This window comes from Polypterus senegalus, chromosome 4, assembly GCF_016835505.1.
Source record: "Polypterus senegalus isolate Bchr_013 chromosome 4, ASM1683550v1, whole genome shotgun sequence".
NCBI lineage: Eukaryota > Metazoa > Chordata > Cladistia > Polypteriformes > Polypteridae > Polypterus > Polypterus senegalus.
The window spans coordinates 182,542,855-182,831,212 of NC_053157.1; the positions used below are offsets into that span (position 1 = coordinate 182,542,855).

General features: G+C 37.2%; 3 protein-coding genes across 6 annotated transcripts; 2 read left to right on the forward strand and 1 right to left on the reverse strand.

The window, feature by feature from the left end:
- Positions 1-321: 321 nt before the first annotated feature.
- On the forward strand, positions 322-39,768 carry si:dkey-21a6.5 (tumor necrosis factor receptor superfamily member 9). The gene is made up of 9 exons (XM_039751740.1): positions 322-524; positions 18,748-18,903; positions 19,220-19,358; positions 21,955-22,043; positions 22,394-22,457; positions 25,393-25,481; positions 33,113-33,225; positions 34,571-34,727; positions 38,153-39,768. The coding sequence occupies exons 1-9, from the start codon at positions 473-475 to the stop codon at positions 38,308-38,310; spliced, it is 1,017 nt and encodes a 338-aa protein (XP_039607674.1). The 5' UTR covers positions 322-472; the 3' UTR covers positions 38,311-39,768.
- Positions 39,769-47,282: 7,514 nt separating this feature from the next.
- On the reverse strand, positions 47,283-186,951 carry nsd2 (nuclear receptor binding SET domain protein 2). Of its 3 annotated transcripts, XR_005633412.1 has the most exons (24): positions 186,691-186,951; positions 169,321-169,957; positions 140,242-140,404; positions 134,833-135,002; positions 128,626-129,066; positions 122,058-122,166; positions 108,774-108,833; positions 106,672-106,790; positions 103,548-103,620; positions 103,345-103,451; positions 102,433-102,567; positions 94,181-94,307; positions 80,144-80,344; positions 75,521-75,700; positions 68,451-68,607; positions 66,444-66,649; positions 60,091-60,194; positions 59,000-59,269; positions 57,731-57,847; positions 57,061-57,202; positions 56,787-56,893; positions 53,865-54,066; positions 52,969-53,481; positions 47,283-52,638 (listed from the first exon to the last, which is right to left on the reverse strand). XR_005633412.1 is itself a non-coding variant. In XM_039751741.1 (23 exons), the coding sequence occupies exons 2-23, from the start codon at positions 169,927-169,929 to the stop codon at positions 53,225-53,227; spliced, it is 4,056 nt and encodes a 1,351-aa protein (XP_039607675.1). In that variant the 5' UTR covers positions 169,930-169,957; positions 186,691-186,951; the 3' UTR covers positions 47,283-53,224. The 3 variants fall into 3 exon arrangements, 2 of the variants coding, with proteins under 2 accessions (XP_039607675.1, XP_039607676.1); XM_039751741.1 differs by having other exon boundaries at positions 47,283-53,481; XM_039751742.1 differs by lacking the exon at positions 186,691-186,951 and adding an exon at positions 186,600-186,680 and having other exon boundaries at positions 47,283-53,481.
- An 8,038-nt stretch (positions 186,952-194,989) lies between these two features.
- letm1 (leucine zipper-EF-hand containing transmembrane protein 1) lies at positions 194,990-285,946 on the forward strand. Of its 2 annotated transcripts, none has more exons than XM_039751743.1 (14): positions 194,990-195,226; positions 200,484-200,541; positions 210,057-210,513; positions 219,063-219,206; positions 220,889-221,026; positions 221,675-221,878; positions 223,129-223,248; positions 223,426-223,557; positions 233,626-233,805; positions 242,109-242,264; positions 272,983-273,117; positions 273,899-274,092; positions 276,108-276,264; positions 284,831-285,946. In XM_039751743.1, the coding sequence occupies exons 1-14, from the start codon at positions 195,133-195,135 to the stop codon at positions 284,966-284,968; spliced, it is 2,307 nt and encodes a 768-aa protein (XP_039607677.1). In that variant the 5' UTR covers positions 194,990-195,132; the 3' UTR covers positions 284,969-285,946. The 2 variants fall into 2 exon arrangements, with proteins under 2 accessions (XP_039607677.1, XP_039607679.1); XM_039751745.1 differs by having other exon boundaries at positions 194,991-195,226; positions 276,126-276,264.
- Positions 285,947-288,358: the final 2,412 nt, after the last annotated feature.

A 288,358-nucleotide genomic window follows, 5' to 3' on the forward strand; every position in this document is an offset into this window, starting at 1 on the left:
CTTCAGTTAACAGTAAACACAGCACAAGTCTGACTGCGAACAACACACAACACATAAATACATTTAAGGTTTTTTTTTTTTAACTATCCATGCAACCCTTCTCTGAGTCCACTAATCCAAATGGAGGGCGCAAGGAGGATCAATCCCAGGACGTACAGTACATATCGCTGACTCTTTCAAATTTTAAGTTATATCGCACCTCAAAAATGATCAAGCAAACTCGAGTTTGCATAGGCTTAAACACATATGGCTTGCGATCGCCCACACTTGCCCGTGCCTTCGTCTTTTTTTTTTTATTCCTACCCTGTCAGGTGATGGAAACCACTATACCACGCGCTCTCGGTTTGCGCAGGCGCATTCCTCCGGAGTCCCTGCACTGTTAGAGCGCCGCTTCTTTTAGCTCGTCAAACTGGTTGCACTACGTATAGTAGTCGTCTTTTCGTTTCAAAACCTCTTTTGAAATACTTCAACAATGTCACGGTATCACGAGACTTGTTCAGTAGTTTTTGTCCTTTGCTTACTTGGTAAGTACATTTTGGTTTTGTTTTATCTTTCCTCTCTAGCTTTACAGCGGCTATTTGCTAAAAGCAGTCTTTCTAAAATCATTTTCAGTGACGCTTTTAAAGAACAGCCGTTCAGTGTTTGTTAAAGGGTTGTCTTGCAATAAGTGCCGCTAATCTGCTTGCGCGCACCCTGTCCTGTGACCGGCATGAGTTTTGGATTTAGAAAATGAAATCTGTATTGCTCAGCTGTATGGGAGTGTAGTGGCTGCGCTGCCGCTATGCGAGCCCGGCGTACTGGGTTTAGTTTCTGCGTTCGGTCTACATCTGTATCGACTTTACAGGTTCTCTCCGTGGGCAGGTGGTATTTCTCCTGTTCATCTCAAAAGAAAAGTGTTTGTGCTAAACTGACCCATTGAGACTGTGTGCGAGACTTGGTGAGGTCGGAGGCTTCTTCCTTCATTGCGCCCAGTTGCTGCCGGATTGGGCTCCGGCTAGGCGGGTTTGGTCATTTTTATGTTTCCGTCGTGTGCCTAGCGTTTGACGTTCATTATGTACCAATGTTTAGTGGGCAGAGTCATGCAAATATATCTCTAAATTTTAATGGTATAAATTGAGTTCACCAGGATGATTCTTTACGTTTTGCTGTACCCATTGTACCAATTTTGTCACGAAAAGGGAACTTTATTACGTTCGATTTTAGTCAGCAGTATACAAATTACAATTCAGTGTTTCATTGTTCCTACATCTGTTGTATTATATCACTTCGCCTTTTTCCTGGTGCAATTCTTGTTTATGGTTTTGTTGACGGGGACATTTTAGATTGTCGGTGCCAGTTAAGGCAAAGTACATGAATTCCTAGAGTTTATGCAGTACCTTAGAAGTTAATTTTATATCGATACAGAGCCTAATACTAACGGATCAAGGGTTATCTTGAACAGTTTGACTTTCACTGTTGAGCCTTCTGAAAACCTGACGGTACCAACACGGCATGAAATTTACACGTGTGGCAAAACCAATAAAAGTGAACGCTTTGAAATAGAAAGATCTAGTGACATCACTTCGTATGCAGTGGAACTGAAGCGACTTTTCAATGTGCCACCTCTGTGCTAACTAACATGCTCACGGTAAACAAAACGACGACTGAGTGGCATTTTTTTTTTTTTTTCCTTCTCTTAACAGATCTTTATTCATTTCAACAAATATATATTTATGAAACAGTGTTCAGAATAATCTGGCACAGAAAAACGTAACATGTATTTTTTCCTAAAGTTGCCCTATCATCAGAATGTGCCTGAAGAATATACCTTAATGGGCATAAATTCAAAAACAAAATGAAAAGACTTAGCACATGGAACTTGGAATAGCACAGATTGTTTTTTGGCATAGTAGGTAACTCTGTGGTACAAAGTAGAATAAAGTACTGAGGGAAATTAAACCATTAGAATCGTCAAATCGTTACTTTAACCAAGGAACTGGTTATTGACTTTGCTGTACCAAAGAGCCATTGTGTCTGGTCACTATTCAAGGAGTGCCCCCCACAACCCCCCATATCAATGACAGGCTTGACTAGTCTCATAACACAGAAGAACTATATAAGAAATGGCAGAGCAGACTCTTTCCTTAAGAGGCTGCACTGCTTTAATGTGGGTAATGGTATCCTTTACATATTTTACTGTTCAATGATGGCTAGTGTGACTTTTTTTCCCCCCAACGCTGTGGTTGGCTGGGCTGGTAACATCACTTCAAGAGAGGCCAACTGAACAAACAAGCTGTTTGAAAAGGCACATTTAGGGATGGGATGCACTGTAAATCTCCTGGAAGTAGTAGGAAAGGAGAGAATGAATGCAAAACTGATGGCCATTATGAACAATGTAGCATATCTTCTCTATTACACACTCACACTGAGTACTTTTAGGCAACAGATTTGGCAGAAGTGTGTCCAGAAACACTGCTGGGCTCCTTTATACCAACATCAGTACACCTCTTTGTTGCCTCACTGTGATAGCCAAGTCCAAAGTGTGTTTGTGAAAATATATATATATATATATATATATATATATATATATATATATATATATATATACAGTACAGGCCAAAAATTTGGACACATGTCCTCATTCAATGTGTTTTCTTTATTTTCATGAGCATTTACAGCACTCCATCACTCTCCTTCTTGGTCAAATAGTCCTTACACAGCCTGGAGGTGTGTTTGGGGTCATTGTCCTGTTGGAAAATAAATGATCGTCCAACTAACCTGACTTCTGACAACACAACTGCTGGTCCCAACCCCATTGATAAAGCAAGAAATTCCACTAAATAACCCTGATAAGGCACACCTGTGAAGTGAAAACCATTTCAGGTGACTACCTGTTGAAGCTCATCGAGAGAATGCCAAGAGTGTGCAAAGCAGTAATCAGAGCAAAGGGTGGCTGTTTTGAAGAAACTAGAATATAAAACATGTTTTCAGTTATTTCACCTTTTTTGTTAAGTACATAACTCCACATGTGTTCATTCATAGTTTTGATGCCTTCAGTGAGAATCTACCAATGTAAATGGTCTTGAAAATAAAGAAAACACATTGAATGAGGTAGGTGTGTCCAAACATTTGGCCTGTACTGTATGTATACACACACACAAGAAGGGTGAGTCAAAATTATGTTAACACTAATGGTACTGCTATGTACATACTTATATACAGTTTTTGTGGACAATTTATGTGCCACGTGTGGTACATGTGTTGAAAATGATGGAGAACAGGTTGAGACATTCCTGTAAATCTTCCTGCACATATAAAGTATGCTTTGTGAATAAATTGTTTCCGCTATTCAAATGTTAACATAATTGACCCACCCTGTGTGTGATTATATGTGCGAGTGTGTTTTTTTATATATATATATATATATATATATATAACACACACACACACAAAAAGTGGTTTGTAGCTTGTCATAATATACACTAATATGTATTTGAGATTATAAAAAAAAAAATTCTCTCCCCATGGACAAATAAAGTACTATCTCTGGGTGAGCTGGATTTCGTGTACTATTGAAGTTCAGCAGTCTGTTGTAATTTTAAATAAAAATTTTCATAGTTTGTCCCTAATAGCGGTACCAATTCTTTATAACAATGACTTCTACTGTTTTAAAACTTGCTTTTCTGTATGTTTTTTTTTTTTTTAACAAACTTCCCATTTAATGCATAATTTTTTAATCGTGCATCTTCATATAATCATACATGTTGCATGTAACAACTCACATTAAACTTAGTGCAGGTATGACACAATACAGTTTCACTTTAAGGAATGCCTTATATTTGTGCAGATCCATCCATGCTAAACCTTTAGAAATGCAGCCTTTGATTGGTGTAGACCATGCGATTGCAATGTTTGTGGCATAAAAGTTGTAAAAGAAAACTGTTTTAAGTGCAATATTTGTTTTCTTTTTGTTACAACTATGTTGGAATTCTTATTTATACTGATTTTTTTCATGCCCATATCAACTGCACTTTTTCTGTTTTTTGCTGACCATAGGGTTTTGAGCTAAATGTGCAGAATATTATTTCACATATATATTCTCCAAATCAACATAGACTACTGTGTTACAGAGGGTGGCTCAGTCTCTTCCAGCATGTGTTGGTGGAAGGCATGAATATGATGTGAATGGATGTTAGTCTTTCACATGACATACTGTCTCACAGCCAATATAGACTTTATAATAAACACTGAATGAGCATTATTCACGGAGAGCAAGAAAATTTAAGAATGCTTAATGTGCTGTTTAGAAGAAAACTTGAATAAACCTTTCTTTCTGAGGGAGTCCTCTGAAGAGTATTTATTTTTACAGTGGTGAATAAACCTTTTTCAGCATTGTTTTTGTGTGTCTGAACATTTCTAAGTGGGAAAGCTTATGGAAAAGTGAATGGTATGCTATTACAACTTCCCTAGAAAGACAAGGTGCTTTTCTTGTTTTGCAGCTAAATGGGCTTGATGCCCTGTTCTGCAATGGGGAATATACAGCATGTTGAAAGCTCCTGGGACATTCCCATATCACGTACTTTTTGTGACAGGTAGTTTCTACAATTCTCTTACCATGAAGGACTCGCTTAAAACTCAAAAAATGCTTCAGTTTAGTTTAAACTATGCCTTCTCATTCTAGTAAGGCCTGGAAATATAACCTGCATAAAACCTTTCCCTAAAACTCCTAAGCAGGCACCCACAAGAATGTTTTGATAAAGGATTAAAAAACAAATCAAAAATGAAATGCCTCGAAAAAGTTTTTTCAAGAGGCAAGCCGAAAGCTAACAATACTAACTTCACAATCCTGTAATCAAAATCCAGACGCAAGAAAAGAAATTTAAAGTAAGAAATAAAAAAAATAAAAATTCCAAAACTGAGAGCTATGCAACTAGGACCACTCAAGTCTTTAGTAGTATGTATGTATGTATGTATGTATGTGTGTGTGTGTATGTATATGTGTGTGTATATATATATACTGTATATATGTGCAAGTAAAGGCTAGGAGAGGTTGCCAAAATTGCAATTACACCTCATGAAGCAACCAGAAAACTTCATTATTTACACTTTTAACAGTTTATGGAATCAAGGGATAGGCTCAGAAATAATAAAAAAAAAATGATAAAACAAATACCTAATTATAGATGTTTTGAGAGTATGATGTAACTGAAGTTTCAGTCAGCATTACAAGTTTAAATGACTATTATGTGAATGTGAGAGTTGAAATAAATAGCTAGAGGCTTCACACAATTCCTCTGATTGTAATGGTTATGCTTATAGTTTTTGGTCCAACCAAGCATCCATTTTATGAGAAACATATCCAGTTACGGTAAAGATTGTCGGATTTGGGTGCCTGTCCTGGCTGCATTAGGCGTGAGGCAGGCACTGCTATACATAGTGTCACCCAACATGTGTCTGTCTACAACTGTGATGAAATGAGCTGCTCATTATGTTCACTACAAAATTACATTTATTTTGAGTTTCAAAGCATCCACATTGCTCTGACAGTTGTGTGGCTCAGCTTATAAAGCTTCAAAGGCACATTCCTAGCCATATGTCGTGCAATGCATTAACGGAAGGTTATAATCTTGGCGTTAGTGGTGATACTTAAACTAATTACTTATTTGCTGAATTAGAATCTGCAAGCATTGTGTTTAGGTTAATTTCTGAAACACAATGAATCGCATAAGGTTCAGTACTGTAACAATTACAATGTGGAAGATATTTTAAAAACATAAACAACACATACTTCGATAGTATGGTAGTGAATGGGGATGCAGCTTCTAGTTATGAGTGTTTGCTGGCCAAGGCTGGATTAGTACACAGGCATAAATAATGACAAACCTTGATTAGTTATGTGAGGCAAGTTGAAAAGAGAACAAAGGCTGTTGTACAAATATTTTGAAATAATAAACAGTTTAATTTTACAAAGGTGGCCTTCAATCTTAAAAATGAGGTACATGCTTGGAAAATAAAAGTAACAGGAGTTTGTGACATTGAGTTAATTTGACTTGCCCTTTAAAAATTACTCTTTTGTAAATGTTGTTAAACGGCTAATGCTCCATACAGTAATGCAATTTCACAGCAGCAAATACAAATCTGATTTAAATATTGTGCTGTTTTTACCAAAAAAAGCTTTAAAGAGTTTGTGCAAATGTATTTTAACTTTTTAGTATTGGTTTTAAGCTGTGTTTATTTTTCAGTTAATAGACAAAACTTGTAGATGAATACCATGAGGATTAAATAATTGTTCATAACCTCTACTGTGAAATCCCAAAAAGTCAATTACCCCGTCCATTTTGTTGTTACTTTAGGGGTATAATTTTCCACTTTTTTACAACACATAAAATTCAAGCTCTGAACTATATATAGCTTGTAAATTAAAAGAATGCACATTATTAGGCTTTCTAATTTTTATATTAAACCACACTATTGATCATTTATTTAAAAAATATATACATCTAATGCTTTACAAGATTAACATTAAGACACATCTGCAAAAATTATCTGTAATGCCATGTTACTCCCTTGTACCCCCAACTTCCTAGCTTTTGGGGGGGGGATGTGCAAAGAAATATTACTTTAACTTTTACCTAATAACAATTCTGTACTTAACAGTTTACTACAGGGGGAAAAATCAGTTAATGGGGATGGGTATACAAAGAGAAAATTTGAGAACCCAGATCGGTACTGTACTCGTTATTGTGTATTTTCATTGACTGTAATAGTTAATTATTGCATTTTTGTTCAGTTTTATTGCTTTGCTTGATGTAGTGGTACCTTTTTTTGGTTTATGGCGATGTCCACCAGTCACAGTCTTTTGACCTCATCATGTTACTTTTGGGTTTTCAGTGGTGGTGTGCTTGAATTCAGTGCCTTTTAATATGACTGCTTAAAGTGAAGGTTATTTATAGTCCATACAACAAACATTCCTTTATTTGTGAGATTCTAGTGTCATTTATCTCTAACCAGTGAGCTCAGTGCTGAAGAAGATGCTGTATATGTTTTCTTACTTTAACCTGTATTTTTTACAGAATGTTTTGTGTGACAGAAATATGAATGTCTTGTGATGACAAAAAATCAAGTACTGTTGATTGTACTCCCCACAATCCACCACAGATTGGCTTTAGTAGTCTTCTGCTAGTGCAACAACTTCCCCTAGACAGATTCTGTCTTTGTATCACATGCTTATGACTCAGCCAGATCTAAGCATGGAAAACACCATGAAATCCTGGAACAAAAAGAATTTCTCTTAAGAATACTTCCCTTTCTAGTGAGTAAGCAGTACCTATGAAAGTTTTTTTTTTTTCCCTACTAATTGTTAGTAGTCCCTTCATTGTCTATTCTCTTACATTAAAATTGGGGAATTGTTTGACTGCTGAAATTATTCCCTTAATTTAATTTGCCACTTTAAACTCCAGCAGACTCCCGTGACCATGTGCTAGGATGTAGCGGGTTGGAAATGATTGACTGACTTTAATCTCCTAATTCAGCTTCACTTCATAATTTTCATATTCATTCCATGTCAAACATTTCTACATTTGTTTCCATTTTGTGTCCATTTATGCCATATCTCGTAGTAACCTACAACTATTTTACATTTTTGTATTTCAGTTTTATCTGTAAAGTTTATGCTCAGTAATATTGCAAGTACTTGCACACTATATCTAGCTTCCTCAATGTTTACATCCGGTGGAATATTTAATATTCTTTTTTAGTTAGTGCTTTGCGTTCCTCATTACTATTAATGATATGCATACTTACTACTACATAATTCTTATAGTGCGTGCTGTAAATCCTTCCACATACTGGTCTTTAATTATCAAGTAGACAGTTTTTTCTGACTGGGTGTCGGGTCTGTTAAAGCAAAAACTGCCCTGATTATAAACGGGTTGCAGATTGCCTTGGTAAATGTTTTCCCACCTTACATGCCATGTCTACATGACTTCCATGCTACCATAAATGTAAAATAATGTAATTTTTTTTTAATTGTCAAAATACGGTCTGATTTGTTTGTATTAAATATGATCCTGTTTGAAATGAAAATCACACAGTAATACATATTGTGACAGACAGCTGGGTCCCATGCCCGGCCGGGACGCCTCTGCTGCATACGTCCCGGGGGAGCCACCAAAGACAGTGCAATACCTTCCCGGGGCGCCTGGGGGCAGTCTCCCTGGCCGTGGGTCCTTCCTCAGTCTCCCCGTTCTAGAACAGATTCCTGAATCAGGGAGTGACCCTGAAAGCATCCCTGAGGGGAAGAAGTATAAACCCACCCCATGTCCAAAGAGGTTTGCACAGGAGGAGAGTTGGGGGGAAAAGCTTAAGCTGGCAGGGAGGTAGTACAGCCAGATAGAAGAATTGGAGGTGATTGGGAGAAAACCTTGTTGTGTTTGTTGTTTCATTTTGGGACTGTGGATCCTTGGATAAGACACCCCACCCGATAAGTAGGGTCCAGTCCCATGTAATTAGGTTTAATGGCCAGAGAAAGGTTTTCCTTATTTGTATTCAATATTTTGCTTTTTCTCACTGTTTACCCTTCCTTTTGTAACGATGCTCTGTACAAGAAATCCTCTTATTTTGATACAGGACTTTATTGACTTTTTTTTTTCTAGATAAGTGTGGCCTACAGAGGTATGCCATCACACAAATTGATTTCTTCATTTTTCCCAAATACTTGACAACGGTATTTTACTTATAAAAGCACAGCTTTTTTTTTTAGGTAAGTTGGGGCTGGACATGTTGCAATTTTGTACATTTATTGATGTAAGTTTCAGAAAACCCCAACAAATATCATAACCCTGTTTCTCTATTCCTCCATTTATAAATTAAAGAAGGGATGGCCTCTACTCTAATTCTCCAAACAAGTAATCTTTTTTTTCCCTCAAAAAATATTTGGGCAAATAGTGCTTTGGTTAGTGTCAAAATCAGTAATTACATGGCGTATATGCAGAAATACTTCATTACATAACTAATGTGTGTATTAAAAGTGTCTGATATGGACTTGAAACTATATCACGATATTTCAGGAAAGTTTTGCAATAAAGGATGGAATTGATGACAATATGGAAAAGAGTCTAAAAATGTTATTGTAAATTCTAACCAGCGCTAAACTACTATAATACAAAGTTTAACTATATTAATTTTTACTTATTGAAAGCAAGGGTCAAATATCCATCATTAACAAAGTAAATTTGAAGTCTTCTATGTACATGTTAACATGGAAAAACAACCAAGTACCCTTTAAGATTTTGTGTAAAAGTAAATAATAAACTGAAACTTGCACAAAATTGTTCTTCCTTTCCTCAGGTTAAATGTAAACGGTAAAATCAGATAGAAAGGTATTTTGTCAAAAAAGCTACTAGGTTTAACTTTAGTTCTAAAAATTTGGTGCAAATTAATTCCTAATTAATCTTTGATACTAGAAACAAAACATGTTTTTTACTTTTTTTAAACAAATCAGGCAGAATATATCCAGTCGATATATAGTACATCCGTGGCTTTAAATTCTTTGATAAGAAAGTGAGCTTATTATTCAAGTTCCGGTTCCTGGCTCTGCTTTTTTTTTTTTTCCTCTTTATTTGTATGTTGTTTTTTTTTTATAATTCTATTGAAATTTAACTAGTATTTTCTCATTTATTGATTTTTGCCTTGTCGTCTTGTGTTAATTCTGTTAAGTCCCTTTTTCCCGATATGTTGATCCAGATTGGATACCTGCTTTTGGTCTATATGAAGCCTGGGATGCCTTTTCTTAAAGTTGAGGGATAAGCTCTTACTCATGTTGTTGTTTAGAGTGCATTCTTGAATTTTGGATTGCATAAGGGGTGTTTTGGATTTTTTTGGCCTTAGACTTTCTACTCATGCTCTGTTTTTGGATTACAGAATTAGGAGTTGGTTATTTTTTTCCAAGTTGCCTCTTTTTGAGATAATATTCTGTATTTTGCTGTTTTTGCTTGAATCTTACTGATAATAAACTTTATAGTTATTAATAAACTGTTTTTGGAGCCAGGGTTCTTTGATTCTCTTCTTCCATTTAGACATTAATAGGCCTACTCTGCTGTTTTTTAGCCCACACACCTGTTTCTCCTTCTCATGATCTAAGAAATGTTCTTAAATTTTTAGTAATGCTTTCACCCCTGTGGTCTTTGAGGGAAAATATCGTGTTTGTAGACATGAATCACATAGTTTCCAATAATTTTTAATGTTCTGCACAGAAAGACTTAAATATAGCTCCATAGTTTTGCGGTAGTTGAGGCATTGTGCTTTACCTAAGACTATGTAGCTGCTAATTTAGCATGGCATTTTTTATACATCTTTTGCAAGGGCTGGGTAGTTAGAGGCCTTTAAAAATGTATCTCTTATTTCCATATTCAACATTTCGTGTCACTTTGTTTTTGTAACTGTGTATCCATTTGCATCTTCTGTATTCCTGAATTGGTGTTTACCTTTGAGAGAGCACATTATCTGTGAGAGTGTGAAAAATGTAAGTAGTGTCTTTATGCAGCTGGAACATATTGCTTCAGCTAAACTAAAGACAAGTCTTGCTGGGTTCCATGTTAATTCTTTAGCTTGCTATGTAAAATTATAGAAATCCTTAACACTTAAATTAAAAAATTTCTGGTAATGAGCAGGCTCAATTTTCCTCTATGCATTGATGTCCTTTCTTGTCTCTGGATGGATAACTGGATAAATAAATATTCTTTATACCCATAGTATTGGTATGTGGTTGGATTAAGAAAGTAAGAAAGTGTTAACTATTATGATAGTTCTGTTTATTCACGCATCCTTAGTGCGCCTCTTAGGGGTTTTCTCAAAATTGGTTAGCGTTAGACCCACGCATCAGTCAGTCTGTTTTTTTATTTTTATTTTTATATATATATATAAATATAAAAGTGCCAACAAAGTTAATGCCAAGTGTTACTCGGTCAGCAGTATAGGCATGTGTTGTGTAAGCGTCGGGCCCGAGTGTTGCCTGGGTAACAATGTAGACATGTCTTCTCCTAAGGAGCCTCATAATGATGTCTAGTAGTGATGGTGAGGTCAGTCTGTGCCGAGGCAGCGAAACTGAAACCGTTCGTGAAACCAAAGGTGATTCTGGTGAATCTGAAATTGACACTCGTGTGCTGTTTGTATTATTGTTATTTGTATCTTTATTATACTATCTACAATGACTTTGTACTTTTAGTGCTTTGCACATTTTACAGTAGATGAGATTTAATAAAGTTGTTTTTCAAGCAATAAAATGCAATGCTTTTTACATGTTTTTTTGAGAAGAAATGTAACTCTCAACTTGTAGTAAACCAGCTTTAACCAGTAAAATATTCAATTAAGCTAAAAAACCAACAATTGTCTCAAATAAGGCAAAACACTGTTAACTTTCACTTTCTGTCTACAGTTTTCACTTTTATGATGTTCTGCTTTGATTCTTGGGTAGATTGCAGTATCTTGAATTATAACCTCCCAAAGGGTGAATTTGAATATTGTTTTGAAAGGGAAATGTTAGAATGCTAACAGTATAGGGACAGATTCTGTGAATTTTACAAACTTTATCATACCTAAAACTCTACTACTTCTCATAATCATTGCCGCTTTGTAATAGCTAGTTGTAGTAGCACACTCTGTAATAGGTGAACTTTTAAGATAATTTTTTTTTTTTTTTGGATGAGGGTGATGGTGGAAAAACACCTAATATGATATTCTCTAGTTACCTGATATAGTTTGTGTGTGTGTGTGGTATGTTTATTTATTTGTTATAAATAATACAGTATTGATATTAAAATATACTCCACATTATACATTCAGAGAAGATGCAGTATCTCACATCAAATAAACTATTGTGGTAAATCAGCCCGACACAGTCCAAAAGCACACGCCTTTATTTCTTGTTTTTTTTTTTCATTTTCACAGCACAAAATGCCTACAATTCTCCCCAAAGTAATGCTCGGTCGTTTTCACTCCTTTTCCTTCTCCTTCTCTCTCTCTCTCTCTCTCCTTTTGCCACCTCCACTCCTCTCTTCACAAGCTCTGTCCACCACCTCTTGACTCCGGCTCTCTAAATCGAATGAGGCATCCTCTTTTATAGTGCTTCAGGTATGCTCCCATTTGCTTCCGGCAGCACTCCCGGGTGTGGCAGAATTGCTGCATGGGCACCTGGAAGTGCTCCAGGTGTCCCTGGATCTTCTAGCAGCACTTCCAAGTGTGGTGGAAGTGCTGCCATCTAAGGCTCCGTAATTTTCCAGGTGCCTCCTGGCGGTGACCCTGAAGCAAACAGGGTTGCCTCTCCCGGTCCATCCTTCTACAAGGCATCCCGGCTGGGTAAAAGCCCCAGCCGCCCGCCACACTGTTATAATGCAGGAGTTGGGCGCTACTCCAAAAGAGGATGAGACGCGATTGGTAGGAAAGTTGTTGGAAAGGTCAATTGCATGTTCTTCATCACCAATGCAGTGCTCTGCCAGAATACCAAATACAGGAAATCATAGATACATCCCCAATGTAAACACTGGTGTTTTCTAGGCCATGTAACAGTGATGACATGAAAGATAGCCATATCACATGAGCTGTGTTTAAAAATACTTCCAGCTTAACAGGCCATTGCCTGATTCATTCAATTGTGAATTTTCAAATTGTTTACAAGTAGCCAAAGTGCTTAAAGGTGAGCCATATAAGACCCCATAAAGAAGAATGAATTTCAGGAATGCTTCCATGTTTGAACTGAAACACCTAATCGGACCCAGTGGAAGATCATTAAGAACAAGTTGTAGCAGAATAAAGCAGAGGGGGTGCATAGTGTTGCTGGCGAAGATGAAGATCATTTGTACATTGAGCCTAAACTGCATCTCAGCACTTTGGTCTCAAGAAACTTCATGAAAGATGAAGCCACCATCTTGCAAAACTGCAAAAAGCAGTAAGAACTACTACTTTATTGGAAATCAATTGTTGACACCATTCAAGCATTTCTTCAGAATTCATAAAATACACATCTAGATTCATTAGCCCTAGAAAAGATCACTGAGGCATTCAATCAAATGAAAGATCTCAGGGTCTACCACTCTGATGGTATCCCAGCAAATGAATGAAAAGCTGATGAAGAGGAATTGTGATGTGGCATCAACCTGCTGTTCACCTAGTTCACCACCTAGCAAATCCTTGTAAATGTGTTATAGTCTGCTATCACTTACTTGTGGAATCCTTCATTCCTCCTAGCGTAACCTCAGAAGTTTTTGAGGCACTATCAGTGTATTTATAAAAATGCAAACATGCCTTTTGTAACCTATACAGTTACACTATGGCAATCAACTAGATATCACAACATCTAGAGATCTCTATTGGTAATGAATTGACATACTTTGAACTAATAATCTCAAGATTTAATTCTATAGTAATGTACTTAGCAATATTTTCTCTGTATCGGCGCTTGAGGTGAAACTGGCTAGAGAATGAAGTTGCAGAAAACATCTGTAGAGTATATTATTAAGCTTCAAGGAATTTATCCCTTTGTGATAGGAAAAACATCTTTCAATTCAAAGTTCAGAAAAATTGGTGGAGTTCAGCTATTATACAAATAAATGTCATAATTCAACAAAAAATCTTCATTGTTCACCTATGTTCAAGAAAATCCAGAGTAAGTTAGAAGTTTCAGCGTTAAGATTATTTACATATTATTAACATAACTGAGTGTGGGATACTATTGTATGTGCAGTGTCATTCCCGGATTAGGCTAGGCATATTTCTATGTTTCCATGATTCTGATCAATTGTGAATGTATAAAGCAATAGTAAGCCAGTATTTAATTTAACTTCAATATCATACAGTCTTCTCATTTACAAATATAATGGAGGCAAATGGTTCAGGAAAGTCTGTTCTTCCTTAGAAAAGACAGAAATATCATAAAGATCTCTACTAGAACAGAAAATATCGACAATGTGATTCTAGAGGAAATAAACCAGTAGTTGTTCCAAGGACCCATGGGCATTCTAAATAACATAATTTTGAAACACATTCATTATAATGTTGCATCCTCCTAGAATATTAGATGCTGTGAGTCTCATCAATAGTTGTAGCATCCACATCCTTTCCTACATTGAAGTTGGCTGCAGGGTACTTTGATCAGATTGCTGTTATGCAGGATCCTCCTTGAAAAAGAAAACAGAAAAACAGTAGATAGTGACTTGTGCAGATCCTTTAAGTATTTTATATTGTAGGTCTCTTTATACTCTGTTACAACCAGTGTGGAAAAAAGAATTATGAAAAGTCCAAATTAAAAAAAGTGGATTTATAGCAGTTTTTTTTTTTTTTATTGTTTAATGGCATTAGTGTGCTGTTTCTCCATCAGTAAAACATTTTAGATTTTTTTTTCTGGTTGCATAAGAGCAAAGAAACACTTCACCAGTTCATTTATGCATGGTTCTTCCTCTTAGTGTAACAAGTAAACCTGTGTTAGAGGAGTTAAGAGTCCGGTTATAAATGTAGGCATAAAGTTTTGAATTTGGTATCAAAACCAGCTTTCAGACCCAAGTACCAGTAACAAATCGGTAGTGAAGCAAATAACTAAAAACTATGCCCACATTTTAATATTCTTGACCACACAAACCCACCTTTGATTAATACATGTCTATTAAGAACTCGGAGAGTTTGAATTCTACTACCTCAAGGGCCCTTCTCATTTTAAAAAAGGAGTTTAAACACCAGATTTGTGCTGCTTGCATTTTCTTGCTCACTGTGCCATTTTCACTATTTGCTGTTAGGATTTGTGATCTGCTAAAGTGCAATTATAATTCCAGAATTTTAATGCAACTAGTCAGTATACTAGCCCGTTATCATTTGTTTCTAGTTATTGATAGTCTGAATTGCATAACTGCGGTCTTGATGGATTTTTCTGTTCTCTCAGCTTCCATTAGAAGACCAGTTGCTTTAAACCAGTGGTGATAAAGGATAATGAAACTGTGGTATAAATTTAACATCTTATTAAAGAAAGAAACATCCTCTAACAGGACAAATTAGTAATCAAGCAGGAGAAAAGCTGTTCATTGTATCTTTTAATTACTCCTCGGCAAAATCCCTTGGAAGGAGCATTCTTCAAAAGCAGTCTGTTACAGCATGGTCAGAATGATGAGAGAAACAAAGAATAAAAGTTAATTTTATAAACTATTGAGTTTACATACACTGTCATTCAATGCATACATTTACTCTGGTTGGTTTACACCAAAATGACTTATTTTTTTCTCCAGCCTTTGGAGTTTTTTTTTTTGTTTTTTCTGTCCACCCTGGCCACCGGACCTTACTCTTATTCTATGTTAATTAATGTTGACTTATGTTTATCTTTTATTGTGTCTTCTATTTTTCTATTCATTTTGTAAAGCACTTTGAGCTACATTTTTTTGTATGAATATGTGCTATATAAATAAATGTTGATTGATTGATTGATTATAAAATAAGTCTTTTCCGGTGGTTCTTATACCTTTTGAGTTGAGCCACCACCCTTGAAATTTCTGTGCATATAACAAATGTCCATTCTGATTGTTTTATAGGACATCTGCTGACTTCTTAGTCATCTTTCAGTATCATCATTCACTTGTTCTTTATTTGGTTTCCTGATATGCTTGCAAAGGTTTCTGACATTTATTAACCCTTTATGCTATTTCTTTAAGATGAATGCTATGTTACTCTAACATTATTCTTCCACACAATCCACAGTAATGCAGTGCAATTAGAACATAAAAGCTCAATTTTGCTACAGTCACTCTGAATAATGAATAATGTCAATTTTGATGATCACTTTTCCACTGAGTTAGCAGCTGCTTTCAGTCACTGGTATTGAGGGACAGATTGCAGTTTCTGCACTAGTCAGTAAGAATTTTAATCTCCTCCTTTACCCTACTACCATGTAATGAGACTAGTCAGTATGTTCTCAAGTGTGTAAATGCAGAATTTAATAATGGAGAAGGCGAGGCTGATGGGTAGTGGCTAGTCTTTATTTTCCTTAAAATTCTTGACTTTTAAACATAAATAGTTTAAAGATACTATGGGAGATCCTCAGGAATGTGGACCTCTTCCAACCTTAAACTAATCTCTGTTTTCACAGTTGCTGTCAATAGAAGCATGACCTCTCTAGAAATCTTCTGAAGGCAACAATTGGAGCCTTTATTTTGCTGACTTTGAAGGACAGGTTGTTGTAATTGCACAATTTAGTAAGAAGTTTAACCTCCTCCCAGTAGGCAGTCTTTTCATTGTTGTTTATGAGTCTTAACTGCCAGCAAACTCCGTGACAGGGAATTGGTGTCATGCTTGTCAACACAACTGTGAATAATCTGGAACAACCATGATCTGAGCACATTGCTTTGGGGTACTTGAGTGTCGGGAGTGGGAGTGGTAGATATAGATTATCCAAGGCTTCAAGTGTATTATTCATGAAACCTTGTATTTACTTACAGAGGATAGTATTTTCACCAAGGGCATTGAACTTTGAGTAACTTCTGGGGGTATGATGAATGAGAAAAAAAAATAATACTGGAAAGAGAAACAGAAGGAGAAGGCTCTAAATTGTGATAGACATGGCAGAGAGAAAGGGATCCAAGAAACGGGAGGTGGAATGATGTGATCTTATTTTAAAAATAACCTGAGAGCAAAATCTTAGTATGTTGAGGCAAATGGAGAGTATAGCAATTTGTACAGCATGTGTACTCTTAAATATATCCATCCATTATCCAACCCGCTATATCCTAACTGCAGGGTCACAGGGGTCTGCTGGAGCCAATCCCAGCCAACATAGGGTACAAGGCAAGAAACAAACTCCGGGCATGGCACTAGCCCACCACAGGGCACACCCCACCCACACACCAAGCACACACTATTTAAATACAGTATACAGTACCATAAAATATATTTCACTTAAGGCATTGTGTTAAGTGCTGCTGCTTCAAGGCCAGAGACATGGTTTTGAATTTCTACCTGGGAATTGCCTGAGTAGAGTTTGCCTGGTCTGGCTTTACTAATTTTTCTTCCAGAGGTTCCGCTAGATATAGTCGGACTCACCTCGACGCACAGCTTGGACTCTGGAACCAATCTCCTTGAGAGGGGCTGGACTCTCTACCACTCTGGAGTTGCCCCCGGTGAGAGGCGCCGAGCAGGTGTGGGCATACTTATTGCCCCCCAACTCGGAGCCTGTGCATTGGGGTTTACCCCGGTGGACGAGAGGGTGGCCTCCCTCCGCCGGGTGGGGGGAAGGGTCCTGACTGTTTGTGCGTATGCGCCGAACAGCAGTTTGGAGTATCCACCCTTTTTGGAGTCTCTGGAGGGGGTGCTAGAGTGCATACCTTCTGGGGATGCCCTCGTTTTGCAGGGAGACTTCAATGCTCACATGGGCAATGACAGTGAGACCTGGAAGGGCGTGATTGGGAGGAATGGCCCCCCCGATCTGAACCCGAGCGGTGTTTTGTTATTGGATTTCTGTGCTCGTCATGGATTGTCCATAACAAACACCATGTTCAAGCATAAGGGTGTTCATATGTGCACTTGGCACCAGGACACCATAGGCCTCAGGTCGATGATCGACTTTGTGGTCGTGTCGTCGGACTTGCGGCCATATGTCTTGGACACTCGGGTGAAGAGAGGGGCGGAGCTGTCAAATGATCACCACCTGGTGGTGAGTTGGCTTCGATGGTGGGGGAAGATGCCGGTCAGACCTGGTAGGCCCAAACGTGTTGTGAGGGTCTGCTGGTAACGGCTGGCAGAGTCCCCTGTCAGAAGTAGCTTCAACTCCCACCTCTGGCAGAACTTCAACATTTCTATATCTGTTCTCATTAACCTCTACAAGTGCACAGTGGAGTTCATCGTCAGTGGCTGCATCACATCCTAGTGTAGCAAAAGACCTGTAATCTTGGTCACTAATAAGATATTGTAATTAAAAAGGCAAGAAGGTCTTTCTGCTTTTCCGGTCTCCATGATTCTTCCTTATTGCACATTGTACTTGCCGTTCATTAAGTAATACTGTATGTCAAAGCAGTGAGCTGTGATCAGTTTTAACCTGAATTTTTGTACGTCACACAGCATACGTTGCTAGATATTTTTCAGTTTTTCGCATTATGACACAAGTTTGCATTTTCTGCTAGAGAACCTTTGTTTCAACAATAGTGTATCTACAAGCTCCAAATGTATATTTGGGCCGGTTTGACCAACAAGCTTCTCCAATTCAAGAACAATGCATCATTCTACTCTAGTTTCATACTTGGCAGGCAACAGTGGAAAAACACTTTTTAGGTATAATTCTGAAAAGTTATAATGTTTGAAACACAAATTCCTGATTGAGCTTCAGGAAAAAAAATTGAAAGTACTAATTGCATTCTTAGCTAAATGATTATATTTAAGGTGGTTTATGTTTCATTTTCTAAAATTTATGTGCAGCATATAATCCATTGTTACATAAATTGAGCCTTTTCCATTTCGATTTTAGGATTACAAGGGAGCAATAAAATATCTTGGCAGCACTGGGTGGAGGGCAGGGATAAACTGGATGAGATAAGAGTGTCAGTCCATAGCAGGATGTTTTATTATGTACATTTTCAAAAAAAAACCCAACTTATTTCATATGTGTACTTGAATGTTTTCCTTTTGAAAAACTATTTTATTTGTCCCATCCCTCCCCATTTGTAATGGCAAAAAGATCATTTTCACAATAGTATTTTACTTACAGTTGACTGTGGAATGTTTATTTTATTTTTTAAATGCTTACAGGTTTTGCTGTCAGTCAGACTACAGATGGTCCATCAATTTCAAACAGCACAGAGAGCAGCAACAGTTCTACAGTAACCAGCACTGCATCTCCTGAATGCTTAATGGTAAACACATCGACCTGTTTGGCTTGCTCACCGGGAACCCATTATAGTAATGGTAAGGAAAGACAAAACAGTGCTAGAATTTACTGCTTTAAACCGCATTTTAATTTGAAGCTTAATTGTGTTAGGATTATCTATGTTTACTGTTAAACTCCACAAAATAGTTATTTAAATGTCTGATTATATATATTACCTGTAAAACTTTTATACCAGGATGTTAAAACTATATAATTGGCTTGAATTTATGTATTTGTCTGATATAACAACTGCTCATTTTATATTATTTAGTGTTCTTTAAATATCTAATAACGTGGTGTTTAAGTGATCTTTCTCTTTTTCTCTCTCCCCCATTTCTGTATAAACTTAAATAGAAACATTGAATTGCTCTTGCTGTCCAGATGCTGGTATGTGTTCATCTCTTGCATACTGTGTATTGTGCCCCATGGGATACTTTCAGCTTTTGGCTGGACAGTTGCAGTGTCTTCCCTGTATGCAAGGCTTCTATAGCAAGTAAGTACATTGCATTTTCAACTTTTTCATTACAGGCTTTTAATACTTAACTGTACAACAGTCCTTCACTATTTCTAGTCACTTTATCTGAAGGTTATTCTGTTATTTGTATTCAAAGTTCACCATCAAAATTGAAGTCCCCAATTTGGAATCTGCATTAAAAAAATGTAAAAGTGTGCATGTGTGCCAGTGAGAATTTTTAAATTGCCCTCCCTTCCAGAAAAGATGATCATGCCACAGTCTGATCATAAGGCTGTGTTTTGTGTCGTTGCTGTGTAAAAGTGTTGTGCTTTTGATTTTTAACTATTTTATCCCCTTTATTAAATGAAAAATGTTTACTTAATTTCAGAGAGTGATTAAAATTGGTGTTTATACTTTTTCCTTATTGCAATAAACATTACATGCAACAGTTTGGAAGTGAAGTCATCAAAAATGTGAAAACTCTTTAAGTTAATACATCAGTGTAGCACATAGGATACCGGCACTTATGTGTATTAATTTCAAACACTGCTTTTCATATACAGAGGCACTCTCATCATAGGGCTAACTACGTGCTGAATGGTAAATACATTTTTAGGAGTCTGATCCCAGACAATATTTTTTAAAAGTATGAATATGCTTTTCTGTTTGCAGCAGATAAATTGAGGAGTGTAAGTAATATTGAACCTAGATCATCTGATACATTTTAGATGTTGAAGTACCAAAATGAATATACTTGTTCGTATTTTGGAAATATTATTCAAAAGTGTTCTGTGCAAACTGTTAAACCACTGCGTGTAAACATTTATATAGCCATAGCCAAATGCAAATATTGTTTGAGTTTCTTTGCAGGCTTTGCCAATACTGTATTCGTAAAGCGTTCAACTCAGCTGAGCAAGCTGCCCTGTGGGACATCCTGAGACTTTCTTTCCTGAAGTTGCTGGATATAATGACCAGCCTGCACACTGGACCTATGAGTGTCTTGCAGAGTGGAGGCAGAACTTCTTTGTTTTTCCTAGTTGTTTCTGGGGTTGCCTATTCTGTTAAAAGCCTGCATGGACTGGATGTTAGACAAGGTTTTGTGGGGTCAAGCGGCTGTGGAGTATCTTGTTGAAGAAAGATTCACTGATCTTGACTTTGCTGAAGATGCTGTGATCTTCACGGAGTCAATGGAGGCTCTGCTTGGGGCTCTTGAGAGACTGAGTGGGGAGTCTGAATATCTGGGCTTGTGAGTATCCTTGATAAAAATATGATCCAGGCCTATAATGACCTCTTGGGCACTGTCATCACCAGTGTGTCTGTCTGTGGAGAGAATGTCGAACTTCAAGAGGTTTACTTACCTTGGAAGCAACTTTCTTGCTTCTGGTGACTTTTCTTATGAAGTCAGTAGACAGATTGGGAGAGCATGAGAGGGGTGGGTCATTAGTTTGCTGGAAAGGGGTGTGTGGTGCTTCTGATATTTTTGCAAAAGGGTGAAGGTCCATGTCTTTAGAGACTTGGTGCATCCTGGTGTACTATATGATTGTGAGACATAGATGCTATCCAGTGACCTGAGAGAAAGACAGGACTCCTTTGGTACTATGTCTCTCCGGAGAATCCTTGAGTACCACTTTTTTGACTTTGTGTTGAACAAGTTGAATGAGTTGTTTCTCACGGAGTCCTGAATGAGGCACATTACCTGCATCATGAGGGAGCTTCAGTTACAGCACCGTTGCCATGTGCTGAGATTCCCCAAGGGTGATCCAGCTCACAGGATCCTCACTGTTGAGGACTCGAGCGGCTGGAACAGGCCTAGAGGACACCCACTTAACACTTGGCTGCAGCAGAAAGATGGTCATTTCCACGGGGTTGGGGACTGGGCCGCAAGTCTGCCTGCCGAGTTGCCTATCAGGATCCTGAGCTGTTTTGTCCTGTGGTGGGTGCGGCAATGTGTGCTGTACTAGTGCATGCTCCTCAACCTGACCTAACCTGGTGTGCTGGGCTGGTAACATTACTTAAAGAGAAGCCAATGAATCAACAAGCTAATTTAAAAGGGCAAGCTCAGTTATAGGACACACTCTTGATACCCTGGAGGAAGCAGCAAAGCAGAGAGTTAAAACAAAACTGAATACCATTATGAACAATACCGCACATCCTGTCTGACACACTAACACTGTGGACTTTCATCCAACAAATTATTCAACAGAAATGTACAGTATCATGAAAAACTGCTGGGGCTCGTTTATGCCAACAACAATACATCTGCATAATGCCTTCTTGTAACTGACAAGCCAGACGTTTCTTTCAATTTTCTTTTCAATTTTTTCATTCTAATGTGTGTACCTTCTTGTTTAAAACAGATTAATATTTACAAAGCATAAACTGTATGCATGTACAGCACTAACGTTTTAGAGTTCATTGTAACTTTTTTGCCCAGAAAATGAAAGAGTATGACTTACATATTGTCATATCATCTTAATTTTGGGTTAATGCCATCAGTGTTAATTTACAACTTGTAACTGTGCCCTTTCTTTTCTAAACTACAGTGTTATCTTCAGTGTTTTATTTGTAATGATGATAAATAATAACTTTTATTGCATTATGATTCATTGGATTAACTTTTTTTTTTCCCCCTTAGTTCGACTGGAGCCCTTTTTTGTCATTCTTGTCAACCTGGCTCATTTTCAAACAGGACAGCTTCACAGATTTGTTCTGAATGTGGTCCAGGTAAAAAATAAATAAAAAAAATAATAAAACACGTGTTTATTTTGCTTTATTTGCATGAAGTTGTACATAGAGAGTTTTATCATTACAAGATTTACTTGCTAATAAAAAATCCCAGGTAATCTGATGATCAAGTTATCACCTGTAATTTAATGAACATATCTCAGTGTTTGTATTGTGGGAGCTCCTGCAGTCATGAGGAAAATGTGAGCATGAAATGCATTACTAATTAAGAACTCAACACAGTATAAAAAGAACAGTGCCAAGCAATAACACACAAACTAAACTGGCCATTTTTCAGACCAGGCTGTTGGCATGAGTGATATGTTTCCTCTCCTGATGCTCTATTTTAGGTTACTACACATCTATAGAAAATTCCACAACATGTGAACCTTGCCAACTGGGGACATATTGCAAGTGAGTACACTGTATTTTTTCTGTAATATAGAAAAAAAAACTTTTAGCTTTTCTTCAGTCTTTTATATAGTCTTAATGTAATTTATTCTTGCCCAAGGTAGGATTTTAAGTTGTTAATTGTAAATCATTTTTTTTACCCTAATGAAGCAGATCTTCCAGTTGATATAAGTGACTCCACGGTTTATAATTCCGTTATTTTAATTATTGCTTAACTAATGATTACTTATTAGTCAACACTTACTGTAGTGGTTACAAGAAAAACATTAATTCCCCACACTGAAAAAAGTTTGAAACATAATAACTTTGTAGTGAATTTGTCACTTTGTTAAAGAACAACAGTCTTTGTTGCACAGCAATATTTAAAGGTTTAAATATATTGTTTCCAATTTTCTTAATGTATCAAAGTGCATTCATTTCTGACCTCAAATTAACAGGATTCACAGCTTCATACAAACTTGCAGTCTGTAACTCTAATTTTTACTACCACTAATATAAGAAAATTTAACTGTCATGCCCATTTTAGGTGGAAAATTTGGAAGCCACTTTATATTTGTATGTAAAGATTACCAGCTTATATGCTCTTTTTTGGTGTAAAACAGTGAAACCAGTCCTATAGTACAACTGCTCAGAAAATAATGATTTTGTTATGCTATCACTCATTTCTTTTGAGCTTGATATTACTGAATACCCATGCAGCTTTTTTCAAAGTGATTTGGGGGTGACTCGCAGGCAGTCAGTTGTCTTTCCTGTAACTAGAAGCAACTGGGTGCTACCATTTTTCTAATTCATGTATTGTTATGTTGCAACATAACAGATGGAATTATTGACAAATTTTTGACATAAATCAGAAAGCAACTTTATCAAAAGGAAAAAAAAAACATTTTTAGAGAAAAAGTAGAGACATTTTATACCAGTTATAACCCAATATACCTAAGTCGTATAAGGAGAAAAATGGTATTGAACTCCATAATAACAATTTCACTGTTTTATATCAAATAACTACTGCTGTTGTAAAGGTAGCAACGAGGTGGTGGGAAATACAAAATGTCATATATTTTTAAGACATTAGCAAATTTTATACAAGAACAGGCCATCTCACCCCAACAAAGCATGCTAGTCCTATCCACATAATTCTCCCAAAATAACATTAAGTTGAATTTTGACGGTCCTGGAAGTCCTACTGTCTACCAAACTACTTGGTAACGTATTCCTTGTGCCAATGGATTCTGTATTTAAAATAATATAACTCTTTTTCAAAGTAAGCAAGATACTTCCAGATTATTTTTTTTCTTAATGCAACAGCATCTATCATCAATAAAGGTTTATTTTTAATTATTTGTATACTGTATTATCTTGATTCCTAGACTCAATGTTTCTTAGATGCACTTCATATTTATCGATTAATATTAAGGAATTAAAGATACGAATTCTAGCAACACAGTATGCAGTTTCAGTGAATATTCCAACCTTAAACGGAAGTACATACAGTATTGGACAGGTTAGCAGAGGTCTCTCCATATCCTTTTTGTAAATAGCTTTGTCAGTTTAATAAGTAAGATTCTTCTCAAGTCAGTATTTTTTTTTTCTGCTGCAGATTTTATAATGTTGGTTTTAGAATGCTCAACTGTATCTTTCACCAGTGTTGCCACTATTTGCACATGGAACACCCCTATGAAATTAGAAGAAACCCTGCACAACTACTCCAAGTGTATAGGTTACATGATTAGTGTATTATAAGACCACACATTAGACAGATCAGACCAACAATGAAAAAGTAATTGGCAGACCTCTCAAAAGGAAGTAACCCGCTAACCTGCAACAAACGTCAAAACCATTCATTCATAGTGTTCTTAAAGAATGGACTATCCTAGTTCTTCTCTGTTTGGAGACTGTGTTTGTGACTTTAAGCAATAATTTGCAGGGTGCACCTCAAAGCTTGAGTAAGCTGTCTAAGCTTTCATGTTTTGGAGGTGTGTTTATGACTGTAATAAACTTGGAAACCTTTTTTGTTAAACAGTTAGAGTTTAAAGAAGAGCATTTTAAGCTTGTTGGTCATTTGTGCCACACAGTGGACTGGCGCTGTGTCCAGTGTTGGCTCTTGTCTCATGTCCAATGTAATCAGGATAAACGCTGATTGTCATTTAATCTATACTAGAGAAATGGTTTATAGAATGAATGAATGGACAGAAGATAAGTGTTAGAGTAGGAGAAAAATCTGTACTGTGAAATTTTTGTACTAATGCTTCCGAATTACTTTTTAGTTTGTTTTCCCACAAAATAAGACTAAAAAATTTGCTGTTGCATGAATACATCTGTAGCTCATGACCTGTTCATATCCAATGAATAAAAGTATAACAAAAATTAACACTCCATCATCCTCATCCTCCTTATCATCGGATATCCCATGTCATATGAAGGGGTTTCTCATTTGTGTGCTTTCTTGTAAGCATGTTATGATTTGCATCATAATACTGTCTCATATCTCTTGATCCTCAAGTTTGATTTTTGGTACAGTTGGAATCTCTTTAGTGCCCACACATTCTCCCAATATTCTATTCATGTGGGTTTTCCTAGGGCTATTTTGGTTCCTCTCACATTCCAAAGACCCGAATATTAGGTTAATTGTCAGCTCAGCCATATCTATTGATTTACTCTGAAAATGTCTGATATGAGTAAGTTTGATCTACAGTAAACTGCCATCCTATTCAAGCTGAAGAAATAGATAACCTTCTTGTATACAAATAAGATATTTTTGATTTTAATTGTTTGGTTCCACGATTATTTCCACTTCATTATTATCACTGGAAAGGTTTGATATTTTCTTACTTATGAAATCACTTGCTGTGTATAATGTTTTGCCTTGTTCATTTTGTCTTTACTCTGATGTGCATACCAGATAAGAGTAACTCGGACAGTATTCTTTTTCATTTTTAAGTACTTCAAGATGCACAGAATGTTTAAAATGCCCTACTGGAAGTGAAGCTCTCCAGATAGCTTCAAGGGACTGCACGCTTTGTCGACCAGGTTTGACACTTTAAATCCGGTTTTATTCATGCTTTCAGATGTTGCTGAATTGAACAAATCAACCACAGCTCTAGTAAATTTTGGTGTTTAGAAATAATTCACTTAATTTTTCTTTCTTTAACGTTACAAAAAGACATGTTTGTTTTTAACGAAGACTTGATGAGTGAACGAATTACAAGGGCAGGGATACTTTCATAGAAGGAAGAGCATCCTACAAGGTTTTTTGTTATGCAGCTCAGATATGTGAAAGACTGATAGCCCTAAAAGACCTGTAGCTGCATTATTCTCCTAAATTACCTTTTCTAGGGGTCAGAGGCTCTCTGGTGACATCATGGCGGAGTTTAGGCAATGAGAAGAGTGGTTAATATGCGTGAATAGCAGCAGAGTAGAGTTAGAAGAAAGAAGAGGCTAGCTTTTAGAAGAATACCATTTGGGTGCTCAATATATGTTGGTTTAGAGACATTTCTGATCACCCTTAAACAGGGGTAGTTTAGACAGAATAAGTTAAAATAAATAAGAATAAAATAAGTAAATGGAATAAGAGGATCAGCATGGTTATAACAAAACTGAACGATTGATCTGTTCTTTTGGGAGGTTACGTATGAATGAGGCCTCACTGCCTGATGATTTAAAGGCTTCAAATGCTTTTGAACGTAGTTAGAGCTGTGTGGGTTTATAATTGGCATTGATGGGATGTTTTAGATGTTCCTAAGGATGACACTGCAACAGTAAGGAAGAGAGACCAGGGAAAGGTGATGAGATCATGATGTAGCAAAATCAGGAGTTTTGTAGGAGGACATGCATAGAAAAATATATAATAGCTGTAGAAAGTATTCACCCACTTGGAAGGTTTTCACATTTTATGTTAATGCATTATTAAATTGCAATTGGAGTTATTTTTTTTTTTACTTTTCATTAATCAAAAGTTCAATATTCAAATATTCAAAATTCACTTTGACATTAAAGTGAAGAGCTGAAGTTAAAGCAAAAGTAACAGTAAAAGATACAAGTGGTGACTGGTTAGTTCTGAGTGAAGTAATCCTCTAAAACATTTTAAAGGTATACGCCACCCAGAAGCAAATTTTTGTTATATTTTAATCTTGTGCTACTTGTTTTCATGGGAAACATAGATGGCAAATTTTATGATAAAATGTGTGTCAATGATGGACAAATCCTGAACAGCAATTAAGAATATTAGTGTTACTTGCGTTTTGCTTAATCCACATGACGTTTACCAAGTCATATGTTCATAACGTCCAAAACACATGCTAAAAATGTATATAACAGTATTTTTTGCTAAAATATTGTTTAATAAATACTGCTGTAAAATCAGTGTAGGGCATACATGTGAAAAGTGTTGAAAAAAGATCAAGATTTTCAAGTGAAGTAAGAACTCTTAGAAATGAGGAGCAAAGTTCAATAAAATGACAGGACATTGCCCAAAAAAAGATTCAGTGCAGTCGTCCCATGACAGGTAAAGAACAACACATGTAATGGAATATGTCATTGTAATCATATTTATATAACAAAATCTATAATCCGTACGGCCGGTTATCTGTATTATTTGCTCGGATTACATGCTGTGTTCAGTGGAAGTAGTGCGGTAGAAACAAACACATGTACAGTATGTAGTAATGGTTAAACAAGGATGATCTGGGTGGATTAATTAAGGAAAACCATTTCTAATCTATCTGCAAACATTTTGGACAGCAGTTTTGTGCTCATATTGATTAATGAAAGCAGTTTTGCCAATTTTGCTCTAATGTGGTTGCTAGTGTTTAAAAGTTGTTATATCAGAGTAAGGCTCAGTCAAAATAGACCTCAGAATAGCAAAAGAAATTCAGACGGTTTTTCATCAATTCATCTGGTATTTCTTTTATTTTTGTTTTCTCAAGAAAGGTATCTGGGGTTGTAGCAGAAGCTTTAACGCAATCTAGAAACAAAAATGTACAGTGGTGTGAAAAACTATTTGCCCCTTCCTGATTTCTTATTCTTTTGCATGTTTGTCACACAAAATGTTTCTGATCATCAAACACATTTAACCATTAGTCAAATATAACACAAGTAAACACAAAATGCAGTTTTTAAATGATGGTTTTTATTATTTAGGGAGAAAAATCCAAACCTACATGGCCCTGTGTGAAAAAGTAATTGCCCCCTGAACCTAATAACTAGTTGGGCCACCTTTAGCAGCCATAACTGCAATCAAGTGTTTGCGATAACTTGCAATGAGTCTTTTACAGGGCTCTGGAGGAATTTTGGCCCACTCATCTTTGCAGAATTGTTGTAATTCAGCTTTATTTGAGGGTTTTCTAGCATGAACCGCCTTTTTAAGGTCATGCCATCGCATCTCAATTGGATTCAGGTCAGGACTTTGACTAGGCCACTCCAAAGTCTTCATTTTGTTTTTCTTCAGCCATTCAGAGGTGGATTTGCTGGTGTGTTTTGGGTCATTGTTCTGTTGCAGCACCCAAGATCGCTTCAGCTTGAGTTGACGAACAGATGGCCGGACATTCTCCTTCAGGATTTTTTGGTAGACAGTAGAATTCATGGTTCCATCTATCACAGCAAGCCTTCCAGGTCCTGAAGCAGCAAAACAACCCCAGACCATCACACTACCACCACCATATTTTACTGTTGGTATGATGTTCTTTTCTGAAATGCTGTGTTCCTTTTACGCCAGATGTAACGGGACATTTGCCTTCCAAAAAGTTCAACTTTTGTCTCATCAGTCCACAAGGTATTTTCCCAAAAGTCTTGGCAATCATTGAAATGTTTCTTAGCAAAATTGAGGCGAGCCCTAATGTTCTTTTGCTTAACAGTGGTTTGCATCTTGGAAATCTGCCATGCAGGCCGTTTTGCCCAGTCTCTTTCTTATGGTGGAGTCGTGAACACTGACCTTAATTGAGGCAAGTGAGGCCTGCAGTTCTTTAGACGTTGTCCTGGGGTCTTTGTGACCTCTCGGATGAGTCGTCTCTGCGCTCTTGGGGTAATTTTGGTCGGCCGGCCACTCCTGGGAAGGTTCACCACTGTTCCATGTTTTTGCCATTTGTGGATAATGGCTCTCACTGTGGTTGCTGGAGTCCCAAAGCTTTAGAAATGGCTTTATAACCTTTACCAGACTGATAGATCTCAATTACTTCTGTTCTCATTTGTTCCTGAATTTCTTTGGATCTTGGCATGATGTCTAGCTTTTGAGGTGCTTTTGGTCTACTTCTCTGTGTCAGGCAGCTCCTATTTAAGTGATTTCTTGATTGAAACAGGTGTGGCAGTAATCAGGCCTGGGGTGGCTACGAAAATTGAACTCAGGTGTGATACACCACAGTTAGGTTATTTGTTAACAAGGGGGCAATTACTTTTTCACACAGGGCCATGTAGGTTTGGAATTTTTTTCTCCCTAAATAATAAAAACCATCATTTAAAAACTGCATTTTGTGTTTACTTGTGTTATATTTGACTAATGGTTAAATGTGTTTGATGATCAGAAACATTTTGTGTGACAAACATGCAAAAGAATAAGAAATCAGGAAGGGGGCAAATAGTTTTTCACACCACTGTATTTTTTTGTGTTATTTCTGGTTTTAAATTACTTGGTTATTTGAAGACTACAGTGTTGCCCCATTTGATGAAGTTTGCCATTCTTGTCCGATTCAGATAATAGTACAGTATATTTATTTAAAAGGGTTGAAATATTTGCAAAAGAAATTCTGAAATTGTAGGTTCATTATTTACTTATGGTTAGATGTTTGTTTCTTTGCACACGTGGTGTGACTTCATCTCCAATCACATCTGAGAATTGATCAAATAGCTGTATGCACGTAAGTAACTTGGAGAACGATTAGTGGTCAAAGTACAACTAAAACAGAGCACACAATTTGATAGCGTTAAAAGACAAGAAAGATCTTTCCTAAGATTCATAAATAGAAGCCCTTCTGTGGTGACTTCCATTGAGACAGATTTAAACAGCCCCCCTAACCCCCACCCCGCTTTGCCAGATCTGCAAGCAGCCCAGACTGATCAACAAACCTCATCTACAGTTGAGTTGGTTGTAGCAATGAAAGATGGGTCACTTTATGGTGACTTTTTCCAAATACCTATATTAATAATTGGTAGGGCAAAATGATTTTAAGCTGTGCTACATGACAATGTTCTCTTTTTTGTGTGTGTGTCCTGATAAACCATTATTGTCTTTTTTTTTTTTTTTGGCTATATTAGTAGTACTGTAGTCCACATTTTAATGACAAATTGGCATCAAGACCTTGGAGTATCATTACAAAAACTGTATTCAAGCTTTGTAAACATTGAATATTTCAGAATGACAGTTTTAAACTTCACAGCTTTCTCTTTGTATGTGCCAGCTGGATGGAGTCATTTTATATACAAAAAAGTCTTTAGTCTTGAACAGAAAAGCCTACTGAATAGTTAAGTTTTGTTGCTTTTTTTACATCAGGCATGGAGCAGCCTTCTGTCTTAGCGCCAGCCGCACGAGTCTTAAAGTTTAGAGATGGAGGCAGGGTCGACAGCAGGGGTGGAAGATGAGTCGACAAAAACTGGAACATGGCAAATGACTTTTGGGTAGTGCAGTAAAGACATGTTAAAGTGATTTGTGCTGCAAATACAGACTCAGGGCAGCTGGAGGGATACTTGGAATATTCTTATTTGAATGTTTAAACAAATCACAAAGGCTTGTTCTCACAGTTTGGGAAGAATAAAAAACCTTACAGAGGTGCTTTCATTGATTATTTCCTTACATAATGACCAACACTCACCATAGATTCCTCATTCATGGAAAATTTAAAGTATCTACTCATTATTCTAAATGTCCTTTTCCTAGTTAATTACACATAATCAGTCACAGTATCTGAGTGTTCCATGTGTGGATGTGTGTGTAAAGGGGCACAGTGGCGTGTTCTGTCATTATTATCAGTGCTACAGTATATTGCAAATGATATGACAGTGGACTAGTAGCAAAACCTTCCTAGTGTTGTGCCGTGAATCACATGTTTAACTTTTTATAATTACATTGACAACTGACAAGTTGTTTGCCTGCCTGTGGTAAAGTCATCCCTGATGGAGGATCACTATTTCAGTTGTGGAATGGCCAAATGGGGAGGCAGCTTGATGGATGAGTTCTCCAGGGCTCTAAAAATATCCAAATCTTATTATGTGATATCATCTACTGTTAAATTCTGCTCCGTAATTCTAAAATCTTTATTATTATGCTGTATTAAGGAATTGTTCTGTTCTGTGTATTGTATTGTATTGACCCCCTTCTTTTGACACCCACTGCACGCCCAACCTACCTGGAAAGGGGTCTCTCTTTGAACTGCCTTTCGCAAGGTTTCTTCCATTTTCCCTACAAGGTTTTTTGGGAGTTTTTCCTTGTCTTCTTAGAGAGTCAAGGCTGGGGGGCTGTCAAGAGGCAGGGCCTGTTAAAGCCCATTGCGGCACTTCCTGTGTGATTTTGGGCTATACAAAAATAAACTGTATTGTATTGTATTGCATTCCGTTTCCTATTTACAGTTTCTCCTTGATTTGAGCCTCTCCTGTTTATGTGGGCTTGGGTGCTGCTGCATTTCATTATGCATACCTGCACACTTTCACTCTGATTGGTAACATTACAGAAACTGGCCTAATCTCCAGCATGCCTCTCTGGATCGTGGGAAGAAACTGGGATCCTTGGAAAAAATGCCCATGAATGCGGGGACAAGATGTCTTAGACGTACACTGTGTTAAGCTGCAGTTCCTTGGAGAGGAGTGCATGGTCTTTTATATAATGAAACTTTCACAAAGTGCTCATTAACATTAAAAATAAAAGGTTTATTCTTGGTCAGTAGGATGAAATGTTCAGCTCAGGTCTCTTCCCTAAATACTATTGATTTTTTTCTCTTGGAATTGACATGCGAGTGGAAGAGGCGGAACGGCAGAGGGAGAGTAGATTCTAACTGATGTGCCAATACGCTGAGGTAGAGCCAAATGCAGGTTTTGTTGTAAAGCAGTAGTATTGATATGAGCTTATAATCTGCAATTGAGTGGCTCTAAATCAAAAGGTTTTGGGTGGCCAATATCTCAAGTGCAGTTCAATTCTTTATTTTGGTATAATGCTCTTCAAAGACTGCAGGCATAGAGTGCTAAGACAAGTTCACAGGTAACTGCAAATTACCCGTTCCATAATGAATGTAGCATTGTTGGAGAAAATAAACTTCTCAGTTGGGGATCCAGAGTCCAAGACAAAATGTCTGACACAGTCACATTCCATGAGAACTCTGCTAACTGGTCATGGGCATTGCACAGTACCTTTTGTGCTGGGCCATCCAATCTGCCAATAGAACACTTTCCATTTACCGATTCCAAAGCTCCCATTGGGATGCTCTTTGCCTAAGAGCTTCATCAGGATCTGTTACTTAAAGATTGGTGTAGACTGGAAGTTGCTTGGCATTGGTTTAGTAGTCCAATGTAATGATGAACTTGATTATAAACTCTGAACACGTATGAGTTCTAGGTGATCATCAGTGGAGGTTCCCATTGATGCAAAAGATAAGGAGCTGTTGCCAGTTTTTATATTTTCTTAAGTCATTCCTTTCACTACCTTTGGAAGTGATAATGTATTTTATTACTTCTGATTGTTCATATAGAGGAAACCAAACATTTCCATTTAATCATATTGGTGATCTTACTTTCCTAAGTAGTGCTTTTCAAACCAACAATGATCAATGGATGTAAAAGTAATGTTTGCATATGCCAGAATTTCTATTATTTAATGATCTTGTCTGTCAGTATCCATTTTTCTCTTGTTCTCATTCTTGTGTTATAATTTCTGGACTCTGTCTTGCATGCCTTAGAGCATGTCTGCCTGCTGCTCTACTGCTGTATATTCAGGACTACCTTTTGTTTGGCCGTGTGCTCCAGTGTCTTGTCCTGTAATTATTTGTTGTCCTCAGTCACAGAAGTGTCTTTGGTGATATGTTTGATGGTTATCAGATGATCTTCTTCATCTTCTTCATTCTGCCATTCTGGTGGTTAGCACTTTGTTTTGCAATCAGTTTGCCGTAAACACGCAAGCGCAGTTCACTTTGCTGTCCTTTTATACATGTGAAATAGTTTTGATGTTCTCTGATCAATAAATTCAATGGATTCGAATACGGTGACTTTCTGAGGATATTTTTTAAGAGTTTTGTGTTACGGGGAGGGGTTATGTTTCACAACCAAAGGCTAGATATAAAGCACAGCAAAGTCTCTGCCAGTTGTTTCTACATTCTGAACATGTATTTGACAAGCTTCTCCATTGCCAGCCTGCATTCGTTTCTCACAATACAGGCAAAGGTATTATCTAAATCTCAGACTATCATTGTTTTAATCTGCAATATTTTTTTGATAAAGGCAAAAACAAAACATAATTAAGTGTTAATTGGAGATAACTTTATTAATCTTGGAGTAATGTTTGAACTTTTGAACTCCTAGTAAAAAGATGTAGTATTGTTGCTTTCTTTATACTGTAGATTTAGATTTTTACTTGTTGTTGTTGTTGTTATTTAAGACATACATTCCTATTGTGTTTTATAAAACCTTTCCTAAATATTAGTAGTAGTATTATTATGTACATTGAACGTGACAGAAATCTGTCTCCACAGGTATGTACAAGACTGTCCATGACACCATGTGCCATATTTGTGAAAGTGGCTCTTATCAAACCAAGTGGGGACAGGAGAATTGTGACATTTGTCCTTCCAACTACTATTGTCCGGTAAGCTGAATGAATTGTCATAAAAGGCTTTAGAATTGTCCCACGCTGTATAGCAAAGCCATGTATGTTTTATTCAGGGCCAGAATATATTAAAGATTTTCTAGCACCTGAAATTTTTTACATTTTTTGGAAGAGGAAAAAATGCTTGAGACGTCCTAAATAATTAAATGCATATTCCAGGGTACTGACAGATGTAATGTGTTATATAGTGGAGGAGTCAGTTTGGTATATTGGTTCTGTGTTGTAAGGGTTAACACTAGAATCCTTGAAGCCTACGAAAATATTTGTAATCCCGGGCCACCTTAAATTTCTTTGCATCTCGTCATCCGTGTCTGGCACTGGCACTGGCAGCCTGCTCACTCATCCCCCACCAAGGCAGCTGAAGTCAAGTCAGACGCAGAATTCTCAGAGCGGAGGTCTGAAGGTATCTGGAGTTGTACAGGGTAAGGGATATATCATTATTTGGAATACATACATTTCATTTGTGTTCTGTGTCAACAACAATCTAGAAAAATGTAGGATGAGAGAAAATAGGAGGCAAGAAATGTTGAACACATAATAAAAACTAAACGTTTTACGTGCTATAGTAATAGTTGACAAAATGTTGAAATGAGATGTATAATGTGTGAAGACTGAAGTCCAAATATCAAATAAACCCTTTCACAAAAGGTATAACAATACAAGAAATGGCTCAGCAGCATTACCACTGTCCCAACTGGTTGAAAACGAAACGTGCAAACACACGTATGTTAACGACTGATAGTTGGGTTTCAGCAACATGTCAATTGAGCAATTTCTTTTTCTTGGGTTATATTCTTGAATAAAAGTATACTTACTACACCTTTGGTGAAAGTTTTTCTTGGATATTTGGGCTTCACACATCCTACACTTCACGTCAGAATTATGTCGTCATTGCTGTATCATATGAAACCATTTTTTGTTTTAGCTTTGTGTCCAGCATTTCTTGCCTCGCATTTCTTCTGTCATTCCATATTTACACAGATTGTTGTAGACACGGCACACACATGGAATATGTGTATTTCATTACCTACATAATTCCTTGTAAACGCATCACCAAATAAACACCTTACCACAGACTTCAGCTATGAGGATTTCAGCCTTTATCTGACTGAATGAGGTGTCGGGGTGTAGCTGGTTGTGTACTGCTGATCCACACATTTGCAAAATAAAAGCGAGCGATTAGCACAGTGAGAAGGAGCTACGAGTTTCTTGGTGTATGTCAGGAAAATTTAAGGTCAGGGGCAATGGGAAAAAAATTGTAAACTTCAGGGATTCTAGTGTTTAATCTCCTTTCCATGGTTGTGTTTTTAATCCCCACCTCCAGAGCCCAGATGTAAGTCCTATCCTGTGTCCTGTTGATGCATTTTGTCCCGAGGGAAGTGTAGCTCCTGGTTACTGTATGGAGACTTTCTTCAGAAAGGTTGGAGATACGTGTCAGTTAACTCCTCTCACCATTGCATTGCTAGTCATTGCAATTGCATGTAAGTATTTTACCTGTTTGGAAAGTTCATTACTATAAGTTTTGTGACCCATAGATGTCTCTCTGAATGGTCTAATGATTTTTTTCCATTACCTTTTATGGTTTATCCACTCTGCTGTATTCTACATACTTCACTCCATTCTCCTTATGTTGATATATTTATTTTCTACACCCATTGTATTTCAAACCACAGTTTACACTCATACACGCCTTAGCTGGGCCCTTTCAGCAGTTAGCTTAACATGCTTTTGGGATGTAAGAAAAAACCAAAGTAGTCTGATAAATGGCCACAGAAATATGGGGAGATCATGTAAACTCAATGCAGATAGTAGCAGTGCTGGGATTCAAACCCGGTATCCCAGAACATTCAAAGCATCCCAATAAAAATGAAGGAAAAAAATAAGACACCATGCTCATAGTGGTGAACTCATTAGAAAAAGGACGTGGCTGACAAAATCGGCATTTCGCTATTGGCACTGTTAACATTCTTGAATGTTATTGAAATTGATGAAAAGGTGCATGGGGTGAGCTTATCAAAGCGTATTTGAGGTGCTGCATATGAAGACATTGACAAGGCAGTGGTCAGTCAGTTTTTAATACTGAGGTAATTTCGCAGTGTCATTTTTTTTTTTGTTCCCAGCACTTTGTTCTAACACAATTCAACCTGTAATAAGTTTCTACTTAGCTAATATTAAGGTATGTTTCAGCATACAAACCCATTTGTTGGGAGACCAGAGATAATAGCAGCAGTTAGATGAGGTACTCTTGTTACTCTGTCCAGTCTTCTCCTCATGTTGCAGGAGTATGTGTCATTGTTCCTGTCTCCTTGGCTCAATGACAATTTTGCTGACCCCATTTTGCACTGCCCACCTCTAACTTTGATCCACATACTCCCGTGCACATTGAAGTCACCTACTGCTTACTGTATATCATGTGGAAGTGCGACACACGCTGTACTTGTTTTCCTGTCTCTGTGACCTGCTGATCTAAGTGAGGATCGGTCCGGACCCCAAGCCAAGCAAAGGGAAGGGGAACTGCAGAGGACAGAGTCATAAATGCCTTGTCCCTTATTGTGAGTGATGTCCCTTTAAGCAGTAATCCCCAAGTGCTGTCTAAGTCAACTGGTGTTGTGGCCATCATCAAAGCCCCTTTGAGACATTGCAGTATGCTACCTGGGATCCCTGAGCCATCAGTCATAATGCCTTGTGGCAGTTGTAGGTTGGGAGCATGTGCGGATTACAGAGCGTTGGCACACCCACTACACGACAAACCAGATTGGGACATTAGCTTCTGGAAAAATTAGCAGCAAACACAACCAAACCAAAAAGCAGAGGTTCTGCTGCCTGTCATGATAGTTCCTACACATGTCTGGTGTTTGGTGCATGCTGGGTTGCGTTTGTCACCATGCGTCTAGTTGCGCACAGTAAAACAATGTCTGTATGCTCCCTATACAATCCTGCACCCTTCGACTGATCTTGATCAAATTTTGCATAGTTGCTGTCTAGAACCAAATGGGCAAGAAAGAGTACTTTAGAACCCCCAAAATTTTCACACTGATGGTCTCATTGTGTGTTGTATTTTTTTCACCTCTCCGTGTGCTACTGTTTGCACACCAGTGCCACCTACTGGCTTAGAGCAAGTGAAACACCCAAACAAAACGATTGAAGCGGACAAAATGACTAGAGCTTAACATTACTTACCCTGGCAACTCTGAATTTACCTCAATTCTGGAATCGAATTGGACCCAAAAAGAACAAATTCTCATCTCCCAGGAGTGGCGACATTGATAGACAGGCAGTGTAGGTGATGGTTGGACAGCTAGCAATAACAGCGGGGTCACCATGTACACCTTTGCTTTCTTTGCTTAACCCATTCTACAAATATACTTCCGTAATGTTGGTTACTTTCGCTAGTAACTTAGACATGTCATTTTTGGACAGAAAAAACATCAATATTATGAGATTCATCCATTTTAAAAGAAATGCAGCACTCTACCTCAGTGCTTGTCTTCTTTCACAATAGCCGTTCACAGAACGCGGGAGTGGTTTCCTCTTGAAGGCCAATAAAAACCTAGTAAAACGTTTGTGCCACACGGTTGTTTTTCTGTTCATTTTACATGTGTATTTATTTATGTGAGACCTCCCACAAGTGAACAGAAAAATGCATCCTTATCTCGAGAAAAATAGTCCCAGTAAAACGATTATTTGCAGATTCCTTTTGCTGTCACAAACGTGTTGAAAACTTGGCATGTTTTCTTTTATTAAAACTCAGAGGACCTATTCAGTAAGTGTTTATGCTTTTATTTTCCATTGGAGCCTTCTCCCCTTGTGGTTCATTGTAAAAACACCAGAACTCTATAATATGTAATGTATTTTTTTTTTAATTTATAGCACTAGGGTGTTGTACCGTGTTAGCCATTATGAATGTAGTGAGAAGTCAAGTAAAATGACACATTTTATTAAAAAGAGATTAAAACTGTTCAGTGGATTCTCCATGATTGACAGGAGCCTGCTCTGCGCCCATCGCTCTGCCACGGATGGTAAACTGCCCAGCTTCATTCCTACAATAGAGCCTGCCTTCCTCACAAGTTTGTCCAGGTGTGAGGCGTCCTTCTTCTTTATGCTGCCTCCCCAGCACACCACCGCGTAGAAGAGGCACTCGCCACAACCATCTGGTAGAACATCTGCAGCATCTTATTGCAGATGTTGAAGGACACCAGCCTTCTAAGGAAGTATAGTTGGCTCTGATCTTTCTTACACAGAGCATCAGTATTGGCAGTCCATTCCAATTTATTATCCAGCTGCACTCCCAGGTATTTATAGGTCTGCACGCCTGGACAAACTGGTGAGGATGGCAGGCTCTATTGTAGGCACGGAGCTGGACAGTTTGACATCTGTGGCGGAGCGACGGGCACTCAGCAGGCTCCTGTCAATAATGGAGAATCCACTGAACAGTATCATCTCCAGACAGAGGAGCAGCTTCAGCGACAGACCGCTGTCACCATCCTGCTCCACTGACAGACTGACGAGATCGTTCCTCCTCCACACTATGCGACTCTTCAGTTCCACTCGTGGGGAGTAAACGTTAACATTACTCAGTTATTGTCTGTTATACCTGCATTGCACTCTCCACCCTGCATTTTTCTATTTAATTTAATATTGTTCTTTATCAGTATACTGCTACTGGAGTATGTGAATTTCCCCTTGGGATTATTAAAGTATCTATCTATCATATATATGAATGTGTATGTATTTTTATGTATATATGTGTGTTTATTATGAGGCACAATTGAGGAAAAAATCAGTTCAGATACACTGGTTTGAATACAGACAAACGGATACATACATTGGTACGCACACACGTCTATAATCTGTGCAAATGTGCTAAGAACACTGAATATCTGTGCCTTTCTGTCCCCATCCACAGTGATGATTGTCATCGTCCTTCTAGTGATCCTTAGGAAGAGGAAGGATCAGGACAGAGAGCTGACATTGTCAAGGACTCCTCTTTTGGCCAAAGAGAGAACCCCAAAGAAGAGTTATGGGGTTGCCTGGGACGCTGAACCAGTTTATGCTGGTTGGTAGCAAAAAAAACAATATTGAAGACCCAATGAAGTGCATAAGACTGCATATACTCCACTTCTGGAAAGAACTGACATTTATTCAGCTGCTTCAGTTTCTGAGAAACTTCAAAGGCAGACCAGGCCTTCAGTGAGCTGTGTCGAGCTGCCTGATGACGTAGGCTTGGATTTTGCACCGCCTGTGCTTTGAACAGCTCTTATTCTGGCTTCAGTATGTGTGTGTCTTTTAATGAGAACATCGTCCCATCTTCAGGTGTTCTCTGGAAGCGCAGGTCCTCTCTCTCTTGTAAGGCATGTTGATAATTCACTCTGTTCTGTTATTGCAGTGATGACGGGCTGCAGAGGTGGGTGTGATTTCAGCAATAAATCGGAAGAAGCCGATATGCGTCACTTTTTCGTTTTAAGCTGCTCGATGGCATATCTGTTGCGGTTGCAACACTGTCTGCAGGAGATGTGTAGTTGGGGCCGCACTTTCTTTATGTTCTCCTGCCAGTTGGACGTCATTCCAGCATTGCTCTCGTGTATAACATCCATGATGGCAAGTATTGTTAAACTGGCCCCTGGTGCGAGAACCGTTTAGATTAAAATCCGTTGAACCTGATTGGACTGCGACATAGCCACTGGGGCAGACTGGCCTTGGCATTGCTGTCATTTTATAAAAACTTCAATAGTTTGTGTAATCGTTGTTTTACGCAAATGTTTACTTCTCTGAAGAGAGAAATATTGGAATAATGCAACATTTAAATATGTAGTTTACTATTTATATATATATATATATGGTGGTTAATTTTCAAGTTGTTGTTCTGAATGAACACTCGTGTTCAGCACTTCTTTTTTCTTTTTTCCTGAAGAGGATTTTAAGACAGCCATTTTAGAGATTCTCTTTGGAACGCGTGACAATAAACTTTGAAAGTGGACACTTGCGTACCTTTAAGCCCCTCTTCACTCGATGATCTCCCAGGCACACAGTTTTAATGTTCTGTCATGACACATTTCTAGTTGCTTAAGTTTGTTTTTGAAGTGCCAGCATCCATCTTAGTTACTGAGTGTCTATTAAGACGATAAGATTAAAAACAAAATGAAACACGCCTGAGGCCTGGCCAAGAGGACGGCTCTTCTCCGTAGGCAGTCGGCCTGTTCTTGTACCTGATGGGCACATCGGCCATGATGGAAGACGATGGTGTGATGTAATGATTCAAGAGTATAATGCTTTTATTATTTTTATACATCATTTGTTATAAAAAAAACTGTCAAGGAAATTGTTTTGCTAGGATTGCTGCCTTCCAGAGTTAACCATACGCGTCACTTCCTGCACACTAAAGACTAATCTTGCACTCCGTTTTACGATGTGTGACTCGAGCTGTTCGTTTTCACTGTTGCACATTCTGTTTTTTTCTGTATGGAGATTTGCCATATTTTTGAGAAGTTATAAATTGGTAAATAAATTATTTTGTGAACAGTATTTGCATTTGGGTAATTTATTCAGCTCTCAGCATGAGATCACTCAAGCCTAGCGACTGTCTCTGAGCCGGACCCACTTCTTATTAGTTGCACAGAAATGGGGGCTTGTGTAACGTGTACCACGTGGCAGGAGTCCCTTATGGCTGTCACATTTCTGCCGTATTCACAGATTACAGCTCGGTGGCTTTTCAAGGATACGCACCTGTCAGAATGGAAGACAATGTCCGCCATGGCCTCGCAGATCTTCAGCGTCTTTCAGGACCGCTGGCCCCAGACTGTGCCGACATGTTGTGCCTTCCTCCTTGTAGTCGTCTGGATTTGTTTGTACTGAATTTTCTTCTTTGTGCAGTCAGTTATTATGACCATAAGTTTTTCAAACATATTTTAAACGTTGGATTGAGAATTCAGAAATAACCTTAATCAAAAAACATCAGCTTCTCCCAGCCCACTCGTGCAGCAGCAGCAGCCTCGTCCAACAATAGGCAGACAAAGCAAACTGGGAAAAGGGGGTGAGCCGAACACTGGCAGCCGACCACCGCTACGCAGCATTCCTCTGTCTGTCGGATTTACAGCCCCTGGCCAACAAGCTGGAGGGGATTCAAGCCGACAGGCTGCGGGGAAGATGTGGGGGGTTTTATTGTTTGTTTCTTGGAAATGAGTTTAAGTGACGCTGTAATCTGGGGGGCTTTACTGTCCTCCATGGTGATCGGCTGCTCTGGCAAGTGGTGGAATGCAGGGGGTCTTGCGTGTGTGTGTGTGTTTTTACCTCCACTAATTGTCACGTCGTTCATCTGAGCCACAGCGGCTCGTCCAGTTTATCTTCACAGAGTTCGCTGCTCATCTGCCTCTGCAAGCCAACATGAACTCCATGCTGAAGGTTTGGTACAACATTGGCACAGAGTATTTACAGTACGCCCTGACTGTTTGGGGTTTTTTTTGTGGACTAAAACTAAATTTCAAGATTTGTCTTAAATATCACCAGCATGGCACCTGTTACACCTGTGCTGCGACTACACTCGCTACCCGTCTTTGTGCCAGCATGGTGGATGATCAGCTCACCTGTTCCTTCTGCCACCTTCCAGACTAAAACTAAGATGAGAGGCAACACTGAGGAGGAAAAAAAAGGGGGTACAGTGCTGGACTAAAGAAATGGGAAACACTGCAGGACCACTCTGAGTGTGCAAACTGGGATGGGTTTATGAAGACTTGTGGGCGACTAAGGGCTTATAAAAACAAGCTGTCGATTTCCTAATAAGAACTTCACTAGAGGCAAAGAGCAATGCCTTTTGAAAGGGAGATACAGAAACCTAAGAAATCTTGATGCGAACAGGCCATTCAGCCCAACAAAGCTCGCCAGTCCTATCCACTTGTTTCCTCCAAGAAAACATCAAGTCGAGTTTTGAAAGTCTCTAACATCTTACTGTCTACCACATTACTTAGTAACTTATTCCAAGTGTCTATCGTTCTTTGTGTAAAGAAAAACTTCCTAATGTTTGTGTGAAATTTATCCTTAACAAGTTTCCAACTGTGTCCCCGTGTTCTTGATGAACTCATTTTAAACTACAAGCCTCAATCCACTGTACTAATTCCCTTCATAATTTTAAACACTTCAATCATGTCACCTCTTAATCTTCTTTTGCTTAAACTGTAAAGGCTCAGCTCTTTTAATCTTTCCTCATAATTCAACCCCTGTAGACCTGGAATCAGCCTAGTCGATCTTGTCTGGACCTTTTCTAGTGCTGCTATGTCCTTTTTGTAGCCTGGAGACCAAAACTACACACAGTACTCAAGATGAGGCCTCACCAGTGCATTATAAAGCTTGAGCATAACCTCCTTGGACTTGTACTCCACACATCGTGTTATATAACCTAACATTCTGTTAGCCTTCTTAATGGCTTCTGAACACTGTCTGGAAGTTGATAGCTTAGAGTCCACTATGACTCCTAAATCCTTCTCATAAGGTGTACTCTCGATTTTCCGACTGCCCATTGTGTATTCAAACCTAATATTTTTACTTCCTATGTGTAATACTTTACATTTACTGACATGAGTGCAGATCCAAAGTGAGAGGAGCAGACATACTGGGAGTAAAACCTAATGTAGCATCCTCTTCATATTTTTTTTTTTTTTTACTTCCAGCCCAATCCAGTGCTGTCTGTGCCAACAAGCAGCCTGCCATGAAGGGCCTTTCTCTGGCTCTCTGTATTACCAAAGCACATCCTGCTCAGATGTGTTTTAAAAACCTGTAGCAACCAATTAGCCGATGTCTTCAGTGACATCTTCAGTATTTCACTGTCTTTGGTCCTCGGCTGCTTCAAAATGATTTTTCCTGTGCCCAAGAAAAACAATATTTGGCAGTTTGAACGACCACAGACTGGTGGCACTCCCATTAAACAGACGTTTCCAGGTATCCCAGACTCTCCAGTTTTCATGTCATCACAAATGGCCCACAGGGAATGCCATATCCCTTGCAATTCATACCGTTCTTGCACATCAGAATAATTTTGGTGGAGTCCAGCTTAGCATTGTATACTGTTATGCCACCAACCTCCTCAATTTAGGACCACCCTATGCAATCTGACTTTGGACTTTCTACAAAAACAGACTGTGGTAGCTATGGATTACCAGCATCATACACTGCCCCTCAACACAAGCTCTCCACAGGGTAGGGTGTAGAAACCCCTCTGTACTTTTTATTTTAGGCGATGACAAAACCATCCAAGGCCTTATCATGAACAGTAAAGAGGCGAGGGTGACCTGCTGACTCAGTGGTGTCCAGATGATAACCTCACCCACAAGGCATAGCCTTCAGAACGGAGGCAGCAGACCCCACTTCTGTCGACATTGGTGCTGTTGAGGCGGATGAGCCTTTCTGTGCTCTGTTTTAAACACTGCGGAGGGTCCTGAAGGTGACACAGGATAGTACTGGTAGAGAGTGTCATCCTCTTCAGCCTGTTAAACACTCACTGCCTTACAAGACCTCGGCCTTCCTCAGTCCTCTGCTCTGGTGGTCAGTTCAGGGCCACTTCTGTCCACGGGTCGTAGGGGTGCTGAACAGTCAATTACTGGAGAGAGCAAATGTGGCCTCGGCCCCCGCCTTCGTATTTAGTGTGTTTAGTAGTGTGGCAGCTGTTCTGAGGACATGTTTAAGTACGACTTGAGGATCTGGAGAGCAAGGAGTGAAAAGAGCAGCAGACATTCATGTCCAAAGTGCCCACCGTATGTGCCAAGCATCGTTGACATGATTTTTTTTTTTTTGCCTTGCAGTAAGTGAGGTGTCTTCAGCATGGAGGTATCAGGTTCTTCCTGTGATGTATTCCTGGTACCAGTACAGGCGATTCAGTTGATGAAGTGCGAAGTGCAAACTCAAACTCCAGGAAGACTGGGGCTCAGAGAACAATGTGGAAGGAGCCCATTAATGGAAAAACAGGCCAATTAATAAAGATTGCCGTTAGGGCTGGCCAGTTGAAAGTGGCAGCTCGAGTATCGCTCATCACTTCTGAAAGCTTTCTTTGGACTCTTTTGTACGACAAAAGCCCCCCATTTGACACAGTGGTTGACTCGTCCAGTTCTGTCCGATTATGGCAGCTATTGTGCTATTTAGGATTGCCCCCTTATTTCTAACCCTCTAGGCCTGAAAACCCCTCAGTTTATGCCATGTTTGGACCATACTGTGCAACACCCTGATGATAAACAGTAAATCAGGAGGCATCTTCAGAAAAATGACCAGCCGTCCCCAGTAAGCCAAGAGATTCCTCCATTCAATAGAAATGAACAAGAGGACGCTTCAATCGAAGAACCCGTCTGGGTACTTCAAATGTTGGACGCAACCTTTCTGGTCGATTCTGTACTTCTACCTCATCAAGTACAGCATCACATTTTGGGCAGCTTACGCTAACTCAGCCTCTGTGTAGTTCATATGGCAGTCTGGAAGTTAAGCTCTTCTATGTTCACCATGTGCAGCAGTGCCCACCAACTACGCCCAAGAAACGCCTGGTGCCAACTGATGCCACAGCAGGCCCACCCAGTCAGACTACCCTCAGTACCACTGCTCCTGCACACAAGCGTCGTTTTGCTTTTATAGACATCTTAGGCACGTACAGCTGCAGGGGGTCCAGGAACCACAGACGTGCAGATAAGGCGGGCTTGGCTTGTGTAAAGAAGTATTGGTGCAGATTAATGACTACTTCTTACAATCTGTAAAGTCAGCGTTTCCATTTTTAGTCTTGAGTGCCTGCTAATAGGGGCTTTTTTTAAAAAAAAAAAAATGTATTTATTATATATAAAGGTGCCCGAGCAGCATTTGCTTTGGCACAGGACGCCCACACAAAGATTTATTTCAGTTTCATTATTTGTATTGCACTGTTTTTTAACCAAATAACTGCATTTAAAGCAAAGGTCTCTCCTGCTAAGAAGCCCCTGAGCTTGAAAGCCAACAACCCCGCACCCCTTTTGCACTTCAAAACAAAAAAAAACACAAAACAAGTGGATGAACAAGAAGACGATGACGAGCGATGGAGGCCACCAGGAGACCTGTGAGAACTCTGAAGCAGTTACAGTGGCTGCGACTGGGCAGAAGACGACTGCTGTGCAGGTACTTCACCAGTTCACGCAGAGTGGAAACACTTTTGCAGTTGCCACATTTCCAGTTCCAATAATGTAATTAGATGGTCCAACTCCCAAAAGAGCTGCACACTTACTCTCCACACACAGTGCATCCAGAAAGTATTCACACCACATCACTTTTTCCATTTTGTTATGTTACAGCCTTATTCCAAAATGGATTCAATTCATTTTTTTCCTCAGAATTCTACACACAACACCCCATAATGTCAATGAAAAAGTTTACTTGAGTTTTTGCAAATTTATTAAAAATAAAAAAACTGAGAAATCGCATGTACATAAGCATTCACAGCCTTTGCCATGAAGCTCAAAATTGAGCTCAGGTGCATCCTGTTTCCCCTGATCATCCTTGAGATGTTTCTGCAGCTTAATTGGAGTCCACCTGTGGTAAATTCAGTTGATTGGACATGATTTGGAAAGGCACACGCCTGTCTATATAAGCTCCCAGAGTTGACAGTTCATGTCAGAGCACAAACCAAGCATGAAGTCAAAGGAAATGTCTGTAGACCTCCGAGACAGGATTGTCTCGAGGCACAAATCTGGGGAAGGTTACAGAAAAATTTCTGCAGCTTTGAAGGTCCCAATGAGCACAGTGGCCTTCATCATCCATAAGTGGAAGAAGTTCAAAACCACCAGGACTCTTCCAAGAGCTGGTCGGCCATCTAAACTGAGTGATATGGGGAGAAAGGCCTTAGTCAGGGAGGAGACCAAGAACCTGATGGTCACTCTGTCAGAGCTCCAGAGGTCCTCTGTGGAGAGAGGAGAAACTTTCAGAAGGACAACCATCTCTGCAGCAATCCACCAATCGGGCCTGTATGTTAGAGTGGCCAGACAGAAGCCACTCCTTAGTAAAAGGCATATGCCAGCCCACCTGGAGTTTGCCAAAAGGCACCTGAAGGACTCTCAGACCATGAGAAACAAAATTCTCTGGTCTGATGAGACAAAGATTGAACTCTTTGGTGTGAATGCCAGGTGTCACGTTTGGAGGAAACCAGGCACCGCTCATCACCAGGCCAATACTATCCCTACAGTGAAGCATGGTGGTGGCAGCATCATGCTGTGGGGATGTTTTTCAGCGGCAGGAACTGGGAGACTAGTCAGGATAAAGGGAAAGATGACTGCAGCAATGTACAGAGACATCCTGGATGAAAACCTGCTCCAGAGCGCTCTTGACCTCAGACTGGGGCGACGGTTCATCTTTCAGGAGGACAACGACCCTAAGCACACAGCCAAGATATCAAAGGAGTGACTTCAGGACAACTCTGTGAATGTCCTTGAGTGGCCCAGCCAGAGCCCAGACTTGAATCCGATTGAACATCTCTGGAGAGATCTTAAAATGGCTGTGCACCGACACTTCCCATCCAACCTCATGGAGCTTGAGGGGTGCTGCAAAGAGGAATGGGTGAAACTGGCCAAGGATAGGTGTGCCAAGCTTGTGGCATCATATTCAAAAAGACTTGAGGCTGTAATTGCTGCCAAAGGTGCATCGACAAAGTATTGAGGAAAGGCTGTGAATACTTATGTACATGTGATTTCTCAATTTTTTTATTTTTAATACATTTGCAAAAACCTCAAGTAAACTTTTTTCACATTGACATTATGGGGTGTTGTGTGTAGAATTCTGAGGAAAAAAATGAATTTAATCCATTTTGGAATAAGGCTGTAACATAACAAAATGTGGAAAAAGTGATGCGCTGTGAATAACTTCATTGTCAATAATGTACTTTTCTTTACCAGTGACATTTCCTTTACAAAGTTGACATCCATCAGTGTTTTGTTGTGCTGGTGCCTTCTCAAAACATCTGACATCTTCACAATGCTGCAGCTTTAAGTCATAATCTCTACCATTTGTTGGCTAGCGTTGGCACCTTGTTGGACAATTCCCACTTTTAATTACGAGTGAGCAGCACTGTTGTCACCTGTATAAACCCAAACTCTGGCCAAATAACCCAGACAAGCCCCCCATAAAATGAAGTGACAGTAAAATAATACACCTTACAACTGGTGCATACACAAAAGAAATCTTGTCAAGTCTGATTAATAAAAACAACTAAGACGAAGAAGTGGAGGAAAACAAAACCACAACTGAAAGCTCTCGTGAAACAATAGGGCTGTACAGATTGTACCGTTTTACAATGACTTCAATGCTTGCTGTTCATGGTATCGATTCTACATTACTGATGCACTTACAGTTTGAGGCGTAGCCCCGACTCCATCCAGGCACAGGTGGTAATGAGATGGCAACTTCAGCAGCAAGCTTGGCAGCGGCATCAGGAAAACTCCTGGGATTGTGACAAATGGGGACAGAAAAGCACAAGAACCACAGGGGAGTCGATACAGAAAACGTCTACATTACAGAGACATTAATATATAACAATTAAACTTGTAAAGTGATGCATTTGAAGTAAGAATACAACTGTTACCTCTTAGTTTGCAGCCAGTTAACAGAACGCATTAAGACAGGGCTCTAATTCATTATTTTTTTATTTACTGTTATTCTGTGCTATTCATTCTGAAGCAACACTCTGCACTACTAGAGCTCTGTCACTCCCTCGACTTTTAAATGCCATTGTGATGCATTACTTATTTATTTATTAAGTGCGATTTTAAAATTAGGTTTCATCACATTTACTATATAAATGTAAGGCACTCTAACTTTTGAGTGCTCAGTTGCATGTAAAGGGCGCCTTCTCCGTGTGCTGTGTACGCCAGGGCTCATCTGCGGCCACAGCCTCAAAGAAGAGCACAAAGGAAGTTCCAAAGACATTGTAGTTTATTTACACAAAAATACAACGTGCAGTGTTCGTATTTAAGCAAAGCCTGTGTGTGTGTTAGTGGTCTGTTTGCACGTTACGTTTCTGAACAATTATTTACAAAAGACCACATTAATGCTCCTTTCACTTGGCTGTTTATTTGTTACAAAACAACATTGCAATACTTATTCAATTAACATTTTATGACATTTGTAACATGTTATTGTGCACTAACTTGGTAACAATATTTGTTTTCATCAATGTAAAAAAAAACTTGACTGGATTTAAACTTTACTTTTCATTGTTTACAGAACTGCACTCATATTACAAAAGATTGTACTGCTTGAACCTTTTGCATTTAATGACTTACATTTATTATTTGTTTTCATCAATTTTAAGACTTGTATTTAAGTAAACCGCAGTTCCGTACGCATTCGTTCTTATTTAGTTCCATAACAATATACTATATTGGGTTCTGAACTTCAATGCACGTCTTCCTTTCATATTGAAATTTTAGTATCGTGACCAGCCTAGCTTAGGGCGCTTTATAACGTACACTGCGATGGTCTGCTTTGTAGAGGGTCCTATATTAAGGTGGACTGGTCAACATATGGCAGTTGGAAGGACAGGAATAGAGATTGTTCTCCCTGAAACATGACTTTCTGAAGGCTGAAGCTGCTACTGGTTATCGAAGTTCAAGATGTACAGGACAACTCCAATTTGATTTAGCAATAACTTGGTTCAAGCAGTGTGCCAAATTGTTCAAGTCTTTGCTTAGCTCTTACAAGTGCTATGGCACTGATCAAGATAGAGACAAATACAACAAAGCTTCCTTTACGAAGCAGTGCTTCGTTTTTTTTTTGTTTTTTTTTTTAACAGAAACCTCATGGGATAGCAATCTGAATGATGATCAAAGAAATCTGCCGCATTTGCACAGTTAATCATAAATTTTGTACATTCATTTAAGATCAAAGTAAATTATGACACACAATCAAAGCAGGTACGGTCATCCAAATACACTTTTTGCTAGGGTATAGTTTTCCTTCATTTTGCATCAAGGAGGACACACACAAATTATAAGACAGAAGCTGAAAAGCAGCAGTGGGGACCAAGAAAGAATGCGTAGCATGAGATGGCGTCTCTGCAGCAGAATACATCAACACATACTGCGAGATTATGTAAAGCAGAAACAACAAACACGACATTAGCGAGTGAGAAAACTACAAACCTCATCTAACTGAGCACAAGAGATGCACACTTTTAACCCAGCCAGTATTTTATCAAAACTACATCAAGTGTCTTGTACACTTCTACTCAGTTATTCGCATATTCGCCCCCATACCGCTAGGCTTTTCAGAATGGCAAAGCACAGTTTCCCATCATAGGGTACGTAATTACTGAAAACCAGTAAAAGCGTCACTGTGAGCAAACTTCACGTTGCCCTGTATATAATTATGGACTTCATTCATAAAAAGGCCCCTTTAAAGGGCACTTGATATTCTGCCTGTAGGGTGACAAGTATTACATTTGGTCTCCTGCTCATCAGTCATTAGCTTTCTAAGGTCCACTCATTTCCCACATTAAGAAATAATAATCAGGTAAACTTCATGGAAGACTTGACAACAGCAACATCACATTGTACACGTAAACTGCCCTTTTTGGTACAAGCCAAAACAATTAGTGGACAAAAGGATGTGCTAAGGATCAAACATGAAGATCAAAGGGTGACCTAATACTTGACTTACAGTATATGCCCTTATGTGAGGAGGAAGAAGTATAAAGAAAGTTTGATAAGTCCTTCATTAAACCTGACAAGGTTCTATCTGGCAGTCTTGTTACTGCCATAGATTAGAGGTCATTTAGTCCCCATCAGGCAACCAAGGGGTTAAATAAAAGGTAGGAAACTGGCAGTGCTCAACTGACTGAGGACAGGGTAGACCTGGTAGCATACGGGCAAACTATTGTAGTAAATAGACTTGTAAATGGCACCATGTTGTCCCTAGATGGGGTGAGCTGTGTTCTTCAGAAGTATTGTTGTGAAGTAGTTAGCTGGCTTCCACATCAAACCTGAATACTGCTTTCCACTTCAAGGCCAGCAAAGAGAAGCCACACAAATACACCAACTCCTCACACATCAAGGTGGATTCCAGCAAGTCACAAATTTGCAGCATCTCAAAATGTGGGATGAAAATCTAAGCCTCTGATGTCTATTCAATTGATATCAGTCAGAAAACAGCTGTAATTTTAGGTTTAATATGCTGACCTTGTCAAGTATTGTGTTATTATTATTATACGGTGCAAGTATCTAGGCTACCTTGAAGTGTAATCAGCAAGCTGTTCAGTGGCTAAGGATGAACCTGATATTTTCTGAGCGAGTCGTTTAAACTGCCTGTATTTTAAAATACATTGTATATGCAAATCATTGTATTGCTAAAGCTTCTCTGCATGCTATCGAGTACAGAAAGGGTAGCAGAAAGGTGGTGTTGCCGTTGTGAACAATACTCCTACATTTAACACACTGCTTTCATTCTGCAGGTCTTGAGCACTACATGGTCAGCTATGGAATGATGGAACCCAGAGTTTATTTTAGACAAGAGGCTACTAAATATACCTGAAAATGATTAGGCAATGTACCCAGAGCAGTATGCCGACATAAGCAAAGTCGGCAAATATTCCATCAGTCTAGGTCAGTGATTCTCAACCTGTGGGCAGCAGCCGACCTGGTATGAAACGCTGCCTGCCCCCAAACCTCACCTAACATCCACATTCTGTCGACTGCAGCAGCATTGCAGGTGGATCGTGGCTACCTCAGGAGGACCATACCACCTGACTTTTCTGTTCAGATGCTCACTCTAAAATCTCAGCCCATCATGTAGAAAAACTGGGACATGACAACACAAAGGGTGTGAAACATTCGTCTAGGCTCTTAGAAAAGAATGTCAAAACATTTATACCATCATGAAAATCTCAAACAGGAGCTAGACTGGCGAGATGTTTCTCAATTCCACAGGAATTTCATCATTATAAATTTCATTGCAAAGACATTATAATGTCCTGAAGAATAAATATAGGTTACAAATGTGCAAACTGCCCATTTTGTTTTAGAATAAGAATACAGTGTATTATTTAGGGAAGGCTTAATTGTATTCTTTGGAATCAATCACGTTAAGAGTATTTCACACAGTTCACAAAACACACAAATGGGAGCAGATTACTGGCTGTAGCTAAACGTCTTTACCTTCCAAAGCTTAACAGACCGTAGAGCTCAGTGGCTCAATCCCCACCTCTCAGGCACTGTGTCTCTCCAAGCTGCTCACTTAACCTGCCTGCCCATAGATTATATTTTGTGAATTATTGTACTCTGCATTTATAACTTTTAATACTGCTTTAGATACAAGCTGCCCCACAACCCCACCCTGGATAAGTCAGTTAGGAAGATGGACAGATAGTTTAAACTGTTGATAACAAGTATATCTTAGTCAAGCTGGCATCAGAATTAATGTTACAAAAGTCAAAATTCAAGAAATAATAAACTACTCTTCAAAATGGTGGTATCTACATATTCAAAAAGTCAGGAACGATATTTGCACTGGGGCAGGGAAGTCCTTGTCCAATACCAAACTGACCCCATAACTACTAAGAGAATTTATCAGAACTGAACACACATCCTCTGCATGATGCCACCACCATGGACCTCCTCTATGTTAGGCCAGATCAGTAGCTCATCTGCAGAATTTGCGCTGCTGTTTACTGCAAGGGTTCTGCGCAGTTCCTGTGTAAATAAACATGAGCACACCCTGACTTTAAGCCATTCTTTACACTCCCACAAATGATTGTTAGTCTTTGTGTAACCTCCTGAATTCCCACCTAGCAAAGAATGAGTTATACCATCTTCTTTAGCCATAAAAAAAAAAAAAGTTTCATAATGAGGTTTTAAAAGTGGAAATTATAATATTTAATTTTAACAAACATTACAAGAAAATATAATCTAAGAAATAATTCCATTTAAGTACCTAAAACAAACAACGGCTATCTTTCAATAAAATGAAAAATACTTTTCTATTTTAACTTGTCAGGTTCTTGGAGGACCCAAACAGAACGGTTAAAAATTGCACAACACACTTTAAGTCAGAAACGTCTGGTATCATTGGCCACAAGCACATTTTCACTTACTTTGGGATTGCCCCAATACAAAACAATGACTGACATCAAGAGAGCTCTATGTAAAAGAGGAGAATCATCTTGTTGGCTGAGCCTTATTCCCCATAACCTTGCATGCCTTTGCACTGCCAGCAAATGCAGACTTTGTTGAGTAATACATAGATGTAAGCAGCAGAATTATAAACTGAGGCCAAAGATGTAGTACAACTACAAAACATTTTATAATTACAAAAAAGGGAATACCTGACAAGCTAAGGTAATACAGAAACTATAGGAAAATACCTGATATTTTCTGGACTAAATATTTGTCTGGACTGTGCAGCTGCTGATTTTTAACAGCGTATCATTGTTAACAACAAAACATTTTAGTTTAATACCTGATTTATATACCTGACACAATTAGGTAATCTAGAATATGTTACAAAGATGCTTGTGTAAGCAGAGGGTGTTAACATCAGTTAAAATCCTAATTACACTTTAAATATATAACAACTATTAAAAAATGTACGTGCACGCATGCACACACACACACACACACACACACACACATATACCCACCCACCCCTGTCAATCATCCTTGGATGGAACGAGATTATATTGTATACACACAATGTAAACCCGTTTCATCTCTAAACAAGGATATTAAATGGGAAATTCAAGTTAGAGTACTTTAAATGGCTACTGAACAGAAGACAGGAGAATTGAGGATATTGATATAAAATTCAAACGAAGGTAGCTAAATCCCAATCATTCACTGGTGCAATCAAAAAATACTAGATTGTAGGTCTATTTAAGGACCTAGAAAATAAAATCATTCTTCGAAAGTTTTTTTTTTTTTAAAAATCAGTCTACGTTTCATTTGTTCTTTAACAGCCAAAGGGATCGCAGAACCACACCCATTTAAACGTGATCGCAGATGTAGATCTGAACCTTTGCTTTAAAGGAAATGAATCACTGAAGAAGTTTCCCACCAGAAAAAAAAAAATTAAAAATACTACCTGTATGGCTGCACAGCAAAACATTTAGTCTGGCTGCACTTGCATCTCAGTTTCACCTGCTCTACATTTGAACCAGTGTTGTTTTACAAAACAAGTGCTATCGTTTTCAAGTTGAGAATAACAAGCAAAAAAAAGTAGTAGCAGCAGGTTGGTCACCACTGACATAGTTTACTGCACACACACTATGAAATTCAAAGCAAACATACCATAACACCATAAGCTTTCTTTCTGCCTGTAATACATCAAAGGCAAGTTTTTCCAAATAACTAATCAGCTCACATAACCTAGTTTTAAGTGTATATATTAGATCTTCTGCCACAGGAGCACCAGAAATACCTGAAACAAATTAATAAACATGATTGATACCATTTCTTACAAAGACTGTTTCAGCTACATTGATTTAAAGACTGGACTGAAACTGTCCTATTAAATGCAAAATACACTAATACAGGAAGAGAAATTACAGGCTACTGATAGTGTCTTAAGATTACAATGTCATTATCTGGAGAGAAGCTTTCGAATCTCTACAAGTTCCAGTATTACTTAATTTTGGTTGCTTAATATATCTCTTTTCTATATTAAAATTTCCAAAGAACTAAAAAATATTCAAGTGTAACTGTAATGCTTTGTAGACTGAAGGTTTTGACGGTTTAAGTTTGTGCTTACCACAGTTCTGTATCAGTGCAGATGCATGAAAATGTAACCAAAAAAAAAAAAATCAAAAATGCTGGTTAATATATTTTAAATGATTTTTGTGGCTCAAAGGAAGGAAAAAAAATATAATTTGCTTTCCCTGAAGAAATAATATGCTGTACAGTGAAAACTGTTTGCTTCAAAACTGTCATTAAATATGTACAGAATAGTGTTAGCAGCTTGGAACTGCAAATAGTCTCTTGTCCTTTGCCACCTTTTTCTTATAAGCCTATGCTTTCTTGGAGATCTTGGCAACTTTGGACTTTCTCACAGTTGTCTTCTCCAGTGTGGGTGCTTTCTCCACTGTCTCTTGAGCCTGATTTGAGTCTAGGTCCTCATGCTCCGAGCAGCACAGTTTTCCATTCAGAGAAATAAATGCAACTCCCTCTTCATGCTCTTTGCAAAAAGAATTTGGGCAAATCTGGCAAAATGTCACAGAGTTCTTTCCACAGACATCACAGTGGTGCCAAGGACAGTCCCAGCGTCCTGCCATTAAAAATAGTAATTTTTAGCATTTTTAACATTTTACTTTTATATTTTCAGAAGTTTTATGCAATAATACACTCTTAGAATTAAAAAAATGTCAGATTTTTTTTTTCTGTAAATGCTTTGCAGAACAGATGGCTACTAAAGCTAATGCATAAACAAAAAAGCTGCCACCTTTAGTCACTCTAGCCGTTTCAAGAATACCTTTGTGTAAATAGCTATGAACTGTTTAGACTGACACGTGCTTTTCAGTCAGTTCTTAGGGTTGATACTGCAGATAGATACAGCATACAATGAATGCTATATGTAAATAGCAAAGATACCAAACCTGCTGTATCATGAAATTTCCCCAACCTTTTTAAACTACCATGATAAACACTCACCAAAGGGACGTTTAGTGAGATCAAGGCATGAAAGATGATAAGCCTTGGTGCAGGACTTCTTATCACAAAGAACCAGCTCTCCACCATCACCACAGCGAAAGCACTCATCCTCAGACTTCTTTCCTTCATTTCGAGACTTGCGCCTTTTCATTTTCTTCTTAGCTTTCTTTCCTTTGAATTCTGAAGTATTGCTGGAAGCATTCTTAGATTTGAAAAAACAAAAACACACAAAAGAAGGTATATAAAGTGGTTAACGGAAAAACTATAGAGAAAACTGCTAATGTTCATATTATAATAAAGACCAATACCAGTTCTGCTTCTGAAAAAACTAAACATTTACAGATACGTACCATATAACCAAGGAACAAATTTAAAAATGGACTTATACCAACATTGCTCCTATTGATAAATCAATCTTACATTCTTACTTTTTTTTTTTTTTTTTGATGCACTGTTAAGGCCATGTCATATTCAACAACTGTTCCAGCGATTTTCAGAGAGTTGAAGACAGTTGGCAATATGTGAATCCTGTGAAGCTGGTCACGTATTACGACATGCCCAGTGACTCATTTCAACTATCCATGACTTGCTCCGGCAAAACCAAACAAGTTAGAGTTTGTCTTTAGTCACAGGAATGGCCATCTGTGTGCATAACAGCTGACAACCAATGAAAGCTCACCCAGAAGTCCCATGCATGTAATGCAGTGAGGAAGAAAAAGGGTGTTTTGGACCTTGCAGACAGAAGAGATGCTGAACTATCTGGTGTCTTGCGTTTTAGTACAAAATACAACAACAACAAATACAACGTATACAACAAATAACAAAATAAAATTCTCTGATCACTGACAAGGTGCATGTATTTTTAGGGCACAAGTAGGTGAAAGTGTGTTCTATAAACATGTTAAGTCCTTGCAGTCGATACCTCCTTCCATGTTCTAATCAAATAAAAATGATGAACTTCACTTTATGGGCTTTACTATATTGATTTTTAAAAAACATCCAATCAAGAATCAATATACTGCACAGTGCTACAAGTCACCACAACATATTTTTCACTAAGCAAAATCATCCCATCAAGTAATACTGTTGTATGTGGATTTGAAGTTTTAATGGATTATATACTGTCAGATAGGGAGGCAAAGATTGCTTTCACAGTATGATCGGAGTGTGGGACAATCCCAAAACGTGCTCATATGAGGTGCCTGACAGCACTACTCTCAATTAGGGCTGTGACTCGGGTAGGTTCCTTTCATAACTCTGCCTCAATTCATCTCAGAGAAAAATTTTGACAAAATATAGTAGAATGCAGAGATTCCACATATGTTTTCAATACTGGCAAATTGTACAGTTTCCACCACTGATATTAAAGGAAGATGAAGAAAGCCCAGTAATTATGTTACAACTTGTGAAATGCGGCCTGTTAGAAGATTAGATATTCAAAAGATGCAAATGTATTAACAATATAAAAATCTCTAAATGCTTCAATGCTAAGAACCTTCTTTGTGTTGAATAGAAAAAAAATATATAATCGATAGGTGCAACTGTGAATAGTATCTCATTCCTCGATGTATATTCTACATTGATACCATAATTTAAGTAAGAATTATGCCACCACTAGATTCCTGCTAAATGGAAAGCAATTAGAATGACAGGTGCTAACGGAGCAATGAGTATGAAGAACAGCTTGAACAGGATTTCCTTTTCTAAGCTAATTAAGCCAGTACAGTTTAATTTCTCAATCTCAGTAACTATATATCTGTGACCCTGTAGTAGAACTGGAAGATAGTGCCATTCCACTTCTGCCTTGAATCTCTATAGTGTGTGTTTTTTTTTTTAAACTTCTGTGGCCCCTTTGTCTTTAAAGAAGGATTTTATAATATATAAAGATACTTTGGAAAATAAAGCTAAAATGTAAAAATCCAGAGATTTTAGACAACAACAATCCTCCTAGGGAATGTAATCCACAAATATAATTATTAACATTTAGCTTAGCACTCTCCGTCAGGTTCGAAAAATTTACTTTAAAAGGGTCTTTTTAAAATTTTGACTCCTATATACTGTATCAGAATGGTTATGAGACACAAAAACTGATCAGATTCAATAGGTAGTGGTAAAAATTTGAAATGGAGCAACATTCAATAAAATTCAAAAGTGTCTTTTCAGAGAGGCCGCACTAGAGAGGTCCCGCAGCTGGGGCAAAGATAATTTAACTACACCAACACTTTCAAAGTCTAATTACTGTGAGATATGAGAGTTGCAGGCTAAGATAACTGACATACATTTCTTAAAGTTTGTAAGAAAACAAGTTTTCTTTGAAATTAACCCTATCTAGGAAGTGAACGCAGTGTTTCCTGGCCCATACTAAACAATATATACAACACTTGCTGCCTTAAAAAAAGGCAAACAATATAATTAAACGCCTCAGCCATTCTTTCAATCCACTTTTCTTATTCTTCTCTTCTGACAAGTAGTATAGGACCATTCCCACCTGCTCCAGTAGATTGAGACATTTTTTCCGTACGTCATAAGGTTACTGAATAGTGAAACATAAGAATTCTAATATTTTTTATGTTTGTGTATGTATTTGTCAGAATAAAGATTCAATGTATTTACTGTGCTTTTTAAATTTCAAAATAGATCAGAAACGCTAGTGATTTAATAAGAAAAATGAAGTTTACTCTTAATTATTCCACCTTTCAAACTGTGTGCATAAAGAGAGGTGAGAACCGCCAGGTATGGGGAGTACATCATCATTATATACTGTATGGTTTATATAAATATTCTTTTCAGGTATTTAATGGCACCAGTTAATTACAGTTCAGTTACAGATAAGTCACACGAACTAGGAAGTTTTCACATTTCCAACAACAAATTATGCTAATCAGTACAGGAGAAACTGGCAAGTGAAGACTTGGGTGTTACCTTAGGTCTGTCTCCAAGGAAACCACTGCAGTTTGGAGCTCCACACCTACAAATAGTTTTCTCATTGCCCAAACAGTCAAGGTTATAATTAAAGGTCAATTCAGTACCTATTAATTACAAGGAAAAAAATAATCCATCATTGACATATTTCAAGCATGGTTTCGTTTTAGTTTGGAAGTCATTAACTTTACATACAGGAAATTCCGAGTAATTAACATTTCTTTGTAAAAATCTTGTGACACAGCTTAAAGAACCATGCATGAAAACAACCCACCTGCAGGTATGTCACAGACTGCAAATAATCCTACTCGGGTGTCCCCATTCACTGTCCACTTCTGCGTTTCACAGTTCGGCTGACAGCTGTGATTCATGAAGCGAGAATAATTGCCTTTCATACCAGCATCAATAATACGATCCTGAAAATCAGAGATACTCTGTGAAACTGGACCGGAAACAGGTTTGATTATATATGATAATCAAAAACAAAGATTATAACTTAAATAGTTTTCAAAAAAGTCTGCGTAGTAAGGACTATTCCTTTGTTAGAAAATACAGCAGCTGGAAATTACTGTGATGATTATATTCTAAATTTGTCATTTCAAACAGGGTAAAAACACATTTTAACAAGCTGGGGAAATAGCTATAAATAGAAGACTATGTAGTAGTTCTATTCCCCTCCGAGAGAAGTTTTAAATCACATACTCTAACTTTATCTGAGAGTAATTATGAACAAAGGCAATGCGTTTGCTCTAAACAATTTCTCAGAGGTATAAACAGAATATGAGTTGGTGGGATGGCAGAACACAAGTATAATGGTGTCTGCTGGGTTGTCTAGTGTATTTTTAATGTAAACATATACAATTAACTTCTAATCAAAACATGAATATTAAATAAGCTTACAAAATCCTTCAGAATGAAACCTTGAAGATAAGCAACTGATTTACCTTGTCAATGGTAAGCATGTAGAAATGGGTGATATCGTTTTCTTGGGCATATTTTATCCTTGCTCTACATTCTTCTTCATCTATTAGCTCCCCAATATATTCATTAACAAACTCTCCTGGGGGAAGATATGAGGAAAAAAAACACATACACACACATTAAACCTAACCATTTTCAATAATATCAAAAAAAGTCGGGGTATTACAACAGAAAGTAAGTTAGCTAATCACAAGCATTTTATGCACAATTACGAGGCTTTTGAACGAATAACTCTGCTTGCCTCCTATAGATTTCTATCTGTCTTTATAATAGACTACTCTATATACTGTACGAGGAAATATCAAACAGTAAAGGCAATTTGAAAATGATGTATCCGCAATGGATAGAAGTTTACGAAATACAACAATTACAATGGCTTAGGGGTAGTTTAAATCCATACAGCGCTCTGCCGTTGCTCTAGCTGAAGCCAAAATCGAATGAACACTGAGGCTCCGTGGCTATTTTGCACCACTGTTGAATCAACACACTGCATTTAGATTTCTTTGATCAGATAAAGTGAAACCTGCTGAATTTTACGGAAGCAACTTGTCTCAGCATGAGTGACAACTGTATGACTTTAAGAAAAGTTTGTCAACGGCTAGAAAGATTTAACAGGGGAAAACCAAATGTAACCAAAAAAGCTCAATCTGGTTGACCATCAATATCATGTACACAAGCCGTGGCGAATGCCTTCCTCAGAGAAAGTTGATGGATTACGAAGCCCGTTATTGCACATTTGGATATCAGCTATGGATCTGCACATGCCATAGTGTATGACAAAGTGAGGTACCGTAAAGTTTACGTTTGAATTACCCATAAGCCATCGCCTGTATTGTGTCTGTTTCTGCATAATTTTCAAATTGTCTTTACTTTCTGATTTACCCTCATACTATAGTACTTCTAAAGGACATGTCAATTGATAATCTGAAATAGTGCTGAGAACGGAACCTTCTAATCAGACCATCAGCGAAGGAGTCAACAATGGGAAAAATACTTTCTTCCTCAATTTGTGTATGCTATGTCCTAACTAAAACACAATTTCTGAATATTTAAATTTGAATTTATTTTTCCATAGCTGTGGCATACATTAAATTGTCTGGAAAGCAGAGATGTTAGATGAAACTCTTTAAGGAGAGTAGAGGGGGAAAAAAATAAAACAAAGAAAAAAACACAACTCTCAAAATGTTTACAATTCTGTAATGCCCACAGTTCCACAGTATAACTGAACTTACCTTTTTGATGTCTCTCTTACATATAAGCCCCCACCCCTTTCCTGCTGTTTTGATTATCTTGGTTTCTGGATAATGACGTTTAGTAAAGCACTGGTTCTGGCAACGTTCACCTGCAGGGCACACAGCGGGATGGCACTCGTACATCAGCATTCTGTTTAAGCACTCCGATTCAAAACTGCAAGGATTTTCATCTGTAGTTTTACAGTTGCACTTTGGGATTTCAGAAATGTCTGCTGTGTATATCTGCACTTTGCCACAGGGTTTGTTAACCTACATTTGAAATAACCAAACATGAGAGTATTAAAATTTAAAATGCAGTTAAAATATTTATTAAGCTAGAGAACAAGTTTTTATCAGGGGGTAAGAAGGATCAAGACTGAACAAGGTTTGAGAGGAAACATTACTAGCTGAACTAACAAAATAAAATAAAATCAATGTTTTGATAAGAACAGGTCAGTTCACAAACAACTATTCCTAGTATATGGTCCTAATAATTTACACTTAATTATAATAATAGGTAAAGTTTACAGTTACATTTGCAAAAAATACATCCAAACAGAACAAATGTTATCTATAGCCATCCTGAATAACCAATTTTACAAAAATGACAGACATTGACCACATTGTATTTTAGCAATTCTATTAACTCAGTCTTCTTGCTTAAGAAAAAAATGGGCATTCCCCCCACCACCCTCCTAACAGTTCAAATCGGACAATCCTCATGCTGGTCTAGAAGCTCTTCTTTTAATTTACTCTTGAAATATGCTTTCTTCTAACACACAGAAAATAAACTTGGCCTCACCAATGTCTGTACTTCATTCAAAAGACAAACAAAAATTACTGAAAAACTTCCCATGATTTTTAGGTTTATAATGTAACAATGGAGAGTCTGGTACAATTATTTAAAAAGGTTTTCTCTCAAAATAAAGCCCATAAAAACATTTTAGCTGAGGAATACTTAATATAAACAATTCTGGTTACTTCAGTGAAAATAAAGTTTTAGAAAATATTTAGAAATGTAAATTATTTTGGGATGTAGAAAATTAATCATCCAAAATATGTATACATACACAAAATTAAAACCTAAATACCTTAATGTGTTTGTAAGGAGGTGGCTTTCGTTCATTTTCCTGTGCCTCTCTAGTCTCGCGCTCAATTTTGAGCTGTCTGAAACGCATCTCAGCTTCCTGAAGTGCTGGAAAAAAAGAGACACACAAAATTTTAAATTAAGTTTGAAGTGTCAAAAACAGCCTAACTGCAGTGCAGCTGATACGGAAATAAAATCCACACACTATTCGCAAATCACTGGACCTTTTGTGCCAATGCCACAACTGTATTAATAGTGACAAAAAAGGAAAAGATTTAAATAAATGTAATCGATCAATTTTCCACACCTACTATCCGGAGCAGGGTTGCAGGAAAGCTGAATCCTACCTCAATATGCATTGGCTGCAAGGCAGGAAACAATCCTGTTATGATTAATGCATCATCTTGGACTTATGAGTTTCACATCCCTGGCTTCACACAAATAATTTAGCTGCAGGCTACCACTGCAAAGTTTTCTACCACCATGGTTACAAAGCTGTACACATAATGGAGATCAATAACAATTTCACATGCCAGGCTTAATGCTTTTTGTAATTCACCTAGTGGAAATTGATATTCAATTAGATATACACTTTGTTAGTAGGTGGAGTGGTGGCTCCGAGGCTAGGGATCTGCAATGGCAATCGAAAGGTTGCTGGTTTGAATCCCGTAAATGCCAAAAGGGACTCTGCTCTGTTGGGCCCTTGAGCAAGGCCCTTAACTTGCAATTGCGGAGTGCTTTGAGTAGTGAGAAAAGCGCTATATAAATGCAAAGAATTTGCATATATTAAATTCTAACAAACATTTAAACCTTTGGAAGATACGGATGTGACCAAAACTTTACCATAGTATGTACAATAGTTTCGTGCAGGCTGTTTACAAAGTAAGACTGAACAATTTTAAGTTGTAGGTAGGATATTTTACAAGTAACTTCAGATTTACAGCATTCCTTAAAAAAAAAATATATTAAACTGACAGATGAGCTTTACTTCAGCTTTTTAACACACTGCTAGAAGATATGCTCACATTACACATGAACTAAACATATGTTTAATTAAGTGAAACTTGGATTTGCAAACCTACTCACCAACAACAAATAAATATCTTTTGAATGTGCAGCTGCATTTAACTTTGGTACTTAGTTTTTTTTTTTGTTATTGAAGCTATAATAGTAAAGTGTTTTGTGTCAAAATCAAAGAAGTTGTGCAATATGCTTCAGCAATTTCAGATTTTCTTTCTAGGTTGGGTAAATTACAACTAAATACTTTTTCAAAATGATAACCTGAAATTGGCAGTTAGCATTTTCAGTGAATCAGAAAAGTGTTAGTTTGCTATAATATGTAAAATAGAAAAGAATGGCTTTTGGTGCACCTTAAATTAGGAATGAGTTCAGGTACAGTATATTATTATTTACTCACCTGAAAGGATCATATTTAAATTCATACATCATCTCTATTCAGATAAATTATTTTTATTGAAATTACAGATTGTGATTTTTATTGTTCATTCTGATTATTATTTAGTATTAATATTATTTAAAATTAACTGCTAAGGTCTAATCTTGTATGTTTTATTTTCAGATCATACTGTCCAAGTGCACCATGGGGAGCAGCTATAAGTTGCAGTAGCTCAATGAATGGTTATATCCAGCGCTGCAGTTTTTAATTTTTGGCTGCATTTGTTCTAGTTTTGCTATATTGTAATAATTGTCATTAATCAGCTGTAGAAAATTTTAATCGTTTTAACTTTTTGGATATTTTATTGCACTGAGATTTTGACAACAGTAGGGATAGGATTGAATACATGAGGGATCAGCTGTTAACCATGCAACGGCAGACTTTTGTTTGCCCAGCAGAAGGATATAACGAAGGAGCTTCAAAGCAGACAGTGTGGCAGTAGACCTAGTGTTAAAAAAAAGAAACAGAGATATAAACTGTTTCTGAAGGTAAATTAAGATTACTAAAGAATAAGTGGAAGAATTAACTGTACTGGTGACACCACAGACAGAATATCGTGTGTGTAGGTTTTGTATTTTATGGAAACGTGGCTGCACGAGTATGTTCCAGATTCACATATTGCCTTAAAAGAATTTACCATGCTGCGAAGAGACCAAATACACCAAAATCGCAGTAAGTGTAAAGACACGGGGGCTGGCCGTGCTTGTAAACAACAACTGGTATAATCCTGGACATTTTATAGTTAAAGAGATAATATGCAATCCAGACACTAAATGTGAGAAGTATGAGAAGAGTGAATGCAGGATACTAGCGAAGGACTTTGCTGAATGGTGAAAATTGACCATCCTGTAGCTCAACATCAGTAAACCCAAGGACATAACCAGACTTCAGGAAGGTCAAAAACACTCTGCCTCTGGTTCTCACTTAGTGGGTTTACATGCACACACAAAACCAGGATAAGGTAAGTAACCGCCTTCCTTAATTTACATTTACTTGGAAATGACCTACTGAAGTTCTACTAGGCAAAACTCTCTGAAGTCATTAAACTGCGCAAAAAAAAACACATCATTGGCTACCATGAATCTGAAAACATGGAGCCTGTGATAATTTGTGCTTTCATTATACAGTAAATATGTTTAGACACTCCTGTACTCTAAATATAAATTTCATTCATTTAACATCCTGTATCTGAGCCACTAATAATTCATAGAATGGACACTGGCTGGTGGGTCACCAAATCACACTGTTTCAACATATATACAGCAAATAGCTGGATGAAAAATAAAATAACACTTTTTTTTAGCAACTGACCTCTATCAAGGAGTGGCACACTAATACATTTGCTTCTTGCTTTTCACCCAGTGCTGCTGTGATAATAAAGGATGTATTTTTACTTAAATAAAACAAGTAGAGCATTAGGTTACTTGACACTTTAAAAATTTTGGACATCTTAACGCACATTACTTTTGTGATTATGAACTTCGGTCACTCAGGAAGCTGCTTACTTTCCTGGACAATGATTCTCACCCGTGTTTAAAGTTTTGGCTAAACAGAGGGGCACATTTAACAAAAGACTAAGACAACTGCATTGTTCCAAGGAGTGCAACGTAAGGACATTTCCACCATCAGTCTTGAGGCTCTATAAGTCACCTCTCGGCTGAGGAGGAATCGTTCGGTGTTTGTCCAATGATACTGAGCTGGTCTGGCAGACATTTTAACAGACAATGACACTATGCCATATACTGTGCCAAATGCTGTGGCGCAGTGGTAGTGCTGCCGGCTTGCAGTAAAGGAGATGATGGTTTTGCATTCTGGGTCCTCCCTGTTTGGAGAGCGCTTTGAGTATTGAGAAACGTGTTATATAAATGTAAAGAATTATTATTACAAGCCTGTACATTAAAATCTTAACTTATAAAGTATGTGTAATTCTAATCACTTGGTAAATATCTACACTTTATTTATACAAAATCCTTGTTATGTGCAGGTTTGTATCTTGTTAGCATATTTATGATTATTATAATTCTTGTTATATGTATATTTCCGCCTTTATTGTTTGCTGCTCTAACCCTGCAATTTTCTTCAGGATTAATAAAGTTTCTATCTATCAATTCTATGCAAAATAGTAATACTTATTGTAACCATTAAGAAAGTGACTTAAACATTAAAAGTATACCACAAAAATAATGATCTATTTCTAAGGAGGATCAACACTACTATAACCCGTGAACCCCCTTTCCCAGATGTGTCCTCACAGATGTTTTTCTTTTGTGGAAAACACATGGGTCTACCCTGTACTTCGATACCTACATAGACAGACAGACAGCACTTTGTCCCAAAGAGAACTTATTTTTTTGCAGAAAGTAATTAAATAAACATGGTAAACTTTTAATACCATCAAATGCACATCAGAAGTACTAAAAAGAAACAAAAAACATCTGAAGGGCTAAAGATAAAAAGATCAGTCACCCTGAAGTGTTAAGGCACATTGCTATTAGCAGTGGCATTTGACTCACTTTGGTTGATTAATTCACTTACAGAAAGTACTTAATTATAGTCTAGAAGAAAGGATGTGTAATATTGTTCATCATGGCTGGTTAAGCGATTCTGCATTTTACATTAGAAATTTATATGAATATGGCAAAATACCCACGCTTCGCAGCGGTGAAGTACTGCCTTAAAATTTTTATTAAGAAGAAAATTAAACCTTTTTAAACTGACGGAAAATATACCAATAATTATTTGTTAAGGATCTCTTTGTATACCACATTGCGAGTTCAGCCCTCCAGTTGTAATATGACCAAGCTGTGTGCTGAGCTTACTCTTGAGCATGCAACGTACAGTTGGCCATGTGAACAGTAATCTTGTTTCAAATCTCACAGCTTGGATTGCCGCTGTCATAATCGGTTTGAGTTTCATGGTTTGTTTCAATTATGACAGTATTTGCAGGACTTGTGTTGAAGAGACATTCGGCATCTGTCAAGAGTTCTAAGTATACAACCGGTTTCATCGATAAGTTCACACCCAGCTTTTGAGAGTTTAAACATTCATAAACATCAAAGTGTCCACTACTGAAATCATGACCTGTGAATCTAAGATGTTTAAGAGGCATTGGCAGTTGTCGAAAGGTGTAAAATATTTGGCCATTTCGGTACACTTGAAATTGACAACCGAACAATTCAGCGGCAGCCATCAACTCACATGCAGATCCATAGATGAAGGGCTTAAGCATTTCACTCTTATAGTGCTCCTGTGTAGTATAATTATCTCCTGTACCGTCATCAGTCCACACCTTGAACCTGTCCCAGTCATTCAATACATAAGACACAATGTTCCTCCGAATATCAAGAGTGAGCCTGATATGGCCATGCAATATGTAACAAAGAAAGTGGAAAAGGTAGGTGCCATCTCCGGGCATGGAAACCACTCGGTAAGTGACAGTTCTTTAAATCGATAGTGATCACCTCGATAGACGTGTTAATCGGGGTACGGTGGGAATGATAAAGGAAATGTGTACCTGAACAATGTAAAGTAAGTCTAAAATACCTACACAATAACTATAATCGTAATAAATGAACAATAAAACAGCTGTCGATTTAATAAAAAGGCTGTAGTTATCAGCAGGGAGACGTGAATCCCGTGGCGAAGCAAGGAAGGGAATGTAGAGACTGGAGCAACGGACAGCCTTATATAGGCAGGCAGTCAACAACGTGGGAGGCGTGGGGATAGGGGACCCACGCCACCTCACATGGTGACCGAGCTGCAGGCTATGGACGTATATATGTACGTAAGTAAGATTCAGTTAGCGTTGGGAACCCACGTACCAAATTTCTTGAAGATGGGCCTATAAGTAAAAAAGACCGTTGAAAAGTTCAATATGGTGGCCAACAGTGGCATCATACCACCGAAATAAGTATGTACATTGGTTTCGGTTAGCACAGGGAAGCCGCCTACCAGATTTCATGAAGATGGGACCATAAATAAGAAAGGTCAACATGGTGTACGTTGTCGACCGTTATTACCATTACGCGTAGAATTTCGAAATAAAACCTGCTTAACTTTTGTAAGTAAGCTGTAAGGATTGAGCCTGCCAAATTTCAGCCTTCTAACTACACGGGAAGTTGGAGAATTAGTGACGTTGGAAAGTTCAATATAGCGGCTGACAGTAGCGTCATACCACCGAAATAAGTACGTACATTGGTTTTGGTTAGTACAGGGAAGCCACCTACCAAATTTCGTGAAGATGGGGTCAGCCTTCTACCTACACAGGAAGTTGGAGAATTAGTGACGTTGGAAAGTTCAATATGGCGGCCGACAGTGGCGTCATACCATCGAAATAAGTACGTACATCGGTTTCGGTTAGCGCAGGGAAGCCGCCTACCAAATTTCGTGAAGATGGGGCCATAAATAAGAAAGTTCAACACGGCGGACGTTGCCGACCGTTATGACCATTACGTGTAGAATTTCAAAATGAAACCTGCTTAACTTTTGTAAGTAACCTGTAAGGACTGAGCCTGCCAAATTTCAGCCTTCTACCTACACGGGAAGTTGGAGAATTAGTGATGAGTGAGTCAGTGAGGGCTTTGCCTTTTATTAGTATACAGTAGATTAATGTACAGTGTAAATGTGTGTGTATAAGCAGTGCATCAGCTAATACTAAATTAACTACAAACAAAAATCTCACAAGGCACACTGACCTTCTCAGTGAGTAAAGGCGCATCTCAAATTATCAGACACTATTACTAGTATTAAAACAAAACTGCATTCAGATACTATTTTTATCTATTAAAGAGTAAATGGAAGTTTTACAAAACTTAAGCAATGTATAGACAGAAAAAAATTCAGAAAACCTGCAAAACATAACAATACATTTGAAAACTTAATAGATCAAAAAGTTTGTGTACCTGTTTTGAAAACTTTCCCGATGCCTTTCATTCGATGGTATTTGCTCCCTTGATCTCCTTCCATATATGGGAAAACACGGGCTTGGTGTGTCCAAAAGTAATCCTTGGATCCAAAAAAGAACACCGGAAACTCTCCAGTTTCATGGCGTAGATGCTGGATGTTCAAAGGAATACTTTTTGGATGTCTAATTTCTGCTGGCCACCATCTGTTAACAAAATAAAGATAGTAACAGAGCAAGTATGTTACATAGGGTATGTAAAATATATAAACAAAAGGAGTAAATGTTTTGTAATATAGTAGGGCTAAGTAATATTACCAAAAGAGGAATATAGTTTTAATTTAAATTTACCTACAAAGGCCTAATTCAACGATATGTTTACAGACCTGGTATACAACTATGACATTTACACTCAATGTCAACTAAAGGCCATAACAGAATTTTAACAATTTAAACAAACCATGATTGTAACCTAAACTCAACTTTACTGAATACTTATGTCTGAACAATAGTTTACAGACATCAAATGTGCAATTTAAGGTTAGCTGTTTTGGCAGTGAATTATCATATGGCACATGTAACTGGAGTCACTGTAAAACAGCCAACAATTAAATATGCCTGCATATTGTCTTATTCCATACTGATGCACAACATGGGGCTTAATTTGTGACATGTTTGAGCAATGGTGTGCAATCACTGCCATTTTTCTACCAGACCAGGCAATCAAACAGCATTTAACACAGAGTGTGTTTACATGTGTTTTAATAACTAGTCTATTCACAAAAGCAAGGTTTCAAAAATGCCACCTGTACCCTTATTTCAGTTAGAGAAACTGGGTTAACATGAATATTCCTAACCACGTATAACCAATTATGTGGCCATGTAAATCCTTAACTGGGTTGTGGTTAAGGATTTAGTAGTCTGTGCTTTACACATGCATTCAACATAAAACAGTGGAAGCATCCATAAAGACAAAATTTCCTGTGGCAAATTCAAGGAATTGCATCACTTTTTCTCCTGGTTGAAGTAATCAGTCTCAATATTTTAGAAATCGATAAATTAATGTTGAGCTGAATGTGCAGTGCTAGGTACTGAAACAACCTCGAAAGACACAGGGTTCATGTTTGTTTTTCAGATACACTAGGATTTTAAGGAAATCAGGTTTCTGCCTTAACCACGTTACTCACTTTATCCTGATTTTGTTAAGTGCATGTAAACACACTTAGTAGTATCACAACAATTTCTCAGAGTTTTTTTCCTTTTATTTCTACTGACAAACTAATTAAAAAGAAAAAAAATGTAAAATAAAATTAGGATATCATCCTGGGTATGACGTTAAACTGCATAAATCCTTGTCAGTGTGAAAAGTAATGCTCGTGCACGCACCTAACGCCCCACCTCGACTCCTCCCAGAATTTCACACATTTTAACATGCAAATCAATATAAATAGCTCTTTCCATTCACTGTTTGGTTAAAAGACAATGGAAAAAGCATGTGAAAGCTAGTGTTTAACTAGCATTATATATACCCATATTGCAAACACATAAATACTAACACAAATATACACACTTCAAGGTATGCCAAGGCTAGCATATAGGGAAAAAAAAATTGCAAACTATAGTTTCAGAATCCTATCATTGTCATAATGAACCATTTACCTTTGAGAAAGAAAAGGTTGGAAAATATGTATAACTTTCCTTTTTTAGATTAAAATTATGAAACCAACATTTCTTTATACAACATCTGAACTGACAAGACAGTTACCTTAGAATGCATGTTATCAAAAGATAACATGATTAATATGAAACTGAACCTTCTCAATAAACTATACATTTTTAAATATATTTACATTTCACAGCTGCTTAACAATGATTGCCCTATATAAAATAAAAGCAGGATGAATAAACACACTTACAAGCTAAAAGTGTCAATCACATCTAAGGGCAGTGAGGTGCTTTTCCAAATTTGCATTTAGGGGTAAAATAAAAACAAAATCCATTTATTTACCTGTAATTTCCCAGTTTGACCCATATAATATCCCTATAGTGAGGCTTCTTTCCAGCCTTGCAGTCATTACAGTACCAGCTTCCAGCAGGCATCTCTATATTTAGACAATCTGGGTGAAATGCAGCAGGGCATGATTCACAACACAACAGACTACCTCCTAAAATAGAGATTCACAATGAAACAATGAAAATTTTAAAAAATGTAAGCAATTAGTGAATATAACTAAACATGTGAAAACACTTTGTTAGGAGACAGTACACGGGGGGTTGGGGAGAGTGTTCAGAAAACTAAAATCTTTCTTTAACAAGTCAAAAATAAAAAAAATAACACAAAGAATGACCAATTAAGATTGTAAGAAAATACATACAAACTATTCTTATGTAATCTTCTGCCTATGCAGATTATAAAAGCTAAATCCATTTGACATTAAGTCATTCAGCCCCATTACAGCTTAAGCTGTATTGCTTTGCAACTGAACATTTGCAAAATATAATTTAGATTTGAAGGTCTCCAAGAACATCTACACAATCAACTGCTAACTTCTTCCATGTATCTATGGTTCTGTGTGCAAAGAAAATGAAACTAGTTATTTCAGATATGGGGTTTCTACTTGTTCAATGTTGTGTATGTTGTGGAACTGATGTCTATGAGTCTAACTGGACACTGTTCTGTAGAAATAGATTTCCAAGGATATGGAAGGGCTTACAGGAAATTTACTTTATCTGTTTCATCATTTACTGTAAAAAAACAAACAAAAAAAACAAAACAAAACACACACACCAATTAGAAGTGATACTTTTTGAATCATCATAGAAAATACCACAGTAGTGAGGGGACCCATCAAAAACCTTTCACACACAATCACAGAGCTTTTATACTACCAGCAAATCTTACATGTCAGCAGTGAGAGCTTTAGGACATGCCCGATTTAACTGCATTCATCAAGAAAGAAGCATGGCTTAAAAAAAAATGTGTAAATGTCCGAACATTCATGAAAAGACTAATTGTTTTTCTTTTTCCTTGGGATTGTGGGCATATACATACTGTATTATATGAACACCAGTTCCAGCAATTCACTATCTAAAGAGTTTTTCCAGGTTATATTATATAATTATTTATAAGATCCATAGGATATCTGAAGACATTTCACATGAACTACTTGAAAAAAGCTCCAATCATATCCAGGCAACATTATCAATTCTTAACTGAAATATCTTCATCTTTCAAACCTTTAACCAATACTCTTATTATAAACACATGCTATATAATCTGAAGAAACAATATATGTGAAATTCTTAGTAATAAAACTATGTATTTTTAAAGATTTATGGTATTTTAGGATATTTACATAAACTTTTACATACATTCTTCTACTTCACATTTTTAAGACTTTGATTTTTAAAATAATGATTCTACATGCTTCTAATAATGGGAGAATTCTTCATAGAAAAGATTGTCAAGAATGGAGAGTCATCTGTATGGAGGAATTAAACATGGTTACTGAAGTAATCCAGAATCCCAGCAATAATGAAATCTTAAACAAGCAAGAAAGATACAATGAAGCTGTGGATTTAAAAAGCAATAACCAAAGATATGTCAGAAATCCATATTCTGTCACCCTCCATTAACCATTTGCCATAAGTGACCTTAAGAAAAGAGGGGAGGAGAGGAAACAAAATCAGAACTGGGAAGATTTTTTGCAACTGAAATTCCAAAGGCTGACTTGAATGCAATTATTTTTTGCATCCACATTTGGCTTCAAGAGGTGTACTGTTAAGTTGCCTAATAAGCTTATGGCTCTTTTATAAAGGACCAAATGTGGAAATTATCAACATGAAGAGTTAGCAAATCCGGCATAAATAAGGACAAGCATCACCTTAACTGATAATGCTTTCAACAGAATACTTGTAAAGATGGTGAAGTCATAGCATAAGTTATGGTGGTGCTCCCATAATGCAGAGAATTACGTCAGTTTCTTTGAGAAGGCAGGTCTCTACATTTTTTTTTTAATTTATTGATTTTATTATTATAATCATTACATACGCATAGATCAATTTTTACAAAAAAAAATAGGAAAACAAATCAACCCACGTCCCTGAAATGGAGCATGGCCAATGGGCTAAAACTAAAAATAATAAAAAAATAGTAAAAAATGAATAAATTGATGAGTTTATTATTAGGCGGATTTAGATAAATGGAAAAGAAAAAGAAATGGGGAGAGGATCTACTATCTCAGTGCTTTAAGAGCTTATTCTAAAATACTATTGATTAAATCCTTCCAGGTTTTGAAAAAGTTCTGCACAGATCCTCTAACTGAGAATTAGATTTTTTCCAATTTCAAATAATATAAAACATTAGTTACCCACTGACTTAAAAGAGGAGAGTTAAGATTCTTCCAGTTTAGTAAAATAAGTGTGTGCGCCAATAGTGTAGTGAAGGCAATCACAGTTTGTCCTTCTCCACTTTAAGCCCATCTGGAAGAACGCCAAACACAGCTGTTAGTGGATTAGGAGGGATTGACACACCAAGGCGGTCTGAAAGGCACTTAAAAAATTTTTTGTCCAGAATGATGTTAATTTGTTACAGGCCCAAAACATGTGACCCAGTCAGGTTGTAGCTTGATTACAGCGTTCACAGGTAGGATCTTGCCCTGGAAACATTTTGGATAAATTCAAGCGAGACAGATGTGCTGGATATATAATTTTGAGTTGAATAATTGTATGCTGTGTGCATATGAAGATCGAATGAATTTTCTGCATTGCTACCTTCCATTCCTTTTCTGATATGTTGAGTAAGAGATCCTTTTCCCATTGTCCTCATGGATCTTTAAAAGGTAGGGACTGTAAAATATTTTTGTATACTGCAGAAATTCTGTCTGAGTCCTCAAAACTGAGCAATATTTTTTCCAGCATAGAGGAAGGTGGGAGATGAGGAAAAGCGGGAAGGTTCTGTTTAACAAAGTTTTTAATTTGAAGATAGTGAAAGAAATGTGTTGCTGGAAAATTAAATTTGGAATGTAATTGTTCATAGGATGCAAAGAGGTTGTCTATATAAAGATCTCTAAGCAATTTAATCCCAAATGTTTTCCAGATATTAAGCACTGCATATGTTTATGTGGGTTGAAAAAGGTGGTTCTCATGCAGAGGTGCCACAGATAAAAGATTCTCCATCTTAAAATGCTTTCTACATTGGTTCCATATTCTGAGTGAGTGAAGCACAATTGGGTTATTAGTATATTGGCGATAACTTGCATTTATAGGTGCACGATGCAGGGAATATAAAGAAGATTTCTGTGTGTGTCCAGGTTTTTATAGCTTTTATGTTTGCTGCCCAGTAATAAAACTGAAAGTTAGGTAGAGCCATGCCACGTTTTGTCTTCGGTCTTTATAGAGTCACCTCTTTGGATATGTGGATGTTTTAGGTTCCAAATAAATGAGGTTACGGTTGAATCTAATTGCTTAAAGAGTGATTTATTGATGTATATTGGAATGTTTTGAAATAAAAAAAAGAAGCTTAGGAAGGACAGTCATCTTAACAATGTTAATTCTTCTAGCTAGAGTGAGATGGAGGGTTGACCACCAATGTGAGTCTTGCTTAATTTTTTCCATACAGATGGCGACATTTTGTTAAGAGCTTTATGTTTACTTGTGATAATTACCCCTAGGTATTTAAACTGATCTGCAATAATAAAAGGGAAGTTGTCCAATCTAATATTGTATGCTTGAGAATTCACTGGAAAGAGCACACTTTTAGTCAAATTAATTCTGAGACCAGAGATCTTTTGAAAGACGACTGCAGGCACAGTATTTTGTGGGTCTGATACATACAAAACCATATCATCTGCATATAGAGAAATTTTCTGTTCCAGTCCGTCTCTGATAATCCCCTTTATCTGATAAGCATTTTGACAGTGGACTGTCAGTGGTTCAATGGCGATTGCAAATAGCAAATAGCAGCGGTGACAAGGGGCATCCTGGTCTGGCGCCGTAGATCTCTACTTTCAAATTTCGGTCATCTTGTTCTGAGCTGTATATGCATTCTAGTCAATTCATTTTGGTGCAAATACACACATCGACAAACATGTAAAATGTTTGGTTCATTAGCAACGGAGCAGAAAAGAGTAATACATTATATTGGTTAATTGGCAGGGAAGGTAATCCACATTCTGACATTTTGGTACAATCAGTCACCCAGGAAATGAATGATGAAATAACAGTACAATATTAAAAAATATTTCTATAGAGTGCCATTTTTAAAATATTTTATGTACAGTATGTTTCCTCACTGCAATCAAGCTATTTTCATGAAAGTTTAGGTTAAATACTGCAGAGCATAAATATGTAAACAGATGAATAACATAGCAAATTTTTATTTATGTGTCTATTCATTTTTATTTATATGCTTAAAATAAAAACAAGCTTTGGTGGATCTTTCAGACATTTTGTGCAGCTTGAGAATCCCAAATCCAGAAACTCCAAAGTCTTAAACTTTTTGAGCATCTACATTATACCACCTATGTTCCCTGTAATTTTCTTTTTTACCGTCGATTGGATGTGAACATCATATGTGCAGATTCCAAACTGATTTATTTATTCTGAGGACTTTCTGTTATCAGGGAGAAAGAGTCCTTGTAAAACGAGACAGATACTTGCATGGGAGAAGGGTAGGGTGGAAAGTTCCACACAGAGGCCTCATCTATAAAACTTTGCTAGAATCTAAGCAAATAAATATGCGTGTGCGCCCCAAAAAAAATTTTATAAATCAGAATCACCTTGTAAATGTGCATATTTAAAAACACCTCAGAACTCATATTGATATTGCAGATAACTTGTGCATAAATGAGAAGTCAATGCTTATAGTGACCAAAAGGAGCTTCATTCTCACTAGGTGCCCTTTTTGCAATCGGTGCAGGAAATCTGGACAGTGCAGCAAATTGCCTTCTTATGTTGGCAAAAACATGTTATGTTTTATATATGTACACACTGGCATTATACAAAAACTAAACATAGCACCATGTTGGATGATTAATGGCTTCTAGCACAGAAGGCATGATGGAGTGAAGGTTGGTTGAGATATTCCTGACCTGTTGGCCAGGCCCCTGAGAAGTGACAACAGGAAGCCGATATAAGGTGACCAAAAAACATAAAAGTTACTATTGTAGACTACATAAAGCATTATTTATGAATTATATGATATTGTTAATTAACATTTTTAATTTTTTTCCATGCTATCTAATTTTGGAACCCAACCCAGAGAAGCATAAATTTAATATTGTGTTTTTTTTTTTTTTTTGTATCAGTATACTATTGCTGGATTATGTGAATTTCCCCTTGGGATTAATAAATCATCTATCTATCCATCTGCAGCCAAAATCTTGTAAATGAAACATAACCTCGTTGTTCACTATATAAAGTTAATTCATAGCTTTGCTTTTATTGTTTACACTTAGTTTTTTGTTTAAAATTTGATTCATGTTTTATTTGATAGATGTCTTGTAACATGTTTCCATTCATAAAAGTTGGTTGTTTATTGCCACAGGGTCTTTAAAATCTAGTGTTTTTTTCTTATATTAATAAATGTTCGATTCTTATAAATGATTGGGGTTCAAAATACTATTCAAACTTAAATCTGAGCATTAGGTAATGAACATTCTGATTATTCATAATTAGCAAACTGAAAATGATACAGAAAAAAAGTATCAGAATAATGCTGGCCATATTCCCAGGTACAAATTAGTTAAAGAGAACATGGCAAAACTTCCACTAATAAAGGTGGAATGAGAAAGCCCGAGGACACTAAAGACAAAAACTACATGTCACAGGCAAGACAAGAACACTCCCCATTATGATTAAAATTCTTCAGCTGAAACCACATTAAAGCAAAACAGCAATTTAGTGGACAGTGGATACACATAAAAGCTTCAGAACTGTTCAACTATTTTGTTTGTTTTAAAATAAATTATAACTCTTAAGCAATAGTTTAGGATACTCTTACACTAAGTAAACCATTTCAGAAAAACAAAAAAGCTTCTAAAGAACCCAAATATATAACACAGAATTAGTGTCCTGTTTTATCCAATCTGTGTCTTGTTCTTCCTTTTTGGTCTATAATGCAAGTCATTCTTATTTTTTTGTAATTTGTACTATTCACCTTCCCAAAACACAGGGGTTAATGAAAATCTAACAACTTTTTGAATTCACTTCTTTTTCAAAACCAATAATTGATCAGGCTTAACAAAGACTTTCACTGTTTTTTTTCCTTTCAGTTTGGGTTAGCAAACTTGTTATCCTACAGCACAAAAACTGATGTATAGTAACATTAAGGGTTTAAAGGAAAGATGTTAAGCTTCACTTCTAAATTTTAAAAATCACTTTCTTCCTCCGACATCTTGGCACAGATCAAAAGGGACTTTTCTGGTGGTATCTACGGAAGCATATTACGGACTCAGTGAAGAAGAAGAAAAAAAAAAAGTGTAGGTCGAGAATAAAGTTGACATGTCAACTTTATTCTTGACATTTCCACATTCTCGCCATTTCCACTTTAATCTCGATATAAATGTCAAGAATAAAGTCGGCATGTTCACTTCATTCTCGACATACACTTTTTCTTCTGTGTGGCCTTAATAATACGCTTCTGTAGGTATTAGCTTGTTGATACTGCACAATGCTTGAATAAAAGTGTCTTCAAATGTCTGGCATAATTATAGAAGCTACAGCAAATGACTTTCAGTACAATTTATTTTTGGGGGCACAATTACCAACCAACATGTTTCAGGAACAATCAGCTGTCTTGTCATTCCTTTATTTGAACAATTGAAAAGGAGTTTTCCAGCATGAGAATATACAGTCACACATAAAAAAATAGAAATTTGCACACAGGATTGACTTGGAAAAATTACCATACTTTAAGATTACATGAAGCATTAATAATTTATTAAAAAAAAAAAAAAGTAAAATTAGAAAACAGAGAAATTTGTTCCATAGCACACTATACTGTGCATACAAAAGGAAAATTGCATTCATAAAAACAAAGACCTGAATTTATATTTAACCACTCAATCCATTTCTTACCTTTTGAACACACAAAGCACCAGCTGACGTTGACATGTGCATGGTGACTATAGCCTTTCTTGGATTTGAAATGGTTGGTGCATATAATAGAGTTATATGACAAAACCTCACATCCAGCTGCAATACAGGCATCTCCAGTGTGATACGCAACAGGACAACGTACACATCTCATCAATTTACCTTAAGGAAAGTATTAGAACATTTAGAAATGGTTGATAAATAGCGATTTCTTTCCATAAAACTTACATGAGCTATTTTTAATTTTGACTAGGAAGGGTGTTTTCTCCAACATTAAATATTATACTAGTCTTCAGAAAGATTTGCTGTTGTCTTTTATGAAGCATACATTACATTACTGGGAGAGTTCATATTTAACATTCATTAAACATATTGTTATATTACATTTCTTTAACAATTCCAAGATCAAAGAGTTAAAACAAACACTAAAAGCATTCTGAATGTGCCATGCCTAATCAAAAGTGTTTCATTAAACCTGAACAGAAATAAGGGAAAAATTGACTCATTCTGTATTTTGTAGGGCATAGAACAACTAATCGACAAAAATTGATCAAATTTTGTTATTAAATCAGTTGCCATAAACTTTCATTGTTGAATAGTTGGATAGGTGAGATCACATGCTTCACGTTACTTCATCACGTTTGGGAGCAGTGAATTTCAAAAAGGCGAAGACAGAAACATATGAAAGTCCAAAACTGCAACCTAAAACGTCTGAAGTATGGGAACACGGTGTTAAAACATTACAAAAAAAAAAAATGGATGGCTGTAAAATATGCAATGAAGAATTGGCATGGCACAAGAGTACAACTGTTATGCATTACCACCTGGAAAGGAAACACATGGCAAGGTGACTTCCCACTGTTTATTAGGACGCTTTAAAACTTCTCTTAGTGGATCCGATACCATTCTAGAGTTTCTCCTCTGCTCCACACCTGTTTTTTTCCCCAAACTGTGTAAATCTGCCGTTTTTGGGCTTGCACTAATTACATACATTTGTTAACAATGGAATAGTAATAATGGATAATTTGGATGGTTGAAGCTTTTGTGCTACTGGCATTGACTTGGTTTTATTATACTTTGCGAGTGTCAAAGCGACCTTAAAAGACTTTTAAATACAGGCAATCCCCAGCATACCAACAAGATCCATTTCCAAGTCTGTTGTTAAAGTCGAATTTATGGGTAAGTCGCAACAGATACATATAGATCGTATTTAGCAGTCAGTCAAATATTTGTCTTTGTATCAAAATATATTTTACGTTTCTATGCATACACACTCGGTGTTAACAGCAATGTGATCTAACTTAAAATGGCTCATTTCTCGAGCCAGTGAACTGCCGAAGCCATGCAATGTTTTCAAGTGTGGGTACGGTACAGTGCACACGATGTAACTTTCATCACAGTCCTTTCTTGCGGACCATTGCATCAGCAACTTAACCCGCATCCAGAATTGTATAACCGTGCTGCCCTGTGCATGTCAACTGTGCACAAGCTAGACATGAAAACATCTAATCATTGAAGGAGCGGTTGTCTGTAGTGTTGCTCCTTGCGCCTACCTTATAAGCACAAGATAGCCAAATGTGCACAAATCCACAGCGAAAAACCATCCAGATGCAGGGCAAAGATGAAAGTTTATAAAATGGAATACGGCTAGCCAAGATATAGTCTGCTCCATGTGGCTAATTCTTAATGCATTCGGCTTACATTGCCTTCGTTATACCAGTGCTTCTCAGCACTTATGGTGCTGCAACCAAGTTTTGCCTTTTTTCAATTCATTGATGTCCTCCTAACAAGCACAATCGGGTGCCCTCTTTGGCGAAACAAACTCACTTAGAAACTGGGAAGAATTTATCAAAAAAGGTTTAGGAACAACAATAGAACACATACACTGTAGAACATTGACAACTACAAGAAGAGAGAAGATAAAACATGGTTTAGAAAGTAACAAATGTTACAACTCTGCTAAAAAAAAAAAAAGCTAATATAATTTTTAAAATAAAAGAAAAATTACAACACATCTACTGCATGGCAAGAGGTAAAAATACTTTATTTTCAAGACTTGTATGGTATTCTAATTTCAGCAGAAAACATCTTAACATGTCAGAATACATTTTAAGGAAAACTGGCCCATAGTCAGCACTGCAAGCAGTTGACCGGCTTACTGTGTCCTAAATATGCTGGTAACCGACAAGACCACGCTCCATATGGAGGATGATGGATTTAAAGAAATGATTTGCATGCTAAATCCAGGTTTCACTCTGCCTTCAAGGGCACATTTTAATAAAATGACAAAGCAGAAATATCAGGAAACATTTCAATAAGTGAAGACTTGCATTAAAGCTACCAACAGCAAACTTCCAATCTAGTTATGTCCTTTTCTTTTTTCTCAGACTTAGATTTTGTGTTTTTATGTTCTAGATTATGATTTTGCAAATGTGTTAAGATAGGTAAATGACTTAGGCTAGAGTGTGTTTTGACTTACACCAAAATTCGGGTTACATTACTGTTGTAAGAAGGGAACTGTGTCGTAACCCGAGGACCCCCTGTATGGTTAACTGGTTAGAAGAGGTTGTATGCAGATTTGAAATTCCTTCCAGGAAAATTGTTGTCATTGTGCAGGATAATGGTGCCAATATTGCGGCTGCAGCAAACATCTTAGAAGAGATGCACAGATAGTCCTCTATACACTGCACTGGCCACACCTTGCACTTGGTAATTAATTCTGGAGTAAAACATCCAGGCCTTCCAAAAGCTATTGGAGCACTTTGCTGCCTGGTGGAGCATTTTAAAAAAGTGAACAAGCTGAAAGAAAAACTACAGATGGAAACACCCGAGCACAAACTTATACAGGATGTACGCACAAAATGCAACACTGTCTGACCCTACTGTCTCACAGAAAGTCAAGAAGTATAGTACCTTGACTTAAAAGCTGAGCAATGGAGCCTGCTTGAAGAGCTTTCCACTTCTCTTAAAACTTTTGAATGTGCCACTGAGGAGAAATATGCTACAATTTCTTCAATACCCCCACTTGTAACAGGGCACATGAAATCCATAAAGGATGGTATATTTCAGTGAAATGCAGTGCACGCTTTCCGAGTCACTCCTACAGATGATGGGGGAAGGAGGTCACATTTTTAGACTCTGGAACAGACACAGTAATCCTCGCTACTGCACTGGATCCAAGGTTTAGAAAACTGAAGTTTGACACCTGAGCAAGTGTTTCATATGCAAGCTAAAGTACAAACACAGGCACATGAAGTGAAAAGGGAAGTGGATCACCAACAGCATCAGTAAGATGAAATGTGTGCCATTAGTACCTCCACCAGTAATACAGCTGCTAGATCTACAATGGTTGTCACTTTACTTGACTCCAGAAGCAGCAGTTAAGATAATAGAGATGTGGAAGTTGAAGAAATCTATGGACAGGCTTTAAGTAATGAGATCCTGACATACTCTTGACAAAAACAAAACTACTCAAGTAAAAAATCCATTACGTTGATGGAAGAATAATGAATCTAGATACCATCTTCTATCCGGTCTTGCAAAGACCTACCTATGTATCCCTGCTACCTCAATACTACCTGAGAGTCTCTTTTCAGTTGCAGGCAACATAACTACCAAAAAAAACCAGCCAGCCTTAGCCAAGGACATGTGGACGTGCTTACATTTTTGCACTGCAGTTGAAAACTCCTGTAGAACTATTTTACATCCCTGGTAACACTGGGGAAGCAATGTAAGAATTTGTTTTTAAAGCTACTGCTGGAACAATTTAAGTAACATAACTAAATTGGTTGTGTTTTACTGCAAAAAAGACTAAGTTCATTGTACTTTTTTCACACTGCATATCTTTTTTACTCATTTGTTATATATTGTAGTTAGAAGAGTTATAATTAACTATTGCTCATGTCATGGGAGAAATGCAAAAAAAAAATTTTTTATTTTTAAATTCTGATTAAACGAAAACAGCTTAAATCAGTTATCAAAATCATTAGTTGCAGCCCTAAATAAATCACATGTCAAATACCTTAATTTTCTCAAACTGTCAAGTTTGAGTTCAAAATGCAATTCTGATGACTCAAAGCATTGGGAAATTAAACTACATATCGTTATTAAATAATATGGATATATTGGATTTGCAGCTTCCAAATGACAAATCTATCACATGTTTGACAATCATTTTTAAACTACTCAGTACAACGATGTTACTTATTGTTAAAACGTAAAAATGCCTTTATTTTTAAAAGGGTTTCTTCAAATAACTGATAATGTATAAACATTTGTGATTGATTTAACTAATTAAATGTACTATAATCACGGTAGTTATTTCACCTTCTTTTACAAGGCTGAAAGAAAATTGTAAAAACAAGATTTAAGAAAAAAGCTTGCTTTTAAAAACTTTCATAAACCTTTCCCAAAACATATATCATGCAAATTTTATAAAAAAGTTTAAATTGTACTTTTGATGTAATTGAGGCACACAAAGCTCTAAGTAATTCAGAGAAATTCCATTTTAAACTAAAATATTTTTTCTTTGTAGTATTTATTTATGAAATAAATATCTTACAACTTAATGGCAAACATTAATACAAAAAAAAAAATAACTTTTACCTTTTGTGGCCTTCAGTCTTAAAGGTCTGCTGACGTAGCAGCTGAGGCAGGAGTGCAAGGGGCAGCGGAAGCCCTTGTTCTCAAAAACTGATAGAGAATATTTCCTCACACAATCTTCATGGTAGAATTTACCACACTGAAATACCATGCAGCGCTTCACCTGACCTTCTGTCTTTTTGCAAGCAAAGCAAAAATGAATTCCTGTAACAAAATTCACAAAATAAAGGTCAGTGCTTTATCTTCAGGACATGTGTTACAATGACATTCATAAAGTGCATACTGCCACCCCAAGAAACCTGCATTTATTATTTACAGTACAAAAGTAAAATGTTATGCATAACTAAGTGAAGTAGCTAAAAAAGGCTCAATAAACCAATTAATAGTTGCAATAAGTCACAGGTTTTAAGCATCTGGGAAAACTCATAATTTACTATATTTCAGTGAACTGAAAATGAGGAAGACTGAATTTTATGGAAATGTACAAAATAAACAACTTGTACTGCATTTACAAACTAACACACCCAAAATCCACTACAACCAAAGAACCTTTCCTTTTGCAACCTTAAACATCATCCGGAGTGCAAAGATATTAGAATCCTGTTATTAACTGAATTAAAATACACTATGCTCTATGGTAAGGATACACAACCCCTGACATTGGTCGCTAATATACACCCAATCAACTCTAAATGACAGTCAAATATTTTAAAAGTTTTTAACTTTACTATGTTAGTCAAGCAAATCTGTGCAATTTTCTTTTTAATTTTGCATGTAAATTTATGAAGAAAGAGTAAGTTCTCCTGGTATGTCTTGTTTTGGTCTCAAATTTAAGAGAAATGATTTTGCAATCATTTCGTTAGGTCATCCGATACCCCTTTCATTTCAGGCTGCTTAATACCCTTAATTATTGATATTAACTACCCTCCCTGTTTAATTAGGTACCATTGTCCTGCACTGATTCCTTACTCAGATGCTGTAGTTTGTGATGTGTATTTAAATTGACAAAATATACAAAAGTTGTGTTTTTTTTTTTTTATTTAATTCTGTAGATGGTTCTCTTTTCAAGAGCTGCAAATGGTAGAATCAGTCAATTGTGTGTTATTTCCACAATTCTGAAATGCTTGCCCACTTGCATCATGTGTTCCGCATGAGTATGTGAAAGTGAATATTAAACAGAGCTGAACTGAATTTTGTTAATATGAAGCATCAGGGAAAATGTTATAAAATAGCCAACTACAAAGAAAATATGTTTCAAAATGAGAATGGTAAGCCATTTGAACTTAGATGTAAACAGAATTAAAATAAAAACAAAAAGAACCCTAAAAACACTATAAAGCACTGCTAATTGTCTTCTGTGTTTTTGTAGGTTTCCTCTAGCTTTTTAATCTCCACCATATGTAATTTAAGAACTAAGAACTTTTTTGTACATGGACAATATATTAGGATATAAAAAAGTAAGAACTTGATCATAATGCATTCATTATCAGTATTATGATACAAAGGCCTTTTGTTATAAGAGCTATAAATAGTCAAGACAGGAAATGCAGTACAACCTCTGTACAAAATGAATGCCCTTCATACTAATCAAGGTAATTGTGAGAATGGCAATGTACTGTACTTTACTCTGTTAAAGACAGTATATATGTATATTTTTAATTCTGGAGAAGGAGAGGAAAAAAAAACAACTTTATATTACATTTACACTAGAATCACAAAGTATACATATTATGGACATAACTCCTTTCAGAATGCAGACACAAGTCGGGATGGGATACCATTAAGACCCTTATCTCCATCCTTCATTACAACTGAAAGTTGTCCAGTTATGCTGTGTTCATGTGCTATGGAAACTTTCCGAGTCACCCCTTCTTATGTCTCACTTTCCCAGCTGCATTCATATTCACTTCTAGTCAGTGTTAAATTTTTTACTTTGTCCACACCAAAAGTAAACCATTGTGTATCCATCTCTGCAAACATAGCTAGACCACAGCAATGTCATTTCCAGCTGGCCCGGCCATTTCCTATTATATTACTGAAAACAGCAAGTGGTTACATCAAAATTTGGCTAATTAATTCAGCACTGTTTTCTAAAGTGTTCTTCTGAGAGTTACCAACTTGTCTTGTAAGCATGTGAATGCAACATTAGCCTCTCTGAAATGGACAAATGTATTATGAAGAGTTGTTTTGTAGTCTGCAAGTAAATAATACCATATATCATGCTTTATCATGCAATAGAGTACATATTGTTAAGGGTCATATAATGTAAGCTGATATAGTAAGTTACAAGAAAAGCATCTAATTTTAGGTAAGACTAGCAGTTTATTAAATCTGTCAGAGATGGTAGGAAACATTTTAACTATCATAAAACCCTCCTATCTTGTGATAGACCCATGAAAATATCTGGATTATGATTTAAGTAACTGAACAGCTACATAAATAGCCTGATCAAAAAGGTGAGGCAAAATGTGTGTAGTCTCTGCAGATTATCTTAACATTATTCAGAAGTGAGATTGGTCTATATGATGCACTTTGTAATAAGTCCTTATTTTTCTTAGGAAAGATGGTAATTAATACTTAGCAAAAAGTTTGAGGTAGAATTTTATTGTATCTGGAGTCAGTAAATGTTGCTAATAAAATGGGAGCTATCTTAACTGAATTTTTTTGGTAAAATTCGACACAGTAGCCATCAGGGCCTGCAGCTTTCCCACTCTGAAGCGAGTTTATATCATCTAGCAATTCTGAGATTGCCAGGGGTTTATCCAATACCTCTGCACTATCTATTTGTGATACCTGTAATGCATCCAAAAGTGCACTAGGTTGCGTCTTGTCTTTTTTAAACCGAGTAGAATATAAGGATTTATAGTAGTCTTTAAGTGTGTGCATTCAATTTTTATGGTCAACGATTTTGTCTCTGTCTGTGTTGGTAATTACTGGTGAGAAGAAGGAATATGCTCTAGAAATTTCCAAGGGTCTGATAAGTTGTGATCAAAACTGTGTAATTGTTTTTGCAGTGTTAGATGTCATCACCCCTTTGGCAGGAGACCTATCCATGTCTGAATCTATACTAATAAAAGGCAAAGCCCTCACTCACTCACTCACTCACTGACTCATCACTAATTCTCCAACTTCCCGTGTGGGTGGATGGCTGAAATTTGGCAGGTTCATTACTTACAGCTTCCTTACAAAAGTTGGGCAGGTTTTATATCGAAATTCTACGTGTAATGGTCATAACTGGAAGCAGTTTTCTCCATTTACTGTAATGGAGATGAGCTTCAACGCCGTGGGGGCGGAGTTTCGTGTGACATCATCACCCCTCCCACGTAATCACGCAGTACATAGAAAACCAGGAAGACCTAAAAAAAAAAGCGCTGAAGAAAACATGCATTATATAATTGAGAAGGCAGCGAAAAATAAGAAGCGAGCGAGTGACATATACAACCATATTCATGAGTTCTGCTACTTGAAACAAAGCACGATGTAAACCTACACTTTAAATTAAGTTCATAGACAGGCTGCGCTGGCGTTTGTAATTTAGTGCCTGCCCATATAAGGCCGTCCGTCAGCGGCAATCCAATAGCAAACTCCACTAAATATTCACGGGTTAAGGACTGTGCTTATGCAGAGGAAGATGAGATGGTCAGGGTGGTGTTTGGTACAAACTCAGCGAAACTGCGAGAGAAAGTTTTAAGTGCCAGGACTAAGGTAACATTAAATACAGCCATGGACATAGCACGAGATGGCACCAGCACAGCTGGGAAACTTCGATGCATGTACACCGAGCGGCTCACGTGAACTGGCGCAGTGCACAGATAAAAGCAACAGTTCCAAAGAGCTGAACAAAACCGAATTACACAATTGAAAAGGCAGCAAAAATATGAAGCGTTTGATACATACAAGCATATTCATAAATCCAAAACAAAGCACACGTTGGAAAAAGTCAATGTCCGCTAAAGGAAGACAGTGTAAAAAACCCGTGCATGCAGTGTGTCAGGTCTCAGATAAAGAAGAAGACGAGCTGTTTATTGATGCAGTAAGAAACGAATCGATGAATGAAACCTGTCATCTTTACAGCGATTGACAAACACGGAATGTAACTTGAACACAACACATCCTACAAATACGAACCTGATTGAAAGAAATAATGATAATCAAATCCTTGATGACAGCAACACTCAGTAACACTCACAAAACAAATACTGTATATTGACAGTCATGTTACGTTATTTTTAAAATGTTCCCTTTTCTTTTCTAGCTTTTTAACACACTACTTCTCGCTGCATACGCGGGTATATATATATATATGTATATCCCGATCTACATACTCGAATAATGGATACTTTATTCGCCATCAATGATTGTTTTGGTAAAGCCATACTCAGTGTATTCATTAGATGAGCGGTAAAAAGTAAGAGCGAGGGAGGATGACTTATTGAGGCATGCAGGCTGTAGTCTTGCGTCAACTCTATCTGAATTGCGATCACATTTGAAAAAATATATCTTTTCAAGTTCTATTTAGTCCATATGTGTCAAACTCAAGGGCGGGCCACATCCGCCCGGTGTAATTATATCCGGCCCGAGATCATTTTATATACTGTATTATTGTTATTAAAGCCGGGTATATGAAGCGCTGGTAACACAATAAACTACAGATCCCATAATGCAGCGCTTCAGCTGCCTTGCCAACACTTACCGAGTTAATCAAGTTATTGCGAAGCTAGCTCACACGATGCTGAAGAGAAAAGTTGATTCTGAAAATAGAGCCTTTAAAACCGATGGGAGGCTGAGTATATGTTTACTGAACCCGTGTGTCTCATTTGTGGAGCTAATGTGGCTGTAATTACAGAATTTAATCTAAGGCGGCACTATGAGACAAAACATCAGGTTAACCTGAATGCAATGCAGAAGATACAGAAAGCAGCATAATTAAATAAGAATCTGACACTTCAGCGGACGTTTTAACCCGTGCACAATCACAAAGTGATTTCAAGTGAAGCTGCTTTTATGGGAGACACAAATGCACCAGTGCACCTTGCCCCACTTTCCCTGTTGCCAAGTAATGTTAAACCAAGTCGTCACTACGGTGTTCCCAAATCGCACTTTGCTGATAAACTGGCGCACTGAGTTTGCACGGCGCTTTGGTGACTTTGAAGAACAAAAAGTCCGTCTACATGCGGCTCGAACCTTGTGCATGTTTGGTAGCACATATCTGTGTGAGAAGCTCTTCTCAGTGACTAACAAAACAGCACACAGGAGTCGCCTCACTGATGAGCACCTGCAATCCATCCTGAGAATCTCCACAACACAGAACCTCACACCAAACATAAACGAACCTGTGGCCAAAAAAAGATGCCAGGCGTCCAGCTCTAAAATGACATATGAGCAAAGACAACTGAATGATTTGATTTGTTATTGCTGAAAGGAACACATTTTATTTATATTTCTAGGTTTTGTTATGCAGCATGTTCATATTTGAATTTGTATCATTTTGACAGGATATATTTTTATGGAGAGCAAAATCTTTTGGGATATTTAAAATCTAAGTTTATTTTTATATAAAATTACATAAGAGTAAAGAAATGTGAATGTTTGTTCTTTTAACGTTTACTTTATTTCTAACTTGTATAATTTAGACAGGATAAATTTTTATGGAGAGCAAAATATTATAAGTTGTTTAAGGTTTGAGTTGATTTATTCACGAATAATATTCCTGTCTGTTTTTACCATTCCTACCAAAGATATTTCTGTCGACTAAATAAAAATTCCTTCTATTTAAAATTTAAATAGAACTTGAACAAATACGATAGTTCATAATATCCACGCAGACTTGCACGTAAGAGCGGGAGTTATCCGTTTTAACAAGCAGGTATTGCACTGATCTGAAATAGCTGTGTGTGTATATATGTAGATATGTATGTATATGTATATATATGTTTATATATGTGTGTGTGTATGTATATATATATATATATATATATATATATATGTGTTTATGTGTGTGTGTAAATATATATATATATATATATGACAACAACACTCATCACTCACAACAGTGACAAAACAATTACATTGACAATCATGTTACGTTATTTTCAAAATGTTTCCTTTTCTTTTTCATTGCTTCTTTAACACACTACTCTGCTAGTTTAAAATACAATTAAAGTCTCCAGCCATTATAATTTTATGAGTGTTCATCCAAAACATATTTGCATCCATTCCTAATGTGAAGTCCAATTAACTACATTGGGTGCATAGATATTTATCACTTTACATTTAAATAAATTACCCATGATGATCATATATTACCCTTCAGAATCAGATACTACATCTGATATTACAAATGAAATTGTTTTATGTATAAGAATTCTCACACATCTAGTTTTCTTTGTATGGCTGGAGTTGCATATTTGGCCACTCCAATCTCTGTGCAACCAAAAATGATTCTTGCCTAATAAGTAGGTCTCCTGTAAAAATACTATTTTAGTGTTTAGACCTTTTAGGTAAGAGAACACTTTCTCTCTAATTCTTGATTGAGACCTTTAACATTCCAACTCACAAAGTTAACTGGTCATAAAAGACGTTGCTTCTGAACCTTTGTTGACATTTTGTAGTCTTAAATTATATTAATTATTACATAATACAGTATAGCTTTGACCTTAAGTTCCAATTTTTCCAGGAGTTATTGCCATGAAGCCTATTGTTACGTCAGCACTTACAATTGTAAGAATTAAAAGGATATATTAGAAATTGCTTGCTCTCATGTGTGATTTTAGTGATTTCTTTAAACCGTTGTACTGCTACACTACAATATTCTATCTAATGGCACAATTAGATAAAAATTGTTAAAAATTTTGTAGTATTAGTATACATGCCAGAGAGATTACAAAGAAGGGAAGACACAATGACCTTCCTCTCAAAAATCACTTATTAAAACTTGGTATGGAAGACCCATTAGTAAATCTATTGAAAACTGATATTTAAGTGACTTTGTTTTTTGTTATACCCACCCACTGCAAATGTTATTCGTGCCAAGTTTGACAGTTATTTTGAATTTCTTTGGTTTGTGAAAAATGGCAAAGCAAAGCTGGGTGACTAGATATCTCTCTATTATTAAAAAAAAAATTCTGGGAGAGAAAGACGGGAGATGAGACGTGATCTTCACATGAAGATGACGGAAGACACTTAAAAGACCCACAAGACGAAAGATTGGTCACGGAGTATCTTGCGGAGACCTGAAATATGAGACTTTGTGCCAAGAGATTGACCCATGACCGTCTCGCGGGGATGTAGAACATTCTTGTAAGACACGCCCTACTTACAACCAATACCAAATAAGACCACGGGCAACAAAACACTCAGTCGTGTGAGTGTAAGGCCTTGAGCACACACAGATCCAGGGATCTCAGCGCATATAAAATGTATAAGGACAATCTAGACTAATAAAAGGCAAAGCCCTCACTGACTCACTCACTCATCACTAATTCTCCAACTTCCCGTGTAGGTAGAAGGCTGAAATTGGGCAGACTCATTCCTTACACCTTACTCACAAAAGTTAAGCAGGTTTCATTTCGAAAGTCTACGCGTAACGGTCATAACGGTTGACAACGTCCGCCATGTTAAACTTTCTTATTTATGGCCCCATCTTCATGAAATTTGGAAGGCGACTTCCCTGCGCTAACCGAAACCAATGTACGTACTTATTTCGGTGGTATGATGCCACTGTCGACCAAAATATTGAACTTTCCAATGGTCTTTTTTACTTATGGGCCCATCTTCAAGAAATTTGGTACGCGGGTTCCCAACGCTAACTGAATCCTACTTACGTACATATATACGTCCATAGCCTGCAGCTCAGTCGCCGTGTAAGGCGGCGTTGGGTCCCCCATCCCAATACCTCCCATGTTGTTGGCTCCCTGCATATATAAGGCCGTCCGTTGCTCCAGTCTCTTCATTCCCTTCCGTGCTTCGCCACGGGATTTACATCTCCCTGCTAATAACTGCAGCCTTTTTATTAAATCCACGGCTTCTCTGCTGTTTTAGTGTTCATTTATTACAATTATAGTTATTGTGTAGGTATTTTAGACTTACTTTACATTGTTCAGGTACACATTTCCTTTATTGTTCCAACCTTACCCCTATTAACATGTCTATCGAGGTGATCACCATCGATCAAAGATCTGTCACTTGCTGAGTTGTTTCCATGCCCGGAGATGCTGCCTGCCTTTTCCATTCTCTGTGTTACATATTTTGCTCTTGATATCCGGAGGAACATTGGGTCTTATGTATTGAAAGACTGGGACAGGTTCGAGGTGTGGACTGATGACGGTACAGGAGATAATTAGACTACACAGGAGCACTAGAAGAGTGAAATGCTTAAGCCCTTCACCTATGGTTCTGCATGTGTGTTGATGGCTGCCGCTGAATTGTTCGGTTTTTGCTTTCAAGTGTACCGAAATGGCCAAATATTTTACACCTTTGAACAACCACCAACATCTCTTAAAGATCTTAGATTCACAGGTGACTACTGATTTGAGTAGTGGACACTTTGATGTTTATGAATGTTTAAACTCTCAAAAGCTGGATGCGAAGTTAGATGAAAACGGTTATATGCTTGACCGATGCGGAATGTCACTTCAACACAACAAGTCCTGCAAATGCTGTCGTAATTGAAATAAACCATGAAACTCAAACTGATTATGACTGCAGCAATCCAAGCTGTGAGATTTGAGGCAAGATTGCTTTTCACATGGCCAACTGCACGTTGCATGCTCAAGAGTAAGCTCAACGCACAGCTTGGTCATATTACAACCGGAGGGCCGAACTGACAATGTGGTATACAAAGAGATCCTTAACAAATAATTATTGGTATATTTTTCCAGAGTTTAAAAATATTTACTTTTCTTCTTAAAAATTTTAAGGCAGTACTTCGCCGCTGCGAAGTGCGGGTATTTTGCTAGTATGTTATAAACGAAATGTCGACGACTAAGTGAAGAAGAAAGCAGCTTGGAGAAAAGAGACTCAAAAGCATTTGAGAGTAAAAGAAAAAGAATAATCTAGGTGCAAATTCAGAAAATAAGCAAAGTAATCATTAGCCCAGAAAAAGTGGAATTGAAAAAAAAATTACATTCAATCTGGCTCAGAATTAAGACAGTAGAACTTCATAAAGACGTTCACAAACGCTGGCGCTATACACATGCTGAGCAGGTTAGAGAGTATGAAAGCAGTGGAATTCAAAAGGCTCAAAAAAAAAAAAAAAAAAAAAAAAGGCACGATACACATGTGGAGAAAGTTAAAGAATATGAAAGTAAGAAAATTAGAAAGTATATATATAAAAAAAAAAGATCGTAAACAGAAATTTTTACTCGAAAAAGGGAAAATAATCACCACGGACCAGGTGTCATTGAAGAAAAAAAAAAAAAAAAAGCAGGACAAAAGCGAGGTCAGAAATAAAAGAGTACAAAAAAAAAGTAAAACATCATAAAGAGGTTAAAAAACAAGGGGGCCAAACACATGCAGAGTAGGTTAGAGATAATGAACATTGTGGAATTCAAAAGAATCCCAAAAAAAAAAAAAAAAAGCCATGATACACTTGCAGAGCAAGATGCAGAATATGAAAGCAGAAAAAAAAAAGTGTCAAAACAAAAAAAAAAATAAACATCGCATTAGCACAAACAAAGAGAAATTATTACTCGGAGAAATAACGAAAAGGCGAATAGAGATCGAATATATGGACATAGGTGATATGTCAGAAGTATGTAAATATTGCAAGGCTTTGAAGTTTAAGTCAGAGAATTTCAAAAACGAGGTTTACCTCACATGCATTTATTGGTTACTTTACAAAAAAAATTAACTGCTATAGATCGTTTTGTCTGTGCTGAAATTCCAAACTGAGAAACCTATCCTGAATTATGGTACAAAGTCATTAAACACAAGTCTCACTGACCTCATTTAAAAGATTCAGCATATTTGGACTTGAAAGATAACAAATATTGTTGTTTTTATAGAAATTCTGAAATAAAAGTGAAACTAATGAAATAGCAACAATTCAAAGAAAAAAAAATCTTAAAGTGTGTCTATCCGGAAAACCAAACGCGTGGGGTTGGCAAGTGAAGCGCCCTAGTTTCTGTTCTAGTGGCTGTTCTCAACTCAAGCAGATGAATTAAGGACCTCCAGAGACTATGGTTTAGGATGTATTAGATCCACTACAAAGCTAGCCAAGTTAGTAACAATTAGAATATTCAAAAATACCATTCTGTTTTTCTTTGCAATGTGTAACTGGTTTAAAGACTGCATAGTAAGAAAGGTAGCTTTGTGTACAAACTAGAAAAAAACCCTGCCATGCCAATCCTCATTAAATAACCTGAACTGGGGGGTTTGTTGGATTATGATATGGAGATCATGATTAATGCTGAGCCATCCTAAATTACACCCAGAGAGCTCTGATTAAAAAAAAAAAGTTATGTTTACCACAAGCTATCATTCTTTCATCTTTTTATTTATTCATTTACTTTGAAACAAAAGGTGGCTAAATGCCTTTCTTTGGTGATACAATTTTTCATTCCCCTATTCTTATATTAGTTTATTATTACATTATTACTATTATTTATTAGTAATTGATTGATTGGATTTGATTTCTGCAATGTATTTGATGCTGCTGGGTTAGAATCCGTTGAATAATGAATGGGTGGATGGATATAAAACAGTACTTACAAAAAAAAAAAATTAAATACATTTCTAGTGGGTAGTCATTTATGCATTCCCATAATTGTGTTTTGTATTAATTTTTATATCAACTTTAAAATGATTATTAATAGTTTTATATGATACTGAAAAAAATATCCAGTTAAGATGCATTTTTTTTTTTAAACTCAGTTATTGGCACCATACAGTACATTCAGTTCAAAGAACGAGTACATGGTTTGTGTCTGAATAAATTAAACAGAAAAATCAATATTAAAGTGGTATTTAAGTGTTTACTGTAATGCATAAAAAGCTGAAATACTCCATAGTAGTAAGTGGTGCTCACCGGGTAATGAAACAAAATTATTGCTAATGATGACCAAGTCCTTTGAAGGAACATTGGTTTTTCATTAATCGCTATGTATTACATGGCTATGTAACCTAACAAGCTTGTCTGCTATGACCTGCCTAGATCGAATATATTTGTTAACAAGCACACATGGCAAAAAACAGGTTGTTCAAGGGATGGACCTGTCCAAGAGTACTTAATATGGCAATGACAGGAACAAATTAATGTTCTTAACTGATGGCAGAGTAGTTGAGTTCATGGAACTCAAAGAGAAAGAACCCAACAAATTTAAAAACGCAAAAGAATTAAAAAAAATAAAAAAATATAGTGGTTAAATGGCTGTGTTATGCTAAAAAGCACAACCTAACAAAGGTGATAAAATAAGACTTCTTTGGTCAATAAACCATTTTTGCCTTTGCAGAAAGTTGCTGTCTGGTCACCTTAGTTGATCAAAAAAAAAAAGAGAAAGATGTGCTGACATGTCCTGAATATCCAGGAGGTTATGTGAATTACCAGACTTCAAAGAATAGCTGTTTACTTTGACAGCACTAGGTATTTATACTTTGTCAAGCACTGAACAGCTCCTCATGAACAGATGGACAGTGCTACAATGCAAGTGAGACACAATTTATATTATACATTTAGAAAGCAACTCTCTTTATAGATGGCAAGAGAACAAACAGTATCAAATGAGTCTTCTATGAGCATCCCTGCAATTCTTTAAAATCTTTGCTTTATAGGTCCAGTGTGTATTTTCCAATTTCAATATCCATTTTTGTTTTTAAAACTAAATTGACATCATTCTCTTATAACTCACCAAAAATAAAAACTAAAATAAAAAGGTCAAAAGTCCATAGAACAAAAGCTGAAACTAAACTAAAAATGAAGTGACAGATTTTTGTTTAAAAAACAAAACAAAAAAAAAAACATGCACCTAAGGCATGTTTTATGCAATATGTAGCCATATCCTCCTTTGTCAAACACAAGATAGCATTCATACTGTACAGGATATGAAAGGCAACAAATGACATTATGTCAACAAACTGAAATCTGTTAGAATGATTAGTCATATTAGGAGTGGTTCTACTATGAAATATAAAAATTAGCTTTAAGAAATTAACATAGCAATAAATGTTTATTGTGCAGCTTAGTATTCAATGCCTAACAATAAATGATAAATACGATACAGAGAAAACCACAAATCTACAAACTGGAACTACCTAAGTGCCCAAGTGAGTGTTAAGAATGATTTGTACACTTAAATTATGACCACAATACAGTATCCACTTCAACAACCCAAGTAACAACACTGCATTCTTTTAAAATTAAGTTGCTAAGTATTAGAGCAGATATCGCTGCACAAACTCAGAAATGGGGCTTGAAGATCACCTAGCAAGTGCACAGTCAAAAAACCATCCTGAGCATAAATTAGGCCACTAGAAAGGTGTTTGTAGAGTAGTTTACACAAGTGATGGAAGAATGGCGTGGACAAGTGCTTGGGGTTGCCATCATGATTGTGTATATCCAAGATTACAAAAAAACTTTAAAGACCAGTCTTGGGGCAATTACATGATACAAACAGAAGTCACTGAGCCGGTTTTTATATATGTTGTCTTGGAATGCAGTGTTTTTTGTCTAAGCTTAAGTACAGAAGCTCCATCAGGTAAATCAATAAATCGGCTGTTCCTCCATAAGCAGTACTATAAATCCAGTATTCTTTTCAATGAAAAACCTCCACCAAAACAAAATTCCTTTATGTTGCTTTGTATTGTGTGAGTTGCACTGTTGACATCTTTGGCAAGAGGAGGCTAGATGTCAAAGACTGCCATCTATTACAGAATTGGGCTCCTCCGACTTAGCATTTTTCAGCACCAAGGCTTATATTTTTAGAGTTTGGACTTTGTAGTTCCATCCTAAAGTAAAGTAGCATTGTGAGGTACAGCACATTATGGGTCTGTGGTAAAAACAGAAGTGTGCACTCGGGCTCATTGGGTATAGGTACATGTAGTGGTAAAGGTGAACAGCTCCAAAGTGGGCTGATGAAGAGACTGGATAAATCACATTTGCATGTGAAGGACAGATCCTTTGGGCCAATTTTTAATTGACTCTCTAGGGCATAATTATGGTACCTGCATTCAAGATAAATTTAGCAGGAGCCGGAGTAGGTTAGAGTGGAGGACAAAAAGGAAACCAAAAAGGTCAAGAAAGAAAGAATCAGGAATGAAAGCCAGCATGGTGGTGAGGAGACAAGCAAGCAACAGCCCTGTACAAGAATGAGGGGAAAAGTGCCCAAATGATGGATCATCCCCCATTAAATATTATTGGGGTGGGGGTCGGGGGATTGTGGTGGTGGGGCATTTACATGGACTCCTAGGGATCCTGTAGATGTTGATCAGGGTATATGGAGGCCCAGTATCGAGTATTCCAAAAGACACCAAAGGTCAAGACGGATGTTGTAGCCAGGGACTGCTGCCAATGTCTCAACCCAACTACAAGAACCAAAGGGATGAACCTCAAGATTAACCATGTCATATGTACTCTGTACAATGAAAAGCTTATTCTCCGAGTCCTCAAGCAATAAACAAGAATACACAACAATAAACAAAAATCTCAGGTGCAAAAAAAAAAAAAAAAAAAAAAAAAAACACCCTTGAGTGCACATACAAATAAGCATGGCAAACTAAGGAGAAAGACACTGGACTTGGAGCGCATTTTTTATAAAATAGAAGCCAATGAAACTTTGTTTCTATTGATTGATTACACCTAATACAATTCACAGTTTTGGACAACCTGCACTGCGCACTGATTTTGAGTTAGAAAAAAAAGCACTATGTACTTTACACCTGCCTCTTACTGGGTTGTGTCCTCATTGCCCAGACAATCATGCTTTGATGTTATTAATCTAACTTACTATGTAAGCCATTTACCTGTTTTGGGTCCATAACAGATTACATATTATATATATATATTTCTATCTACATCTATCTAGTGCTTCATGTCAAGAAACTTACCTGAAGTACAATCTTTGCAAAGAAATTTTCCTTCTGGTTTTTCAATCAGTCCCAAGCAATTCAAATGAAAAGAACTGCAACATGGTCCTTCACAAAGCAGCAACAATTCACCTGGACCTTCACAAACCTATGAAGAAAAATCATTTAAGAACATGCCTTCATTTCAGGTATAGTCAATTTATTGGTAACTGAAGACGTAAAAAAAAAAAAAAGATCAAAATAACTGCCATTTTAATTATCTGTTCATCTTGTTTGAGCATTGTTCGTCTTACAGAGATATTTACAATACGGGATTTTGTGATAAGATGCGTTAGGGGCCTGTGGTAATGCAGAGTTTTAAATAAATAAACTTGGTGTGCTCTGCAGGCATTAATTAACATTTCCGTTCATAGGGGAGAAGCAACGGTGCCCAGTTGCAGTATAAAGGGAGCCAGAGCAGAACAGAGAGAAATATATAGAAAGATGACAGAGATTAGAAGGAAAGCGAGTGAATAAAAAATAAAAAATGTCTGCCATAAGTGGGTTGGAATGAGTGCAATGTGGAAAGAAGGCAGGTGGTACATAAGGTGGACCATTAAGAGAACAAAGTAAGTACTAAAACAGTCGGGTGACTCCTACGGAGTGATCTGAGAGCAGAAGCGACCAATCGCTCCATGAGGGCTCCTGAGTAAGGCTGAGGAGTGGTGGCAGAGGGACAAGGGAGCAAGTCTCAGGGACCGACAGACATACCATTTTTACATTACATTTATTTATGGAAGATCACTACACATTCTGCACTTTGTTTGAAATATAGGCACTTTCACATTTGACACATCAGGCAAGAGATGGTGCCTCATTTTCCCACTTCACCCATTTCACGACTACTGACGGTTCAAAGGTTCCAAGTTCAAAGTCATGACGGCAGCTGCAGCCAACCAACACTTAAACAAGTTTATTATATGAATAAAACATCTACCACCAATGTCTTACATATTTAATAACTGACTTTGCTGAACGGAGGATAAAAGATGCACTATCAATGCCTTTGTTTTGTACTGTGCTTACCAGTATAACAGAGGTTGTCCTTAAAATCTGGAAAATACCAAAATCTCTTTAGTGCAGGACTAGAAGGATTTTAGAGTTTCCCTCAGTACTCTAAAGGATGACTTTCCTAAATGCTTAATATACATATAATTGTTTACTTAGTGGCAGAACAGTTGAAGGCAAAAAAAAGTGAAAAGTATATTCCATAAAAATGTCATAAGAAAAGGTATTTAGCATTGTGAAAACTGCGGTGTCTTAAAGGTTCTCATGAATGTGGAGAAAAATAACATGCCAGTTTTCCTTGTCGTAAGAAGCATTTACAAATCTCATAAACCAATATTTTTATTCACAACAGAACATAGAAAACATATCAAATGTTTAAAATGAGAAAATTTACCACTAAGAATAAATTCATTGTGAATTTGACAGTAGTAACCTCTCTCGAAATAAGTTGGGGCAAGGTTATGTTTACCACTGTGTAGCATTCCCACTTCTTTTAACAGTCTGTAAACATCTAGGAACTGAGGAGATCAGTTGCTCGACTTTTGGGAGAGGAATGTTGTCCCATTATTGTCCGATATAGGATTCTAGCTGCTCAACAGTCCTTTGTCTTGTTTGTCGTATTTTTCATTTCATGCTTTCAATTGGTCTGGACTGCAGGCAGGTCAATTCAGCACCCATACTCTTGTACTACGAAGCCATGTTGTTCTAATAGATGCAATATGTGGTTTAGCATTGTCTTGCTGAAATATGCAAGGCCTTCTCTGAACAAGATATTGTCTGGATGGGAGCACATGATGCTCTAAAACCCATATATACACCTTTCAGTATTGATGGTGCAAGCTGCCAATTTCATAGGCAATAATGCACTTCCATGCCATCAGAGATGCAGGCTTTTGAAATGAGCTCCGATAAACAAGCCAGATGGTCCCTCTCCCCATTACTCTGGATGACACAACTTCCAGGTTTTCCAAAAAGTATGTTAAACTTTGATTTGTCTGACCACAGAACAGTTTACCATTTTGCCTCAGTCATTTTAAACAAGCTTTGGCCCAGAAAAGACTGATGTTTCTGGATCATGTTCACATATGGCTACTTACATGACAGAGCTTTAACCTGCATTTTTGGATGGCACTGCAAATTGTGTTTACAGACAAGGATTTCTGGAAGTGTTCCTGCAGTGATTTCGATGACAGAATCAAGCCTGTTTTTAATGCAGTGCAGACTGAGGGCCTGAAGATCGCGTGTATCCAATATTTATGTTCAGTCTTGTCCTGTGTGCACAGAGATTTCTTTAGATTCTCAAATCTTTTGATATTATGTAATGCAGATGACGAGATATTCATTCTTCGCAATTTTACAATGAGGAACATTATATTAAAATGGTTCCACAATTTGTAGATGTAGTTTTTTGCTGATTGGTGAACCTCTGCCTTTGTTTTCTTCTCAGAGACTCTGCTTCTTCAAGATGTTTTTATACCCAATCATGTTGCCAATTAACCTAATTAGTTGTAAAATGTTCCTCCAGCTATTTCTTTTTAGTACTTACTTTTCCAGCCTTTTGTTGCCCCGTCCCAACTTTTGAGTCATGTTGCTGCCATTAAATTAAAAATGAGTTAATATTTTTAATGAAGTAAAATGTCTCATTTTCTGCATTTGATGGGTTTTCTATGTTTTATTGTGAATAAAATAGGAGTTTATGAGATTTGCAAATCTTTGGATTGTTTTTATTTACACAGCATCCAGACATTTTTAGAATTGGGATTGTAAGTAAATCTACTCTGTATTAAGAGCTTAATATTAATGAATTATTTTTCAATGCAAGCAAGCAGCTCTTAGGATAAAACGTTCTATAAGGAAAATATCCATGTTCTTTTCTTTGTGTAACCAACAATCCATTTGCTACCACATTCAACATTTAGATAATGATCTCTACTGCCTTCTGTACCATTTTTTTTTACCTATACTAAGTTCTAACGTAATGATATAATGCTTGCCAAGTTTTTTTATTTACTAATGTTTTGGTATTTTTAGAGTTCTATAAATATATAGGTATAAGCTATACTGTATTATTATCTATGGTGAATGGTGCAAATCTGTAGGCTTCATTAAATCCAATGCATAATAATGGACATCCATAATGGCTCACTGCAATGGTTATATTGCCAGTTGTTTAAGATACTTTAAAAGAATTTCCGCAACATTTAACTGGTGCCAAATGACCTGGGATGCTCATGCCTTTTCAACTGTGGGATCTCTCCATTGTCTGGTTCTACTGGTTGATGCTGAATCTGGTTTTCCATAGAAGAATCTTCCTTGTCTGTTGCTGAATCTGGTTCATCTGCAGAACATCACCTCCAAGATCAAAACTGTGAATTCAGGCGGATTTTAGATTTACATTTTAATGTAACTGCTGTGGCCCCCTTTCTAACAGTTTAGGGTTTCAAAGAGGCTTCATGCCTGTGTGGCTGTGAAAATGAGACATGTAAATATGTTCATTACATTGATTTGGTTGTTTTGGAAGGTAGAGCGGTGGAGAAAAAAAATCTGAGTGATCAGATGTGTTAGAAGAAGCATGTGAGAGTCTGAAGGTGTTGGGGTAAGTGCTACAAGTTGTGGGGGTTGTGTGTGCATCTGTGTCAAATTCAGTGTTCATACTGTGTTGATGCTTTCATCTTGCTTATGTCGATTTTACATTAAAAAAACATTAAAAAAGCAAAAATATTTGTTAGGAGGTAAATGACAAATGTTTAATATTTGTAGATTAAAATGAATAAGAAAAATGGGTTAGCACTGATGCATGGAGCAGGTTCTCTAATTTCCTCCCATAGTACGAAGACATGCAAGTTAAGTGAATTTGTTTTGCTAAAATCGGCCTTGGTGTGTGTGCTCACCCTGTGATGGGCTGGTGTCCTATCACCCTGGGCATGCAGATGTGTTATAGGTGCAACGGTAGTGTACATACATGTTATATACCACACAAGAGAACATGTTTAACCAACAGAAATGTAGACTGAGCTTTCCCTACAGCATCAGCACTCAGGCAGATAAGACAGCATATATCACAACTACAGTGTACATGAATTAGCTTTAACAGAATGTTATAGGTAAAGAAACCATGGCTTTAAGCATAAATTGATATGTATTGAACTAGATCTATTTTTTTTTAATTGTAATAAAAGTCAAATGTTTAACTGATTAAAAAGAGCAGAACCTCCAATCTGAATGTATTGCTAGCCTGTGCAATAGTATGACTAACTTACCTAATGGTTTTCTAAAAGTGTACATTTTCAATGTGAAGCAGAATATGTACTGTAACTTACATAACAGTAAATCCAGTAAGTTATTATTTAAATCACATGAGTATTTGCTAAGCTAGAATAGAATGTTAATTTTGCATAGTTACATTGCTAATGAAAGTTTTACTTTTATTCCCTATAAACTGACATGCTAATGAAACATTCCAGATGCTGTTAAAATAGTAATGCATAAGGTTAATGTGTTAATATAATCATTAATGAAATCAGTAGCTCAAAGAAGCAAATATATTTAGGCCTCAAATTTATTCATCACAAGCAGGATGCTTTTGTGTTTATAATTATTATAGTACTAGGGTGTTGTACCATGTTAACCATTATGAATGTAGTGGGAAGTGAAAATTACACCGTTTATTGGCTAACTAAAATGAATTACAGTGATCCTTCGCTGTATCGCACTTCGACTTTCATGGCTTCACTCCATCGCAGATTTTATATGTACAGTAAGCATATCTAAATATATGTCACAGATTTTTCACTGGTTCGCGGATTTCTGCAGACAATTGATCTTTTAATTTATGGTACATGCTTCCTCAGTTGGTTTGCCCAGTTGATTTCATACAAGGGACGCTACTGGTGGATGGCCGAGAAGCTACCCAATCACAGCATGCATTATGTATTAAATAAAACTCCTCAGTGATATACGATAAGCTTCCCACATGGTGCTTTGCATACTTAAAAGCCCAAACGGCACCTACTGATATTTGATTGTTTGCTTTTCTCTCTTTCTCTCCGACATTCTCTGCTCCTGACAGAAGGGGTGTGAGCAGAGGGGCTGTTTGCACACTGGCCTAGAGGATACGGGTGCTCCTATTAAAATGCTGAAAGACTACCTTCATATTACTCCCATCCTTGCGGCTGCTTTGCCGGGCAGTGCTTCGCATACTTAAAAGCACCTATTGATTTTTGATTGTTTGCTTTTCTCTCTCTGATTTTCTCTGCTTCTGAAGCACACTCCTTTGAAGAAGAAGATATGTTTGCATTGTTTTAATTGTGAGAGGGAACTGTCATCTCTGTCTTGTCATGGAGCAGGGTTCCTCAATCACAGTCCTGGAGGTTTGCAATGGCTATGAGACTTCATTCCAGCCAGTGTTCTAATAAGAACTTAGTCCTTGCTGATAATGAAAGTTGGTGTTTAACTCTATGCCTTGTTAGTGCCTTTATTAATCAAAGACTAATTTTAGTTACTTTGTAGATTCTACAAAGCTTTCAAAGTTCCTGAAGTGAACATTTTTTAATTATAAACACGCAAAATTACACCTTTTATAGTCTAATTAAAAAAAGATTACAGTATGCAAGCTTTCAAGGCAACTCCTTCTTATTACCTGAAGGGGCATGGGTTGCCTTGAATGTTTGTATATTGTACAGTAATCCCTCCTTGATCGTGGTGTTTGCGTTCCAGAAACCCCCGCGAGAGGTGAAAATCCGCGAAGTAAAAACTATACGTTTACATTGTTTTTTTGTATTGTCACGCTTGGGTCACAGATTTGCACAGAAACACAGGAGGTTATAGGGACAGGGACTTTAAAACACTGCAAACAAACATTTGTCTCTTTTTCAAAAGTTTAAACTGTGCTCCATGACAGAGGTCCTCAATTACAGTCCTGGAGGTCTGGTATGGTGGCAGGTTTTCACTTTAATCAATTTCTTAATTAGAACCTTTTTATTTACTAATAAAGCAATATGTTTTTTGGGCTTAATTTTAGTTTTCTTGCCTGTTATTATTCAGAACCCTTAATTGCCTATTTTAGATTTTAGCAGCTGCATTTAAGTTTTAATTGTTGCCCGTTTTCTTAATCAGACATTAGTTAATAATGAGATGCAGATAACCAATAAACCAGTAGCTCTCCAGCTAACGTGCTTACCATGAAGTATCTGTGATAAAAATGTTTAGAAATGAATGAGAGGGGAATTGGAAGGACCATTAAGTTTACATCTATTCTAGTCCACAAAACACATGGATAACGTTCTCACAGAAGGAAACTCTACAATGCAATTAAAATTGCTCTTGGATGAATGCAAGCATTAGCAAGCTAAATAGTTCAATACCAAGTTTCATCAGCATGGACTGCTTTCTAATTAGGAAACTAGTTGGACTAAAAACTTGCATCCACTGGGGCCCTCCAGGACTGTGATTGAGGACCCCTGTCATGGAGCACAGTTTAAACTTTTGAAAAAGAGACAAATGTTTGTTTGCAGTGTTTTAAAGTCCCTGTCCCTATAACCTCCTGTGTTTCTGTGCAAATCTGTGACCCAAGCGTGACAATATAAAAACAACAATGTAAACGTATGGTTTTTACTTCGCGGATTTTCACCTCTCGCGGGGGGTTCTGGAACGCAACCCCCACGATCAAGGAGGGATTACTGTACAATATACAAACATTTAAGGCAACCCATGCCCCTTCTTCAGGTAAGAAGGAGTTGCCTTGAAAGCTTGCATACTGTAATTTTTCTTTATTAGCCTAAAAAAGGTGTAATTTTGCGTGTTTATAATTAAAAAATGTTCACTTCAGGAACTTTGAAAGCTTGTTCATGTCAGATGTTGTGCAAAGAAGGTGTAATTCAGGCAGTGCATGACCAGTCTGTCCGGCAATCACCATGTTAAATCTAAGGTTTTTGAGTTCTCCCCCCAATGCAATACTGGACCAATTACTTCACGGATACTTTTTTCTAGCGATTCAGACAAAATTGGCTCTGCCATTAAATGAAATTTTTTCAGAGCTCCTGGATGAAAGAGTTCTTTGATTTACTTAAAAATATCAAAAAATACTTTACTCACTGCCCAGTAAACTGAATTATATTGCCCTTGTCATCCCAGGTTGAGTTGAACAAACATCATAACAAATATTGGGATTTTAATTAAAGAAAGAGAAAAACAATATGCAATTGGTTAAGGGCAGGAGAAAACTAATCAGTGCAGTTCTTCTCATTAGTTTAAGGTATTTTTGGCACACTATAGGAATAGGTTTTCCTAAAGTTGTCTAACAGAAGACTAATTAATTTTTACTAAGATTGAAATTGATTTCCATGGCCGGGCAGCTGCACAAACACTTAACACGACTATGTGCAATGCCAAGCGTCAGCTGAAATTATGTAAAGCATGCCACAATTAAGACTCTAGAGACATGGAAATAGACTATCTGGACATATCAGTGTTTGGCAGATGGCAGGAGAATGTTGCCTCTTGTAGACTGCATAATGGCTACTTTAAATTTTGGTGGAGAAAGGATAATTGTCTGGGATAGTTTTCCAGAGTCTGAGTTAGGCTCCTTGGTTCGAGTGAAGGGTACTGTTAATGCTACAGCACACAAAAGCATTTTAGACAACTGTGCTATTTCAACTTTGTGGCAACAATTTGGGGAAGGACCCAAGGTTCCAGTTCTTGTTGCCATAAAGTTGAAATCGCACAGTTGTCTAAAATGCCTTTGTGTGATTGTGCTTTTGTTCACAAAGCCAGATCTGTAAAAACAAGATTGATGAGATTGGTGTGGAGGAACTCGAGTGGCCTACACCAGAGCTGTGACTTATACCCTACTGAATATTCTTTGGATAAACTGCAACACTGATTTGCAAACCAGGTCTTCTCAACGAACATCAGTACCTGACCTCACAAATGCTCTTTTGGGTGAAAGGGTACAAATTCTCAGACACACTAAAAGTTTGTGGAAAACCTTCCCAGAACAGCGGAGGCTGTAACAGTTGCAAAGCGATGATCAATCCCAAATTAACGTCCATGGTTTTGGAAAGGGATATCCAGAAATTTCATATATGCATGGTCGTAAGGTGTCCACATACTTTTGGAGAGACAGTGTAAAATTATAAAATTTGAATCAATGTTTTATTTACCACAGCTCTCATGTAAATCAAGCCAATGGAAAAAATCAATTTTAAAAATTAAACAAACCTCTTTACCTGACAAATACTTTCTTTCTTTGAATTCCCTCCTCGCTCTGATTTCTTTGAGGACACTGAAGTTTCAGTCTGTGTCTCATCTGCACTTTCATATGGTGATTCTGGGCGGTCCTCTGAATGCCCTTCAAATGAATTCTAAAGAGTTAAAAGAACAGAAGTAAAACAGTAACACGGCTAGAAGTAAAAAATTAATTTAACCACTTAGGACAATTTTTATATTTGATAAAGGTTTCAAAACAGAAATACCAACTGATGGAGGAGTAGATACTGTATATAGTTGCACAAAGTAGGAAAAGGCTGACAAAAGAAATTAATCCAGCCATTAACTTAACTTGCTTAAATTGATTTGGAACCAATTTTAAATGGAGACCTTTTTGGAAATTCGACACAAGGTATAAACCAAACCTATACTGCAGAACGTACCAATACTTACACATCTCTTACTTATACTGGACCAATTTTAGACTTGCCCAGTAACCTTAAAAACATGTTTAGTATGTGAAAGGAAAACCAAAATCATCTTTAGTTTTGGCATAAATACACAAATAAAGAGCATGCAAGCTTAATGCAGACCAAAAAAAATAACAGGCCAAAATTCCAAAACTCAGTATCTTCACGTAATGGCTTCTATAAATTTAAATTCTGCAGTCATCTTCAGTAGAAGGTATAATATGGTAGGGCAAGGATAGTATAATATGACTATTTATAAAAACATAAATATCATCTTTAAATGTTGATTAAACCAAATATTCAAAGTATACAGACATACTGTAACTAAGTCAACAGAAAATTGTTTTACAGTATAATAAATATTTCTATGTTCTTAACACCCTAATAATTTCTAAGAGGTATCAAAAGTGAAATTAAAGCTAATGCAATAAACAGATTGCTGACATAGACATTGCTGCTTACCTCATGTTCAGGGCAAGAGTTCTGCAAGGAGGAATTCTTGCTGCCAAAGGATAAAGTTGTTTCATTGTTCAAACGTCTTTTATACTTTTTCAATGGTTTGAAGTTGTCTATTATATTTATATTATTGGAGGAAAAAAAGAGAAACAGTTACTTTTGACAAAACATTAGATGCAAGACAAATAACTGATATTGTATTAGCTTACCTGTATATTTAGTTTCCATCATTAAGCCTAATCTTTCTGGAGATCGCTTCCTTTTCAACTGTTTAGGTTTTTTCTGAAGAAATTTGAAAAGGAAAAAAAAAACTCAAGGCACTGCAATGTTATTTTCTAATTAGATACACCTTAGCAGAAAGTCGAAAAAAAATTGAACAATTAGATTGAATAGGTGACAACACATCTATTTGAAAAACATTTAAAATAGACAACAATCATCATAAACACTTTCTTTCCAAACAAGAAAAACAATAAAATTGAGATTTTCACCATTCTATAATTTAACAGTTTCTGCTGATCTTTAGCATATTATAGATATTTCATTTGTTTAATCGAAGTTCTCAGACCCTAGCTGCTAAATAATGCTTAATGTAACTATCTGACTTGCATTCAAATACCATGTTCCATGTAGTCATGATCATAAAGAATAATTTGTTTTTTCTCTCTCTCACCATTTGGGTCTCGGTTCAGGTAGTTCATTGTGTGGTAGATGTATGCTCCCAAACTATCAGTGCTTTAAAGCAATGAGAAGTCTCAGCTACCCACTGTGATTGAAACAGTAATGTTATAACTAAGTAAAACTGCAGCACTGAGTTATGCTCTATTAATACTATTTGAAGGGAACTTCATTGTCCAGAAACAAATCTCAGAACACTGATTAAGAAAAATGCTTAATAAGTTGGTTGGTTCCAGTGGCAGGCAGTGTGGTGTAGTTGTTAAGGCTGTGGACTTCAAAGGTTGTGGGTTCAAACTCCACTACTGACACTGTGTGACCATGACCAAGACACTTAACCTGCCTGGTCTCCAATTGAACAATCAAAAGAAATGTAACCAATTGTATGAAATGTTGTAAATCGCCTTGGATAAAGGCGTCAGCCAAATAAGTAAATGTGAATAAGTGTTTTAATAATTCTGACCAGAATCTATATATATAATTCACTAAGGCAAGACACCCATGGAAAACACGCCGGAAGGGGCGTGGATTCACTAAGCGCCGACAAGTAAGAAACCTATGGCGCACGCAGGAAGGAGTCACGCCCACCAACTCCAAGAAGTAAGCAGTCTTTAAAAACCGAGTTTTCGGTTACGACGCATGATCGTGTGCACCATAGCAAACTGTTTTACACACTACATACAGCAATTCGCATCCGCGACAAACATGCGTCTTCTTAGATGCTCCTGCAGGAACACGGAAAGTCTACATGAGTCACAGGTGCATCTGGACTGTGCAAAGACTACAACAACAACAACAACATTTATTTATATAGCACATTTTCATACAAACAGTAGCTCAAAGTGCTTTACATATTAAAGAATAGAAAAATGAAAGACACAATTATAAAACAAAATAAATCAACATTAACATTGAATAAGAGTAAGGTTCAATGGCCAGGGGGGACAGAAAAAACAAAAAAACTCCAGATGGCTGGAGAAAAAATAAAATCTGTAGGGATTCCAGACCATGAGACCACCCAGTCCCCTCAAAACAAAAACAATGACTCAAGTGACGAGTTGGAGGTGGGTACATGAGCGATGGCGGTCTACCAGTTTTCAGTCATGGACGATTGTGTGTTGGTTGGTCCCGTGCATTGTTACAATGTTGCTTTTCTTGCTGATTTATTACATTACTGATTTTTCAAATGTTAATTTTCTCCCTGTGCTTAAAAATCATTAAAAAAAACCGGCCTGATTACGCCGGGTATGGTACGCCGCGGGTTGGCTAGTTAATTTTAATAATCTTAAACCATGATTGCTTGCTTACATAAAATATATACACAGAAGTACTCAGTAGTAAGTTTATAAAAAAAAAAGTAAACTTTTTTTCAAAACTGCAATAACAATATTTTGTAATTATGTATTTACTGTTGGAATGCATTTTTACATACATTACCATATTCAACACATACATAATTCTTACTGAAAATAAGTCTTTCATTATACAAAAGGCTGCAAAGTATGGCCTATAAAAAATTCATGATATTTTAGGCTATTTCACAATATACAATATATTTATCTCAATATTTTGAAATCTTCCCTAAAGCACTTTATAAATCCTTGATTTAACCCTTTGTTACATACATTCATATCAATATGATGAGTCTAGTTGCTCCTGTAGGCTACAACAGTTGTCTGCATTAAATAATTCTTGTTTATAATACTTAGTGGCTTTTAATTAAAACAATTTTAAACCTGTGTACAAAATGGTGAAATTACAACCAAGTTAAATTTAACAAAGCAGTATTTATTCAAACCTGGTCTCGTTACTGGAGTGAAGCACTCAAACTGCCACTGGCACAGTGACAGGAGGAGAATTTGACTGGGGCAGTACACCTGTCATACTGTAATGCAGATGTTCTAAGATGAGCTCAGGGAGGAAAAATCTTCTGTGGAGCAGTAGGGCAAAAACATTCTTTGCCTGCTTGTACTTCTCTGCACACACTAAGCATCTATTGTTTTGAGCTGATACCATGCTAAATTACAACTGAAATAATTTCTATATTCTTCTCAGAAGCTACAAGAAAAAACAAACCAGCCTGTAGATAAAAAATAAATTAAAAAATGGTGTAACTTGTGTATTCTTGCCAGCCGGATTATGACAAGAGAAGCATGTAGTGGCCTTTCAAGAATATACCTCTAAGAAATGGTCTGCAAGATTCAGAGAGTACTGTAGCAGTGTAAAAGATAATGCGCAGGCTGTTTAGGACAGCATGGTTATAACGATAAATAGATTGGCTGTTATACCAACCTTTTGGGTATATACTGCTATGCAGTTGACCTAAAAAAACTGCCTGCCAGGTTCAAAGGGTTAAAGTAAGTTATACGATAATTTGTACTTGATATGCGCAATGTAGTCATTTAAATATTCATTTCATATTTGATGTTTCCCACAGCCATAGAAACAAACAAAATTTCCGGGAGGTATTAGAAAACTGGGCTGATTTTAATCCAATTTAAATTTGATGCCACAGCCGTGTCAATGAAGATGTACAGTACATTAATCAGAACTATTACTTTTCGAAATGCACAATAAAAGAATTATATAAAATTGCAAAAAAAAAAAAAAAAAAACCCACACACCCCAATTTAACAGTTAAGATAAATTATTATTCACCTTTGGGCTCAGACTACTGTCTCTTCTGGCCCTCTTCCTTGGCTCCATGGTTTTCAAATGTTCATCAAGTTCTAATGGCCTTTTAATCTGCTTTTTTCTTTGTGATACTTCAGATTTTCCTATAAAAAAAAAAAAAATCATTACATTAGATATACTGAATATACAGTAAACTGAAAAAAAATTAGGCAAGTGTTTTAAAAACCCAGTAATACGGCAACATTGTAATCACAAAACTCAAATTGCCAAAATATTAGGATCTGCAAAGAGTCAACATTTGGGGAAAAAAAATGAGTAAGCTGACTATTCAGGTAAAGGAGCAGTTTAAATAAGCCCCTTCTGAGTACCCTTGCATAAACTTCAGCTATTCAGAGCAGATCACACAGTACTGGTACATATGTCGTTATACATAGAAATCCTGATGACATACAGAATTTGACACAAAAGCATAAGATAGTTGCACAAAAAAAAAAAAACAGAACAAAGCCTTTTAGGAATGAACTAGTTTACCAGTTGTGCAGGGGATACAGACCTTGCCATCTTTAGTGGGATCCCTTTTCAGACTTGAAAATAGTATCCCCTATCAGTATAAAAGGCCGTACACCTGGAGAAAAATGGCATAACCGTGAAAACACTTTTGCCACATAGTCCTACTGTATATAGCCTGTGAAGAACCTTGTTCTTGTAGGCTAACAGTGCACTACTGATTTAAGAATAACACAACTATTGATCTAAAATTTCACTATATAAATGGTTTTGAAACCAAGAAATTAATCAATGCATCCAATGGCTTTAGGCCATTATCAGGTATATTAAGTTTACTTTCACTACTGAGAAAATGTAACATGCTCAGACTGGTTTATCAACATTTTCGTGCTTCTCTAACTGTTCCATCATATTATAGCATTAAAAATAATCAGAAAAATTTACAGTAATGAACTAATTTAGAATGTGGATAACACCTTAAAAAGAAATTATGACAGATAGAAAACAAGCTATTACAGCATCTCTTGTACATCAGACAGTTCAGCACCTTTTTGGATTATTAAACATTAAAAGAATATAGTACGAAATCCACACAAGAGAACTAATTTATAAAACTTGTAGGCATACAAAGGTAAGAAATGTGCATACGCAACTTCCCACACAAACATCAGGATCTATAAACAAAAAAAATGACAGTGGAAAATGGATATATTTATGGCAACTCTTGACACATGCATATGCAACATTTCGGATAAACAGGGAAATAACAGCAACCTTGATCTAGAAGGGAAGTTCAGCTAAATGACAACTCGCAAACATAATTCATATCATTGAGTGGTTATTACAATCTGCATTAATGAAACAAACATATTACACCTCAAAAACGGTGAATATGATGTACAGACTAATTTAATTCTCCGTTAAGAGGGATTATGCTGCGCATTTACACTGGATAATTTTTTTTTTTATTTCTTGCCCATTTGTATCAGCTACCTGTTGGAACTTCTCTGTGAACTGGCCAACAGGTCAGCAATGCCTCAGCCAATCTTCACTCACTCATGCCTGCTGTGCTGGAAGCCATTAACTGGCCCAGCAAGGCACTAAATCCAGTTTTCATATGGTGTAGGTGCACATATATTTTTCAGATTTTTATTTAAAAAAAAAAAAAAAAATTAAAACCTTCTTTTGTCTTTCTATGGTACTGTGTGTTACTTGAAGGAAATTTTAATTTAAATGATTTTAGTATAAGTCTGCAATATAAAAAATGTGTAAAAAGTGAAGAGATCAGTATGTTTTTGAAGGCACTATATATACACTCAAATACACATAATATGCACAAAACAAATGTCATTAGTATACACACAATTCAGTAACAATTTTCCTTCTACAAATCACAATGCAATTAAATTCTTCAAAAACGATGCATTAGAAATATCTGATATCTTTTGCAACAAGAACAATGCAGAAATCTGAATAGCGAATTGACAACTATAATCAACATCTGAAAGAAAACACCACAAAATATTCTCATTCTTTGAATGTCAGTTTTCAGTTTTACAAAACACAAACTGGGCATATTCAGATAAACTGTACTAGACTGGCTATAGTATAATACATACCTCTTGGTTTTGTAGCCTTTTCATTTTTGTTCTGAGAAATACGCATCCACTGTCCTCTAGCTTTAAGGAAAAGGAAAAATTACATTTGAAATTCACTTATACTGAACTAATTCTAACATTTGCACACATTTATACAGACAAGGAAACATTCTTCTAGTACTGCATTCATGAAAAAGGTTTTTCTCAATAACCATCGTAATAGCAAAAACAAACAAATCAAACAAATTAAAAATTAATTTTGCCCAAAACAACAACAAGATGGCACCTTTGATCAAAGGAAACTGAAAAAAGGCACTGGCTGAGAGAAAGGCTGAAAATAATAATCCATTCTATAAGTAACTTTAGTGTTCAGAAGAAAAATTATGGGATCAAGTGTATTAATATAGACTGGAAGAGGACAAAACAAGCATAACACAAGAAAGAAATTAAAACTTGGAACCAATGTTATAGTTAATGAAAACTACAGTCAAAATCGAAACCCTTATTAAAAAAAAACATTTTCGTAAACTGTAATAAAATTAACAAAACCAAAATGAAAAACTAAATGAAATTATTAAAAAAATAATGGAAAGACTAACTGAAATAAAATAATTTACTAAAAATAATTTTAGTTTTCATTTTTGAATGAATATTCTTGCTGTTAGTTGTTAACCCTTATAACTCTTAACTCTAAAACTGAAAAAGTCATCCCTCACGAGCCGCCCACACATATCCATCCATTGAACAGCAGCTGGTGAAGGAGGGCGGGTGTTCACACACCGTTTGCGGTGACAGAGCAAGCTGAATACGCGCATAAAGCGTGTGACTAGAAAGCAATTTACGTGCCGCCTTTCTTTGCACTTGTATATCAAGATGTCATTTTAAAAGCCTGAAACTAGAATGTGCTGGTCAATAAACATTTTACTACCGTATAGATAGAAAAACCATGAGTGAGTAACGTTTCAGTTTATTTCTCAGGTGCCTGCTTTTTGCTGACGGTAATTCATTTGCCACTTCGCATACGAAGTAGAAGAGAAAGTATAGTAACCATGAACAAAAAAAATCTGACAAGAGATTTTGACGAATCTTGACGTTTTAGACCTCCCAGTGTCCGAAAATACAGTTTATTGGAAGTGTGTGTGTATATATCTACAATAACTCAAAAACATAACTAGATAGATGGATGAAATTTGGCATGTGGTCATTACACCAAAATTTTAGATCTGTATTAACTTTTGGGCCAAATCCATCAACCGGAAGTGGTACTTTACCTGAACACACACTTTTTTTTTTATTCATGCAGCTGCTAAATCCAATTTATTCTACTTTACTTTTATATTAATTGTTCAATATGTTATTAATTTGATGGTTCTTTAATGTACATAATATAATCATGGTCCTGCGATTTATTCCTCAAATATCCATCCCCATATCTGAGTACACGAGAAAGTTTAGGGGAGACGGCTTCCAATTTTTGAAAATAAAACGGCACGAAACTGACAAGGTCATCATACGAGATCAGCATATTGTTGCTGACCAATCACTTTTGCTTTAAAAATGTTGTTTAACAATGAAGCGATACAGACCTTGTAAAATTCCTGAGTTGGCAATGTCTCTACTGAACTACAGGTAGTTGGGGGAAGAGAGTCTGCTAAGTGATGGAAAGCTAAACATACTAATGTGTTTTTGTATATATGCTATATTTATTAATTTATCTTTTTCAGCTAATAATCATCATTCTTAATACCAGATATTGGGAAAATAACCCAATAGCAGCATGACGTTTTAAAATATCTGTCCCCTTTTTTCAGTTTCTCTCTCTCAAAATAGACAGTTGAAATCATCATATTCTTTTTGTTCTTAACATCAAGCCATATCATACATATTGCATACCAGGGATTTTCCTGCCTTGCATCCAAACCTGCTTGGGTAGGCTCCAGGTTTCCTGTGATCCTGCTCTGAACAAACAGGTTTAGATAAATGTATATATTGTAATTAATCTCAGATGTTGTCTCTTTCATTTTGTGCCTGTCCATACTCTTATCTGCTCTTGCTCTGCTCATTATGGGTGTACTGTTCTTATGCATAGGCTATTCAAGTCTCACTGCCCCAACCTTGACACTACATGCTTGTTTTTCTTTGTTTCCCTCAATACAGCTAGGTGGGGTCTGCACACTGATTCAAGCCTAAGAGCCCGGTTCTTTTTAAGCCCCTGTGATTTTCATGGTCATACCTGTCAGAATACAGTAGAATCTGTTTTCTGATTTTTGATATCTTTCCAGGCCTACAGGTGGCAAAATTCTGTCTATAAATTATTTGAGCCTGAGATGGAATCAGAGATCAATATGGCTGTTAGAAAATAAAGCCTAGTATTTGAGATTTTTTAATGCAATATTGAAGGTATTCATTATAAGCACATTGTCGCTGGAGCAGGATATGTTGTGTACTGTAGACATGTTTGAATAAAAAACCCTCACACCTTAAAATTCACCTACATTTCATTACAAATTGGTAATTTCTGGGCACTAAAAGGAAAAAAAGTGCCAACAGTCAGCACAGATTTGTTCAGCACAAATGACAGAAATTTAAAAAAATTATAAAATTGTTCATATTCAGTGCCTGGTTTTGATTATACATGTTTTTATCAGATAAAAACAAAACCAAATAGTAAACTTTGTCGTGTGGCTTCCACCAACATTAAACTCATATCCAAACCAGTTAAGTGTACAGTTCTGTCTCATTGTGACACAAAACCTCCATAGTAGCTCTTTAACCATAATTACTAAAACTAACATATTAAAATAAAAATTTCTTTGTAAAACAAAAACTAAACTAAAAACTAGAAATACACAAAGGAAAACTAAAACTAAACTGAATTTTCAAATAAGGTCAGAAAAAACAGAAATAAAAACTAATATAATAAGGCAAAACTATAATAACCCTCCTTGGAACTACATCACACATAGTGTGCATCAACTATAAAACAGTTTAACAATCAACACTATGAAGCAAAAAATTGAAAAAAGGTTCCAAAACAGGAGAAATACTGGGCAACTACATTGCAGGTACAAAAGTCACAAAAACTGTAGAACTACTTAATGTGTCAAGGAGAATACTTTCACAAAATATAGGCAAACTGTATCAGCAAAGAGAACCACAGGTCTTAGTTACAGCTCAGACAAATGCAGTCAGTACATATTAAAATTTACTAAATGCCATAAAAAAAGTGCTGCCTAATAAATTACTACATATTTGAAACAGCTCTTCACTGACCTACTGTAGTCTGAAACACTGTATGTTATGAGTTTCAAAAAGCTGAAATGAGTTGTACCCAAAACTAAATACATACAAACATAACCTAGTATAAACTAAACAAAATGTGGACCCCTGGGGAATGGGGAAAAAAAAGTTTGAAGAATCATTTATCCTATTTCTCAGATCTGGAAGATCTTATTTGAAGAACGCAAAAAATTGACTTAACCCCACAATGCCCGATTCCTGGCATTAAGCATTAAACCTTACTTTGGGTTGGGTAAATTTCTGTGGCTAAGGTCACTGTGTTGGTTAAAAACCTCCCTAAATGTCAAAGAATTTAGAGTTAGTTCTAAGAAAAAAATGCAGAAAGTACTGTATATTATTGGAGTGTGTGCTTGGCTAAAAAGCCTTGTAAACAGACCATAGAAGGTGAGGAAGAGTACTTTGAGGCTTTCAGAGGAAGAGGAATATCCCTACAAAAAGGGGGAGGTTTGAGATGAATGGGCAAGCCCAAAGAATACCTGTACATTTAAAATTACTAAAACTCTCATTCCTTAGCCTCACTAGGAAAGCCAAAGTCAGAATAACATAACAGAGATTCCATCCAAAGGCTGCACTGAAGAACAAGGAGGCTTACTGAGAATTCTATCCATATTAAAGAGTTCACAAACTGTTTTCCCAAGCCGATTTTGAAGGGGTTATGGGAGTATGTCAATAACATCCCCATGTGCTTTGTGGACTTGCGAAAAACGGAATGATTTAAATAGAGCATGAAGCTCAAGAACAACCCTGAATCTGGAGAATGACACCTGCATTAACACATTTTGTATTAACCACTGTACATTCAATATGGTTGTGTGGGGCTCTTTCAAGGGTGCATTTTGTCTGACCACACTTAATTATTATTAACAGCATTGGTTAAGGTTCTTAAGAGCAACATCCTACGATCCACTTACCATCATCTATTTCATCCCTCTATGACTAATGCTTTCTATATTCAAACACTTGCCACAACAGACTTATCAATTTCCCTCTGACTTGTGGATTCGCTTTAAGATGCAGCTCACTAAAAATATTTTATCTGATAATTATTCCAACCACTGTTGCAATGTGCCAATTTTTGCTCTTTTACATGCTGGCTATTATTTGGATTTAAATGAACATATATCAATTACCCCAATGTCTCAAATGCTCCATAAAAATCATTGCTCAATAATTAACAGAACCCACAGCCATACATTCTGCCTTGTTTTTCCAGAAGTCAAACACTAGAACAACATAAAAATACAACAGAAAAGTCACCGATAGTGCGTAACAACCATCTTCGCCGTTTGTCAGTGGCACCTTGGCTATGCACAAGAGCCACAATCTATACTAATAAAAGGCAAAGCCCTCACTGACTGACTGACTGACTGACTGACTCATCACTAATTCTCCAACTTCCCGTGTAGGTAGAAGGCTGAAATTTGGCAGGCTCATTCCTTACAGCTTACTTACAAAAGTTAAATAGGTTTCATTTCGAAATTCTACACATAAAGGTCATACCGGTCGACAACGTCCGCCATGTTGAACTTTCTTATTTATGAACCTATCTTCACGAAATTTGGTAGGCGGCTTCCCTGTGCTAACCGAAACCAATGTCCGTACTTATTTCGGTGGTATAACACCACTGTCGGCTGCCATATTGAACTTCCCAGCGGTCTTTGTTACTTATGGGCCCATCTTCAAGAAATTTGGTACGCGGGTTCCCAACGCTAACTGAATCCTATTTACGTAAATATATACGTCCATAGCCTGCAGCTCGGTCACCGTGAGAGGCGGTGTTGGGTACCCCATCCCAACGCCTCCCACGTTGTTGGCTGCCTGCATATACAAGGTCGTCCGTCGCTTCGGTCTCTACATTCCCTTCCTTGCTTCGCCACAGGATTCACGTCTCCATGCTGATAACTACAGCCTTTTTATTTAATCCACGGCTTCTCAGCGGTATTATTATTCGTTTATTACGATTATAGTTATTGTGTAGGTATTTTAGACTTACTTTACATTGTTCAGGTACCCATTTCCTTTATCGTTCCAACCGTACCCCCATTAACATGTCTATTGAGGTGATCACCATCGATCAAAGAACTGCCACTTATACAGTGGTTTCCATGCCTGGAGATGCCGCCTGACTTTTCCATTCTCTGTGTTACATATTGCACGCCCATATCAGGCTCACTCTTGATATCCGGAGGAACATTGTGTCTTATGTATTGAATGACTGGGACAGGTTCAAGGTGTGGACTGATGACGGTACAGGGGATAATTATACTACACAGGAGCACTAGAAGAGTAAAATGCTTAAGCCCTTCACCTATGGTTCCGCATGCGAGTTGATGGCTGCTGCTGAATTGTTCGGTTGTCGCTTTCAAGTGTACCGAAATGGCCAAATATTTTACACCTTTCGACAACCGCCAATGCCTCTTAAACATCTTAGATTCACAGGTGACGATTTCAGTAGTGGACACTTTGATGTTTATGAATGTTTCAACTCTCAAAAGCTGGATGTGAAGTTATTGATGAAACCGGTTGTGTGCTTACAACACTTGACAGATGCGGAATGTCACTTCAACACAAGTCCTGCAAATACTAACATAATTGAAACAAACTATGAAACTCAAACCGATTATGACAGCAGCAATCCAAGCTGTGAGATTTAAGACAAGATTACTTTTCACATGGCCAGCTCTACGTTGCATGCTCAAGAGTAAGCTCAGCGTACAGCTTGGTCATATTACAACCGGAGGGCCGAACTCACAATGTGGTATACAAAGAGATCCTTAAATAATTATTGGTATATTTTCCCTCAGTTTAAAAAGGTTTCATTTTCTTCTTAATAAAAATTTTAAGGCAGTACTTTGCCGCTGCGAAGCACGGGTATTTTGCTAGTTCACTTATATAACCTTCTGTAGCAGTGCTGTCTGGCAACATTTCATAAGAGATTACTGATGAGAAAACAAAGAGTCTTGGATTTTCCATTAGCTAAATTTACAGTTTTCTATATATTCTTCAAATACCACTACCTCCATATTGGAGCAACTATAAAATGCTTTTGTTGATACACTGCTGGAAATTAGAGCATTGGAAGCATTTAGATGAGAACAGGCCATTCAGCCCCAAAAAACCTTAAAATAACACTTTGTTTATATTTGAAGGTCTCTGAAATCCTACTGTCTACCACACTACTTTGTAACTGCTGTGCATCTATGGTTCTCTATGTGAAGGAAAACTTTGTAAAGTTTGTTACCCTTAACAAGCTTCCAATTGTGCCCTCACGTTCTTGTTGAATTCATTTTAAAGTAACACTCTCGATCCACTGTACTAATTCCTTACATGATTTTAAACACTTCCAATCATGTCATCCCTTACAGCCGGTGTAAACTTCATGCTCAGAACGCGTAGACATCGTGGCTGCCACGCGTTCATTTCACACGTCCTCTGAGCATGCCCTCAGAAATTAACGCAATGCGTGCGCGAGTTGCAGTACCAATGAAAAGTTGGGGTGCGCAGTGTGCTCAAGTTGGAATGTAACATCAGAGTCTCCGTTTAAATTCTACATGTGTCAGAAAAGCGCTATACAGATCCTACAGGGTCTATGTGCATGCATCAATGTTTGATGAATGATTCAATGAGGTGAACCAAAATTCTGACAAAGAAATGCATTCATGGTGCTTTTATATTCAAGCGTCACATATTCCCCAATTTAATGACACAATACATTTTAGAAGTCCCACTTACCATTTTCTGTGTTTTTTTTTTTTTTTTAACCTTAACAGTATCAGAATGTATAGCAGAGCCACTAAGAAAAAAAATTTAAGGACACACTGAAAAGGTCTGTTTTGGCTTTAATCTCGCGATGTCCACTTAAACCTTGTAGTTTATTTTATCAATAGCAACTTGGCGCGCGCTACACTGCGCGCTGGATGACCACAGTTGAAGGACTCAAATCATCAGGACCTCTCATCGGGTGTCTCATTGGCACGCTTTTGCCTCTTTCTTTCGCGATCACGGGGTACGTAATCTGTCTTCTCTCTCTATAGGGGTTTCAGTTGAGCTAATCTGTGTAAATGCTGAGTGTCCGTTTCTTGCGAGCGACTGTCACACCTTTGCCTTTTTGCTTCGTGATCACACTGTAATGTGTCCTCTCTTGCAGCAGCAGGTTTAGTTGCGTTTCGTTTCGGCATTGTTCCGTAAGGTCTCCTCCGTACAAGTGCACATGCTGAAGCTGAAGACGGAAAGGCATAGTGAAACACACAAATTGGTGACCAGGGGAACCATCCGACTCAGACGCGGGGCTCGAAATACTCAAGTGCACGTTATTTGTAATAAAATTTTTTTTTTTTTTGGTTATGAACTTCCCCAAAAGAGTTGATCCCTGTAAATAGTTAATAGTATATCAACAATATAATCTTTTGTAGTACGGGCGTTAATTAGCGTCACACCTCATAACCTGCATACACCACGTGTTTGGCTGTAACGCCAGAAGCGCGGAGAACGCTGTAAGGGTAGGATGTGGTTTCTGTTTCTTTCGTGATTTTTTTATTTCATTTTATTGATTATTTAATAGGCAGAGGAGAGAAGACGTTAATATGACACTCTGTCTATTTCTTCACTTTTGTTTTGAAAAGATTTTCGGGAACAGGAAAAATAAAAGTAAAGGGGAAAGAACGGAGGGGGGTAAGCAGGAATTCTGAGAGGGAACGGACTGGGGCTTTTCTACGGGGCGGCTATACAGCCAAAAGGAACGCAGACCCCACGCTGGGCTTTTATTATATAGATTAAAGTAGACCATTGTAAACATCTTAAAACCAACCCAGTTCATTGCTACATGCTTCTAGGGCTTTCTCCTGAACTGACAGCAGCGGCAAGCAGCAATAGATCGTCACACAAAACATTAAATGTATGATATTCCAGAGCTCTGCACGTTTAGAATCCTTAGATTTATATTTGATATTACTTTCATGATGAAATGCATTAAAGTATGTATGTTACATTTTACAGATAAATCAGCTTCATTTAAATAATAAATACTGTTAATAATTATACATGTGGGGGTGGCACAGTGTCAGAGCTGCTGCCTCGCAGGGAGTCATGTCCCTGGTGTTCCCCCACCTGGAGTTTACATGTTTTCCTGATGGGTTTCCATAGTGTGCTCCAGTTTCCTTCCAAAGACACAAAGGTTTGGGGATTTGGCAACACAAAAATGACGCTAGTGTACGTGTATGCTTGTGTTTACCTTGCGATGAGCAGGTGCCCCGTCCAGGGATTCTGTTTCTGTCTCGCACCCGATGCTTGCTGGAATGGGTGCAACCCTGGATTGATGGATGTAAACATCTTTTACAGAGATATTGTGGCAAGGTGTGCTTTGAATTTAATGGATGTTGCAGGCAATTCACATCACAACGAAGCCGAACATTTTCTCAGTGATATCATGCACTGGTGAAATTTTCCAGATTTATGTAAAGTATGCGTGCATGTATAAACAGAACAATGCTTGTGTAGCAGTAGCATCTATTGGAGCATCCGCCTTGTGAAGTATAAACCCGGCCTAAATCTCCTTTTGCTTAAACAGAAAAGGCCTAGCTCTTTTAATCTTTCCTCATAACTAACTGGCAATCCTGAACTCATCCTAGTCGTTCTTCTCTGGACTTTTTCTGTAGTCTGGAGACCAAAACTATATACTGTATAGTACAGGGGTTCTCAAACTCGGTCCTGGGGACCCCTGTGGCTGCAGGTTTTATTTCCAACCAGATTCCTAATCCGTGACAACACCTGATAACACTGATCTCATTTAATTAGCTGGTATTATTTATCTTTTATTCTACCTTCAGAAAAGCACAGCAGCATGATTTTTACATTTATAAGAAACTTAGAAATATTTCTGTTTTGCTATGGATTTAAGTGCTTAACTATCTTTTTATTATATTGTGCCCTCTCTGTGCAGTTTGCTCCCCTCATTGAATCTTAATAATGACAATTAAAAACAAGCAGAGCAGAAACCCAAGCAAAAAACACTCAAACGTGAAAGGCTGCAACTACTTTGGCGTCAGCACCACAAAGTAGTAAATAACGGATTAATAAAACAATTAGAACACCTAGAAAAGTAGTATGACAATCAAGATGAAAATACTGTTAAAAAGAAAAAAATACACATAACTGCTAATACAATACTTTTTTATTTATTTATTTATTTATTTATTTTTTACCAAAGTTAGCTTTCTAATTTGTATATTGTTCCCAAAACAGGGAATCTGGGAAACAACAGTTCACTTAATTAGCCCAGGAGTCCAATTATAAAACAGAAGCTGCAGCCACAGGGGTCCCCCAGGACCGAGTTTGAGAAGCCCTGGTAGAGTACTCAAAATGAGGCCTAACCAGTGTATTTTAAAGTTTAAGCACAACCACTTTGGACTTGTAAGCTACACATCTTGTTATACAAACACCTTAGCTTCTTGGGCAATGTTAATATTACCAGGCTAAAGTGACCTAAACCAGACATTCTGCTTTAATGTTACACAAATCTGATGTTTTCAGGTTTTTGTGAAACATAGAATTCCTATCTTTTCAAATCAGATTCGAGTTGCTTTCATATATGATCCTAGATTGAATATGCATCAGATTTGTAGCCATGTGATATGAATGTGAATGACCAGATTGGAAATAACTTTTTATTTTTTAACCTATACACATTGGCTAATTTCTGTTGTCATCAGCCAGCACTAGCAGCCCTGCAAAACCATCATGGAGAAGAGCTACAGCTGTAACCACTAATTGTGTCCCAACATGACTTGCATCTCTTGGTGCAGCAGTGCCAGCAATTGCTGTGAAAACAGCAAAAGCTGGCAGTCTGGATGTTTTCACTATGTCAACCTAAACACATACAGCTGGCAAACTGTTTGACATCCTCCAGAGCAAAATCATACACTAGCTACTACCATGTTAAAATTTGGAACTTTTAATACCATGAGTCTTCGTTCAAATATGACTTTTTTTTGTTGTTTGTGCACAAGTCATCGGTGTTACCAATGTATCCATGAGGGCATGTACGCCATTTTGAAGGAGATGCATTCACATTACAGATAGATACAGTTCACTTGTACTTTTGAGTGTGAACCATCAAAATAGGCACATCCATTATGAGCAAAAATATCAGAATTTAGCAGTAAGGCTTGTAATATGAATGTAGCCTTAATGAATTCTAAACATTGCCTGGTAGTTGATACGAGTTGTAGTGGACTTACCTCTAAGTATTACTCATAAGGGACTCTAATTGTGTATTCAAATTGAACATTTTTAATTTTGTGTAATAATTAAAATTAAATATAAGTAAATGTACTCTGCCACAAATCTTCCCAAATTTGTATGCTGTATAAATCCCAATGTAAATATTCAACAGATTCTTGATTATCTGACTATCTAGCGTTATATCATCTGTAAACATAACCTGCTTATTATTTATATTCCAATCCATATCCTTTATATATTAAAGCAATTACCCTATGACTGACCCTTAAGGTGCACCACTCTTAACTTCAGCCAATTCTGACAGGTTTCCTAGTACCATAACCCTCCACTTGCAGTGTTTTAACCAATTCTGCACCCATCTACACAATACACCCTGAACTCCCACTTTTTAAGTTCGACGTCCAATCTCTTATGTGGCACCCTATCAAAAGCTTTTTGAAAAACAATCATATCATTTGCACCACTCTGGTTGTATCCTTTTGTTGCTTCATCATAGAATTCCAGGATGTTAATAAAACATAACCTTCCTTGTCTGAACCCATGCTGATGGCTCAGTAAAACACCCTTTTATTGCCATGTGTTGCTCGATCTTATCCATAAGAACTTCTTTCATTAAAATTTACCTGTGATGTGCGTTAAGCTTACTGGCCAATAGTTACCTGGATCTTCCCATAAAGCACTATTTCTTATAACTGCCATTGTCCTGCCTTCCTTCCTAAAAATATTAATCTAAGGTTATACAGTAATCCCCCGCTATAACGCGCTTCGACTTTCGCGGCTTCAATCTATCGCGGATTTTAAATGTAAGCATATCTAAATATATATCACGGATTTTTCGCTGGTTCGCGGATTTCTGCGGACAATGGGTCTTTTAATTTAAAGTACATGCTTCCTCAGTTTGTTTGCCCAGTTGATTTTATACAAGGGACGCTATTGGCGGATGGCTTAGAAGCTACCCAATCAGTGCATGTATTACATATTAACTAAAAATCCTCAATGCTATAAGATATGCTTCCCGTGCGGTGCTCGATTGTTTGCTTGTCTCTGCGCTCTCTCACCCTCTCTGACATTCTCTGCCTGGCGGAGGGTGTGAGCAGAGGTGCTGTTTGCACAGAAGCTGTTTGCCTAGTGGATACGAAAGCACCTCTAAGAAATGCCGGCCGCTTTATCGCGGTGCTTCCAAAAACACACTTATTGATTTTTTGCTTTAATCTCGCTCTCTCTCTCTCGGACGTTCTCTGCGAGGAGATGTGACCAGAGGGGCTGTTTGCTTAGAAGATACTGACGCTCCTCTAAAAAAGGCAAACTTAAAAGCACACATATTGATTTTTTGATTGTTTGCTTTTCTTTGCGAGCGATCTCTCTCTTTTTCTGAAATTCTCTGCTCCTGAAGAGAAGATATATTTGCATTTTTTTTAATTGTGAGAAAGAACTGTCATCTCTGTCATGTCATGGAGCACAGTTTAAACTTTTGACTAAAATGTGTTATTTCATGTCTAGAGGGCTCTAATAATGTTAACAGTGTGGGAGAGTTTCTAAGGGCTTAAAATATATAAAAATAACCATACAAACATATGGTTTCTACTTCGCGGATTTTCATCTATCGCGGGGGGTTCTGGAACGCAACCCCCGCGATCGAGGAGGGATTACTGTATATGTATTCACTAAATATCTGGTTCTGGAGATTTGTTCGATTTCCGCCTATTTAATCTGAGTAGTACTTCTACCCCTACAACTTCCAAATCAGTCCTTTGTAGTCCTTATATGTGAAGTCTTCAAATAAATAAATAAGGCAAGTTTAAATTATTTGCTATTTCAGTGTCTAAACATTTTAATTCCCCTTTACTACCTCCTGATATACTTGACCTAATCCTTGTATATTCTAAAATACTCAAAGAAACTCTTTGCATTATCTTTTGCCATACTGCCTTTAGTTTCTCTAATATGCTTCTTAATGGTTGCTCTCATCTGCCTTTTATTTCGCATTGGAGATATTAGCTGTTTTTTCTATCTCCTTACTTACCCACTGCAGAGTGTTTTTTAAAATTTCCTAATTTCTAATGTTGGGATGTACCCGACCTGCATATATGTAAAACATTTTTCAACCTGTTCAATTTCTCCTCAACTGTTACTATATTTACAAGCTTACCACAGTTTATCACCTTTAGACTTTACCACATCTGTTTAAAATAGGCCACACCAAAACGTTATTTTAACAGTTTTAATCTGTGCATCCACTCTCTACCAAAACACTGAGAGCTGCCTTACATTATGATCACTTGACCGTAGCAGTTCAACCACCTCTACATCCTGAATTCTATCCTTATTATTACAAAATACTACATCTAGACAGACTTCCTCACACATTAGTGTTTTAATACACTGTTTTAAACACATTTTTTTATAACTACTGTTAATGCTAGGTGATAGAAATTCAAATATCACTAATTATGAGTTTTGCCAGTGGGGTTCAGTATGCAGAAAAACTTAAACTTATGAAACCGTGTTAAGGACTAATAGATAATTGCTTTAACATGGTATTAGAACCATTTCTTACTCATGCATAAAATGTTTTTTTTTTTTTTTTTTTAAATGCAAACTCCCACTTCTTGGCTAATTTTTTGTTTTGCTACAATACTTTATGCACGGTTTTCCAGATTATCTACTGTGTCAAAAATGCATATATCTTAAAATATTTTCATTGCTTTTCGCCTTTACTGACCCACAGATTTGTGACATACTTGTCTGATATTTTTACATTCTCACCTTTTCCTGTGGCGGCAGTTACCTGCCCAGTTTTTCTGCTGGTGATCCTTGATGTCTTTTTATTCTTCTGGCTCATTTGGACTCCAAATAAGTTTGCACTTGCAATAGCCTATAAATATGAAAAAGCAATATACTGAACAATGAAGAAAAAAGGTTAAGAAAAAGACTTTCACAAACTGCACTGAAAGATGCCCCTTTTTGAATAAAACATCCAGAATTTTTTTTTTTTTTACTTTACAGATTTTATGTTAACCCATAAAGGTTAACAGCATAAATGAACATGCGTGTATATATATATAAGGATGGCACATCAATACGTGTCATTGCCAGAAGGTTTGCTGTGTCTCCTGCACAGTCTCAAGGGCATGGAGGAGATTCTAGGAGACAAGCAGTTACTCTAGGAGAGCTGGAGAGGGCCATAGAAGGTCCATAACCCATCAGCAGGACCAGTATCTGCTCCTTTGGGCAAGGAGGAACAGGATGAGCACTGCCAGAGCCCTACAAAATGACCTCCAGCAGGCCACTGGTGTGAATGTCTCTGACCAAACAATCAGAAACAGACTTCATGAGGGTTGCCTGAGGGCCCAAATGTCTACTGCACCCTGTGCTCACTGCACAGCACCGGGGAGCTCAATTGGCATTTGCCATAGAATACCAGAATTGGCAGGTCCACCACTGGCGTCCTGTGCTTTCACAGATGAGAGCAGGTTCACCCTGAGTATATGTGAAAGGCGTGAAAGGGTCAGGAGAAGCCGTGGAGAATATTATGCTGCCTGTAACATCGTTTAGCATGACTGGTTTGGTGGTGGGTCAGTGATGATCTTGGAGGCATATCCATGGAGCGACTCACAGACCTCTACAGGCTAGACAACGGCATCTTGACTGCCATTAGGTATCAGGATGAAATCCTTGGACCCATTGTCAGACCCTACGCTGGTGCAGTAGGTCCTGGTTTCCTCCTAATGCACGACAATGCCCGGCCTCATGTGGCAAGAGTATGCAGGCAGTACCTGGAGGATGAAGGAATTGAAACAATTGAATGGCCTTCACGATCCCTGACTTAAACCCAATAGAACATCTGTGGGACATTATGTTTCGGTCCATTAGGCGCCGCCAGGTTGCTCCTCAGACTGTACAACAGCTCAGGGATGCCCTCATACAGATCTGGGAGGAAATGCCACAAGACACCATCCGTCGTCTCATTAGGAGCATGCCCCGGCGTTGTCAAGCATGCATACAAGCTCGTGGGGGCCACACAAGATACTGAAAAGCATTTTGAGTAGCAGAAATTAAGTTTTTGAAAAAATGTATATAAACAAACATTTCAATAATACATAAATCAATGTGTTGTATCTCATATATTAAATCAGGATACTCAAGTCTATTTTGTATGTTTTGTATACATTAGTAGGAATACTGTTTGATTGAATAATTTAATTGTATTACATATTTGCAATTTATCAAATTTCTTTCAAGCATATGAATATTTTTCTATAAAACAAAAATAACTCAGGGTTTCATTTGTAATAAAGTTTTTATAATCTCTTGCCTATGCATAAAAAAATATGCATTTCTGAAAACTGCATTAGCATAAAGGAACTGAATGAAGAGGTTTTAGATTTTCATGCAAAAAAGTAAAATGTATAATACAGTGTGACTCAAAAATTACATGAAAAGGTGATGTAGTTGTCAGATAAAACTAAGTGCTTTCCATATGCTCAAAGCAAGGACATTTAGAACTTCTGCTTGAAAAGTGTGCACCTTCATTAGTCCACCTATGCTACATTTTTATACGCTTATTGCTATACATCAACAGAAAGGAAACAAACTGGATATTTACTCACTTTCCAAGCTAGTTTAAGTGATGCAAAAGAGCATCTATCTCTATCTCTCTCTCTATATATTATTATATATATATATATATATATATATATATATATATATATCTATATCTATATATATCTCTATCTATATATATCTCTATATATATATATATATATATATATATGAATGCTCAAAAAATTAAAGGAACAATTTGAAAACACATCAGATCTCAATGGGAAAAAGAAATCCTCCTGGATATCTATACTGATATAGACTGGGTAATGTGTTAGGAGCGAAAGGATGCCACATCGTTTGATGGAAATGAAAATGATCAACCTACAGAGCCCTGAATTCAAAGGCGCCCAAAAATCAGAGTGAAAAATTATGTGGCAGGCTAGTCCATTTTGCCAAAATTTAATTGCAGCAACTCAAAATTGTATGCAGCACTTTGTATGGCCCCTGTGTTCTTGTATACATGCCTGACAACATCGGTGCATGCTTCTAATGAGATGACAGATGGTGTTGTGGGGATCTCCTCCCAGATCTGGACCAGGGCATCACTGAGCTCCTGGACAGTCTGAGGTGCAACCTGGTGGCATTGGATGGACCAAAACATAATGTCCCAGAGGTGTTCTATTGGATTTAGGTCAGGAAAGTGTGGTGGCCAGTCAATGGTATCAATTCCTTCATCCTCCAGGAACTGCCTGCATACTCTCACCACATGAGGCCAGGAATTGTCGTGCACCAGGAGCCACTGTACCAGCATAGGGTCTGACAATGGGTCCAAGGATTTCATCCTGATACCTAATGGCAGCCAAGGTGCCTTTGTCAAGCCTGTAGCGGTCTGTGTGACCCTCCATGGATATGCCTCCCCAGACAATCATTAACCCACCACCAAACTGCTCATGCTGAATGATGTTACAGGCAGCATAATGTTCTCCATGGCTTCTCCAGACCCTTTCACTTCTGTCACGTGCTCAGGGTGAACCTGCTCTCATCTGTAAAAGCACAGGGCACCAGTGGTGCATCTGCCAATTCTGGTATTCTATGGCGAATGCCAATCGAGCTGCATGCTGCTGGGCAGTGAGCTCAGGGCCCATTAGAGGACATGGGGCCCTTGGGTCCCCTCATGAAGTCTTTCTGGTTGTTTGGTCAGAGACATTCACACCAGTGGCCTGCTGGAGGTCATTTTGTAGGGCTCTGGCAGTGCTCATCCTGTTCCTCCTTGCCCAAAGGAGCAGATACTGGTCCTGCTGATGGGTTATGGACCTTCTATGGCCCTCTCCAGCTCTCCTAGAGTAACTGCTTGTCTCCTAGAATCTCCTCCATGCCCTTGAGACTGTGCAGGGAGACACAGCAAACCTTCTGGCAATGACACGTATTGATGTGCCATCCTGGAGAAGTTGGACTACCTGTGCAACCTCTGTAGGGTCCAGGTATCGCCTCATGCTACCAGTAGTGACACTGACTGTAGCCAAATGCAAAACTAGTGAAGAAACAGTCAGAAAAGATGAGGAGGGAAAATGTCAGTGGTCTCCACCTGTTAAACCATTCCTGTTTTGGGGGTCATCTCATTGTTGCCCCTCTAAGTGCATCTGTTGTTAATTTCATTAACACCACAGCAGCTGAAACTGATTAACAACCCCCTCTGCTACTTAACTGACCAGATTAATATCCCATAAGTTTCATTGACTTTATGCTATACTCTGATTAAAAAGTGTTCCTTTAATTCTTTTGAGCAGTATCTCTCTCTCTCTATAGAATTCACTAAGGGCAAGCATGACAGAGAGCGCACGCAAGACAGAGCCCCGCCCACCAACTCTAAGACCATGGAATACGCACCACAGAGCCCCGCCCGCCATCTCTAAACCTACTTCCGCATACACCGTCGCTCTCAATCAAACAGCAATAATTAGCAAACAAACAACGACAACTAGCAATAACAGTGCAAAATTCACAATTGGTACGCCAATTTGAAAAGATAAGTTTTGAGGGTAGTTTTAAAATGTGTTATTGAATCGAGCTGATGAATAAGAGAGAGAAGAGAATTCCCGAGTTGATGAGCACTATGACAGACGCTCAAGCTTTTGTGTTTGATGTGTGGTACAGAAAGTACAGCTGCAGATGAGAATCAAGAGTGAGCGAGACGAGTGTCAGTCTGTAGGAGATCAGTGAGGCTGTGGAGAGCTTTAAATGTTAAGAGCAGTATTTAGTATTGTAATCTGTAGTTAACAGGGAGCCAGTGAAAGTGAGAGAGAATAGGTGTAATAAGTTCAGTGGATTTAGAACAGCAGGTTATTATCCTGGCAGCAGAATTTTGAATAAATTGTGTTGATGGATACGTTTTTGTGGGATGACAGATAGAATAGCATTACAGTAATCTATACGTGAGGTGACTTGGGCATTAAACAATACTTTAGTACTGTGTTGTATAAGAAGAGGACGAAGTCTAGAAATGTTTCGGAGATGGAAGAAAGCAGTTTGAAAAATGTTATACGGGAGGAATTATTTAATAATAATAAATTATTAAATAATTGCCATTAGCAGTGTATAAATGGATATACAGTGCATCTGGAAAGTATTCACAGCTCATCACTTTTTCCACATTTTGTTATGTTGCAGTCTTATACCAAAATGGATTAAAATTCATTTTTTTCCTCAGAATTCTACACACAACATCCTATAATGACGTGAAAAAACTTAACTTGAGGTTTTTGCAAATTTATTAAAAATAAAAAAAAACTGAGAAATCACAAGTACATAAGTATTCACAGCCTTTGCTCAATACCTTGTTGATGCATCTTTGGCAGCAATTACTGCCTCAAGTCTTTTTGAATATGATGCCACAAGCTTGGCACACCTATCCTTGGCCAGTTTCGCCCATTCCTCTTTGCAGGATGGGAAGCGTCGGTGCACAGCCATTTTAAGATCTCTTCAGAGATGTTCAATCGGATTCAAGTCTGGGCTCTGGCTGGGACACTCAAGGATGTTCACAGAGTTGTCCTGAAGCCACTCCTTTGATATCTTGGCTGTGTGCTTAGGATCGTTGTCCTGCTGAAAGATGAACCATCGCCCCAGTCTGAGGTCAAGAGCGCTCTGGAGCAGGTTTTCATCCAGGATGTCTCTGTACATTGCTGCAGTCATCTTTCCCTTTATCCTGACTAGTCTCCCAGTTCTTGCCGCTGAAAAACATCCCCACAGCATGATGCTGCCACCACCATGCTTCACTGTAGGGATGGTATTGGCCTGGTGATGAGCGGTGCCTGGTTTCCTCCAAACGGGACGCCTGACATTCACACCAAAGAGTTCAATCTTTGTCTCATCAGACCAGAGAATTTTGTTTCTCATGGTTTGAGAGTCCTTCAAGTGCCTTTTGGCAAACTCCAGGCAGGCTGCCATGTGCCTTTTACTAAGGAGTGGCATCCGTCTGGCCAGTCTACCATACAGGCATGATTGTTGGATTGCTGCAGAGATGGTTGTGCTTCTGGAAGTTTCTCCTCTCTCCACAGAGGATCTCTGGAGCTCTGACAGAGTGACCATCGGGTTCTTGGTCACCTCCCTGACTAAGGCCCTTGTCCCCCGATTGCTCAGTTTAGATGGGCGGCCAGCTCTAGGAAGAGTCCTGGTGGTTTCGAACTTCTTCCACTTATGGATGATGGAGGCCACTGTGCTCATTGGGACCTTCAAAGCAGCAGAAATTTTGCTGTAACCTTCCCCATATTTGTGCCTCAAGACAATCCCGTCTCGGAGGTCTACAGACAATTCCTATGACTTCATGCTTGGTTTGTGCTCTGACATGAACTGTCAACTGTGGGACCTTATATAGACAGGTGTGTGCCTTTCCAAATCATGTCCAATCAACTGAATTTACCACAGGTGGACTCCAATTAAGCTGCAGAAACATCTCAAGGATGATCAAGGGAAACAGGATGCACCTGAGCTCAATTTTGAGGTTCATGGCAAAGACTGTGAATACTTATGTACATGCGATTTCACAGTTTTTTTATTTTTAATAAATTTGCAAAAACCTCAAGTAAACTTTTTTCACATTGTCATTATGGGGTGTTGTGTGTAGAATTCTGAGGAAAAAAATGAATTGAATCCATTTTGGAATAAGGCTGTAACATAACAAAATGTGGAAAAAGTGATGCGCTGTGAATACTTTCCGGATGCACTGTAAATAATGTTGTATGTAAACGTTACTGTTTAAAACATTGTTTTTTCATCAGAAAACCTGGTTTCCACGTCTACCTGTATTAGTTTAAATGGCACATTTACCACTCGCAATAGGGCAGACGCGCTGACTTACTGCATTCACTGTGTTGCCCAGTCGACATGATGTCTATCTACATATGTCTGTTTTCCGTAGCCTGCCAGAGGAAGGTACTCTCTCGACCATTGGCATTGGTTTCGCTCCTTGCTATTTTCGTTATACTGCGACGGTGGTTTCCTAAGCCTTTGTTATACTGAATTCCTTTCTCAACGTTTTCCGTTCCTATTCTTACACCGCCGTAGGGCTTCAGCTAGTTTAAATATAAAAGGCTATGATACATTATAAGAATGTCACTTCCAAATTTGACAGAATTTAACACTAACACATTAAACTAAAAATTACAAAATTAATGCACGCTTGCAATTATTAAATAAAGACCGACACATTCACAAAATACATTTAAAAACGGCAAAGAAATTGTTTATTCTGTATTGAGAAAAAAAAAAAAAAGATACTTGAAAGCTTACATACCTCATCATCTGGCAGCAACACTTTTTTTTGCTTTGGGAAGCATGAAACACCATTCTTGTCTCCTTTAAGATTTGTGGATTTTTTTCTTATTTTGGATTGTGTACACTGCTTTCGGGAGCTTGTAATTTTCGTTCTTGTAGTACAAAATTTGAGCTGTGTGGCACTAGCCTTCTTTCGCTTCTTACTAGGTACAAAATATACCTTGTCACCTTTGACTCTTATGCTTTCTTTTAACCTTAATGTCTCAGCTGCTTCACCAAGAGGCTCTTCTTCAATACCAACTTCTGCACGGACATGTGGATTCAGTCTTGGTCTCCCATTAACATAAACAAATGAATATTTTTCCATGCGCTCTTCTATACTCATGCCTAAAGCTTCCTTTGCTTGAGAAATACCAAAATCCCACTGCACACGCAATTTAGCTGGTATCGGTTTAAGAATCTAAAAAAGAAAAACCAAGAAAAAACTTTAAGTACATGTAGTATTACATTTAAATAAATGACAAATTTTGTTACACTTTGATTAAAAACATTAAGCTCTGGTATGTACTGTATATCATTTCTATTAAACCTATAGACAAATGTGTGATTTTAAGGAGAACTATACATATGATTAGCTATATACACTGAGTTCAAGGTTGGTGTCATTTTTGACATTACTACAACTCTACTCATTTTTTTTTTTTTGCATTTGAAAGACTTTGAACAAAACTACTGTGAAAATGCCTGCACTATTATTACTATGGGGCCTTGATAGAAGTTGCACGATAGAATACAGCAGGGCAAACCAATCTCCTAGAAAGGAAAGAGGATGAGGCTTCTGGTTTGCAAGTGCTCATGCACAGAGTTACAAGATATGCCCCTGTTTTAGGATTGTCACCGATTATTATTCCACAGCTGCTTTTAACATGTTATCTTTTGCAGCTAGCCATTCACTCTTGTTTTTATCTGAATGTTAACCTATAATCTTAACTCTTCCTTTATGGTAGCTTCAGTTCTGAAGATTTCTTTTTAAGCCCACACTGTGGGGGCAAGTCAGTGTTTCCCGCAAACAGAACACTTAGTGTGCAGCTATAAAATTACTTAAAAAATGAAAATCCATAACCAGTTTCCCACTCTTTGCTTAATTCTTTTTTGAATTTTGCGCTAGTGCTCCACCCCCATATTTTAATTTCTTCAGAGACAAACAGATAGCTATTAAGTGCCAAAGCAGTGGCATATAAAAATCAAACTAGACTCTCTTAAAATATTCTAAAAGAAGAGAAAGACAAGCCAGCATTCTGGGGTATCATATGCCTGTAATAGTGCTTTTTATTTTTATTGAATTTATTTGTTAGAGCTTTTCTATAACTGCAACTTTAAAGGGAACTTTCACTTCTTATTTACATGGGACTCTCAAGAAAATAAAATCAATTTAACACTATATGGTATTTAAACATCCAGTATATATTTTATCCTGTTGTTCATTAAATGATTATATACACACTGATTTGATAACTATATTTCCTTGAGATTCCCTTGCATTGATAAATCTGTCAAGCTATTTATTCACTCTTGTGCAGACCCTCAAACAAGTGCTTTGTTCAGTTACATATCATAAATGTTCTTTGAACAACAGATGAATGCAGCTGTCCCTGCACACTACCTTAATTATCAACCCATGTCTCATTTTCCAAAGCAGTTGTTATACCTGTACGATTGTTGATGAGCAAGCAATAATAGGATTAGCCATTCAAAACAAAAATTGATATCAATACAAATATATACTTTTAGTAAGAGCTGTAAACTTTTTTTTTTTTTTTTTTTTTAAATACACTCTACTACCCTGTTAGTCTTCCTCCAAGGCATCCTTTCAGACCCAGGGGACTAGATTCACCTTAGAAAGTCTTCCCCAAGATCCCACCAAACACAGATGTGTACAAGGTCACCTCTCGAAAGGAGGGCATGTCTACTGGGTTGAGGTTTTTTTTTTTTTTAAAAAGTGTTCCTTTCACTGCTCGACAATATTGCCATAAAAAGTTAGCACATCATCTTCTGAGATGTCAAATAGTTTAAGAATAGTTAGTGTGTTAACTCGCTCTCTCTCTCTTTCTTATTCTTCTGAAAGGAGGAGACGCCATTTGTTCATACATAAGACAAGTCAAAACCAGAATATTTCCATTCAACCAATGGCAGACAGTAGTAGCGGAGGAAACAGAATATGAAAGACTGGAAGATTATTTTATGTAATGAAAAATCAAACTACTAGATGTAACAGAGAAGTTCAGATATTTAAAAACAGAAAGCAATTTGTAATATAAAGAACATTTTAGCAAAAAAAAAGCTAAAAAAATTAAACTGGCATAAAAATTGGAAACAGTTCTTGCTCAAAAATAAATGATCAATTTTAGAACAAAAGATTTTTTTTTTACTCTAATTGCTAAAGATGAAAAGAAAATGTAATATCGCCTCAAAAAATGTAACCAATTCCAATTTTGAAGAAATTCATTTAGAACAAATTACAGGTAAACATACAGGTATTTTTGTTTTGAGGAGACAAGCAAGTAAGAACTTCATGATACTACTTACACATGACAAACTTTACATTATTTCATATATGCTTAATTAGGTTCAGGAATGCAGACAGCCAGGGCACATTCAGAAGCAGTGAGCACAAGGTATGAAACAACCCTGAAGAGGGCACAAATCCGTCAGTGTCCACCCACACTCGCCTTAAATTGAAATATATTCTGTCTGCATGTCTAAGGATATGGGAGGGACACCAGAGCACTGAGAAGAATATCTACATTGACAAAGGAGAACTTGCAGACTCCATGCAACTCTCAACTGGGTGATGATTTGAACTCTAAATATTGCAACTGCAAAGTGGCACCACTACCTTATTAGAGAAGCATTCGGAATTTAAAAAAGAAAAAACAAAAAAAAAAACACCTTGCATTCTTACTGTTGCAGCTATCTGCTCATATGAACTTTAACAACCTCTTTTACTATGATCCTAAGTTTTACTGTGCTGTGAAGAAACTGACCCTTTCCCGATATCTTCTAGAATTCTATATATGTCACAACATATGGCTTACGGTCTTGAGATAAAATGTAATACTGCAAACAGGAAATCACAGTAAGTATACAACATCACATCTAAATTGCTACTTAAATATTCACATCTACCTATCAAGTACTCGAGAAGCATGCATCATTTGAATCCAGTAAAAGCAATGGAGGCTCTGAAGATATTGATGCATATGAAATTCAAAACAATACACTCTCTCCATAACACTAGAATTATCAGAGTCTACGAAAAAAACTCGTAGATCCATCCTGCCTTAAATTGCTTCTTAAAACCGTTCTCACCTCTCTGCCAGCCTCCTTTGTCCTGTAAATGTGCCGATAAAAACAAATGGCAAGCAGCCGGCTATTCCATCCCCCCACCGACTTTAGAGTGGAAATAGGTTATTATTTGGAATACACACGCATATCATATGTGTTCCGTTTCTACAGTAATCTGTGTAAACACAATGTTAAAACAGAAACTTTTTCATATTTTAGTAATAAATGTTACAAAATGTAGGCATAAACTATAAAATGTGTAAAGCCTGAAGGCCAAAGATCAAATAAACACTTTCATAAAAGGATCAAGAGTTTAACAACAGCTTCCATGGCGTAGTGGTAACATTTCGTCACTTAGAGCGCAGCAGACTTGGTGTACCTCAAGAGATCCGAGATTAATTCCCCGCTGGGGAGAAAATGTATTTGTTTATTTATTTTTAACCTTCGCCATTCTGCCTGCCTGAACTCCCTGTCTATCTATATAGTAATAACAGTAATTTTATTATTATATAGGAGCTTCCCTGTCTGCCTATCATATAGTGCCTTTGCTTCCTATCTCTATATCTATCCCCTTAGCTGTTTTTTATATAACTATTATACAGTGCCTTCCCTGCCTGTCTGTCTGTCTGATTGCATATAGCGCTGAACTTACTGCTCTGTACTATTCTGTCCTCTGCATGTCCAAGAGTACAAAAGAAACACCACCATACAGCAACATGTGCGAACTGGCAAGATCAGGGGGAAAAAAAACACACGGTCACTGATTACAAACCGCAAGATGAATGAAAGACAATATATGTAAAATCATCATCGCACTAATGCAATATTATTTGAAAACGAACAGCGTCAGATCGGGTTTGAATATGCGCCCGATCTGACGCTGTTCGTTTTCAAATAATAATATTGTATGTACTGTACTATTTTAGAATGAAAACATACATTTGATTTCAGTCAGTCTATAAGAGCTAGTGTAAATGCATGATAATTTTAAAGGTTAGCTTTTTTTTTTTTTTTTATTCAGTTCCATTCTCTCAGTCGCGTTCACGATTCCCCTCTCCCCATCTGACACTGCTGTTTTTACATAAAGATGCGCTGCTCAAATGTGATTTATTTGGAGACGCGCTATAGCTCGAATGTTATTTATATAGGGAAGCACGTACAGTGCCAGGTGCTCATTCAGTGTAATAGGAACCATAGCACAGAGAGATGTGTACACTGCAACAAGTACACATGTCGTAAATGTAGGAAGGGTGTGTGGGAACTGTTAATTATTTGAATGTGATGATTTTATATAGCACGGATCGGAAATCAGTAGTTCTTAGCATTGCACCACGCAAGCTGTCGTATTAAACGCCTACTGTATCTTGCTTTATTTTTTTCTTCACTTGTAGTCTAGAATAAAAGTACATTTGTTTTGTTATACTTGTACACAAACATATGTTCCTGTGTTTGAGCAACACAGGCACGCTCAAAAAATAAATGTGTAAGGCCACAAAAAATGCATGCAGGCACTTCAGTTCGCAAGCATTGGTACGAGAATCCAGTCACAAGTACGCTGCAGAGCTACAGCGCATCTTTATGTGAAAACAGCAGTGTTTTGGGGGTTTTGGTAGGGAAGGATCCTGAACATGACTGAGAGAATGAAAAGTGAATAAAAAAAAAACAAACAAACAAAAAAAAAAACACCTTTACAAGTATCATAAATTACACCGGCTGTTACACACTGAAATCAAATGTATGTTTTTATTCTAAAATAGTAAGAATAAGTTTACCTCTCAAAACTGAGCCATGCGGGATCGAACTCATGACCTTTTCATTACTAGTCAGCAGTTGATACCATTATGCTACCGTGGCAGTGGTAGTGAATGTATGTCAATGTGGCATGCTAAGGCGTTTTTTTTCTGCAGTTATATTTTTGAATAAAAGCATACTTGTTCTGTTATATTTGTACCTTTAGTGAAAGTGTTTTTTGATATTTGGACTTCAGATTTCATACATTATATAGTTTATGCCTACATTTTTCCATTTGCTACTACAATATGAAAAACGTTTGTTTTAAAAATGTGTTTACACGGATTACTGTAGAAACGGAACACACGTGAAATGTGTGTATTCCAAATAATGATCTATTATTTCCACTCTAAAACTCCACTTCACTCCCAGATAATCAATCAAGGCATGAGCTTGGAGAAGTTTGTGTACGTTCTAAGTCGGTGGGAGATGGAATAGCCGGCTATTTGCAGCTTTTCTATTATCAGCACATTTAGATTAACAAAAGACACTGGCGGAGAGGTGAGAACGGTTTTAAGAAGCGATTTAAGGTGGGACGGATCTACGAGTTTTTCGTAGGCTCTGGTAATTCTAGTGTTAAACAGAAACGTAGCTACTTCACTGATAGTAGCTATCCAACAAAAACATTAAAATGTTGTTAGTGAGTGACGTGTGTAGAGAGATGTATTAATATAAAAAAATATGTAAATGTTACATAGTGACATTCAAAGTAACTGCAGTGATTGGAGTCTTTTCAAATGCTCAGTTTACTTTCAAATTTAGTCAACATTTAAATGCTTCTAGAGTTCAGTCATTTGCCATTGGAGATGGTCTCCTAGTGGTTCTAATGAACAGGCTTACTTCTGTGTTTGACATTCAGCAATGAAAAGTATTTCTGTTGTAAATATACAATATAATCAAATGCAAATTTCCCCCTTGGAATAAATTAAGTTTTAGCTAAACTAATCTAAGCAATTGTCACTATTATACTATGTTTTCTATCCAAACGAGCATTGAGTTATAAAGCGCAAGCAACTTAAACCGGCAGTACTAAGGAACAGACTACAGTACATTAGCAACAAAAAACTGAAATATAAAAATATGATCGTACCTTTTTCTTTTCACTCTTTGATGTGCCCTGCTTAGCACTCTCTTGGCATAAATCTTCATATTGTTCTTCTCCTTTGAAGGGAATAATACTCTTCTCAAAAATATAAGCTCTTTCAGGTGCACTACCAAAAAACTGAAGATGATACTGCACAGACATTCTGCTGTTGAGTCCTAAAACAAAATGACATAAGCTTAAAAATCAGAAATGCTTAAAACATTATATGCAAATTGCTCATATACAGTATATTAATCTGAACATATCCACTTCTCCAGTTTTAAATGATTTTGAACATTTAGTTTTTAATCATAGTCCTTTTCATAAATGTAACCTACCAGAATAATAATTTATCATCAGGTTTAGGGCATGCATAAAAAAGCTAGAATCAACCATTAAAAAAAAAACAACTAATTTTGTAGTTCAAGATCTAAGGCTTGACATTGAGATAAAGATGAAATTGGCACACAAAATATTGCAAAGAATGCTGATATTGATGCAAGTGAAACCAATCATAAAAGAATCAAACAGTTATCTTCATAGCTGCTTTTTATTTTTAGGCAGTTTGCTTCCTAATGTTTGAGATCCAAAAGAATTTCTTGAAAACACATGATTCCCAAAATAATGTATTTGCTATTGAAACCAAAAATATCTAGTATAGGCCACATACTTCTAATACAGCTCCAACATTTTCACCAAATAAAAGGAGTGTGGAAGGTCTATGTGGGGAGAACAACTATTTGCAAATTGCAGGAAGCATATCCCTCTGAACGTCAGGTGCATCTTGATTTTTTTTTAATTTAGTTTCCCCAGTCACAGTAGTATTCTTGTGCAAAAATACCACAAATTAAAAATTCTGGACAAGGTACTTAAACTACAAACTTTTAATTCATTAGACAAAAAAAAACAAAAAAAAAAAACACACAAAACAGTAATTTCACTAACACACTTACTCAGAGTAGGACTTTCATAGGACAATGCTATAAACCCAGGAAGTATGTGCGTATGCAAGAAATAGCAAACCACAGATAGCCCCCTTCACACAAAATTCAGGAGGTAACATTGCCTATCAGTTTGACCTACACATTTGTCCTGCTCATAGCAGACATTTCTTAAGTTTAACTTTGTTCACTTATTTAAAAATAGTGGAGAACGCCTAAACACAGCCAAAATTCAAACAAAAGTAGATTTATACATGGATGAATAGAAACCATCATGGTCTACGATTGTCTAATACAGTATGATCTGCAATTAACTCCTACATTTTTAAATATCTGGTCAAAAGTGATTTTTTTCACCTCATGTATGATCTGTGTTTGACCTTACAGTTAGGTTCGAAGGTTTGCTTTCTGTAAAACATCTTCGCTTTGCAAGAATATAACACAAATATTTATCTTGACAAAAAGAATTTCCCTTCATTTGACAACTCCAACTAATTCACAGCCAGCAAGGCAGCTTGCAAAGGCTTCTTATTTGTATAAAAACTGATCAGGTCACTCTAGACAAACATAAAAGGGCTCTTTCCAAAGAAGAGGATTTCAGTTAGCTTATTGGAGAACAGGCTACTATGTTAAAAACAGAAACACTTTTACACTAACAACAAACACAGGTCAACATACATTTACTGACAAATATATCCTATCAAGCAATCACTAACTAACAGAGGTGTATGTATATGCCTTACATAGCCAAACAATATAATTTTTGTATAGCCCAAAATCACACAAGAAGTGCCGCAATGGGTTTTAACAGGACCTGCCTCTTGACAGCCTCCCAAGCCTCGATTCTTTAAGAAGATAAGGAAAAACTCCCAAAAAACCCCTTGTAGGGAAAAAAATGGAAGAAACCTTTGGAAAGGCAATTTAAAAAAAGACCCCTTTCCAGGTAGGTTGGACGTGCAGTGGGTGTCAAAAAGAAGGGGGTCAATACAATACAATGAAGAGAACAAATCCTCAATACAGTATAAAAACAAAAATTTTTACAAGTACAGAGCAAACCTCTGCTCTTTCGAAAGCTGACAGGCTAAACATTTCAAAAATCAGATTAACAGTAGAATTCCAGAAGCCTATGAAAAAAGTCGTAATGCTTGGGAATTTAAAGTGGCTCAGCACCTCTTCATCAGTGTCTTTGTTTTGCAAATGTGTCAATAAGCACAAGCAGCCCACTATTCCATCCCCCACTGAAGTTCTCCCAGCTCAAGTCTGTTTATCTGGCTGTGAGGTGTTTGGAATTGCAAAGGGTGAATAATATATTGTTATTTGGAATACATACATTTCATATGTGTTCTGTGTTTACAATGATCTCGGTAAATGTAAGATGATAGCATGTTGAACACATAACAACAGAAACATTTTTCATGTTATTGTAATAATGAAAAAAATGTTGACGTGAAGTGTATAACTTGTGAAGACTGAAGTCCAAATATCAAACAAACATTTTCACAAAAGGTATAACAAAACAAATGCGCTTTTATTCAAGACTATAACCAAAGAAAAGGAAATCGTTCAATTTACGTGTTGCTATCAATAAGTAAAAATGCAAGGCAAAATATCAATTGACACAAAGTTGATGTATATACTTGCCTGGTGTAGAGGTAAGAACTGCTGCCTCGTAAGCAGGTGGTTACGGGTTTGAACCTGGGTTCTCCGCGCTTTCAGTAGTAAGTTGCTATTATTACTACTACTACTGTAATATAATAAAAAACTTACATTTGATTTGAGTCTGTAACGCCCGGTGTAAATTTGTGCGACCTGTAAAAAAGATATCACTGAAGGGATATAAGCAGACACACAAACACTCGTGAATCATGTATTTTTAGTATCTTTTTGTCACTTGAATATTTTGTCATTCTGTTGTACTCTTGAATAAAAGCACACTTGTTTCATTGTACCGTTACAAAAGTGTTTATTTTATATTCCAGTAACCACTTGAATGACATTAAATCTGTCTCTGCCTCTCTTGCGCATGCACACAAATCTATGCATGAAAATGTCACTATTTGAAAACGATATGTCAACTGAACATAAGTTGTCATTTCAAAATTTTTTTTCCCTATCTTGCCCAATCACTGAATTATGGTGCATGGTACTGGAAAGACAAAGACTTTTTTGGTCTCACACACTGTCAGCATAACACTGCAAAATCTAAACAATAGCGTGGAGAATTGTTTGTTTACTAAAATGACTTTAGCTGCAGGTTCCCACTGCACTTTGATTATGGTGCCAAGCAGAGTTGTGTTGTGGTGTAGCAGTCTATTAGCCAGTGACGTGATGAAGTTGTTTGTTGTTACAGTTCTGCCATTGTCCAGAAAGAGACTTTGTTTGGCTCCATAAGCTTTATGAGTCTTATAAAGTCTTTCTTGTGTGGCACGACTGGGAAAGTTTCATAAATAAGAGCAACACTGCATGAGCTTTGTCTCCAAATCTGCTATAATCCAAAACTTTATGCCACATTTGTCATCCTTGGTTGAGATGTACTGCAAGAAAGGACAAAAGACCTTGGCTGGAAATAGAAAACACAGTTCTAAACAAAAACGCTGCCAGATGTCTGAGATCACAGCAAATCTGTCATTTTTCAACCTCTTGATTACAAGGCAGCAGTTCTTACCTCTGCAATAGCCAAGCAGAATTTTCGAGTTTGTGTTAATTGATATTTGGGCTTGGGTTTTTAACTTCTTGACAGCAACATGTAAATTGAATTTCTTTTTCTTTGGTTCTATTCTTGAATAAAAGCATACGTGTGTTGTTATACCTTTTGTGAAAGTATTTGATTGAACTTCAGTCTTCACACATTACACACTTCATGTCAACATTTTGTCATTATTACTATAACATGAAAAATGTTTTTTTTATGTGTTCAACATTTCTTGCCTCATATTTCCCGTCATCCTACATTTATCCAAATTGTTGTAGATACAGAACACACATGAAAATGTATTAATTACAAATAATGACATATTATTTACCCTATACAATTACAGACACCTCATACCCAGATAAACAGACTTGAGCTAGGAGAACTTAATCTGCACTGGAGGGGGATGGAATAGCAAGCTGCTTGCTTCTTATGCTGATTGACATATTTACAAAACAAAGACACTAATGAAGAGTTGCGAGGGAATTTAAGGTGGCCCAGCATTACGAATTTTTTCGTAGGCTGCAGGGGTTATAGTGTTAAACAACAACCTGCGGGTCATAAGAAAACAGATGTCCGATTAGTGGTGCATACTAATTTAGAACCTCTAGCTGTGTATATGTTCCAGCAAGCAATCACTGCAGCATACAGATGTAAATATTTAACCATCCATCCTTTATCCAACCCGCTATATCCTAACTACAGGGTCATGGGGGTCTGCTGGAGCCAATCCCAGCCAATATGAAAGCAAAACATCTGCAGGGTTAACATTTGACCTCTGAAGAAGAATTTATCCTATTTGGGGAGTGAAAAACTTGCATGGCTATGCAGTGCCCATTTTGGTATACTATAACGACCATAGAATAAAGCATTTTAACAGGAACACTGAACTTCAAGTATAATGGCAAGTACAAAAGCGATTTTCTACATTCTCTATGAAAATGTGTTTTGTTGTTACTCTGGAAGACTATGAATAGGGCAAAATTTTGCGTTTTGAATTGTTTAGCATATACATTATTAATACTGTCCATTGTCATCAGTGTACATATTAGTCAAGGGAACTGGCTTCTTAAACTGAGGCCATTTACACTACAAATAAAACCTATTAAACATTTTTGATTTTCAGAGTTTCAATGCCATAATATTGATGGAAGTTCTACCAATACTGAGGCATATGTAGAGACCAAATATCTGATAAATCAATGTCGATTACCAGTCAGGCACTAATACCCTAATGCTAACAACATTTAACTATCTTGGCAATTTCAATATATCATCATTAGGAATTAAAAGTTCCTTATCACAGATGCTTCACTCCCTTGGAAACCTATGTCATTTGAGGCAAAATTCAGATCTTTTGAAGCTGATGATCTCACAATTCCATATATTTGTCATTATAAAAGGTACCTCTGCTTTCCAATCAGAATCTGGCTTCCACCATGTATGTTCATTAGTTTCTGTGAATTTTTCATCAGATTAACGACCCACCACTTGTCCTCTTTGGCATCATTGAAACAAAACAATTCTTATTTAACAATAACAATCACTTTTAATTGTTCATTAAGTAGTCCTAGAAAATTCTTTAATGACATCTTCTGGAGTTTTAAGTTTACTCTGTTCATCATCATTAACATCATATTTACATACTCTGATTTTCACTATTACATTGTAATGCACTTATTGCCAAATTTGTATTTACTGTATATTAAATGTAGTATTCAACATCTGACTAAAAAAAGAAATTTACAATGATAATAATGAAACAGCAACATGTTTTCATACCTTTCCGCTTTATGTGATTGTTTAGAACTGGATCAGTAGCAATCATACAAGGCCACCATGGATATCCAGATACCTTTGTCCAAACTATATCTCCAGCGTTGAATTTCACTTGAAAATTAAGTGCAAGTCGTTTGTGTAACTCCTTATCATGAGACATATCAAGCTAAAGAGGGGAGGGAAAAAAAAGAAGCTAGTCACATGTGATAAAAAGAGTGGGTCTTTTTAAAATAAAAAATGTGTACAGACTATACAAAAAAAATAATTTTGATAGGCACATTGTTATTTTGGTACTATTCCCAAAAGCCTCACCAAGAAAATCTTTCAAGAAATGGATAAATGAATGTTATATATAATGCTATACATATTAGATTTGAGATTAAATATACCTTTTTTTCTCTCCTTTAAGTAGTATCCACACTTCCTGTATTCTGCAAATCTACACTAGGTGCTCACAATTAAAACTGGATTAAAAAAACTGAACGGGGATGACATATTGTGATAGCTAACCAAACAGGCTGATGGACTGCATGGTTTTGTAAAAATTTGGCTTTTGTGTTCAAAACAAAATTTAATTGTACTTAATTTCTACAATCTCAAGCTGAACTCCAACAATGATATGCTCTTCATTTTAAATATGTAATTTTGAAAATAAAGATGAATATATTAGATGAAAAATATTAATCTGGAGCTTAAAGATACCATGTATTTCCATACATTACCATATAATACACAGAAAGGAATTATTTTTTTTGCAGAATACCATTGGTATTCTTATCATTAACACCAACAATCAAAACTATAGAAGTAACATTAAGAGATGTACATAAAAGAAACAAAACAAAAGCAGCAGAAAGGCAGTAATGAAACTGTTTGCAATATTCCTATAATTATCCTTATCCAACAGTCCTTATCTGTTTTTTTGGAAAGCTCAGAGCACCAGATAAAATAATTTTCAGTGTCAAAAAATTAATGCCAATACTTCAGGATGGAAGGAATCTACTAGCACAATTCTCCTAATAAAATTAATTCATAACATTTGCTCTTTTATGTTGCATGATCTCCCCGTGTCTGCGTGGGTTTCCTCTGGTTTCTTCCCACTGTCCAAAGACATGCAGGTTAGATGCATTGGCGATCCTAAATTGTCCCTAGTGTGTGCTTGGTGTGTGTGTGCACCCTGCGGTGGGGTGGCACCCTGCCCAGGGTTTGTCTCCTGCCTTGTGCCCTGTGTTGGCTGGGATAGGCTTCAGCAGACCCCGTGACCCTGTAGTTAGGATATAGCGGGTTGGATAATGAATGGATGGATGGATGTTTAACAAATTTACTGCACAATAATTCAAAATAAGCACACAATAGAAAATTTTACTTGTTGCCACTAGAGATGAAATTTGCTAGAAACGCCCCAAAATATTCTTTTTAATGTCTTGAAATAAACTAAATCAGTGCGATTCAATTTTGCATCATATTGTAGTGTAACACTCCACTTCTAATTTAATTGAAGTTAAAAGTGAAATCATCTCTATAGGGAAAAATATTTCAAACTATTATACCTAGTTATTGAGAGAACTGGCACTTCAGTAACAAGTCTACACCAAAATTTCAAATATTGGTACTTTTTTTTTTTTTTTAACCATATCAGTAGTATCAGGTGAACTCGGTACTGTACTTGTGTGACTAAGTAGATGAACGATTTCAGAAGGCACAATAATACATAAAAAGAATGGAGATAAAAACTTTATATATTAAATGTCTCAAAGTGGTGATGATACAGCACTGCATCAATACATGTTGAAAACAGCAGCAGAATTCATGTCTGGAAAATGTTTTGTATTCGAGGCAAGAGAATTTCAGCACACAATTACAGAGAACTGATTATTTAAAAAAAAAAAAAACTCCAATTTCTGGAGTTAGTTTAAAAACAGGCAAGTTGTGACCAATTAAAAGTGAGTTGTAATCACTTCATTTGTAGTGCCATGAATTTGTATGGGGAGATTAAATGATGTTAAGATTAATAGCTGTTTAATACATTGTCCTAAACAGTTCTGATAAAGGAACAGAGGCATTCCATTTATTCTTTAATTAAAATTACCACATCTACCAAGAATCCATTCATTTTGTAACTTGAAGATGCAGTTAAGGATCATAAGGGAAACCCTGCATGAATCCCGAATTCCACTGATTGGACTGCAGGATATGGGACGAAACTGCAAACTGGCAGCGTTAACACTTGTAGCAAGTAAAAATTGAGGCAAGTGTCAAACAATGTGTCAATTTGGCTCGTCTACACCTGCGATTAAATGGGCGACTTCATTGGTTAATACCAAAACCCTGATCTTTTTTTTTTTTTTTTTTTAAAAAAAGTACTTGGGTGCTTCGAAGCATTAAAATGCATCTTCCTATTAAGACAAACTGTGTCCATGCTGGAAAAAATATTGCTCAATCTCAAGGACTTAGACAACATCTCTGCAATATATAAAATCATTTTACAATCCCTCCCTTTCAAAGATCCAAGAGGTCACTGGGAAAAAGATCTCTCAATTAATATATCAGAAAAGGAGTGGAAAGTAGCAATGCAGAGAATTCACTCGAGCTCCATATGCGCAAAGCATACAATTATACAACTCAAAATTATATATCGAGCACATCTGTCTCGACTAAAACTCTCCAAAATGTTTTCAGGGCATGATCCAACCTGCGAACGCTGCAAACTAGTTCCAGCCTCACTGGGTCACATGTTCTGGGCCAGCACCAAATTAACATCATTCTGGACGAAAATTTTTAATTACCTCTCAGACAGCCTTGGACTCACAATCCTTCCTAACCCATTAACAGCTGTGTTTGGGGTTCTTCCAGATGGGCTTAAAGTGGAGAATGACAAACAAACTGTGATTGCATTCACTACACTTTTGGCACGCAGACTTATCCTAATAAATTGGATTACAAGTGACATCAAGGGCCTTTTGAACCAGAAGAAAAGGGCTTTTAAAGGTGGTGATAAGCATGAGCTGAAGTGCGTGCAGAAGGAACTCCGAGTCCAGCTCAGGGCGAAAAGAGCAGTACAGGAGAAAGCTGGAGCAGAAGTTGCAGAAAAACAATATGAAGGAAGTGTGGGATGGGATGAAGATTATCACTGGCTGCAGCTCGAAGCGGGGTGCCGCAATCAAGACAGACGTGGAGAGAGCAAACCAAATGAACAACTTCTTTAATAGGTTTGATCACAGTAACCCACTCTCACCTCGGAGTACTGCATCCTCCAACCATCCTTCTGCTGATACCAGCATAGGTGAGACATCCCAACCCACAATTACAGCAGCCCAGGTGAGCAGAGAGCTGAAAAGACTTTGTGCCAGCAAAGCAGCGGGTCCAGATGGTGTATCGCCACGATTGCTGAAGGCCTGTGCGTTGGAACTGGGGAGTCCTCTACAGCGCATCTTCAACCTGAGCCTGGAACAGGGAGAGTCCCAGGCTTTGGAAAACATCTTGTATCACTCCTGTCCCAAAGGTATCACGTCCTAGTGAGCTGAATGACTTCCGGCCTGTTGCTCTGACGTCACATCTGATGAAGACCATGGAGCGGCTGCTGCTTCACCACCTGAGGCCACAGGTCCGTCATGCCCTAGACCCTCTGCAGTTCGCATACCAGGAGAAGGTGGGAGCGGAGGATGCCATCATCTATATGCTTCATCGATCCCTCTCCCACCTGGACAGAGGCAGTGGTGCTGTAAGAATTATGTTTTGGACTTCTCTAGCGCCTTCAACACCATCCAACCTCTGCTCCTTAGGGATAAGCTGACTGAGATGGGAGTAGATTCACACCTTGTGGCATGGATTGTGGACTATCTTACAGACAGACCTCAATATGTGCGTCTTGGGAACTGCAGGTCTGACATTGTGTGTAGCAATACAGGGCGCCGAGGGGACTGTACTTTCTCCGGTCCTGTTCAGTCTATATACATCAGACTTCCAATATGACTCGAGTCCTGCCACGCAAAAAGTTCGCTGATGACACTGCTATTGTGGGCTGCATCAGGAGTGGGCAGGAGGAGGAGTACAGAAAGTTAATCAAAGACTTTGTTAAATGGTGCGACTCAAACCACTTACACCTTAACACCAGCAAGACCAAGGAGCTGGTGGTGGATTTTAGGAGGCCCAGGCCCCTCATGGACCCTGTGATCATCAGAGGTGACTGTGTGCAGAGGGTGCATACCTATAAATATCTGGGAGTGCAGCTGGATGACAAATTGGACTGGACTGCCAATACTGATGCTCTATGTAAGAAAGCTCAGAGCAGAATATACTTTCTGAGAAGGTTGGCATCCTTCAACATCTGCAGTAAGATGCTGCAGATGTTCTACCAGACGGTTGTGGCGAGTGCCCTCTTCTACGCGGTGGTGTGCTGGGGTGGCAGCATAAAGATGAAAGACGCCTCACGCCTGGACAAACTTGTTAAGAAGGCAGGCTCCATTGTAGGATTAAAGTTGGACAGTTTAACATCTGTGGCAGAGCGACGGGCACTAAGCAAACTCCTGTCAATCATGAAGAATCCACTGCATCCACTTAACAGTGTCATCTCCAGACAGAGGAGTAGCTTCAGTGACAGACTTTTGTCACTGTCCTGTTCCACTGACAGACTAAAGTGATCGTTCCTCCCCCACACTATGCGACTCTTCAATTCCACCCGGGGGAGTAAATGCGAACATTAATTTTATTTTAATTCTTTTCATTTTTATTACTATTTAATTTAATATTGTTTCTTTGTATCAGTATACTGCTGCTGGATTATGTGAATTTCCCCTTGGGATTAAAAATCTATCTATCTAAATTGGAAGAACCCAAACTCTCCTCTTTTAAATCAGTGGGAAATGGATGTGTTATACTATTTGAAATTGGAAAAAATCAAATACTCAGAGGATCCGTACAGACTTTGTTTCAAAACATGGCAGGATCTAATCAGCAATATTTTAAAATAATCTCATAAAGCACAGAGAATCTATTAATTTAGGTATGTCTACAGGTCTTAAATTTCAAGCTGTTTGGCTTGCTCTCTCTTAGGGGTGGGGATCGATTTGTTCTTAACTCAAATTTTCTTTATGTAAAACTTAATTGATTTGTATGGAATGCAATAAAATTAATAAAAATAATAATAATAAAAAAAAGACAAACCGTGTTAACAGAAACATGTAGCTGCAGAGACTGGCAAATATACTTCATAGCTTTAAAATATGAAAACACTAAATCTGTTTGGTTTGTTTTTTGAGGGCAAACTAATATGCATGAATAATACCTCTAAAATGTGACACAGTAAAAGCAGATATGTCATGAATAGTTAAGATTGTATGGTTACGATTAATTGACAACAGGTATCCTAAGCCAAGTTAATGTTCTACTCTGCATTTGTACACAGGCAAAACAAACTCCATTCACTCATATGAGATACTCTGAGAACACTACATCAAAAACTGATGTATAAAGCTTGCATCAAGAATAAACCAGCCTTACTCCACACATGCTATGTAAAGCTGCAGTATTTTACAAATCTGTTTTTATACTTCATTCAATATTACAATATGTCTGATGGTTGAAGTAGTTAGCTTGTATACTTCATTAACAAAACTTGTTGCCAGGCCGCTTCACAACTTGTTTTTCTTGTTTGTATCTCACTGCTCTGCACTTCTATTTACAAGTGTACCCAGTAGCGTTTCTGAACACTTTTCCAGTGCCCTAAAATATAATTTTGCATCTGATTCCGTCCTATTAATTTTTAAACCAGAGATTCCTGAATGTTTAGAAAGTAAAGACCTTCTTATTGATGCAAATGGAAAAATAACTGTCATAAATTGGATGTTCCTTTTATTATAATTTTTTAAAATACATTTAAAAAAAACAATATGTAGTCCCCACAATTAGTCTCAGTATTGTGTGGCTTTGGGTTTGACATATAATGCCTAAAACAATGGGGTGTAATTAAAAATATTCAGTGCACCTTAATTAAAATTACTGCATCTGTGAAGGGGGGAAAAAAAAACCAACAACCCACATAGGCTGAGCGGACCCTTCCTTAATGTGGTTATATTCCTGCTTTACCAGGCGAGTCCTCACATCTCGATTGGCCTTTAATTCTGAATGGTGCTATATGAACTGTACATAAGAACGCAAGAAATTTCACAAAAGAGAGGAGACCATTCAGTCTATCAAGTCTGTTTGTTTAGCTAATAGCTAAGCTGTCCCAATATCTTGAGATTTTTCTTAAAGCTTGTCAGGATTTCTGCTTCAACTACATGCCTTGGTAGTTTGTTCCAGAGTCCCACAACTCTTTGCATAAAGGAGTGCTTCCTGGCTTCAATTTTAAACACAATTGCCCTTAATTACTACTGATGTCCTTGAGTATGTGATTCACCCTTAAGCCAAAAGAATGTTGCTGGATCTACTTTATCAATGCCTCGGAGGATTTTAAATACCTAGATTAGGTCTCCATAAAATCTCCTCTGCTCAAGACTAAACAGGGTTAATTCTCTGAGGTTGTCAGATGCACTAGGATGCACCGGTTGATCTCCTCTGCAAACCTTCAATTACTGCTATGTCTTTCTTGTACTGTGGTGTCCAGAACTGCACACAAAACTAAACATTAGTTCTTACCAGTACATTAAATAGTTTGAGCAGAACACCCATTGACTTAAATCCAGTAGTTTTAATGATATAGCCTAACATTATTTGTTTTTTAATTGTTTCTGTGCATTGCTTAGTTGATTAAAATACAGTATCAATATAAAACAACCCTAAATACTTTTTATTGCTTCCTGTACATCTTTAATCTTGTTTTTATAATTGATATTCCTTTTGCCCACATGTAACAGTTTTCACTTTATATTAAAGTGCAATTTTCAGGCATTCCAGTTCAAAAGCAGTGGCAGCTTGTAATGCTGGGTAGTGGGGCACCACAACCCAAAAAATGTTTAAAGAAAAGTAAATTAATTAGGTAATGTGAAATAATCATGAAATAAATTTATTTGCACAAAGTGCCTGGTGTCAGCACGCCAACATCCATTAAAAACTGGTTTCGACTTGAATTTGAGAAAAAATAAATTGTGAGTGAATACTTGCATTTCTAAAGAGAAGGATGCCAGCCAAATAAGACTGCATGCAAGCCCTTGATCTTTTGCCCTTTAATTGGTTGCTTTCAGATTTTTCCAGAGACGCAGCTCTCGGCACCCCAGACACTCCCATATTTATTGGCAGCGAATTCGTATTGTTTTAGGTTTTATAATAGAATATGATTGGACGTATTATGTCATGGTGACACCAATGGTTCACAGTTCACACTCGCCTTTAATATTACCTAACTACTGATGAGCGAGCAGACATTAATAAGATGGCAACTTCAAGTGAAACTTCAGAAATCAAAGAAAATTGTTATTTCTTTAATAAAGCACCCCTTGATAAATTGTTCTACTTGAAAAAAAGAAGATCGAGGAATTGCACAAGACTGACCTCTCTTTGGAATTCAGCAACAGGCAAGTGCTCAAGGATTACCTTACACACTGACTTTTTCCAGTTCTTGTTATGACAAATGGAGTTGGGTATCTGGGTGTGGTGTCTGTTCATGTGGGATTAAGTAATGTAACAATGGCACAGACACCTGCAACGCTTCTCAGCAGAACCTTTTGTTTTAAAAGAAAATGTTTCAGATGGCTCTCTGTGTAAAAAACAAAAAGTAGTATGCCCACACTGCAATGAAGAGAGGTCCATGCTAAAATCTGCAGAGTTCAATAAACTAATATGGCTAGAGAAACTACCGTAACATGCAGGTGAGTTATGAGCTTCCAAACATCTATTTATTGATTATAGCGTAGTTTTTGTAATTATTGAAGTTATAATAAAGTGTCACTTTATTAAACTAACTATAAATACAGAAAGGGCAGGTCTTTGTGTGTGTGAGTGTGTATGTATTGTGTAAGGAGATCAGTTTCTGGGATATTTAAATTCTCAAGTTTTTAATGCTGCTTTTTGAGTTATTTTATACTAGCAAAATACCCGTGCTTCGCAGCGGTGGAGTACTGCCTTAAATTTTTTATTAAGAAGAAAATTAAACCTTTTTAAACTGAGGGAAAATATACCAATAATTATTTGTTAAGGATCTCTTTGTATACCAGATTGTCAGTTTGGCCCTCTGACCAAGCTGTGCGCTGAGCTGAGCATGCAACATACAGTTGGCCATGTGAAAAGTAATCTTGTTTCAAATCTCACAGCTTGGATTGCTGCTGTCATAATCGGTTTGAGTTTCATGGTTTGTTTCAATTACGCCGGTATTTGCAGGACTTGAAGTTGAAGTGACATTTGGCATAACTTCACATCCAGCTTTTGAGAGTTTAAACATTCATAAATATCAAAGTGTCCACTATTGAAATCGTCACCTGTGAATCTAAGATGTTTAAGAGGCATTGGCGGTTGTCGAAAGGTGTAAAATATTTGGCCATTTTGGTACACCTGAAAGCGACAACCGAACAATTCAGCGGCAGCCATCAACTCACATGCAGAACCTTAGGTGAAGGGCTTAAGCATTTCACTCTTATAGTGTTCCTGTGTAGTATAATATCTCCTGTACCGTCATCAATCCACACCTTGAACCTGTTCCAGTTATTCAATACAGAAGACACAATGTTCCTCCGGATATCAAGAGTGAGCCTGATATGGCCATGCAATATATAAAACAAAGAGAATGGAAAAGGCAGGTGCCATCTCCAGGCATGGAAACCACTCGGTAAGTAACAGTTCTTTGATCGATGGTGATCAACTCAATCGACATGTTAATGGGGGTACGGTTGGAACGATAAAGCAAATGGGCACCTGAACAACATAAAGTAAGTCTAAAATACCTACACAATAACTATAATTGTAATAAACGAATAATAAAACGGCGGAGAAGCCATGGATTAAATAAAAAGGCTGCAGTTATCAGCATGGAGACGTGAATCCCGTGGTGAAGCAAGGAAGAGAATGTAGAGTCCGGAGCGACGGACGGCCTTATATAGGCAGGCAGCCAACAACGTGGGAGGCACTGGGATGGGGGACCCAACTCCGCCTCACACGGTGACCGAGCTGCAGGCTATGGACGTATATATGTACGTAAGTAGGATTCAGTTAGCGTTGGGAACCCACCTACTAAATTTCTTGAAGATGGGCCCATAAGTAACAAAGACCGTTGGAAAGTTCAATATGGCGGCCGACAGTGGCGTCATACCACTGAAATAAGTACGTACATTGGTTTCAGTTAGCACAGGTAAGCCGCCTACCAAATTTCTTGAAGATGTGGCCATAAATAAGAAAGTTCAACATGGCGGACGTTATCGACCGTTATGACCGTTTCGCATAGAATTTCGAAATGAAACCTGCTTAACTTTTGTAAGTAAGCTGTAAGGAATGAACCTGCCAAATTTCAGCCTTCTACCTACACGGGAAGTTGGAGAATTAGTAACATTGGCAAGTTCAATATGGCAGCCGACAGGGGTGTCATACCACCGAAATAAGTATGTACAGTAATCCCTCGCTATATCGCGTTTAGACTTTCACGGCTTCACTCTATCTCGGATTTTAAATGTAAGCATATCTAAATATATATCACGGATTTTTCGCTGGTTCGCGGATTTCTGCGGACAATGAGTCTTAATTTATGGTACATGCTTCCTCAGTTTGTTTGCCCAGTTGATTTCATACAAGGGACGCTATTGGAGGATGGCTTAGAAGCTACCCAATCAGAGCATGTATTAAATATTAACTAAAACTCCTCAATGATATAAGATATGCTTCCTGCGCGGTGCTTAATTGTTTGCTTTTCTCTATCTCTCACCCTCTCTAACATTCTCTGCGCCTGACGGAGGGGGTGTGAGCAGAGGGGCTGTTTGCCTAGAGGATACGGACGCTGCTCTAAAAAATGCCGCTTTATCGCGGTGCTTCGGAATACTTAAAAGCACGTATTGATTTTTTGATTGTTTGCTTTTATCTCGCTCTCTCTGATGTTCTCTGCTCCTGACGGCGCTCCTTTGAAGAGAAGATATTTTTGCATTCTTTTAATTGTGAGAAAGAACTGTCATCTCTGTCTTGTCATGGAGCACAGTTTAAACATTTGACTAAAGGGTGTTATTTCATGTCTAGAGGGCTCTAATAATGTTAACAGTGTGGGAGAGTTTATAAGGGCTTAAAATATATAAAAATAATCATACAAACATATGGTTTCTACTTTGCGGATTTTTATCTATCGCGGGGGGTTCTGGAACGCAACCCCCGCGATCGAGGAGGGATTACTGTACATCGGATTCGGTTAGTGCAGGGAAGCCACCTACCAAATTTCGTGAAGATGGGGCCATAAATAAGAAAGCTCAACATGGTGGACGTTGTCGACCGTTACGTGTAGAATTTCAAAATAAAACCTGTTTAACTTTTGTAAGTAAGCTGTAAGGAATAAGCCTGCCAAATTTCAGCCTTCTACCTACACGGGAAGTTGGAGAATTAGTGATGAGTGAGTCAGTCAGTGAGTGAGGGCTTTGCCTTTTATTAGTATAGATAAGTGAACACTTCTCCAAACCATGCATTAAAAAAAAAGGTTAAGAATACTGTGGTGCCTAAACCTGTAATGTATCAGTTGCCTCGATAAATGGCATTTTTACTAAGTATTCTACAGCTCCTGCAACTATGAGCATTCAAAATAATCACAACATGTAATCATTCAATGCTGTGCGTAGTAACTTTTCATAAAATAGACAGCTGAATATTAATAAATAAAAACAAGCAAAATTATTCTCATACAACCTGACAAGATGTGAATCAGTCTTTGATGCTCTTGTTCCATGCTGCATTGCGCAGCTGCCTTTTTTCTTTTTATATTGTGCACAGATCTTGTATGGTATCTGAAATTGTGAACAAACTTGTGTGCCTTAGCAATTGGCTGAATATTAAGAATACATTTATATAGCACCTTTTCCATGCTAATGGCGCTTAAATAATGTTGAAAGTTGCCTTGCGCAATGTTACAGACATGTCCAAAATAGTGTTTGGCATAATTTTGACAACAAATGGAATTTATGAAATCCTCAGAGATTTACAATATATCACAATACTGACATTATTATATTAATGGCTGATCTGATGATATAATAACTGTACATTGGTTACATAATTCATAGTGTACTGTAGTACTAAACACCATCCTATACAATTACAAAACATGCAAAAACTGACTTTTATCTTTATATATTGTGTGTTTTATTCTCTTAGTGTGCATTAGTAATGGTCCTACTATTTATTTAGGTCATGCAGGTTGAACTGAGCGAGTGAGAGAAAAAAAAATCCACTTCACAGAGCTTTTCACTTTCAATTTTTCACTATTGATGTCTATAGTTTGTGTGCTATCTTGTCTGTTAAATGTGTTTTGGTTTTTTTTGGTGGTTTTTTGTATCATCATAAAACCATATTTTTAGTTTTCTTCTTCTAATAGCCAAGGAGGATAGATTTTTACTTTTAACGGCTGAGACTTTGAATTTGCGTGCATGCATATTCCAACATTGTGTGCAGTACTAAGCAGGGTAGGGTTCATTAGAGGATCCCCCTCGTTCAGCTGCTGATGGTCAAGTAAACCATCTTATATGGGTAAAATTTTATTTGCCCGCCCTAGTTTCATATATGCCCACCCACTGACAAATTTGTGGCTATGCTTCTACTACTAATAATTCTTCACATTTATATAGCATTACAGTTTATGCATGTTTTTTCTTCCTTCTTTTCTCCTGAGCAATTAAGCGCTACTTTAGTTTGTCCCTCTCATAAAACTGCACCCAAGCCAACATTTTCTTCACAAAGCTGCCACTGTTCCGAATGTTGCCCAGGTCATTTTAAATTTCTTTTTGCTGTCTCCTCAGTGTCTGCCATCCCTTCAGTTTTAGTGTCATCTGCGAGTTTAAGAAGTTCACTAACTATAGAAGAATCAATGTCATTAATATAAATCAGAACACATAATGGTCCAAGGACAGACACCTGAGGGACTCCACTTTTGACCGTGCTCCATGTGGAGCATTCTCCTCTTAGGTATGTAGGTTACCTTAAATGCCTGCAGCTTCTAGTTTCAGAATTCATCTTTGGTGTGGGACTGTATCAAATGCTTTTTGAAAATCTAGTTAAATTACGTAATATTCTTTGTTTTTGTTAAATACTCCAGTTGTTTCGTCAAAAAAAAAAAAAAAATCTAAAAGACTGGGTAGGCAGGACCTTCCTCTTATAAACTCATGCTGGTTTGTGAATTAGAATTTTCATTTAAGCTATTTTCTAATTAAATTTCTTATTATAGCTCACATTGTCTTGCATGGCAAAGAAGAAAAAGACTAACTGGTCTGTAATTACTCAAAATCATTGTCTACCGTCTTGAAGACTGGAGTCACATTTGCAACTTTCCAATCCTCTGGCACTTCTTTATGAGGTTACTGCTAAAATATGCCTAACAGTTTAGATTATATCTTTCATTTCTTTCAATATAATAGGCAAGTCCTCATCAGATCCAGGGTTTTATTAGTCTTCAACATGGTGAGGGCTTCAAGCACATCTGACTATTTAAAATCTATCATTTCAGTGTTTGTTTTCATTTCTGCATTCAACTTGTTTTTTCCTTTATAAGTTGACAAATTTCGACCACTCTACCATGCACCAAGAGATGCTTCATCAAAAAGAAAATGGCCCAGAGCTACTCATGTTTTCTAACATTCTCATAGCTTATTTCAACCCAAACAAACTGATTATGCTTGTTTTGCCTGCACATTTACAAAATGTTGGTGTCCACAACTCACATTTTGCATTAAAACATCACAAAAAATATTTTGTTCACCTGCAAGTGCATTTTGCCTGTCTGTATGCATTTTCTAGTGTATCTCACACTATTGAATTAAAACATGAATGCTGTCAAAACAATTACAAATACACAGATGTTACTTATTCATTTGTCATTTTGTTACATGTCACTGTTTCACTTTACAAGAGTATTCACATGTCCAGTTGCATGTGTGATGTGTTTTTTAGTTAGTAAGATGACTGGCACTGCATGGAGTCAACAAGAGAGGTGTATGGTGAAGTGTAGCCACTTAGGTTCACTCTTATGGAGTCATTTAAATGTTCATCGGTCAGTCTTGTTCTGAACTTTGATTTAATGACATTTATGTCAGAAAAGGCAGACTTGCTGAGGTATGTAGACCCAAACAAAACAGCCATTTTCAGAGCTGCTTGGTGAAGTTTCTTCTAGTCATCTGGCTCTGCTAAGCTCCAGAAATGCTGAGAATGCTGTTGAGACTTTAACTAATTCCATTCAAAAAGTGAAACTTGTATATTAGATTCATTCATTACACACAGACTGATGTATTACAAATGTTTATTTCTTTTAATTTTGATGATTATAACTGACAACTAATGAAAGTCTCAAATTCAGTATCTCGGAAAATTAGAATATTGTGAAAAGGTTCAATATTGAAGACACCTGGTGCCACACTCGAATCAGATAATTAACTCAAAACAACTCCAAAAGCCTTGAAATGGTCTCTCAGTCTAGTTCTGTAGGCTACACAATCAAAAGACGACCACTGACACCTTGCACAAGGAGGGCAAGACACAAAAGGTCATTGCTAAAGAGGCTGGTTGTTCACAGAGCTGTGTGTCCAAGCACATTAATAGAGAGGCGAAGGGAAGGACAAGATGTGGTAGAAAAAAGTGTACAAGCAATAGGGATAACTGCACCCTGGAGAGCATTGTGAAACAAAACCAATTCAAAACTGTGGGGGAGATTCACAAAGAGTGGACTGCAGCTGGAGTCAGTGCTTCAAGAACCACCATGCACAGACGTATGCAAGACATGGGTTTCAGCTGTTGCATTCCTTGTGTCAAGCCACTCTTGAACAAGAGACAGCGTCAGAAGCATCTCGCCTGGGCTAAAGACAAAACTGCTGCCGAGTGGTCCAAAGTTATGTTCTCTGATGAAAGTAAATTTTGCATTTCCTTTGGAAGTCAAGGTCCCAGGGTCTGGAGGAAGAGAGGAGGCACAGAATCCACGTTGCTTGAGGTCCAGTGTAAAGTTTCCACAGTCAGTGATGGTTTGGGGTGCCATGTCATCTGCTGCTGTTGGTCCATTGTGTTTTCTGAGGTCCAAGGTCAACGCAGCCGTCTACCAGGAAGTTTTAGAGCACTTCTTGCTTCCTGCTGCTGACAAACTTTATGGAGATGCAGATTTCATTTTCTAACAGGACCTGGCACCTGCACAAAGTGCCAAAGCTACCAGTACCTGGTTTATGGACCATGGTATCCCTGTTCTTGATTGGACAGCAAACTCGCCTGACCTTAACCCCATAGAAAATCTATGGGGTATTGTGAAGAGGAAGATGCAATACACCAGACCAAACAATTCAGAAGAGCTGAAGGCCACTATCAGAGCAACATGGGCTCTCATAACACTTGAGCAGTGCCACAGACTGATCGACTTCATGCCATGCCATGCCGCATTGCTGCAGTAATCCAGGCCAAAGGAGCCCCAACTAAATATTGAGTGCTGTACATGCTCATACTTTTCATGTTCATACCTTTCACTTGGCCAACATTTCTAAAAAATCCTTTTTTTCACATTGGTCTTAATTGATATTCTAATTTTCCAAGATACTGAATTTGGGACTTTAATTAGTTGTCAGTTATAATCATCAAAATTAAAAGAAATAAAACACTTGAAATACATCAGTATTGTCTGTGTGTAATGTCTGTGTGTCTGTGTGTAATGTGTTGGCTGTGTTGTCTGTGTGTAATGAATGAATCTAATATACATGTTTCACTTTAACGGAATTACTGAAATAAAAAAAAAAAAAAAAATGTTCATGATATTCTAATTTTTTGACCGGCAAATCTGAGTGAGATGCAGCGGGCAGAGGGTGCAGGGCCCTCCTCACTCATGCAGCAGCCTTGGGGCGTGTTCTTTAACTCCGCTTAGCTAGTGAATGAGAGAACAATTGAATCAACTTTGTTTGATTGTTAAAATAAAGTGTTACTTAGGTCTTGATGAGTTTGAGTCCGGATATTCTCTTAAGTGTATGCCACATCGAAAAGATAGATTGCAATTCAGATTGTGGATCGTGAATTTGTGTTAAAAGGATCGTAATATGAATTTTTGGAAAGATCGCCCACCCCTAATTTGACTAATCAAGTTTTCAAATTTATGTAGGATTTATTAACCCTTTGGCGAGCTACTTGGAAAGGGGTTGTGAGCTACCGGTAGCTCGCAAGCAACGTGTTGGAGACCCCCTGATATAGAGCAATGCAATCATTTGTCACATTCACCGCCTGCTACAGTATATTACTGATGACTGGCAGCTTGGGTTTTGCATTCTACAGCTTAGAGTGAGGTATGAAAACCACACAGATGCAAATTGTTTTACACTGTTGCTGAATGGCAGCTATCAACCACTAACTTGGTTATTACCACCAACAATGCTGCTATCATGCTAGCAGCTGCTCAGGTTGATAACTTGAACATGTCAAGTTTTTTTGCATATACTGTACCACTAAATAAGCCATTAACCAATCTATACAGATGCCCTCAGTGTCTAAACCGCCAGGAAGGATTATGCAAATCGCTATTCTTTCACCATTGCCCAATCACTAATCATTCCGTAGACAGACAGTGGGTACCTTGCAAGCTGAAGACAGATGTGCGATATATGGTAGAGAAATTTCTTGAAAAACATTCTGCTATTTGCATTTTCATTCTCTCCTCAGACTAGAGCTTGTGAAACATACCTACACAATAGTAATCTCCAAAGCAGAAAAATAGGCATTGAAGCCAACTAAAGAAGTATCAGACATTGTATCAGAGGATAGCACACCTATATATTTTGCATGATTGCACCACTGCACATGCAGCTATGTTCTGAATTGAGAATGAGTTTTTAATCAAATCAAGATCCCAACAATTGGAACCAAGCTGCAAGATTCCCAGATGTTCATATCCTATTATACAGGACACTGCTTACTGTATTCACTAGGTTAAATCCTGAATATCGGAAAGTTCTCGCACATTTCTTAGTGCATCCATACCACACACTCCAGTAGCTCAGTCTTATTAAAGTAAACATTATCTGCTTGCTCACTGCTTGACTATGAAATCAGTACAGCATATATGCCTTTGTTATGAATGGTGCCAGTCCAGGAACACTGAAGAGTTTTTATAATTTTTTATTCTGCAAACAATTGGAGCGTATGAAAGAAGAACAATGAGAAAGAATTATGCAACCCATTTTACTTTAGTTTGTCATTGGTCTCTGTTATAATACCCAATTTGATTCAGCTGATATGGAAGAGGGGGCTAAATGAGACGATTGGTCTAACCATTTGGGTATACTATGGGAGTAGATTCATATCTGGTGGCAAGGATCATGGACTATCTTACAGACAGACCTCAGTATGTGCGTCTCGGGAACTGCAGGTCTGACATTGTGGTTAGCAACACAGGAGCGCCGCAGGGAACTGTACTTTCTCCGGTCCTGTTCAGCCTATACACATAGGACTTCCAATACAACTCAGAGTCCTGCCATGTGCAAAAGTTCGCCAATGACACTGCTATCGTGGGCTGCATCAGGAGTGGGCAGGAGGAGGAGTATAGGAACCTAATCAAGGACTTTGTTAAATGATGCGACTCAAACCACCTACACCTGAACACCAGCAAAACCAAGGAGCTGGTGGTGGATTTTAGGAGACCCAGGTCCCTCCTGGACCCTGTGATCATCAGAAGTGACTGTGTACAGAAGGTACAGACCTATAAATACTGATGCTCTGTGCAAGAGAGGACAGAGTCAACTATACTCCCTTAGAAGGCTGGCATCCTTCAACATCTGCAATAAGATGCTGCAGATGTTCTATTAGACAGTTGTGGTGAGTGCCATCTTCTATGTAGTGATGTGCTGGGGAGGCAGCATAAAGGACAAACTGGTGAGGAAGGCAGGCTCTATTGTAGGCACGGAGCTGGACAGTTTGACATCTGTGGCAGAGCAACGGGCGCTGAGCAGGCTCCTGTCATTCATGGAGAATCCACTGAACAGCGTCATCTCCAGACAGAGAAGCAGCTTCAGCGACAGACTGCTGTCACCGTCCTGCTCCACTGACAGACTGAGGAAATCGTTCCCCTCCCACACTATGCGACTCTTCAATTCCACCCTGGGGGTGGGGTGTTTAACATTAACATTATACAAAGTTATTGTCCGTTTTTACCGGCATTCTTATTACTCTTTAATTTAATATTGTTTATCAGTTTTCGGCTGCTGGAGTATGTGAATTTCCCCTTGGGATTAATAGAGTATCCATTTGAGTATCTATTTATATCTATTACTGAAACAGTTTTCATATTCAAATTGACTAATATTTTAGAGGGTTTATTAACATTCCTGCTCTACACTACCAAAAAACTAAAGTACAAAATTCTGTTATCCTGTAGGACACTTCCTGCACTGAATACTCTTGTGTGGAAGCGCCAGGTGTTGACTCTTTGTTTATGTCATCTAAAAGATCCCACTGATAATAGTTTAGTAGAACTCAGAACAGTGGTTTGGAGTTTAAAAACGTCAATGAAGAACTGAAGATTTTGGGGGAACAGACACAAAAGCTTCACATGTGCTGAACCTTTAAGGCCTTAAGCTACAGTATGATGCAGTAGGGCAGAGTTTCTCAACCTTTAAGTATTTGAGACTCGAGTTTTCATAACAGTTTTAATCGCACCCCCAATAAAAATTTTTTGAAATGTAGATGTATAATTTATTATACCTACTTAACTTCTATCGACATTTAACTCTATATTTATTGTTCTAGTATCAGAATGTAGTTTAAGTTAATTTTGGTTTCAACAGATGTTTTTTCATATTTTTTTTCTTTTTTTTTTCCCCACATCTTTGCACCCCCCTTTTTGTTACTTCGCGCCCCTTTAGGGGGGCCCGCCTCACAGTTTGAGAACCACTGCAGAATGGCATCCCGAGTGTGCTGTTCCCTCCAGCAATTGCCTTCTGTTTTTGTTCACAAACCTGCAGTGCCTGAAGCTGGCAAATACTAGCTTTATATTCGCTCCAATGAAAAAGTGGAGCTAAACCTCAAGTACCCAGAAAACCAGGTGATGTTGCATTTGAGCAACAGTTTTGAAGCTGTAAACTCTGCAATGGTTATTTTGGGGAGCTTCATTGTACAAATCCTGAGCTGGGCACCCTTTGGCAGCAAGACTTGTGTCTTGCAATCCTGAGGAACATGTAAACTTCATTGTCTGGTCTACCCTTCCAAAGCATAAAGATGTCAGCAGTGTCGTTTTACACATGGGAACAAATGACTTTTGCATCTCCAGTAACAGGTGCTGAAAAAAAATGACTCTGGACCACTGATCCATATCGCTTGAGACGAGACCTGGGAGTGAGCGGCATGAATAGTCATCTCTGGACCACTACTTACGCTCCAAAAGGTCTTTATGCACCAAGCACAGCCATTCATGAATTTGTTGATAAATTAGATCTGGGAGACACTGGCCCTCACAGAGAATATTGCTAGTTTAATTAGCTTTGACTATTTGAAATCAATATTAACATGCAATTAATACTAACATACAACCACAAATCAGAAAAAGTTGGGACAGTGTGGAAAATGTGAATAAAAAAAAAGGAGTAATTTACAAATTTCCCTTAACTTTTATTTCATTGCAGACAGTATGAACACAAGATAATTAATGTTTTTTTTTGGTCAACATCATTTGATTTGTAAATAAACATCCATTCTTGCCATTCAGGCTTGCAACACATTCCAAAAAAAGGTGGGATGAGGGCAATTCAGAGGTAGTAATGAGGTATAACAACTAAATAATGATGTGATTTGAAACTGGTGATGTTAACAGGTGATTGCAATCATGATTCGGTACAAAAGCAGCATCGAGGAGAGACCTACTCCTTTAGGAGCAAAGATGGGCAGAGGATCGCTAGTTTGCCACCAAGTGCGGGCAAAAATCTTTGAAATGATGAAGAAAAACGTTTCTCAAAGACAGATAGGAAGAGATTTGGACATTTCTCCCTCTACAGAGCATAACATAGTGAAAGGAATCAGGGAATCTGGAGAAATTACCATGCGCAAAAGCCAAGGGCGCAAGCCTAAACTGAATGGCCGTGATCTCCGAGCCCTCAGATGGCACTGCATTAAAAACCGTCATTCGTCAATAAATGATATAACTACGTGGGCTCAGGAGTACTTCAGGAAGTCACTCTAAAGCACTACAGTAGGTAGTTACATTAGGGAATGCCAGCTAAAACTGTACTATGCCAAAAGGAAGCCCTACATAAATAGTGTCCAGAAGCGCCGTCGACTTCTCTGGGCTCAGAGGCATCTGGGATGTTCCATTGTGCAGTGGAAACGTGTATTGTGGTCAGACAAATCGGTTTTTCACATCTTTTTTGGAAGAAATGGACGCTGTGTGCTGCGGACCAAAGAGGAAAAGGACCATCCAGACGGTTACCAGATACAAGTCCAAAAGCCAAGGTCTGTCATGGTATGGGGTTGTATCAGTGCCTTCGGCAAAGGTAAAGTGCACTTCTGCGATGGCACCATCAATGCTGAGAAGTATATCTCAGTTTTGGAGGAACAAATGCTGCCTTCAAGATGACGTCTTTTCCAGGGACAACCATGCTTATTTCAGCAAGACAATGCCAAACCACATACTGCACGCATAACAAAGGCATGGCTGCATAAGAAGAGGGTGCGGATGCTTGACTGGCCTGCCTGCAGCCCTGATGTGTCTCCTATAGAGAATGCTTGGCGCATTTTGAAACGAAAAATGCGTCAACGAAGACCCCGTACTGTTGCGCAACTAAAACATTGTTTGCAGGAAGAATGGGACAAACTAACACCTGCAACACTTAGTCACCTGATTTCTTCAATGCCTAAACGTCTTAAGTGTTGTTAAAAGACAGGGGAACTGTACAAAGTGGTAAATGCTGTACTGTCCCAACTTTTTTTGAATTGTGTTGCAGGCCTGAATGGCAAGAATGGATATTTATTTACAAATCAAATGATGTTGACAAAAAAACATGAATTATTTTGTGTTCATACTGTCTGCAATGAAATAAAATTTGAGTAGAATTTATAACTTGCTTTTTTCTTTTTTTATTCACATTTTCCACACTGTCCCAACTTTTTCTGATTTGGGGTTGTATTTCAAATATACCCAAGCTAGTAGCCAAATTGTCTAAAGATGGATTACATTAATCGACACATAGTAATAAATGCATTAACAGTATACAAACGAGGGATTGATGTCTACAATTTAATCTATATCCCTATCAATTGTTTGGTGAAATCATGCCATCTTGCAACTTATAAAACAACCAAATGTAGCATCAGTGATCTACCAATCATTCTATATAAATGTTAATCAGGTGACCAAAAAATAGTTAAGAATAATGATAAATCACAAAATTCATTTAAATCATCAATGTACAGTAGCTCTAGTTTTAACTATAAACCTGTACTAGAATATGATAACTCTGCAGTGAATTTACCTACAGATGTGCACTTTATTATTAATTAAATAACTAAGCATGATCTAAAAGGTAAAAAAAGGAAAACGGAACAAAAACTTATTTCAAAAAGCCCTAAAACTCCTATACAGCTGTGCTCTTCTGAGACCTTAAATGTGGCCTTAAATGTTAAAGCATTAACCAGTGAGACTTTTTACGTTAAAGATCTTATAAGTGATAGGAAAATAGATTGTATAACATTCAGGTTTACATGTACTTTAATAACCTTGTTTATTGAAACCTGGTTTCTAACATGCCAGGTAAACCCTCATTCTATGTAGAGAAATCCAGTTATTAGTCTGAGATACCAGGTTAACACATGTAGATTTCCTCAAAAGTAATACAGTTATTTGGCCATGTAAACACATAGCCAGGTTACAATTAAGGATTTTGTAGTCTGCGCATGTCCTCTGCACTCTGTCTGCCTAGCTTCTCACAGCAGTCACAAGGAGAAGGAACTGTAAGTAAAATTTCCTTTTGGAAATGCTTGAGAAATCACATTATTTATCCACCTGATTTAAATAATCTCTCTGAACATTTCAGAAATTGCTAAATTTCTGTTAATGAGATGAATGTACAGTGCTAAGCTCAGTACCAATCTCAAGAGCAGTGTTTAGATAACATGTCTGGATAACAGCTCCTGGAATTTCTTTCCCCCTCTCTCTCTCTCTCTCTCTCTCTCACACACACACACAGCTCTGCCCACATTTTCGTTTGCATTAAGCATGTCAAATTCACAAAACTTTACTACTTTATCTAAAGCAACTCATTGCTCAAGTCTAAATGTATACTTGTTCCATCAGAATTCTGCAACTCGAATATATTTTATGTATATAGTGCCTTTCATGTGCGCAGTTCCTATAAACAAAAAAAAGATCACACTTGCCTCCAGCAGAAGCTTAATAAGTCACATTCTGGTATTGCGCTGTTAGGGTTTTGCAAGGAAAGCTGTGTAATTAACAAAATTAATTGTATTTCAACATTTATGAATGTCAATATTACCTTGGCAACTATTTGTTACAGTTTAAAGTTGCTGTTAGACTTAGTATTTATATATTTTATACTATAACAGAATAAAAGTTTTTCAACTTGCAGGCAATGTGCAAGCAGCAATCTTTTTACAGAAGCTCTGTGTTCTCTCAGTTTTAATTTTGTTTCTGAACTCAATTTTTCTAATCTTAAGCTTGATTTGATCTGGCCTCTGCCTTGTTCACTTAAGGCAGTCATTAGAAATCATTTAAATTAATTTTAAATGGAATTTAAAATGTACAGATGATCTATACTCCATGCAAACACACACTTGCTCATCTTGACTGCCCTTTGAACAAGGATGGTTTCTTTGCTTTCTCTGGCATTTTCAGTACAATCCAGCCATTACATTAAGGGTAAATATGCAGGTGTTTGGGACTATTGTGTCCTGGATAATGACATGTCTGTCAGGCAGACCGCAGTTTGTGAGTCTCAAGGATTTTGTCTCAGATGCAGATGTGAACACTGAAGCACCATAAGCAACAGTTCTTTTGTTTACTCTGTACACTTTAAAACAGCATTTCTCATCCTTTAAGAAGTTGCGACCCGAGTTTTCATAACAGTTTTAATCGCGCCCCCCCTAACATTTTTTTTGAAATGTAGATGCATATTTTATTATACATACTTAACTTTTATCGACATTTATCTAACTCTATATTTATTGTTCTAGTATCAGAATGTAGTTTAATTTATTTTGGTTTCAACAGATGTTTTCTTCATATTTTTGAATCTTGTTTTCTTTTTTCACATCTTCGCACCCCCCTAGGGGGGCCCGCCCCACAGCTTGAGAACCACTGCTTTAAACTATAAATATAACACCAGGTTATGTCACTTGCATCAATTCTCTGATGAATCTGCACTTACTGGGTATATCAAGAACTGTGTTTCCTGGTGCACAAAGAATTGACTTTCGCCACACCAAAGAGCCTCTATGCTCAGTCACTATTCAGAGAGTGAATGTTGAGATGGTGCACCGCTACAAGCACTACTTTTACACGCTGAGAGCTGAATTGCTCTCATAACACAACGGAAATAAGAGAGAACAGGCCGTTATTTCTTAGGAGACTTATTTTAATATGGGCAACAACATCCATTACATATTCTACAACTCTGTGATGGCCATAGTGATTTTCAAGGCCAGGCCGGTAACCACTTAAGGAGAGCCATACTAAATCAACAAAGTAATTAAAAGGGAAGGCTAAAGAGAATGTAAACAATTTTGAGTGCATGTTGAACAATGTGGCACCTCTCTGGTACACCGAGTACTTTTAGACAATGAATAAGCAGAAGTGCATCAAGAAATGCTATGGGGACTTCTTTATACCAACAGCACTACACCTGCATACTGCCCCTCACTGTAACTACAGAGGTTTTTCTTTTTAAATTTTCTTCCTTTTTGTCATTCTGGTGTGTGTTCGGACCATTGTGTATGTGATTAAATATTTATTGATTGAATTCTGCCATTGTGACTTACTCAAGAAGCTCTACAATCCTTACAATCCAGAAAAAGGACAAGGCAGAAAAACTGATATAGTTCTGATAATTACATTCTTATAAAACACTGCATATTTGTGAAATAAACGCTCTGACTAGATTAAATGCTGAAAGTTTCAGTTGACTGTGCCAACGCTAAAACTGGTAAAATAGACATCAAATATTAAATGTTAAAGTTCCACAATGGATCCTTTTCTTTAACTTCTCACATATTAATATGAAAACAATTTGCCAAAAGGGATAATTCTAAGCTAAAACACAGTTAGTATGAAAAAATATATAATATATAGCTTCTCTTAACTCACAGGGTTTTTAATGATATGTTTAGTTCACATGAAAGTGCGCAGTGTGAACAGAAACTGAACAAACTGGAAAAAGTAACAAATCTCATGATTTAGAACAAAGAAAACAGACTGCAAGTGTGAAAACATCTTTAGTCTTGGTCCACTGCTAGTTCACAGCTGTGGAAAAGTAGTAAACCCAAAGCTCATAGCACACACTGCAACTGACCCAAACCGTTTCCTTTCATTCTGAAAACATGAGATTATTTTTTTTTTCTCTGCCATCACTACAAACTACATGGGTTAAGTAATATTTTAAAAACATATCACTTTTTCATGGAGTACTACCCCCAGTTAAAAATCATAATGGGTTAAAGGTGGTTCACAAATCAGAAGAGTTAACAATCATTCCAAAAAATGGTACAGTCTATTAGTAAAATGATTCTTACTAGACTACCACAAACATAAAATGTAAGGTGTATTGGCAGCAAGAGTACTTTCCATAATGGTGAAACTTCCAAAACAGATGCTTGCTTCGTTTTAATAATGGTATTATAATACTCTTGAATGCAACTGCTAAGTATTAAAGCCCATCATGTGCCGGTGAAGTGGAACATTACTTTAATAAGTAAATTGGCTACATTACTTATTCTTAAAAAAAAAAAAAAAAAAAGTAAAAATATATCTGTATTACCTAAATGTGTTACTTTTTCTTTTGTATGAAGAATTGCACATTTCACTGACCAGCATTTATCAAATCCTAAACCCATACAGCTCATGAAACCGAGTGACAAGAAACACAATCACATCTAAACATTTTCTTGCATTTGATAAATACATGTATTTCTTCATGTGCTGTGAACAACAATCCCTTCTTCCATTCTGAATGTGAGCCTCCACATATTTGCAGCATGAACATTAGCCGCTGTGCCACCAGATTGCATCTTTTCCAATTATCTACAGCAAACAGCTGGCTTAAAACTAAATTGGAATATTATAGGTTTCTGTTACTGGATTGCATACAGCACGCACACTCTTTTCTACTTGGCTGTGTGATTATGCCCAAAGCACTGGCATACCACGCATGTTTCTTGCATTAGAATCAATGCTGCTGGTACTAGTCGCTTGCTCCCTGAGACCCTAAACTAGGTGGATTGAATTTATCCCTCAGCACATACGGGATTAAATGTATAGCTATAACCTTTCATTCTTTTCACTTGATTACATGCTATTCGCATGCTAAACCTCTTCCTTAGCGGAGGTACACCAGCCAGTACAATATTACATAGGCAACAGCAGGCAATTTCTTAAAAAAAAAAAAAAGACAATATTTTGACAAAACAACACAGTTTTTATTTTTTGAAATTCCAGGAATAAGCTTCCTTAATAGACACTTTTTTTTTTTTTTTTTCTTTAAAGTTACACAGGTATGTTAAAAAAAAAAAACAAAAAAAAAAACCAAAGCATTATGTTAGGTTACTCATTACTTTAAAAAGTAATGTTATGTTTTCCAGAAACAATTTTGTTTAATTTGTTCACATTTGGCTTATCTGTGGGTTATGCATTTTTCAGGATATTTCTGTCAAAATTTAAAGGCTGGGGTTATCTGCAAGTGCAACAGCAAAAGTGTTTTCCCAATAATTTTCAACAACTGGACTTTGCTGCTCAAGCAATTAGAGAAGACAAAGTTGCCTTTGTGACGATATGCCTTTCACTTATTTCTTGGCTGTTACTAGCCAAGTTTCCATCCAGTTTTTTGCGACGTTTTGTTATCGACAAACAGAATATACGTAAAAAAAAATTGCGAAATTTGCTGTCTCCAGCCTGTTTCCATCCAACTGGCTTTTTATTGATAAAATGGTGTGCGTGATGACGTCATCCCCCCCAAAACGAACTGTCGCATAAGTTTTGTTGTATCGCGGAAAAAAATCTGCCCGTGAGCCGTTTCCATACATAATTTTGTGTATGTCGCAAATTATCTACCTTTTGTTTTCCACGTTACACCCCCTCCACTAAACAAAGAAACAAAAAAATGGAGAGATTATTTAGACAGTTTTTTGAAATTTGCCAGCTTACTGTTATTTCAGTTTCACAAATAATTGGAATTGTACATAATATCCGAAGACGACAGCAGAATGAAGCAGTTGCTTGTCCAATAGCCCTAGAGCTCGAAGAAAGTACCCCAGTGCGACGAAACCCACGGGTATGGGAGAAACGACGAAATAAGACCTTCTGGGAGGAGGTGGTGGAGAGACACTTTACAGAAAATCTCTGGCTGCAACATTTTAGAATGACACGGCCAACGTTTGAGATGTTGTGTGGATTCATCAGTCCTGATGTTGCGCCAATCACAGGTTGCCATCGACCACGGTTCCAACCCAAAGCGGATTGCCATCGCCCTTTACAAGCTGGCAACCTGCGCAGAGTATAGAGTAGTTGGAGAAACTTTTGGGGTTGGTAAAACTACCGTCCATCGATGTGTATATGCTGTGTGCACCGCAATTAAAGAAAAATTAATGCGGCGTTATATCAGACTTCCAACTGTAGCGGAGGCCAATGAAATTGCATACCGCAATTCCTTGGTGCATCTTGTGCCACAGATTTACAGTGCGCTGGATGGCACGCATGTGCCTATTCTTCCCCCGACGGAAGGCTACCGTGATTACATTAATCGCAAAGGGTGGCCATCTATTGTTCTCCAGGCCCTTGTTGATGACAGGTGCATGATACGAGACATTTGCGTTGGCACTCCTGGAAGTGCCCATGATGCAGCTGTTTGCGCAGCATCGGATCTGTACAGGTGAGCCTACCTTTCAACATCCCTTCTCTGTGCGATAACTGAATTAGTACTGTAACCTGCTTCCCTTAAGGTTTTTAATTAAAACTGAAATTTGAATTAATACAAAATACCGACATTTAATAAAAAAAATAAAAATAAAATAAAGTTAATATTAAAGGAGAGACTTTCTCATATATGCTAAAACATCTGCCATTTAATAATAATAAAAAAAATGTTTAGATAATGAAACACACAGTTTATTAAATATTTTGACTGGCACAGTAAACTACCTTTGCGGTTTTTGTATTATTTAGACATCCGGAGAGACACCCCCAGGCTACAGTTGATGTGGAGGGAGTTCAGGTACCCATTTTAGTAGCAGGAGACCCAGCCTATCCGCTACTGCATTGGCTCATCACGAGAAATAACGAGGCTCTTCATCAGACCATGCGAACCGCTCCGCTATTCTCGTTTTGATTGCACGTGATGAAAATGTATCATGTGACACATTTATCTGCGTTAAAGCCCTTTTTTTCCCAACAAAAAATGTTTCCAATGTAGTTTTTGCGACATCTGAAGTATCGATATGGAATGCGCTAAAGTTAAACGGAAAAATATTATGTCGAAATGTACAACATTTTATCGATAATTAGCATTTCCATCAGCTAAAATTTGAAGCGCTAAATATTTTTTCGCAAAAACTCCTTGGATGGAAACCTGGCTACTGTCAACTCAGGATTAGGTGGGGGACAGCTTTAGGGAAATTTAATTTAGTTTGTTTGACAAATATTCAATGAAGAACTGAACAAAAGAAACTAACATCAAATACATTACAGACAAGTGGTGTTTGAAATATAGGAGATACATAGAGTACTTATTTAACCATTATGTATGCACAATGCATTTTTAAAATCTGAACTATTAGAACATACCCAAGTGGACATTTGTGGGCTTTGTCCTCAACATTAAAAAAAAATAGTTCAGTTTATTTAAAAAATTCTCAAAATGTCAAATCAAAAAAACTTCAAGGAAAGCCCAAGTTCAAAAATTAACATAAGGCTTACCAAAGAATCAATAACAGATATAGGAATAGACAGTGGAGCTAAGCACCTACACAACAATAAACAATAACCTGAACAAACATTTCTAAGGCAAGTTTTTTTTATTTAAACATTACAGTCTTACAGCAAAAAAAATGCCTATGATGTTAGCAAAAGCAAATACAGTAGGCTATGAAATTAAATAATTTTAAATCTTATTTACAAACATTCTCTTGTGAGTTTTGGTATTTTACACAGAGAATGTAAAAAGCTAAAACTCAATTGATTTCTATAAATTATAGCAATAAATATTGTGCAGAATTCTAAGAGACCTATTCTTAACTGCTGGGTGACGGACACTCTTATCAAAACCAAAATGTGTATACCCATACGCATTCAGAGGGAAGGCAGCTACTTTGACATACTAATCTTGAGCATCCTGAAAGACAATGCTCAAAAAAAAAAAAAAAAAGTTATCTTGTTCCCATTCTGTTAGAGTTTTCAAAAATAAATTCTCTCTCTACCATTAGTACAGTCAGAGTTGGGGGGGTAGGTGTCATTTCAGCATTACACATTCAACACATTTCTTTCACAAATGTCATTTTAAGAATATGAAACATAAATGTGTACTCCAGTTCTAGATTGCACGTGTCTGATACTTTAAGGGGTTGGAAGGGAACATGCCACATAGGACAAGCACCAAAAATTGCACTTGATTGAATGAAATCTATAGTAAAAGCATAGTTTTCTACTCGCCTAAAGCTGACATGTCTGTTAACTATAGGTGCCCTTTAGGAACCAGGGACTTTTCAGAAACTGCTTCCCACCTCAGGAACATGGGGCATTCATGGTCCCTGGGAGGTGGTCCTTGGTACTTATTTTTAACGGCTACTCTAGGGTACATACTTTTCGTTAAACCAGGAACTATCATGGATGGGGCTGGTGATGACTTATGTTGATTGGTTGACCACAAGCTCTGGAACAATCTTACAAATCTGTTAGTAGTTTGGACTTTGGCACTCCACTGCCACTAGAAACCATCCAAACTTCATACCGCATCGCTCTTCAGAGCTGCCACCCTGGTGCGGTATGACAAGTACCAGATTGAAGCAATATTTTTGCCCATGAAGTTGTGATATCTTTGCAGGAACAAGGTGGGGGAGTACAAAACCATAAGGTAGCAAGCAGAAACTCTCTAGCTTCTAGCCAAAACATATGGCACATACAATTACTTCCATTACCAAGTTCCTACCACAAGCATATTTAGAAAATACTAGTAATGAAAACACCCAGGATATGAGAGCAGTCAACTCTTTTCTCCCAGTGCTGAATAAAAAAAAAACAATATTTATGACAAATGTTATGTTCGATGAGCCTCTACAGTATGTAAATTCACATACTTATTACATACCTGTTTGTCACATCACTCATAAGCTGAAAGGCAATTTTTTTCGGGTGTTTGGTTGGGTCCTCTCCCACAAGCTACCTGTCTTTCATTTTTATTTCCAGATTGCTTGAATGTAAACTGAAGTTCAATAAGTGCGATTAAGTAATACACAAAAAAATAAAATAAAGTGCCCGAAGTCTGTGCCATTCATGCACAAGCAAGGAGTCAACATCAAGTCAACGAGTCTAACAGTCCTCCTAGCAGAGGGTCTACCTGTAATGTTAAAGGGTTTTGTCAACGTTTACAGCTGATCATCACACTCTCTCCCAGGATGTCAACTAAGTTTATATCTGCCATCAACCCCAGCTGTCAACAAAAGTTGACGTCCACCCTAAAAGAGTTAAAAAGCAACTGTAAGCAATTAGACCTCACATCATCTATCATCTGGAGTTATTAAAGGGGGGGGGAACCTTACCTTTTCAATCTTAACTGATGGTGACATTGCAGCATGTAAAGCAACATGATTAGACCTCACATCAAATGTGACATTCTTTTGAGAAGTATTGTTGACATCACTTTCCCCATCCTCTTTGTTTTTTGTTGTAATAGATGAAGCTGCTGCACTAACTTCATTGGGAACACTTTCTCCATCTTCACAGAAATGGGACTCAAAGTGTGGTTTTCCATTGGTTATAGTTTTTGTGATCTTTAGCTTTATTTCAGGAGATTCACTTTTCTTTTTTGGGCTGATGTTCTGTGGAGGAGTTTCATTTCCTTTCAAACTCAGAGGTTCACCACAAAACATTGCAACTTTATCCTGGTCTCCATTCAATACCCGAGAAGTCAGGTCCTTCAGTGTTTTAGCTCGAGAGTCATGCACATTTATTTTTTGAAAAACACTGTCCTGGAACGAGACAGCCAACTGAGCTGCAGCTTTATCTATAAGAGTGACTGGATCAGTGCTCATTTCTTCTGGTTCTGGATTACTCATATTGCCCATTGCTTCAGGCATTTGTTTCATGCTGATGGGATTCAAGTGTTGTGGGATCAAGGGTAGAGAGCTGCCTTTGATATTTAAATCCATGTAGTCTGATGTATAGCAACCTCAAACTCTAGGAACAGAAAAGAAAGAACAGAATTACAAAAATGTAGATTGTTCTAAAATTCAGTGGCAATTAGCATTTATTTGGCACACTCAATGGTTTTAAATTCTGACTTTCCTTCAGGTTATTGCAGGAGTCCTTCAAATACTCTCTCTGTTATCAATACTGGTACAAACACAGATCAGAATCATACTATATTTTTAGAATGTTAAGTCCATTCCTGAATGTACACTAAAATTACTTGAATGTGCAAACAACTGCAACATTGTATGAGATTAAAAGTAGATGTAAAAAGCAAAGTTTGCAAAAAAGACGATACCAAGTGGCAGCACATTCAAATTACTTCAGCACTTAAAACAGAAACAAGCATAATGGAACCAATGTGTGAAGATAAAACCCCAGCGTTAGCATACACCACACAAGGCTCGCTCCCTGCTATATATTTAGCTAAACAGCGTGATTAGGAGAATGTGTCTTGTCTATGCCTGGGGGAAGAAAATGTCCATTGTGCCTTCTAGCCCTGCACCGGTGGCTAAGATGAGAAGGAAGAATGACTATAATGAGATATCGTATGGGTTTATGGGCCAAGAGGAAATTTGTCCTCTACAATAGTGTTTAGGGCCAAAAAAATTTTTCAGTTGGTCAGCAAAAATCAAGCAAGGCTTGCATTTTAGCAAAGTCATTTCCAACTACCTGTACATTCTCCTATGTTAATAAATCCAGAAGCTCAAAACCCCACTCTTTGATTAATCTAATGTTTGGTAAAGATAGACTTTGCCGTCTCCACCTTGCTGCTCTTCAATCTAACGTTAGTAAATGAAGCTGCTTGAAAAATCTATAAAGATGTGCGAGACACTTCTCAAACTAAAAACGGACCACAAGTCAAACAGATTGAAAACCACTGCTATACAGGCATGTTACTCCAGAGAGCTATAGTTGTACAAGCAGCAGATAGTAGAAGCTGGCTGGTATGCTCTGTAAGCTAAGCTGTTTGTTAGGGGGTGGGATATCTGTGGCAGTAGCAAAAGGCACGTCTAAGCTAAAATATGTGGAAAACCAGTGAGGGTTATAAAACAGGAAAACTTATAAAGAAAACTGCATATTTCAAGAAAACTTGCCTGCAAGTGATGTGAATTGAATCTGGAGGCTGCAGAAGAGTGAGGACTACAAACAAAGTACGCACAGGAAGTTCTTATTTTGCACCTTTCTTCATTGACAATAAAAAATTAGGACATTAGGAATTGGTTTGTTCCCCTTAAGAATAGTTGAAAATAATTTATATGACGAAAGTTCACACACATTTATGTATCATTTTATAATGTTACAAAAATAGACTTGTCACAAAATAGACTGAATATGGTGGGAAATGGCCATTCCGTAATCTTCTAACACAGTCATCACTTCTCAGAGCACACAACTACAACCCCCCACCCTGTCTCAAAGACTGTTTACAATCTCATCTTTGGACTTTGATAAGGATTTTGCTTTCTTCACCCATGATACCCCAACCACTTTCGCCAAAAGTTTTACATTTGATCACATCTTCAGACCTTAGAGGGCCATTTATTCACCCCCACATTAAATAAAATCAACAGGGATGAACCAATAAGCAAAATAAGCATGTGTTTAGGGCACAAAGGGAACTTTTTTTTTTGGAAGTTATAAATATGCAAAAATAAGCGTAAAAGTAGATTACTTAATCCGTATATATTGAAATGCAGTATATCTTAAAAATTAGAAAGCAATATAATGGAAGACATTTTGTTCCATAAAAATAATTGTTTCTTCATTAGAACGCGCGTTTTAAAAAAAATATTATCCATCAACATCGATTTCTGCAGAAAAATTATTTTAAAATGTCAATGTGACAAGTGTGAAAGCATTCTTAGGTAGGCTGGACTGAAATGTTTGGTTTGATAGCTTCCGCTGTTACTATGTCCAGTTAATATATGTCAATGTTTTCTTTAATAGGTCTGATCAGCGAGGACGATGAGACGGCCTACAGGGAGGAGGTCAGACTACTGCCAGAATGGTGTCAGGACAACAACCTCACCCTCAAAGTTAGCAAAACTAAGGAGATGATTGTGGATTTCTGCAAACAAGCAACTGAGCACAGCCCCATCTACATCAGAGGTGAGGCTGTGGAGCAGGTCTGCAGCTTTAGGTTCCTCGGAGTCACCCTCACTGATGACCTTAAAATGGTCAAGTCATACTGCGGCAGTAGTCAAGAAAGCCCAACAACTCCTCTACTTCCTCAGGAGACTGAGTAAAGCCCGGATGTCCCCCACAACCCTGTGCAGATTCTGCAGGTGTACTGTGGAATCCATCCGGACAGGATGGATCACATCCTGGTACAGCAACTGCTCAGTTCAGGACTGCAGAGCTCTGCAGCGTGTGGTGAATACAGCACAGAAGATCACAGACACACAGCTCCCTGCGATCCATGACATCCACACTACAGGCTGTCTGAGGAAAGTGAACTGTATTAGGCGGGACCCCAGCCACCCTGCACTGTCACTTTTCACCCTCCTCCCATCTGGGAAGTGACTAATGTCCATTCGGAAACATGCACCTCCAGGTTCAGGAACAGTTTCTACCCAATTGCAATTAGACTCATGAACAATCAGCAACCTTGTGTCACCTCCACTGCTACCTGCACATATACTTCTGCCACTTTATTTATTCCTGGTATTATTTATTTATATTCATTTATTGTGTGTTTTTTTTTGTCTATGTTCGCCATCTGCAGGGCACATGCAAGCATTTCATTGTACATGGTACTTGTACACATGACAAAGAATTGAATATAATTTTTCTTCATATTCATATAGATGTTTTCAAAAGCAATACTAATTACATTTTTGTTCAATGGGGACCAAATTAATTGGGAAGAACAGTTCTTTTGAAAATTTATTTTTTTATTTCTAACCTTTTCATTTTTTACTGTATAGTCTATACAGTACACATTTTTAGATATTCTGTCTTTTTAATAGTACATTTATTTCTTGTTCTTTTTTACTTTGCAAAATAAAGATTTAAGATATAAAATTAATTAGATCAGCTGACAAAAAAAAATACATTTAAAAATACCTTTGTTCAGGAAGGCAACAACGATATTCTAACCCTTCCCTCAGTTTACCCTGTCTGTCCAAGAGATCAGGATGATTTGCATTTGTATCACAAATTGTGTTTTTTTCAGGGTTGTCTTAAAATATTTGTATTTCTAGATTTTATTGTGGTTTATTGTATGATAATCCAACTCAAAGCCTTGTGTGTCTTGAATTTACCTTAATTTAGTACTTTGTGCTGATATTTTACATCCAGTGTTGTGTATTTGACCTTTGTATCTACCTTTTCCCCGCTGTTCATTCTGAAATTCTGTGATGCGATTTGGGCATGGGAGAGGTGCTATATATATTATCATCATCATCATTTTAGTTGACTAAAATGGTCATTTAGAAAAGAAACATCTCAGCAGAACAACCCACAGTTAAAATTTGGCTGAAAAGTATATGTAAATAGATTATACCGTAATATACTGTAGCTGTGATGATTTTTAATTATATTGGGATTAAGGTTGTCATAGTTAATGAAAACTAAAATCAAAACAATCTACAATGGAACCTTAGTTTGCCAGCATAATTCGTTCTGGACAAGTGCTTGCAATCCAAAGCACTCGTATATCAAAGCGAATTTCCCCGTAAGAAATAATGGAAACTCAGATGATTCGTTCCAAAACCCAAAACTATTCATATAAAAATGATTAATACAAAATATAAAGTAAAAATACATAAAACAAATTAACCTGCACTTTACCTTTAAAAAGAATGATGGCTGGTGTGAGCGAGTTTCTAAACTCATGTGGGATTCCACCCAACAAGACGACACGCGGAAGAATGTTCCAAAGCAAATCGCAGTCTCCCAGCGCTGTAGCAGTTCGCTGTATAAGCGCATCCAAAAAGATTGCAGACATGCTACAAGCGCCTGCCGTCGGTGGGTGATACAAGGAACATTATAAAGATACCGCTACAATAAATAACAGCGCTGATGCTGTTTCAAGCTTAATAAAGCTGGTGTTGTTAAAGTACAGAGAATCAGCTTCGTGTTTTGGGGCGCAAGATGGGGACTCCTTTCACAGCACACACGTGCGCACGCACACACACACACACAGTCACAATGCTGCAGTAAACAGTATACGCTCGAGAGAGAGACGCGCGCGCGAGCGAGCGAGACAAGGAGAGAGAGAAGCAGGCCAGCGAGAGAGAGACGCGCTGGGCATGAGGGAGAGATGAGGAGAGAGAGACGCGTGCGCAAGAAAGAGAACCATCAGCTCAGCTGTGATCACATGACGCTCAGCAGACAAAGTGTATCCATACTACTCGTATTGCAAGACATCGCTCGTTTACCAAGTCAAAATTTATTTAAAAAAATTTTGCTCGTCTTGCAAAACACTCGGAAACCAAGTTACTCGTAAACCGAGGTTCCACTGCATTATTAAAAAAACATTTTTGTAAACTGAAATAAAATTAACAAAACCGAAATGAACTAAACAAACCTATTAAAGTAGCTGGAAAGACTAACTGAAATTACTAAAATATTTTTTAGCTTTCGATTTTGAATGAATAATCTTGCCATTAGTCTTTAACCCTTGTGTTTTAACTCTAAAACAGAATGTCATCCACCATGAGCCACCCACACATATACATCCAGTGAACGGCGGCTGATGACAAAGGGCAGCTGTTTACATAACATTTGCGGTAACAAAGCACTTATTACATGTGAAATGGAAAGCAATTTACGTGCCACCTTTCTTTGTGTTTGTTGTATATCAATATGTAATTCAAACTGCTGAAAGCAGAATGTGCTGGTCAACAAAATGTTTACAATATGGACAGAAAAATCATGAGTGAGTAATGTTTCAGTTTATTTCTCAGGGGACTGCTTTTTGTTGACAGCAATTCACCTACCACTTCGCACAGAAGAAATCGTTTTTACTTTCTCATATACGAAGTATAGAGAAAGTATAGTAATCATAAAAACATTCGACCTTGATATTTTGATGAATCTTGACGTTAGACCTCCCAGAGTCCAAAAATACAGTTTTTTGGAAGTGTTTGTGTGCGCGTGTGTATATATAAACATAACTAAAAAAAAAAAAAACTAGATAGATGGATGAAATTTGGCATGTGGTTGTTACACCACAATTGTAGATCTGTATTAACTTTTGGGCCAAATCCATCACCCGGAAGGATCACACATACTCAATTTCTTTTTTTACTCATGCAGCCAAGACCGTTTTATTCAACTTTACTTTTATAATAATTGCTCAATATATTATAAATTTGATTTGTTGTTGATGGTTCCTTAACATACAAAATAAAAATATAATTGTCTAGTGGTTTACTCCTCAAATATCCATCCCCATATCGGAGTATGCAGGAATGTCTAGGGAAGACTACTCCCGGTTTTTGAAAATAAAACGGCACTGATCGAGAGACTGACTAGGTCATCATACAAGATCGGCATATTGTTGCTCACTAATCACTTTTGCTTTAAAAAACATTGTTTAACAGTGAACCGATAAAAACAAAAAGGTAGGTAGGCGAAGAGATTCTGCCAAGTGCTAAAAAACTAAACATACTAATGGGTTTTTATATTTATTCTATATTTATTAAATTTATCTTTTTTTTAGTTCATATTCAAAACTCAATATACCTGATATTGTAAAAGAAATCCATTAGCAGAATCATATTTTAAAATATGTCTCCCTTTTTTCAATGTTTTTCTCTCTCTCAAAATAGATAGTTGAAATCATCATATTCTTTTTGTTCTTAAGATCAGCCTTATCATACATATTGCATACCAGGGATTTTTCCTGTCCTACATCCAAACCTGCTGCGGCAGGCTCCAGCTTTCCTGTGATCCTGCTCTGGATAAACAGGTTAGATAATGTATATATTGTTCTTAATCTCAGATGCTGTCTCGGTTTTATGCCTGTCCGTGCTCCTATTACATCCTCTTGCTCTGCTCATTATGGATTTACTGTCCTTTATGTTGGGCTATTCAAGACTCTTGCCCCTAACCTTGACACTACATGCTTGTTTTTCTTTGTTTCCCTCAATACAGCTAGGCGGATCGGTATGGCATCCGCAGTGATGTGGGCTCTGCATCGGTCTGTCGTGGTGAAAAAGAAGGTGGAGGCAAAGCTCTCAATTTACCAGTCGATCTACATTCCTACCCTCAACTATGGTCATGAGCTATGGGTAGGGACCGAGAGAACGAGACCGCGAATACAAGCGGCTGAAATGAGTTTCCTCCGCAGGGTGTCTGGGCTTTCCCTTAAAGATAGGGTGAGAAGCTTAGTCATCCGGGAGGGGCTCAGAGTAGAGGCGCTACTCTTCCACATCGAGAGGAGTCAGATGAGGTGGCTCGGGCATTTGATCAGGATGCCTCTTGGGACGCCTCCCTGGTGAGGTGTTCCGGGCACGTCCAACCGGGAGGAGGCCCCAGGGAAGACCCAGGACACGCTGGAGGGACTAGGTCTCCCGGCTGGCCTGGTAACGCCTTGGGATTCTCCCGGAAGAGCTGGAAGAAGTGAACGGGGAAGAGGGAAGTCTGGGCCTCTCTGCTTAAGCTGCTGCCCCCACGACCCGACCCCGGATAAGTGGAAGAGGATGGATGGACGGACAGCTAGGTGGGGTCTGCACACGGATTCAAGTCTATGACCCCGGTTCTTCCTAAGCCCTCGTGATTTTCATGAGAAAATATTAAAAATTATAAAATTGTTCATATTCAGTATCTAGTTTTGATTATGCTTGTTTTTATCAGACAAAAACAAAACCAGATAAACCATGTAGTGTAGTAAGCTTCCACTAACATTAAACTCGTATCCAAATCTGTTAACTGTACAGTTTTGTCCGATTGTGACGCAAAACGAAACTCCATAATAGGTGCTCAATGCCATTAATTACTAACACTAATACTGAAACTAATAAGATATAAAAATAAAATGAGAAATGTCTTTGTGAAATAAAAACTAAAAATACATGAAGGAAAACTAAAATAAACTGAATTTTCAAGTAAGGTCAGAAAAAAATATAGAAATAAAAACTAATATAAAAAGGCAAAACTATAACCGTGATTGGGATATTAAATTTCGGCCATACCACCCACCTCTATTTGAAGCCTCTTTCAATATCTAACCTTAAGGATTTCCAATGTTCATGATTATAAAACATTTGATGAGAACTGATTATTGACACATCTGGGAAACCTTAGTTTTATGGAACTTTGAAATGTAATAAAATGGTCAGTATTAAAAGCAAATTGACAACATTATTTTTGTGAACAGTAGTGCTGGGCGGTATGACCAAAATTCTATATCACGGTATTTTTCAAAATTATACCGTTTCACAGTATTGGACGGTATTTTTTACCCCCCCATGCATGAGTGGATGTTAACCACATTTCCACTGCAATTACTGGCTAAGAATAAACTATTCCACGGTCATGAGAACTGTACAAAAAACATTTTAATGTGCACACAAGTATTAAAACAGGTTCGCATGGCCCCATAAGGTGATAGTTTTCAAGGGGGTGGCAGTAATGAAGAGACGGAATCACATTGCATGACAGTTGCAGTCAAAATATAGAGCCTTTTTATTGAACACTATTTGCAGACAACTTAAACTAAAATTTTAACAACATATTTGCAACCATTCAAAGAGGCATTTAGACTTGGTAAAATATCTACAGGTGCTTGTCAAAAGTTGTATTGCACTGCGCAATGTCTTAGAAAAGGAATAAATAGTAAGTCCACTGACATGTTAAAGTGACTTTTTAAACAACTTTACCATCATTAAACTGCATAATATTTAAACTAATAAATAATAAAATAATAATGCAACTTCCAGTAAAACTATTACTTCTAAGACTTCAAGCCAAGGTGCATTACACAGTATTCACCAAATAAAAATAAAATAAAACAAGTGCAACTTGGTGAGGACATCTTTACCAAGTGAACCATCAATTAAGGCAAACAGCATTAATATGGACCTTGCTTCAAGCTAAGCTATATACAAAAACTAGCAAAACACCTGCGCTTCACAGCGGAGAAGTAGCGAGTTAAAAGAAGTCATGAAAAAGGAGACATTTTAAAAATAACAACATGATTGTCAATGTAATTGTTTTTTGACCGTTAGGAGTGTTGCTGTCATCAAGGATTTGATTATCATTATTTCTTTTAATCAGGTTTGTATTTGGATGATGTGTTGTGTTCAAGTTACATGTGCTTGTCAACCGTTGTAAGGATAACAGGTTTCATTCATCTAAGTGTTCACTACCCAAATTGGTACTCGTGAATCTAAGATGTTTAACAGGCATTCCCGGTATTAAGTTGTGGATTTCCAGGCGAATATTTAACGGCAACGTGTCTATGAACTTAATTTAAACTTAAGCTTTACATCTTGCTTTCCTATTGATATGTCTACAAAGGCTTGTTCAGCTTCAGAGGGTTGTTCCTTTTTTTACTGCATCAATAAACTGCATGCACGGGTTTACCTTTCCCAGTCCTGCAAACGTTAGTGAAGTGGTTCAATTTACCACATTTTTTTTAACACGGTCTTCCTTTCACCACATTTTTTACACTGTCTTCCTTTAGCTGGACATTGACTTTTTCCACCGTGTGCTTTGTTTCCGCAGTAGCTGCACTTATGAATATGCTTGTAAGCGTCACTCGCTTCATATTTTTTTGCTGCCTTCTCAATTGTGTAATGCGTTTTTTGTTCAGCACTCTTTGAAGCTCTTGCTTGTTGTCTGCGTACTGCGTTCACAGTCAGTTCACATGAGCCGCTCGGAGTACATGCATCGAAGGTTCTCATCTGTGCTTGTGCTATTTCGTGCAATCTTGTGATGTCCATGGCTTTGTTTAATGTTAGCTAAGATCCGGCACATAAGTTTCTCTTGCACTTTCACCGAGTTTGTGCCAAACAAGTCTATCCCTGACCATCTCACCTTCATTTGCATAAGCAAAGTCCTTCACCAGCAATTTTAACTCCGTTACAAAGTGACCAAAAGTCTCGTTTATACCCTGCGTCTTCTCATTAAACTTGTATCTTGCGAATATCGTACTCGTCTTAGGCATGACAAACGCCTCAAAACGGTCATAAGTTTTCAGTACCGTGGCTTCCTCCTGGGTGAGAGTCCATGTGTTAAAAATGTCTCTTCTTTTTTCCCCCCAGTCCACAGGAGAAGGTAGGTGCTTTTCTCACTATCGTCTTTGCCTTTTAGTGGGCCAGAAAACATCAGCTCCACGTGCTGTCAGAATTTTTTCCATTCTCCCGGCAGCCATGACTGTCCTCTATTCTGACACCATGTCATGTTTTCACAAATTGTGAAAAATGAAATGATGGCGAGACTTTTAAAGTATGCAGGGGAACTTTATTTATTACAGCTCTTACATTCACAGCATCCGTACTCTAAATTAACTTCCATAATAGTAACCTTGAGGTCCCCTTTTTCTGGTGCCTTCCTGATGACATAGGTGCCTAAATCATGCCTGATAATACATTTCAATGACATATAAATATTACAGTGTTCATCTCAATAGACATCTCACCACTCAAAGCGCTACTCGTGAATCTAAGATGTTTAACAGGCATTCCCAGTATTAACTTTTTGATTTGCCTGCGAATATTTAGCGGCAGTGTGTCTATTGGATTGCTGCTGATGGACGGCCTTATATGGGCAGGCACTCAATTACGTGTGAGGCGTGGGTACTGGGGATGCAACATAGGCAGGCAGCCAACTACGTGGGAGGCGTGGTGATAGGGGACGCAACTCCGCCTCACACAGAGACCAAGCTGCAGGCTATGGCCGTATATATGTATGTAAGTAGGATTCAGTTATGACCGTTACATGTAGAATTTCAAAATGAAACCTGCTTAACTTTTGTAAGTAAACTGTAAGGAATGAGCCTGCCAAATTGCAGCCTTCTTCCTACACGGGAAGTTGGAGAATTAGTGATGAGTGAGTCAGTCAGTCAGTCTGGGCTTTGCCTTTTATTAGTATAGACTAGCAAAATACCCGTGCTTCACAGCGGAGAAGTAGTGTGTTAAAGAAGTAATGAAAAAGAAACATTTTGAAAAGAACGTAACATGATTGTCAATGTAATTGTTTTGTCACTGTTGTGAGTGATGCTGTCATATATATATATATATATATATATATATATATATATATATATTAAAACTTACTGCTCTGATGATGATCTTTCTGAACAGAAAAAATAGGTCATTACGATAGCAATTGACAAGAAGAATACATAATTGTAGAATTACAGTATTTGAGGGTTCCTCTAGAGTGCCTCTTTCTCTTGCACAATTTGGCTGAAAAACTAATCATGCACATCATCTCATAACAGTTTTGAATTTGGTATTTTTCAGGCCAGCCATTTTAGCTCTAGACTGTTCTCAAGAAACTGACACACACACACACACACACACAATCAAGATATAGATGTTTTCCTTATCAGGGGACCCTAAAATGCCAAGACCTGTCAAAAACTGGAGATTAAAATTTGACGAATCTAAAGCTTTTGCTAGTCCCCCATAGATAGAAGGTTATGGTGGGGGAGGGTGCAAGGAAAAAAAAAAAGATTAAAAAAAAATAATTTTCATGTAATCTATATTGTGGCACAGTTTACAGATAATTCCTTTAAAAATGAATAGAATTTTAATTCCAAAACTTTAAATTGGCTTTGCATGAGCAAGTGTGGCTTCATACACAAGATGCCCAGCAAGTGACAACTGTACCATACAATATTAACTTCTACTTTGCGTTTGATGCTGCTGGGATAAGATCTGGCCTCCTGATTTATATATTAGAATGTTGAATAGACCGCGGTGCCAGTTGAAGTAATGTGGAATTTTGTTCCCCAGATTCCTTATACTTCCCCCCCATATCAGGAATACCACAGAAAAATGCTGTTTGAGGAACCATGTAACAAAGCAGACTGTTGGTCAAGTAGTGCCACAACAGCCCAACTTGAATGATGCTGCTTCAGAGCATTTATAAAATTGTATGCATTCAGCATAATTCAGAGACGAAAAACAGAAGGTGAAGGGGTCATGTTGTAGACAGACCACCCTTCAAGAGGTGTTTACAAAATTCTAACTTACTACACAACATATAATCGACTGGACAGCAAAAAAAGGAGAATGCAAAGTATATATATATATAATTCACTAAGGCAAGACAACCATGGAAAGCACGCCGGAAGGGGTGTGGATTCACTGAGCTGCCGACAAGACAGACACCTATGGTGCACGCAGGAAGGAGCTACGCCCACCAACTCCTGGCACCTCCGAGCCACGTTGACTGTTCATAGAGGCATGTTTCTCGCGGAAGTGAATCGCCATATGCAGCGTGTAAAACGGTTTGCGAGGGGTATCCCAAGGAATCCTTAAAACGTTCCTTTACAACTGAGGTTAAAACAATGAAGTAAGCAGTGTTTAAAAACCGAGTTTTCCGTTACGACGCACGACCGCGTGCACCATAGCAAACTGATTTACACACTACATACAGCAATTCGCATCCGCAACAAACATGCGTTGTGTGTTGGTTCGTTCCTTGCATTGTTATAATGTTGCTTTTCTTGCTGATTTATTACATTACCGATTTTTTAAATGTTAATTTTCTCCCTGTGCTTAAAAATCATTAAAAAACCAGCCTGGTTATGCGGCGTATGGTACGCCGCAGGTTGGCTAATAAAATGATAAACTAGCAATACCTACTGGCAGTCTGGGTCTAATTCAAAGGTCTTGAACCACTTTCTATCCTAAGGGGTTATTCAACCACTTGCCAAATGGAGTGCAACTCCAACTCACTGCTTTTTACCTACACTATCTCCCTCAGAACCTAAGCTAACTTCTTCTCCCAAGCCGTGTTGCCCGAGACAACCTTTCCTCAAATGCCACCACAAGGGAAAAGCGACTTTAAACCTCCTTTTCAGGGTATCTTCCAAAGATTTTAGATTATAGCTTACCCTACTGGCTGTCATTTTTTCCTATAAAGTTAAGGAAAAAAAAAAAAAAAAAAAAAAAACAACCTTATTCTTAAAACTAAATTTCCAGTGACTGTTACTCCAAGATGGTAGTTGCAACTAGGCTGAAGGAGTTACAGTACATTGAAAATATGTACTGCCTCACACTTCTTGGCCATTATTGCAAAGCAGGCAGCGGGAAGAACAATAACGTTAATACATCTCAATAAATAAGTTAATTATGTCATTACTTCAAGTATTCTGTTGTACATGTGGAAAAAGTTGAACAGGTTGTAATAGGTACATGATTATTACAGGATTTTTCCATCCCTTTATAAATCAGCTTAGAAAGTTTTTAAATATTTTGAACTGTTCATATTTGTTTATTTAATGTTAACTTTGACATCTGAAGACAGTTAAATTACTTTGTTAGACTACATTTTAGGCTATATGTTACAGCCTATAGTTATCTTGCACTTTGTGTTACTATATGTGGATAAGATTTTAATAGGACTGATGTATTGATTTAAATGTATAAAAAAAAAAAACTATGCTCAAGTTTATATTTTAATGTAGAAAACATTTTAAAGGGATTGATGTAGTTATTAAAAACATGTTCAAGTGTGTATTTTACCATTCATGCAGGAATATTTTCCACCTTTCTTAGAAAAAAAATGATCGCTCAAACATACAAGTGAGCCAACAATGTCCCTCTCAAAAATCATTCTAGATTGAACACTGCATTGCATAATTACACTTTGATTAAAGACATCCAAATATATGCATACAGTTTTATATGACAGTGTTCACAGGACTGTGCAAGTTGAAACATAAAAGAACGAAAGGCAGTGTTCAAGTATCTTCACAAATACATACAAAAATGTGGAAAGCCTGGCAGTACAGCACCATTCCTAGGAAGAAATGTGTACAAAGGTTTCACATTCTTACAGTATTTCTAATAGAACCAGACTCTAGACAAACACTGCTACTGTATTTAGTTAAAAGCGAGCTCTTCTAAATGTGCTAGTTTGCAAATATCATTGCTTAAAAAAGTATCATACTATTAAAAATTAAATTCACTGCAAAATTTTCAGTTTCAGCCAGTTCAATAACAGGTGCAATGCTATCCATGAAATTGCAATCAGTCTTCAAAGTGATATATACCACGCTATTAGAAATGGTCAATACTGCTTAACCCTTGCAAATAAATTTGAAAACTGAACTTCCCTAGTCAGAGCTTAATAAACAAATTAAGAAAGATTAATGTTGGTTTATGTCATATACAACCACCAACATAACTCTGTGTGAGAATCTTCTTTAAATTGATCTTTCCAAAAAAAATTTTGAGCTCATTTCCAGACAATATCCATTTATTTAGAGAAATTACTCCTGGGTAGCCATGCTCATAGACTACCTCAGTAATGTCATGGCCCTCTTTGACAATTTATAACTGAACTTCCTGCATAGCATCCAGCCCTTCCCACAACTTCTCCCTTTTCAGTTTGCCACTATCAGCAGCCTTGGAGTTATACTTGATAGCACTCTGAATTATGTAGGAGAAAGAAACACCTAAACATTTTTATATGTGATGATTTTTCCTGTGGTTAACCTACCAAAAGTGTCAACAAGTTGGAAGACTCAAAATGCTAATCTTTAAGTTCTGGCATGGAATATTGTACTGAACACATTTAAATGGCTCGCCTATAATGGTTTCCTGTATGATACAGCACTACCTTTTAACCTCTGCTACTGATTTACAAAGCAGTCCATTACAAAACCTCAAATTACAAGTCACTGTTGCTTACTATACTTCCTACCACCAAGATCCCTAGACACTGTCCTTGTCACTCTTCAACAGCTTAGTGCAAATACATTCAAATTTCTGGCTCCTACTCTCTAGAGTTCCTGCATCATGTCCGTTCATAAAATTCCACCAGTGACTGCATTCAGATCACATTTAAAAGGCCACCTGTTCTCCACTGCATTTGCACCTGCTACACAAGTAATTCCAAAACAAGAAACTGTCATACAAATTGTAATGATCGTAATTCTGCTTTATTATCGGTATCATATAATAGCAGCATGTTTACTTTCGTGGACTCCAAGTTTATTTACTTATGCATTTATCAAGTACTGTAATTTGTCTTTTGACCCTTTTTTCTATACAAAGGACTACATGATGGGGATTCTGTGAAGAACATAATATTCAATAAAGATGGATTACTTTCAAATCAATATTGAAATGCAGCAGGAGACAAACCTTGCAACAACATGAGCAAAGTACAATATTAACATGTAGATGATGCTAGTCCACTTCATAACACAACTGACTAAGAGCCAATTTTAAGATGTCATATGGAAGAAATGGGAGGCATTGTGGTGCACAGCCACCTCGCAACAAGGAAGCCAGGGTTCACATCCCAGGTCCTCCCTGCACGGAGTTTGTATGTTCTTACTGGTTCATGGGGGTTTCCTCCAAAACCACAAAAACATGAAAGTTAGGAGGATTGGCAAAGCTAAACTGGCCCCATATGTGTGTGTGTTCATGTGTTCAATGGCTGTCTGCCTGTCCATGGATTGTCCTGCCTTTCCTCCAATGTTTGCTGAAATAGGCTCCTTAACCCTACTCTGAATAGAAGAGTTTAGAAGATGGACAAATTAAGCAAAGAAGTTAAACTTCAAACTGTGGAAGAAATGCACACACACCCTAAAAACTTGTAACATACAAACAAAGCATACCCTGTCAGCTATGTGAAAATTCAAACAAGGCTGAAGACATCCTCTTTTCATGCTTGCTTTCTGGCATTGTTATTATTCCACTATATCTCACATATTGAATCAATGTGAACTTATTCCGAATTGCTTTATTATTTTAACCGATTTATGCTTGTAAATATTTTTAGCACTTTGTGGAGCTTTTTGTGAAACAAAAACGAAAATGTAAATATTTCAGATTCTCCAACTGACAACGTACCACAATGTTTGTGTAATACAAATAAAGATTTCTATGACTTTCTCTTCCTGATGCTATAGTCTCTTTTGCATATGTAATTCGTTGTTTTTCCCTAATGCAACCAGGAAAAATATCGAGTATAAAAAAGAACGCAAGCTTCACTGTGGTATAACAGTAGGATAAAATGTTGAAAGTACTAGAATTAACTCCGTTTTATGGCCAGAAAAATTGGATTCTGGTTAGGTTCAGGAATTTACTTAATATCAATTAAGCTCACTTAAGTTACTGGGAGATAAAAGGAACTTTTACAGTTTCGAAGAACGTTATGCTAGAACAGCATAATACAGAGACAGACCTGGGCACGGTTTACAGAATGAGACAAGGGAATGAATGAGATGCGCGGCGTTTTGTTCAGTGGGCGAGCGTCGCGCGCTCCGGACGGGGTTCCGTGCTCGTACTCGCGACAGACCATCACGTACGCTTTAAACATGGCTTCCGTGCTTCAGAATTGCAGCTCTCCCCTAAGCGTGTCCGCACCCCCAACCCGTCCATTTCACCATTCCTCTGCAACTAGCTCATATTAAGACATTTTCAAAAAAGATACTATCTGTAAATTGGAAAACCAAACGTATTCTCACAACATAAAGTCCATAAACATGTATTTTGTATGTCGACTATGCACGGAGACACCACTTAATCAGAATCAGTCATTCGGCGAGCCGGGTTGGCCATGAAGTGACACGATCCATCCATTCAACGTTGTTGCTGTACACAAATTCTTAAAATATTCTACTATATTGTCATACACACTTCTCTTTGAAGGAAAACGACATAAAGTTTGACTTTTTCGCTCCATGTAGGAATGCGCCTTGCAAAATATTTGATACTCCCGCTAGTATAGCTCGAACGCTTTCTGGACGATTGGACACACCGAGGGGTCATTCAAGCTTTCTTTCTTTCACTCCGTTAGGTTGGCCTATGTGCGTATTTAACACGAAAATATGAATATTAGGATTTAAATGAATTCTAAAAATTGAATCATTTAACGTCTTTCGAGAACGTCGCCCGTACAATCTGGGAAACTTTTGAGATACTCAACACAAAATCATTTGAATATATTGAAATTATAAAAAGAGGATAATACCGTCTATTTTGTGCACTATTTTACATAATAAAGCGGGTGGCAAAACATATGTACCCTGCTGATGACCCAATATTTTCATTTCTTAATTTCTCATTGACACGCTATTAAAATTTCTCTGGAGGAGGGGAAAAGTCAGAACCCATCAAAAATAATTTATTAAAACGATTTTTGCCGAAAAGGCTAATAAAGCTGTCTTGCAAGGGAACGCCTAATAGCATTAATTTCTTTTCGCTTTCTGCTCCGTACGGCAAAAACAAAACGATCTGAAAATTCACAATTTTCATACCCAAAAGCCTTTTCTGTGCTTTATAAAATCAAAAAGCCATATTAACAAAGAAATAATTATTCCATGAATAATCATACAATGAGTCTGGTGAGCTGCACCAAAAAAGCTCCCATCTTAATAATTAATTGAACAGTTCAATAAAGCTTTATCTCTTAATAACAATAAACTAAATACAGTTCATGAGTAAAGCAGCAAGCATAAAAGTGTATAAAATATGACAAAATTAACCTGTTTGCTGCATCATCCGAAGGGCGAGTTACTGCAACTCGAACACAGGCTTTGCAGGAACTCTAATCCCAATCAGCGCGAAAATACTTACTCCCGATTGGCTGGCTGCAGCAGGCTCCACACCAACCGGTCTTTTCAAATCAAGCCGTCCCTTTTTCTTTCGTCTTAATGCTTTCGACATAAAAATCCCAGGCGCCTGTGAAAAATGGTTTTGAAGCGAGACGCCTTTTTATGTGTTATTTATTCTCTCCACGTCTGGCTTGAAATCCTTTTCGAACAAATGTATAAACTCGCCACGAGCGAAGCCATCCCAAACTGCCGTCTTAAAAAAGAGCAAGAAGGGGAAAGCGTGCGCGAGCACGGTATCCAGCGAGGGGCGGTCACGTCTGGTGACGCTCTGGGAGCATAGCCTGCGCCGTACGTGCACGCGCTCGCATTCTCTGTACAGTGTAAAAAACGTAAGAGGAAGATGCCTTTGACAGTTCTAAATAGTGCTGCGGATATTTGCTGCATGTTGCAAATTAAGGAAACTGTAAGATGTAAAGGTTGTTCTCTTTCCGTGTAGATCGATTACCGTACAGGCGGATCATTACACCAGGCACCATGGAGTTTTTGTAATCAATCATTTAATTTAGGGAGGCATTATTACTTTAAGATTTTAGAAGAAATATTAATCGTTCTTTACTGTTTAAAATAACTGATGCATGATATCAAACGAAAACTTAGTGCCTCATCAAATCAATATGTGCCTACAGTCTAATAATTATACCCAATCCAAAATGCTCCGAGTTCCGTTAGTTATAGGTAGAGTGGAGAGATTTTCAGATTTAGTTATTCATAAGCAAATCGCGATATTACATAAGGTTTCCCTTTTCAAGCGCGATTTTCGAGACTTCCTTCTTGCCCGCTCTGTTCCGTAACTTTCAGTGAACTATATAAGTCCATAGATTTTTTCCAATCGACCATCTTGATATTGAAGTGTGCAGAGAATTGAATTACACATTGCCGTTTTAGTAGTTACCCATACTTAGTGTTTTTTGGTTGTAAAGACGAGTTTTGAGTTTTCCGTTTTTACGAGAGGTTTCATTATCATTTCATTTCATTTATTTTTTGGGTTTAGAAGAATGGATGTTATCCATCTATTATTAAACCTGCGTAGTCGTTCAATGTCTTTAGAAGGACCCTATTTAGGTACAAAGCAGAAACCAACATTGTATTTAGACAAACACTGTTACTAGTATATAGTAAGTTTATATAACACAATCATGTTTGTAAGGAGAACCCGCGGCTGCTGGCAATTTTAAGGCGGTACAGGCTGGGTTTCGGGCTGTAGCGTGTACTGACAGAGGCTACAACTAATAAAAATAACTGGTATAGTTTTCTCAGTATACGGGGCTGTCATCAATGGCTGGCAACAATGATACTCCCAGGATGATATAAACTGGAAGGACAGCGATTAGTGAAGTAGGAGGTCACCGATTCAGATGGGGGACGGCAAAAATGTCTCTTATTAGTTTACGTAAAGCACCAGCTTAGTGTGGACAGGCTACAATGGGACTGAATGCCCATTGAAACAAAGGTGCTCTAGAGGATATTCCTCATAGTCACTAGGATACACTTGGGAGTGATTCCTGGCCAGGGGATTAGTTTCTGCAAGACATTATTGAACTTGAAATCAGGAGACAAGAAGGACAAAAGCCGAGAGAAACAATAAAGATAATAAAGGAGTATGGTATTGTTGATGTAACAGAGAAGGGCATACTCGCATTTATAGGCAGTGAGTGCATTCCACTAAATAGATAAAGGTGCAAATCCTGTATTAGCTACGCAAAGCATGGTGTGGCCTGGGTTTTTTCCCCCTATTTTATATTGCTGCTTTATTCTTCTTGTGTTTATTGTTTTCCTTGTGTTATTACTTTTTTTTTAATACAATTACAATTTGCCTTTCAAATCACTTTGGCATTCCTTGGTGTTCATTCTGGGTTCAAGGAGGGCTCAAAAGAACCATGTATTGTTTAACAGAGATGCTGCCCAAGATCTTCAGTTGCTAATTAAAATCTGTTCAGAATTTTGTTATTCTGTAATTTCACAACCTCTAAGATACAATTTATTAATCTAATGACTATTCTGATTACATTTACTTCCTATCCATTTCTTTATCTTCAATTTCACTGATTCTTTTTATATATTGTACAGTATATAAATATCTGTATTGCATTTTGTGTCACATGCGACACTAACAATGGATTCAGTAAACAAATGGATGTAGTCTTGTAACAATATGTGAACATGGCCTTTGGGCATTACCAGTAAATAGCAACAGTGTCATTTTCTGGGTTACAGAAATTAGTTATTTTAGCTGATGTAATAACTATGATTTAGTCAACTGTTGTGCACAGGTCAAGGTTTCAATCTCAGCCATTTGACAATTCTCAACAGGGATAAACCCAGAATAAGTTACAGTATTATATAAAACATACACACATACAAGTACTGGTCAAATAGTTGGAGACACAAACTCAGATTAATATTCTGCCATGTGGCAGTGGATCTGGAACTAATTAGACAGCTCCTGGAAATTAATGCTTATAATGCAGTGATTTAACAAATACAGATCATTGGAACCAAAGACTGAAGAACCATTATATGTTAACATGTTTATAACTGAGATAACTGAAGATGTAGTCTACACCAGAAGGCAGCTATAGATCTGAGGGGTTCTCTAAGCAGTGAATAATTCTGGTAGGTATTGGGGGAGTTCATTTTATTGGCATGGTTTGTAAACACTCATTCCCAAAGAAGATGTAATGAATGCTAAAACTTTTAAATCATTCTGAGTCATCCCTTTCATTTAGAAATGCAACATTTGTTTCCTGGAGTGCTGCCTTCCACCATGACAATGCCTCATTCTGAGTGAGCAGTTAAAAGCAGTGCTTTTAAATGTTAAATGTGTTACTTCCTAGTTTTACTTGTTGCAGCTAAGCTCATACTATTGTTTAGAAAAGCAATGGAAAGGCAACTGTCATCTTTAAGGTATGCATTATTTTCATTGTACTTTTTGGTAATGATATACAAGTATAAAAGTACTTTTCTCCTGCAGACAAAGAAAGTATATTCTAATCTAACCGAAATTACTATATTCATTTTTAATGTTTATTGTATTTTTTTGTAACTTTATGTCTCATAATGTATGAAAGTGCCTGAGGTTTGTTTCCTGCCTTGCGCCCTGTGTTGGCTGGGATTGGCTCCAGCAGGGAAGACCCCCCGTGACCCTGTAGTTCGGATATAGCGGGTTGAATAATGGATGGATGGATGTATGAAAGTAAAGCAGTGTAACCTTAAAATCAAAAGTAGGCAAGTTCAAACAAAATTAAATTTAAATGTATGCATGTAAATTCTTATAATAAAAAAATGTTCAGTGGCATTTTGTGCTTAAACCTGTATCTACAATAATCATCATCACCAGTTTAAAAGACATTTTGTGGGTTTACAAAGGTAAGCCAGTTATCTGCCCAAGATTATTTTCCTCCATATATCGTGGTACTGGGTATCCTTTGGAGTGAGACCCATTCTTTTCATAAGCCTGCATTTGTTGCTGTAACAAAGTTAGTTTAACTCAGAAAATGTGGATGGATGTGTGCTAACCAAAGAAAAGACAGCTTAATGAGTTCTTTTCATTGGTCTCCATCTTGTGATGAGATGACAATCGATGTTATCTAAAGCTACACTGGTCTTTAACCTTGAAAGCATAAGAAACTGTAATAAAAATGATGGCAAGACAGTACTGATTACAATTCAATTTATTCTTGTAAAGTGTCCTTTAGAACAATATGTTCCACCCAGTGTGTGAAGCAGTATTAATAATTTACTTTATTTGCCATTTACAATTTCTTGTATATCCCAACTTAGTTTTAGGGTCAGAGCATAGAGTCAGCTATTTGTACAGCACCCCTTGACCAATTGCAGGTTAAAGGCCTTGCTCAAGGGCCCAACAGAGTAGCATTCCTTCTGTCACAGCTGGGATTCAAACTGGCACCCTTCGAGTTAGAAGCTCAGATCATTTAGCCACAGAGAACAGATACAGTATAATTCTAATTGTGAATCCTTATGAGTCCTAATTTGGTCCCTGTTTTAGTCTTGGTCAGTTTAGAGTTTGAAATTCTCTCTTGTTTACATGAGCGTTCTTTGACTAGTCCAGTTTCCCTTGATATCTTAAGCATGTACACTGTAGAACTGCATGGTAAATCTAAAAGTATCAGTGTGATAAATGAGTCTTGCACAGAACTGGCATCTCTTCCAGGGATGATTCTTCAAAAGCAGCCAGTTTTGCCTCGATAGTCTACAGTTGCCACAACATGGACTAAGCATGCCCAGAAAATCTACATACTGTATGCATGCACTGTATATTGCTTCTTGTCACTACTGCTCCAAAAGTCAGGAGCTGTTAATTACATTGAAGATCATTTTCAAAGTTACAATCAGATGATGTTCATAAACAGTTAGGAAAAAAAAAAGAAAAAAAAAATTTAATATCTCCATTCCACTACCGCATTTTAATATTATTGCACACATTGCCAATAGTTCCATCCACAATTCTAAGAAATTTCATTGCTGCCTCTGTAACAGTATTTTTACTGAATTTTCTTGTTTACATTATGCCCAAGATATTTTTTCCCACAGTATTCTCCTTATTTAAAATAAGCCTCTCATACTTGACACTTTTTCTACACCAACTTCATAAAATTTTCTTTACTTTGGTTCTTGTAAAACACTGATTGGATGTCCCTCCATCCACACCCTACTCTTGTACTTTTATTTACAGTTCTCCACTGCCTGCCAAGTTTTTATTCTTTTACCTATTTGATTCATACATTGCTTCAGGGTATGCTATTTGCAGAGTTGTTTTAATATACTACACCACTTGAATGCCTGAAAATTCCCCATAAAGTCAGAGAGATAAAAACTTCCTGTTTTCAATATTTTTGTACTCCATCACAATTGTACATTATTTTCCTTTTCACACTGTATCTATATGACCAAATCAATCACATCTATAATAATAATACTGGTTTTAGATATGCCTCCTACTTCAAAACCTTTCTAACACATACAGTACTTTCCAAAACAAAAGCTTGCCAAAGCAAGTTTAATGTTACAGTACAGCAGTAGTAGGAATTTCCATATTATTGTGACACGTAGGGAAAAGAATAAACTTGTGAAGAATTTCTCAGTTTTCATCCCCAAGTCATTATTTTAGCTGGCCAATTTAAATTATTTGAGAACATGCCCTCAAATGAACTGCTATTCTTGGTTTGCTTCATCTCACTGATGGATTAAGTGCATTCAGGAAATGGATTCTATTAACCACTACTATCAAGTTTCTTACAAAATACTTCAGCGTGTGCAGTGACCTTCATTGTTGTATTCAAATTCTTTTAGTCTGTTGCCTAGGATTATAACAATTTCTTGCAGACTACAACATGATAGTGTTACTATTAAGTATTAGCCCTTTCAACATACAACCATGGTTTATACATAGGGCCAGTATTGTTATGGTGTCAAAATTTCACCTTTGTTTTCAGAACGAATTTACAAGTTTTGGTAGCTTGACTATATTTCTTGTAGACATTAACCATACTATCATGCTTCTACAAAATAATTTAGCATGTGCAGTCACCTGCATTGTTGTATTCAAATTCTTTTAGTCGTTTAAGATTATAAGCATTTCTTGCAGACTACAACGTGATAGTCTTACTATTCTGTAAATAGCCCTCTCTACATATGCCAATGGTTATAAATAGAGGTAGTATTGTCTTGGTGTCAAATTTCCACCTTTGTTTTCAGAATGAAATTACAAGTTTTAGTAGGTTGACTATATTTTATTTTTTAAAACGAGGGCAGTCGGGCCGGGGTATGAATGGTAATTGATATTGAACACATGCCTAAAAGGTAATGAATCTTTATTATGTTTCCTAACTAAAAAAATAAAAAACAATTTTAACTTCTTTTCTTTTTTTACAGTTGTAATATCATCATTTCATTACCATAATGGCAAAAACCCCTATTTTTATGTTACTTTTTTGTTTTTTCTTTAAACAAAACAAAAGTCTTAGCATCTGGTTAAATAAGACAGTTAAATGCATCACTACTAAAAGAAATCCTAAATGACTGCAAAAATGGTCAATATTAACAAAACATTTTGAGTCACAATTAAAGATATTAAAGCATTAGCATTTCTCATGATGATAAAAAAAGTACATACATTACAGTCAAACGAACAGTTGTACATTTCATGGAACTGTAACTAAGTTACTATTAGCTGCAGTTACAGCATCCACTGTTTTACTGTGTCTTACAAGTAAGCCTGTTAACATGCTCTTTTCATAAATCCAGTTTCATGTTTTGTTTAGTGGACACTGGTGAAGTTGCTTGCTTCTTTATTTGCTACAGATTGACCTTTAAATTGATGCATTCATTGGTGTATCTTTTGTGCTCTAGTTATGATGTTCAGTGGTAATATGACTCCATCCACCTATGAACTGGGTCAAACTGCCATGCATCCTTTTCCCTGAACAAACCTTTCATCATTTTCTAGCAATGCTTGCATCAAGTTATAATGTGTCTAAATTCAAAACATCTCTGGCATGGCAAAAAACTTTTTTTTTTAAACAATACCAAATCTGTGTAATAAGCAATACCTATAATCTCGGGCAATCTTAAGAATTTTGTAAATCCTTGTTGGACCGATTAGGCATCTAAAAGAGGATGTGTCCATGGGAAAAATGAATGGTCACCCTAGGTTTTAGGACACATATACTGTTATTTTGGAGTGAAGTTCAAGTGGACATCATTGTCATTTCTTCTGTACTTGGGCAGTACAGCAATACAAATATGCTGAATCCCAATGAGTAACATAAAACAAAGTTTATCTGGATACTGCAATGAGGCCTTACATACAATGTAGATTATACATATAAATAGATCTATAAACTTGTGCAGTAACACAATCAATGTAATAAATAAATCAAGGTAACAGTGGTCCAGATCTAATTATGCAGATCCAGGTCGTCTGGATGACTTTGATTTATGCGGAGACGATTCCAGTTTGGCGCGAAGACGATTCTTCATGTCGTCAGTTCGCACACTTTTCGATGGTCTGGGATTTTTCGGGTGATTTTCTATGTAATAAACTTAATAAGTTATAGCGTAATGAAAATTGCATAATTAGATCTGGACCATCCTATATAATACACAGTGACAGGACATTTGTAAATAATTTTTGTATATTTGATGTCCAACTATATACATAAATAAATACAAACAAATACACACATATTACATATATTGTATATTATATTGTGTTTTAATTAGCTATGCTAATTACAGAGAATTTCACATAATGAAATATTGGCCGTTGGTATTTACCACAAAAAATAACATTTTCGTGGAGTGATAAGTCAAGCAAAATAACATCTTTTATTGGCCAAATAAAAAGATTATAAAATGCAAGATTAGCTATTCATAACGGATAATACGGTACAACACATGAAAGTCACATTCGGATCGGTTCAGTATTCATAATTCAGCAAATTATTTACACAATTAAAAATCCTCTTCTTTTTTTAAATCTATGACGCCAACACTCTGTTTGGCCACGAACTAAATTAACAATTTGAATCCCTCCACCTTTCTCTTCCATACCCTGCTTTAAAATCATTACAGGATTCCATTTTATCCGTCTTCTACATCCATCCTAACACACGATCTATCTTCTTTTCATGCTCCTTTAGTCCTCGTCACGATTTAATACCTCCTATCGCCTACATTTAAAGATCATTCCTTTTCCAATATCGTTACTCCAGGCGGGAACGGTGCTGTTTACTTTCGAAGAATAGCAAAAACCCAGACCCAACACCCACCATTTTGAGGCTGACTTAATTTACATGTGGGTAGACTGTATTGTAAGTGCAGGCCCCGTATCTCCCGCTTTAGAAAGTGAATGTTTTGATCGACGTGCGTTTGATCCAATTGATCATTTACTTCCCAACCACGCTATGGCACTGACCAATAGATTTGAAGGGCATATTTAGAGTTAACACCTCCTGGACCAACTGTAATTTGTGTCAGTCCGTACACACATAATTTCAAAATAAAAGTATTCATTATGCACTAAATACCTATATAAAAGTTTGTAGTTATAAGTCATTTACAAAAATAGTGTCATAATACTTATTAAAATATAGTAACCGTTACATTGATAAAACAATAATTATGAGTATATATAAAATGCAGTGTTAGTTTCTTATTTTCAAACTGCTCTTAATTTGATAGCTACATCAACGTATGTATGCTCCGGAAGCAATTCCTGTTTCTAGCATCACTGAGCTTGTCTGAAGCGCAGTCAGCAGAGGAAGGAAGAAGAGAACGGAGTTGCTGTCTCATCAGTTTGACAAGGGCATGGGGAGAAGACTCTTCGTAGTGTTTCGCTAAATTAATAAACGCTTTTTGTTCATCACATGTCGTTTAGTACCGTATGCTTGAGAGTAAAATGGCTTTGATCCTTGTCAGGAGGTCATCTTTTCCAGTGCTGAAAACGAGCAGATCGCTGTTCAGGGAGTTCGATAAAGGTAGGCTTTTGGCTGTGTTTATTCGAAACTACTGGTTGATTGTGCGCCGATCTCTTGACATGACAGTTAACCCAATTGTCACGTGTTTAATTATAATGATCTTCCTATTGTCACTCAAACAATTTTAAACTATATTGTTTTAGTAAAGCCGGGTTGGATTAATTTAGCGTGGGATGGACATGTAACTAGGTATTACCCTGCAAGTTTCAATGCTGTCAGTGTCTAGCGATCTTGCCGCGTGTTATATTCACCGAGTCGTAATTTGAATTTCTCTCATTCTAAAAAGGAGTAGGTTAGGTTAGGTTAACTGATAACTGGTAGTGTCTAGTGATGAACCCACCAGCCTACCAGATTTGGGTGCTTTCTGGAGACCCAAGATGCCGTTACTGACAAGCCTGATTTAGTAGATTAATGATCCACAAGATATGCTTTTGCGATTTTGTCAAATGTACAGTATGTTGTTTAACATTGCACTGTTTAGTGAAAAATAGATGAACAAACAATTGGATAACGGTAGTGTCCTTCCAATAAAACAAAGAAAACTTGGGGGCCCATTAATTTGACAGGAATCAAAATGAAGATAAATTCTGATGCCATTTTCCCGTTTGAAAAAGAAGTACTCTTTATAATGTGAGTTTCTTCGTTTTTAATGTGGTCACTGTTGCTCTTTTATGAAGTTTTTGTCAAAAGCCGTCATATTAAAGCAAGACTTAGCCAAAAATTGTTTTTTGGAAAGCAACTTAACTGATGAATAAAGTGGTACACCAAAGCTTCAAAAGGCGTTTTCATTATAAATTTGGATGCTTCAGAAGTACCAGCTAAAGTGATAAAATTCATCCAGTCATTCATAACTTCAAATAACAACCCGAGTTTCTTGGCAAATTTGAAAGCAATGAAAAGAAATCGATTAAGTAGTATCCGAAATATACGGTATATGTAGGTGGAGCATGGAGTCTTTTGGTATAGAGTCATCCAATGCTCCAGCGGTAGTTTAGAAAATAATAAATTAATTGTAGGAAGGAATTGGTTACTCAGCTTTTTTCCGTTTTTGCTATAACTTACATTATAGGAGCCTACTTTTGGCATGTTTTATGTATGCCATGTTTGGTGCTTTTTCAGAAGTTAAACTGGGACGATATTGTCAGGACTAATATATAAAGTTGTTGATGATGGTGGCTTAGAAAATAGATTGGTAAAAGTATGAACAACTAATTTGAAATTACATATTTTACTCCTTATAATTTGTTATACGATAATGACTTTTAAAATTATATGTATTTTCAGTCATTGAGTGTAATTGCAAGCCGTCAGTGATTTAGAGGTATTCAGGAGGAATATTTTTCTAAAATAAGTGCAAGTATGATAGGAGACGTGCGTGCATTCATTTGTTAACTCCTCACAGACAGTGCTAGTACAGCTGTAGTTAAGTTAAATGAAGTAAAATTTAAAATCAAGTACCTAATCTCTTTACCTGTGGCTAAAGTGCAGTTGTGACAAAATGAGTTACAGCAATGTTAATTCCAAAGTGAAAAGTAATTAATTGTTTCAAAACTTCCACATTGGACAAACATTTAGATAGATCAGCTCTTAACTGAAGTATGAGTCAAATTCTTCCGTAATGTTATGTAATATGTTAACAGGAGCACATAAGTGCAGAGACGGTTTGTGGGATCTGCCAAACATACTTCATTGCAGATAAACAAATCCTTAAATACTAAACTTCTGTCATTATTTGTGTTTTTGAAGCCGAAGATGTACTAATTAGTATAATAAATAGTATGTGTGAAATGCATAAATGACAGTTGAATGGTACAGGAGTGAAAGAAATAGTTTCCAATTACAAGTAATTACTGCAATTAGGGTCAGTCCAGATCAATATACACAGGCATAATTAATATCAAAGTCTGATCACTTATATGAATCATCTTGAAAACAATACAACAAATAATTTTTTTACAGGGTTACTTATATATTTGACTAATCTTCAATTGATAGAGGTGTTTTTACAAAGATAGTCTTAGAGGTGGAATAAATACTAAAAATAAGGTGGGATTTGGAAAATTAAAACTTTATCCATTAAATATTATACTTCAGTAAGTTTTTTTTTTTTAACCAGCTAATGCCTCCTTCATACAATGATAGCAACATAAATCTCACAATAACAAATGGTACAAACTGACAAATTGACTTGGTCACATACTTGATTTTAAACGTTTGTTGTAAGAAAGTTACAATTTTTACTTTTTAGAATCAATTTTAGAACTGATAAGCACTATTTATTTTCCAGGACTGAACAGACAATGACAGACAAATACATTAAGTATGTGCACCTGGTGAGGGAAATTGGCCCATGATTTTACAATTCCCTATAAACTCAATGCCAATCAAATCTCCCCATTTGTTTTTAACAATTTGCAGAATCCCTGTCTGTGCCACAAATGAAATTCAGGTGCTGTTTGCACCAAACATATTTGTTGGAACTAATGCTAAAACATTTGGCTTTACTCTCATGAGATCATAACACATTTTTCTCTCCTGGTTTTGGGAGACTGCATGTTTTACTAATATAATGAGAAATCGTCCTGGTTTGCTGTGCTGCTTCACAGGTCATACTTGTGGAGAATACACAGGGAGTAGTCTGTTGCTACCATAAATTCTGATGAGTTTTGCCCTTGCCTAGTGTTCAGTTTTTGAGGGAAACTCTGATTGTTGTAATGTCTTGATGGTGCCATATTTCCTCTAACTCTTAATCTTAACAGTGTCTCTATGATGTATGTCATGCGTTTAGAATTCTGCTACATCCTTCTTATTTTTTCATCAATAGAATTATAAGTATGTTTCCTAAAAATTATTTCTCTCGTAACCAACCATACTTAAGACATATAAAAAGTTAATTAAATGTGGAAAAACAAAATCTTGACTTTTGACTTTTAGTCACAAGATGCTAACATTTCAGTAAGGAAGTTCTGGATTTTGATAATCACAGTGTTGGCTATTAACCCTGTTCACATATTTTAATACTGTTAGTTTCACCATGTTTTTCCTCACTTTTTCATCTGTGCATGTCACACATGTAACTTCTGCAGCTAGGAGGTCTTTCTGGAAAAATACTAAGTCAATAGAAAGCAAAAGGCATTTTTTGCACATGAATGATGTTAAATTGCAAAGGGTCATGGCAACAAAGGTTTGTTTTTGCTGAAATGGTAAAAGTAAAATCCAGCTGCTCACTCTGATTTTTGTGGTCTTCTGATTTCTGGAAACTTTCTGTAAATTTTCTTTATTCATACCATGGTGTACATGTGACATGTATTATGCATTTACAGTGTTTTTCCCCCTTAACATTTCTGTTTGATGGGTTTAAGGAATTTTAAGTTCAGTTTGGTATAGCAACTGTCCAGTAGACTCTGACAGTCATTTTTTTAAAAGTGATTGCCAGTTTGAAGACTTAAGCAATTCTGTGTCTAAAATAATGAATTAATTTGGTTAAAGCAGTATAGCATGGATTATGAAATTTACTGTGTGCTTTAAAACTACAGTGCATCCGGAAAGTATTCACAGCGCATCACTTTTTCCACATTTTGTTATATTACAGCCTTATTCCAAAATGGATTAAATTCATTTTTTTGCTCAGAATTCTACACACAACACCCCATAATGACAACATGAAAAAAGTTTACTTAAGTTTTTTGCATCTCTGAAGTATTGAGCAAAGGTTGTGAATACTTATGTACATGTGATTCCTCAGTTTTTTAATTTTGCAACAACCTCAAGTAAACTTTTTTCACATTGTCATAATAGGGTGTTGTGTGTAGAGTTCTGAGGAAAAAATGAATTTAATCCATTTTGGAATAAGGCTGTAACATAACAAAATGTGGAAAAAGTGATGCGCTGTGACTACTTTTCAGATGCACTGTATGTGGAGCATATAAATATACTGTAAATAATATTAGCTAATTCATTTTACATGTTTTCTGTATTGTCAAAAATAAAATGTTTGTTACAGAAAAAAAAATGTCCAAAAAGACACATAGTCGAGTCCGTCCTGGCTATGTTGGTTACCAGATGCAAAGTAACCTTGTGCACGGAGCCATAATAAGTAATGCCCCAGTGTCCTGAAAAGGAGTTTAAAAAATTTTCTGTGGTTTGACATGAATTTAAAGAAGCATGCAGAAGTAGAAGTTGATGTGACTTTTATGTATTGATCTTTTCATCTTTTGATTTAAATAATACTTTTATATACATTAATAATTATAAATTTTACTTCAAAATTTCAATATTTGATATTTTTAGTGTAAAATGTTTAAATTAGCAGTCCAGTATTTAGTAGTATTCATGGATGTTTGAGACTGGATTCAAATGCCAGTCTGATCTCTTACTGTGTGGATTTTATATTTACCAGTGTTTGTATGAGATTTGTTTTTCACAAGGTAATCCAGTTTTCCTCACACATCCCAAAGATATTGATGTTTGGTATCTCTAAAATCTGTTTTTTGCATAAGTGTATGTGAATACCTCATGTTAGACGACTGGAAACATGACAAGGGTAGGTTCTTTCTTTACATGTGAGGATGCAAGATCTTGCTACACTTGTGTCTGGGGATGGAACAAGATTAATTAACTTCACTTGTATGTATACTTTTTTTCCTGCTGCTTTTTCTTTTTAATTAAATACTATGACAGGAATAAAACAGTTTTTATAATTAAATATTTGATCAGTTGCTCCATGGACTAATTGGATTTTTAAAAACAGAAACTACTTTCAAACTCAAATCCCTGCAAATGCATTTGTTATTTCTCATCTCCACAATTCAGTTTACTGAAATATCAAGAGTTTATTAATTAAAGAGCAAAGGTGTTTTTTTAGTTGTTTTTATTTAAAAAAATGTGTAAATAATACACAATTTTTAATGATTTGTTAAATTTCCAACTCTTAACATGCAAATAACTCTGCATTCCAGATGGAAGTTAAATTGATTTTAACTCCTAACAGCTTTGCCTATTCACTTTAAAGCAATGTTGGTATAGGTATTTTTTTTTTCTCATATCAGTGGTTGAAATCACTTTGGTTTCTAACTTGTTTCTTTTCAGGAGATCCAGAAATCCATCTTTAAACCCATCAGGCTTTTGAAAGCACTTAGTCCAATTCAGAGCTAATTTCATATAGCTTTCTTTTAGAAAAAGTTTACCTTCCTATGTACTGCTTTTTGTATATGATGTATTTATACATTTTTTTCTTTCTATCTTTTGTCTTTTGCAGTCAAACTAAGATGTTCTACTTGTTTCAGCTGCACAGCTCTTCGACTTGGGAGTCATAGGTAGGAACAAAGGTTACCAATGGCATGTGATAAACAGTTTACTTCATTTTACTTTCTTTTCTCTTGATGAGAATTACTGCATTATCTTTTAAGACTTGGAGAGAATTGTGTGGCTCAATGATCTTTAGATATATGTTGTATAATTTATAGATTCTAAATTGATCAAGGGCTAACTGCCAGGATGAAAACAATCCACAAAGTTGAGAGTGTCATGATGGTAATTTAAAATTCAGACATCTATTTACCTTGCAAGTTTGCAATATGTATCACTTTGAAAAATAATTTAAAAAGATCAGTTTAATCCTTAATAATTTAGGTGTTTATGACCATATGTGCTAGAAAAAATGCAACCTCAATTCCAAAAAAGATGGGACGCTGTGTAAAATGTAAATAAAAACACAATGCAATAATAGTAGAATATAGAAAACATGTCAAATGTTTAAAATGAGAAAATGTACCATTTTAAAAAAAATTAATAAAGTCATTTTGAATTTGTTGGCAGCAAAATTTCTGAAAATAGTTGGGACAGGGCCATGTTTACCACTATGTAGCATCCCCTGTTCTTTTAGCAACAGTCCGTAATCATCTGGAAACTGAGAAGAGACCAGTTGCTGGACGTTTCGTAGAAGAATGTTGTCCCCTTCTTGTCTGATATAGGATTCTAGCTACTCAACAGTCTTGGGTAATCTTTGTCATATCTTTCATTTCATGATGTGCCAAATGTTTTCAATTGGTGAAAGGTCTGGACTCCAAACAGGCTAATTCAGCACCTGGACTTTTCTACTACAAAGCCATGCTGTTGTAATAGATGCAGTATGTGGTTTAGCGTTGTTTTGCTGAAATATGCAAGGCCTTACCTGAAAAAGATGCCGTCTGTATGGTTGTTCTAAAACCCATGCATACATTTTAGCATTGATAGTGCCTTTCCAGATGTACAAGCTGACAGTTCCATAGGCACTAGTGCACCTCCATACCACCAGAGAAGCATAATTTTGAACTGAGCGCTGATAACAAGTCTTGTGGTCCCTCTCCTATTTAGTGTGGAGGACATGGTGTTCTTGTGTTCCAAGTTGAATTTACAAATTTTGATTCATATGACCACAGAACAGTTTTCCACTTTGCCTCAGTCCGTTTTAAATGAGCTTTGGCCCAGAGAAGATGGTGGCATTTCTCAATCATGTTCACAAATGGTCTCTTCTTCGCATGATAGAGCTTTAACCTTCATTTGTGGATGGCACGGTGAACTGTGTTTATAGAAAATGATTTCTGGAAGTGTTCCTGAGTCCATGCAGTGATTTCCATGACAGAATCATGTATGCTTTTATTGCAGTGCCACCTGAAGGCCAGAAGGAAGTTCACGGGCATCTGATATAAATTTTTGGCCTTATCCCTTCCAAACAGAGGTTTCTCCAGATTCTATAATCTTTTGATGATATTTGTAGATGATGAGATATTCAAAGTGTTTGCAATTTTATCGTTGCAGGACATTATTCTGAAATTGTTCCACAATTTATAGACAGTTTTTTGTAGATTGGTGAACCTCTGCTCATCTTTACTTCTGAGAGACTCTCATTTCTAAGATGCTCTTTTTATACCCAATCATGTTAAGTGCTCACTTACTTTTCCAGCCTTTTGTTTTCCCTGGCCCATCATGTTGATAACATCAGATTCAAAATGGGCCAATATTTTTCATGAAATAGTAAAATGTGTCATGTTCAACATTTAATGTTTTCTATATTCTATTGTGAATAAAATATGGGTTTATGAGATTTGCAGATCATTGCATTCTGTTTTTAATTATAGTTTACACAGCGTCCCAACTTTTTTGGAATTAGTGTTGTATGATGTATGTTGATAGTGAATATTGTAAGGTTTTTGCTTTGAAGTTTTTGCTTTAAGAAACTGGGTAAAACTAAGAATGTATGCCTCAGCGTCCTAACATATGCTATGGAAAACTTCTCCCTTTGGAACTGGCAGGGTCTAGTAGTATTACAGTTCTCCACATTTTATTTCTCAGTGTGTACACATTTTGCATGGTCACTGTTGTTTGTTGCAAGCATTTCATTGAGATAAGCAGAAATTCTCTAAAAGTAATCAGTGAGAACCAAGTCAAATGTATAGGCCTTGGTTAATGTGGAACTGCAACACCTTTCTGGCGCATTGGGCAAATAGCAATAAAGACAACAAGTGTGTTTTGAAGGTCAGGCACCTGCAGCACAGGCACTCACACATTTTTATAGATGCAATTTTTTCTTTTAACTTTAATGTATAAACAATGGGAATTAAGTCAACACAAAAAAGCTCAAACTCTGCATCATTTTAATTTGAAACCAAAAAAAGTCTAAGCATTTTTGTGAAGATGGTGCAAAAACAGAAGTAATTGCAAAGAGTAGGGGTAACACCTCACTAATACAAACTTAAAAGTACTATTAAAAGCACTAAAATGAATATACTATAACTCGCAACAATTTAAAAGAACAGTTAAAAACACAAGTAAAAACATACCACTGTACAAAATGAAAGATTAGCTGTCTTTTCCCCCACTATATTTTTTTATTTATTTATTTATAAAGCACTTTAAAACCAACTTAAACATTAAAAACTTTAAAGTCTTTTCCCCACTCTATATTATGTTGCCTTAACCATATCTACCGACTTGCCTCCTCCTCCATGCTAACAAGTTATTTTTAACTACTTGCCTGATTTGTTAAGTTGAAAAACCAAACTATCTTAATAGTCCTGTTACTGATTTAGCTACAGATCTGCCGCAGCTTATCTCAATTGCCCACATGTGCGCAGTCTGACCTCTTTGGGTGGTGTCAGCTGCCAAATCAGCATATTTCACTTTCTTTCTCTCATTCTCTCCTTCTTCAACACACCCTTTCCATGTCACCGTTAATTCAATGAAGTATACTACTTTGTTTTCTGACCAAAACACCATGTTTGGTCGCAAACTACTTGTAGTTATCCCCTTTGGTACAGCTAAACTTGTATTGAGGTCTACATTTGGCTCCCAGTCATTTTGTTATGTTTAATTGACCCTCTCTTTTTTAATTATACTTATTTTGCCTTTGTTCTCCCCTAATTGACAAATACTTGCTTGATCTCATTTCTCTCCTTTGCTGAATTTACACCTGTTCTTTTTTTTCCTCCCAATGCTGCAGCAACACATAACAATTAATTATGCCTCCATGTATATCTTTCTTGGCTCAAATTAACCTTATAGCCAGATAGACTATGCTGCAATGACACAGTCCCTACATACAACGCACACTTCGGGTGAACTCCTGTCCATACCATTATATTATTTGGAGATGGGAGCACATCATAAATTCCTCCAATAAGGAACCTTACCCTATCTGATTCCATCTCCTACAATTCCCTCCATTTCAGTCTTCTATTCTCCTCCAGTCTTTCTCAATTTAACCACTGACCCTGTTTTCCTTGAGAAGCTGTGATAGCACTTCTGCCTACCTCCTCCTGATGCCTTATTTCCTCCACCACCTTCTTAACTTGGCAACCAAACCCTGCCCTGCTGTGATGCACATGCTACGTGTCTGTAAGACACAAATCCACTTCAGCTTACTTTACCATTGCCTCTGGGTCCCATTTGCATCTGGCTTGAGTTGAGATTTTGGCCTTATTACCACATCATTTAAATGAGACAATGTTAAGTGCAATCTTGCTTTTGCGCATTTGAACTCTTCCACCAAGCTGGGTATTGGTAATTCCAAGAGTCCTTTACCATAACAAGCATTTGTTCTTAGACATCTGAGAACTCCCAGCCATGTTCTTATATATGCACTGATCCTTCTTTTAACTCTCTCCACTTGACAAATGGTAATGCAGTATCATAAACTGTTGGAGCCACATTATCCATGGAAATAACCCAAAATGCGCACACTACACTTTACATTTTCCTGGCAGGCCACATTCATTGATTCTTTTCATTCCATTAAAGATTTATTGTTTTGTATCTTCAACCAGCTGCCTATCACTTAATGTGGCATTACATCACCTGTCAATGCTTTTAACTGCCTCTTCCTCATCTAGATGAAATGTCTTCTATCTGGCCCTTAATAGTCAAGATACTTCACACTTATTGAGCTTAACTTTAATTATGGCCCATTTTAAAGTGTCATTGATTTTTCCTAGTAATCTCTTTTGCCCCAGTAGTTGTAATCATTGTCAAATCATCCATGTATGCCCTAACAGATGGTAGCCAGAGGCCAATCTCCTGCTTTTCTTCTCCCACCACCCATTTCAAAGCCCTGATAATAAATTCCGATCACTCAGCTATAATGCTGACTTCCAATTGCTGCCAGTCAGTTATCAGATCTTTTGTACTGAACACACATTTTTATGTCATTAAAAACAGTTTATAATTAACTCCTGAACACATCCTCAAAAAGTTCCACAAGTATCTCAACACCCCCGGGACCTTCTTGTATGCTTTTTTTAAAAAAAAAAATTAAAAAAATTTAATTGGGTCCCGGAGCTTACCCAGCTCTAGCTTGCTGCACAGCTATTGATACTTTTGACCATGGATTAGTGTCCGTGTCCTTTACCACATACCCTACCGAAGGAATACTTATCTTTCTATTTTTCCCAGCTTGTCCTTATTAGTAAACATTCACTGTGAGTGCCTCTCTCAAATTCCTCTATAAGACACTGTCCGCTTTCCTCTGTTTTGTTGTGCAAATAAAGATTTTGTAAATTTAAATGGATTGCTGAAAAAGATGTTGGGAGCACGTGCTGATAACAGTGCATTGTCAAAAGATATTATTAAATTGATATAAAAAGAGCCAAGCCATTTTATTAATGTTGCAAATGGCTATTACTGTTTGTGATTAATTATTCATATATGACCACAAAGCCTTATTTCAGCAGCTATCACTCATCTTCAAATAGGGATGCTCTGAGCAATAGGATGATTTTAAATACAAAAGAGTCAATAAGTGATCAGTAAGTTGGCTGATCACAAAAAACTAGTAATGATTAGTTTTTACATTACATTAAAGAAAGTGGAGTAATACACAGAAAAAGAAATCGTCTGGTTCAATTACATAAATGGCAAGAAAAGGTACAGTGGTATGCAAAAGTATTTAATCCACTTGAAATTCGTCATAATTTTCTGCATGACAGATTTGTCGACATATTTCTCCATTCAGTATTTGGACACATCATCCAACAATGTTATCCGGGGTTATCAGGATTTTCGGGTCTTTCAAACATCATGCACCCTTGAAGAAGAAGAAGAACTCAAAAGTTAGTGTGTTTCCTTAAGTATTTAAACCCTACACATTAATACTTTGTCAAGAACCCTTTTGCTGCAAAAGCAGTCTTAATTTTTTGGGATTATGTTTGTACTAGTTTTGCACATTGTTCAGGAGTGATTCTTCCCCATTATTCTTGGCGGATTTTATAGACAGCCTCTTAAGTTTGTGGGATGGCACCTCTGGACAACAGTTTTCAAATAGTGCCATGGATTCTCAATAGGGTTTAGATCAGGGCTTTGACTGGGCCATTCCAAAACATTCACCTTTCTGTTTTTGAGCCATTGTAGTGTCATTTTGGGCTAATGCTTAGGGTCATTGTCATGTTGAAAGAGTAATCTTCTCGTGAGCTGTAGGTTCATAGCAGACTAGAACAAGTTCTCCTGCAGTATTTTGTGATATTTGTGTCCAACCTTTGACAAGATTCCCAGTCTCATCACATGAAAAGCATCCCCATAGCATGATGCTCCCACCACCACATTTCACCATAGGTATGGTGCTTTTTGAGACCTGGGCAGTCCTTTCTGAAGTTTGCCCAAAAATGCCCATTTTGGTCACATCTGACCATAAAGCTTTCTCCCACATCTTAACTGGGTCCTTCTCATGCTTTGAAGCAATTGCCATATGTGCTTTTATGTGGACCTTTTTAAGGAATGGCTTTTTGTTATGCTCCTGTAGAGTCTGGTTTTATGTAGATCTCTTGAAATTGTGGACCCATGCACTTTCACTCCAGTTTCAGACTAAGAGCATTGGAGACTTTTGAGAGTGACAGTTGGATTTTTTGTAGCCTCTCTCACCAGTAGACTTCTTGTTCTGATATTTAGTTTTGAGGGATAGCCTGTTCTAGTAGGAGTCTGGGTGCTGTGATGAAAATCCTCTTTCTGATGATGAATCCAACAGTGTTTAATGTTAATGGGACATTCAAACTCTTCAATATTTTTTGTAGCCATTTCCTGCCTAGAGCATTTCAATGACTTTGTCACATCAGCAGAATGCTGCTTTGTCTTAATTGTGAAGTGAGTGTTCAACAAAGACTATGGCCCTTATAAAAGGTAATTTTTATATCTAGCGAGATCTAAAGGATTCAATACCCAATTATGCTTAATTATGGTCAAATGACTGTCACTTTTGTGTCATTTGTGATTAATTTGTCATTTGTGTAAAACTGGAGCTTCTTGAGCACAGAACTTTAAATACTTATGCAAAAACTACATTTTGAGTTTTTCTTCTTCAGTTCAATATCTACAGAAAATGGTTTATTTTGACTTTGGAAATATTCTTACAGCATAAAAGTTCACATTAAAATACTAAATAAATATGAGCACAAATCTTTTGTTATGCAGAAAATTGTGATCAATTTCAAGGGGACTGAATACCTTTGCATGCCTCTGTACTTTAATGTATTCAGATTTTATTTTTTTTTTGTCACTGAAAAAACAACAAGCTTGTGTTTAAGTGCTTCAGCTTACATTTTTAATTAGAAGAAGAAAAGATAAAAGAAGAATGTGAAATTGCTGCTTAGTAAGCAATGTGGTTGTTAGCAAAACAGCAAATTAATTAAATTAAAAATTTAAAGTAAATTTTTTTTTTATATATATTTTTATGGTCACTGAAAAATGACTACAAAATTTCATTTTGTTAATAAAAAATGAACTGTTAACACCTGTGGTCTCTAGCTTAATTCAAATTCTAATTCCAAAGTTAATACTTTTAATATAGAACATAGGGCTTCTGTGCATCTGGTTATGCAGCAGCTTAGTATAAAAACTTTTTTTTAAAGGGATAAAATAATGTTTGTCAAAATGGGCCGATCCAGTCGGTTTTGGTTTTTAAAAAACCTGATTGGAGCCTCCACATCTGCAACAGTGAAAAGACAATTCTTGAGATGCTGGCCTTATAGGCAGCCCTTTAAAGAAAAAGCCATATTTGAAACTGGGGGAAAAAAAAGAAAAGGTTAAAATATACAAACTTTTTGAATTGCTGAGAAATCACCATTCAAGGTCTGTGTTCTTTTGCACATTTTGAAATGTACTTTTCACTGTAGGCAGAAGACACTAGTACAGTGGAACCTTGGTATACGTCCTTAATTCGTTCCAGACCCTTTGACTTATACCAAACAGGACGTATACCAAACAAATTTTTCCCATAAGAAATAATGGGGAAATGATTAATCCGTTCCCATGAAAAAAAAAATCCTATTGCTATTGGCATATTATACATTGATGGGGTTGTATAAAATAATTTAAACACTGCTTAATACTAAAATACATAAATACAAAAGCAATTAGATGAAATTAATGAAAATTTTACCTCACTTTTTAATAACATCTTTGTTTTTCACAATTGTAGATACCGTCGTTCTTGGCAAACGGTATGCAACAGCCATGTCCTGGATACGCATGCCACCTTCATACTTTTCAACAATCAATTCAAACTTACATGAAAAAAACACAAAATCACGTCAGACGATGCAGGTTTGCTGTATGCTCCCATCTGCTGCCGGGGAGCCCTTGAACCCTACACCGTCGGTAATGTGCCTCACTGCTAACCTCATTGGTAACAACAAAGCAAGGGGATGGTGAAAAAGTGCAAAGTGCTTTTATTAAATCAATTAACAAAACAAGGTGTTCAAATTAAAGTGCAGTCTCCAAATTTCCAATAAATAATCCATAAAATCAGAAGTGAAACATGGAGGTTAAAAACAATAGAAAAAAGTCTTCTTAAAAACAACAAAGTAAAAATTGAGCAGGAAGCATTCTTTTAAAAAAAAAAAAAAAAAAAAAAAGAAGAAGCCCGGTGCCTTTTTACCTGGCGGCCCCCCTGCTTCCCAACAGGGGAGTCGCCCTACTTGCAGCTGACGTTAACTCTGCCTACTTCAGCTACTTCGCTCGCTTGCTCGCTCTCTCTCTCTCTCTCTCTCACACTCAACCTCCCGTCTTTTTTTTCTTTTTACTCCCCTTCTAGCTGACTCGTGCATCTGTTTATCAAGATAAGCAGCCCCAGGAACAATCATGAATGCGGACGGTTCCCTCACAAGTGCACTTTGGTGAGAAACGCCCACATTGCGAATCGCCCTGACAACCTTCAGCCACATAACCACCACGCCCCCTCACCAAGCTGCGAGCGCGGTGATTATTTATTTTAAAGGTGGACTTTGACAGTAGCTGTGGACCCGCTATACCACACACGTGAAAGTTCAGAGAGTTATAGTGCGGGTTGTTCACTGAATGCTAGCAACTGGCGCACTAACGCTCGTGGGCAGTCGTGGCTTTGTCTCGAGAGAGTTAAACAAGGTTAGCACGCGAGTCGTATTCCAAACAAAGGTCGTATACCAAGCAAAATTTTTCTTGTCCAAACAGGACGTATACCAAGTTGGACTTATTCCAAAGCAGACGTATACCAAGGTACCACTGTATTTCGAGTGTATTATTTAAAGTAGCAGCTTTCCACTTTGATCCAATTTGCTCTGTTCTCTTGAGCGTATTTAACACGTTTGTATGTAATATTCTGTTTCTTGTCAATCTGTTGCATGAAATGAACTTCATTTTGCAAAATGGCAATAGAGTGACTATATTCTTGTGACAGCTGTTTTCGTTTGGGCAATCTTTGAAACCCAGTAGTGAACTTTAGGAATGCAGGTACCTTGCAACCCAAAGAAACACAATCTGCTTGGTTTATTGAACAGAATCTTGAGTTTCAGCTGTGCTAACCTAATTGCGGATATTTCCTTCTACAACCTATTAGTGTTTAAACATGATTAAGAATGGTCTATGAGTTTAATATTAGGCCTCTAGAGTAATGGCTGCTGGAAGTTAAGCCTAGTAGTCCTATGAGAATAGTACATTATTCTTCAGTAATTTTTATATGAAAATGAATGAAATTTTTTAACAGTAATTTCTTGGCTTTATTTTTCAATCAATTTAATGATACAGTACCTTGATTCAAAAAAGGTATTGATTTCTATCAAATGTGAAAATTTGTGGGTGATTCCAAACTTACAACAGTAGGTGCAAGTCATTCATTGATATTTATAAAGTACAACACCACAAGGTAAATATTCTAAGATAAACAGTATAAGGTAGCATTAGTGGAGAAACCCAAAAATCTTTTAAGTTGCAAAATACTAACAGAGTGAAATATATCTATTTAATATATATTTGATTTTTAAGTAAGTGAAGTGTTATGCTCATTTGCTATTTTGATCCAGTTTATATTTTTTTTCTTGTCATTTGTTTTTAGGAATGTAACCATCAGAAATGGGAGTGTTTTTTTGCCACTTAGTGTTGGCCATAGCTCCAGTTATTGCAGCTGGACAAGGGGGAGAATCAGATGCTACAATGGAGTGTTGGATGGCTCGCATTTATTGGGCCCTGTGGCTTCCCTAGGAGTTGTAGGACCCTGGCATGGTCCAGTAAGGTGGTGGCATTCCACTAATAATTTATATGATGATTCCAAAGTGGAGAAATCTTTGAAATCTCTTAAGGACAAAAACAAGAAACTGGAGGAGGGAGGTCCAGTATACAGCCCTACTGTTGATATAGAACCTGTTAGAAAGACAATAACACAAAGAGTAATAGATGAAGTAAAGCACTATTACCATGGATTTCGATTGCTGTGGATTGATACAAAAATAGCAGGCCGTATGCTATGGGGAATCCTCAATGGACATATTCTCTCCCGGAGGGAGCGGAGACAGGTATTTATTTATTTACTTTTACAAGCTGTTTTATTTGTTGAGTGCAATTTTTTTATGAGTTTAAACACTTCTTTGGATGTGTAAGACCAAATTCAGTGTCAAGAAAATATTCGTGGCACTTGCCAAAATTGGCATTTCTTAAATAAGCAGCTTATCATGGTTGAACACTACTGCTTCTTAGGTCCAGAGACCTGGGTTTGAATCCTGTGTGTGACTATTGTCAATGTGGAGTTTGCACATTCTTGTTGTGTCTGCATGAGATTTCCTCCATATACTTGGGTCTTCCTCACACATCTCCTAAAGTTGTGTAGATTAGGTTAATTAGCAATTCAAATTGATCCAGAGTAAGAGAGCATTGGTTTATGAGTAAGTGGGCTCTGTGATTTATTGGAGCCCTCTTTTTGCCTTCAGTCTAATAGGAAAATGCACTATATTTGCTTGTTAATAAGGGATTTTTTTGCAACAAACCATGGTACAAATATAGTTGTGAATGCTATATTGCCTTTATAGATGGGGCATTGTTTATTTATTTATTTCTTTGAATATATTGATATCCAGGCATGGTAAAAAATATAGATTACCTGAATTACTGGTGTGAAGTTCATGTACTTTTTTTTTTGTTTTTTTTTTAATAGTTCTTTTCAGTCATTCTTGCAATTTGAAACAATATTAGGAAGCATGCCTAGCCTGCATATTCTAGATTTTAATAAAATAAAATCATTTTAATAAAATAAATTTAAATGTTTGTAGGCGATTTTCCTGGAGTCATAGTCTCCACGTTATTTTTCTTTATTTTCCTTTATTTGCCTAATAATACCCAGGTTATAGTTTAATCCTTAAAAATGGATGAAGTCCCCAATGAAATCCTTAGGTTTGCTGATGGTAAGGTACAAACTTTTGCTATTACACCATTCTATGGGATTAAGTTATGCTTATGCATGGGGTAAAGGTCAGTAGCAATGGAAATTGTACATTTAGTTAGCTGGAAGCTTAAATAATGCTAATTGGTGGTGATGTTAATTTTATTCTGCATTTCTTGACTGCATTAGTGTGCCCTGGTGTATTTGAAGTTTTGGCTTTTTTAAAATGAATTAATTATGCATTTAGAACATCAAATAAAGTGTTACTGAAATTTGTCACATTATATTAAAGGGTTTCTAGATAGTGACTTCATAATATATACATAAGCATGGAATGACATTTAAGAAGAAATTAATAATTACAGTTAACATCAGTGTTTGGAAGATGTGGAACAAAATATCATTTGTATTATTGGGGAACTCCTTTTAATACAATTTAATGGCATCTACTTTATAAAACATCTTCTTGTGAATAATATTATAAAATCAAATATTTCTTATTAAATGTTGTTCAATAGCCTATTCATGTGTTGTGAATCTCCATGTGGACACCCTTCATCTAAACCGTTATCCAAATTTGATCCCCTGTTGGACATTTAAAGTAATCTGGAACTAGTTGAATTAACACTGGTAAGCCTTGTGTCTTTCTATAACTCTACAAGTTACACATCTTCAGTTGCTCACTTCTAGCAGTCACATTAATCAGTCTAGAAAATGTGTCCTGATAGTCCTCCAATAAAAAAAAGGTTTTTAAAACAAGGCTGTAGAGCTGATGCTTGTTGACAACGGCTTTGAATGAATGGAAAATACATGAAAAAGAACAGGCCATCATGACTGATAACACTGCTATTATGGAGCCACTTCAAGTTGGCTACTTTGAGCACAGTCTCAATTTTGAATCACAGGCTGCTCTGAAAATTCCAACAATTTCCTGCTTGCTTTCCTGGGTGAAGCAAATTGTCTCGTCGTAGGGTCTCTTATCTTTACAGGTAAAATTAGTAGATTCTGTTACTTTTTGATCTCAAGGTGACTTAAACGGAAAGTTGAAGCAAAAATCTACATTTAGCAATTAAGCAGGATAGAAATTGACCAGATCAATCTTGAGACTTTTAAAATCAATATTGAATTGTTAAAACGGATAATAACAATTAATTGAAAAAATTATATTTTTACCCATGCCTGTTCACAAGTAGTGAAATACAGCAAATTTCATATTGCACATCTTTCTATTTAAAATACTAAAAGAGTCCTGCAAAAATAAATGTCTTAAAAAAATTACACAAATTATTTGATTATGCAGTGATCTGTCACAATAAACATCTTGATCATGTTACAGTGTTTATTCACTAATAATGTGAATACGTCAGAATGGAACAGATCAGAACATTAAACATGATTTTTCTCTTTTTACAAGTTTGGGAAAGTGTTTGGCTCTGATTAAGATATTTCAAAAATTGAAAGAGACCACTGTTAAGGAGTGGTGGCTCTGAGGCTAGAGATCTGCTGTTTGAATCCTGTAAACGCCAAAAGTGACTCAACTCTGAGCCCATGAGCAAGGCCCTTAACCTGCAATTGTTTCATCCTGGGTATGAAATTAACTTGCATCCAGTCCAGCAAGCTGATTTTCTACTTACAGGGAAAACTTGGGGGTTGGTGGCAGGATTGGCACTCCAGCCACCATTTTAAAAAAAAAAAAGAAAGTCAAAAACAAACATTATTTTAGTGTGGTGTTGAGGTGTCACCTGCTGCACTTCAGTCCCAATCCAGGTGGTTTGTCATGTGCTGAGCATGGTAATGTGCTATTAGGAGGGTGAAAATGTATTCTTAACTATGACTTGACTTGACTTGACTTGATTAACCCAGTGACCGGACTTGACTTACTTCAACGTAATCCTTATAACATGAGATTTGACTTGAAATTTAAGGTTAGGACTTGAAGGTTAATTGAGACTTGCATAAGTAGGACTTGGTTCCATCTCTGACATGGGGCAAATAAAGTATAAAAAAAAAATACTTTTTTTGGGTGAAGTATTCTTTTAACAGTTTTAAATTATAACCTTATGTTCAATGTGTTAACAAGTTAAACATGTAAAAGTTTTCTTTACCACCAAACTCCCATTTGTAAAGGGTTGTGGCCTGTTCTGCTGTAGTTTCCCCACAGTGCTCAACTTTTATCCATCCATTTTGTAAACCACTTATCCACTTCAAATTCAAGGTCCATTGTGGTTTTTGTGATATCTTCAACACTCCTTTTAATAATTACAATTCAAAGAGATTTTTGAGCACTTAATTGGACTTCCTTTAATTGACATTTCTTATGTTCACCCTGTTAGACTTATCATTAAAATGTATTTCTGTTCAGTTGCTTTGTGGGTCATCACAGTGGCAGCTAGAAAAGGTCACTTTGGTTGTTATGTTTATTATGCATATGAGCTGGTGTTTACTGTCACCACTGCAATTTAATATGAAGAGGAAAGCAACACATTTGAAGGTTTTCTCAACTTTGCTTAGAAAAGACAGAAGACATTTCTTGAGCATCCACTTGTTTAAAAAAATTTAACCATAATGATTCTGGACCATCCTGTGATATTCAAGTTAGTTTGTAATTCTGTCTCGTGTCTTTACTTATACCAACATCTCATTATCACCAACAGCATTGTTAGATTCCTGTTAAAGAGGAGGTCTTTTTCAACTGTGCTGCTATGTTACACTTTGAGTTGTGGTCAGTTGTTGAATTGAGCTTCGAAGCAGTCTCTTCAAATGTTTTTCAGAAAGATTTTAAAACAAAGCAATTTTATAGCAATATAGACTTTCATGGCAGGTAAATTTGCTTAGAAAGCACATGAATAAACTTGGAAATATCGGCACACATTTCATATCACAATTAATGTCAAGAAATGTATACAAGTAGATCCTTGGATTGCGATTAACTTGGTCTGCGAGTGTTTTGCAAGACGAGCAAAAATTTTTAATAAATTTTGACTTGATAAATGAGCAAGGTCTTGCAATACGAGTAGTATGTATACACTTTGTCTGCCGAGCATCACTTGATCACAGCTGAGCCGATGGTTCTTCTCTCTGCAGGATTGTGGGCAATCGCCTCCCATTCTCGGGCCCAGTCAGCATGCCTCACTCATAGAGTCAGCATCCGTAGGAGCATATACTGTTTACTATAGAATTGTGACCACGTGTGTGCATTGTAACATGTGAGTTTCTGTCTTGCACCCCTAAACACGAAGCTGAGTCTCATTACTGCTTGAAACAGGAACAGCATGGTTATTTATTGTAGCGGGATCTGCCACTCTCCTATACACAGACACAGCAGTCTGGCAAGGTCGGGGCCAGGTTAGTGGCCAAGTAATACTGTTCCCTGTGCATTTATAATGTTCCTTGTATCACCCATCAATGGCAGGTGCTTATAGCATGTCTGCGATTTTTTTCAGATTTGCTTTGGGACGCTCTTCCACATATTGCCCAGTTGGATGGAATCCCAAAAGAGTTTTGAAACTCACTTACACCAGCCATGATTCTTTTCAAAGGTTAAGTGCAGGTTAATTTGTTTTATGTATTTTTACATTATATTTTGTATTAATCATTTTTATTTGAATAGTTTTGGGTTGTAGAACGAATCATCTGGGTTTCCATTATTTCTTATGGAGAAATTCGCTTTGATATACGAGTGCTTTGGATTGCGAGCACGTTTCCTGAATGAAATATACTCACAAACCAAGGTTCCACTGTAGTTCTGTTAAAAATTAGATTCTCTGGATAATAAATGTTTGGAAAGCAAAGTACTATTTACTATTTATTTAATGGACTTTCAGCAAAGTATTTGATTATGGTGGTTCTATGCAAACGTTTCAATTTTTTCCACCTATAGTTTGCTTCAGATTTAATAATATTTTGTATTTTGCCTTAAAATCATTGGAAACCAGCCTGTTGGACTAGAAGTTCAAATGTCTGGTGTTATACCCATTCAATATGTGAGCTCAGCTGAAATTTTCTTGCTCAATCAATCTCTTTAGATTGTTATGTTTGTTACAGTGTAAGAAAACTTGAATACTGATAGTAACCCCTGAGTTTGTTTTTTTTTTTTTTTTTAAAACGGAAACAGTTTGTTACTGCATATTCCATACTAGATAATAAAAGGTTTTTTTATTTACGGTTATCATTATTGGCACATGTTAAAGTGAAACACTTAAACTTGCATGCATCATGTTGCCACTCTCCAAAGCCATGTCTGTTTTTACAAAGTATTCTTTGCAATGAGTTTAATTAGAGCACCAGAGTTGTAAAAGTAATAAAATCAAAGTTAAACCTGTGAAGGTGTCTGCTGACTACTGTCAGTGATTAGGAAATGAAGTATGCTATAATCAAGTCCATAAATGAGAAGGAGGTTTCTGAAACCTTATGTACATAATAAAGGCACAGGAATGATGCAGCTTCACCTTACTTAGCATCTGCATAGCAAATGCATAAGTGAATGAAAGCAGGAGTGAAAGAGATATACACTAATAAGAAAAGAAGTTAAGACCTTTTAGAAAATTCCACTGACCACCTGCTGCTCTGGGATTTTCACAAAGGATTTCTTAGGTGATCCTTTTAAAGCTCACATTAGCTGGCACTCTGAAAATTAAGAGCAGTTTTCTTTAATTTCTTCAGCATTTATATTCTATTTGCACTCTTCAAATCTGCAGTGCCTATTTTTTCAAAGTGTTAGGGATATTTTGAGTTTTTAAAACTGAATTTGAATTTGAAAAACTATGGAAAAAAACGAATTTGTTGTAAAATAATGTTTAATACTTGCAGCTGCTAGATAAATTAGAGAAAAATACACCCAGAAACTGCTTTTACTGCAATGTGCTTTTTACTGCCATCTTGTGGTAAGAAAGCAATTGCTATGTTAATGCATTTTATGCTGATATTTTCCAATTTGCTTAATAGAGATGAGATTTGCATGAGAAGATGCTAACTGCAATGTTATGAGCTAGATAAAACGCTCTTTGGAATGGGCTACCTATATTACTATACTAATACAGACTATTTAAATACATCTACTCTCAACAGATGGTGTTTGGCAGTTCATAAAATTGAATACTATCTGGTGATGCTCACTGTGATATCTGAGCTTTCCTGACTTCTGCTGTGTATTAAAATGCAGTTATTCTGAGGTGGTGTCTGTGAAATATGTTTATATGCATGGGTAACATAGCAGATTCTGTACCATTCAAGAACTTTTTTTCTCATTCTTTTTGCATGAAGATTTGAGATACCACAGAAAAACAATACTTCAGAAACAAAGTTCCAAAAAGGGTAATTGAACCAGCTTTTTTATTGTATCGGTATTACCGAGAAAATCTGCATTACTTTGGAAGGTACAATCATACATGAGAAAAACGGTAGTAAAAACTACATAAAAATTTGCCCAAAATACTGATGATTCATACCGCATCGACACATTTTAAAAAGAAAAACAGCAGAAGTCATGTCTGGAAATGCTTTGTCTTTGCACAGAATTTCAGCATGCGAGTACAGAAATAATATTTGTTATTTAAAAATGGCAAAACACACACAGACTAAGTTATTGCCACTTATGAACTTAGTTCAGAAACAAATTTGTATGTGCTTTGAAGCCGAAATAATTATACCGTAATCGTTAATCTTGTATTGGCACACCTTTTGTAAGAGGAGATGAAAGGGTAAACATTCATTCTCGGATTGTAATGCTCACTTCTACAAATGTCCATCAGTCCAGTTCAATTGCATTTCACTGTTGCACATTGAGGACTGTGACCCTGCATGAATCCAGTTACTTCTGTTAAGTGTGAGAACTGCCCCGCATACAACAGTTGCAACAAGTAAATATCGACGCAAGATTCAAATGAAATACCAATTTGGCTTGTCGACAACGATGATGATATGAGTTGCTCCTTGTGTTAACACCAAAATAAAATGTATTTAGTGTTTCAGTGCTTTGAAGGACAAGGGACATCTGCCTGTTAATATATGTTAACAGAGACGAGAACAGTAATTGCCAAAATGGCCAGTTAAGAGGACAAGTAAAACAGAATACTTTGCTGTTAAATTTGAAACTGAAAACATAGAATTTGTGTCATTCATTTGGCTTTTTAAGGCAAGCTGCTGTTCATTAGTATAACTCATAAGTAAAAGCACCTCATATATTTGAATTGTACATTGAATAATGTAATGCACCTAACATTTATACATTTTTTGAGTGTAGGTAATGGCAGCCCAAGTACTTTTCTAATTCTGGGTTTGTACAAAGGCTTAAGTAATAACATAATATGATTACTCACGCAAGATATCTTGAAAACATCAAAACAAAGGCTGTATATCAGGAGTTGTGTTACAAAGTATTCATGTAAAACTGACAGGTTTTGATTTCGCACAAGAAGCTTTAAAGTTGGAGAAATGTTAAAAAAGGGGGAACAGATTTAGAAAATTAAAGCATCATGGGTTTCTGACATTTTAAACTTAAATTAATTTGACTTATTTGTTAAATATTACTCAGTATTCGATAATATTTTTAACCATCTAAAGATGCAAGTATAAAACCTTAAAAGTGTATTGTTACAAAACCCAGTTTTAAAGACTACTTTTAAAATGGAAATACCCAGAATTTTTAATTCACTAGTTCAACAAGGCATATAAAATAATATTTGAATTTTTATATTTAGTATGGATTTCAAGCAATACTTTTTAGGCACTGGACAAAAAATGTCAGGATAAATTTAGAATGTGAGCATGATAACAACATAAATGAGCTGTTTATGATGATACTATTCTTTACAAAGGTTATGCTGAAATCCCCCTAAAATTATTAACCCTGCTTGTTGTTACCCTGGGGGGATTCCCACCTTTGCCACACTTTAAAGTTCAAGGCCCTGCATTGTTTTGATATTTGTGAATGCCAATACTTGCTTACTTAAATGATAGTTTGGTAACTACTTGATGTATATACAGTATTTTAAAGCTATTGTTACTGTTAGTGTTTATATATTTTATATTGCATTACAAAAAAGGAACAATATCATTCACTTCAATAAGGGAGGTACTTCAATTAAAAGCCATCAAAATGGATTTCTGTTTTTGCCGTAGTATTGAAAGCTATTGAGTATCATAAAATTTCACTGGTATCAGCATTTAAAACAAAAATTTTTGTATCATGAAATCACTAATGAAGGTTCCACTGGCGTTCCCCCTGCAGTGGCAACAATTTGAGTTAGACGGTCAGGTTCATTATGTGGGCTTCCCTCTAGCATTCTCAGGGAACTCTCAATGTTTTTGTCTCAGAGGTTATAGTCCTGAAGACAACTTAGTTTAGTAAACCGCAAAAGTAAGCAGGTATAATGTGACTGCCAGAGTGGGGGTCTCTCTATAAGGAAGGTATATATTGGGATTATATACTGCCCTGTAGCACCTTTCCTCCTAGCGGTTACTTGCCAGCTGGGCAATATCTGAGGGATGGTAATGGATTGGTTGGAAAGAATTTAAGCAATCTTTTTAACTGTGTGAAGAAGTCTGCCATTATTTTTATGACTCTCCTTTAATATGTTCTTTACAAGTTGGTGTAGTTTCCTTCTCTAACATTAGGAAAAATGTTCAGAATTAATTAGTTTTAATATAAAACACTCTGTTGAAATTAGTATTTTTAATTTTCTTTTGTAGTTTCTCAGAACCTGTGCAGATGTTTTCAGACTGGTGCCCTTCTTGGTTTTCATCATTGTTCCGTTCATGGAGTTTCTTCTGCCAGTAGCACTTAAACTGTTCCCTAATATGCTCCCTTCAACATTTGAAACAAAGTCCAAGAAGGTATGATATAGCTGGTCACGTTTTTCTTGTATATTGCAAATGAAGTTAATTGGTGACTCTGTAAAACAAAGAAGCATAGATATGTGCATTAGTATGCCCATGGGTGTACTGGAAACTAATCCAAGGTTGGTTCAAGGCTTGCTTCTAAAGCTGCTGGGATAGGCTGTGCCCTGTACGACCATCAACTTGACAGATGGTTTAGAAAATGGTTGAATGAATTGGTATTATACCAAATACCAAATTTTAACACTTCACATTACTTCGCAGTCGCCAGTTTTATTGTCCAGATATGTGCAAAAATATTACACAGCCTCATTTCATCTCCTCTTCATACTGGCTTTTCCTGGTGAGGGTTATGGTGGCAGCAAGCCAGGTAGGTCAATCCAGACTACCTAGTCACCAACTACAGAATCAAGCTCTTTCTGGGGAATACCAGGCATTCCTGAGCCAACTGGGAGGGAAATTTCCTCCCACATATCCTGGGTCTGCCGCAGGGTCTCTGCCCAGGATTCCTAGGGTAGTTGCCAGGGGGGCATCCTTAAGACACGTCCAAACCACCTCAGCTGACTGTTTTCAATCCTAAAGAGCAAGTGACTCTATTCTGAAGCTCACCTGAATTGTTGAGCTTTTTGCCCTATTACGGAGTGTCAGACCAGCTACACTTGCAAAAAAAAACTTCATTTCTGCCACTTGTTTTCATAGTCTCGTTCTTTCCATCATTATCCACAGCTCATGACTATAAGTGAGGAGAGGGATGTAGATCAACTGGTGAACCAAGAACTTTGTCTTTAGACTTGGCTCCTGCTTTACCACTGTGGACTGGTGCAGTGCCTGCAGAACAGGTGCCGGCACTCCAGCCTGCTTGTTGATCTCATGTTCCCTTTCTCTGTTACTCGTGAACTTGAACCTCCACTAAGAGCAGTTGTTCCCTTCTTACCTGGAGAGAGCAATACATTCATTTCTGAAAACCATGACCCCATACTTGGAGTTGCAGATGGTACTCCCAGCTGCTTCACACTTGACATTGAATCACTCTAGTGCATGCCAAAGGTCACAATCAGATGAGGCAAAGAGGATGACATCAGTATAAAGCAGCAAAGCTATGCCTAGCCTCGCCAACTAGACACTGTCACATCCTCAGCACAGTCTTGATATTCTGTCCATGAAAACTACAAAAAGGAGTGGTGAGAAGATACAGCCTTGTCAGAGTTTGACATCCACAATAAACAAATTTAACTTAACATCAATCATTTGGACACAGATCTCACTGCGTTCATATATGGCAAAGTTGCCCTGTTGCCCCATATTCCTGCCATGTGGCATGGTCAAATGCTTTTTCCAGACCTCCAGACAGATTCTTGCATATGCCTAACCTGGGAGTCTGAGGATTGTAATCCCTCTGTAGTTGGCACATACCATCTGGTCCCCTTACTTGCTTATGGGGATCACCACAACAGTCTGCCAACATTGAAAAGATGCGTTAGCCATGCTATACCAGTAATGTCCAGTGTAGTTGAAAACACTGAACATTGTTGAGGTATTACACAGCCATTTAACTGTATTTGTTTAATTATTTGTATAATTGTGTGATATATATTAGTAGTTTATTAGTTGAAATGTAAGTACTGAAATTGACCTAGAAGCACAAACTGACAATAATCAATATGGTCTTGTTTGTTCAGGAGGAGCGATTAAAGAAAGAACTCAGAGTAAAGCTTGAAATGGCCAAATTTCTTCAGGACACTATTGAGGAGATTGCACTTCGCAACAAGGCTGCTAAGGAACATGTTTCTGTGGAGTTTTCCTCTTTCTTTCAGAAGGTGAATATAGCTAATTGTAAGCATTTTTGTGCAAAATACACTCCTAAACATTATCAAAATTAAACATTCTCAGATTTCCATTATTTACCAATTTTTTAGGTAAACCATGGAATAGATCATTTTTGTTAGGTTTTAATTAGATGTACCATTGGATTCTCTCATCTGCTTGGGCTGAAAGTCAGTCAGTTTATCACAGACAACTGATGGCATATATGGAATGCATTTATATGCCTTAAACTTCTTTTACTTTGGTTTACATTCAGTTCCATTTTAAAGATTGAAAATGTATGCTTCTGTTATGGAATTCAAAAGAACTTTATTGTTGGAAGCATGAAAAAAAATAGAATTTCCATTATTGTGACAGATTTTGTTATAAGCATTTTAGAATCCTGATTAATGGCTAAAAATACATAATGAAAACTGATCCATGCAGCAGGCTTTGTGTCCATTTATACTTGCTGTACTCTTATCTGGGTGCCTGCTTAAGCATCTACTGTATGCTGCCTTGGGTATTGAAGACTTGCATTTTGTTTTGTATCTTCTGACTCATTATTGGCTAATGCTTAGTTAATAAAACATACTTTGTTTTTTTTTTTTTCTTTAAGCTTGAGAATGCTGATGCTAATATATACATGTTTTTATTTTCAGATTAGAAACTCCGGTGAAAGACCCAGCAATGAAGAGATTATTCGTTTCTCTAAGCTTTTTGAGGATGAACTGACTCTGGACAACTTGTCCAGGCCTCAGCTGGTTGCTCTCTGCAAACTACTGGAGCTCCAATCTATTGGAACCAACAATTTTCTCAGATTTCAAATAATAATGAAATTAAGGGCCATTCGTGCAGATGATAAGGTAGATTGCAAATAGTCAGGGATAGGCTACTTCACAGACTGGGTCTCAAACCACTCTTTACACGATTTGGTTAAAATTGTACATGTTACATTTATGTAGTAGAGTTAAACTTTACTAAAGGAGGTATTAAATATACAGACTTACTTCTACAGTATGCTCAACATATTGTTTCAGAGAAGAAATTTTTAGAAGTGAATTCAAGTCTTTTCAGTTTTACTATATGTATTCTGTTCTATGAAAATTCTTTTAAGTCCTAGGACAAGTGTTTGGGAAAACTGCTGTTTGTACACTTGTAGATCAAAGTGCAGAGTAATGGGTATTTTTTTAAAAAATACTTCATTAATGAGGGGTCTAGCTGTAAGCTTCACTAATGAAGATTACAAACTAATCATTCAAAATTACCAAAAGACTGATCTTGGAAATTAATTGCAAAAACAAGTTAATAAAATGCTGCAGCTTTACATAGTGTATCTGTAGTGACATGATACCAGAATTAGTGTGGGTAAAACAAACAACTCTTCTTTGATAGTCAGATTTCAACTTTTGCCTTTGAGTAAGACCTTTTTAAAATACTTTTAGACTATATTCAAATAGAGATCTGACAGCTCTAATTAGTATGATAGTCACAATTCCTAATGAGCAGTGAGGATGACTTATGGAAATAACCGCACCCCATTTTATTTATTTATTTATCCCCTTCCTAATTGCAGCACAGGCAGGTGAAGTGACTTGCTCATGATGTCAGTGGTGGGATTTGAACCCACGACCTCAGTGCAAACCCTTAACCACTGAGTCACACTGACTGCTGCAGGTTTGTTTAATTGGTTACTCAAGTTAGCCCCATGTGAGAGTGGGTACATGGGCATGTGGGCCCTACCATTGCCCCTCTGACTGAGTGTTTGCTGCCTTATGCCTAGAGCAGTCGAGATAAGCTGCAGCCCACTGCAACCCTGACTTGGATTAAGTAGGTTTAAGAACATTATAATAATAGATGAATTAAGGAAATACCTTATTAATTATTTGTAAACTATTAATATTGTTAAACATTTAGTTAAAGACAGCACAATTTAAAGTGCCTTTTAAACAATTTTATGTTAACATTTTGCAAGGCTATATGTTTAATGTTGTACCAGTTTTTTTTGTTTTTTTTTATAATTGTTTTTCCAATTTTTTCCTTTTCGTTTTTAATTTGACTAATTTTCAAGTAGCTTTAAAGAGTTGTTATTCTAAAGTACTTTTTTTTTTTTCAGCTAATTGCAGAGGAGGGGGTGGACAGCTTGAATGTAAACGAGATACAAGCAGCATGTCGCGTACGAGGAATGAGGGCACTAGGTGTTACTGAGGAGCGTCTCAGGGAGCAGCTGAAGCAGGTAGGAAGGAACAGATTTATTAAGACATTTAAACATGATAACTCAACCAGGAAGTTGTTAAAAAAATTAAATTGCTTTTTGATCATGCTGTGATTAAATAGTAGTAAATTCTTATGAATCAATGTACAGTAGTTTGATTTAGTAATTATAACTAAAAATGCTGTCTTATATTTCAAGTGGCTGGAGCTGCACTTGGACCAGCAGATCCCTACATCTCTACTGTTGCTTTCTAGAGCAATGTATCTACCCGACACTCTGTCTCCAGCTGACCAGCTGAAGACCACACTGCAGAACCTGCCTGAAACAATGGTATGTGTTCTGTTTCTATAGTATCAGTTTTATGAGACCTAAAAAAATTATGCTGTAATTTATATAATGGAAAAGTTTAATTTTACCAGAACATGGGGTACTTGTTGCTGCCTTTGCAGAGCATTTTTGTTTAAGAACACAGTGATAAATTACAATAAATAAAATCACAATAAAAATATGTAAAGTACTAGAACAACAAATAGAACCCTGGTACTCCGATAAAAGGGAATGGAAAACAATGGATGGTTTAAAATGGATGGGAGTAAGAGTTTGTCATATTTGCAGAAAATTAGTTTGTGGTGGTATTTGCCCTTTTGTCTGTAGTGAACATGACAGCAATAGCGTTTTATGTTGTTAACAGTATAACATTGTCAGGCCTGTGGAAGCACATTTTTACTTCTTGAAAACTGTACACCCACTGTGGTGTTTGTTTTTTTTTTCTTCTTCTTGAACTTGTGTTAACTATTTAAAGACCCAGGATTGTCAGCATCAATGAAATCTTGTAGTTTTTCACAAAAAATGATGAGAGATGTTTTTATTATCGAGCCTTGAAAAATTCTTTGCGTAAGCAGTTTATTAGGATCTATAGTGTGAAGATTGGCATAGGCTGGAGTAGTTCTAAGCGATATTGACAAAATTCAGCATTACAGTGTTTACCCAGTTTATCACAATATTACGATTTTTATCAGTATTTAACTATATGTTAATAAGGATAATAATGCTGTGCCTCCAAATCACCAGTACTCTATGTTAAAAAGGTGTATGGTAAACTTTACACAGTATTTAACAATTTAACCAAACAAAAAAAAAAAAAAACTACTTCCAGAAACATAATTTGCTTTTCTTTACTTTTTGTATTATAAGCTATTCTTTTAAAACATTCTTAGTATTTCCAGACATTTTAATAAAATCATTCAGCAAATGACATTATAATTTATTTTTACTGGACACTACTTAGAATATTGTAAACTAGCCAACCCGCGACGTACCATACACCACATAATCAGGCCGGTTTTTTAATGATTTTTAAGCAAAGGGAGAAAATTAACATTTGAAAAATCGGTAATGTAATAAATCAGCAAGAAAAGTAACATTGTAACCATGCACGGAATGAACCAACACACAGTCGTCCGTGACTGAAAGCTGGCGGACCGCCATTGCTCATGTGCCCACCTCCAACTCGTCACTTGAGTTGTTGTCGTCTTTGCACAGTCCAGATGCACCTGTGACTCACGTAGACTTTCCGTGTTTCTGCAGGAGCATCTAAGAAGACGCATGTTTGTCGCGGATGCGAATTGCTGTATGTAGCGTGTAAAACAGTTTGCTATGGTGCACGCGGTCTTGCGTCGTAACCGAAAACTCGGTTTTTAAAGACTGCTTACTTCATTGTGTTTTAACCTCAGTTGTAAAGGATTGTTTTAAGGATCCCATGGGATACCCCTCTCAAAACCGTTTTACACACTGCATATGGTGATTCACCTCCGGCGTGGCTCCTTCCTGTGTGCGCCATAGGTGTCTTACTTGTCGGCGGCTCAGTGAATCCACGCCCCTTCCGGCGTGCTTTCCATGGTTGTCTTGCCTTAGTGAATTATATATATAGATGTGCAAATTTGCAAAAAAAAAAAACCACCTAAAAACTGCTCACTCATATAGACAGATGCTGTAGGTCTAATTCTAGTGCAGACATAGAGATCATGTGCCTTTTTTAACTTGGTATTCTAAGAACTATCTAAGGTTGTGGGACAGAAAGACAAGCTTATCTACATTCTCAGGCTTAATTGATGCTCTATCCTGAGTTACAATATTTTCACCTGTGCTGAACGTGCTTTCAGATTGGGCACTAGTTGCAGAATATATACATTTCTTGGGAAGTGACACGCTTCAGGCAAATTGGTTTTCCATCAGTGTAGAGCAGGGGTTCTCAACGTCGGTCCTGGGGACCCCCTGTGTTACAGTTCTACAACTGCCCTGTCTTAAACTCCCTGCACCCCGTTTGCTTGTTTAAACAGTCCTCATCTAACCTACTCATATGCCTCCCCAGCATTCTGGCGGTCCCATTTGTTCCAAAAATGTTTCCAGTGCCCCATAAACCTCTATATACCCTTCTATCCTACACCACGATTTGAGCCATGCGCTATGCCTTCTAATTTCCTCAGTTTTACATGGACTAGTGCATGGCACAGGTAGAACTTTGGAGTAGACTACCTTGTCATTTCTGTTCCTTTGCTTAGCACCTAACTCTTTAAATTAACATTGCAGAACTCGTAGATTACCCTTACAGTATCTATTTCACATGTCCCAGCATTGACAATGACAACTGGATCCACTTCAGCTCTGATGAAGAGCCTATCAACCCTTCCAAGGAGGTCTCCCAACTATTTACTTGGAAGGCAAAACGCTGTGTGTGATTCTCTGTCTCTAGAGAAAATCTGTGCTTCAACCCCTCTCATGACTGAGTCACCCATCTCTACCTGTCTAATCTAAAATCTCCTCTTGCATCATCAATTCGCTACTATAATGCAAGCCAGCTAACTCCTCCTCTTGTTTAATAAACCTGAGCTCGAGATGCTAGATCAGCTGTCATTTCTTGTAGATGTAGCCTTCAAGTCATCCTCCAGAAAGCTCAACATTCAACAGGAGTTGCATTGCACTGGACTCATTTTTAGAATTAGACTTTAGATTACTAAACATCTCAACTATTTTTATCACATTCACATTAGTTAACACCTTCTGGCTCTTTAAGCTCCTGTATTACTCTCCCTAGTTAACACCTTCTGGCTCTTTAAGCTCCTGTATTACTCTCCCTCTCAGCTGCCTGCTGTGTGTCTTTCTTTGAAGTTGTAAAATTACTTTTTTGCTGTTTGTCTGTTTTTGTTGCTTTGTCTCTTTTCCTATATTTCTGCCCACTTTTTACAGACTCTACATGTATACCATTTGTATCCATTACTATAAATTAAACTGTAGGCTGTAACCTTCTTAATTGTGCTAGCTTTCTTGTCAGTTAGGAATTGTCACCATTTCCATCTTACTGAGAACTTGCTTACTGATATCATCCACTAGTTATTTACTTTTCTGCTTGTAATGCTACATGCACCTGATTGGCTCTCCTTCACTAGATGAAAGTCTTTGTAACCACTGAGTGCCCCTCTTAATCACTTTGAAGTCAACTGCCCACTTGTATTTAAAATAAAATGCTTTCTTCCTAAGGAATGAATGCTTATGTCCTAACTTTTTACTAATGCTAAGACAATACTTTCCGAGTACTAAATGGTGCTCTATCTAATTATTCTTCGTATGCCTTAACTTCTTTCCACTAAGGAATCGCTGTTACTTTAAACAATACGATGTTATGACACTGGTTATTTGCTTACAGACTTACTAGTTTCAGCTGCTTCTTTCTGTCCTGCTTTGCTTCACCTTGCCTTACCAATGCTTGTTTTCAATACAAGTAACAAATAACTTACCAAACACTTCCCCAAACACCCAACTACTTTTGCTCCTGTGCATGTGAAGAAAAAGCAAAACAGTTTCAACTTATAAAGAGGAAAAACCTTTAAAAACTCCTGCATGGCTCCTTGGAGGAAACCGAAAAACAAACCTGTTAGGAACAAAATTTGTATTCTATTTAACTCTCACATAGCAGTAGTACAACACACATGACACTGCTTCCAGTTAAGCTCATTAGGATGATGTCAGCACATCTCTTTCCCAATTTGGCAAACTCAGTCTCCTATCTGTTCTCCAAAGTTTGCTTTTCTATAGTTATTGTCAGCTAGTAAGTGTGTGCTACCATTTATAGGCAAAAGGGTGGCTTGAAAACAATTTAGGGGATAGTGTTTTGATTATGAAATTGATGTAAAAAGACTTAAAGTCTTAATATATCTTTAAAATGCATTCAAGGCCATCATTATGAAATGTAATTTCTAAATTGACCAAATTTACTTTGTCTAAATCAAATTTGAGTCTGAAAAAATGTATGACTATGGTAGTGCTGGGCAGTATACCGGTTCATACCAAAAAACATTTTTTTAATTTTTTTTTATGATATGGATTTTTCTTATACCGGAACACTGGTTTAAATAGCCTAAACAACGTTCGGAGTGTGGTGCAGTGGGAAACTGTTTAAAGGGGGACCTTTTCACTGCTGTACGGCTAAACAGCATGCGATGGAGTACATGTGTTAGTGGAGGTATTGAGCGGTGAAAATGGACTGAGAACATTCCTAAACGGAAGCTGTAGCAGACGATAAAGTTGAACATGATGACACAGAAGAACTTTTGACAAGAAAAGGTGCCGTGTCTGAAGATGGTTTTAAAAGGTCGGGTGTGGACCATTATGTTCAAATGTGTGAATACTGTTTCGAAACTACTGGATAATACTGCAAGCCAAGTTGTACTTGTTTTATTATTATTTTTTCAATACTGTGTAATGTACCTGGTTATTGTGTAATAGTATGACAACGCTGGTCCCCTACAGACTCCCTCTTCTCCCACATGGGAGTCTGTTGAACCAACACCGTCAATAGTTATGAACGAGATGAGCTGAGAAAACTCATTGACCCAGGGGATGGTGGAAAGTGCTCAAGTGCTTTTGTTAAAAACAGTCAAAAGTAAAACCAAAAGTGCCCATTGTGCAGTGTTCAGAAAAATACAGTACTCAAATAAATAGCAAATCCATAAAACCAGTGAAATGTGGGGATAAAATCCATAATAAATAAATCCGTTAAAATAGAGGTTAAAATGCAGTCTCTCTCCTCGCCCGATCGCAGCACACCACCTTCTGTCTCCACGGTTCACCCTTCACTTGTGTTGCTGGTGGAGCCTTTGCAGCACGAACTGCTTTCTGCCAGGCCATGTCTTGGCTGCCGCCACACTGCGCAGCCAGACCGTCCGAGGTCGGCGCACTTCCCGTCTTCCTTCGCGCTCACTCAGTCGCTCCTCCAATCCATTGGGAGGTCTTACATTTCGTTTGCCCCACTCTACACGCTTAATCAGTTGGGTGAACCAGCCCCTAGATCGCCTCAGCCTGTGCTCCCTGACAGAGCCCCAGCTCGTGCTGCCTTCACCTTCCTGGTGTCTGGATAGTCTCTCATGACTGCCTTTTCCCTTCTTTAACCTCCTTGTGTTCTCTCTCTTCTTTTTTCCTTCCCCCTATCCTGCTGGCCCATACGTCTCCGTGGGCGCAGCGCCATATTATTCACACGCCGTAGTATTGAAACAATTGAGAATGATCAGGTGCGACTCGCCACAATCACCTCATCATCTCCCTGCAGTCGAGCCCACGGAGACGGAGTTAAAAACTGACCTTTTTTTTTTTTTTTTTTTTTGAAGCTGCGGACCCAATATACCACAAATAGCATTATACATGCAAGTTGCAGTTTTATTATTTATGTATATAGCTTAGCTTGAAGCAAGGTCCATATTAATGCAATTTGCCTTAATGACGGTTCAGTTGATAAAGATGTCATCACCAAGTTGCACCTTCACCTTCAACTCTCTATATCTATCCCGAAGCTACCCCGCACAATAACTTTTCGCAATATCAAGAACATTAATTTGGACTCTGTTCGATCCAGTATTGAATCACATATTGCCACTCCTAATTTAACTACCACTGATGAGTTGATTTTGCATTATAACACCAGCCTTCATCATATTCTGGATTCTCTTGCCCCTTTTAAAACAAAGTCTGTTTCATTTTCCCTCTCTGCCCCCTGGTTTACGCGAACTTCGTCTCATGAAAGCGAAAGGCCGGCAATTAGACGACTTTATAAAAACTGGGCTCGCGGTTCACAAAGATATGTATTTCCACCATCTTTCACATTATAAGGATTGTATTAATCAAACTAAATCTGCCTACTATTCTAATATAATCAGCATGAATGAAGGCAACACTAAATCATTGTTCTCACTCCTCAAACGTGTCACCCAACCCCCTGATTTGTGGCCATCACATCTCTACTCTTATGCCTTTTGTAATTCTCTGATGTCATTTTTTATGAACAAAATTGAGTATCCACCACTACCTTGCTTTGCAATCCGCTCACACTACTCCTTCTGAATTCTTCCCATCTACTCACCCTTTTTCTTTCTTTCAACTTCCCTCCACCTTAGAAATATCAGATATAATCCTTCATTCTAAGTCATCCACCTGTCTGCTTGACCCCTTACCTACATCACTTGTCAAAGCCTGCCTTCCATCTCTGCTCCATATTATATCTGCTATTATCCATTCTTCTCTTTCAACTGGAATTGTTCCTGCTTCATTCAAAACTGCTGTAGTAACCCCAATTTTAAAAAATGGCCGATCCATCTAATTTTAACAACCTGCGTCCGATCTCTAACCTACCTTTCTTATCCAAAATCCTAGAAAAAGTGGTAGCCAAACAGCTCCACTCTCACTTATCCCTGAATAACCTGTATGAACAATTCCAGTCTGGTTTCCGCCCACTCCATAGTACAGAAACTGCATTAATCAAAATAACTAACGATCTTCTCATGGCAGCAGACTCCGGCTTACTCTCTATCCTCATACTACTTGATTTGAGTGCGGCTTTTGACTCCATTTCTCATTCCATTCTTCTCAATAGACTATCTTCCATTGGTGTCACCCACAATGTCTATAACTGGTTCACATCCTACCTTTCTGGCGCTCCCAATTCATACAGCTCAAATCATTTTCATCTCACTCTGTATCCGTTACCTCAGGAGTGCCTCAAGGCTCTGTCCTGGGCCCCCTTCTGTTCACCATCTATCTCCTTCCTCTGGGCAATATTTTCAGGAAATATAATATCCATTTCCACTGTTATGCAGATGACACCCAGCTTTATTTTTCAACTTCACCCACAATCACCCTCCCACCTACCACCCTTACTGACTGTCTGGCCGAAATCAAAAACTGGTTTACATTTAATTTTCTTAAACTCAACAGTGATAAAACAGAGATCCTTCTTATTGGTACAAAATCCACATTATCCAAATCCCATAACTTACCTATTATAATTGATAACTGTACTCTATCCCCCTCCTCTCAGGCCAAAAGTCTTGGTGTCATCTTGGATAATAACCTCTCCTTTCTTTCACACATCAATACTATTACACGATCTGCCTACTTCCACCTACGTAATATCAACCATCTCCGCCCCTCTCTCACCCCTCACTCTGCTGCAGTTCTTGTTCATAGCCTTGTCACCTCTCGCCTTGACTATTGTAACTCTTCTTTTTGGTCTCCCTCAAAAAACTCTTCACAAACTTCAATTAGTCCAGAACTCAGCCGCCCGTATTATCACGAGATCTCCTTCTACTCACCACATCACTCCTGTTCTGCATCAACTTCACTGGCTCCCTGTCAAGTTCCGCATCGAGTTTAAAATCCTTCTGCTAACCTTTAAAGCTATTCATGATTTAGCCCCCCCATACCTGTCTAACCTTCTCCACATCGTCACCCCTTCCCGTACTCTTAGATCATCCTCCTCAATTAAATTGACTGTTCCTCCCGCTCGTCTTTCCACAATGGGGAACAGAGCTTTCAGTCGTTCTGCCCCCTCGACTTTGGAATGCACTGCCTCCTGAGATTAGAAACATTAATTCATTCTCTCTGTTTAAGTCTTCAGTTAAAACACATCTTTTTAAACTTGCCTTCTCTATGTAAACACTGTACTGTATTGTGTGTTGGGTGTTGTGTAAAGTGTATGGTGTCCTTGAGTGTTTGAAAGGCGCCTATAAATAAAATGTATTATTATTATTATTATTATTACCTGTTTTATTTTGTTTTGCTGAATACTGTGTAATGTACCTGGGCTTGACGTTTTGAAGTAATAGTATTATTACTGGAAGTTGCACTATTTATTTTATTTTTCTTATTTATTAGTTTAAATATTATGCAGTTTAATGATGGTAAAGTTGTTTAAAAAGTCACTTTAACGTGTCAGTGGACAGGGATTGATAACATTAACAGAAAGTGTAGTTGGTTTACAAAAAATATTTACTGTTTCATCCTTTTCTAAGACATGTTAAGTGCAATACAACTTTTGACAAGCACCTCTGGATATTTTACTAAGTCTAAATGCCTCTTTGATTGGTTGACAATATGTTGACAAAATTTTAGTTTTAAGTTGTTTGCAAAATTTGTTCAATAAAAAGGTTCTATATTTTGACTGCAACTGTCATGCATTGTGATTCCTTCTCTTTATTAGTGCCTCATTAGTGCCCCCCTCCTTGAAAACTATCTCTTTATGGGACCATGCAAACCTATATTAATACTTGTGTGTACATTGAAATATATTTTGTTTTTACAATGTACAGTTTTCATGACAATGGAATAGGTTATTCTTAGCTAGTCTACTGCAGTAATTGCAGTGGAAAATGTGGTTAGCTCACGCATGGGAAAAAAATACTGTCGAATACCGTGAAACCGGTACAATTTTGAAAAATACTGTGATATAGAATTTTGGTCATACCGCCCAGCACTAGACTCTAGGTAAGGAGGAGAAAAATCAATGAGGCCACCAGAACACAGCAGCAGATCTGTAAGACTAGCAGGTATTTGTTTAAGGACTGGTTAATGTTTGCGGTTTGTGATAAATGCTGGCAGTTCATTAAAATCATGGGCTTACTGCCAGAGTGCCAAGAATTACTCTTGTTTGAGAGATAAAAATCACAACTGGGGAGGTTATTAAGACATCTAATGAAACAATGATGTAACTTTTATGTGAAATATAGACATGGTAAGTTTCAGGTTCAGATTACTTTTATTATCCTCATAAGTAGGAATTTGTTCCCGATGACTCCATCCAAAACAATCGCAAAAACAAAGCAAGAGAGGCATAGTTAAGAAACGAAAAAGTAAACATCCCTGTCTGACCTACTCTTAGGACTGGCCTTTTGTAAATCTGTTGAATGCCTTTTAGAGTTTAGAGTGGCCCAACACACCTTAAACTAAACATGTTTCAATACTGTAATCTGTGACATTAAATCAAGCACAAAGGTGCTTCTGCAGACAACTAAGTGGATGATGAGTTCCTTTTTATCTGCAATTTTTCATTTTTAAATTATTTTTGGGAAAAAGAGTCATTGACAAACAATAATTACTAAGGAAATTGTTTCTAGTAAGGTTCAAAAATGACAATGGTCAAAACAATGTATGTGGAGAGTAGTGCTTTGTGGGCCAGAGACAAGGACATTAAGAAGGAGGCATAGGCAGTGAAGTATTTGAAATGTGGGTATTATGACAAACTTAATAGGTAACAGGAATTTCTAGTAAAGAAAAATTGTTCACTGATTTAATCAATCAGTCAATTAACAAGGCTTTATTTTATGTACTAGCATTCTTAACATATACCATCACAGGACACGTTACATAATAAACAAGGATTTAATAATAACATCAGGCTTTTTGTATGGAAAACGCAGAAGAAAAACATTAAATGAAGACTGATTATAATAATACTCAACCAGAAGATGCAAAAAGATTGATAATATATACTTCTCTATATTTCTAAGAAGATCATATTGTAGCTGCGTTTTCCCAAAATTACCAAAGTTCAACAGCTTCAACTCAAAAAATGGGATTCAACAAAAGCCTGGTGCGCAGAAATGATTCCACAGAAAAAATATCTTCATTTTTAAAAGTTTAGTTAAGTTTTAAAGTAAAACAGTTCACACAAAAAAGGAAAATTAAAATAACAAAAAAGGAAAAATTAATGTTAAGAATAGTTCAATTCTAAGCTTAATCTTGTTACACCTCAAATAGTTACTATTTACTTAACATTTCTGAACCATTTCAAAACGGTCAGAAAGCTGTATGCTTATCCCATTTCTAAGTTTAAAATTAATCTTTTAAGCTAAACAACAACTGAGCTTATGATCACACTATTTCTCAGTTACTGTAAGAAGGTTCTATCTCTTGCTAACTTATAGGGGGAAAAGACTATACCATAAGTTATGACTATGAAAGAAATTTGTTATATTCAAATGAAGCAAACATTAATATGAGTTTAACTCAAAACTTGAACTTTCCAAGATTGGCTCTTACACATATTAAATATACATTTTTTTTCTTTTTTGGCAGGCAAAGGAAGCTACTATCATGGTAGCAGAAGTAGAATGTGGAAAGGTGGACAACAAGACTAAGCTGGAAGCAACATTGCAAGAAGAGGCTGCTATCAAAAAGGAAAACCAAGAACGGGAAATGGAGAGGCTAGCAGATGCAGCTGAAAAGGCTAAAGAAGTTCTACAAGTTGCTGCTCGAGTAAGTTTTGTAAAAAATATTCAAAGTTGATAGAAGCATATAGGTATGAAGTTGCTACTGTGTTGTATTGGTAATTTTTATATTTTATTTAAAAATGCATATCAGTCATGTGAATTAACACAAAAATTACCAGAGCCTACCATATCTGTCCCACCTTAAAATGCTTCACACCTTTTCATCGGCATCTTTTGTCTTTTAAATATGTTGATAAGCAGCAAACAGCAAGCAGCCTGCTATCATATCCCCCACCCTGCACAGTTTTCTCAGCTCAAGTCTATTTACCTGCGTGTCAGTTGCTTAGAGTTGTATAGAGTGAGAATCAAGCAAAATGACACCTTTTATTAATACTATATCGTTATTGGGAACACTTGCATTTCATGTATGTTCTGTGAATACAAGCGATCTATGCACAGTAAACACATTGTTAAAACAGAAAAGTTTTTCATGTTTTAGTAATAATTGACAAAATGTAGACATGAAGTGTATAATGTGTGAAGCCTGAATTTCAAATATCAAAGAAACACTTTCACAAAAGGTATAAATATAACAGAACAAATGCGCTTCCATTCAAAAATATAACTGCAGAAAAACAACCCGCGTTAGGGTGTTACATTGACATGCAGTTGCTACGACCGCTTCGGTGGTGCAACAGTATCAGTTGATATCAGTTTTTGACTGGTAATCAAATCTTCACGGGTTAGATCCCAGAGGAGTCCGTTTTGAGAAGTGAACTGCTCATATTCTTACTATTTTAGAATAAAAACATACATTTGATTCCAGTCAGTAACAGCTGGTGTAATTTTTTATACTCGTAAAGGTTAACTTTTTTTTTTTATTCAGTTTTATTCTGTCAGCCTCGTTCACGATCCAAAGTCCCAAGCCCAACCTCCAGCATTTGACACTACTGTTTTCACATAGACGCGCTATATCAGAGGTGTGAAAATATATATATATATATATATATATATATATATATATATATATATATATATATATATATATATATATATATATATATATATATATATATATATATATATATATATATATATATATATATATATATATAATATATAATATATAATATATATATACATACATACAACCGGATTCCTGGAAAGTTGGACACTAAACAAATTGTGAATAAAAACTGAATGCAATGATGTGGAGATGGCAAATGTCAATATTTTATTTGTAATAGAACGTAGATGACAGATCAAACGTTTAATCCGAGTAAATGTATCATTTTAAAGGAAAAATATGTTGATTCAAAATTTCACGGTGTCAACAAATCCCAAAAAGTTGGGACAAGTAGCAATAAGAGGCTGGAAAAAGTAAATTTGAGCATAACGAAGAGCTGGAAGACCAATAAACACTAATTAGGTCAATTGGCAACATGATTGGGTATAAAAGAGCTTCTCAGAGTGGCAGTGTCTCTCAGAAGCCAAGATGGGTAGAGGATCACCAATTCCCACAATGTTGCGCAGAAAGATAGTGGAGCAATATCAGAAAGGTGTTACCCAGCGAAAAATTGCAAAGACTTTGCATCTATCATCATCAACTGTGCATAACATCATCCAAGATTCAGAGAATCTGGAACAATCTCTGTGCGTAAGGGTCAAGGCCGTAAAACCATACTGGATGCCCGTGATCTCCGGCCCTTAAACGACACTGCACCACAAACAGGAATGCTACTGTAAAGGAAATCACAGAATGGGCTCAGGAATACTTCCAGAAACCATTGTCAGTGAACACAATCCACCGTGCCATCCGCGTTGCCAGCTGAAACTCTACAGTGCAAAGAAGAAGCCATTTCTAAGCAAGATCCACAAGCTCAGGCGTTGTCACTGGGCCAGGGATCATTTAAAATGGAGTGTGGCAAAATGGAAGACTGTTCTGTGGTCAGGCGAGTCACGATTCAAGTTCTTTTGGAAATCTGGGACGCCATGTCATCCGGACCAAAGAGGACAAGGACAACCCAAGTTGTTATCAACGCTCAGTTCAGAAGCCTGCATCTCTGATGGTATGGGGTTGCATGAGTGCGTGTGGCATGGGCAGCTTGCATGTCTGGAAAGGCACCATCAATGCAGAAAAATATATTCAGGTTCTAGAACAACATATGCTCCCATCCAGACGTCATCTCTTTCAGGGAAGACCCTGCATTTTTCAACAAGATAATGCCAGACCACATTCTGCATCAATCACAACATCATGGCTGCGTAGGAGAAGGATCCGAGTACTGAAATGGCCAGTCTGCAGTCCAGATCTTTCACCTATAGAGAACATTTGGCGCATCATAAAGAGGAAGGTGCGACAAAGAAGGCCCAAGACGATTGAACAGTTAGAGGCCTGTATTAGACAAGAATGGGAGAGCATTCCTATTTCTAAACTTGAGAAACTGGTCTCCTCGGTCCCCAGACGTCTGTTGAGTGTTGTAAGAAGAAGGGGAGATGCCACACAGTGGTGAAAATGGCCTTGTCCCAACTTTTTGGGATTTGTTGACACCATGAAATTCTGAATCAACATATTTTTCCCTTAAAATGATACATTTTCTCAGTTTAAACTTTTGTTCCGTGATTTATGTTCTATTCTGAATAAAATATTAGAAGTTGGCACCTCCACATCATTGCATTCAGTTTTTATTCACGATTTGTATAGTGTCCCAACTTTTTGGAATCTTTGGTTTGTATATATATATATATATATATATATATATATATATATATATATATATATATATATATATATATATATATATATATATATATATATATATATATATATATATATATTTATATATATATATATATATATATATATATATATATATATATATATATATATATATATATATATATATATATATATATATATATATATATATATATATCATATATATATATATATATATATATATATATAATATAATTCTATTCACACACACGAGACAAGGCAGTGAGCCATCATTTAAAACAAGTCCACAGACATCTAACCTAGTAGTTGTTGGATTGTTTTTGGCAGACAAGCATCATGTCCTCTCGGCTCTTAAAACAACAACATGCGACAAGCAGAACGGGCAGCTCGCAAGCAGCAAAAAGACCGCAGATGATGCGATGGCATATCCTTAGCGTGTGTTCAGCAACCCACACCTCCCCCCCTTTACAATGCGAGCAACATTATACGTCTGGCGAGAAAGTGATGTAACCACGTACGGGGCCGGAAATAAAGGACAAGTATTGTTTTTTCAAAAGTTTTTAAAGTAAAAGTGAAAATAATGCATATACAGTGGTGTGAAAAACTATTTTCCCCCCCTTCCTGATTTCTTATTCTTTTGCAAGTCACACAAAATGTTTCTGATCATCAAACACATTTAACCATTAGTCAAATATAACACAAGTAAACACAAAATGCAGTTTTTAAATGATGGTTTTTATTATTTGGTGAGAAAAAAAATCCAAACTTACATGGCCCTGTGTGAAAAAGTAATTGCCCCTTGTTAAAAATAACCTAACTGTGGTGTATCACACCTGAGTTCAATTTCCGTAGCCACCCCAGGCCTGATTACTGCCACACCTGTTTCAATCAAGAAATCACTTAAATAGGAGCTGCCTGACACAGAGAAGTAGACCAAAAGCACCTCAAAAGCTAGACATCATGCCAAGATCCAAAGAAATTCAGGAACAAATGAGAACAGAAGTAATTGAGATCTATCAGTCTGGTAAAGGTTATAAAGCCATTTCTAAAGCTTTGGGACTCCAGCGAACCACAGTGAGAGCCATTATCCACAAATGGCAAAAACATGGAACAGTGGTGAACCTTCCCAGGAGTGGCCGGCCGACCAAAATTATCCCAAGAGCGCAGAGATGACTCATCCGAGAGGTCACAAAGACCCCAGGACAACGTCTAAAGAACTGCAGGCCTCACTTGCCTCAATTTAAGGTCAGTGTTCACGACTCCACCATAAGAAAGAGACTGGGCAAAAACGGCCTGCATGGCAGATTTCCAAGGCGCAAACCACTGTTAAGCAAAAGAACATTAGGGCTTGTCTCAATTTTGCTAAGAAACATCTCAATGATTGCCAAGACTTTTGGGAAAATACCTTGTGGACTGATGAGACAAAAGTTGAACTTTTGGAAGGCAAATGTCCGTTACATCTGGCGTAAAAGGAACACAGCATTTCAGAAAAAGAACATCATACCAACAGTAAAATATGGTGGTGGTAGTGTGATGGTCTGGGGTTGTTTTGCTGCTTCAGGACCTGGAAGGCTTGCTGTGATAGATGGAACCATGAATTCTACTGTCTACCAAAAATCCTGAAGGAGAATGTCCGGCCATCTGTTCGTCAACTCAAGCTGAAGCGATCTTGGGTGCTGCAACAGGACAATGACCCAAAACACACCAGCAAATCCACCTCTGAATGGCTGAAGAAAAACAAAATGAAGACTTTGGAGTGGCCTAGTCAAAGTCCTGACCTGAATCCAATTGAGATGCTATGGCATGACCTTAAAAAGGCGGTTCATGCTAGAAAAACCTCAAATAAAGCTGAATTTAAACAATTCTGCAAAGATGAGTGTGCCAAAATTCCTCCAGAGCGCTGTAAAAGAGTCATTGCAAGTTATCGCAAACGCTTGATTGCAGTTATTGCTGCTAAGGGTGGCCCAACCAGTTATTAGGTTCAGGGGGCAATTACTTTTTCACACAGGGCCATGTAGGTTTGGATTTTTTCTCCCTAAATAATAAAACCATCATTTAAAAACTGCATTTTGTGTTTACTTGTGTTATATTTGACTAATGGTTAAATGTGATGATTAGAAACATTTTGTGTGACAAACATGCAAAAGAATAAGAAATCAGGAAGGGGGCAAATAGTTTTTCACACCCCTATATAACAATTACCATGAAAATAACAATCTCTTTAAATTGTACAGGGAGTGCAGAATTATTAGGCAAGTTGTATTTTTGAGGATTAATTTTAATATGGAACAAACACAGTGCTATCAGTCAATCCAAAATGTTAATAAACCTGAAACCTGAATGTTTCACAACGGAAATGTGAGTGTGAACATCATCAGGGGAATACATATGTGCGCACAATTATTAGGCAACTATTAGTGTGCAGATTTATTATGCAACTAAAGGAAAAATGAAAATTTTCCCATCTCACTTGTTTATTTTCATCTGTTATAGTGAGAATAATAAACAAACACCTCAAAATTTACAAATAAACATCTCTGACATTTCAAAAAAAATAAATCAATCAATCAATGACCAATATAGCCACCCTTCTTTCCAATAACAGTCATAAGCCTTTCCATTCATGGAGTCTGTCAGTTTCTTGATCTGTTGACGATCAGCTTTTGTGGAGCAGTGACTACAGCCTCCCAGACACTCTTCAGAGAGGTGTATTGTTTTTCTCCCCCGTAAATCTAGCGTTTAAGAAGTGCCCACAAGTTCTCGATAGGGTTTAGGTCAGATGAGGAAGGGGGGCCATGTCATTATTCCTTCATCTTTAAGGCCTTTACTGGAGAACTTCGATGCAAGTGATGGAGCATTGGCCTGCATAAAATCATGGTCTTTTCCTGTATCACTGTTTGAAGAAAGTGTCTTGAAAAACTGGCAGTAGGTTTGGGAGTTGATTTTGAGTTCATCTTCAATGCAAAAGGTCCAACTAGCTCATCTTTAAAAATACCAGCTCATACCAGTACCCCACCTCCACGTTGGAGTGGAGCTCTGTGCCCATTACTGATCCACAGGTCCATCCATCTGGTCCATCAAGAGTCACTCTCATCTCATCGGTCCATAAAACCTTTGAAAAAATCTGTCTTCAGATATTTCTTGGCCCAGTTTTGACGTTTCAACTTATGTTTCTTGTTCAGTGGTGGTTGGGTTTCAGCCCTCCTTACCTTGGCCATGTCTTTGAGCACTGAACACCTTGTACTTCTGGGCACTCCAGGTAGGTTGCAGCTCTGGAATATGAAAGTACTGGAGGATAATGGGTTCCTGGTAGCTTCACGTTTGATTCTTCTCAAATCTTTGGCAGCTAATTTGCGTCTTTTGTTCTCAACACGTTTCTTGCGACCCTGTTGACTATTTGCAACAAAATGTTTGATGGTTCTGTGATCACACACCAATATCTTAGCAATTCCAAAAGTGCTGCATCCCTCTGAAAGACTTTTTACAATTTTTGACTTTTCAGAGTCAGTTAAATCTCTTTTTTGGCCCATTTTGCCTGAGGAAAACTAGCTGCCTAATAATTCTGCACACGTTGATATAGGGTGTTGATCTCCTTAGGCCACACCCTCCCTCATTACACAAATACACATCACCTGACGTGCTTAAATCCAATAAGCATTCAAGTTAATACAGCTTGGAGTTGGAATATACGCATTAAAAATGATGATATGGTCAAAATACTCACTTGCCTAATAATTGTGCACACAGTGTATATCCAGGGGTGGGCGAGCAAAGCGAGCAGGGGATGGAGTCCACTAGTTAGTCTAATAAACTAACTTAATTGTTCCATGTCAAGCAGTGTCTCAGCTTATCTAGAACACATTCTTTTGAAAACATTGGTATGGTTTGGAAATGTTTTCTGCATCTTATTCAAAAGTAGAAAATGTAATTCCTATATTAGTGGTCCTCCTAAATCAAGAATCGCTTGGGATGAAATGAAGGGAACTCACTTATTTATTAATAATAACCTTTATTCAGTGTGCAGTGAAAGGTAGCGCTGGGGCTGGAACATACACTCAGTTTTTTAACATACAGTTCACTTTGTTTTATTCTGAAAAACGATATCAGACTTGTAGTTTCAGAGATGAGTTAATACATGATTGTTTTATTTGGTGATTCATCCCCTAGTACTGTAACTGATACAAGTTTATTAAAGACACAAATGTATATGCCTGTTAGTCTGCCAGTTACTTTTAGCAATCACAGCTGTGTAATTCTTAAATAAATTTAGGAGCATAATTTGGGAGGGAATTTTTTTTTTCTTAAGGATAGTGTATATTTTCTCCAGAAATAAAAAAACTGGAACAGAAAGGAAATAAGAATAGAAGCTTCCCCTTTGACACTAACAATCGTTTGTGCCTTCCTTCTCTAATAAGAGAGTTTGAAAAGATAGGTTTGAGTTCTCTAGCTTATTATTGAGATACGTTTCATGACTAATGAAGCAAAGTTAAAAATAGAAGCATTCACCTCCCAGTATACACAACTGTAGCTGTTACTGTACACAATTTCAGTAACTTTGAACAGTTAAAGGTTAATTCTCAAAAGATATGATGATTTTGTTTCTGTATTTCTCTTACTTCAGTTTGAGCTTTGAGAATGGATTATTAGTAATCAAGTTTAAATGTTCGTTAAATACATGAATTGTCTAGCTGCCTAAAGTGCAATCTTGTTTTAGTTGTTGGTGTGCTGCTGTGTTACTAGATTCATGGTAAAACCCTCAAGCAAGAATTTCATTGCACTTTGTGCAAATGAAATTAAATTCAACTAGAAACATAGGTTATATTGGGTCACAGCTGCTGCAGGTTGTAGTTCTAGCCAGTAAAACTAATGAGAAGCCAATTGTTGCTGCTATCATGGATTTGGCTTAATCTAATTTAACAAATTTTCTCCAGTTCTTTTTCATACCCTGAGAGCTGTGTTCAAAATCTTTTTCTTTTTCGTCTGGCAATTAACAATGAGGAGCAAATAGTAATGGGAACAAAAGTTAATGCTTTTTGTTAAATTATGTTTCTGATAACATATATGGAAAGAAATAAAAGAGAAAAATGAAAAGATTAAGAACTACAAAAACATTGATATTTTTCCAGAAATAAAGTTTTCAGTGTTGGAAATGTCTGACATGACCAAGTGAGAAGCCGTAATTAAATTCCTCACATATTTAAGAACAATGAGTATCTGTAGGTTTAGGAAATTGATCATCCAGCAACTTTTTTTTTTGAGGGGTTGAGTTGGTTTTCTGTTCAGACTGATTATCACCGAAACCAAAAAAAAAATGGTAATCAGTTAACAGACATAAGCCGTACCTGTCAATTCTTTTATGTCTTTTTTTTATATGCTTTTAGTCACATGTCAATTTGTACCTCAGTTAAAGGTTTTAAGTGCAGAGTTCACTGAATTGACAAGAGTCAATTATTACTTTTTGAGTATATAAACAAGTATAGTAATACCAAAAGTATTTATTTAAATATAATTAGTTTCCATTTAAATTATTTTTAGCTAAGTTGCATGCTAGTTTTTTTTTCCTTTTGCTAAAAAGCATGTCTAAATCATAGTGATTTTTTTTTGTGCAGAAAGAAATGGAGTCTGCGGTAGACCTAGAAGTTTCAGCTGTCAACATTAAGAAAAGCCAGATTGCCATGGACACTAAGCAGGAGTTGGCCAATGTGGACTTGGCAATTCACTCACAGACCTTGCAGGACACAGCTCCTGTCTTGGAAGGGATAAAGGTAAGTTCTGTGCTAGTGTTTATAATATAGTGCCAAAAATAACACATGTTGAAGGGACTCTTGTTATTCAAGGGCATTACAAAAATCACAAATATTATTATATTTTCTAACTGCTTGTGATCAAAAACTAGAAGAGCAGTCTAGGCCAAATCTGGCTGCATATGCACATTTCCTGGCATAGCATTTCTCCTCATTGATCTAAGGCAATGTTTTTAGGAACTTTTACAGGGTTTGTTTTAAGCTTAGAGTTTATAGAAATTAAACACTTCCCCGGAATCAGTTTAAAGGCCTTAGATATTGTTCACTGAAATTGATTAAACTTTGTTTTGGTTTTAATTAAATATGTAGTCAGAAGCTTTTTCCAGAATAAAATAAAGAATAAATTTTTTTAAAGAATAAATGACTGTGGATGAAACACATGGCTATATGCAAATACATTAGTTTATGGGTACCTTTTGAAATATAAAATTGGCTGTTTTTTTATGTTTAAACCTGTGTAATAAACCCTACGATAAACTTTATATCAGAATAATCAGAATCAGTTCCCATTGTACTGTGCATTTACACAGTGTCAGCCCATTACACCCCCTAAGTAGCTAGATTTCCATCATGGTTATATCAGAAGTTATTCAGTAGCATAAAAATTGATGTAACTATGAAAGGAAATGTGATAATTTGCCATTGTAGTCAAAAGAGATCCCATTTATGAATTAAATAACACACTGAAAATGCAATAAGGTTCCATTTCCTTAATAGGAAAATGCTAATACAGTACTTATACTAGACCGAAGAATACACAGTTAACTGATGAACACTTCTACTAAACAGAAGAATACACAGCTAAGTGATGAACAATTATGTACATGTACAATATAGAGATCTTGATGACTTTCAACATTTAAACCATCAAAGTTGTATTTTAATTTGTTCACTGAATACTTAGGATCTTGTAAATTCCATGCTTTTCTAACTTGTAATGCCCCTTAGAATGTAATGCAGCATGTTTCTTCTGTCATATTAAACATGCAAGCAAAGAGTCATCTTGATATTTTTGCCTCATACACCATAAGACAATCTGGAGTGCAAGACGTATTGCTATATATTGCTTAATGTTATACAGTGCTTTTAAGTCAGTGGGTAACTGATATCGAATACTATTTGAAATTCAAAAAAATTAAAATTCTCACTCGGAGGATCTGTTCAAAACTTTTCAAAAATATGGAATGATCTAGTCAATAACATTTTAGAATAAGCTGCTATATCGGGGAAAAGGATACTCTTCCTTCCTTACTGCTTTGTCTGTCTCTCCTCTCTTTATTTCTTTTGGTCATTGGTTGAATTTTGGTTTTGTTAAGTTTAATTTGATTGTGTGAATTGTTATTTGCTTTTAAATAAATTAATAAAAAAATAAAAACCATCATTTGCTTAGACTGTAGCATGTAGTGTTGACAGTTTCAGTTCTTCTGGGTACTGCCATGTTAATGAAAATATAGAGAACCAGAAGATTACTAATGATTTACACAACATGAGAAGCATATGGAGCAGCACTGGAGCACAGTGGGTATCATTGTCTTGTTGTTTGGGCCCTGGCTTTGTTCTTGGCTTTGAATTCTCTCAGTGAGAATCTCTTCTGTTATCCTAGTGTTTAGATTTGATTTGTTTTTGAAAAATTCCCTAGTTCTAGGGGAGACTCTCATGTGAATGAGACCTGACCTGACCCAGATAAATGAATATAATACAAACCGGATTCCAAAAAAGTTGGGACATTAAACAAATTGTGAATAAAAACTGAATGCAATGATGTGGAGATGGCAAATGTCAATATTTTATTTGTAATAGAACGTAGATGACAGATCAAACGTTTAATCCGAGTAAATGTATCATTTTAAAGGAAAAATATGTTGATTCAAAATTTCACGGTGTCAACAAATCCCAAAAAAGTTGGGACAAGTAGCAATAAGAGGCTGGAAAAAGTAAATTTGAGCATAACGAAGAGCTGGAAGACCAATAAACACTAATTAGGTCAATTGGCAACATGATTGGGTATAAAAAGAGCTTCTCAGAGTGGCAGTGTCTCTCAGAAGCCAAGATGGGTAGAGGATCACCAATTCCCACAATGTTGCGCAGAAAGATAGTGGAGCAATATCAGAAAGGTGTTACCCAGCGAAAAATTGCAAAGACTTTGCATCTATCATCATCAACTGTGCATAACATCATCTGAAGATTCAGAGAATCTGGAACAATCTCTGTGCATAAGGGTCAAGGCCGTAAAACCATACTGGATGCCCGTGATCTCCGGGCCCTTAAACGACACTGCACCACAAACAGGAATGCTACTGTAAAGGAAATCACAAAATGGGCTCAGGAATACTTCCAGAAACCATTGTCAGTGAACACAATCCACCGTGCCATCCGCCGTTGCCAGCTGACACTCTACAGTGCAAAGAAGAAGCCATTTCTAAGCAAGATCCACAAGCTCAGGCGTTGTCACTGGGCCAGGGATCATTTAAAATGGAGTGTAGCAAAATGGAAGACTGTTCTGTGGTCAGACGAGTCACGATTCGAAGTTCTTTTGGAAATCTGGGACGCCATGTCATCCGGACCAAAGAGGACAAGGACAACCCAAGTTGTTATCAACACTCAGTTCAGAAGCCTGCATCTCTGATGGTATGGGGTTGCATGAGTGCGTGTGACATGGGCAGCTTGCATGTCTGGAAAGGCACCATCAATGCAGAAAAATATATTCAGGTTCTAGAACAACACATGCTCCCATCCAGACGTCATCTCTTTCACGGAAGACCCTGCATTTTTCAACAAGATAATGCAGGGCTGTGGAGTCGGTAGATAAATGCTCCGACTCCGACTCCTCAGTTTCTAAATCTTCCGACGACTCCTCTGTATGTATATACTATGCTAATGTATTTTCTACATCCATTGAAGGAAAGGAAGGCAACATACATGTAATTTCACCACAGAACTACTGGCTAGGAAGCCAACACTCTACTATAATGCCAGATTAAAGACAAACACAATTGATTGTCGGCCGCAGATTGCGGGTGTCCACATGGACGGGCAGATCCAGCTTGCCGAAAATCTCGACCACCGCCCCAATCCAAAGTAATGTGATGCCTCTGTCTGCTGCAGTGGCTGTCTCCTCTGTCAGCCAGCTGGAAGTGTAGTGCATTGTGTCACTCACCGACCAGCTGATCAGCAGAACGAGCCTCTGCTGGAGACAGGTAGGGAGATCTGTGTTCTCGGCTCCTTCGGCCCCCTTCACTAGCGCATAGCGAAGGGGAGCTGACAGAGTTGAGAACACACCAGATGATTTTTCAGGCGTTTGACGCGTGATGACTCGTTGAACGGCCGAAAAATCGGCAGTGCATCTGTAAATGTATGGGGGGCTTTAGGCTAGGTTCACAGTTCCCTGTTACAGTGGAACACGACACAATGGAAAGCGGTGCCGCACCTTACCTGTGCATTACATCCCATATAGTGACGCATACAGTCAATGAAAAGCATGCTTCATGGTTACTTGACATGTTGTGGTAACATTATGCACTGCATGCATTGGGCTTTATTCTTACAGCAGAGAAGTAGCTCATTATGACTGTTTGTGAATTGGGACATTTCAACTTACTTTTTTAATTCCCATTTAAATTTAGTAGGAGTCGGTTAACTTTTTTCCGACTCCGACTCCAGGTACCCAAAATTGTCTCCGACTCCGACTCCACAGCCCTGAGATAATGCCAGACCACATTCTGCATCAATCACAACATCATGGCTGCGTAGGAGAAGGATCCGGGTACTGAAATGGCCAGTCTGCAGTCCAGATCTTTCACCTATAGAAAACATTTGGCGCATCATAAAGAGGAAGGTGCGACAAAGAAGGCCCAAGACGATTGAACAGTTAGAGGCCTGTATTAGACAAGAATGGGAGAGCATTCCTATTTCTAAACTTGAGAAACTGGTCTCCTCAGTCCCCAGACGTCTGAGTGTTGTAAGAACGGGAGATGCCACACAGTGGTGAAAATGGCCTTGTCCCAACTTTTTTGGGATTTGTTGACACCATGAAATTCTGAATCAACATATTTTTACCTTACAATGATACATTTTCTCAGTTTAAACTTTTATTCCGTGATTTATGTTCTATTCTGAATAAAATATTAGAAGTTGGCACCTCCACATCATTGCATTCAGTTTTTATTCACGATTTGTATAGTGTCCCAACTTTTTTGGAATCCGGTTTGTAAAAAAAAAAAAAAGGCAATGGAAATTTTTTTGTTGGAGTTACCCCTAAATTTGCATTGACCTGTTTTTTTCCACAGTTTAATAGGTGAGTAGATTGGCTGTTGTGCACTGTTCCAGTATGAGTGTTTATTGCTCTAATTTAAGTCTTGACACCAATTTGTTTTGGCAACAGCAGGTCCAGCTCCGCACCAGTCACACAAGGAGTTTCTCAGGGCTCTGTCCTCTACCCTCTGCTCTTCTTTATCCAAAGCTTCACCTTGGCTATATTATTCATAGCTTTGTGCTATTTCAGTGTTAAAAGTTAAACTACCGCAGAGCTTTCTCAGCTCAAAACTTGCCTCAGTGAAGTTAAAATCTGGATGGAACGTAACTCTTTAAATTTAGGTTGCAACAAAACTGAACTCCTGCAAGTTGTCACTAAAGCGCAGCTAGAGAAAATTAGCTCTTTTGAGCTCACTTGATTTATCCCCAAGGGTATCTACCACTCTTGATGATGATCTCATCAGACCTCCTTCTAATGCAAGGAATCTTGGTGTAATTTTTGATTCCTCCCTTTTTTCCATCCACATAAACCACATTAAGAAACTTTCTTAATTCCACCTCAGTAACATATCCCATGTTTGCTCATTCCTCTCTTTTTCTAGTGTGGAGAAAACGTCCATGCATCCGGTAACTCCCTTCTGGCCACTTATAATCTTTTATCATCGCTCCAGTTGATTCAAAATTCTGCTTCAAGATTCCTTACACAGACCATCAACAGTGAATTCTGTTAATAAACAAAGCTTCAAATTGCCTTGCACTGCACTGCATCAGTGATCATCTCCATCACTATGCTCCTGTTTGACCACTAACAACCTCTGATTCTGGCAATTAACCTAGCATTCTGCCCCTTCTTTCAGTTTACCTCTCAGTCTAGATTCTCAAGGAAGGATGATGTGTGTGTGTGGCTGTTATATCACAAATTATTTGTTATGGCATTTCTTCTATTATTGAATTTAGTATTTTACTCTCTTGTCTCTTATTCTGTTTAATGCTTTGTATATCTTGTACTTGGTTTTGTTTTCTATGCGGATATTATTTATATACAATGTTATATTAACCCAGCTGTTCTTTCTGAGGCTCCGTGAAGTTCCTGAACATGTGAAAGATGTTATATAAATACATTTTATTATTATTATTATTGAGGCTGCTCTCTATAATATAGTCAACACTAATATGATTAGCTTCATTTCCCAGTGACTGTTTAGTCAATAACAGTTTGAACAAATAATTTAAGTCTCACTACTGTCCTGTAGACCTTCCCTTTCACTTATGCTGACACCCATTTGTCACAAATTACTCCTGACACTCTTCTCCAACCATTTTTTCATCTCTCTTCCACAATCCCTGTTGCTCTGTACTGTTAATCCCAAGTATTTAAACTCATCCACCTTCACCAAGACTACTCTCTGCATCCTCACAATTCCACTGACCATCCTCTCATTTACGCACATGTATTCTGTCTTGTTCCTATTGCCCTTCATTACTTTCCTGTCTAGAGCATATCTCCACCTCTCCAGGGTCTCTTTAACCAGCTCCCTACACTCGCTACAGATCACAGTGTCAAACAGTAAACATCATAGTCCACAGGGACTCCTGTCTAATCTCATCTGTCAACCTGTCCATCACCATTGCAAATAAAGGGCTCAGAGCCAGTCACTGATGTAATCCCACCTCCACGTCGAATGTATCTGTCACTCCCACCACAGACCTCACCACTGTAACAGTTCCCTCGTACACATCCTGTAGATCTCTTACATACTTTTCTGTCACTCCCGACTTCCTCATACAATACCACAACTCCTCTCGAGGCACCCTATCATATGCTTTCTCCAAGTCCACAAAGATGCAATGCATCTCCTTCTGGCCTTCTCTATACTTCTCCATCAACACTCTCAGAAAGGGTTTAAAATTTCCACTACTCCCCAGTATACCTACTTTCTTCATGTTTTCATTTGCTCTCACTGACTTCTTTATAGTTCCGATTTTTAAAACCTGCTCGCACACAAAAAGAGGCCTGAAATGTGCATACGCAACTTTTCACACAAACTTTGGGATTTATAAAAGAAAACATGATGGAAGAACTTATATATAATTACGGCAACTCTAACCCATGCATATGCAAAATTCCAAAGAAAGTGGGAAATGGCAACAACTTTAATCAAGAAAGGAAACACAGCTAAATCAGTTAAATGACTACTCACATGTATAGTCTCTCTATTATAAAAAAATCCTGTGGAATGAATGACTAGGAGACGATATGTGATCTTCACGTTAAGATCACGAAAGACAAATAAAAGAACCTTGAGACAAAAGAGAATGGGAAAAAAAAATCAGTAGTGTAAAGGGAAGCAGCACATACCGATACAGGTGTCTCAGTGTATATAAAGCGTATAAAGGACAATATGTTATAAATGAAACGTCGACGAATAAAAGATCGCATTAGCGCAAAAAAAAAGGAAATCATCAGGACTAGGTGTAATTGGAAAAAATAGCAGGACAAAGCGAGGTCAGAAATAAAAGGAAAAGAGCAGGAAAAGTCTTTTCGCATTTTCAAGATTCAATGCACAAAACTTAGATTTGCACAATAATGGAATATACTCTATGAGAATCTGTGGACCTGCAACAGTTAAAGCAACGACAAGTTTAATTTCAAAGAAAACACAATTCGGTCAGGTGTATATTTATGATCACGGAGAAGTGATCACAACGCAAGCAGCAGAGACACAAAGTAGCAAAAAGGACAGCGGCTGTGCAGGCTTTAAAAAGATCAAAAGGCAGCGCGACAGCAGGCTCCATAACCATACAGACCACCCATCCACCTCCCACCAGAAAAAAAAAAACGAGAGCAGCGTTATACGTCCTGCAAGAAAGAATTTAACCACGCCGGAAATAAAGGACAAGTATTGTTTTTACAACGTCACGTGAAACCAGGCAGTGAGCCATCATTTAAAAAAAAGTCCACAGACATTTAACCTAGCAGTTGTTAGACTGCGTGTGGCAGACAAGCATCATGTGCTTCCATTTCTTAACACTAGAATTACCAGAGCATACGAAAAAACTCGTAGGTCCGTCCCACCTTAAATCGCTTCTTAAAACCTTTCTCACCTCTCCGCCAGCGTCTTTTGTTAATCTAAACGTGCTGATAAAAGAAAAGCTGCAAGTAGCCGGCTATTAACGACTTAGAACGTGCACAAACTTCTCCCAGCTCATGCCTTGATTGATTATCTGGGGAGTGAAGTGGAGGTTTAGAGTGGAAATAATGGATAATTATTTGGTATACACGCATTGTACGTGTGTTCCGTTTCTACAGTAATCCATGTAAACATTATTTTTAAAACAGAAACACTTTTCATATTGTAGTAGTAAATGACAAAATATAAGCATAAACTATATAATGTATGAAGCCTGAAGTCCAAATATCAAACACTTTCACAAAAGGTACAAAAAATAACAGAACAAATATGCTTTTATTCAAAAATATAACTGCAGAAAACAGCTGCCTTAGCATGCCACATTGACACATACGTACTACAGCTGCCACGGTAGTGTAATGGTATCAACCGCTGACTAGTAAGGAAAAGGTCATGAGTTCGATCCCGCACGATTCAGTTTTGAGAAGTAAACTGTTCTTATTCTTACTATTTTAGAATAAAAACATACATTTGATTTCAGTGTGTAACAGCCGGTGTAATTTATAATACTTGTAAAGGTTAGTTTTTTTTTTTTAATTCACTTTTCATTCTCTCAGTCGTGTTCAGGATCCTTCCCTACTCTCCCCCCCCCCTATAATCTGAGAATGCTGTTTTCACATAAAGATGCGCTGTAGCTCTGCAGCGTACTTGTGACTGCATTCTCGCACAATGCTTAACTGAAGTGCCTGCGTGCACTTTTCGTGGCATTACACGTCTATTTTTTTGAGCATTCCCGTGTCGCTCAAACACAGGAACATATGTTGGTGTACAAGTATAACAAAACAAGTGCACTTTTATTCTAGACTATAAGTGAAGAAAAAATAAAGCAAGTTACAGTAGGCGGTTGATACGACAGCTTGTGTGGTGCAATGCTAAGAACTGCTGATTTCCGATCCGTGCTATATAAAATCATCACATTCAAATATTAACAATTCCCACACGCCCTTCCTACATTCATGACATGTGTACTTGTTGCAGTGTAGACAGCTCTCTGTGCTATTGTTCCTATTACACTGAATGAGCACCTGACATTGTACTTTCTTCCCTATATATAAATCAAATAAATCACATTTGAGTTATAGCGCGTCTTTATGTGAAAACAGCAGTATCAGATGGGGGGGGGGGTCGTGAACGTGACTGAGAGAATGGAACTAAATAAAAAAAAAAGCTAACCTTTACAATTATCATGCATTTACACTGGCTCTTACAGACTGATTGAAATCAAATGTATGTTTTTATTCTAAAATAGTTCAGTTCATGCAATATTATTTGAAAACGAACAGCGTCAGATCGGGTTTGAATACACGCTGACGCTGTTACAGAAGAAGTCCGCTTATTCAGTGCAGCAGTTTCAATGCACAGTACATGCAATATTATTTGAAAACGAACAGCGTCAGATCGGGCGCATGTTCAAACCCGATCTGATGCTGTTCGTTTTCAAATAATATTGCATTAGTGCGATGATGTTTTTACATATATTGTCTCTTTCATTCATTTTGTGGTTTGTAATCAGTGACCGCGTGTTTTTTCCCCGATCTTGCCAGTTCGCACATGTTGCTGTATGGTGGTGTTTCTTTTGTACTTCAGGACATGCAGAGGACAGAATAGTACAGAGCAGTAAGTTCAGCGCTATATGCAATCAGACAGACAGGCTGAAAAGGTAGTAGATATATAAATAAACAGGGAAGGCACTGTATAATAGATATATAAAAAACAGCTAAGGGGATAGATATATAGATAGGTAGGAAGGAAAGGCACTATATGATAGGCAGACAGGGAAGCTCCTATATAATAATAATAAAATTACTGTTATTACTATATAGATAGACAGGGAGTTCAGGCAGGCAGAACGGTGAAGGTTAAAAATAAACAAATTTTCTAACCAGCGGGGAATCAAACTCGGATCTCTTGAACTACAGCAAGACTGCTGCGCTCCAAGTGACGAAATCTTACCAGTACGCCACGGAAGCTGTTGTAAAAGTCTTGAACCTTTTATGAAAGTGTTTATTTTCTCTTTGGCTGTCAGGCTTCACACATTTTATAGTTTGTCTACATTATGTAACATTTATTACTAAAATATAAAAAAGTTTCTGTTTTAACATTGTGTTTACACAGATTACTGTAGAAACGGAACACACATGAAATGCATGTGTTCCAAATAACAATCTATTATTTCCACTCTAAAACGCCACTTTACTCCTAGATAATTGAGGCATGAGCTTGGGGAAGTTCGTGCACGTTCTGAGTCGGTGGGGGGATGGAATAGCCGGCTGCTTGCAGTTTGTTTTTATCGACACATTTACAGGACAAAGGAGGCTGGCAGAGAGGTGGGAACGGTTTTAAGAAGCGAATTAAGGTGGGACGGATCTACGAGTTTTTTCGTAGGCTCTGGTAATTCTAGTGTTAAAACAACGACATGCGACAAGCAGAAGAGGCAGCTCGCAAGCAGCAAAAAGACAGCAAATGATCCAAAGGCATATCCTTAGCGTGCTTTCAGCCAACCCTCCCCCCCCAACACAACACGAGCAGCATTATATGACTGGCAAGAAAGAGATGCAACCATGCACGGGGCTGGAAATAAAGGACAAGTATTGTTTTTACAAAAGTTTTTAAAGTAAAAGTGACAATAATGCATATGTAACAATTCCCAAGAAAATAACAATCTCTTTAAATTGTATATTGCCTGCCTAAGGTAAAGTCATCCCTGATGGAGGATCGCAGGAATTGTGGGAAAGAGGGGTCCTTTCATCGGATTAGCGCTGTTTCAGATGTGGAATGGCAAAGTGGGGGAGGCAGCTTGATAAATGAGGTCTCCAGGACTTAAAACAAATCCAAATCATATTATGTGATATCGTCTGATGTGAAATTCTACTCCGTACTTCTAGAATTTTTATTTTTATACTGTATTGAGGATTTATTCTATTATGTATTGTACTGTATTGTATTGACTCCTTTCTTTTTGACACCTACTGCACGACCAACCTACCTGAAAGGGTCTCTCTTTGAACTGCCTTTCCCAAGGATTCTTTGATTTTTTTTTTATTTCCAAAAACAACAAGGGTTTATTTTTATTTTTTTTTTCTTGTCTTCCTAGAGCAGGGGTGCCCAATGCCTCAATTGCGATTGACCGGTAGATCGCAAAGGTAGTGCAGGTAGATCATGTTGCATTTAAAAAAATTTTTTTTAAAACGTTAGTCTATATATCCTCCCTATGGCATTTGCCACTTGATTGACATACAGAGCGGCCAGTCTGAGATCACTTTTCTTCTAAGACACTGGTCATCCCGCACGCACAATCAAACGCGCGAGCCACTGCAAAACTCCGGTTGTGATCTAGTTAGCCTTCCAATTTATATCGACTAAAGAAGGAATTAAAAAAAAAATAGTTTGGGGAGAGTATGGACCGGATGTGGAATTGGAAGAGGATTTTTTTTCTCACAATGTCACAATCGAAGTGCGTTTGTCCGATCTGTCATTGCTATTCCAAAGAAGAAAAATGTGGAAAGGCAACACGAAACTGACTTTTATATTTGCTGTGGTCGAAGTCATATACTAACTGACAGGGAAATACATTAGTTTCCATATGGTGTGGGGGTACTGGTCAACAAAAAAATGAAATTTGCAGCAATATCCGTTTTTTGTTTTTTTTTAATATATCAATGGAGTTGAATGCACCAATGTTGCAATAAGGGCACCTAGTGAGAATGAAGCTGCTTTTCTTTGCCATAGACATGACAAATGTCAGGACTGCTCTCACATAATCCTGCTTAATATGGCATCTCCAATTATAGATTCCATTTGCATATTGAAATTGGACAGAATAGATGTGCCTTTCCTCCTGCTGCTGTTGCTCTCACACTGTGTCACTGAAGAGCAATCTGTTTCTTTGCCTAAGGTCACACCTTTTTATTTATTGTTTTACTTTTTTCTTTATTTCAGGCATGTTGAGGCTGATAGAGCTTTCAGCATTCACAACTGCAGTAACATGTTGACATTCAGTTTGTGTGTGCTTGTTGGGGAGATCCATGCTTAGGCCACCAAATAAGTTTTTTGCGTGACGCTACTTTAGAGACAAGAACTTTTATCTTGCACTGTTTGCTTTTTGCTTATTGCAACTGCTTACTGTCTAATCTTGTTATGCAGACTGTGCCCTTTGTCTACTTGAGGTTTACAAGTTGACCACCTAATGGCTAGAATCTTCTACTATAAGTCAGTCATATAGTTTGCAAATGGTAAATATTTTCCCAAGTTTATGTTTCAAAACGTAGCTAAGCACATAAACATCACTGAAATGTCTTTATCTTCTAATCTTAGAGAGACTGAAAAAACAATAACTTTTCATTTTGTTCAGGCCTTTAACATTTGACCTTTTGTCCATTGTAGGGATGGGCGATATAGCTTCAAAATTATACCACGATATTTCAAGGAAATACTAAATGTTTTACCGGTGATTGCAGCTTTCAGGCCTTTTCCCACTTTGATATAAATGGGGCTCCATTGAGCCCCAAACCTCAAACATGAAGACACAAGGCAGTTTAAAGTAAAGGTGTGTTTAATGCACAGTACCCCTTCACAAGTGACAAAGGCACAAGTTAGGTCTCCCACAATCACCACTCCTCTCTGCACCGCACTGTCCTCCTCCAGTTGAGTTTTACCTTCCTTCCTCCCAGCTCCAACTCACCTGGATAAGTGAGTATGGTTCTTTTTATCGAAGACCCGGAAGTACTTCCTGTGCCAATGCTTCCGGGTCGTATGGAAGTCCAATGTGGCAGGGAGCCAGACTTCAACTTCCAGCATTCCCTGCTGGTTCCCAAATGGGCACTGATAAACAAGGCTGCTGCCATCTAGCACCTAGGGGGATAAACACCCTTCAGAGACAGTCCTCTTCATCCCTTTTGCTTGCGCTCTCTCTCTTCAGATCGTTCAGACACCACTACTATATATAACAGCTTCAGTCTCTGCCTAGACTTGCCAGTACTCCAGCAATGCTCAGTTGAATCATTTGTTTACTTGTTGGCCACACATCACTAGCTGCTAGTATCTCCTTATGTGCCTTCATAGCCTGGTTGCACTAGACAGTTTGTTGCATTTCAACCTTTGGTGGTAACAGTTTTCTTTTATATTTTGCAAAGTATTGTGCTTTGTTGGAGGTTTGACCTCTTGTAGCCAAACCATTTCCATACTATTGAAGTGTAGGTCCTTTTTAGGTACTAAATTGTTATTGTAAGCTGATACACTGTGTATCTTTTTAGACTACTTACTTACTCTTTATAGATAGACTGCTTAGAGGAAACTCATAACTTCACAAATTCTTTGGTGTAGCTCAAGTACTGCAGTTGCAGATGCAATTTGTATATAACAATTGGTTTATAGAGCAATTAGTTAACAGATGTGATGCACTGTTACTACCCAGTCTTATACATTGATTTTTAACTTGCTGTATAATGTTTTTTGCTTTACTTAACACATCAAACAAGCTGTTTTCCAACTTTTCCCTTGCATGCCTCACAGTTCGAGCAATGGCAGATGTATCTTGGAATCCAGGTCAGCCATGTGTTGCTTAACAGGCACTTAATTATACAGTGCATCCGGAAAGTGTTCACAGCGCATCACTTTTTCCACATTTTGTTATGTTACAGCCTTGTTCCAAAATGGATTAAATTCACTTTTTTCCTCAGAATTCTACACACAACACCCCATAATGACAACGTGAAAAAAGTTTACTTGAGGTTTTTTGCAAATTTATTAAAAATAAAAAAACTGAGAAATCACATGTAAATTAGTATTCACAGCCTTTGCTCAATACTTTGTCGATGCACCTTTGGCAGCAATTACAGCCTCAAGTCTTTTTGAATATGATATCACAAGCTTGGCACACCTATCCTTGGCCAGTTTCGCCCATTCCTCTTTGCAGCACCCCTCAAGCTCCATGAGGTTGGATGGGAAGTGTCGGTGCACAGCCATTTTAAGATCTCTCCAGAGATGTTCAAGCGGATTCAAGTCTGGGCTCTGGCTTAGCCACTCAAGGACATTCACAGAGTTGTCCTGAAGCCAATCCTATCTTGGCTGTGTGCTTAGGATAGTTGTCCTGCTGAAAGATGAACTGTCGCACCAGTCGGAGGTCAAGAGCGCTCTTGATCCGGTTTTCATCCAGGATGTCTCTGTACATTGCTGCAGTCATCTTTCCCCTTATCCTGACTAGTCTCCCAGTTCCTGCCGCTGAAAAACATCCTCACAGCATGATGCTGCCACCACCATGCTTCACTGTAGGGATGGTATTGGCCTGGTGATGAGCGGTGCCTGGTTTCCTCCAAACGTGACGCCTGGCATTCACACCAAAGAGTTCAATCTTTGTCTCATCAGACCAGAAAATTTTGTTTTTCATTGTCTGAAAGTCCTTCAGGTGCCTTTTGGCAAACTCCGACGGGCTGTCATGTGCCTTTTACTAAGGAGTGGCTTCCGTCTGGCCACTCTACCATACAGGCCTGATTGGTGGATTGCTGCAGAGATGGTTGTCCTTCTGGAAGGTTCTCCTCTCTCCACAGAGGACCTCTGGAGCTCTGACAGAGTGACCATCGGGTTCTCGGTCACCTCCCTGACTAAGGCACTTGTCCCCCGATCGCTCAGTTTAGATGGCCGGCCAGCTCTAGGAAGAGTCCTGGTGGTTTCGAACTTCTTCCACTTGCGAATGATGGACGCCACTGTGCTAATTGGGAAATTCAAAGCAGCAGAAATGTTTCTGTAACCTTACCCAGATTTGTGCCTCGAGACAATCCTGTCTCGGAGGTCTACAGACAATTGCTTTGACTTCATGCTTGGTTTGTGCTCTGACATGAACTGTCAACTGTGGGACCTTATATAGACAGGTGTGTGCCTTTCCAAATCATGTCCAATCAACTGAATTTACCACAGGTGGACTCCAATTAAGCTGCAGAAATATCTCATGGATGATCAGGGGAAACAGGATGCACCTAAACTCAGTTTTGAGCTTCATGGCAAAGGCTGTGAATACTTATGTACATGTGATTTCTCAGTTTTTTTATTTTTAATAAATTTGCAAAAACCTCAAGTAAACATTTTTTCACGTTGTCTTTATGAGGTGTTGTGTGTAGAATTCTGAGGAATAAAAATGAATTTAATCCATTTTGGAATAAGGCTGTAACATAACAAAATGTGGAAAAAGTGATGCGCTGTGAATACTTTCCGGATGCACTGTACTTCCCAGCTGATATGTTTTTCATTGGTATTGTTATTTTATCCTATTATCTGTCTTTTAATTCAAATTTCTCTGTGCTCTTATTGCATTTATCTCCTTGTCTCATAAACTCTTCCTTATAGTTGTAGAGGTCAAATCACTGAGATAAAATGCACAATAAATCATGCAGATGGTTTAGTTTGAATGGTGTTTACTTTGGTGTTCTGTGCATGACTAGCTTGTATGCACACATTTTTAAAGGTAAATGCAAAGAAAGCATGTGAATAAATATGCCCAGTGACAAGATTGTTTTTCCAAATCCTGATTCTACTTTATGCATAGTGCTACAAGAAGTGTGTCTTGTGTTTCCAGCCTAATTATCCTGATGCTAGTTTATGTATAGTGCTACAAGGAGTGTATCTTGTGTTCATGGGCTAATTATTGTCACATGTACAGAGTACAGTGAAATTAATATGCTGCTGTGCTAATCAACTTGCAAAATGTTCCCACTCTCATGATTAGTGAGTATTATTGCCTTACCTCAAAACCTCTGTCTTCTTACCTAAAAAACATACAATTCTGGGACTCATTTTTCATTATCAATGCAAGTTAAAACATCTATATTAAATATAGTTTAGAACTAATGTGTCATTTTAATCTAAGCAAAAAGGTAGTCTAAAAAGGATTTCCCTAAGCTTTTAAGCTCTTCAAAAATAAATTGTATGTACAGTTAGGTCCATAAATATTTGGACAGAGACAACTTTTTTTTTCTAATTTTGGTTCTGTACATTACCATAATGAATTTTAAATGAAACAACTCGGATGCAGTTGAAGTGCAGACTTTCAGCTTTAATTCAGTGGATTGAACAAAAAGATTGCATAAAAATGTGAGGCAACTAAAGTATTTTTTTTTAACACAACGCTATTGATACGACAGCTTGCGTGGTGCAGCGGTAAGATCTGCTGACTCCTAATCAAGTGGTCCATGATGTCAAAGCCGCACTGAAAAAAAGAGTACATTTCGGAAAACATTGATGCACTAATGCAACATTATATTCATTCGCATACCCTCATACAGTTGTAGTGAGTGACCGCATTTGTTTGGTTCAACCCCGATCTTGCCCATTCTCCATATGTTGGTGCATGGTGGTATTTCTTTTGTACTCCAAGAGATGCAGAGAACAGAATAGTACATAGTAGTCAGTTACACGCTATATATAATCATCAAATTCAAATGTTAACTGATGTTTGCAGCATCAGGACCTGGACAACGTGTCATAATTAGAGAAACTGTAAATTCTGCCTTGTATTGGAGGATATAGCATCTTGTCATGAAGTATTGCTGCGTTCATGTGTTACAGGATGTGCTTTGGAAAATTTCACATGAATATCCTTCAAAGAAGGCACTTTCATTGATATAATTGCAGGCATTTTTATGGTCAGATAGTATTTGCAGTAACAGGACATAATCTTAAAGTGTTTAGCTTGCGCTTTGGTGCAGACAAGGTGGCAAATAAATAGTGACTTCATATTTCTTTCCAAAATTACTACTGGAAATTCATATGTTATAAAATGGGAAAGTGAAACATCACAAGTGGGACCTCTATATACAGTAATCCCTCGCTATATCACGCTTCGACTTTCGCGGCTTCACTCTATCATGGATTTCATATGTAAGCATAACTAAATATATAACGCGGATTTTTCGCTGCTTCACGGGTCCTGGGACAATGGGTCTTTTACTTCCTGTACATGCTTCCTCAGTTGGTTTGCCCAGTTGATTTCATACAAGGGACGCTATTGGCGGATGACTGAGAAGCTAACCAATCAGAGCACGCAGTTAAGTTCCTGTGTGCTGAATGCAGTGTTAACCAGGAGGTCTCGTCTTGCTCATTCAGCATCAACGTGTTTCGCTGTGTAAAGAGTTGTGCTCTTTTGTGTTTATCTTTGTGCATAGTCAAGCCCTTCATCATGGTTCCAAAACAATCTGCTACTGCTTCAGCGGCCGTGCCCAAGCGCAAATGGAAGATGTTAACGATTGCCGAAAAGGTAAACGTTTTGGATTTGTTGAAGGCTACGATTCTTTTTATTTAAAAAGTAGGAAAGGAATATAAGATATACGGCCGCAGTGTCCTTTTAACCAGGGTGCAAAACGAGTTGTAAGTGGATGTAATAAGGCAGTAGTCTGGATGGAATCTGCTTTAGGGATTTGGATTGAAGACTGCCAGAAGAAGAACAACGGCAGTGCTACACAATCGCCTGAAGTGGCTCCTTTAAGGGCTGTAACGCTCTCCTTTGTTGTGCAGTAAAATTAAACTCATTGTTATCGGACAAGTCATCGTGTCATTGTTGGTGAGTAACCATAATTAATTTTCTACTTACAGTACTTAGTACATGTACGTATGTTTAGTGTCACTGTACACACATTTACTGTATACTATTTTTCTTGCATCAATATCTTTAAAATAATATTTAGGTTTTACTGTATATAAACAGTGTGTTTATATACATAATTTCAATGAATCGTACCTAATATCTAAGAGAATACAAAGGGATTATGCTGTATAACTCTGCAGGGAATATTTATAAACAGTGTGGAAGAGTTTATAAGGGCTTAAAATATATAAAAATAACCATGCAAACATATGGTTTCTACTTCGCGGATTTTCACCTATCGCGGGGGGGTCTGGAACGCAACCCCCGCGATCGAGGAGGGATTACTGTACTCCCATGCCATATGAACACAGCAAAAAAAATTAAATTTACAATGGAATGGTTAAGGAATAAGAATTTTGGAGTGACCTATTTAACATCCAGATCTGAACCCTACTAAGGTAATATTGCCATAGCAAGCTTATCCTCAAAAGCCCTCAAATTTCACTGATATGATTACAGCAGTTGCTGCAAAACTTGAAAGTACAAACAATTATTGAGTATTAGAACATTAATACCAATTTTATAGAATACCTGGTGCCATTCACTATTACAAAATTTTCAATAGTGAGTAAAATAAGACCGGTCTGATTATATCTGATTTATATTTAATTGATTGTTGTCTGTTTTAAGTCAGAAAACAAACCACCCCTCCCCATTCCTGAATTAAATTAATTTAATCCTATTTTAACTATCAGCAAATGTTAAATTTTAAACTGTGGACTTGAATGTTCTATCAGTAATAATACCCTGTCACAGAGTTTTAAGTTAACTCCAGATTGCAAATTGAATGACTTAAACAGCTTATGACAAAAGTGTTCTAGTCATTTGTTCTGCATGAAAAATATGCAAAACCCACTTTTCTGTGTATATATAGATAGACAGAACTTTATTGGTCTCCAGGGAGAAATTTTGCTTTTTACAGATGCTCATCATATTTAGTATACACACACATACACTATGGTCAGACCGGTTCGGTGGCAACAGTCAACTCAGGGAAAACAACAACAACAACAACATTTATTTATATAGCACATTTTCATACAAACAGTAGCTCAAAGTGCTTTACATAATTTACATAACTCGGGGAAAAGACAACTTGGCGGCATTCTTGACCAGTTAGGTAATAGTAAGGTTCAAAGAGATTTTTTAATGATATTTAAATGACAACGTAGGACGCCGGAAAATCCATAGAATCAGCTACTTTACTCTCAACGTATTGGGACTCTCAAAGATATTCCTTGAGCTGTACTCGCAGGTCACCTATTGTATTCTAAATAATGTTATCATACGATTACAATCAATACAATTTACAAACCAGATTCCAAAAAAGTTGGGACACTATACAAATCGTGAATAAAAACTGAATGCAATGATGTGGAGGTGCCAACTTCTAATATTTTATTCAGAATAGAACATAAATCCCGGAACAAAAGTTTAAACTGAGAAAATGTATCATTTTAAGGGAAAAATATGTTGATTCAGAATTTCATGGTGCCATTTTCACCACTGTGTGGCATCTCCCCTTCTTACAACACTCAACAGACGTCTGGGGAATGAGGAGACCAGTTTCTCAAGTTTAGAAATAGGAATGCTCTCCCATTCTTTTATAATACGGGCCTCTAACTGTTCAATCGTCTTGGGCCTTCTTTGTCGCACCTTCCTCTTTATGATGCACCAAATGTTCTCTATAGGTGAAAGATCTGGACTGCAGACTGGCCATTTCAGTACCCGGATCCTTCTTCTATGCAGCCATGATGTTGTGATTGATGCAGAATGTGGTCTGGCATTATCTTGTTGAAAAATGCAGGGTCTTCCGTGAAAGAGATGACGTCTGGATGGGAGCATATGTTGTTCTAGAACCTGAATATATTTTTCTGCATTGATGGTGCCTTTCCAGACATGCAAGCTGCCCATGCCACACGCACTCATGCAACCCCATACCATCAGAGATGCAGGCTTCTGAACTGAGTGTTGATAACAACTTGGGTTGTCCTTGTCCTCTTTGGTCCGGATGACATGGCGCCCCAGATTTCCAAAAGAACTTGAATCGTGACTCGTCTGACCACAGAACAGTCTTCCATTTTGCCACACTCCATTTTAAATGATCCCTGGCCCAGTGACAACGCCTGAGCTTGTGGATCTTGCTTAGAAATGGCTTCTTCTTTGCACTGTAGAGTTTCAGCTGGCAACGGGATGGCACGGTGGATTGTGTTCACTGACAATGGTTTCTGGAAGTATTCCTGAGCCCATTTTGTGATTTCCTTTACAGTAGCATTCCTGTTTGTGGTGCAGTGTCGTTTAAGGGCCCGGAGATCACGGGCATCCAGTATGGTTTTACGGCCTTGACCCTTACGCACAGAGATTGTTCCAGATTCTCTGAATCTTCGGATGATGTTATGCACAGTTGATGATGATAGATGCAAAGTCTTTGCAATTTTTCGCTGGGTAACACCTTTCTGATATTGCTCCACTATCTTTCTGTGCAACATTGTGGGAATTGGTGATCCTCTACCCATCTTGGCTTCTGAGAGACACTGCCACTCTGAGAAGCTCTTTTTATACCCAATCATGTTGCCAATTGACCTAATTAGTGTTTATTGGTCTTCCAGCTCTTTGTTATGCTCAAATTTACTTTTTCCAGCCTCTTATTGCTACTTGTCCCAACTTTTTTGGGATTTGTTGACACCGTGAAATTTTGAATCAACATATTTTTCCTTTAAAATGATACATTTACTCAGATTTAAAGTTTGATCTGTCATCTACGTTCTATTACAAATAAAATATTGACATTTGCCATCTCCACATCATTGCATTCAGTTTTTATTCACAATTTGTTTAGTGTCCCAACTTTTTTGGAATCCGGTTTGTAAAGGATTAGCAATTTTGGTTGCAGAAGATAATGTAAGATAGAGTTTGTTCCATCTACAGAATAAAGTTCGTTAGTCATTTATATACATTTTATTTTAAACATTTTAAATCACGTTATTTAAATATAATTTAAAAATAACCAAACTATTACCTAACTGGTAAAAGATGTCGCCGAGTTGTCTGTTGCCCTGTTGTCCCTGAAAGGGTCAGACCACACACCAGAATAACTAAAAAGAAAAACTTATGACGTGGCCATCACGTTCATAGGTATAGGCCATAGGTATTAAAAGGTCCCAGTAGTGTTTCCTGTCATATCTCTGCTGAATAATTCATTGTATGAAAGTATTCTAAGTTAGTGTGTCAATAAGAAGATAAGCAGCATTGTTCATAATGGCAGTCAGTTTTTTTTTTTTATTCTTTCCTTCACTACTTCTTCCAGAGTGTCAATGGTGTATCACATAATTGAGCCTGACCTTTTATTAGCTTGTTGGTTTTGTGGAACTCGCTTGAAGTAATGTTACCAGCCCAGCACATAACACTGTATAAAAATAAAATTAAAATTAAAAAAAAAAAAAAAAAATTGCACTGGCCATGAGAGTTTTAGAATATGTGAAGGGACATTAAACAAATGTAGTCTCCTAAGAAAGTGTCTGCTCTGCCTCTTATTCATCTGTGTTTCTTGAGCAATCCAGCCTTTCATTGACGAGGACCCCCCAAGTACCTGTAGCAGTGCACCACCTCCACATCCATTCTCTGAACAGTGTCCAGGCATAGGAGCCCTTTGGTGTGGCAAATTGAATAAGCAGTTCCTTGGTTTTACTAATGTTTAAGTTGCAGACAAATTTTTCAGCACCAATAAACAAAAGCTCTCCACCTGACTCCTATACTCTTGTTTCATCCTCCTTATCAATACACCTCATAAGTGTAGAATCATCTGAGAATTTCTGCAGGTGACATGACCTGGTGTATATATGTATGTATTAAGGTGTCTTCTTTTATCTTCATTCTTCACAAGTCCTAATTAAGAATAACATGCACTGTATAGTAATTCAGACAAAAAGGACATTAGTAATAGAATTATGTTTCCATGTTTTAAGTACAATTCATTAATTGGCCATCTCACTTGATTGGGCCTCCATCAAATGAATGGTCTTTTGACCATGCAAGTACACCTGGGCAGGGTAGCTCTGGATTTAAAATTCTGAAGGTACTCCTTTAGGCTGTCTCTACCATTATTTCACACACCATCTAATTTTCTAATTTTAAGAAAAACAAAACTGTGATGATGCAAAAATCTAGGACTTCTGTAGTAAAGTATTTACAGCTCTCTAAAATAAAATGAAGTTGAATAATTTTGAACATCTAATGAAATCTTAGCCTTTCTCCACTACAGTTTGTTGTAGACAAACAGGGAGACCCAGAATGTGCAAACCAGCAAAAAAGAAATGAACGTCCTATAAAGCAACATCAACTGAAAGGAGAGCAGAAACCTCCAGTTCAGCTGATGAAGCATCCTGTTCAATTGCAAGAGCACCTGAAACTGCCAAGTAAGCAGCGGTTTCAAGGCCAGCTGAAACCTCCAGTTCAGAAACAGCAGTCTCAAGAACAGCTGAAATCTACATCTCTGTTACAGCTGCAATTCCAGGGACAGCTGAAACGTTCTTGTCAGCAGCAGTCACAGGAACAACTGAAACCTCAAGAGAATCACTGGCAGCAGCCGCCTCTGGGACAGCAGAAACCGCCAGGTCAGCAGCAGCAGCAGCAGGAGCCACCTCTGAAACAGCTGAAACTTCCAGGTCAGCAACAGCAGGAGCCACCTCTGAAACAGCTGAAACTTCCAGGCCAGCAACAGCAGGAGTCACCTCTGAAACAGCTAAAACTTCCAGGTCAACAGCAGCAGCCGAAGCCTCTGAGACAGCTGAAACTTCCAGGTCAACAGCAGCAGCCTCAGCCTCAGGGACAGCTGAAACCTCCAGGTCAGCAGCACTTTCAAGGACAGCTGGAGCCTTCAGGTAAACAGGAGCCACAAGGAAAATTTAATCTCGTAATGCAGCAGCAGCAGACACAAGGAGAACTGAAATTTGTAGGTCAGCAGGTGCACAAAGAGCCACAATCACTAAACCTGCAGCAGCCTCATGGACAGATGAAACCTCCAGGTCAACAGCAGCATAAGCAGCAAAGAAAACTCCAATCACGAGGTCGGTTGCACCAGCTGCAAGAGCAGCTCAGATCTTGTAGTAAACAGCCACAGCTGGCAAGTCAGCTAAAACCTTCAGGTTGCCAGCCACAGACAAAAGGACAGCTGAAACCACCAGGTGAACAGCTGCAAGAAGAATTGCTGACACCACCAGGTCAGCAACAGGAGCCACCTCCAAAAGGAAAACCTTACCCACCTAAATAACAGCATCTGCCATTAAAACACAAGAAGTATCCAGATAAGTTGCATCAGTTACTGTGAGGACAGGTGAAACCTCCAGATCACAGATGGCAGAGCATAAACATGTAGGTTAACAGGTACAGCAGAAATGGGTAGGTCATCATAAGCCTAGACCATAACAATATTAGTTAATAATAATTTTAGGCTAATAGTTAGCGCTGCAAGTACAACAGAAACCTCAAGGTCAGCAATAGATTTCACCATGAGGTGAGATTTAGAAGCTCCAAGTCGGCAATAAACTGCAAGAATAGCAGAAGTCTGCAGAGTACTGACTGCAGTAGTAATGAGTCTACCAACTCGCCTCTTTTTTTACTGTTCAGGAGTAGAAGCAGAGTACAACTGAATACTTTTTCCTTTACAAGATAAAGACTCCATTTCTCAATTCACTTTAATTTTACATTTTTAATAGTGTGTTTTACTGAAGACAGGATTAGAGCACTTAAACAGCTATAGATAAAAACATAAATATTCAGTATTTACTTGCATAACTATATTTATTTTAATTGAATATTCATAGATAAATCAATAAAGGTAAAACAGTAAACTTTAGCTAACATGTAACCAAATTAATTCTAATGGAATATCTGGCCATTTGACATTTACAAGAAAACTAAATAAAAACTTCAGGATAATAATTTTCGGGAGAAATAAAACCCTTACTGAATATGATTATTTGTAATTTGCAGAGCTAAAATCTGGCTTAGCTAGGCCAACTGACCCATTCCCTTTGTAGTATCATATAATATAATATAGTATAGCATATGCTGTCAGGTGTTGACCTCCAACGGTGTCTGTCACATTTAAGTATTTTACCTAGATCCCAATTCATAATAAAGGACACAAACAATAACAAAATTATATATTGCCATTGATTATTTAACAGACGTTTTTAATGCAAAAGAAATTCTACAGACAGATGTACAGTATGTGAATCCCTTAAGTCAACAGCTTGTGGCACCTTCATTACTAAAAAGTCACTGACGTTTATCATCTCATATTTTTGCTCTTTCCATCTGCCAGTATTCTAAGGTTTGAGGGATGTATGGCATGTACTGCCTGCTTCAGGTACTGCCACACTACCTCATTTGATTTATGTCTGGCCATTGAAATGGCAAATCTAAAACACAAATCGTCTTCCTCCTGAATGGCACATAAATGCTTTGGTTCTTTATAATGTTGGTAAATTCGCTTTTGGCCCAGCTTTAGCTTCCTGACGGATCACATGACGTTTTGTTCATGAATTACCTAGTATAGCTTGGAATTCATGTCTTTTTTTTATGATGATAAAGTCGTTCTGGTGCAGAGGAGGGAAAGCAGCACCAGACCCTCACATTCCGCCCCCCCTATTCCTCACTAATGTTTTTGTGGTAGGCAGTGTTGGGCTTTCTGTAAACATACCCGTTTTGATTGTGACCAAAAAGATCAATTATGGTCTTGTCTGTCTTGAGGTCTTCAGTTTTCTACAGGTTATATTTGTGTTGGCTTTTACCTGGGTCGAGTCCCTGTCATATGAAATGTTCTCTATTTCTAAATTATTTGCCTCACAGTGGACTTATGGAAATCAAATCTTTCTGAGATTTTTTTATAGCCTGTCCTGTGAGATTTCCTTTCCTTTTGGCTTGGTGTGTTTGCATGGCATTGGACATGATTACAGCTTTGCATGATTACATCTTGCCTGAAGAAGGGGCCTGAGTTGCCTCGAAAGCTTGCATGTTGTAATCTTTTTAGTTAGCCAATAAAAGGTGATGTGCAGGCCAGGTTTATGAAGTTCATTGGATGTTGTTGTCTCACAAATGTGCTGTCCATTATTAGACATAAAGTGTGTAGTTCTTTTTTTTTTTTTTAAATAAATTTTATTGATATTAGATAGATAGATACTATCTATCTAATATTTTAATCGTTCCATAAAAATAGATACATTTTTACAAAAAAGCAGGATTAAAAACAAATAAACCCCCACCCCTGAGAAAGAGAGCATGGCCAACAGATTAAAACTTAAAAATAGTAAAAATGAATAAATTGATGAGTTTATTAGGCGGATACAGATAAATGGAGAAGAAAAAGAAATGGGGAGAGAATCTACTTCCTCAGTGCTTTAAGAGCTTATTCTAAAATATTATTGATTAGATCCTGCCAGGTTTTGGGCAAAGTTGCACAGATCCTCTAAGTGAGAATTAGATTTTTTACAATTTCAAATAATATAAAATATCAGTTACCCACTGACTTAAAAGAGGAGAGTTAGGATTCTTCCTGTTTAACAAAATAAGTCTGCGTGCTAATAGCGTAGTGAAGGCAATCACAGTTTGTCCTTCTCCACTTTAAGCCCATCTGGAAGAACACCAAACACAGCTGTTAGTGGATTAGGAGGGATTGTGACACCAAGGCGGTCTGAAAGGCACTTAAATTTTTGTCCAGAATGTTGTTAATTTGGTGCAGGCCCAAAACATGTGACCCAGTGAGGCTGGAGCTTGATTACAGCGTTCACAGGTAGGATCTTGCCCTGGAAACATTTTGGATAATTTCAAGCGAGACAGATGTGCATGATATATAATTTTGAGTTGAATAGTTGTATGCTTTGCGCATATGGAGCTCAAATGAATTCTCTGCATTGCTACCATCCACTCATTTTCTGATATGTTGAGTAAGATATCCTTTTCCCATTGTCCTCTTGGATCTTTGAAAGGGAGGGAATGTAAAATATTTTTATATATTGCAGAAATACTGTCTGAGTCCTCGAGACTGAGCAATATTTTTTTAAGCATATAGGAAGGTGGGAGATGAGGAAAAGTGGGCAGGTTCTGTTTGTCAAAGTTTCTGATTTGAAGATAGTGAAAGGAATGTGTTGCTGGAAAATTAAATTTGGAATGTAATTGTTCATAGGATGCAAAGATGTTGTCTATATAAAGATCTCTAAGCAATTTTTTCCCCAAATGTTTTCCAGATATTAAAAACTGCATATGTTTGCGAGGGTTGAAAAAGGTGGTTCTCATGCAAAGGTGCCACAGATAAAAGATTCTCCATCTTAAAATGCTTTCTACATTGTTTCCATATTCTGAGTGAGTGAAGCATAATTGGATTATTAGTATATAGGCAATAACTTGCATTTATTGGGGCACAAAGTAGGGAATATAGAGAGTATTGCAGGATTTTATTTCTATTGAGGACCAAGCCTGTGTATGTTCATCTATTTGTGTCCAAGTTTTTATAGCTTGTATGTTTGTTGCCCAGTAATAAAACTGAAAGTTAGGTAGAGCCATGCCACCTTCTGTCTTGGGTCTTTGTAGAGTCACTCTTTGGATACGTGGATGTTTTAGGTTCCAAATAAATGAGGTTATGGTTGAATCTAATTGCTTAAAGAATGATTTATTGATGTATATTGGAATGTTTTGAAATAAAAAAAGAAGCTTAAGAAGGATATTCATCTTAACAGTGTTAATTCTTCCAGCTAGAGTGAGATGGAGGGTTGACCATGTATGCAAGTCTTGCTTAATTTTTTCCATACAGACGGCGGAATTTTGTTGATAAAGAGCTTTATGTTTACTTGTGATAATTACCCCATGGTATTTTAACTGATCTGCAATAATAAAAGGGAAGGTGTCTAGTCTAATATTGTATGCTTGAGAATTTACTGGAAAGACCACACTTTCATTCAGACCAGAGATCTTTTGAAATTCTGTAAGTTGTTAAGACTGCAGGCACAGTATTTTGTGGGTCTGGTATATACAAAACCATATCATCTGCATATAGAGAAATAGCAGTGGTGACAAGGGGTATCCTTGTCTGGTACCACATTCTAGTTTAAAGTAGTCTGAGCAAATGTTGTTAATACAACAACTGAAGCTTCTGGATTGGCATACAGTAGTTTGATCCATGCACAAATATTCGGGCCAAACCCAAATTTATTTAATGTAGTGAAAAGGTAGTTCCATTCAATCATATCAAATGCTTTTTCTGCATCCAACGATAATAATAACTCTGGGGTGTTTGACTTTGCAGGTGAATATGTTACATTAAACAGGCGTCGGAGATTGGAAGCTAAGTGTCGGCCTTTAATAAATCCAGTTTGATCTTGTGATATTACCTTCTAGCTAGGACTTTGGAGAGTATCTTAACATCATTATTCAGAAGTGAAATTGGTCTGTATGATGCACATTGTAATAAGTCCTTGTTTTGTTTAGGAAAGATGGTGATTAATGCTTAGCGAAGAGTTTGAGGTAGAATTGGATTGTCTCTAGCTTCTGTAAATGTTGCTAATAAGAGGGGAGCTAGCCGAGTGGAGAATTTCTTATAAAATTTGACAGGGAAGCCATCAGGGCCTGCTGCTTTTCCGCTCTGAAGTGACTTTATAGCATCCAGTAATTCTAATAGCACCAGAGGTTTATCCAGTTCCTCTGCAATAAAAGTATCTTATTTGTGGTATCTGTAATGTATCCAGAAATGCATTAGATTGTGCTTTGAACTCAGTAGAATATTAAAGATTTATAGTAGTCTCTAAATGTGTGCATTATATTTTTATGGTCAATGATTTTATCTCCATTCGTGTTGGTGATTGCTGGGATTGTATTGCGAACTTTCTGCTTGTGGATTTGTTGAGCTAAGAGCTTATTAGCTTTCACTCACTTGGACACCTGGCATGTTCTTGATCTATTCTAGCAATTTGGCTGATTAGCTCTGATACCTTCTTGGTTTCTAATTTATTTCTTTGGGAAAGATATGAAATAATCTGTCCTCTTAAGAAGGCCTTTAGAGTTTCCCAGAATATTCCTGCAGAGACTTCTGAGGATGTATTTGTCTCTAGTAAGAAACTGATTTGTTTTGATATAAATTCTGTACAGTTCTCATCTGCTAATAGAAGTGGGTTAAGACGCCCTCTGCGAGATGAGTATGTAGGGCTTAATGATTTCAGCTCCAAGATCAGAGGAGTATGGTCAGAAGTAACAATAGCATTGTACTTGCAAGATTTAATCGCAGGCAAGAAATTATTATCTATAAAGAAATGATCGATTCTTGAGTAGCAATGATTCACTGGTGAGTAGAAGGAATATGTTCTTGAGTTTGGGTTTAGAAATCTCCAAGGGTCTGATAAGTTGTGGTCAGTTAAAAACTGTGTAATTGTCTTTGCAGTGTTAGGTCTCCTGTCACAGGGAGATGACATCTAACTAAGAGTGGATTTAAAACACAATTAAAGTCTCCAGCCATTATAGTTCACATTGTTCATACATTTTGCATGAATTCCCTATCATCGACATTGGGTGCATAAACATTTATCAAAATCACTTTACAGTTAAATAAGTTGCCTATGACAATCACATATCACCCTTGAGAATTACGATGCTACAAATGAGACTGTTCTATGTATAAGAATTCCCACACCTCTAGTTTTCTTTGCAAAGCTGGAATGGAACATTTGGCCAGTCCAGTCTTTTTGCAGCCGGAACTGATCTTTGCTTAATAAGTGGGTCTCCTGTAAAAATACTATTTTAGCGTTTAGACCTGTTAGGTGAGAGAATATTTTCTTTCTCTTTAATTCGTGATTCAGGCCTTTAACATTCTAGCTCACAAAGTTAACTGTCCCATCATAGAGACATTGATTCTGAATTTTTGATGTCATTTTGTAGTCTTAACTGGAAGAGAGACAGCTTTAACCTTAATTTCCAATTTTCCCACTATTTATTTCCATGCAGCCTATTGTTACGTTGGAAGTTATAATTATAAAGATTAAAAGGATCGATTAGATATAGCTTGCTCTCTTTCTCTCCCCCCACCCCCCCATTTTGCCTCTCCACATGAGGCTGGACCCCACTTCACAAAGTCCCGGTCCTCTGACATACCTAGAGACAGAGCATGTCCAAAACTAAACAAGCCCCCCAGCAGCGGCATTTGAGGATTGAAAACTTGAGATATTTATTGCTGATAAAGTCTATATAACTATAAGCATAAAATATAATCATCAACAGTCTTGAAATATTAAGACAGTAAACCCAGAGATTGGTGTTTAAAGAGTAGCCCTGAATAAGCATAGTAAAGCCTAATGCAACAATGACAATAAACCAAGGGTATGATGTTAAACAGTCTCCTTTAGAATAGTTAAAAACCAAAATGAAAAAAAAAAAAAGAAAGAACTACTTTAATGTCTTCCACACATACGTGTGTAATTATAATTAAAACATGAACAAAAAGTGGCCGAGAAGAAAAAAAGGATGTATAATTATGGTACCCGTATCATTGCAAGCCATGATAGGATGCGACTCACTTTCGTATTTCAAAAAAGCGTCAGGATCAGCTTTCTTAAATCCTTTTCTGCTTCCTCCTTGGAGGAGAAGATGTGATATTTGTCTTGAATATCCTCTTTCAGTTTGGCAGGATACAAGAGGCTGTATCTAATATCGGCTTTCCGTAACCGCTGTTTAATGTTGTAAAAAGCTGCAAGTTTAGCAGCTGTTGAGGGTGAGAAATTGGGGAAGATACGAATGTGGTTATTTTCAAATATAATCTCTTGTTTGTGTCTGAGAAGTGCCGTTACATTAAGCTTAAATTATAATTGCTTGAAGCGGACAATTTAAAGACCTAGGTTTAGAGGTATTTGATCCACGTATGCGATAAGCTGTCCTCTCCAATTATTTTTATAAATAGTTCAGCTGCGAATTTCCCTGGATTTGGACTTTCATGGTTCTCAGGTAGACCTTCGATTCCAATGTTATTCCTTCTGCATCCATCTTCTAGAGCCGCAAGTCTGTCTCCGAGTTTTTTGCATTCGGAATTTGTAGCTGTAGCTCTTCCATTGGCATTAGATGCCAATTGTTCTGCTGTTTCAATTCGAGCCGTGAATGTCTGCTTAACGTCTTCCAGCTGATCGGCAAGTTCTCTCAGTTTTGACGCATTTTCCTGAATGTGTTCCTCAACATATCTTTAAAGACTGCATCAAAATGATTATATATTTTTTTTCCAAGTCTTTATATTCCTGCTGCATCTCTTGTAGCTCCAGCCGCAGCTTCTCATTTGTCTTCTCGATTGTCTTGAGCAAGCCATTTATTTCTTTCTTCATATTTTTCTGAATGTCTTTCTTGAGCTCACTTATGTACATGGCCAATGTTGCGATCATTTCCTTCAGTTCGGAGAAATTGTTTCGGCTTTTGTGCTCCGCGGGTGAAGTGGCAACCCCCGTTGCAGCCGATGATTCTGGCTCGCAAGGAGTAGACGAAAGCACGGACTGCAAGTCCATTTCTAGTTTCAAGTGATCTTCTGGAATCGGCGAGCTATCGTGACCTGCATCGCTTGCACCTTCACTTCCATTTTCGCTCTCGACTGGAGATGATGCAGCGGAATGGGGTCCTGGGAAGTCTGTGCTTTCGCCTGCCAGTTCCAGGTCAGTCTCTGAAAGGTCCGTACCTTGCACTTGGGCCTGATGTCTGTCTAGACTTGGGTGTAGTTTTAGATTTCTTTTCCGTTTCTTTCTGACCCGCTTTCTTGCTACTCATGTTTATATACTGTAGTAGAAACTCACTAGGTTAGGTAAATACAGGATATCTTGGGATAATAAGAAATAAGAGAAAAAATAAAGCTGCTGCAATGGAGCTCCGCTTCAGACGTCCATCTCCTGTAACGGACGAGACCAACTCCGTGTGTAGGTCTTTTAAATTAACTGATTTATTTGGTTGAATTTGGGCATCAAGTTTGGTGGTACAAGAAAGATATAAACACTGGCTTTATAGTGGCATATATTATTCAAGTGGCTAAAAGTTATTTTATTTAATTTCTAAATAGCATTTTCAGAACCATTTATACGTTCCTGCAGAGAAGTATAGCTAGAGATGTTCAAGAAAAGTAAATAATGACATTATCAAGTGGAAAGTACACATTTGGGCATATTAAAACATTTTTCTCAAGCATCACTGCAAACAGCACAAAAATACTTTGTGTGGAGCATTCCTTTAATAGTGCGTCATTTATTTGAAGTGCACTGTGTCCACCAGACACCACCACATGAAGTAACCTAGCTTAAAATCATGTAAATCACAGCAGGCACTGTTTTATTTGTTTATTCTTTTCCCTATTGTTCTTTAAGAAATGAAGAATAATTGTTCATTAAAATGCCTTGAAATATGTTATGTTGAGATCTGTCCCTTTGAGAGTGTGTGGTTAATTATTTGCACCTAGAGTTTTGGTGTATCGTGCTGTGTGCCCAGTGATGCACACACATTTCCATAGGACTTCATTTTTTATTCCAGTGTTTAGTACCTTATTAACTTGACATTCTTCGATTGCCAATGCCTTATTTGGGTTCAACTTCATTTTCTATAGGGAGAAGAGATTACCAAAGAGGAGATCGACATGCTTAGTGATGCCTGCACTAAATTGAAGGAGCAGAAGAAACTGCTGACTAAGGAAAAGGAGGAGCTAGAGGATCTAAAAGATGATATACAGGAGTACAATGAGGTATTGCCGGATCTTAATAAAAGGAAACTTCATCTTCATCTATTTGCTGGCTGACTGCTGGACTACTGTCTCATTCAGTTTTTGTTTCTTTTAATTAATGTTTACCACTTATTTGGTAGTTTTCTTTTTTCAGTTGTTAAAAGGTTTGCAAAAAAGTTTTTACGTTTTCTTGTCTATATCTAGTGAACATTTTTCATACAAATTTAATTGCGAAAATAAGGAAAGCATGGTTTGCATAATTATGAATTAAGGATTTCATAAAAACACTTTACTTCAAATCACAGAGGTAAAGTATGTGCAAAGTATATGTTATACTTGGCTAATTAGTGGATACTCAATGGGCTGTATTTCCACCGATTCTAGTCACCATGGGGGAAAAAAGTTTTAGTTACATCCGTTTATTGTTAAGCTTTTCTTTGAAATGCTGAAGCAAAAAGTAAACCGATTGTTGTTCTGATGAACTGTTATTTTTATGCCCCATGTCTATAATTGAATTTTCCCGTACAATGATTTAGATTAATGTGTTTAATGTTTTTTTATTTCATTTTAATTCTAAATTCTGAATGCTGGACTTTTGTTATCTTTCAAGTATTTTTATTATTATTTTTTTTTTTTAAAAGTTGTTTTTATATGTGACTTTACCTACCTATGCGCTCAGATATCTTAAGTTGCAAGAAACCTTTGCAGATTAGTATAAATAAAAATATTCTGAAACTGTGGAAAATACAGAATGGACACCTTCTATAATTTTCTAATTCTTAATTTTAAATCTTCTGTTCAGGACCTAGAGGAGATAAAGAAAGAGCTATTAAAGAGTGGACAAGAAGAGGTTGTCCAAGAATCCAAAGCCAGCAAGAGACTTTCTAAAAGAGTAAACCGAATGATTGGCCGTATTGACAAGATAATTTCAGAGCTAGAAACTGACCAGAAGGTTCTGGATGGGCAATTAGACAGTGGAGCAACACCTCCAATTGGGTAGGTGATTTTATAACAACACAATGCTTCAAATAAATTAAATGGTTATTTGTGTTTCTTTTAAGATGTGACAAAATATTTTACAGTTCATTATATAGTTCTTTTATTGTCACCAAAATTGTATTAAGGTTTTAAATTCAAGACTTTAGTAAAATGAATTACAAATGAAAAAACACCAGAGGTAACAACATCTGTGTGGGAAACATTGTTTGTGAAATTGCTTATGAGAGCATGTCAGAGCTGTTCTCTAAGGCTCTTATATTATTATATTTGTTCTCACTTAGCTTCAGCCAATGCAACGTTTTTGATGAGAAGAAACAGCAGAGGCTGAACTCATCCAGCACTCAATAACAGACGGGTATTTTAATTGCACCCGTAATCATTTGGGAAGTATGCGCATTGGTGCATCCCCACACACAATAAGCCACCTGGTTTGGGAACCGAATGCAGCAGGTGACATCTCAGTACCACAGTTGAAACAGTATGAGTATTTTTATGGTGGCTTTTATACCTATTGCTACTTACATTTGTTTTTAATATTTCTTCCTTGACTTTAAAAGAGAGAACTAAACCAAATCACCTATGTTTCTTTTGTAAAGTCAAATGGGGTAAGCATACGAAGTTCTTAATATTCCACTCCAGATTTTTATATTGAAGAAAGGGTTTTAAATTTGTAACTTATCTAATGGTTTCAACAGTTCAGAAATATTTTTTACCTATTTATATTTTTCAGTAAGAAATTAAGTTTTCAGTACACTCTTTAGTCTGTTTACTTGTATAATACAGAGGCAGTGTACATACTGTATTTGTATCTAGGTAAAGCACATTCTGCCTCTGTATTTAAAGCACATTTATTTTCAAAGAGTAAATAGGACTTAACTAAAGCAGTTTAATTTTTATTTTTTAATTTAAGTAGGACAATGATCCCCATCATTGCATTTATCTGTTGTGAGTGTAAGTCAGTGTTCAGAACACAGAGAAAACAAAGGTATTCACTAAACCCTGGAGGAGTTTTAATGCTTTTTTATAAGTGGAAAACCTCCATTTCAATTAAACACTGTAGAGATTTTTTTTATGTACCAACATTGCATCAATTCTTACTGTATGCATAGGGATTTTTTATGTACCAACATTGCATCAATTCTTACTGTATGCATTATACAAGTATTATTAAGTGTTGTGCCTCTTTAATATCTTGTTTGATAGCAACAGTAAAATGGTGGTAGCAGCAGTCTGAATTTTTTCCTACATTTACCATAAAATCATTTCTAGACATCATATTTAATTGCAAGAGAATAAAAATGCAAGAAAAACTGAAAAAAAGTTAAATGAAAATAAAATTGTACCTAAAAATTCTGTCCACTGTTGTTTATTTCCTTCCATATTTCTGATTACAAATTGAGGAGGGTAGCACAGTAAATTATTAGTTTCCACAGCTCCAGAATCCTGGCTTTGAAGTCCCACTTACTTGAGTTTTCACTTTCTCCCTAGTTCCTAGTTTTTTTTTTTTAGGCATTCTTTCTGCTTTATTCCAAAGATATGCTAAATTTAATTGACTATTCTAAACTGGCCTCAGGTTAATGTGGTTGTGTAGATGCATGGGCCCTGTGATAGAAATTGACCCCTCTCTGTGTTAATTTTTGTGTTATACTTAAACTTGTTGGGATAGGCTCCAGGCCTTCAGAACCTCAAAGTTAAATTTAGCCAGCTTGAGGAGTCTGTACTACTGTGTTATTTTTGCATGATTATTATGATGACAGTGGATGACTAGCCTCCCTGCTTTGTAGGAAATTGTAATACATTATTACTGACAAGTTTTTGTGTCCATATATTTCTTGCATTTTGTCAAAAATATAAAACACAATTAATAAATTTAACAGGCTTGATTCATTCCAAGTCCTTCCAGGTACAATTTATTTTCAGATTTTCCTAACACAAAATGGGTTTTCCCTTTGGCAAGCTGCTGACCACCATTGTACTTCCTGTCCTACATATTAACCGTTTCCTGTATACAGCATTTATTTCACATTTAGGGAGAATGTCATCAGTATTAATGAGCTAATCGGCGTTATGCGTCAGATACAGAACATTCCTGAGCACAAGCTGCAACTTATTGCTAAAGCTTTGGATGAAAATAAAGATGGCAAAATTGACATTGATGATGTTATCAAGGTAAGTCCTGCTTTGAGTATTGGGATTAGCACTTTTTGCTTCCTCTCTGCATACACTTACATTTTTGTACAGTTAAACAGCAACATAGCTGTCCACATCAAGCAGAAATCAATATCCAGAATGACAAAGAGAAAGCAGGATTTTAAAAGATTTTGCAAATCTCTCTATTATATAAAAAAAATACCACGAGTTGAGACTTTGGCCATGAGATTATTTTCAAGTCATGCCCTCATCACAACCATTTTCAGCCACGCACATGGTAATCTCACCTCTCATTTGTGTGAAAGCTTTTGACAGACACAGTTTATGCTCTCTCAGCTCTTGTAAATTTTAACGTTTTCCTCACTTTAAGTTCTCAATTAAAGAATTCATATTATGTCCAAATCTTATTGAAGAATTTCATCACAAAGGTTTATCAACAGAAAAAAATGAGTACACAGGCAATCCTAGCACCAAGAAACGAAGAAGTCAAATGAATTAACTCCAAAAATGTCAATAAGTTACATGGAAAATTGGTTAAATGTGTATCAATAGACTTTGTTGAAACAGTTGGTGGTGATTGTGCGAAAGATGAAAACATCAACTTGCAATCCATCCATCCATCCATTTTCTAACCCGCTGAATCCGAATACAGGGTCACGGGGGTCTGCTGGAGCCAATCCCAGCCAACACAGGGCACAAGGCAGGAACCAATCCTGGGCAGGGTGCCAACCCACCGCAGGACACACACAAACACACCCACACACCAAGGCCAATTTAGAATCGCCAATCCACCTAACCTGCATGTCTTTGGATTGTGGGAGGAAACCGGAGCGCCCGGAGGAAACCCACGCCGACACGGGAGAACATGCAAACTCCACGCAGGGAGGACCCGGGAAGTGAACCCGGGTCTCCTAACTGCGAGGCAGCAGCGCTACCACTGCGCCACCGTGCCGCCCCTCAACTTGCAATATCCCAAAAAATAAATACAACCGTTAACACCGTCTGGTCTTCCACCGCACAAATTACTGTAGAAAGAAGGATGTATCCAAGAAAAGTAATGTCCTACATCTTCCGTGGATAACATTACACCACAAAGGAGATCTTGATACGCCATTCGTATTAAAATGTTAGCGGTTTCCCATTAGATTAGCTTTTGCAAAGGCCATTAACAAATCTCAGAGCCAAACATCTGAAAAAGTTGTTTTATTTAATATAGAAAAAGAAATGAAATTCGATGCACAGCCATTTTAAGATCTCTCCAGAGATGTTCAATCGGATTCAAGTCTGGTCTCTGGCTGGGCCACTCAAGGATATTCACAGAGTTGTCCTGAAGCCACTCCTTTGATATCTTGGCTGTGTGCTTAGGGTTTTTGTCCTGCTGAAAGATGAACCGTCAAGAGCGCACTTGAGCAGGTTTTCATTCAGGATGTCTCTGTACATTGCTGCAGTCATCTTTCCCTTTATCCTGACTAGTCTCCCAGTTCCTGCCGCTGAAAAACATCCCCACAGCATGACGCTGCCACCACCATGCTTCACTGTAGGGATGGTATTGGCCTGGTGATGAGCGGTGCCTGGTTTCCTCCGAACATAATGCCTGGCATTCACACCAAAGAGTTCAATCTTTGTCTCATCAAACCAGAGAATTTTGTTTCTCATGGTCTGAGAGTCCTTCAGGTGCCTTTTGGCAAACTCCAGGCGGGCTACCATGTGCCTTTTACTAAGGAGTGGCTTCCGTCTGGCCACTCTACCATACAGGCCTGATTGGTGGATTGCTGCAGAGATGGTTGTCCTTCTGGAAGGTTCTTCTCTCTCCACAGAGGACCTCTGGAGCTCTGACAGAGTGACCATCGGGTTCTTTGTCACCTCCCTGACTAAGGCCCTTCTCCCTGATCACTCAGTTTAGATGGCCGGCCAGCTCTAGGAAGAGTTGTGGTGGTTTCGAACTGCTTCCACTTACGGATGATGGAGGCCACTGTGCTCATTGGGACCTTCAAAGCAGCAGACATTTTTCTGTAACCTTCCCCAGATTTGTGCCTCGAGACAATCCTGTCTCGGAGGTCTAAAGACAATTGCTTTGACTTCATGCTTGGTTTGTGCTCTTACATGAACTGTCAACTGTGGGACCTTATATAGACAGGTGTGTGCCTTTCCAAATCATGTCCAATCAACTGAATTTACCACAGGTGGACTCCAATTAAGCTGCAGAAACATCTCAAGGATGATGCACCTGAGCTCAATTTTGAGCTTCATGGCAAAGGCTGTGAATACTTATGTACATGTGCTTTCTCAATTTTTTTATTTTTAATAAATTGGCAAAAATCTCAAGTAAACGTTTTTCATGTTGTCATTATGGGGTGTTGTGTGCAGAATTCTGAGGAAAAAAATGAATTTAATCCATTTTGGAATAAGGCTGTAACATAACAAAATGTGGAAAAAGTGATGCGCTGTGAATACTTTCCGGATGCAATGTATTTATATATGTGTGTGTATATATATGTGTGTGTGTGTGTGTGTGTGTGTGTGTGTGTGTGTGTGTGTGTGTATATATATATATATATACACACAGTGAACCTTCGTTTATTATGGTTAATCTGTTCCAGACTCTACCGTGATAAATGAATTTTCGCAAAGTAGGATTCTTTATTTATAAATCAAATATTTACGCAGTTAGAGTATAGAAAACCTGTTTACGACCTTCTATATACGTTTTTTAACATTATTAAAGCCCTCTAGACATGAAATAACACCCTTTAGTCACTGTTACACTCGTATTACCCAATATATTAGAGAAAATAAGACATATTAGACGTTACAAATATCATATTACTAGGCGCACTCGCCTTTTAAAGCGACCGACTTTTATCCTCAATTTTTGTGCGCTCCATGTGTACATCAGGCATGTAAGTGTAGGGAATGAGAACATCAAAGTGCCCATTCATAACATCTCCCGAAAACCAGTTTTTTTTTTTTTTTTTTATCCCCTCAAGTGCCTGTCCAAAGTCGTACAATGTCGGCCCGAATATGTACCGCTAAAGACGGAGTTTCATGCACTAAATAAGCTATAGATTAGAACAAGCAAGCACCATCTCCCCTGATATTTACTACGCGGTGAGGCATTTGTACTCCATCAACATTAATTATTTCCAGAGACATAATTTTGTCTATTTTTCCAGCGCATCGCGCACAAAAGCAAGGGAACGATGAGATTACCAGAACTCTGCTCACATCGTCGCCTGCACCTCAAGCCGCAAGTAGTAAGTCTGTAATAAGCGGAATACCGCTACGCTTTGGACTCACGGGATGGAAGGACAATCCCGAATGCTTTTATATAGTAGATTATTGTACTGTACATTTAATTGCACACAACCACTAACCTATGAAGGCACGACCTCAGTAGCAGAGTCTTCAGAGTTGGTGCAGTACCTTCAGCAAGTGCGTTGTCTTCAGTGAAGAAGTACTAGGAGTAGGCAGTGGGTGTCTGGGTGCGCGGCTGAAGAACATCTTGATAGGCAGTTGCTTTTCATATGCGTGAGGAGGCTTTTGTTGGGTATTGCCATCTTGAATCATATCCAAGAGTTTCACCTTCTCCTGGATAGTAAGCATCTTCCTCCGGCGCTTAGTTTTATTGTCAGAAGGCTTAGAAAAAGCAGCACATTTAGGAGCCATCGTAGGGCTTAGATAAAAGTCCTCAGAAGGCGCTTGCGTAGTGATGTAAGCGTGTATGAGAAAAAAATCGCGATAGAGTGAAGCCGCGAAAGTCAAAGCGTGATATAGCGAGGGATCACTGTGTGTGTGTGTCTATATTATATATATATATATAATATATATATATATATATATATATAATATACACACACACACAATGGCACCTCCAGACCCTTTTTCTTGTGGAAAAAATTCATTTGGTATAAGTCAAAGGAAAATGATTAATACATTCCCATGAAAAAAAAAATCCTATTCTAATTGGCATATTATACATTGATGGGGTTGTATAAAATAATTTAAACACTGCTTAATACTAAAATACATAAATACAAAAGCAATTAGATGAAAGAAATGAAAATTTAACTTCACTTTTCTTTTTAATAATGTCTTTTTTTTTCACAATCGTAGATACCGTCGTTCTGGGCATACGGTGTGCAGAAGCCATGTCCCAGATACGCAATCCACCTTCATACTTTTCAACAATGAATTCAAATTTACGCGAAAAAACACAAAATCACGTGAAACTTCACAGTGAGTTATAGCGCGGGTTGTTCACTGAATGCTAGCAACTGCCGTACTGATGCTTGTGGGCAGTCGTGGCTTTGTCTCGAGAGAGGTAAACAAAGGTAGTGTAGTGTTCTCACCACACAGCAGTATACAGCTTATAAAGCAGTTTGGTGTCTTTGCAGTGTTGTGGAAAAGTTTTTTTAGTTTTAGGAGATCAAACACTAGGAAAGTGGGTTCAAACCGCCTTCTGATACTGTACAGTCATATGAAAAAGTTTGGGAACCCCTCTTAATTCTTTGGATTTTTGTTCATCATTGGCTGAGCTTTCAAAGTAGCAACATCCTTTTAATATATGACATGCCATATGTAAATAGTAGTATTTCAGCAGTGACATTAAGTTTATTGGATTAACAGAAAATATGCAATATGCATCATAACAAAATTAGACAGGTGCATAAATTTGGGCACCCCAACAGAGATATTACATCAATATTTAGTTGAGCCTTCTTTTGCAAATATAACGACCTCTAGACACCTCCTATAGCCTTTGAGTGTCTGGATTCTGGATGGAGGTATTTTTGACCATTCTTCCATACAAAATCTCTCCAGTTCAGTTAAATGTGATGGCTACCGAGCATGGACAGCCTGCTTCAAATTATCCCATAGATTTTTGATGATATTCAAGTCAGGGGACTGTGACGGCCATTCCAGAACATTGTACTTCTCCCTCTGCATGAATGCTTTTGTAGATTTCGAACTGTGTTTTGGGTCATTGTCTTGTTGGAATATCCAACCCTTGCGTAACTTCAACTTTATGACTGATGCTTAAACATTATCCTGAAGAATTTGTTTATATTGGGTTGAATTCATCCGACCCTCGACTTTAACAAGGGCCCCCAGTCCCAGAACTAGCCACACAGCCCCACAGCATGATGGAACCTCCACCAAATTTGACAGTAGGTAGCAGGTGTTTTTCTTGGAATGTACTGTTCTTCTTCCACCATGCAAAGCGCTTTTTGTTATGACCAAATAACTCAATTTTTGTCTCATAAGTCCAAAGCACTTTGTTCCAAAACGAATCTGGTTTTCCTAAATGAGCATTTGCATACAACAAGTGACTCTGTGGCGTGAGTGCAGAAATGGCTTCTTTCTCATCACCCTGCCATACAGGTGTTCTTTATGCAAAATGCGCTGAATTGTAGAACGATGTACAAATACACCATCTGCAGCAAGATGTTCTTGCAGGTCTTTGAAGGTGATCTGTGGGTTGTCTGTAACCATTCTCACAATCCTGCATATATGCCGCTCCTGTATTTTTCTTGGCCTGCCAGACCTGGGTTTAACAGCAACTGTGCCTGTGGCCTTCCCTTTCCTGATTACATTCCTTACAGTTGAAACTGACAGTTTAATAAACCTTTGAGATAGCTTTATGTAGCCTTCCCCTAAACCATGATACTGAACAATCTTTGTTTTCAGATCTTTTGAGAGTTGCTTTGAGGATCCCATGCTGTCACTCATCAGAGGAGAGTCAGAGGGAAACACAACTTGCAATTGGCCATCTTAAATACCTTTTTTTTTTTTTTTCTTCATGATTGGACACACCTGTCTATGAAGTTCAAGGCTTAACGAGCTAATCCAACCAATTTGGTGTTTCAGGTAATCAGTATTGAGCAGTTACATGCATTCAAATCAACAAAATTACAAGGGTACCCAGATTTATGCACAGCCAATTTTTCACATTGGATTTAATTTCGTACAACTACATACTGCTTCACTAAAAATCTTTGTTCGGAAAACACCCCACTACTCAGATGTTCCTAGGAAATGAAAGACATACCACTGTTACCTTTTTTTGTTGAAAGTAGAGTAAATTATTATGCAGGCTGACAGGGGTTCCCCAAACGTTTTCATATGACTGTATGTCACTGAGCAGGTCACTTAAACTGCCTGGGCTCCAATTGGAAACAACAGAAGAAGGGTAACTAATTGTATGCTGCCTTGGATAAAGGCAATATATAATGCAAAACAAATTACAATTACCATTATTACTGGCCATTTGCAGATGACATTGTCTAGTGATAAGCAAGCCCCACATAAATGTGCTTCTTTGTCAGTTTGGCAAAATCACAGAAATATTTGAGAACTTCTCGAAATGCATTGAAGTCAATAAGGAAGGATGATTTTTTTTATTGGATTATAATTGAGCAATTGTCTTTTAAGTTTCTCTGAGGGCTAGTGAAAAGTTATGCTACAGCTATGCTGTAATGATTATGGTTGCCAAATAAGTGGTCTGAACTGTAATGCAACAGTGCTAACCACTGTACCACTCTGCCTCAAATAACAAAAGACACAGATAGAAGGGATGCCACAAACAAAATAAGACAAATGGCCTCAAACTAAAAATGTAAATAAAATATAGATTATTGTGCTGAGTTTAACGTTTTGGGCACATATCAGCCACGTCAGCAGTGACAAAAGTTCTGCGTGTGCCTGCTGCAGCTCAGTGATGTCACGCTGGCCTCACAAAGCATCATGGAGTGCTTGGAAAATGGTTGCCTAAACCAGGCACATGGCAAGGCTCCAAGAAAATATTCATCAAACAAGGTCACTGGTGAATACAGCATATTTCGCTGCAAAAAAGCCATGGCAAATTTTGCTGATCAACACTAATGTAGACCAACTGACATACATTTAAAAAATATGCTTAATTATTTACAGATTGCTAGGTGCAGTCACCATCCAAAGCACTGCTGGCAAGATCATTTTCAGTGACACAGTCTTCACAATGTTAACTGTGCTGTCCATCGTTATACAGACCTGGCAGTCCTCTCTAATTCCTCCGGATGACTGGACACCCTTGAACACCATTGAGATGGTTTATGCTGTGTGATCATCTAGAAAATACGCATTCCAATCAGTGTCAATGTAATGTATATTAAAAGTTATTTATGCCTCAGACCATAAATCTCTGGCAGTGGCAAAGTATCTTGCATCTTTCAACACAGTCTCCAACTTTTCCCAATACTCATTATAAAGCTGCGCCATTGTAGTGTGAGGAAAACGTTTTTGGACAGGAAGTTTATACCTTAAGTCGAAGACTTTCAAGTTACCTGAAGCCTTTTTTTCGATAACACTCCTTCGGCGTCTTCCTGAACACTTGGAGCTCAGCTCTCCATCTTCTAATACACTCCACATACTGTTTCCTGAATCCATAAGAGGGACACTTCCATCATACCCCGCTGCTCCATAACCATTCAGCAGGAGACAATCAACACCTATTGCATTGATGGCTAGCTCTTCCGCGGAACTACCAACTAACTGCGTTGCCTCTTCTTCATCATGCTGCCTTGAAGAACCCGATGCTTCCATCTCATCATTCTCTTCTCATCTCTTTTTTTTTTTTTGTGGGCACGATATGTGGGTCTTGATTGCGACCCACGGAACATGAAGTAGGCAATTGGAACCAAATGCACACTTGTGCAAACAAGCTTACCCCCAATCACTCCATTAAACAACCTGAGAGTGCATGCACACCCACGCAACCTGAGTCACACTGGTTTTATTTACTAGCTGAAATACCCAGTTTTGCCCGGGACCATTGTTTGAGGAAAATATAATTAAAAAAAACAACTTTAAAAATAAAAGTAAATTAACAAACATTGAAGACTGACTAATGTGCTTGTCTTGCAGTCTTGTATGTATGTTATCATCCAGTTGATGCTCGGAACCGGCCAACTCAATTTAATTTCAAAAGCAACAGGGACGTGGTTGTGCTCAAACCTAAAGAATGCTGGCAGTCACCTCCAGTTCACCCTCTGGTGGTAGTTCTGAATGTCTACTGGATGATAATGTGCATACAAGACCGCAAGATCACCCCCACCGTACCCAGAAGGGTGTGGGTTAGGGCTGATTTCATCCTACAATATTTTTTGTTGACCAATGAGGAACATATATACCAAGTTTCATGAAAATCGCTGCAACCATTCGGATGTGATGATGAAACATACATACATACATACATACATACACACATTGACTTTTATATATAGAGATTTAAAAATGCGTATCATCACAGACCCCGCTATACCACAGTATGTGATCATATGATTGTAAGTAGAGCATTGAGAAAATGCAAGATTTTTAAATAGCAAATATAGTTTTATTCTAAAGAAGTTTAAAAGAAAAAAAAAACTGCCCATTGAAGTCATGTTGTTTGTACATTAGATTGATTTTAATTTTGCCCGGATGTCATTGTATTAGTGACTGTGAACAAACCACATTTGAATTCCACTTGTTTTCTGTTTCATTTTATTTGTTGTCTATTGTTTTAATTTTGCTTATGGTAAGCCTGATTGTGTTTGCTTTTGTGTAGGTCGTTGAATTAATTGACAAGGAGGATATTGATATCTCAGCTGGCCAAGTTGCAGAGATCATGGCAATGCTTCAAAAGGAAGAGAAACTGGTAGAAAAAGAGAAGGCCAAGGAAAAAGCAGCAGAAGTTCAGAACTGAGCCCATTTTCACCCTTCAGTGGTTTGATGTTCACCTTCTATGTAAAAACACCAGTAACCTCAGATTTATAGAATGGTGGAGCTGCAAAGAATATTTTTCTCTATTTTTTTCTTGAGTTTGTTGAACAATAAGGGGCAGAATCCTCAAAATCATTGGTGCAATGTGATATTTGTTGCACAGTTGAATATACACCATGGTAGCTTTGCTTTTTGTGGTGGGGTACTTTTTTAGATGTAAGACAAAGGCTGCTTCATCATAAAGTTGAAAAAAGTTTTTCATTGCACACTAAATCATTCATGATTCCTTAAGCATATAAACTATAAGTTTGTAATTTTTTAATGACTGAGTCTATGTACTCCCTTAAATTATTGTATTTAACATGCTTTACTGATAAAGGTGATCATAAATATGGTAATATTTTGTATACGAGTAGGTTAACTCAAAGAAGAAATGATGATTTTTAAAAGTACAGTAATTAATAATAAATGGGAACAACCAGAATAAGCTGCTGCACTGTTTTGAGGAGGTTTTGTATGAAAGCCTTTTTTCGTATTTAAAATAGGAAGTTTTTTTTTTTTTTTAAACTAATATTTTGAGCACTGAAAGTACCAAAGGCAGGAAAACTGTTGTTAATTTTTATTTTATATTATGATTTTTGGCTTTTAGACAGCTTTGTAATTTATCACATTTAATACTACTATCCTTAGGCCTGTGTACATGTCAGTTAGGATTAATAAATGTATTTCAGCTTTCATAATTTATTTTGACTTAAATGTTTGACATGCATTTGTTAGCATAAAATATGTTGGTTTTAATCATATTTGAAAAAGGAGTCAAAAAATACGGTTTGTGAAATTATTTGTAAAGAGTGATATTGAGCTACTGTACCACTGCAGTCTTTTGGCTGTCTTTTACTATACAAATCATTGCCATATTAAATCCTTCTACTCCCATGTTCAAATAGCACATATACAATGAGATTGTTGTGCGGATCCATGGGCAGCCTGCCTAAAGTTTATTGTGTATACAGAAAATAATACATTTCAGCAATTTACAACGGATTCACACCACAGTCTGATGACTAGGTTGACTGATCAGTCCTTCCAGCTTTGGCCCATTGGAAAAGAATGTGTCAGCATTCAGTGTTCCATTTTTAAGTAGCTTAGCTTTACTCATATATTTTATGTTTTTGTGTTTTTATTCAGTAGGTTAACCAAATCCATGCTGAACTTGGGCTTGTTAATTGGGCAGGTCAGGTTGGGGAGCATGCACTGGTACAGCTTGTTGCCGCACCCACCACATGATAAAACAATTCGGTTGGCAACCCCCCAGATAGACACGTGATCCAGTCCCACTCTCTGGAAATTCCCATCTCTCTGCCACAGCCAGGTGTTATGTGACGTGAGTGTTCCCTTGGCCTGGCCCCAGCCATTCTGGTCATCAACATTGAGGATCCTGCGAGCCAGATCACCCTCGGGGAATTGCACCACGTTGCAGTAGTGCCATTACTGACACTGCCTACACTGGCAATCCCGTAAATGCCAAAAAGGACTCTACTCTGTTAGGCCCTTGATCAAGGCCCTTAACCTGCAATTGCTGAGCGCTTGACTAGTGAGAAAAGCGCTATGTAAATGCAAATAATAATAATAATTATTATTACAATGCAGGTAATGTGCCTCATTCAGGACTCAATGAGCATCCACTCATTCGACACAAAGTCAAACCAGTGGTACCCAAGGATTCTCTGAAGAGACACAGTACTGAAGGAGTCCAGTCTTCGACTTGGGTCCCTGGATAGCATCCATGTCTCGCAACCACATAACAAGACAGGAAGCACCAGGACTCTAAAGACTTGGACTTTTGTCCTTTTGCATAAATATTGGGAGCGCCACAACACCCCTTTCCAGCAACCTCATGACCTACCATGCTATCTTAATCTGTCTACTGACTACATTCTTAATAAATTAAACAAATTGCTCATTTGGTAGCATCTAAGGACAGTATAAAACTACCATTAAATAATTATCTTTGGGCAGCTTATCACCCAGTGTTGCCGAAGCACATTTTTTGAATCATATTTGATTTATCTTATTTCATATTGAAAGGGATCCCTGTGATCCCATAAGGATATTTCTTTATTTGAAAGACCTGAATTGTTTTAGTAGTAATAAGTAAGATGTGAGAGGTTAGTGAATCTAGATAAATGTAACTATAAAAACACGTGTTTCATAGTAAAACAAACATTTATAAACCAATTATCCATCTATTTTCTAATCTCCTTATTCTGTTACAGGATTGGCAGTGTCATGAACAAGGCAAAATCAACCCGGGAAGGGACATCAGCTTATTACATCTAGTCTCGGGGACTGTGAAATACAGTAAAAGACAAAAGTAATGTTAGGCAGCCTATTTCTGTGCTTCTCCAATTAGAATGTCTCTTCACAAATTCATTATACATATTGTGTGTAGTATATACAAATATTTACTTAAAGAGAATATAGAAAATCATGGACTGTGTTTGCAAAAAGACACAGTAGTTTTGAATAATGTGCTTAAAATCATTTACTACCTACAGTGAAATAGATAAAGTATGTAAAATCCATCTAATATTAAAATAATTTAACTCTGCATTAATTTAATTCCACTCAAAGAATTGTCCCAGTTTTTAATATTCAATTTCTCTACTTCGAGGTATATTTTGGGACTCTTTTATTAGAACCTCCTGTATTTATTTGTGTTTTGCACATTTCCTTTAGCCGTCCACATTTTTTTTAATGATTTCATTAGATGTGATTCAAGAAATTGAGCACTGTAGTAATTTCTTCATAATTTATAAGGTAGACACTAGCCATTCGCTCATTACTCCACCAATTTTCAGAATCTGCTGTTTCCATTTCAGTTTTGCTTCCAGCAGGATGGCCATGAAGCAGAAATCGGTATGAATGGGATAACTCCATTACACAGACCAGCATTTATTCTTTACAGGTTAATCCAAAGTTTGCCAGTTAAAATAGTGCATGTCTTTGGGATGTGGCAGGCCCGTGTAAAAATCCACCCAGACATGGTAGAGTTTTTGAACTTCACACGGGGAATTACTGAGCCACCTAATTTGATTCTTAGGAGGAAAAGGACCACATTTCTGAGAAAAGAAAAAAAATAAGATTTCGAATCACAAAACAAAATTGTACAAATTAGCTAGTCATTAGCTTAGATTGGATGATGTAACAGATTCTTGTTTTAGGAAGTTTTCTACAAGAAAAAAAAATAAACTGAATTTTTTTTATTATACAGTTCTATAACGGACTGTTTGCTGCTCTGTTTAGTATGAAGTTTTACCCTTGCTCAAAATTAAAGTTTAAATATTAAACGTAATCTGTTGTAACAACTCAA

Bases quoted from the DNA above. Each gene is read 5' to 3' on its own strand.
- si:dkey-21a6.5 (XM_039751740.1), top strand. From the start codon at position 473: ATGTCACGGTATCACGAGACTTGTTCAGTAGTTTTTGTCCTTTGCTTA. The intron at 525-18,747 runs GTAAGTACATTT...AAATGCTTACAG, and splicing joins TTTTGTCCTTTGCTTACTTG to GTTTTGCTGTCAGTCAGACT. The intron at 18,904-19,219 runs GTAAGGAAAGAC...AAACTTAAATAG, and splicing joins GGGAACCCATTATAGTAATG to AAACATTGAATTGCTCTTGC.
- nsd2 (XM_039751741.1), bottom strand. From the start codon at position 169,929: ATGGATTTAAATATCAAAGGCAGCTCTCTACCCTTGATCCCACAACAC. The intron at 60,195-66,443 runs GTACACAAACTT...CTTTTTTTCCAG, and splicing joins CGGGAAAGTTTTCAAAACAG to CACTTCAGGAAGCTGAGATG. The intron at 54,067-56,786 runs GTAACACCCAAG...TTCAAATCTAAG, and splicing joins TCCTTGGAGACAGACCTAAG to AATGCTTCCAGCAATACTTC.
- letm1 (XM_039751743.1), top strand. From the start codon at position 195,133: ATGCTTGAGAGTAAAATGGCTTTGATCCTTGTCAGGAGGTCATCTTTT. The intron at 195,227-200,483 runs GTAGGCTTTTGG...TGTCTTTTGCAG, and splicing joins GTTCAGGGAGTTCGATAAAG to TCAAACTAAGATGTTCTACT. The intron at 221,027-221,674 runs GTGAATATAGCT...TTTTATTTTCAG, and splicing joins TTTCCTCTTTCTTTCAGAAG to ATTAGAAACTCCGGTGAAAG.